Source organism: Lepidochelys olivacea (assembly GCF_965140295.1).
Source record: "Lepidochelys olivacea isolate rLepOli2 genome assembly, chromosome: 8".
NCBI classification, from domain to species: domain Eukaryota; kingdom Metazoa; phylum Chordata; order Testudines; family Cheloniidae; genus Lepidochelys; species Lepidochelys olivacea.
The window spans coordinates 52,889,400-53,110,816 of NC_140418.1; the positions used below are offsets into that span (position 1 = coordinate 52,889,400).

The window sequence follows — 221,417 nt, forward strand, 5'->3', positions numbered from 1 at the left end:
TCGGAGGGGAGGAAGGTGATGGCTGTGAGTCTGTGTGTTCTGCTGCGCTTTGAGCCCAGCTTATAGATCTGCTTTTAGGAAACTGCCTTCCAATTTCCGAGCGGTCTGTCTTGTGCTTATAGTCACCCTCCAGAGACGGCTGTATGATTCCCAGAGACGCAGCTCAGACGGCGCTCAAGAGACTGCAGCTCCATTCCCTAGAGGCGGCCGCACTCTGTGGGTGTCTTAATGCACTTGGGAGGCCGGGGCTCAGTTGAGGAGTGGAGGGCTAGGCTGGAGTTGAAGAGAGAGAGTGGTTTGCTCCCCCTACTCCAGGAGCTGACTTCTAAATCTCCCTGCACTTGAAAGACTGCAGCTTGATTCTGCCTGGCTTAGCTCAGAGATCCCAGGGCCTTTCAGTGACTGCGGCGTAATTCTCAGAGAGATTTACATGTAGAGCCTACTGCCTTGAAGAGACTGTGGTTTGATTCCCATGTGCTGATTGGACGATGTTTCTGCACGTCAGAAAGGAAAGCTCTAGTGAGTAGTTATCATTCTTTGGGAGCTGTCCAATAGAGATTGGCTAATATAAATTTGTATGTATCTATTAGTTGGCAGAATGCAGATGAGTGTAACTGTGACTACTAGAGTCAGTGTATCTGGATCCCTGTTACGTGTCAGGGTATTAGCCTTGACCCAGGTCAGGTCACTGAGTCCAGGAAATAAACTTCATCTTACCAGCTCTCCTGAGTTTCATATCCTTATTATAAGGAGGGCTCAAAGGTGGATGACAAATGCATTGATCACATGGATATCAGCCCCATATCTGCAGGGTGGGAAAGTATATTGTGTGTGTGCAGGGCAATTTAAGAGCAGATTAAACTACTTTTAAAGTAAGCAACACTTGGTTTTAAATAGCACAACTTGCCTTATGATAGCTTTGAAATGCTGTGATGTTTTGCTTCGCTCTGTCCTGCTTTGCATCATCAGATTTGAGTTGGTGGATGCATGTGACACATGCACAAAGATTAATCAACTCTTGGTAGTTGCTTCGGGCTTGAATTTCAGTGGAGCCAAGCACTCACAGCTCTCACTAACTTCAGTTGGCATTTTGGGCGCGCAACACTGCTGAGTAACACTGTATTGTATCCTCAGAGTTATGTACAGCCAGAGGGAGGTCTTCTCATGATGTCATGATTCTGCCTATGCTCCACTGGTTGAGTGTGTTGTCACTCAATATCTTTTAGGGGTGGAGTTCTTTGCAAAGCTCTGGGAGACTCCATCTTGATCCTGTAGTTAAATTAGCCTCTTCTAATAAGCACAATTGTTCTTTTCTTATTCACTAACAGACTCCTACTGGAATGACCTATATATGCAATGCAGCATTCTTATTTGTCTTATTTAATGCACTTTAATTTTTTTTAAATAATTTGCTTTGCCTTGCAATAAGAGGTTTTATTTGAATATTCTTATGTATATGCTCTGCAGAGTTTGACTTTTTTAAAATAATTTTGATGGATAACATTGATGTTTATTTTTATGCATTTTAAAATGTTTTTATTTATTTAAATTTTTGCAATTGTGCAAAATTAAGGGTTTAAGCATTTTTTCAATTTTTATCTATTTAAATTTTCATAGTTGCAGGAAACTATGGGGGATGGGAGCAGACAATTATTGAACGACAGTAGACATTGAGCTTCAAAAAGTGAAAGGTTTAGGACCATTAAAACACAAATTGTCACCATCATAAAAAAGTAAATAGCCTTAAATAAAACTTTAATAAGTTCTCAAGCTGCATTTTTCTTACTTTGCCCGTCTATGAATTTGGATTATTATTGCTGGAAATCATTTTTGTCAGTCTGTGCATGTAAGGTGAAATCAACGTTTATCCGCTTTTACCAACAAAAATCTCTGACTGTTCCTTTAAACTGTACTTCACTTAGCAGAGTGTAAGGGAATATGAGCGGATGCTACTCCATTTGACTGACTTTGTTCCTGTATTTAGATCCTGTAGCATGGAAGGGATTGTATTTCCACTAACGGGGATCTGGGGATAAATTAAGTTAGAGAAGAAGGAGGGTCTTTGTGATTCAAGGCACTGGGCTGGGGTTCAGGAGATCTGGGTTCTGTGGCCTCTGCCACAGACTGTGCAATCTTGGGAGAATCACTTGAACTCTTTGTGCCTCAGTTCCCTGTGTGTAACGTGGGGCACATGGTACTGAACTGCCTCACTGGGGTGTGGTGAGAACATATTCACTGCTGTTCGTAAAGCACTCGGTTATTTGTGGCGATGGGGGCACAGAAGTAGATAGATGCAGAAAGCAGAAGTGTTTGTGTCCATTAATCCTGCATTTACTTTGGGGAAAATAAGGAACGTAAGCCTGGAAAAATCCATATACCTGCGAATACTGGACATTTGTTAAACTTTAAAGTCTCATGCTTGGCTGCCACTTCTACTCCATTTCCTTCTTCCTCCTCCTCCCCTCTCCCTTCCCCAGCTATCACTTGTTTCATGTATATTTTTCCATGATGAGACTGGACAATTCCAGAGCCAATGAGCAAATCTTTTTGCAGGCTAGCACTTTTCTCATTCCATAGAAGGGATTCTTCAGGAGCCTGTATGTCATCTCTCCCATACCTTCTTAGTTATTCCCTCTGACTGTTGCCCCTAGTTTGTTTATGCAATTTTGTCCATCACCCCCTGCACACACATGCTTTTCCTTCTCCTGCATGGCTTTCCTTCCAGCCTTTGTCAATCTGACCTCATCTGGAATAGCCTGACTTTGTACCAGTTTAGTAGGTGCATACTATGGAATTAATATTATGTCTTTGCATGGCTCCGGAAGCCATGTGCCATAGGAATCCTGAAAAACATAACACAGACACAGAGCTTTTGAAATGTTCTCCATCTATGGCCTATGGATGTAACAAGATAGATTTTGATCTAATGCATTGATTTCTGCAATTCACTACAGTAATCTATCCCCAGTAGCAACCTCCCATATAGTGGGTGCTAGCATAATTATTAATATTGATAGAAACCATGTCACATGGCTCCATTGTCTATAATGAAGAATCTCATGAAAGGTTTTTTTTCCCCTACTGTCTTTGGCATTTTGTTCTTCTTGTTATATTGTCTATTCAACATTATGTCTCAGGAAAAGGTCAACATTTGGAGACCTCTCTCATGCAGAAGACTCCGATAGATAGACAGACAGATCTATAGCAATATGGGATATGTTATGCCATATTCCTTACAAGTGTTCTGTGTGTGGAAATTCTCTACATTTTCCCCCTACGCTTTTTAAATTGGGTGGGCCAAATTCACCTTTGGTATTTAACTGCACTAAACGTCAATGATTTTACTTCAGGAATTAACTTCACCCCTTGTCTTAGACTAGGATCTCATGTCTTCCTCCCTCCCTTCCCCTGAATTAAAGGTGAACTGGGGAAATGTCCGTGTGCTTACTCTCGTTGTGGCGAACCAGCATAAGCACCCATAGAAGCTCTCCAGCAGTGAAACATCTCAAAACACTCTTGCACAGCTACTCGAGTGAATTCTCTTGTTTCTTTTTAACATCCATGGCCGTGTATCCTTTTTCCTTCTTCCACTTTGTTTAACTGGTATTGTCACCACAGAATATTTTGTTTAATTGGTGATTGCCACCTGTCCACTGGACTCATGGAAGTATGATGTTGAATCTTGGGAGTCATCGTGGTCACTATAGCCCTGGACAGATAGCCAGGAGACCTAGGGCCAGCTGAGGATCTGCCCCCGGGATTTTATTCTCAGCTCTGCCACTGACTGTGTTGCCTGGGGCAAATCACTTACCCGCTCTGTGCCTCAGTTTCCTCAGCTATAAATTGAAATGATTCTTCTCTCCCTTTGTAAAACATTTCCAGATCCAGAGATGAAAAGTGATACAGAGCTCTCATCTATATTATTATAGTTAGCATTGTCCTGATTAAAGAACACAAGCAATTAAAATTAAATAAATACCTAAGATAAAAAGATTTCTGCATCTGGAAGAGTTATCTCTGAGAGTTAACTCCTCTAGAAGAGTCCCAGAGTTCCACATGAACTCCTGAACCTTCTGGATGGCTGCTGGTGGGTTATGAAACACATTTTCCTACCTATATGGGAATGATTTGGCTCTTTAACTTGGGACTTGTGTCCTGCCCTTGTGAGAGCTTAGTCCCTGCCATTCTCTGCTCCCTGGCCCCAATGCTTGGTCTCATCAAACAAGAGTTGATCTAAAAATGGTGATTTTTTGGGTGCAAATTGTAAGGAAAATATTGACATTTCAATGACATTTTTTGTCAACGTTTGGAAAAATTCAACCAGCTTTAGAGCTGGTCTAAAAATGGGATGAATATTTTTGTGAAAATTTTTGGTAAACAATTAACATTCTTGGGTTTTAATCAAAATTTGACCTATTCATTAATCTGGTTAACTTTTTGACTAACTCTAGATAGTAACTCCCCGTTTTTAAATTTAAATCTATTTGGTGTTTGCTTTTTGGGCAACCAGACATAGAATTTACTAGCCCGGTTCATAATTTCTTCTGCCAAATAATTGTGTTAGGATCTTTCTCCAAGGCTTAGCTCTCTGAACTTGTGCCTTTTACTGACTTGACAAACCCAAATGTTTTTGCCCTGCACACCTAACGTCTAACAATAACAGTAATTAATAATCACAGGGTCTGTTTGACGGATCGGACACAGTCACATTCCAGCCGGGGACATCTTCAGTAAAAGTCCCCTTCGGTAAAAGTTATTTTAATTGGACTGGCAACAGGCTAGAGACAAGAGGCGTGGGGGAGGGGGGGTACAGCCTCAGCTGGTATAAACGGAGCGATGACCATTTATGCCAGCGGAGGATCTGCCGCTGAGATGGGACGGGCAAGGTAGGCACAATGAATCAAATCCATTCCGTTGGGGATGGGGAGGGGGAAATATGCGTGAGCAATGAGGTCATCTCCATACTCCATTCATCCCCAATAATGAATTTAGCCCATTGCCTTTTGCATAATACAGGGGGGATTCACCCCCCTCCCCCTGATCCCAGCCAAGCGTGGCTGTTTCTGTGCAGCGGGCTGGGAGGAAGCAGATGCATTGGTTAGAAAAGTACCTGTGTCCAATCAGCTATTAAACCTCGCAAAAGAGTCTTAAATTCCTCCGTGAGAAACAAATGTTGATATTTTCGTTTGCTGATACCCGACAGATTTAGTTGGGGATGGGTCCTGCTTTGAGCAGGGGGTTGGACTAGATGACCTCCTGAGGTCCCTTCCAGCCCTGAGATTCTATGACTCTATGACAGTAAATCAGCCCCAGGGATGGGAAACTCACTCCCCGTTATTGTTCGGTTTTTTGCTCGTTTCACTTATTGCTTTTTGTTTAAAAAGTCTCGATTAACAGAGTCCTGATCTCGGTCTCTCTCATCTGTTGTAAAGGACATTTCCCAGCACGGTTTAATGTCGCTGGCATTGGAATAGACACGGGTGTGTGCAGGGCTCTTGCCATCCGTGGGGATGGTCCACAATACGAGAAGGGGCATGACATGCATTCAGTCATTAGTTAGTGACTTTTACTCCTAAAATATGCTGTTTTAAAACCCTCTCCCTCCCAGCCCCCGGTAAGGAAAGCAGTCGGCCACTGGGAAGAACGGGAGCAGTAGCAAATGGCAAACATTGCAATCTTTAAGGTGGAGCGCTGTATTTCTTAGGCCATCTTCCTTGTACATTAAGACGGGGTTTTCAGAGTACTATCGAAAGCCATTGGGCTGTCTGTTTTCTGCCTTGGGTTTCATGGGGGAAAAGGGGTGAGCGGGGTTCCTTTTCTGAGGAGGTTCAGTGGGCAGCAAAAAAGCCAAATGCTGGAGCTCTCTCTTTTCCAAGCGCCCAAATGTGGGGTATTCTAGCTTCCTAATCTAGCCAGCCAGCATCCCTTCCTAACGCCTAGAGAAAGAGGATAGGAAACACCGAATAACCGCAGCCTTGCCTGTAGCGAGAACCGGTCTCCGAATCAGACTCAACCAGGGTAGGGGGATGTTTGGCTGAGCAAATATTGAAATTAACTAGATGAAATTAGTCAGACATCCAGCTCATGTTGATAAGATGGACTGGGGCTAGCAAAACTGGCCAGAGGTTTTTATATGTATAAAGTGAAAAAAGCTATTAAAAAACCTGTTTGTTTTCCACTGTGTGACCTTTCTGCCCTGCGTGTCGTTATAATGTAGCAGTGATTCGAATTGTTTTTAAGAGGAAAAGCTTCAAAATGAACAGAGACGGGAAGAATAGCTTCCTCGTGTGAGATCTGAATTTTTCCAGCTAAATAAGTCATGGGATCCGAGCTATTTCAATGTGTGCGCGGCTTGGGGACATGTAATAGGCACTCATTGAAAAAGAATCGCGATGCTCCGTGCGAAATACAGAGCCCAGCGTTATCCAGCAGGTCTGTGCAAGGTGAAGCAAAGCGGTAGCTGACGCTGTATGTCAGCGTGGGAGAGGGGGAAATAAAACACCGGGAACGATTTGGATAAAGGGGAAATCTTAGAAGAGCTGCTGAGGGAAGACAGAACCAGGCAACGAATAAAGCGAGTGAGAAGCTCCAGCAGAGACCAGCGCTGCAAAATGAGGAAGGCCGCGTGGAAATGAGGAGCTTAATTTGCTTCCAGACGAACTGGGAGCAAACCCCAACTGGAAGGAAGGCGGGGCGGGCGGGCTCGTTTAATCCTGCCAGCGGCAGCCGAGGCGTGTGGATTTCTCGTAGCGTTTGTTACAAAGGGGGCAGGCGCTGCTGTGTCCGGTGGCTGGGTGGCGAAGGGGTAGATGGATGGAGCCGCAGGGTGAAGGGAAGACGGAGGTTGAAGGGGGAGGGAAATGGAGCAGCAGCGATGCCCAGGAACGAGGGATAGTAAAGTGGGCTGTGACTGACGCAGGGATTTCTAGCCTGCCCCGGTGTAACAAGCCTGGGGCGCCGCTATTTCACCGCGGTAACCTCCCGGTACAAGGGATGCCAGGACCAACCAGAAGGGCTGCGCTAAGCCAGCAAGCAACGAGGAGCTCTAAGGCACCAGCTGCCGCCGCTGCCTTTATAGCCCTCGAAGGGCAGGGGCGGGGCTGAATGCCAGGTAGCCACGCCCATAAAGGCACAGGCCGCGCCCACTTCGCCTGGTGGCCCCACCCCTAAAATCTTTACCTGGGCTCTGTCCTTTGGGTGTCCCCGCCCCAGTTTCTGACATGATGTAAGGGGATTGGCTGGAGGGGGCGGGGCCTCCCTGCGGAAAGTGACGTCACGCTCACTCCCTGCAGTGTGAATGAATCAAACCTGCCTTCAGGGGACCAGCATTCCAGCGAAAAGAGCTGCGGCAGCATCACTTTAACCCGGGATACACTAACCCAGGATAGCAGGATCAAAAGAGATTTGAAACAGACCAGGGCTAAAACAGGGCCACTCCAGTCCTCCAGCACGTGTAGAAGGATCAGCCCTGATTGTACTTTAAACTTAATGTTTTGTTTTATTTTTATAGAGAGATTAAAATAGAGCCGTTTATTTTTTATTTTCTATTTAAATAAAATGATGCAAAGCTCAGCACTCACTACAGAAGGTTCTGTCAAGGGGCTTCCAGAGATTCTTGGTGTGCCAATGCAACGTAAGGATTTTTTTTTCCCTCATTGATTTAATAATAAAGAAAACTGGCAATGATAGAAGCCTAAATGGTGCAGGGAGGGTGGCTAACTGCACTGTGAGATGTGGAGAGGCAGGGGCGGAAAAAGTATTTGAAAAATGTAAGACGGGTGGGTATTTCCATGTGAGGCAAATTCCTGCGAAGGGGCTGGATGAGGTTGGTTGCCTTCTTTTTAAAATACTAATAATATAGAGAGAAAAATAATAATATGCAACAGGGAAGGAAGTACCCAGAACAGAGTGGATATGCAGGATGATTGTGCTGATTGGGGAAGAGGGGCTGCTAGGCAGCTAATGGGAAGTAAACAATCTTCCTGGATGACAGCAAAATACTGGTCCCGCAGCCACATCAACTTTAAACCGCCTTGCAAGAAGTTGGGAGACCCCCTGAGCGCTGCATTCTAAGGGGGGAAATTTCCGGAAAGTGCACCCATCTTGCCAATTTGCTCCTAGGAGTGGGGAGACCCCAATGCAAGTCACCGCCGGGGAGTTTATTTGCAATCTGCTCTTCCCAAATGGGGGCGGGAGGAAGGGGAGAAGACCCGCTGAGCTGCCTGCCGGGGGAGATCCCAGGCGGTTGTTTTGTCAAATTGGACTTGAGGGTAGCGTAGCTCAGGCTAAGCTGTGAACTCTGATCCAGGAATAGACACAAGTTATATGCATAGGAGAGCTTAGTTGTTCCTGTATCAGGAATATAGCTATACTATAAGCATATGTATGTATCTACACGTGAGAGTGTGTGTGTGTAATATAGCTATGCATGTGTGTATGTATTATAACGTGTGTATGTACATATATATTTGTGCGAATGCATATATATATATATATATATTTGTGCGTGTGTGTATATATATATACACACACACGCTGGTATATATGTTGTTTGTGCATATATATATGGGGATATATATATGCACACTGATATATACGGTATATGTTAATGTAGATACATACACACATAATATAGACACATCCATACTCCATAATATTCGTTGCTTGTGTTATGACCCCGTATTTCTCGCTCTGTTCCCAATGCTGAGCACGCGGATCGGCCCCTCCTGTAGGCGATAGATGCTCTGGCAAAGGGCTGGCTCCCTGCTCCGCTCTGAATGCGGCGTCTCTCCTCCGCGCTCGCAGCCCGTGTGTTCTGGTTACACTGAGAACGGCCCTGGGGCATTTCTGCCTCGCCCCTCGGGTGGCCGGGGCAGCCGAGATGCCGCGTGCGGCTTTTCCCGGCGGGGCTTTGCCTGGTTTCCAGGGCTTTCTCGGGGAAGTCTCGGGTCCGCTGAAATGTGAAATCCGCCGGGCGCTCGGAAAAAGCATGACATGTAAATGACAGGGGAAACAGATCAAGAGTTTTCCGCAATTGCGGCCACAGGTCTCTGGCTAACCGGGGCGCTGGCATGCGGATGTGTCGGTGTGTGCGTTGTTATACATTACACCCTGTTGCTTGGCGTTGTGCGGAGACTGCCCGTCTCGTGCGTTGAATGGTTTCGCTTGGAGATCCTTTTGCTAACTCACTCCAGGCCCGGGTCGCGTTTGCAGCCGGGAAGGTGGTCACAGTCACTGATGAGGGGGTACTTTACAGATCCTCTGCCATCCCGCCCCCCGGCTTAGCGCCTCTCCGGCGAGATCTCTCTGGAAAGTGTTGGAACTGGCTGGCGTGTGGGGGGAAGTTATAGGAGAAGTTAGGGGCCTTTCACACCTAGTTTGACTCGTAAATCTTTGCTACCGTCTGAAACCCAGCAGAAGGGAAGTGCGGTTACTTTCTTGCGATAGCAGGGCACACAGAAGGGTGGTAAAAAATGTCCCAGAATGATCTTGGTCGATGGAATAAGAAGAACGGGTTTCAGCTTCTGGACTGTTCCTTTGTTTGTATTTGATTGTTTGGAGCCTTTCTAGATTTATCTTTCTGACCTGTGGTGCCCTCTCCCCGGCTAGAAAACTGGGGATTGTTTTAAAGGCTGTACGGAGCCCGTGCGACCTCATTTTATTCCGCTTTATGATCCAGAGGGGAAATTTCCTCCTTTTGCTACTGAGTTTTAAAATCCGCCTCCAAACCAACCTCCCGAATTCAGAGAGAGCGAGCGAGAGCGAGCGAGAATTAACTGGACCCGGCCATTTATCCAGAGATAGACCTGTCGGTCAGAAATAGGGTCCAATTTATAGCTCGGGTCAGAGAATCTGTATTTATAATGAAGAGTCAGTTGGTTTAGATCAAATACGGCTAGGTTGTATGTCAAAAATCCTTAAAATCCCATTGTATCAATCTGTCCAAATATTGATCTCTAGATCTAGACCGCTATCGAATGATGTATGGATACAGATCTCTCTCGTATACATATATAAATGTACAAACCATTATTTCTGCATATACGCACAATTATCTGTATATTTATAGAGAGATCTGTATCCAGGCATAATTAAATTCGTGTCTAGCTATATACCATTATGTATAGACGTATACAAATTATCTCTTTCTTCGCATACACAATATCTATGCTATATGTTGATAAATACTATAGATACATAGATACAAATGTACGTGTATCTACATATCTTGATCTAGTTATCTTTTTTTCTACAAAGCTCTGGCTGTAAAGGTATCTGTGTATTTAGAGACAGATCTTTCTTGTTGAATAGCTTACACACGAGTCTAGTATATTCCATTGATCAATTCATTCCTTGTCAGTCACCTTTCGTATTTTGGTTGCTTACATTTCGATGCCTAGCGGGTCACTGGCTGGCAGAGTTGAAATTCCTGACCCCGACAGGCAAAAGATGCTGTTTTCTTACCCTCCGCCTTGCCAGCGGTTGTGCTTGTGCAAGGGACTTGTAGATGGGAAGGACTCTGTGCCCCTCTCTGCTTGGACAGCGACCGGTCTTTAGGCAGCTCCTGGAACCCCCCCTTCTCACGCTCCCGCTGGGCACTGGGGCTCAGGTGAAAGACTGGGGGGCTGCAAAGGCTCCTGGGGCGGGCATAGTCCAGATCCTAGTGGATTCTGGGTTGGGCAGAATCTTGCTGCAGGAATCTCCTCCACTTAGGCTGGAGCGCTCCATCCCTTGGGTTTCCTGAGCAGCAGCTCCCGGATTCTCCTGATTTGCAACAATACTCTTCCCCCTCTCCCCCACCCCTCAGCAAACCAAACCAAAAACTCTTGAGTTGGAAATGTGTCCAGAGCAGCCCTGACATAGCGGCTGAATGGAGAGTCTGAGTCAAACATTTCCAGAGAGAGGGGACAGGAGCGATCCGGGCAGCCGCGTTTCACCTCTGGCTCTTTTATCTCCTTCTCTCATCCTTTCCTCTGATGGGGTTGTGGCAGGTGTGTTTGTATTTTGTTTGATTAAATAAATGCAAAAGCCGCGCAGAAAGCCCCCTGTGCGGGGATGAGAGATTGTTGCTTTCCAGTGACCCCCGGTTCAGAGTCCTCTCCGTACGGAAGAGGAGACATGAGACGCGGGTTGTGAATTTCACTAGCCCCCTTGCTTTGTGTTTGCTGTGGACTGTTCACCTGCTACCTTTGCTGTTCTAGGTACCAGCCCCAGGGATTTGTTTTTAATTGCTCTGAGTTAGCAATATTTTTTCTACCAGTGAGAAACTGAGTCCGACTCTCCTTCTCTTTCTTTCTCTGCAGTGTACACCCCCTGTTTTCTGTTTATCCCAGACAACGAAACGATGACTGTTCTAGGCAATCGTCCCTGTTAACAATTGTTTTAAATTCGACTAAACAAGTAACCGATTACAAATAGGGTGTGATGAGTGTTTGGTTCCGCTCCCCGCGCTTACAATATCGCTCCCAGCAGGCGTGAGAGAAGGTCTTACAATTCCCTTCGATTCGAATTCGAGGAACCACCTGGCTTGAGAAGGAATGTTAGATCGAAAAGTCCTCCCTAAAGGGCGGTAGGAGACACTGCGGATGAGAAGAGCGGAGGCCTCCGTGTGGGGTCCGATTTCCCCTCTATACTGGGAGTCCTTGACCCCCTGCGTCCCAGGCAAGAGGGAAAATCACCCTGTGCTATTGGCCTATGGCCAAATCCCAGGGCTCCCCAGCCCTGGGCGACGTCCCCTTTCCTGGCCGGGAGCCTGTTTTAGCATCTTTGTAATGAAACTCATCTCTAGCTCCCTGGGACTCTTTCCCACTAATCCGGTGGAGGAAGAAGTAGCTCAGGGATGTCTGGAAAACGCCGTTTACAGGACTGGGATGCGGGGCTCCGGAGCTGGTTGATTGATCCCTTGAGGTGTCCCATATGCAGCCCAGCCGGGGCCACTCAGTGCTGGGGTCAAGATCAGAGGAAGGGGCATTTCCCTACCTGCTTCGCAGCAGGAGGAAACTCCGCCGACCCCACCGCCGCCCAGTGCGCTTCCCTGGGGCGTAGTTTTCCTTCCTCCTGTTTGCGCAGAAGGACATTCCGTCCCAGCGGGTGGGTGGTGAGCGAGGAGGAGGAACTGGTTTGGATGAGAAGAAAATTCAGGCACTGATATCTCTGTGAGCTGATTGCGATAGCGACAGGAGACAGACCTCAACAATTCAAAGAGCCTCTCCATCCCCACATACAGATCGATAGATAAAACTATTTCTCTATAGAGAGATCTAATTCGAATTGTCTATGGATAGAACGTATTTATCTCCTCACACACATATAAATGTAATTGTTTTTACACCTGGATCCATGGAGATAGATTGTTTGAATTAGAGCTGCCTGGATAGATTTTGTATCTATGTTCCTGTATTTGTCTGTCGACGCATCGTTTATTAATCGACGGATATAGAATTTGTTGTCTGCGCTGTGGCGGAGGCTTTGTTATGCGTGTCTGTTTCTAGCCTTATATTTGTGGATTAGTGTTGAAAAGACTAAAGCGATTGGGTTGGTTCGTAAAGTCTCATTTACTGTCTGTAAAAATGACCTGCCCTGGTCAGAACTTCATCCCAAACCCAACTGGGCAATGCACAGCCCTTCTCTGGGTTTAGCTCACCTGAGGGTGAGTCGTCTCTTTCCCAGCCGTCCCTTTGCACGTCGGAAGTGTGCCTCTGAATTTGGGGAAGAGGCAATTTCCACCCGCCGCCTACCCCCTGGGTCGCCTCTTGTTAACTTCGCGATTATCCCGCACATTCCCGCCGGTTCAAACCTTTCCCCTCTTCCCAGCCAGTCGTTGGCCCGGTAGGTTATCAGCGTCAAAAGCCCCTTTCCAAGTTGGAAGAAGTAAACGAAACCTGTAGGATTTGGGGAGGGGGAAAAATGATTCCGATCCGAGAATCTCTCGCCTGCTTCGTATTTTTTCTCTCGCCTCATAGCCCACATTCCTAGAGATGTATCTGGTATGAATTAGCTCCCTGGACTAGTGCAGGATTAAGCCGGGAAGGTGATGGGGAAAGACAAACGCCGAAGCGCTTTTCTGGGGTTGTGTGTAGTTTTGCCCTGGTAATTTCCTTTCTCGCCCTCCGATCTCCTACAGTCCTGGCTCTTTCGGGCTGAGAAAAGAAGCCTAGTTTGAAATCATCACAGATTGCAGGAATTACCCCCCCACCGCCCCCATGCGGGGATTTTCCTCCTCAGGTGTGCGCGGCGTCCCTTGCTCAGCACTGCTCCGGATCGCTCCTGAGGTTTATCAAATTGTGTGTTAGTTAAAGACCAGAGAAATGCACGGCGCCAAACCGAGCCCGCCTGCAGCGGAGACAAACGCGCCCAGCCTGTGTTCGGCTGCCCAGCGCCCGCTTTTTCTCTAGTCTAGTCAATGGCTAAGGGCTCGATCCCGTGCGCCCTGCTTTCCCGCTAACTTCACAGGGAGTTTGGGGGGCTCGGTGGATCAGGGTCCCGGCTGGGGAAGGTCTATCCAGGGCTGCTCCCGGGACACAACTGTGTTGTCGCACACTCTGGTGCCGATTCTGTGATGCATCCGCTCATTCTGGTGTTCGCTGGGGGCGACGCGAAGACGCTGCGGCGCGTTAATGGTGCAAGCGTTTTGTAGTAGCAGGGGCTATTCTGCTCCGATGTGACTTCCCCTGGAGCAGGAGCGGCCCGGGACTTGCCACCAGCCCTTGCGTAGCACACCTGCTGCGGCCGCTCGGCTTTGTTTCGCTTCCATTGAAATGTCGCTTCTGCGGCAGGGCGAGCAAACACAACTCGGGAGGCTGATCCTGAGAGAGCAGAAACTCCACAGTGCAGAAGCGAAACCTTGTGTGCACTACCCAAGGGCTGGGATCAGATTCCCCAGCCCCCTCCACCTCACCCAGGAAAACGGCCCCTCGATCTTTCTTGCTGTCTTCCCTGCCTTGTTGGTCAGGGAAGGCTCACAACGCCCATAAAAGGGATGCCAAGTCAAAGGGCTGAGAATTCACTTCCTAACATCAAGCCATGAGGAGAAAGCCCGGGAGTGTCCCAAGGGGGGAAAGACAGCGGTGGAAAGCCCCGGATCTCTGCAGTGTTCCGGGTACCCCATGGCATCAGCGAACCCCAGAATCCCGAGCCCTCTGAATGAAATATTTGTGGAAAGAGTGACTCATTGAACAGAATGTCAGGTCAGGCATTTTACTGATTTCGATTAGCGGGGATTAAATCATGTTATTCCTCCGCCTTCTCTCCTACAAACAAGCTTCAACAAAACATAGGGCTAAGTATTATCTATCATCTATCTATCTATCTATCTATCTAAATGGATATTAGCTCCAACCCAGCGAATAATCATTCCCCTCCCTGTCTGCTCCCCAAACATTGCAGCTCTGAGAATCAGAAACTGAAATTGGACTAGACAGGAAAGGGAAAGTGTCTTCACTGGGTCCCATTGTCCCAACTGAATGCATTTATGCAAACGAGCAGAAATAGTGAAAAGTCAACAGGGTTTTGAGAACTTTTTCAATCGGTTTTTCCAGGAGGAGAAGAGTGGCTTCCATGTGTTTGTTCTGTACAGAAATTGGTTCACAACATAGGCACATTTCAAGTAGCGACGCGTGCCTCTCTGAGGTTGTGATCCAAACCTGAGCAAAGCTGAAGCGTTCCGTGAAGTTTGACAACTTCTCCTTGTCTCACCTGGTTATACCAAGGTATATTGCAAGCGTTGTGTTGTAAATTATCCACTGTGACCTGTCCTGAGAGCTCTTGGCCTCAATGCACAACAGGATGGACTAAAAGGAGTGTCAGCCTTCACTCCGGATTGCTTGGCTGTTGCCAGTCTGTCTCACTTACCTTTTTGTCTTAACAGTAGATTTTTGTTTGTTTGTTTGTTTTGTTTTAACACAAGTGACGAGTCTGATTTTCCCGGCGTGGTGGCTACAAGGGGTTGAGTTACTGGTCAGATCCGGGGACTAGGGATCAGGAAACTTGAATATTCCTGACTTTGCCACTCACTCGATGGCACTGGGAAAGTCACATAAAGCCAGATTATGTCCCCTTCCTTCGGGCTGAATAGCACTTTCCTCTCCATTTCCAGTGTGAGGGAAGCAATTGTTTTCTCGCTGGTAAAACGGAGCTAACACCTGCCCAGCCCGTTGAAATCCGTGTTGCTATTATACATGCAAGCCATTGCTGTGTTTTTCTGCCCGTGCCTCCGCTGCAGTCCAGGCCGTGGGGTGGGTCCAGCTGCGCTGGGACTCAGTGAATCTCTTTGCACCTGGGGAGGGTCCGCGCGGCTCTTGCACGTGGCTTGGAACAGAGCTGTTAGCAGGCGCGGCGCCGGCCTGCTCTCCCCCCCCCCCGGCCTCCCCAGGGGCTGTGGCAAAGGCAAGGCAAAACTAGGCAATAGGAAGAGCGTGCTGGGTGGCTCACGGCACGGGGAATCAACGGGACTCGGCAGGATTTTGTGTATGGTCACCGCAACATGAAACTGACGCATGCTTTAAAAACAGGCTGCAGTGATACTGTGAGTTTGCGGCGCCCAATCCTCCAACCCCTCCTCACTCGCACAAATAATCCTCCCTCCTGTGTGTAGTCCCATTAGCTTCCGTTGGACCTCTTGATGTGGGGAAGAATTTGAAGCCGGAGATAGTAACAATTTTACCGGTGTTAAAATGCAGCTGTTTCCATTCTTGTTCAGTGATCAGGCTGTGAGTGAGTGGCTTGCACAATGCTATTCTTGAAGGGGAATTAGGGTGGCTGGCGACTGTATTCTTTTAAACTGCAAACGAAACCAAGTATGAACCAAGCAAGCCACCATTTTCTTCTACTTCCTGTAAACTAAAATAATAATCCTGCCCAAGCTGATTTAAACCCAATGCTTTTTTAATTGCTTTCAGCCGGTGAACTTCGAGCCCGAGATGACATTTTTAGGGTTGAATTATGAACTTCTCAGTAATGGAAATACTGACACGAGCTTAGCTAGAGTGGCACCAGTGATACTGCGATGATAAATGAATGACACCGCTGGGCTATCGCCTGCCATCATTCCGCACGCAGATCTTCAGGGGCAGCTTTGCAGTCAAAGGGGTGGCAGAACACGGCCCGTTCTAGCTGAGGAGCGCGCTGACGTTGCCTCTGCTTATACCGGATCTGAATGTGTCCCAGTGTCTTTTCCCGCTCACACCAGTTTTTCAGTCTATTTGTGTTTTAGTCTGGGGGAGGGTCTCTTTGGGGCCTGATCCTGGGAAGTGCTGGGTGCCCTCAACTCCCATTGGCTCTCAGGAAAGGGACTCAGAACCTTGGAAGTTGGGGCATTTTTTGGACTGATCCAAACCCCATTGGAGTCAACGGAAAAAGTCCCAGTGACTTCTGTGGGGTCAGATCAAGCCCTTTACATGGAATAATTGAATTAACTGGATATTGTTGCATGGTGTCTTGGAGGGTATGATCAGAGTGCAAAAATATATGAAGAAGGCAAATAATAACGAGTAAAACATAAGTTTAGGTTGGTGCCAAGGGTATAGCCTGGGCTAATAGGAAGACACTAAGAAAGGGAAAATATAGTGTGAATGTCAAGAGAAAAATCCTATGTGTGAGATCTGTAAGGCTGTGGAATAGCCTCCCCTGAAAGGTGCTAGAAGCCCCATCATTTGAAACACAGGCTAAGCCCCTGCAAGCCACAGTCTGGCACTGGTTCCCAGGGAATATATGAGATGGTCTAGTAGGGCTTTTTAAAACCCTGTTGTCTATTATTCTATTTAAAAACTCAGCTTCCCCCAGATAACCAGTGAGTGAAAGTGAACATTGTTTGAGCAGCATGTGATCTCAAATAGTTAAAGACAAAATACAATTCTCGGCTTTATTAGACTAAAACAAAACTTAGAATGAGAGAGAGGCCTTAAAAGCTGGAAGCATGGGATTCCTATTCCAGCACAGGAGTGCTGAGGGACAGCAGAGAGAAGTCAATGGAAAGAAGATTCACTGTTAATTGACAGATGTTGTTGTCTACCCCTGGCACTGAGGATACCTCTCTGGGGGAGGGAATTCCAGTTATTAAGAAGAGACAAGTATTAGTAATGGGTGAGCCGATCATTAGAAACATCGATAGCTGGGTTTGCGATGACCGGGAGAACTGCATGGTGACTTGCCTGCCTGGTGCGAAGGTTGCGGATCTCTCGAGACAACTAGATAGTCTTCCACGTAGTGCTGGGGAGGAGCCGGTGGTCGTGGTACATGTAGGTACCAATGACATAGGGAGGGATAGGAGAGAGTCCTGGAGGCCAAATTTAGGCTGCTAGGTAAGAGATTGAAGTCTAGGACCTTCATGGTAGCATTCTCTGAGATGATCCCACTTCCATGAACAGGCCAGTTAGACAGGCAGAACTGCAGGGTCTCAATGTGTGGATGAGATGATGGTGTAGGGAGGAGGGGCTTAGATTTATTGGGAACTGGGGAAACTTTTGGGAAAGGGGGAACCTATACTGGGAGGGTAGGCTCCTCCTAAACCAATATGGAACCAGATTGCTGGTACTTAACATTAAAAAGGTTGTAAAGCAGTTTTTAAACTAAGGGTTGGGGAAGGCCGACAGGTGTGGAGGAACACATGGTTCGAACAGAGACATTCCTTAGGGTAGGATCTAGTAATGGAGATTGTCTATGTCCTACTAAGAAGGAAAGGATGGAAGATGATAAAATACAGGCAGGATCTGATGAGAAACAGTCAAATGATGAAAAATCTCATTCAATTACATCATGTAATGGGAGACAGCTAAAAAGTGACAAGCATTTAAAAAGTGCTTATATACCAATGCTAGAAGTCTAAATAATAAGATGGGTGAACTAGAGTGCCTTGTATTGAATGAGGATATTGATATAATAGGTATCAGAGAGACTTGGTAGAATGAGGATAATCAATGGGACGCAGTAATATCAGGGTACAAAATATATCGGAAGGACAGAACAGGTTGTGCTGGTGGGGGAGTGGCACTATATGTAAAAGAAAGCTTGGAATCAAATGAAGTAAAAATCTTAAATGGAGCAAATTGTACCATAGAATCCTTATGGATAGTAATTCCATGCTCTAATAATAATATAGTGGTGGGGATATATTACCGACCACCTGCCCAGGATGGCGATGGTGACTGTGAAATGCTCAGGGAGATTAGAGAGGCTATTAAAATAAAAAACTCAATAATAATGGGGGATTTTAACTATCCCCATATTGACTGGGTACATGTTACCTCAGGACGGATGCAAAGATAAAGTTTCTTGACACCTTAAATGACTGCTTCTTGCAGCAGCTAGTCCTGGAACCCACAAGAGGAGAGGCAATTCTTGATTTAGTCCTAAGTGGAGCACAGGATCAGGTCCCAGAGGTGAATATAGCTGGACGGTTTGGTAATAGTGACCATAACATAATTAAATTTAAATCCCTGTGGTGGGGGAAACACCACAACGACCCAACACTGTAGCATTTAATTTCAGAACGGGAAACTACACAAACATGAGGAGGTTAGTGAAACAAATATTAAAAGGTACAGCAGCAAAAGTAAAAACCTTGCACCACCATAATAGAGGCTACACTTAAATATATACCCCAAATTTAAAAACATAGTAAGAGAACCAAAAAAAAGTCACCATGGCTAAACAACAAAGTAACAGAAGTGGTGAGAGGCAAAAAGGCATCCTTTAAAATATGGAGGTTAAATCCTAGTGAGGAAAACAGAAAGGAACATAAACTCTGGCAAATGAAGTGTAAAAATATAATTAGGAAGGCCAAAAAAGAATTTGAAGAACAGCTAGCCAAAGACTTAAAAAGTAATAGCAAATTTTTTTTTAAGTACATCAGAAGCAGGAAGCCTGCTAAACAACCAGTGGGGCCACTGGACAATCAAGATGCTAAAGGACCACTCAAAGACAATAAGGCCACGGCAGAGAAACTAAATGAATTCTTTGCATTGGTCTTCACGGCTGAGGATGTGAGGGAAATTCCCAAACCGGAGCCATTCTTTTTAGCTGACAAATCTGAGGAACTGTCCCAGACTGAGGTACCATTAAAGGAGGTTTTGGAACAAATTGATAAACTAAACAGGAATAAGTGACCAGGACAGATGGTATTCACCCAGGAATTCTGAAGGAACTCAAATGTGAAATTGCAGGACTACTATCTGTCATCGGTAACCTATCATTTAAATCAGCTTCTGTACCAAATGACTGGAGGATAGGAAACAAAGGGTAGGAATAAATGGTCAGTTTTCAGAATGGAGAGAGGTAAATAGTGGTGTCCCCCAGGGGTCTGTGCTGGGCCCAGTCCTGTTCAACATATTCATAAATGATCTGGAAAAGGGGGTAAACAATAAGGTGGCAAAATTTGCAGATGATACAAAACTACTCAAGATAGTTAAGTCCCAGGAAGACTGCGAAGAGCTACAAAAGGATCTCTCAAAACTGGGAGACTGGGCAACAAAATGGCAGATGAAATTCAGTGTTGATAAATGCAAAGTAATGCACATTGGAAAACATAATCCCAAGTATACATATAAAATGATGGGGTCTAAATTAGCTGTTACCACTCAAGAAAGAGATCTTGGAGTCATTGTGGATAGTTCTCTGAAAAGATCCACTCAATTTGCAGCGGCAGTCAAAAAAGTGAACAGAATGTTGGGAATCATTAAGAAAGGGATAGATAATAAGGCAGAAAATATCATATTGTCTCTATACAAACCCATGGTATGCCCACATCTTGAATACTGCATGTAGATGTGGTCATCCCATCGCAAAAAAGATTGGAATTGGAAAAGATTCAGAAAAGGGCAACAAAAATAATTAGGGGTATGAAGCATCTGCCATATGAGGAGAGATTAATAAGACTGGGACTTTTCAGCTTGGAAAAAAGATGACTAAGGGGGGATATAATAGAGGTCTATAAAATCATGATTGATGTAGAGAAAGTACATAAGGACGTGTTATTTACTCCTTCTCATAACACAAGAACTAAGGGTCACCAAATGAAATTAATAGGCAGCAAGTTTAAAACAAACAATAGGAAGTATTTTTTCACACAACGCATAGTCAACCTGTGGAACTCCTTGTCAGAGGATGTTGTGAAGGACAAGACTATAACGGGGTTCAAAAAAGAACTAGATACATTTATGGAGGATAGGTCCATTAGTGGCTATTAGCTGGGATGGGCAGAAATGGTGTCCCTAGTCTGTGTTTGCCAGAAGCTGGGAATGGGCGATAGGGGATGGATCACTTGATGGTTACCTGTTCTGTTCATTCCCTCTGGGGCACCTGGCATTGGCCACTGTCGGAAGGCAGGATACTGGGCTAGATGGACCTTTGGTCTGATCCAGTATGGCCATTCTTATGTTCTCATGAGTGAGCCTCAGACTAGTTCAGGGCTGGAATCTGGAGCCCAAATCAGTGTTTTGGGGGAAATTTTCCTCTCCTTTACACTGGGGCAACCCCACTGGGCATAATTTGGACCTTTCATAGATTCATTCAAGCTGGTAGAGCTTCATCTAGTGCAACTCCCTTCAACATGGCAAGGCCGAAACAGTCTCCTCTCTGGCCAGCCGGAGCAAAGCTCAGCTTCTCCTGGGCACCAGGAGCAATCTTAGCTTCTTCTGAGAGAGATTTCCATTTCCCCTTTGGAGAGCCTGCACAAACCCTGTTGCTTCTGAGAAAGTTCCCTTCTTTACTCCTATCTTTTCAATACTCCCAGTACTTAGGGGAACCAGGAAATGTCCATCCCCAGGGCTTTTTGTAGGTTCAGGAATTCCCATTGGTTTTAAAAATCCTGGATTTTGAGAGACTGTATCCCAGTTATACAAGGGTTTCAGAATGAAATTTCTTGTAACAAGGCAGTTAAACATCTATCTATCTATCTATCTATCTATCTATCTATCTAAACATTTTTGTAGTGGGCAGATATGAATATATTCAACCTACTTTATGATAGGTCATATTATAATGTTTATTTAGAGTTGCTGAGAATAACAAGCCATGAAAATGAACCTTAAGTCCATTTCTACATATCACTAGGACTCCCTGAGAGATAGCAGCCATATACTACGAACAGTGTTATGCTATGTTCAACAAATGTATGATTTTAATTTGCATTTGATGATGTTAGTAGAGTATAAACCAATAGCTGTAACATGCATCACCCCTTTCTTTTACATTATTGTTTTTGGAGGTGTTTTATTGCAAAGGTTAAAACCGATTCCATCCTGAAACACCCTACGTCAGCCCAGGGCAGTGAATGAACTGGAATCTGGTTTTATGGGATTCCTTCTCTTTCTTTTTCTCTTTCTCTTGGTATAGTTTTCTCTTAATAAGATTTTCCTTTCTGTTCTCCAGTCGGAATAATGAATCTGGGGCTATCTGAAAACATGTTGCTGCAATACAGCACCTGAAAGTCCTTTACAAAAATAAAATCAGGCCAGATCCAAATCCAGATCAAGCCAGATCAGGCTTGTCTACACTTTCCGGAGGATTGAAGCTGTGGCGATCGATGCATCGGCGGTTGATTTAGTGGGTCTAGTGAAGTCCCGCTAAATCAACCGCTGATTGCTCTCCCATCAACTCCTGTACTCCACCCGATCGAGAAGAGTAAGGGGAGTCGATGGAAAATAGTCTCCTGTTGACGTCACGTAGTGTGGACCCCACGGTAAGTAGATCTAAGCTACGTCGATTTGAGTTACACAATTCATACTCAAATTGCGTAGCTTAGATCGACTTTTCCCTTTAGTGTAGACAAGGTTAGTGTAAATGGGCATAGCTCCACTGAAGTTGATGGAACTACTGCCGTGGAGACAAGCAGGGGATATGGCCCATTAGCTCTGGTTCTGACCTTGTCTCATGTTATCTCATGTAACAATATAGGGCCTAATCTTGCAGCCCTCACTCAGGCAAAACTCCCATAGGCTTCTTTCAGTACTTCTGGATGTCATTAAGCTCTGCCCATACAAATGACATCACTGTTTCCATAGTAACTAATGCACTTCAAGGAGGAAATAGCAGAGCAGGATTTTTTTTAAAGGACAAAAATTAGTGGCATAAACAAAATATGTGATGGCGGGGATGCTATAAAGTTTTCATTGCTGCTAATCTGGGAAAAGCTACATAATTCACTCGTAGCTCAGGCACCTACAAGTAATGTGGTCATTGCAAACGCCTGGCAATAAGTTCTTTATGCTGCCCCACATTATGGGCCCAATCCTCCACTAATTACATACACAAAGTTCCCATTGACATGAGTGAGTTCTGGGTGTGCAAAGAATGCAGCATCAGATCTATCTGTCTATAGCGATCTAAAATTTAGTGTGTGGGAATTAATCTTTCCAATGAGAGATTAAAACCTGAGCTTCTGTCTGCTGAGCATGGACCTTAAGGATCCTATAACAGGGTCATTGGTCAGCCAATATCTTCTCCTCTATTGCTGTGCAGTGTGTTATGCAACAGTCAGCCAGGGCTCTTCATCTCCAGAGGTGGCTGCATGGCATTGGTACTGCATGTACGTAGTCTTTGAGATGAAATGCCTATATGAGTGTAATATTTTGTATATCAAACCTCTCCTTTAGACCCACCTCTGCTGTGACACATATAAGGAACAGAGCAATTAATGAGGATGAGACTGAGGGGCAGATGGGATTAGTTGTCTTTTACTTTATTTATAATAATTTTAAAGCAGCAAATTTGTATGAGTGTTGAAACATTGTATATATTGATTGCGTCCCTATCTCCAGGGCAGGGACCCTGCCTTCATATGTGTTTGTACGGTTTCTAGCACAACAGGGCCATGATCCTCACCCATGCTTTGCAGTGATACTGCCATACATGTGTTAAATACTCCCCCCACCTCCCACCCCGCACCCGATAGGTTCTGATTGACAGCTCCTTGAAGTCAAGGGAAAGTCTTCAAGGGGCTCTGGATTAGACGCGGAGTGATGTCATTTATTTTTTTCCTTTAAAGCCTGATTTTGCAGTTCCCACTCAAGTAGAACTTCCACCGGAGCCTACAGGGAGTGCACCTGAGCTAAGACCTCAGGACCCCAAGTCCTCCATGTAAACACAGATCGCTTCCTAGAACAGGAAAAGCAATTCTGACATTGGGCTGCAATGAAAAAATGTGGAGTTTTGTCTGCTTCAAATGGAGTTAGTTATCGTGTTATAGCCTCATAGAGGCTTTTTATTTATTTTTAAAGGAGTAGCTCCATTAGCTGCTACTTACATCTGTGATCAGTAAAAGCAGGTTCCTCTGTGCATGTACTATAAAGTGTGAGTGATTGAGATATGGAGCGGGAGCTGGATTTGGAATGCCCCAGATTTCAGGAGCATTCATACCTGAAGGGTTTGGTTCAGCCTATTAAAAAAAATGGGACCATCTGTAAAATTCCGAGTTGGATGACCTAACGTTTGGGGGCTCTGCTGTGTGGTTTGCTTTGGGACCCTGCCCATTCAGGATTCTCTTGGATTATCACTGCATCTGATTTCGGCGGCTCCCCTCAGTGACAAATGGACATGAAGAATTTCATAGAGTATTTCACAATCCATGTTGTTTCAATAATTAGCTATTTTTTTCCCTGACAGGGATAGATAATGCCATAAAGATGAAGCCAGTGTTATAAATCATTCCAAACACTGCCCTGATCTAAAACGTGCTGCTGGTGAATGGCACCCAAACAGACCACACCGTGTCTGTCGTTTGAGCATTGGCCTGCTAAACCCAGGGTTGTGAGTTCAATTCTTGAGGAGGCCATTTAGGGATCTGGGGCAAAAATTGGGGATTGGTCCTACTTTGAGCAGGGGGTTGGACTAGATGACCTCCTGAGGTCCCTTCCAACCCTGATATTCTATGATAAGCAAACAACCTATGAAGCCGAGCAAAGAATGGTACCAGAATCTGAGAACTAGCTACATTTATTTTAATGTTGATAATGGGGTAGTGCCAAGTTCTGCCCTGGCTGGTGCTTATAGGGAGAGCTGGGTGTATGTTCAATACATGGACCTCTACTCCTCCTAAAAGCTGTAGCCTGGGTGGGATCCCGTTGGGCAGGCAGAGCTGGGGGATGCATGGAGACGGGCATGCTTTCCTGTAGATTTTTAACAGTAAGGGTAATTTATTATTGGAACAATTTACCCAGGGTTGTGGTGGATTCTCCATCACTGGAAATGTTAAAATCAAGACAGGATGTTTCTCGAAAAGATCTGCTCCAGGAATTATTTTGGGGGAATTCTCTGGGGTGTGTTATCAAGGAGGTCAGACTAGACGATCACTATGGTGCCGTCTGACCTTGGAATCTATGAAAAGCCCCAGTGTTTACCTCTGGCTCTCTCATGCTGTGCATCACAGCTTACATGATATCCAGCTAGGGGAGCGTTTCTCAAATGTGGCTACCGTGGCTGCATGTGGCCACCAGGGGCTTTTCTTGCGGCCACAGCCTCCTGGGCTGTTATTGGGGCGGGGGCGAAGTAGAGGCCCCTCCCTGTTGCTCTGGGATGCACCACCTTTGTGTTGGTTGTTGGAGCCGCCAGCAGTGGTTGGGCCCTGCTCCCCCTGTGGAAAAAACCTGGGGCACAATGCTGGAGGACCAGGCAGCTGGTGAGATCCCCACCTTCCCAGGGGTGATGGGGTTCAGGCTTTAGGCTTCAGCACTGGGGTGGCGAGGCAGGGGGGTGGCAGGCTCTGGCCGCAGGGCTTTGGGCTCCAGCCCCTCCCACCTACCCTTCCCACCCTCATTGCTCCTGGCCCCCACTGCCTTCCCCAACCCCCCATCCAGGGCTTAATTTGTCCCCAGGCTTGACAGGGCTGAATAAGTCTGCGGTGAAAAGCAATACGTGTATGCTTGTTAATATCACTTTTCACAACAGACTTACTAGCTAGCAATAAATAAATTGCAATGATTTGGATATGTACGTATGCATACTTATTTGGTTTTACTAAAGATAATTAAATATTTTAGGAAAACGTGTGAGAGCGGCCACCAGCAAGAGTCAGTGGCTGCACTCGGAGGCCACCAAAAAGTTTGGTGTGAGTGCTAGGGAAGGATCCTTTTCTGCTGTGTGTTCTGGGGAATGTCTCCCTGTGATCTCTTTCCCCTCCAATGAAGCCACACAGCAGGAGGACAGGTCCTAGCCCAGAGCATTCAGTTTTCCAGTGATTTGGGTGCCTTGATTTGTAGTCTGAGTCAATTTGTCAGAGGGCGGTGGCTCAACCCTTTCTTGCTATCAGGCCCCTAGCTATCTCAGAAATGAGGCACTTTGCTTTAGAAAATCCTGGCCAGAAATCAATCAGTAACTAGTTTCTGGAGTTCACCATTAAACGGTGCTATTTCCTTTTTTTTAACTCTTAACATCGGTTGAAGAACATATTAAAAAATTCAAGACACAGAGGAATTTTCAGATTATTTTCAATAAAAATCTTGGGGTGGGGGAGGGAGTCTTCCTCCCAAAGTAAATGCTCAATTTTTTTTCTTAAAAAGCAAAATCAGCAACCAGCTTCCGCCTGTTGACTATAACGTTATCACGGTATAATGAAGCCTGCTTGGGTTGCTATTGGGCAGCTTTGAACCAAGGACTTCTAGTAATAAAACCATGGGCTTTTTTCACTTGAGCTAAAAGAGGACTTGTCCTAGGTGCCAGAAGTAGTAGTCCCTTATCCTCTTACGTCGTCCAACTGCTAAAGGAAGTCAGAGGCCTGCAGTGTGCTGGGATGGGTTACAAATGCCATTGCAGAGCGCCAGAGGCTGGCAGAATTTGGCCTGACTAGGGTGTAGTGATGCACACAAATCAGGCAGTGCGATTGCATTATATAACTCAACCTTGTCATGTGCTACTGTTTATCATTGTACTGTAAGTCTGATTTTTTTCCCCCATATGGTATTGGAACCATCCTGGGCAGGTTGACTCCACACTGAGGTTTCTTTCCTGTCGGTCTCAGGTTCATGTGACCCTGCCTCAGCCAATAGCTAGAGCCAGTAATGTTTGCCTCTAATAACAATTGATCATCTACTGTGCGAGAGCTACAGTGCTAGGCTATTCTAGGTCACATAATTCTGTCTCCTCTTATTGGACAGTGTTATCTGCAGTCCATGATCATCATAAATATCTGGTTGGGTGGACAGGTAGGTAGATACATAAGGACAAGCAGAATGAATTTGTACAGATAGATATGCAGTCAATTAAGCAGCACCGTTAATCTAATTATGTGTGGTGTGGATAACTGTCTGCCACTAAAAGACAAATGCCGAGGTAAAGTATTTATCAAAAATACTGTAAGCGCAGAGGTGAAGCTGAGACATTTGTTGTTAAAGAGCTAGACAGTAATCTGGTCACAATGTATAATTCCATTAACATTATTCCTATTATACCAAATAATTTCGTTAAAATAAATGAAAGCCATTCTGCAGACATATGATGGCAGTGGAAGAGCTGACCCCAAGGAAGGCAATTCCATTTCAAAAGACAAAGCGGGCACATTGATTCTATCTAATATCTTTTTTTCTTTATTTTTTTAATCTTTGGAAGGGAATTTTCCCCCCTCTGATCTTTGCTGCCTTGTGTCACATGGACCATCCAGAGGGCATGGATGAGGCACCCTTTGGAACCCATTAAGGCCTCTCTGGGTTTAGCCACATGGATCACTCAAGGAGCAAGAACCTGGGATCAAGAATTATAAAATAAGATTTTGTAATTCATATGAGAATGGGGCCTAGAGGCCACTACCAAGATTGTGCTAGGCACTATACATACACATGGTAAGAGACAGTCTCTGCCCTTAATAGCTTTAATTTCAATAGATAAAAGAGTTTTATTAGCCTGCTATCCATGTGGGACCTGAGATTAAGAGACTTGCCCAAGGTTACACCCACAGGCTGTGGCAGAGGTGGAAACTGAAGGCAGATCTTTTGAACCCTACCTCAGTGCCTTATGTCTACACTGCAAAGAGAAACCCACAACGCTGAGTCTCTATTGACTTGGACTCGCAGTGCAGGCATTCAGGCTTGGGGTGGAGCTTGGGCTCTGAAACCCAGCAAGAGGGGACAGTCTCCATGCCGAGGCTCCAGCCTTAGAGGGATTGTCTGCTCTGCTATTTTCAGCCTGCAGCCCGAGCCGTGCAAGCTGTGGTCAATTGGCCCAGGCTCTGAGACTCGGTGCACCGGTGTTTCTTTGCAGTGTAGACGTATCCTAAACCACAAGGCCATCCTTCCTTACAACCAGCCTCAGCTCTCCAAAGCAGCCCTGAAAACAACTGAGAAAGCCTGTGAGTTCCTCCCCATGCTGTATCTGAGAAGATGCATTTTGATTGGTTCACAAGCTGAATAGCTACATACTTCTGCCAATCAATAAAGAACTTTATCAGAAGTAGAATTCACTTTTTTTTTTTAATGTAATCTATTTTTCAGAGTAAACTAGCTTCAGGCTGGCCAATGTGTGTGAGCTTTAAAAAGCATATCAATAAATAAGCCAATGAGCTTATTTGTTTCATTTTGGTACAATCAGGTAACTCTTTCCTGACCCTTCTCTAGATTTGTGGCAGCATAAAAATGCCCAAATATTTACTGCTAGTCAGTCGTCCTGATACCACAGAACTGCCCAATAGACAAGTGAAAGAAAGAGCTGATGCACAAACATCTCCTGTGATATTACGCTCCTGCTATGGGGCATATTTCTTTAAAATCAATCATCTTTTAGGCATGCATGGCAGCATTATGTGCATTGCTTTTACAGGGCAATCTTCTCTTGCAGACTTTTACAGCCCTCTCTGCTTATTCTGAACTATAGGCAGATAGAAATGGAGATAAATATCTAGCTATCCAGATCTATATAAGCGGTCTGTCTCTAGACAGACATCTTATATGAGTCTAGATAGCTAGATATATAGCTTGCTTTTATACTGAGCCTCTCACCCCAAAATATTTCAAAAGCTCTTTACAAAGCATAAATACTGCAGAGTGGGACCATTTCAGTCAACAGTGAAATGCAGCCACCATTGGTGTGGAACGGGGTAGCCATTTAACAGAGCCCAGGAACACCATGCAACAATTTAGGTCAGAAAGTGAAGGAGCTACACCATAGCCCATTGACACTGCAGGGAATGCGAGAATGTACAAACTACATGCAGCATGTGTGCTCTGATTTGATGTCTGCTCTTGGATTGCCATGCAGATCTGTGTAGCACAGGAGAATTTTTGCATGGCTATAGACAGTGCCTCCCTTCGAGCCAAATTAAGGTTGCCAATTTTGGTTGGATGTATCCCTGGATGTTTCATCACACGACATAATCTTTAACGATTAATCTTTGATTCCTGGAGACTCGACAACCCTAAGCTAAATACCTGGGTATACCATCCAATCTTGCTTCTACTGGCAGTAACGAGCCCCATGATCTTGATGTGTAAGCTCTGTACTGATGTCACTCTTCTTTGCTGTCGCTTTTCTCTCTCTCTCTCTGTTTGCATACTCCATTAGATACCCTGCTGATTGGTTTGGAATCATCATCTGTTAGTATACTCCACCCGAGCAAACTGCATGTCTTTGTTACCTTCTAGTAGCTGGTCCATATAAGAGGATAAGAACCTTATATAGCTGCTGACTAGAGGAGTTACTCCTTTAACTAAAGCTGTAGAGGCTCATGCTCTTAGTCATGCTAAACACCAAGACCATGTCTGGGTGGTTATATTAGCACTTATGTGCTCTCTGCTGAATCCTTACAGATTCTTTTGTTTTGAGGTATTACCTGTACCCTGCCTTGTCCCTACTCTTCACAATCCATTGTATCATAGGCAGGGACTGGTAGCACCACCTATTACTAAAGTTGCCTGACACCTCCCATTAAAAAGACTCGGTTTTCAGTTGCTTATCAATTTGCCAGACTTTGACTGGTTTTTAGGTTGAAATGTTCCATGCTGGGTGTCTGCCTCAGGCTGAATTGTTCTGGAAAATTTGAGCCAAAATGGCTCAACGGTTTCAGAGAACAAGGCTAGGGGAAATGAAATATGTTGTTTTGCTCATGTTAAAAAATCCTGGTGACCTTTCTTCTTTGCAAAGCTCTAGTGCTCTCGTGCATTGGATCAGGGACTTGCAGTTTGGAGGGGGAGGGCAGCGGTTTGTCATCTTCGTGAAAACCATCTAAATTTGGCCACCCAAGTTTCCAGCCTCTGAAAAACTGCAGTTTGCACATGCTCAGTAGAGACTTGTGAGGAATTCTCAGCTTAATTCCCCAGAGACTTTGTCCACAGTGGGACTTTGCCAGCAATTGCAGTTCATGGGTGCTTCAGGCCAAGCGGTGGTGGGGCTGGGCACCTGAACTGAAAGCAGGAAGCCTGTCGCTTCATGTGCCCTCACTGCTTCCCCTCCAGGGCTCAGGCGTGGTGCGGGAGGAAGCTGCTTGAACTGAATGTAGAGGGGACAAGAGCCAGACCTGGCAGGGGAAGTACTGTAGATGGGGAGCCAGTGGGGACAGGGAACGTGGGTGTGTGGGTGACCAGAGGCCAGTTCGGGCCAGGAAGAAACGGGGGCGGAGGGTGGGGCGGGGCACGGACTGTGTGTGGGACTTTACGACCTCAGTAATGTTCTCCTCAGGTAGAGTTTGTGTGTGCGCTAAGTACGTGTCACCTGACCTAGGCTTTTATGTTAAACTCAATACAGAGTGATTCACACAGAGCCCGTAACTGCCAGGGAATGTAGGCAGCCGGGTGTTCTTTGCCAGGCTGGAATTACGCCAGGGCATGGGGGTGGCTGCTCCTCTCGCACAACATGCTGGGGAATTGCTAGTGGGAGTGGATGGTCGGGAGCTCAGCTTTGAGCCCCCACAACCACTTTTTAGGAAGACCTTCTTTAGTGTAAAGAATATTTTAGGGTGTCGCTCCTCCCCACACAGCTGACAGTCTACACCTGCCTACTTCTGCGAGTGGAGGGGGCTCATGCCCCACAGATATTGCCAGAGCCTCTCCCACTCACTGCCGTGGGAGAGCTAGGCCAGGATGTCAGTATGTGAGGGGGCGGGTAATGGGGTGCTGGTTGGACTCTCACAATAACTGTGCCTCACAAACAGGAGCTTGTTCCTGAAGACAGGGTTTGTAATGACCCCCTCCACACAGCCAAGTAGCCCCCCACACCCCCAGGAGCAGGAAGGCATTGGGGAGCACCTGGTTCCTGCCATGGCTCTGATGCCAATGGGTGGCAGAGCACAGCAAATTGCTTCTGCCGAGCACTTCTATGCCACCAGCGCTGCCCTGGAGAGCCATGGGATTACAGCCCAGACTCTTCCATTGGGATGGGCCTGGGAGGGGGACCCCCGACGGGACCTCTGGGAGGGGAAACTTGCGACATGCCCATTCCCCACCAGGGATGAGGCATGTAGGGGAGCACCAGAGTAGGCGGCCTTGTTCATCTCATGCCACAGGTGTCCCTGGCACTGGGCAAAAGCAATAGAGCCCCACCCCAAAGACGTTAGAGCCTAGAGGTGCCCGTCCGGTACGAAGCAAGCCTTGTGGTGGCTGTGCTGTCTCTGGGGGCGGCAGGGGGACGTGGTCAGCGAGGCTGGTCTGGGGAGGCTGAAGGCAGGGAGTTTTAAGGGGGCCTTTGAGGAAGGGAAGGGGCAGTTGGTGCACGGGAAGCTGCCCCAAGGACGGGGGGCAGCGTGAGAGAAGGCTGGAAGCCAAGAGTGCGGGGAGGAGGCAAGGGGAGAGACTACGGAGAGGGGGCAGGAAGGCATGAGAGCTGAAGCGAGGCAGGGTGAAGCTGCTCAGGGCCTTGAGGGGGTGGATGAGGCGAACAGCCTGGACAAGGAAGGGGAGCAGAAGCCACTGAAGGGATATCTCCCGCTATATCTGTGCAGAGCTTAGCACAGTGGGGCCCCCATCCCGGCTGGGGTCTCGAGGCACTGCTGAGGTGTAACACTGTTCAGCACAGGCGTGTGTAGAGCTGGAGCGATGGGAGAGCAGGGGGCTGGGTGAGCACACAGTGTTTGCACCCCGAAGGGACTGGGACACCAGGTGGGCCTAGCTCCCTGAACGCAAATCTCTAACTCGGTGACTGGCTCCCTCTCTTCCCACGGAGCAGGGAGATACAGGCCTCCGAGGCTCTCTCGCGCCTTTTCCTTTCTCCAAATGGGGCTGTCCTCACTGACCCTGCTCTTCTCCTCTCTCTCTCCCCTCCCCCCCAACTGCTGCCTCGTCAGAGATTCCCCAGTGCGCCGGCTGCAACCAGCACATCCTGGATAAATTCATCCTGAAAGTCCTCGACAGACATTGGCACAGCTCCTGCCTCAAGTGCGCAGACTGCCAGATGCAGCTGGCGGACAGGTGCTTCTCCAGAGCCGGGAGCGTCTACTGTAAGGAAGACTTCTTCAAGTAAGTGCAGCCGTCTCCTTTGTGTTGGGAGGGCCGAGTGGCAGTGGCCTGGGTGTTTTCTGACAGCTCACACCAGGCTGTGGAGAAAGCTCCCCCTTGCACAGGAGACCTTGCTCCGGAAACTCCCTGCCAGTGCTTGCCAAAGGTTTTAGGATTAAGAGCCCTGCTCTCAGGAGCACACCAGGGTCCTAACAATCCTCCCAAGCTGTTTTTTGTTAGAAATAAATCCCTTTCTAACTTAATGTTTCTCCTAATCGAATCCCAACCTGTCCCTGCAGCTGCTTTGACACAGTTTAGGGTTAGTGAAAACCAGGACATGGCTGCTTTGGCCTCCCCTCCTGGGATCAACTCAGAGGAACTCAATTGCCCAGATCACAGAAGATGTCAGCTTGGGGAGCCCCCGGTTACCACCCTCATGCCTCTCATTCTGGGTTTCATCAGAAGGGGAACCATTTGGCCTCCCAGACAGACTGGCTGCGTGGGGGTACAGCCCATGATGAGGTTGGTGGAAATGGAGAGAGAAAGGAAAACAGAGGTGATCATGGAAAGACAGGCATGACGTTCCATAAGCAGACACCGGTACAGACGGACATGGAAACAACTGGACAAATTTTAGTATAATTTCTCCAAAATCTTCTTATATATATATATATTTTAAGCCCAAGTGTTTAAATAAAGGGAATTTTGCTGCTTTAGAACTGCCACAGGCTGAATGCTATTTGTGGGGATTTAACCTTCTTAGAGACCCAAATCTCTCTAATACTCCTCTCCCCCAACATCCTCCCTCCCTCTCTCCCTATTACATTTTTAAGCCCAAATTGGACTAAGGATTCGGCTTGTTAATCACCCTTCCTGCATCAAGCACATCTGTTCAGATCAGAGCTAGAGGGCAGGAGAAAACCACACATAGACAAAGACTCCAGATCCCTGCTGCTTTTCAAGATCTACTCTCTTTGTGGGTTGTTATTTTGTTTTTGCTGCCTTCATCTTTTGTTGCTTTCCCTGATTATCCATATTTTTTTCCTAGTAGGGTAAAAGTCTTATTTAATTCACACTTGGGCCATTTGCAATCTGTGTACCTGCCTCTAAACCAGTGACTCTCAACCTTTCCAGACAACTGTACCCCTTTCAGCAGTCTGATTTGTCTTGCATACCCCGAGGTTTCACCTCATTTAAAAACTATTTCCTTATGAAAATCAGACATAAAAACACCAAAGTGTCACAGCACACCATACTGAAAAATTGCTGACTTTCTCATTTTTACCACATAATATAAATCAATTGGAATATAAATTTTGTACTTACATTTGAGCGTATAGAGCAGTATAAACAAGTCATTGTATGAAATTTTAGTTTGTACTGATTTTGCTAGTGCTTTTTCTATAGCCTGTTGTAAAACTAGGCAAATATCTAGATGAGTTGATGTACCCCCTGGAAGACCTTTGCATACCCTCCGGGGTACATGTACCCCTGGTTGAGAACCATTGCTCTAAACTATCTGATGTACAAACCTGGACTGTCCATGGCTCCGCTGTGAAAGAGCATTATTCTTGCAATGAAAATTGGACTTTTAGCAGTACATTTTATCCCCTGATTGCAAAATGCAGTCATTTTATAAAGCACAGTTAATATCTGTATCGGGCCAGATCCTCTGCTGATTAAACTGGTGTAACTCTACTGATGTCAATAGTGCGATGCTGATTTACATCAGCTAAAGATCTGGCAAGGTACGTAAGAGCCAGATCCTTGGTTAGTGGAAATTGATGTAGCTCACTGAAGATAAGGAAGTGATGCTGATTTACACCAGGAGGGGATCTGGCCCAAGATGTCTTTTGGTGGCTGAGAGGAAAAGGAATGAACAAGGTGCATTTGGAGTATGTTGGATATGATAGCAGAGCCATCAGACCTAAGACATATGGCATGTTTATGCAAGGAGGCACAAAGACAATGTAATGCAAATGGCTTCCTCTCAGAGAGCTCCATATTCATTGCTGCCCATTACTGTGCTCCGTTCTACCTGGGCTCCAGATCTGAGCGTTCCATGGCATCTGACACCGTGATATCGTTTCCCCACTTGTAAAAGAGTCCCAGGCCACGATGTTCTTTGCCGGCTCATGCCTAAGGTATTTATAAAGATCCCCCTTCTAAAGTAATCTTGCATCAGGTGCACACAGGGTATCGGTGAGATATCTACACGGTACTAAAGGAGTCTCGGGAGAGAACACAGGACGCAAAGGAGTCAGGAATATTTGATTTGAAAAATGTTGCAAAATTCAAGCATGGTCCCGTGCATTCTTTACCCAACTCTTTCAGGTGGGAGAATAATGAAACCAATATTTGTCTAGCAACTCATCCCCCAAATATGGTGACATTTCTCTGATGAATTGTGAAGTGAACAGTATCCCTCCAGCTGTAATCCCAGGTCAGGATTTCCCCTGTCCCCCAACCCCTGGTAAATGGGGTGCAGAGTCTACTGTCTCGCTTTCTTTTTGGATTTCCTTCAAGATGGACTTGAGGCCATTCTCAGACTCACCTGGACATCACTAGACACAGGCATTCAGAGACCCCAGTAACCCCACTTGGTTAGATTGGGTAGTTCCGCTATCTCTGTGCACAGTTTTGCCGATATTGCTAGTTCCATGCCAGGCACCCCACGGCTGCTCTTCGCAGGAGGATGGCACAACAAAGGCACCTAGAAGGTTCAATCCAGGAGGCATTGGTGGTTCTTGGCCTGGGAGGAGTCAGTCCCAAAAGGCTTGGGGGAGCAGGATGAGGCAGGTGGAGAGCGCCCTCTGCTGCACCTCTCGAGGAGGTGCTGCTCATATTCCCTTGTGCCATTTGTCCCAGTGGCTACAGTAGATCTAGCTGAGCTTGGAAGGTGGCCATCTTTAATGGCTGTTGTCATGGCGCTGGCCATTATGAAGGAATACAGGGTGGCACCGTCTCCTCCTGAGGTGGGGACAGGATGTGTGGCCACGGGATGAAAATGGGGGCAAGAGGGGAAATTGATCCAAAAGGCGATCTTGGCCTCCAAACAGACAGACAGACAGACCAGCATGTGCAGGGATTGGGTGAGAGTTGGTTAGGAGCTCCCCACTCTTTACCAGGATGGAGACTCAATGAATGAGGGTGAAATCAGTGATGCAATTTTCTGAGTTTTAGAAGAAGTTCAGCCATCCCCACGGAGATTTAATGCAACTTCTCAGAGGGGAGAGGGCATTAAGCGACTCAGCGTGGCCTCTTTCTTCCCCTCCCTCCTGCAGGAGAAGTTGTGGTGGGGGAGGGCACAGATCTTCCTATAGAGGAGAGGCAGGGAATAGGAGAGGAAGACTGGTTCCCTCCCCCAATGCAGCATAGCAAGGGATGTCATCCTATTTGTATTGTGTGTTGATAGTGTAACAAGCTCAGAGCAGCTCCTGGTGGCCTTGACTATTAACTAGGCTGCTTAGCCTAGATCCCTGATCTCATGGGACTAGCATGCTGGTGTCGATATGTAGGAAAGTGAGAAAGCAGAGCAGAGGCCTGGGCATCAGGTGTCCTGAGTTCTAGTCCCGATTGTGCCTGTGTGGGCAATTCACTTAACTTCTCTGTGTCTCCATTTACCCTACCTGTAGAATGGGGATAAAAAAACCTGCTTGTATCTTAAAGTTGAATTAATAATACTTAGCTCTTGTAGCCTGGTGCTCTTGAATCTGTGAGGTGGTTCACGAGCTGTATGGTATTTGTCACCACACCCCTGTGCGGCAGGGCAGTGCTAGTATCCCCATTGTACTGCTGGGGAGCTGAGACATAAAGAGGTTAAGTGACCTGCCCAAAGTCAACCAGGAAGTCTGCGGCAGAACAGGGAATTTCTCCCCACGTCCTGGGTCAGACCCTAACCACTGAACCATCCTTCTCAAGTGGTTAATATCTACAATGCACTTGGCATTCCTTGGAAGGAAGATGCCATAGAGATGCTAAGTATAAGCAATAGTACCTTTCAGCCAGGCTCCTAAAGCTCCATTGTGCTAGGATAACACAATGCGCCAGACCCTCCCGGTGAGTGGTTCAGTTGTGTTCAGTTTTGCATCTGGGTGGCAAGGCTGTTTCACAGTGGCTGTGTGTCTCATACATGGGTGTGTAAACATAGCCTGTAGGACAGCTGGATTTGCTATCAGTGTTCAGTCACCATCATCACGGTTGTCTGTTTCAGTGGCAGGAACTGGAGTGATTTTGGTTTGTTACAGGTGTTGCCTGCCCCAAAGAGCTCACACTAGAGCACTCCAGGTGGACAAAACAGGTGAGAGAGGGGAAGACATGGAGGACGCAATGGCAGTAAACAAATTCAGTGTGTGTGTTAGTTGTGACTCACCACATGCCCACTGTTGGCAATGTCCTAATCTACCTTCTGCTTGTGCCTGATAACTGTCTCCTAATTTCTGATAACCCTTTGGCCAGGGGTAATAATAGCAGTCCCCTGGCACTTGATATCAGTGTCTTGGTTCTCTTACCCTTCACTCTTTGTACTGTCAGGCCCTGTATTTCATCCCTTGTTATATTTCTGTAGGGCAATTGGGCCAATGTGGATCTTTTTTCCTTTTCAGTCAGTCTTTAAAGCAAGTTTTCACTCCCTGCAAACACCTCTCTGCTAATCTACTGGACTGCTGATAGTGCATACTGGTTTGGGTATGCATTAGTTATGTGTATTACAGTAGTACCTGGAGGCCCCAGCTAAGTTCAGGACTCCGTTGTGCTAGGAGCTGTACAAACACATAGTGAGAGACAGTCCCTGCCCCCAAGAGTTTACATGCTAAACAGACAAGACAGACAGAGGGAGGGAGGGGAAAGACAGATGACTTGCCCTGGATCGCCCAGCAGGTCAGTGGCAGAGGTGGGAACAAAAAGCAGCTTTCCTGAGTTCCAGTTCTGGGCTCTCTCCACCTTTGCCTTGGTAAGCTAATCCTTCGGCACAGAAATGACTTTTATTCCTAGCTTTGCAACAGACTGACTGAATGCTTTGTTCCAATCTCATTACTATTCTATGCCTCGGTTTCCCCAGGTTCATAATACCTTGCAGGCATGTTCTGAGAGTTAGTTCACAAACTTTTTGTAGAGTGTTTGGAGACATAAGGATGGAGCATGATGTAGATATATTATTATGGACAAAATTCACTGGGGATTCTGTGATGGGGTCAAATTGTGATTATGCACATTTCACTTCTGGCATTTTGAACAAGATTTAAAAAACTGACGCACAATTTTCAGTCTCTGTTTTTGACATGCCCAGTTTGCAACATATTAAAAGGTGGCCTCAGTTCAGAAAACACTGAGCCCTCTGAAAAAGCAAGTCCCTCTGAGGTGCCTCAAGCTGGGCCCCCCAAAACAGAGACCCTGAATGTTGTGAGTCACTTCTGAAGATCTTGGCCTTTATCAGATTTCCTTCAGACTTAGCAAACAAATTTCAATCCGGTTTAAGAACAAGTCTGCCAATTTACAGCCCCAAAGGAAGGTTCTTGCTGCAGTTATGAGGGTGGATGGGAGGTTGGGGGACAGCTGTGAATGCAGGGCCTTTGACTGGAGCTGTGGTTGCAACTGTATTTGTGGACTAGCTACCTGGGCTAGCCAGAGCTCTTAGGTATTACTTGTTCAGGGATCAGGGCAGAGTTTTATGGATGTTTGTGTTGATTTGGGAGCTCCAGTCTGAGAGTTTAAAAGACGAGTCACAGTCATGGATCCCTTTTAACCCTTCCTCACCCCACAAATGAGCACTGTTTCCATCAGCTAAACTGCTGACACATGCCTCATGCCCCTCGCTACTCAAGTCTGCGTTGTGTGGTTGGCATCGAGATGACGGAGACAACAGAAAGATTCAAGACGGTCCATTTTCCTGCAGAATTATCTGTGTCCCAGCTCCCTCTGGAAATCGTGATCGGCCATGTGGAGACGCACACAAGAGCACAGGTGCCAGGGTGCAGGCAGACAAGCGCCAGCGTGGGCAGGTTTGATTTTTTGGCATGTTCTGCTAGAGTGCTCTCTCTCAGGACACTGGTGTCAGGGCCTAATCTTGCTGTCATTGAGTCAGTGGCCCGAAGTTAGATCCCACATGTTATTGGGCTGGTGGGTAGCTCTGGTCTAACCTGGAGGAGCCTTGCTTTGGGTTTGCAATGCCAGTCTGTCATTCCCCACCAGCCACATGGCATCCACAGAACAAACATCTGACCAGTGGCAATCGTGGGTAATCGTGGGCCAGGAAAAGGGAGGAAAATGTTGGCTGTGAAGAGTTCACGGAATTTCAGTAACCAGCTGTGAGTTGTGGAAATGGGAAATCAGAAGTAGTATATGGTGTGGGTTTCAGAGGGGTTTCTTGGCTGGGATCGGAGTGAGCTTTGCCAACACAGGTGGTGGATTTATACCTGCTCTGGGTCTCTCATGTGACAGTCCAATGAGATTTTAAGAAAATGGGATTTCTTAAGTTCCTTGCCTCCTGAAATTATCCCTGAGGATCCCAGTTCTTTAGAGCCCTACAATTCTCACTCTTTGGCTAAGACGGTGTTCCCGGTGGTGGCGCTGCTGTATTTATGTGTGTGAACAAGATATGTCTACAGATCTGTGCTGGGTGTATACACAGAGGGCGCTGCTGGATGAGGTAGGGGGTGCAGCATCTGGTGTTGGCCACGGTTGGAGATGGGATACTGGACTAGATGGACTGTGTTCTGATCCAGTTTGGTAACTCAGGTGTTCTTAGATGTAGTGTTGCTAGAGGTGTGTAGGGCTTATTTCTCCATGGCCATATCCCCAGGGACTGCATGTGGTCTTGTGAGATCTCACTGATAAACAACATCTGGTATGGTCAGTGCTGGGCTGGGAAACCAAGTGGGTTGGTCATGAGCAATGCCTTAGCACGGTATTAAGGGGCACTGAGCTGCTGGCAATGCCCTCTTTTGGCTGAAACATGAGACTGCGGTCCAGATCACTCGTGGCCAGTAAAGGTCCAAGACTGTAGCAGTTTTTGTAAGTGTGCTAACCTGGCTGCCCTGGCCAAACTCCATCTTGGGTGACTACTTTCTGGCTCCCAATATCCCCTCGGCATAAAAGTCAGTTAGCACCGTTTAATTAGTTTCTTGTATGGAGTGCTGCTGAACTGAATTTGGTGCCTTTGAAGTGACTGCTGCCTTCTGCCCCAGAGGTGGCTGCATGTTGATGATGGATGAAGTGGTTCCTATATTAATGAACTTGGGCTTTGATTCTGTAAAGCACCTAACGTTTGTGAAAGATGATGTATACATCAGCTGATATGATATGTAGCAAGGCTTGGTGTGTGTGCAGAGAAACTGCTCCGTGAGTGTGAGTGCAGGAGCACTACTTTGAATGTGACCTGCTGACACGGTGGACACTGCTCGATAAATGTGTGGGGCAGCTCTGCTGGATGGAGGGCCGGATGCAGAGAGGGGCGGCTAGCTGGGCGGCTGGACATACAGAGGCTAGGCCAATGCTGAGTGCTGCGAGGGAGTGGCACTGTTGGAGGTGCCTGCGTTTGAAGATGGAGGCATGGCTGCAGGGACTTGGCACAGGGAAGCAGGGCACAGCTACATGGCATAAGGCTGTGTCATTTCTTTATGTACGTGGCAAGTCCCTATACGTTTGCGGCACTGCTGAAGTCACAGGCGTCCAGCGACAACGATACCCCATCATTTTATTTCTTTTAGAAGGGGTAGCATGTCATCGGTTCATCTGCTCCACCGGAAACCTTTGTTAAGCAGAATGATCTTGTGCCTTTCATCATATGGCATCCCAAAGCACTTTACTGATTGCTTGTACAAACGATAGAGAAAATCACTTTGTACAGATCTGACATGCAGCCACCTCTGGGGTGAAATGCAACTGCTGTTTGACAGCATACAGCAACACTGCGCGGCAATTTGGAACAGACAGGCAGAATGCCATATCCAACTGAAAGGCCAGAGGAGTGTAGAGAGGCGGAATGTAATTGCCCAAGTTGGAATTTGGCCGGCACTGGAGCTAAAACCCCCTGCGCTTGTGCCAAATGTCATGGCATAGGATCTTAAATTACCACAAGGGGTCAGGCTCTCAGGGGTATATCCCACCTGCAAGATGGCCTTTCCAATGGCCGTACATTGCTAGAGCCATTGGATACACCCAATACAGGCAGAATACACTGTGCATGGTTAGGTCACCGTTGCAAATAGAGAGCTTCTAGAAGTGACTCTGCTTCCTGGGGAGATTGAAGAGGGACCCCCACTGGATCCCTGAGCTGAAGGAATGCCTCCCTCCTCGTGCACACACTCTCACCCCTGGAGTCCAGGCACGGTAATCCTTTCCAGACGTAGTCCCTCTATCAGCCCTGTGTATTCAGTCAGGATTTCAGGGGCAGTGCCAACAATGCATGGTCTGCCTGCAAAACCATTTGGTTGTAGGGCCTCTGGCTGCAGTGGCCTAGACTCAAGGCGTGTTCCCTCGCCCACTCCAAATGCCTTTGCTCATAGGTGGGGCGTGCTCAGGTAATGTAAATCAGGGCCGCTCCACTGAGGCCAGCATGTCCAGAAGCGGTGTGTGGGGGACTAGATAGAGAATTAGGGCTGAGGATGGCTGGAGGTTTCCTGTTGCACAGGAGAACTGGAGGCACTCACAGTGTTCTTCAGCCATGGCTGGTATTTCGCCCAACATCCAAGGGGCCGCACTTATCATGACCCCCGTGTTTCAACCTCTCCCTGGTGGGACCGAGCCCCTGAACACCAAGAAGCCACCTGCTGCTCCAGGAGTATGGTTGGGACTGGGCCGGCTGGTTCTGCCTGTGGGGTGGGAATGGGGGTGTGGATGCGAAGATTGTCATGAGCTCCAGGGCTGGGTGAAGGGATCTGTTCCACTGTGTGTGCTGCATTTTGTACAGGTGCCCACAGGCCATGCACGGGGAAGGACTGTGTGACAGGCACAGCTTATAAAGCCCCAGGCAGATCAATAAGAATCCCTGTATTTTATTCTTTTCCCTCAAAGTCAGATATATCTGTACCTCTTGCCTGCACTTTGTTGGCATTAATCCACTCTGTTATCCAGGGGCTTAATATCCTCCTACTTCTCCAGCTATGTGTGTCTCTCCCGGGGGAGAGCGGAAATGGCTGTCCAGGATGTCCAGCAGAAATGAGTGCTTGGGTTTTGTTTGCTTACAATCCCTTTAGCGGTGTTACGTCAGGCCATTTTTAGTGTCGCGTTCGGGACAGTGGGGGCTGTTAATGAATGCATTGCTCTAGGGACTCAGCCTTCAGCCTGGAGCCCTATCTCTGAACAGATCTATCTTCCATCCAGCCCACTCTCCCCACCGGGATATCTGACCACCTTACAAATCTCCATGACTGGTGGGCTAGATAGAGCCTTAAAATCTCTCTTGCCTCGCCCTTAACATGCTGTTCCCTCCTGCCCTCATCAGGCTGATATTTAAATTGGGAACTTTGTGGTCGGGCTAGAGACTGGCACCTTTTATCTAGTTCAGCGTTTCTCAAACTATGGGTCGGGACCCCAAAGTGAGTTGTGACCCCGTTTTAATGGGGTCACCAGGGCTGGCGTTAGACTTGCTGTGGCCTGGGGCCAAAGCCTGAGCCCCATCGACCGGAGCCGAGGGCTTCAGCCCTGGGTGGCTAAGCTCAGGTTACAGGCCCCATACCTAGGTCTGAAGCCCTTGGGCTTTGGCTTTGCCCCCACACCTGGGGCGGCGGGGCTCGGGCGGTCTCAGGCTTTGGTTCCCCCCTTCTGGGGGTCATGTAGTAATTGTTGTTGTCAGAAGGGGGTTGCAGTGCAATAAAGTTTGAGAATCCCTGATCTAGTTGTATGAAGACTAATGGTGCATCTGCTTGTGCATAAACTGTATGGGACACTAGAAAAGGCAGTGTAGGGCGGTGCTGCCTCCTACAGGTAAGAAATGCATTCTTGTACCTTATTGCAACTCCCTCCCTCCCCCCAGTTTATGGTGTGTCATACTGAAATGTTCTGGTCTTCAAATACTGCTGGCCACACGCGAGTTGATGTAGGCTATAAAATATTGCAACAATCCAGCAACGTTTGCATTGAAATAGCAACTTCCTGTGCAAGGTTTTGAAAGAGCTTCACAAACATTAAGAGCCTGATCCATGGCCCATTGGCCAGACTCTCATTGATTTCAGTGTGGGGCAGGCCCGAAGTTTGTGAGCCTCCGTCCCAGCATCCCTGCAAGGTTGGTAAAGACTATTAGCCTCAGATGGGGAAACAGAGAATTGAACGGTCCTGCTCACACTCTGACTAATGCCCTGATTTTGTAACTGGTTATGGGTGTCACCAGCTAATTCGAAGTCACCTGGTTTGGTGTGTGTCACCTTCACAACCATGTTGTCACATCCATCTCTGGTTCTGTGCTCAGTGATGGTTCCTAAGAGTACATGTGGGGCATTCTATCCCCTAGCACCCCAGTAACTGCCTCTGACAAGGTCTGGGGGGTTGCTGATGAGTCCTACCTGTCACCTTGGATTATATGCTCTCTTAAATCCCCTCGCAGTGGCTATTTGGTGTCATGAAGACCTTCCTGCCTCTTCATGCTGCAGCACTCTCCAGCTTCTCTGTTATGCCCCGACACAGAGCAGGGCAGACATAGCACCAGCCCACAGAACTCTCTTGGGTGTTACCTGGAAAGGAAACCGAGGCAAAGAGCTCAATAGATTCATCTTAACAAAGAGAAGGTTAAGGGATGACTTGATCACAGCCTAGAAGTATCAACATGGGGAACAAATAATTAAAAATAGGCAGAAAAAGGCCTAATACGATCCAATGGCTGGAAGTTGAAGCTAGACAAATTCGGACTGGAATAAGGTGTACATTTTTAACGGTGAATAATTAACCATTGGAACAATTTCCCCAGGGTCATGGTGGACTCTCCATCACTGACCATTTTTAAATCAAGATTGGATATTGTTCTAAAAGATCTGCTCTAGGGATTGTTTGGGGGGCTTTCTTTGGCTAGTGCTATCCAGGAGGCCAGACTAGATGATCACAATGGTTCCTTCTGGCCTTGGAGTCTATGACTTTCTGGAGTGAAGAGGCTTGTGCCTGTCTTCCTTGCTGTACTAGATGATGCAAAGGGCAGTTTTTGAGCTAGGCTGAGCTCTGCCTCCTGTGGGACAATGCTGTGGCTGTCTTGACTGGCGGCAACAATGGAGGCTGACCCAGCCAGTTGTTTTGACACAGCCTTTCTGTGTGGGGCAGTGCTGACAGTTGTCATGGAACACAAATCCACCCGTACGGGAGGTAATGCTCCCCCCCACCCCCCGTGCACAAGAGGATTGCTACAGTAATCTAGAGCCTGGCCATCAACACAACTGTTGCTCCCTGACAGAGTTCTGCAGCACTGGGAAGACCTGCGGGGCAGAAGCTGAGCTGGATAAGAAGCAAATGCTGACCCACGTGATCAAGGTAGCCTTTGCTCCTGAAACCATGAAGGGCTTTGAATGATCTTGGAGGTTCCCAACTGGTGCTGGGGACGGATGGAACTTGCTTCTCAGCCTCTCTCTTCCCAATCGTCCCCAGGAGTTCTACACCCATAAGCCATGCAGGCTGTGTTAGTCACAGAGGGGGCTTCAAGGACTGGCAAATCCACCAAGGGTCACGATGCAACAACATTGAAGGAATCTTGTTTGCACAGAGAGGCCTCGGCAGGGATACTCTTTCCCCCAGACAGCAGGGACATGACTGGTGGTCACATCAGCTGGGACTCACTTGGACCCTGCCAGCCTTTGCTAGCCTGGCTGATGGAGCCAGGCCCCAGTTATGAGGATGCTGACAAATGGATAGCAGTTGAGGGTGCAGTGCCTCTGGGAGACGGGGGGGCAGGCCAGCGTCCTGCAGAAGTGGAGTGTCACTGAACTGAGATACAAATTTTTGCTGCTGGTTGTGTGCTCCAGAACCTCTGGGAATAGACAGGATAGAACTACAGGGGCTGCTGATGGCCTTGTGGATAAGGTGGCCCTAGGACTCAGGATTCAGTACCCGCTCTGCCCCAGACTTACTGTCATCTTATCAGTCTGTGCTTCAGTTCCCCTTTTGCCCAATGGGGGTGGTTATTAAAGCTGGGCAGATTTTCCTGGCCTGTGAGAGTTTTCAAAACGTTTTCCCATCCTGAAGCGGAACAAAAAGTTGAAATCTTGAAAACTTTCATAATCCAAGAAGCCACAAACCATTTGGACTGTGGCTGATGAAGTGTTTCCTTCTGATCATTTCAAAATGTTTCATTTCAGTTCTGACCGTTGAAATGTTTTAGTCTTTTTTTTTCAACTGTAAATTGAATCCCCAAGCAGCTCTAATACTTAGCCCTCCTCCCTTCCATCTTAGATTGTTAGCTCATTAGGCCGGGGCCTGATTTCCTCCTGGTCTGTCTCTGTGTGCACAGCATATAGCACAAAGGGGCCCCCCGACCTTGGCTGTGGCATCTCAGTGCTCAGTCTCAGCCCGTCTGGAGTCCTGCGCCCTCTGCTGCCATGAGAACAAGGCAGGCAAGCCAGATAGCAGGTGCTCTGTGCTGGTACTTTGCTCACACTGCTGCTTTGGGGAAGACAGGGGAAGTGGAGTGAAAACTCAATGCTGATGTGCTTGTGTCACATACCTTTAATTAATTTGCCTTTTAAAAACTGATTGATCTGATGTCAGGCAATCATTGCTGTATGTAATCACAAATGAAGTATTTACTTAGCAGTGTTTCCTGGCCTTTGATATACTCTGACAAGGGCTATTAAAGAACATGACTTTTTATTAGAATAGAAAAAGTGCAGAACATTTTTCACACTGTCCAAAGGGGGCAAAAAGATACATTGAAGTGCAGTTATGCTTCGTGCTTTCAGGAGGTAGGTGGCAGCTGTTGGAAGGTTTGTGTCCTCGCAGTGCCCACAGGAACCAGTTCTGAGTACTGGCACGGGGCAGCAGTGTGAGAAGAAAGGAACTGGATATTGTTGCCATTGCACATGGGCAGGCGGCAGATGCTAGCTGGGGCTTGAGAGCTTGGGAGGAGGTGTGCTAGAGACTCCATCATCATTTATAGCTGTGTCTCAAACTGCTGAATCCAGTCTCTCTCTTGGGCCTCCGTCTCCTCCTGCCTGCCTTCCTCCTTCCCCTACTCCCACCTGTATTTGGCCTCCTCTTCTGTCCTTCCCTCTGGTCCAGTGTGGCCTCCTACTGGTCCAAAAAGGTGAGCATGCAGTCATCTCCTGGCCCCATCAGGGACCACATGGAGTCAGAGATGAGTTCCTCAGTGTTCTTTGCTGTCTTGTGTCTCAAGGTTGTCGATGCCTCTGAAGTTTTGGTAGATCTTTGCTTTGAGCCAGCCCCTGCAGTGGATGGTCCCTGTGCCCTGCTTGGCATGGTGCCTTCATCAGGTTGCCATGAATGCTGGCTTTCTGTGGGCAACGTCCCACTGGGAGTTATTCACTGTGGGTGGGACTCACACCTATTCAAAGGGGCAGCACAAGCCTAAGGACCACTGAGGTTGCACCGAAGTTCTTCAGGTTCTCTGCACAAGGGCAAATTTCCAGCCAGGCAGCCCTGTCTATGGGCTGTTGTTCCCCTGGTCAGAGCTGTGACCTTGACTCTCCTTATGTATTCATTTTCTATAAAGACACTTCTCTTGACTGCGAACCGTTCACTTGCTTCCCACCAAAGCTGGCTTGTCAGAGCTATCCATGACTTCCAAGCAAGGTTAGTGCCGGGGAGGGGGTGCTTGTTTTAATGTGCTGAAGCCTACGGCCGCCCTGACATTACCAAATGTTCCTCCAGATGCCTGTGGCCTAATCTACCATAAGGCTGCCAGGAAACGAGACCACAGTGCGGTTGGGCTGCTCAGGATTTTTATAACCAATGAGCTAAGCAGAAAGCCTGGGTGTCCTATTCAGGTTCAGCGGGGAAATATTCACTGCCTGTGACCCTGGTAGGTCAGCTTGAAGAGTAGGTGTCTGAAAAGTTCTCTGTGAATCCTGTTAAAGATCAGAGGCTACAAACTAAGGTCACCCTGTACATGGACTAGATCAGTGAGACTCAGGGTATCTGCACTGCAATCAGAGGCGTGACTGTAGCATGTGTAGACAGGCCCAGCTCGCTTTGATCGACCTAAGGCAAATCACAGTAGCAGCAACACCACAGCTGCGGGAGCCGCTTGACACGTGCAGAGGGCGTAAAAAGCGTGCCCTGCTGCAGCTTCATTGCTATCGTTGTTTGAGCTAGCCAGATCCAAACCGGCTTGGGTGTGTCTACAGGTGCTGCAATCACACTGCTGCTTGCCGTGTAGACACACCGGGCTGCAAAGCAGCAATTGGTGCCCCGAGCCAGGTTTTCAGATCAGTTGAATCGCTTGTTGGCTATAACACAGTCCTGGTTTGTTTGTTGTTTAAGTGTGTGGCTTGAATTTCCTGGTAGGGGGAACTGGAGCCAGTCAGCTTTGTAGGGCTCGATTCCCTCCTGGTCACTGACCCCTCTGCAAAGTGCCTGTAAAATGCTATGGAATGGGAATGGTGTAAATGACTAAGCAAGGCAGGGGAGAAGCCAGGCTGCAATATTTAAGGACCGAATGTATGCTTGTATCAGATGCTGCTTTTGCCACCATGAGTGCTGGGGAGGCAATTGGTGTGGAGGCAATTTTCTCATTCTGTGAGCTTTGGTGACAGGAGAAGGGGATTGTCATTGAACCTTAAAATGAACGCTCATTGCTTGGCTATATGGTGCATTGAGTAGAGGTGTGGGGGATGGAAGGGTTTTCTGGGCTGTGCAATTGCAGGGTGAGGATAGTAGAGGATAGACCCTTCCAACCCCAAAAGAGGACAGGTCCACCAATAGTGCGCATGCACCAAGAGCCATGGCTATGTTACTGCTGCCCACACAGCACTGTCCATACCCTCCTGTCCCAGTCCCCCTCCCTACCCGCCCCATACACAGACTAATAAAGAGCTGGTGGCATTATAACTGAGTCAGCAAGAGCCTTATCTTGTTGCCAGACCACTTCCTCCACCACCCCACTGAGTTTGACTTCCTGTTGTCTACAAGGTTAATGGCTCTGGTGTCTTGGAGAGACCAAGTCCAGCTCACCAGACTAGGGACAGCCTGTCTGCTGGTGGCAGGAGACCTCAACCAAGTCCTTCAGCCAACTGTATTGCACCTTTATAGACTTTATATTCACATTGTCTGCTGGATCCTGCTGTCAGCTAGGTGATCAGAGACCTGCTGATGCACCTTCTGATTGTATCTGGCTGGTTCCCAGATAGCCAACAAGATCTTACTCTCCCTCTTGGACCAGGCTTTTCCACAGTGGAGGGGTTGCTCTGCAGCTCATGGTATTGAGATGCTGGAACAATGATGTAAGTGCTACGTCCAGCAAAAACTTGCTGTAAATTTGAAACAGGTTCATGGCATGTGACTGATACATGACCTTTTGGAGTAGTTTATGCTAAGCAGAATAGGACCCCTAAGAGGTAAGAGGTAAGGCAAACAGGGCCCGATCCAGTGCCCATTATGGTCAATAGAAAGACTTACACTGACTCCAGTGAGGTTGGCTCAGGCCCATGGAATGGCACTGGTGTCTTGGAGAAAAGTGCACTCTGGGAGGGCTAACAGAGTCAGGGGAGGAAGGACGCCCGGTCTTACCAGGTGCAGTAACTTGGGCAGGAGTGCTAGCACGCAGCAAAATAACCAAGTGCCTACTGCCACCCTATGCCAGAGTAGGCTGCCAACGGGAGTCACCCCTTCTTACCTGATTGTTGGATAGGGCCTAAATGATGTACCAAGGTGGCAGTCTTAGAGGAGGGAGTAGAACCAGCATTTCAGTGACAAGCATGTCGAGCTCTCTGGAAATCGTGTTAGCACCAATATTTTCTATCCGTTTGGTGGTGCGTTTTCCAGCCATGCACTGGGATTCTCGTTGAACATTTCAGTGCTCAGTGGGCCCAATGCACTCCCCTTTCTCCACCCCAGAGCTGAGTTCAGATCTTTTCTGTGTCACTCACAAGCTGATATGAGCCTGGCATCTCACCCTCCCAGCCATCTGTTGACATCACACAAGTTTGGCACAGTTCAGCCCAGCGGATGGCTTCTGATGAGGGGAGAGCCGGGGCTGGGAAATAGCTGGATGCTGTTGGTCAGGACGAGCTGCATTGGCAGAGCAGAGGAGGGGCCCAGGATTGGGATAGCAACGGCTCCTGCTGGTCAGAAGTTAGATGCACTAGCAGAGATGTGTTGGGAAGTTTGCATCTCCTCCTCTTGTCACTCCCAGCAGCTCCTCCTTTTCCTGGGTGCCATACTCGCCCTTCTTTCAAAAAGCATTTGATATTGCTCGCACTATCCACCCTAAGAACTAGAAATCTTGGGCCAAATACATCCCTGGTAGCTCAAGTGGCTTTGAGGGAGTCACACCAGTGCTATAGTTAGACCATCAACCCAAGTGAAGTGAAAGGCTCAGTTATTTCCCTGACGACACAAGGCAATATCTGTCACTGAGCTGAATTTCTCTGGGCTCTGCCATCAGTTTATTTCAGTGAAGCCACAATTCAGCATGTTGCATATGAAGGGCTGAATCTTGAAACTAAAGTTTTCCTTTATTTATTTCCACATAACCCCCACCTAAGAAAGCAAAAGGCAGGGGCGCAGGTGTCCCATGGAACCTGAAGTTCCCATAACCCCCTATGCGGTGTATTATTGCTATGCACTCTGTTGTTCTGATTTGTAATCTCCAGGGGGTTCCTATTTGCTTGTGATCCAGTCTTTAGTTTCCAATCTATCTCTACCCCATCTGCCTTGGCTTTTTGTAAGGCTTCAGTCACTGTGATCTCTAACTACTGGGTGCTTCTCTGTTACTGTCTGGTAGCTGCTGTTATGGGTTAGCATTTATATTGTAGTGGTGTGTAAAGGCCTCAGCCAGGCTGGCTGCCATTGTGCTGGATGCTCTACAAACACATAAGAAATGACCATCCCTACTAAAGAGCTTGCCTCACTGGGCAGCTGTAGGCCCTCTGTGGGTGTGGAGATGTGGTGGGTGCTGTTCGTACATGCCGGAAGAACCAGTCCCTGCCCTGAAGAGCTTACAGTCTAAACATGTCGGGCAGGAGGGGAAACGGAGGGACAGGGAGGAGAAGTGACTTACTCATGGTCACACAGAACGTTAGTAGCAGAACTGCAAACTCAGGTCTCTCAGCTCCCCTGTGGATTTAGGTGGCTCACATTAGACACCCACGTTTAGCTATTTAGGCCTCGAACATTGACCTCAGCATGGCCATGGTTCACTCGTAGCCTTTGCGTGGGTAGGAGGAACATTTTAAAAAAACTGTAAAAGGCTACATTAGTGATTGAAACCAGTCACGTTCAGTCAGCAGCTGTAACGATTTGTAGGAGAGAGGCACGAAGCCCCCATGGTCCTGCATGACTCGACCCAAGCAGCCAGGGCTGATAGGATAAGTTGTGCGAGGTCTTGTGTGCACAGGGAAGTTAGTGCACAGTGTGTGACCTGAAAGGGCATTAAGCTACTGACCACGCTCTCAGTGCACAGTAAGCGTGTCCACACGGGGAGGTAGTACAGCTAACACCCTGTGTGACCATTCATAGCTACTCTGCACTAACCACGGCAGGCTATTTGCCCATGTTCCCACGCCCTGAGTCAGACTTTAAGTGGCTAATGGAAAAATACAACTAAGAAAAAAATAACTCCACAAATAAAAAAAACTCAAAGAAGGAAATCAAATGCAAAAAAATTCAAGTTACCATAATGGGCGGTGTGTGCACACACCACTTTTTCCAGTGGAAAACTTTCACGTTCAAACAGCCTCGTGAACTGGACCGCGCTGCCCACCTATGCCGTTTCCCAGTCCAGTGGCTCGATGACTGGTGTCAGCTGTATGCCATAAAATCTACAGCGCATGCACAACGTGGCTGAGTTAATGTTGCTGTTGCCGCCTTAGCACTGTATTTCCTGACCTTTTATTTTTCAAAGTGTGCATCCTGAATGGTGCTTTATACGGCAGTTGTACACACCGCAGATATATGTGCTCAGCGCACACCAGCTGGGATGGCGGGGAACGGGGGGAAACCTGCAGGCACCCACATGCACTCTGCACCAGTGGGATCACTGACACACTGCGCCCCTGCCCCCCCCATCCCCCCTAGCCCCATAGGGGAGGGCATCTTGACACTGAGTTTAGCACTCCACAGAATTGCCTTTGGCTGAAGCTGTGTGGGGAATGACTTAGCACATCCACCACATGCCCTGGTGCTCCCCTGCTGGCCATGTTCCCTGTCTGGGCTGTGCTTACTAGTTTGCCTTGAGCCCCTATTACTGGTGTCCTGTGCTACTGTGTCCCCCCCGGAAATCGCGGAGGCTGAATAGAGCTGTGCGGGTGTTGGTGTGTGAGCAAGCAGGGGTTGCAAGGTGTCTAGTGTAGAAACGGAGTTTATAAGGGAATCAGACAAGAGGGGAAGCATTATACTGACAGTGAATTGTGTAACTGCACAGTACAGGAGCTGCAGAGCTGGGGGAGCCCTAGAGAGAGACTTTCCTGGGCAGGCTGGACATGAAAGATGAGCTGAAGCTGCTTTCGCTAGCCAGTGGTGTAAATCCTACAATCAGGGAAATTGCTTCTATTGCTAAAAATTGTGGTGATGCAGTCCATTTATTTTTCATTTTTCTTGTGCTCTCGCGACCCCCCTGGCATGAATCACTGTCTGCATGTCGATTAAAATTACACCAGACATTATCTTTCATGGCTCTAGTGCACGTATGTAAACTGTGCTTTTGGCCACTGCCATTCCGCAGCTCAGTGGTTTGCCCGTTGTTTGCGGCCCGGACTGCGCTTACCCGCAGGAAATCAGTCCTTTGCTAGGAAAATGCTCTGCATCGCATCATTTGTGATGTTCCTGTGAGCCTCACCATGGGAATGAGCTCACGCTCTGGTAACACCTAGTGCTCCAGAGCAGAAAGAAGGGGAGGAATGAGCCACCCCATCAAGAGCCAGTCATTGGATTGAGTCACCTTTTTCACCCCCTTCAGGAAACATTTTTGGTTTCTCCACTGGTTACTTACATTTGATTTTTAAAAATGGTATCATAGCTATGTGCACCTGAGGCAATGCTGTCTCATGGGTAGGGCCCTGGCCGAGGCATCTGGAGACTTGGCTACTAACCTGCTGTGCGACCTTAAGACAAGTCACTGTTCTGTGCCTCAGTTTCCCCTCTTGCCCTTTGTCAGTGTTGTCTATTTAGATTTCAAGGTCTTTGGGGCATGGACTGTCTCTTGCTCTGTGTATGTACAGCACCTGGCACACCAGGCCCTGGTCTCATTTGGGGCAGCTGTAAGTGCTACTGCAGTACTAATATATAATACATGTGACAGTAAACAAGATCAAGTTCAACCCTGCTATTAAACAAGCCATTGGGCTGTCCTCCTGCTCATGGCGGTTGTCTCAGAAGCTATAGTGCTACAACTGCAGAGTTGGCTAGTTTTGTAGTTAGATCTGACCTCAGAGGGCCTGGTTCCCATCGCACTTATTGTTGTATCAACTGGGCGTAACTCCAGGGAAGTCGGTTGTGCTGGTGTCAGACTGGTACGTGAGGTCAGAATCAAGCCCAGGGTATTTAATGACAGATGTTGTGAAGCCTACAACAGATGTGGTGTTTTTAAACATGGGTAACAAGCTGGATTTAAACAATAGTCTGTATCCATATGCCCAGTCCAACCTAGACAGCCTCCCCCCACTCAGGCACCCCAGCACATGTAGTCAAATGCACATGGAGCTGTACACATACAGACCTTTAGAGACCCCCCACCCCACACAGACACATTCAGCTGCACCAGCCCAGGCAGCCACAAACCCACTTTCACACAACGGGACTCGCTCTCAGACCCAGCTGCCCACGGGCAAGCTGTCAGTTGCACACTGAGGCACACACTTGCTCTGGTGCACGCTCACAGTGATACTCTCAGGCACACCCACACTGGCACAGATCCTCTCGCTCAGATGCACACATGTGCAGACACTCCCCGCAGGGCACAGTCACTGGCCCAGACACACTCACGCGGCCTGAGACACACGTTTGTGCAGCAGATGCGCTCTGCCAGGTGTCATTGCAGTGTAACAGCCCTATCATGCTGAATTAATCTGGGATTCATCATACTAGCCGTGCCCGTAATGAATTTATTTGGTATTAATGTGGATGAAATATGTACTGTCCTTGCAGGGGAAATCGCACTGCCTATAAGCATTAGTTAAAAGGACCATTAAAATCAAACCTTCCTCAGATCCATTAGGCCAGCCTTTCATGCTAAAGAAGATAGAGCCTTGCTGTGTGAAATGTCATGCATAATTAGGTTGATTGCAGTTTTCAACTCTGCCCCTTCTTTCCCACCCCCTTCCCAGTCCCCCTCCAGTGAGCACTCCCCTGCTGCTGAGATCTCACCCTAGCTAGTTGGTGCATTATTCCTCACTGTTGCTCCATCCGTGTCAGAGCTGCCACTTGGTCTCCTTTCAGGCGTTTTGGTACGAAATGCACGGCCTGTCAACAAGGAATCCCCCCCACCCAGGTGGTCCGGAAAGCCCAGGACTTTGTCTATCACCTGCACTGCTTTGCCTGTATCATCTGCAACCGCCAGCTGGCCACAGGTGATGAGTTCTACCTCATGGAAGATGGGCGCCTGGTGTGCAAGGAGGACTATGAGACAGCCAAGCAGAATGGTAGGTGCTGAGCTCGCCGCGGAGAAGGGAAGGGGTCACGCCTAACAGGTGACACTGGGTGTTCTACAACTGCAGGGTGGTCTGAGCCAGGATTATGATTCAGCTGATTTTAGAGACTGGGGACATTTGCCAAATTCAGGGTCACATGGGGGTGTGTTTGGATGAAGATTTTGACAGTTGGTTTGTCTACGATGTTTAGGATTTTAAGAGGCCCCACTAGGGTCTGTTATTGAGTTAAGGAACTGTGAAATGTGGATCCAGATTCTGAACTGTATCCAGCTACCAATGCCATGGGGATGTTTGGTTCTGGGGCTGAACTTCAGGCTCTCATCTGGTTTAACTGTGAAATAATTATGCTGATTCCCTGGTTCAGCAATGCACTCAAGCATGGGCCTAACTTTAAGACACGAAGAGTCAACTTTGACATCAGTTGGGCCACTCACATGCGTAAAGCTATACATGTGCCTAAGCGCTGTACAGCTAAATCAGGGCTCTGAGCCGCTTTGTCCTTGTATTCCTCTCCCTTCCATTTTTTTGTTAGTGGGAACATTTGCAGGTAAACATGTTCTGTGTTGCTTTAAGTTCCTGCTGTCTGTTGCCCACCTGAAATCCTAATCCTGCTGTGGCAATGACAGGCAGGTCAAAAGGGTTATAAACTCCGGTGCAGAACGGACAGCTGTTGCAGCTTGATTCTTACAAAATAAAGATCCTGTTTGCATGGGCATACACACAGAGCCAGACTTTTAAAGGTTTTTAGGTGCTTAGAGATGCTGATCAGTATCTATTATGGAAAGCATCATGCCACCTTGAGCTGCAGTCTGGTTGCATCTAAGCAGGGCTAGGCCTGATGAGTATTTTGAGAGGAGGGAAAATCCAAGTCTTGTAGCAAGTGGTGGTGGCAATGGGTGAGGAGTTGGTACAACTTCCTCTGGTTTGTTAAATAGAACCAACCCCCAGCCCAGTGTTAGGAGGCACTGTGCTGCTGGAGGTGCTGTCTGTTGGATAAGATGCATGCGGGGGTCTTCACTATGTCGGGCCATTAAAGATGCAATGAGACTTTTGCAAGAGTAAAGGGTATTAGCGCAGGGGTCCTGCCAAAACTCCAACATGAGGTAATCTCATCTCACCTTAAATTCTCCTTCTTGTTTCGGTTGGCTAGGGAATATGGGTTCGTTTCCTGCCCCCAAGACACTTCTCTCTTGTACATTGCTAAACAGTGCTGCATTTCTTCATTGCTTGGTGAAGTGACTCTTTCTATACAAGGAGGTTGCCTGGGTGTAGCCCTGGGGAGAATTGCCCCTTTGTTTGTAAAGCATGTTGAGGTCCTTTGGAAGGAACGGCACTGTCATCAATGTTAGTAAAATAAGATAATCATTAAATAAGACCCCAAATTTCCCTCCCCCTAGAAGCAAGTGACCTCTCAAGGGCACAGCTGCGGTATGTTGTTAGAACAATGTGGAGAAGCTGAACATTGAGAGGACAGTCCTAGGTTTGAGCTGCAGGGACGGTGTCGACAGCACGGGCCAAATTTAGCTGGGCTGTAGGCAGGCGCAGCTCCACACAAGGCAACAGACTTGCACCTTACACTAGAGCTGAATTTGGCTCAAGGTTCCCGTTTATCCCTGTGAACCAAAAGGGGCTCTAAAGAGCCAGTGGAGGTGAAAAACAAGGCTGCTGGAGGGAGGGTGAGAGAGAGACTATAGATCACAAAACAGTAATGAATCCACAGAGACGTCCCAACGGTGCCTGACTGAAATTAAAACTGAACTGGTCTTTAATGGATTTCATGTTGACAAGCCCTGACTTCTCATTAATTAAGGATTCTATTTTGACCTAATCAATTTGGTTAGGGTGATGCAATGCCTACTTGTGCTGGGCAGGGGGGCATGAATGTAATATTACTCAGAGTCCATTACTGACTCCCCGAGCTAGCGATGGCCTCAGTGTCATGGCGTTTGACAGCCTGATAGCCAGTAGGAAAGAGAGAGAGAGGCACAAAGTTTCCTGTCCGAGACACAGGTGCCACTGTGCTGATTTCAATGGGATTTCACCTGCAAATCTGAGAGGAGGACTTGGCTTGTGTGGGTGGAGCCAGAGCTGTACATGGTTCTGTAAGTAAAGGACACTTTAGGCAAGAGCCTTGTTCTTGCATCCGCACTGGCTGAGACACATACTGCTGACATATAGCTTTATGGTCAAAACCAAACATGGCCCCTCCCAGCTTGCAATATTATTTCTGAAGGCCTCCGTGGCATTCGTCTGGAAAAACAGGTCACTGTAGTCTACCAGCTAGAACCTGTTTGAGGCACTAAGGGGTAACCAGTCAGCTAGGAAAATGTCATTGCGACCATGTTAGACATACATCTGGTGGGCATCACCGGGGCAGACCGAGATGCTGGAAGTGGTGCAGTTTTTCTGTCACATAATATTTAAATGTTATCGGGCATCCAATCCAAACAAATCAGAAAATCACCAAAAGGGCCCTAAGCTCGTAGAAATATAGTTTAATTTTGACCAAAATTGACAGAAAGTCTCTAAATACAACTGATCATGCAACGATGCACTCAAGCAAGAACTGTTAGGGAAAGTTCGGGAAATATTTCGCCCCAGCTGATATATTTTATACTTTTTCCTGTACCTTTTTGCCTTCGGTTAAAGCAAAAGTCTGTAGTCACAGGACAGTATGAGCTTGTTTATACCATGTAATACATCAAAATATTTGTCATTATGTGTAGCATGTACTGATTTGAGAACAGGTTTTTTGTCTGCTATTTTTATGAAGTTATGCAGATAAGAAGACCAGATAAGAAGAATAACTGTAATTATCTTCTTACTATCACAGAATACAGTGACAATACGTGTAAACTACTTTTAGAACAGTAATGACTTAGTAGGACTCTTGAATGTCTTGTATATTATGTGAATCCCAATGTATAACCATGTATTCTTATGTGACCCCCTACGTATAACTATGACATATGGAATGTCCAGTGCAACACCCCTTTGAGTTACCTTTACTCACAAAAATAGTCACAGTGATTTGTGCATAGTTTACCCATTTCTATTCCCTCTCAGAATCCGTGTCTGATGTGTCCAATACTCTGTTGCTGGACTGGTCACTGTCACAGTGGCATGCAACAGAGCACACCAGCTCTTCCCAGTGGCATTGGTATCACCTTGTTGCACAAGTACTTCCACAACTACATGGCACAAAAGTGAGTCTGGCTTCTGGAACAGACAGCAGCAGCATCATTTGAGAAACAAGGTGTCTGTACTACTACCCATCCAGTGTTGGCAGCGGACACTTGAAGATACTGAACTGTTGCATGATTCCCTATGTGTGACTGATAATTTGCACATTTCAGGTGCAGCCTGAAGGAGGCAAGTGTTGATGGCACTTTTGTTCTTCGTAACAAACAGTGTGTAGCACACATTCTCTGGAGATGCTTGCTGGTTGTGCCACAGTACAATAAAGAGACCGGTGAGCCATAGGCTGCTGAATCGGAAAAAGCTGCAGTTATCTGCCTTCAAATCTTGTTAGCGATACTGAGCAAGGCCAACTTGATTCAGCTACTGCTGGGTTCTTCATTAACACTGGGGTTAGGTCGGGTCTGTCCATGCCATGAATTCAAAGTAATGGTCCTAATTTATAATGCCATTTATAGGGCAGAGATGTAGCTGTCTTCTAGACTGTCATATCATTGTGAGTGTTTCTGCTCTTTGCCCTCTACACTGCTCACACTGTAGGTAATGGGTGCAAGCTTATAAAGGACGGACACACCAAACCTGAGATTTCACACCTGTTCTTAAGCTGGAAAGAAACCTCTTTTCTTTTGCACAAAGCTGGGGGCGGGGGGGAACATGAGCAGCAGCCCCACAGAATGTGTCTGAGTTGCCTTCCTCTGATCTGACCAATACAAAACCCAACACTTTCAGCATTATTAGACTCAAAGTGGTGCTGCTGTGAGCCAGACCTAGAATGCCACCAGGCGCAAGACACACACCCCGGCTGCAGTAGCACGTCTATTTAAGGTGCTCTAACAGCCGGTCAGGTTGACTTGGATGTTTGTAGGCTCCTAGAAGGCCTTGGGTACCAATACTGGGGGTTATGGACCAGTAGCCCTGAGGTACAGCTCCCTTCCTTTCCTGGCTAATGACCTGTGTTTAATTTTAAAGTGCTCCAAAATGCAAATGCAGTGCCAGGTTGACTTGAGCACTGATATGCCAGTTGAAGCCCTAGAATAGGGTACAGTTTCGGGGGGTTTCTGGTGAACGGCGCCTGCCTGATCCGTTTCTGTCAACGGGGCAAACTGTGGACCTCCAGCAGTGTTGAAGCTGGTGATGCAGACAGCGCAGATGCAGCAGTGCAGTGCTGAGCGGGGGCGTGAACTGAGACTGTGTCAGAATTCAGGGGCGTTAAGGAGGGGCACACGCAGGCAAGACCCTTGGCACTAGAGCCGCAATGAGCCCCAAGTCCTAGTTTTAGCACCATTGCGATCCACAACACCCCCCCCGCATTCCCCCCCGCCTTCGGCTGCCACCCAACCCTAAGTTTTTGCTCTGAAAGTTCCCTCGGTGCCTGTTTCTGCTGCTTTGCCTGGGTCTTACTGCCTCATGCCTGAGCCCTGGCAAGCAAGTCAAACCAGAGCTGGCAGAGCTGGTCAGAGGCCTCCTAACCACACTCCTGTATAATGTTTAGTTCCATGGTTAGGGTACAGGAGAGCCTGGCCCATGGGCCCTCGAAGGGAAGGGTTTGAACAGGGCGTGTCCCGAGAGGGGGCGCAGCTCTCCCCCATAACTGTTAGCCCAATAGTTAGGGTACTCACAGCGGGGTGGGGGAGCACTGACTCTGGTTTAGTCCCCCTGACCCTCTGCCTGCTGACAAGGGATTTGACTAGGCATCTGCCAGCTCTCAAGCGAGTGCCCCAATCACTGAAGCAGGGGCTGTTCACGCAGGGGCTGCTTTTCAGCTCTTGTTGAAGCTGTTCACTTGACTGAACTAATAACTGGGGCACAGGCAGCCTGAACCTTCTCTAGTGCCATGGTTTGGGGGATCATCCCTCGCTGTGCGAGATTGTGGTTCGAGGCCCTTGATGAACTGGGCTTTGAAGAATGGGCTCTTACCTATGAAGTGAGTGGCCTAACTACTGGCCTATGAGGTACTCGGATGTCTTTTCTGTTGCAGCTGTTCTGCTTTAATTGCATATTAATTGGGCCAAAGCAAGACTAAGAAGCCCTCTCTGGTGGTGAGAGGACTCACCTGGGATGTGGGAAATCTCCACCTCAGCAGAGCAAGTGCCCATGTTACAGGGCTAATCTGAGTAGCTGCTCCACTTTTAATTGAGGGCACAACAAGCATGCAAATCACTCTTTTCTCTGCAGGGGTACCCAGGCTGTGGGCGACCCCAGGGCAAATCCCTCCTCTGCAAAGGTATTTGACCAGGCATCCCCTATGTCTCAGGGCAGTTAGCTGGAGGGAGAAGATACTCAGTCAAACTTCTTCTTAACAAGCAGAGAGGGGATTTGACCCAGGTTCACCCACAGCCCAGCTGAGTAGGCTAGCCACTAGACTATAGAGCGAGTCTCACTCTTTCGTTGGCCTAAATGCACAGGCACCAACCCCCATTCTCCCCTGGACTTTTTCCACTTTGTCCATATCCTTCCTAAATTATGGTACCCAGAACTGGACCCAGTACTCCAGCTGGGCCCTCACCTGTGCCAAGTAGAGCAGGACAACTACCTCCTGTTTCTTACCTATGACACTCCTCTTAATACACCCCAGAATCATATTAGCCTTTTTTGCAGCTGCATCACATCGATGTTTCATGTTCAGTTTGTGATCCACTCTAGCCTGCAGAGCCTTTTCAGCAGTACTAATACCTAGCCAGTTATTCCCCACTTTGTAGTTGTGCATTTGATTTTTCCTTCCTAAGTGATGTACTTTGCGTTTGTCTTTATTGAATTTCATCTGGTTGAATTCAGACCAATTCTCCAATTTGTCAAGGTCATTTTGAATTTTAAACCTGTCCTCCAAAGTGCTAGCAGCCCCTCCCAGCTTGGTGTCATCTGTAAATTTTATAAGCATACTCTCTACTCCATTATCCACGTCATTAATCAAAATATTGAATAGTACTAGACCAAGGACTGACCCCTGTGGACCCCCACTAGATATGCCCTCCCAACTTGACAGCAAACCATTGATAACTACTCTATGAGTATGGTCTTTCAACCAGTTGTGCACCCATCTTATGGTAAATGTATCGACACCGCATTTCTCTAGTTTGCTTATGAGACTGTCATGTGGGACTGTGTCTAAAGCCTTTCTAAAATCAGGTATATCTCATCTACTGCTCCCCCTCTCAGCAACCTTGTCAAAGAAGGACATTAAGTTGTTTTGGCCTGATTTGTTCTTGACAAATCCATGGTGACTATTCCTTATAACTCTATTATCCTCCAGGTTCTTACAAACGGATTGTTTAATAATTTGCTCCAGTATCTTTCCAGGTATTGAAGTTATGCAGACAGATCTATAATTGCCCAGGTCCTCCTTGTTCCCCTTTTTAAAGACAGGCACTATGTTTGCCCCTTTCCAGTCTTCTGGGACCTCTCCCATCCTCCAAGAATTCTCAAAGATAATTGCTAATGATTCCGGGATTGCTTCAGCTAGTTCCTTAAGAACCCTAAGATGAATTTCATCAGGCCCTGCTGACTTGAACACATCTAACTTATCTAAACATTCTTTAACCTGCTCTTTCCCTACTGTTCTTTCCCTGGGTGTTAATATTCATTGTGTTGAGGATCTGGTTATCATTAACATTAATCATCTTTCTCTTGCTCCTAATGTATTTAAAGAACCTCTTCTTCTTGCCTTTTATGTCCCTTGCCAGGTATATGTAATATACCATATTACAGGCAAACAGCACTGTGACCATAAGGGAGCTGAGAATGGGCATGCCACAGGCATGTAGCCCTGAGACTGGATGAGAAGGGTTGTGAGAATGGGCATGGTTGGTTCATACCCCAGACACATCACTAAGACCAAGAGAGCTGAGAATGGGCCTGCTTTGTGAATGCGACAAGCACTGAGATCAGGGTGGGGGATGCAGAATAGACACCATCACTGCAGACCACAGCTGCGCACCCAAGAACGCGGTGGGAAATTGAGAACAAGCAGTCTCAGTGCATGCCATAGACTGGGGGTTGGGGGTGAGAGAGACACATTGTGGAGCATCCCTTCCCCCATGGCTCTGCTGCCTGGGGATGGGGGGCGGGGAGGAGAAGAGCTCTAAACTCCTTCACCACATACTGCTCTGGGTGCTCAGCTGCTGCCTTCAGCCATCTCTTTTTCCCCATGTCACTGACAGCTGAAGTAGAGTCATCACAACCACTGACAGCATGAATGTTTGGCAGCATCTGAGACACATCCACTCCCAGCTCCAGCCTCTCCATTCATGGGAACGAGGCTCATCTTTTGGCCGACCCCAGTTTTGAAAAAGAATTAATCTCTCCCAAGAACAGAGCAATATTTTGGATACATGGATGAAACATCTGAATCCAAGCACCACATCAGCACCCCGTTTACTCCGAGTGTTTGCTTTGCATGAGCAACATGCAAGAATGTGCGTGAATCTGCTTCCTCGAGTTCTCGTATTGCAGAATGGTTACCAGGCCCTGCTTTCACTGCACGTGTGATGTGGTGAAACCCACCAGCAAGGTACACGTTGCGACTAGGTGACAATCTCTGTCCACCCTTCACGAGCCAGGCACTGAGAAGAAAGCGTGCAATGTTAGATTTATTCTTTGAATTTGATATCATCTGCAAGCGTTGCTTTGGTAATGGTATGAACATAGTGGGGGCTCCGAATGTCTTGCATTTGGACATTCCCCCTGCAGGCTCTCTCACCAGATTTGATTGATTCTTCATTTGCATAATTGTCACCCACAATAGCAGTGTATTGACATTGCAGTCTGACGATAGTGTGCAGACAGCTCCCAGTAGTTTTGCACTTGGCAGTATCATTGCACGCCATCAGCAGAAGCATCCTGAGTTCAAGAATAGCTAATGCTAGCTCATTAGATGCTGGTAGCTCAATCAATGACAGATTTTTCTCAAGCCAAGACAGCGTGTTGCTCTTTTGGATCTTTCTTAGAGATCCACCCAGTTGAAGAGGGAAAGTGGGACAGGTGCCAGCTCACATGTCATCAAACCCTGGATATCAACATTTCTGGACTGGGCAATAACTCATTGCTGAATATCTGACAATCAATAGTTATCACTTGTGCTGATTGCTTCTTCTTTTGTTTGATTGTTGTGTTGAGACTACCAAATGATTTGAGATTATGCCTTTCTATGGGCTGAAAGAGGTCTCCCTTGCCCCTTTGCAGCCTTCTGGTTACTAACAGCTTCATTTCTTATGTGCCAGTCTCTCTTATCAAGCACAAACCTTCTGCACTTTCAGATGGAGTCATAGTAGACATTGCAACGTTCACAAGTGACTGTCTGTTGTGTGGCCTTGTTCCAGGTTCAATGCTAAAAGGATTGGTCATTCTTTCAGTCACAAAACATAATACCTTAGAATTTCATCTGCAGCCATGTGCTTTGTGGTAGCTTCTTTGTGGAGATTGAAGGCTGCATTCCACACCTTTGTTTTGTCATAGCTGTTACAGCTGCCTTAAAATGTGCAGTCAGGTAATCCTTGGTCAGAGCCCTATCTTTTGTGCAAAGATGCTGATGATTCCTACAGTCCTTGTTCAGAGATTGCTCAATGGCCATGTCACAGTGTAAGTATCCCACTGAAGCTTCCTATTAGCATAAGCTTCCTATCAGCTTGGGTACAATATATATCTGGTTTCTCCTCCTCCAGAGATCTGGTTTCTGCTACATTTACACAACCCATCTGGCATAATTCATATGACCACACTGTCATAGTGGGATCATCTCTGCAAATGTCTCAAGCTCCATGGACTTGTTATTGCCTCTCTTTGCTGCTGTGTAATCCATCCGTGGTTGGGAGCAATGTAGTTTTCCCGGGATGGAAGTGTATGTGAACAGTTTTTCCCTTGGGTAACGGAAGTATCCATGACCTGCTGCAATGCTTGGGAGCTGTTCAAGTCTGCCAGAGCATTCTGTGCTTCCACTCCGTTTTCTCTGTGAACCTGCTCCACATCTTCAAATGCTTCAATGTGTGTTTGAGCTTCCTCCAAGATGTGTCTCTTCTAATCTTCTGGGATCATCATTGTGCACGGAATTACCAAGTGCCACCCACTTCAAGCGAGTCATTGCCTCATTCATAAGTTTATGGATTCTAATGTCCTGGTTATATGCCTTCCCTCTTAGAGCATGGCTGAAGCACCAAAGATGCTGGCTTCCACAAGGATGTCTTCAAACCCACTCTCTGGCAGCACACTGCCTGTATCACACATGACATTTGCTACTTGATTCATGCCTCCCTTCTCAAGGTGGTCATTGTCAAATCTGTTTTGATTCCTCCATTTAATCAATAGTACTTTGCAGTAGATTGCTTCATCATACATGACACAGGTCCAGTCTTGGCCCAGAGAGTGGAACATATCTTGAAAACATTTCATCCTGGTGTGCACTGCGTCAACATCAGTTGCCAGTGAAGGAGTCATTGGACAGTAGCCAATATTCATAAAATAGCAGACAGAAAAACTTTTCAACAAATAATGACAAATATTTAGATCAGGGGTCGGCAACCTTCCAGAAGTGGTGTGCTGAGTCTCCATTTATTCGCTCTAATTTAAGGTTTCACGTGCCAGTAATATATGTTAACATTTTTAGAAGGTCTCTTTTAATAAGTCTTTAATAGATAACTAAACAATTGTTGTATGTAAAGTAAATAATGTTTGTAAAATGTTTAAGACACTTCATTTAAAATTAAATTAAAATGCAGAGCCCCCCAGTCCTGTGGCCACTGAAAATCGGCTCGCGTGCCGCCTTTGGCACACGTGCCATAGGTTGCCTACCCCTGATTTAGATGTATCACATGTTTCAAAAAAGCTCATAGTGTCGTATGACCACAGACTTTTGTTTTAATCGAAGGCAAAAAAGTATAGGAAAATGCATAAAATATATCACGTGGGACAAAATATTTCCTAACATTTCCAGGAGTACTAGTTTAGTTGCATAGTTGCATAATCAGTTGTATTTAAAAGCTTTCTGCCAATGTTGGTCAAAATTAGATTATGTTTCTTCAAGTTATGGCCCTTTTTGTGATTTTATGGGGTTTTTTGGTTGGTTGCCCAATAACGTTTAAACACTGTGTGATAGAAAAAACTGCACCACTTCCACCATCTATGTCCACACTGGCGATGACCACCAGATATGTGCTTAACGTATGGGAGCAATGAACTTTTTCCAGCTGAAGGGTTTCCCTAACTCATTAATGAGACCCCCTTTTTAAATCTGTCTGGTACACTATGGAACTTTTAAAAAGAGGCAAGGTTGTTATATTGGAAGGAAAGAGATTAAAATGTTCTCAGGTTCATCCTTAAAAGAGGAAGGATGGTCTGGTGGTTAGGATGCAAGACGGGGACTCAGCAGCCCCATGTTCAGCTCCCTGCTCTGCTACAAACTTCCTGTGTGGGCAAGTCACTTAGGCCCAGATCCTCAAAGGTATTTAGGTGCCTCACCCTCAGGGAAATCAATGGGAGTGAGGCACCTAAATACCTATGAGGATCTGTGCCTCAGTTCCCACTCTGTACAATGGGAATGATAGCACTGCCCTGCTTCCCAGGGGTGCTGTGAGGATAAATACATTACAGAGTGCGTGGCACTCAGATACTAGGGTCACAGGGACCAGGACCTTAGATAGGTTTTCCGTGTTGAAAGAGGAGCATTGTCACACTGCGTTCTTGGAGACCTGGAAGGCCACGTTTTACCAAGACAAAGTCACTGAAAAACAAGGGCTGAATTTTGCAAGCTCCCTATCTCCCGCCCCCACCCCTCCCGGCCGCAGCTAAGGCTAATTAAAATCAACTGCATCTTGCTTTAGATTTTGACATTCCTTCTGTGCTGGTCATTGGCCAGCTTCTATTTTGCACTGTCTGTTCCAAACTGGTAAGAAATTGTTCTATTCCAGATGATTCAGAAGCTGGAGCCAAGAGGCCACGAACCACCATCACAGCCAAACAGTTGGAAACGTTAAAAAACGCCTATAAAAACTCCCCCAAACCCGCCAGGCACGTGCGGGAGCAGCTGTCCTCGGAAACGGGGCTGGACATGAGGGTGGTGCAGGTGAGACTGCTACCGTTGAAGTATTTTTCCATTCCCTTCTTGTCCTGACCAAGCTGTGCACATCACATTCCCCTTGCGGCGCACAACCCCCGCACTGAATTCCAAGGTAGCACAGAAGGAAGCCAGGCCAGGAAAGCTGGCTGAGCAGTAAGGCCCCCATCCTGTGACTGACAGCCCGTGACTGGACTGCTGTGCCTGTGCACTGCCCCAGGGGGTGCATCTGTCCACCATCTTGATCACAGCACAGGATCCGAACCAAGGAGCTGAATCTCCCTTGTTATTAGCAGTAAGGAGTGATTTAGATGTGAGTTTTCAATACCAGCAAAAAACGGGCACTGCGTGTTTGGGTGCATATCCCAAGGAGATCTGCCATGGGGCAGAAGGCAACTGACCCAATCTATGGGCCTGAAATGCTGAATACTGGGTCTGAGCCTTGGGGAAGCTTGGATGCAGAACTGGATCTGGGCATTGTGGCTCAGGCCCATTTCTATATGCTGTATCCAACCTGGAACCCCTCAGACTAGGGCGAAGTTCAGCTCTGAATCCACTGGCCTTGGCACCCTAAGCTACAGTGGAACTGGGTTCCTGGGTCTGAACCATCTTGAACTTCAGGGAGGATCAGAACCAGCCCTGAATTTTTCTGTCCAGGCCAAGCTTTTTCTCCCTGCACGTGCTCCTTTCAGTGACTCTGGGACTCTGTTTCTCCCTTTGTTGCTCCAGGTCTGGTTTCAAAACAGGCGGGCCAAAGAAAAACGGCTGAAGAAGGATGCTGGGCGGCACCGCTGGGGCCAGTTCTACAAGAGCGTGAAGAGGACCCGTGGGGGCAGCAAACACGAGAAGGAGAGCTCTGCGGAGGACTGTGGGGTTAGTGACAGTGAGCTGAGCTTCCGAGGTGAGTGGGGCAGGAAGGCCGGGGGGATGAAGGTGGGAAGAGACGGGTTGTAACACAGGGTGGGCCCCAGGGGCTTCCTGCAGAGTGGGATGATTTCCTGTGCTTAGGCACAGCTCGGCATCCCACATTGGGAAGAAGAATGCCTAGATTTCTCTTCCACCAGAAACGGGAACGATCCTTGAAACTGATGTCCCATCTGAAGACCTATGAGATAATCTCATGGCTGGTGGCTCGTTGGGGCTTTTTGCACTCGAGGAAAATGATTAATTATTGGCCTGTGTCATGCATGGCCAGAAACCCCTCTAACAACAGAGCTAGGAACTGACACACACTTACTAAGGGTGTGTCCATTCTGAGCTCCAGCGAAGGGGAACTTCCCAAAAAAAGAACTGCCGTGCTGGCCTAGAGCAATGGTCCCTCTAGCGTGGGGATGCATCAGGGCAAGGTGGAATGACCGTAGGATGCACTTCACTGTGTAATAGGATATTATGAAGGGAAATATTTTCCTCATCTCTACTCATGATTAGTCCCACCCCTGAAGCCTGAGGACTGATAGCCCATGAAAAGTGTATCTGAGCTAACTTCCCTGGCAATGTGATTCGTATCGGCATGAATGGCTAGTCCTTGTTGGAAACTCACCTGCCTCAATACGTTAATAAACTCCCACTCGGACTCACACCAGCAGCCACCTGCAGGCTGCCACAGCTCAGTGGACTTGGACCCTCTTCCATGACAGCTGGATTTGGCCGCTGCATTTCAGCTGTCATCGAGACTCACCGCAGCAGCCTCACAGCTAATGGAGGGGGGGTTCCCCAGAGACAGTACAGGGAGACTTGGAAAAGGATGGTGTGACAGCCTCCACCTTGGCTGGTGCACTGGAAATTGAACCAGGGACCTCTAGAGCTGAAACCATAAGTCTGCAGCTCCAGCGAAGCAGGCAGGCTCTGTGGGCTGGGCACAGAAGGGGACATGACATCAGCAGGTTGCACAGGCACCTCCTGCATTACTGGTCTTTCTTCAGGGAGTTCCCCACCCAGGTCTGAACACTCAAGTAGGAGTTTGCAGTGTAAATACAATGATCACTGTGGACTGTTTTTTAGGCCATTGTTATACTGTGATTGGATGGTCACCTAGAGTGAAAAGAATCACGAATACTGTATAGGATACTGACCAGAAACCTATTCCCTGCTGCCCCGTTTTTCTAATCAGTCAAACCCCAGCGTTTTAATGGAACCCAGTTGGAAAAATAACTTTAAAGCAATCATTTAACAATAGTTTAACTTTAAAATGGTCTCTGTGAATCATCGCAGCAAATATACAAGCCAGGACACTATTTGGCTATTTATGGTCTAATGAGAGCCAGCTATGGCTCCCAGACTGGTCTGTAGTGCCTGTGTATCAAGCCTGGTCCATAATTAGTTTACAATGCCCTTTATGAGGGCGAATGCATCTGGTGAGAATCAAGAGACCTTCCCAAAAAGAGGCTATGTGCCACCAGCTTTCGTATGACTGTGGAATAAAAGATTTACAGTAATCCTGTCTCGTGTTTGGCTGTACAAAAGGCACTACAAGAACCAAGGGAGGTGTGTGGGGTTAGCAAAAGGGTAGAAATAAGTGTGGTACCATTCCGAATTTATTCTTAATTGGTTGCACTATTTACTCTGGCTAAGTACTAAGCAGAGCAGGGAGAGCACATGTGCAGCTGGTGTAAATTGGCGGCTCTATTTCAACGGAGCTTCCCCAGCTCGTGTCAAGTGAGAATCTGGCTCAGGATGTCATACAACTGGCCTTCAGTGAGGGCCAGTTTTCTTTGAGTATGTGCTCTGTTGGCCCAGCTCATTCCTGGTGTAACCCCACTGACTCCAGTGAAGTTACTCAAGAGATGCGTTTGGTCCTGACTGACCATAGAATGTTTTACACTCATAAATCAGTCTTACTTCTTTCCTTCACAGAAGATCAGATCCTCTCTGAGCTTGGCCACTCCAACAGAATTTATGGAAATGTTGGGGATGTTGCTAGTGGACAGTTAATGAACGGAAGCTTCTCCATGGATGGGACAGGACAATCTTACCAGGACTTGAGGGATGGAAGCCCCTATGGAATTCCTCAGTCTCCATCTTCCATATCGTCCCTTCCTGCCCATACTCCATTGCTCAATGGTCTGGATTACACAATGGACACTAATTTAGGAATAATAGCACATGGAGGGCAAGGGGTGAGCCAGACACTCAGAGCAATGGCTGGGGGACCAACCTCCGATATTTCTACAGGAAGCAGTGTTGGCTATCCAGACTTTCCAACAAGTCCTGCCTCTTGGCTTGATGAAATGGATCATCCTCCTTTTTAAGCATCTCCTGCTCCCCACCCTGTCCCCCTCATTCTTTTGGCCTGAAAGTGTGCTCAAACTAGCAAAAGAGACAACAAGCGATCTTCAAGCATCCCAGACATACCACACCAGAAAATTTCCATTATTTTCAATGGGAATCCACCACTGGTTCCTGGAGGGTTGTGAGATGATAGTGTGGTGTTTTTTCCCTTTTTCACTTGGGGAGTGGGTGAGCAGGAGACATCCTTCTGAATACAGCACACTGGCATACAGTATCTGATTCTAGGTTTTCAGGCTCATAGTAAAATACAAACTCATTGAGTCTCTCCAGGTCAAAGACTCTTTGCTGTTGAGTGCTTTTGAAGCACATGTTGGCTGGCTCAGCAGATCTGGGCGATTATGAACTCCAGGTCAGTCGGTGCTCTCTTACTTGGAGTTGAACGAATTATAAATGCCTCCAAGCCCCTTGCTCTTATCATGAATTGCCTGTGCACAGGCAGTTGAACTGACCTTCCCCATAGCTATGGAAATGCAGTGTTTACAAAGCCAGGCCATGCTTACCCAGCACTATACCATGGTCAGGGGTCTGACCCGAAAGGGCGAGTAAATAATGACAACCCTGGGGGAGAAAAGCTATTGAGATTTTTTCCGTATAAAAATGTGATTGTCCTCCCTTCCCCACTGAATATTACCATTGGCTCTTTGCATAAAAAAGTTCATGAATGAGGTTGAATGGATATCAGGGCAAGCTGCAGTCCTACTGCAAGCATTGGGTCAAAGTACTAGACAGGTACCATGGGTGAAAGTTACCCATGTGCAGCGGGACAGCACAAGGGCTATGTGCCACTTAAGCCCTCAGTATTAGGCTAAGTGGTGCAACGACTTTGTACTGACCCCTCTGCATAAGGGTGAGCTTCTACACTGGACAATACCTTGTGTTAGAACGTGTTAACCCCTCAATAACGGCAGTGTTCAGAATCATGTCAGTGGTCATGAGTAACTGCGCTCTGGAAATGACATTTATCAGCTGATTATGATTCTAACCCCAACAGTCCTTGTCCACATTGACTGCTAACATGTTTTACATCATTACTGTTTATATTACAGTAGGGCCCAGAGGTCTCATTGTGCCAGGTACTGTACAGATAATCCCTGTCCCAACGAGGTCTCAGTCTAACTAAGGAAGACAGACCATGTGTGGGAGGGGAAACAGAGGTGAAGGGATGTGCCCCAGGCCACAAGGCTAATGTAATAGCAGAGGCAGGATTAGAACGCAGGTCTCCTGACTCCCAGCCTGGTGCCCAGTCTGGTACCACACCACACTGCCGCACTGTCAGAGCTAACATGTTATAACACAATACGTTTTCCCGGTGCAGACAATCCCTAAGTGATTTCATTCTTAGGCCCTTGAGTAAGGTCGGCTGGAATTCGTCCATGGGAGATAATTCAAGACATCCCCTGATGGTCATTTTCCACCGAGCTGGTGCATAAGATGCTGCTTTTTTGCTTTTGGTAGAAGGTCATGTGCTCCCCCACAGATAAAGCCCCTCAGCCACCCGCTGATCAGACAGCAAGTCAAATAGTGAGAAAGTGTAATGGAAAGACAATCAATAAAGCCAAATGGTGGTGAGGATCAAGATGGCTTTCAAACCAACCAAGCCACCTCGTGCATGATTCCTTTGGATGAGCCTGCTGTGCAAAAGAGACAGCAAAGCCATCTTCTGTTTTCAAGGGTTATTTTTAGCTACTGGGTTTCAAAGTGACTCCACACTGTCAAGATGTCTGCAGTAGAGACATAAATACTGTAGAACTGTTGATTTTAGTGCAAGAGAAGACGGGTGCCTATCCCATGAGATTATTATTCTGCTTCCTGGGAAGTGGGACTGCTCCATTAATTTACAGCCAATAGCTCCACCCCAACTGTTTTGTTCAGAAACCTGGCTCAGCTGAAGGGTGGAACTGATTCTGCTTACAGCACCACAGGGGTTTTATCCCTTGGGTTCATGTCACCAGGAAGTGACCCCCAAGCTGCGTTTGTCTCAGTGCTGCGGGAGAGCACACGGATGTTCTATAAGCAGCCGGCTTTGTGGGCGTTACAGTGCTCTTTGCTAGAGGATGGAGATGCTGAATGTCAAATAGGAGATGCTGCAAGGGAGAAGCTAACCCGAGAGGGGCTGCACACTTAGCTCCAGGCTCATCTGGAAATCTTCACACACTCTGGTGTTTCCTCAGCTCTGCTAGGCTCTTGCAAACACACACGCATCTGCAGAAGCCACAGGGCTCCTCTTCCCCACAGCCTGTGACATTAAAGCAGCTAGAAGGACACGTCCTCTTTCTCGTAGACGAGCTGTGTCTGAGCAGCCCAATCCTGAACACACACGTGCACCACGACAGGGTCAAAGCTGCTTGGTAAAGCTTCCTCTCCTGGGATTGCTCCACAGTCGGAGCTTTTATTGTGGATGAAGATGATTTTGTTCCCATTCCTCCTCAAGCATCTTGTCTGGGGCCAGCTGGGTAGGCTGGAGACAGTGACGTAGGTCAAGAGGAAAGGTCTTTATTGGCACAGCATGGTTTCATATTAGATTGTAAGCTCTTCAGGGCAGGGGCTGTGTCTTTCCCTCCATCTGTACAGCACCTAGCACCTATGAAGGTTACTACTAATGCTTGGAGGCAGCTCCAGCGGTCAGCTGGTTCTTCCCTTCTCCAGCCATCACACAGCCAGCCCTCACCAGCTTTAGTGGCTCTCACAGCTCATCTGCCTCACACTGAGCATGCCATCCAAGTGGCCCCTGTCACCTGAGCTTTGAAGCATGCCCTGCAGTTTCACTCATGCACCTGCTGCGCACCTTGCAAATGTAGCGCCTGGTGGCAGGAGAGCCCTGGCGGGGATTTCCCAGCGTGACTCGGAGCACTCCTCCTGGCTGGTTTGGAGAGTGGACAAACTCTTCCGGTTGCATGGCTCTTGTTCGCTGCTGGGGGTTGCGCCTACAGTATGTCATCTGTGGCGCTCGCAAAGGGAGGCTTGCGTTGCTGTGCTCCCCCGGCATCAGCAGTGCCAATTCACCTGGTTCACCATGGGGTCAGCTTTTGGTCTGCTCGCAGCATAGCCTCAGGTCTTAAATCAATCCTCTTGGGTGGAGCCAAAAGGTGACCTAGCCAAACCACGTCTAACGGCCAAGGGGGAGCCGGGATTGCCTTTGGATCAAATATCCTTAGCCAAACACAGTGTTTGTGTTCCCAAGGGCCTTATAGACAGGAAAATTATCCTAAAAATGGCAGCAGGAGGGGCCCTGTCCAGAGCCAGATTCCTTTGTACTGCCAGATCTGCCTGGCTTTGAATTCCCTGGCATGGAGGGTTTTTAGCTGACGCAGAGCTGTCATTCCTGGCCCTGGGGCCAGGGGGGAGTGGGCAGGGGGGACATTTCAGGTGCCTGACTGGAGCATTCTGCACTCTGCTTATCCCCAGCTGCTGTATGGTCCCTTGTGGGACTGTTGCCTGGTGCGTAGGGTATAGCAGCCCACCAGCTAGGAAGATCTGCGCTAAGACTCAAAGCCCTGTGATCGGCTCCCTGACCCACAATCCCTGCTGTCCTACATCCCCTGCTGTAGCTATGACAACTGGACACTCAGTGCAGCAAAGTGCTAGGAAAGAGGTAGAGGTTAGCTAGAAAAGCAGCTGGCGGAGACTGTATATGTGAATATGTTACAACACCCCATCCCCTTCTTTCACATATCCCATCTAACACCTTTCTCTGGCTCCTCAGCATTTAGGTTCCACCAACTCAGACTCCCTGACATAGAATCCTTTAGACCCGCTTGCTCACAAATGAATGCTAAGCACCCAACCCAGTTTCCATTGAAAGTCAATAGAAAGATGCTTATTGACTTCAGTGGAGGCTGATTTGGGCCACAAAACTGAATGGGAACCTAACGTATGCATCACCCTTGAACTAGACTCTCTCACTTTTTCTGGGGCTTCCACATCAGATTTGTTCAGTTGACATCAAAAGCCAGCGCTGCATATTCAACCTACCTCCCACCAGTGCATGTCACAACAGAGCTGGGCTTTTCCTGCCTCTTCTATAACAATGATCCTGTGGGCTGAGAGGAGTTGGTGATGCCTTAGGAATCCAGCTTGCTCTCCCAGCTCAGCCGTTCTAAACAGGAATCAAGCATTCTTCACCATGAACCAATAAGCAGACAGGACCTAATGCCCAAGCATGTTCAGATCTGTCGAGTGAGCTGGTGCCATTTTCACCATGAATTTTCTGGACGTGTCCACATTCAAAATGGTTTCCTCATCTCTCTTAAGGAATGAGGCAGATACATTGTTTATTCATTGCAATTTCTTTACAATTAGTTTTTTTGGGGAGAAGGGGTACTGAGACATCCCCAGCTTTCTTGCTGAGTAACTCATTGCTTCCATGTTAAAAGGGAACATTGAACTGAAGTTGTTCTGACAATGATCTATTACTGGCCGTACAGGAGTGCTTGGGTTGCATTATTACAGTTTTACCTTTTTAACTTGGCAGGAATGAATTTAAAACACAAAAGACAGGGCTTCCCCAAACTACCAGTCTTCTGTCTTCCCTCTGGAGGCTACACAACTGCAATTGACTAACCAGAGCTGGGCTGGGATAAAAACAAAAACAAAAAAGGAAACAAAAAGCTATGTCACTAGTGAGCAGAAATGGCTCCATGGAAGAGAGGAGAACCATTTATACCAAATAGATTAGCTCAAAATCAGAAAAGGAAAGACATTTTACTTTAATTGTATTACAAGCAATAAAACGTGCAAACAGAGAACTGTATACAAGTAGTGAACAATGCCAGCGTACAACAGGGAGTTGAGAAGCTTCACGCATGTAGCAGCTCCATCTCGGAACATTGAAGTATAAGGAAATAACGTGGCTGAGATGTTCAGCTCTGTCTAGTGAATTTAACCACCCTCTATTAATGGTACATGGTGCCTTCTCCCTCTAAATGGCTTTGAAAAATCTCATCCTGCCTCCATAGCCTTGAATTGCATATGGCTGTAACCATGGCCTGACTTCGGTAGTGATGCAAATGGTGCTGGAAGCTATGTGTAGGGGCGAGTGTGTCAGAAAGGCGAGCATGATATGCCATTTTGGTACTCTTTGTGGGTCAAATTCAGCTGGGGATACAACAGCCCCTGAAGTCAATCACAGCTGTGCGTACTTAGGGAAGGGCTACATTTGAGCCTAGGCACGGTGGGGTTAGTGCGACATTAATGTGTTTGTGTGCGCTACACTGACATCAGAAGGGAGGTAACCAAGGCTAGTTTTCATCCAGTTAGTGTGGGTAACAAGAGCTGTAAAGACCCAGTGGCATGGACCCTGGGATGGGCTGGCAACCCAGGTATGTACCCAAGGTCCCTGGTGGGCTTGCACTGGGACAGCTACCCCAGGCCAGAGCCCGCTTTGCCATGTTCTCACTATCAGTGTTCCCCAAACCAGCTAGATGAAAGGTCCCTTTGTGTCAATTACACTTTTAGTTGTGGTGTACCCGTACCCTCACGCTCTCTGCTTAGTTGATTTTCTGATGCTTCCTCTTTCCTCCAGGGCTTAATAGAAATGATGCTAAGATGCTGTAGACTCTAATCAAGAATGAGACCCTCTTGATAGCTGATATTTTTTAAACCCTCCTGTAGCTTTTAGTGCAGGTGTACAAGTTCTAAAGGATGGTTCAAACCCTACTATGGCCAAAGGGTGTCATGTTCTATTAAATCCTGTAGGACTTTTCCATAAAGATCTATGGGTGGATTTTCAAAAAGCCCAAGGTTCGGTGAAGCACACATCCCTCTGCCTTTCAGTAGACCCTGTGCTCCTAAGGTGCTTTTGGAAATCTGACCCTACCTTTGTTTTAGGCACCAAAGCTCTGATCCAGGCACCCCCTATTAGCAGGTGCGGCCCCTTGTAGAGTGCACCCACAGAGTGCCAGATGAGTGTAGCTTCCACCCTGAGCCACTCAATTGGCTTGTGGCCAGCTGCCCCTGCAATTTACACCATAAGGTCACCAGCAAATGTATCCCAGAGAACTCCCTGTGCACCAGAACTTCTTCCTCCAGGCTCCAGTCACTGGAATTTGGCTGGGGCCTGTAGGAAGGATTAAAGCCTGGTATAAATGACCCCAGCCCTCAACCAGAAACTGCATTAACTAAGCACACAGTAATCTGTCTCCCCTCTCCCCCCTTAGTGGCCCCTGAAGAGCCAGGTCCTCAGAAAGAGCATTCCGGGGTATGCTGGTCTAATGTAGGGCATCCCATCGTCCACAGCTCTTTGCTCTCCACCAGGCAAACGGATGCCTGCTGGTATCCTCTACCTGGAGCAACCTAGAACTCATCGCTCTGGCATCGCTAGTCTGTGGAGGCGGGTGGGGGGGAGGGAGATGCTCATGTTTAAACATTGCACTTTAAAAGCTGGAACTGGAGGGCTGAAAAATTGAGTGAGGCAGAAATGGGCTGTGGTTGACTGCCTGCTGTCGAAGGGCTCTGGGCATGCTGAAAGCTAAATGAAAAGCACCTCGGCTGCGCATGCTCCCTCTCGCTCAGATTTGCTGGTTGGTTACCTCTGCAGGAGTAGCTCCAACTGCACTGACACAGCGACTAGGGAAAAACAGAGCTCAGCAACCTCGTTGCCAGGCTGTCTGGCAGCACCTCCACATTGGCCACCCTCTGTGCTAGTCGCTGGTGAATGAGCTAGCTTCCTGCAGCGAGCCTCGCCTGAGATCATGAGCTCTCAGCGCGCCTCAGGCCTTCCCCCTGAAGGCTCACGCCCACAGACACCTGCTCTGACAGCGGAAGAGAGACCCAGAACAAACATAGCATCGTGGATCCTGTAGCACGGAAGCTGCTTGTATTTTTTTCTTTTTTAAATGCAGTTTCTACCGTAGTATGGCTCCCCAGGCTCTTTTCCACAGCTTGACTCTCCCTCCTCCCCGGTCCACCACAGCCGCCCATTGCAGTGTAAATTTTGTACAGTTCCAAAAGCAAAGTCTTGTTTCCTGGGAAAAAAAATAAATCATTAAAAACTTACTTATTGCCATGTGTCTTTGGAAAGCAAAGCAGAACCTGGCGCATTTCTTTGTATTATGCCTCCTGTGCGTTGGCATGAGATGTGTATGGTCAAAACGAAAAGCTATGTGAAATAAATATGGAAAGTTCTTTAGCAGCTGATGTATCCTGCCTTTTCTTCTGTGCCGCGAGTTTAAATTAACGTTTCTCCTGCCCACAGACTGGAGACAAGCCGTAACTCTGTACCCTTCCTGTAGCACTTTTCATCCAAGGATCGCAAAGAGCTTCACCAGACGAGTGAACTGAGCACCATCTTCTGAAGTACTTTTGGTGCCGACCACTATCAGAGACAGGATAACAGACTAGATGGACAACTTGTTTCCCCAAATCTGGCCATTCCTAAGCCTCACCATACTGCTGTGAAGTAGGTGTCTATTAGCTGCCCCCTGTTACCACTGGGGAACGCAAGGCACAGAGAAATTGAGTCTGAGATTTTCAAAAGAAGGGAAAGGAAGTTGGATGCCCAACTCCCACTGAGTTCCTTGGAACTGGGCACCTAACCCCTGAACCACCGTTTCAAAGCCTCTAGATCTCTCAGCGCAATGAGAACAGATCCCACAAATCCAAGCTCGAATGACTTACCATTTTAAAACCCTTTTTGTCACTGACCAAGAGAGGCCCTGCCTCAACCAGCTTCCTAGCCCCCCGCAAACAGGGCTCCGGCCAACAGGGGTGGGAAAGCAGATGCACCGCTGCTGGGGGGAAGGGGCTGCTGGAAGAGATGCAGCTGAAGGAGGAGAGAGGGGGTGCGTGACGGCTGAGGACCGGGCTGAGGGGAGCTAAGCGCATTGCGGGGGGGGGGTGCACTATACCAGACCCCTTTCTGCACCCCTCGGTGACTAGAGGTCACTAATAAATGGGCACTGTCAAGCCACTGAGTTTGTACAGTGCCTAGCACAAAGGGGGCTGGGTCCAAGTCTGGGGCACCTATACCTCTCCAACATGACCAGTAACAGGCTCTGGCAATAAGGCCTTCCTTCAAACATCCTGTCAGGAAGGGTCTCTTTGGGGGCCTCAATATTCACTTTAAAAACCAACCTGTTCAACACACCCCACAAAGCTCTGCATGGGCATCACCAAAGGGGCTGACGCCGAGAGGGAGAAGCAAACAGCTAGCAGCCATGTTGGCCTCTGCTGGGTTAGAAGGGGAAGGGTGGGAGCAAACAGGTAAGTAGAGACACTTCCTCTTCTGGCATCTAAGCCAGCCTCACTAGCTGGGATCCCACAGAGATGGGGGAGGGGGGATAAAAGTGCAAGCAGAATGGGAGGAAAACAGACACACAAACCGTTTTTCAAATGGTCCAAACAGCATCCTTTTGGCTGGCTACCTTTCCTCCCACCTTGCTGGCCCATGTTTACATGGAACATGACACTTGTTTCTGTAGCCATGGCTAGGTTTTCCCAGCCAGACTGGCCTTACAATGTTTCCAATTTTGTCAATTTGTAACCTCCCTCTTCCCCCCGCCACTATCCATTCCCTCTATACAGCTCAGCTCTTGGGGGAGCTGTTTGAGCCCCTCGCTCACTCTGTGACCTCTCCTGTTCTGGGGAATGAAGTAACAGGATGGACATTACTACAAAGCAGAAGCATCTGAGCAGCGTGTTCCCAGGCACATAACTGGAGTGCTGGTCATGGCGGGAGGTTCCTCTCCGCAGTGCTGCACGTTGCTTCTGCCTCAAGCTATGCTGCTGCAATCCCATTGCCCTCAGTTGCATTTCGCTGGATATCAATGAGGGCAGAGCTGGTCTGGTACTGGATGTGCCGGGAAAGGGATTTCAGAAGCTAGAATTCCATTGGTTTTCCAGGAGGCCCTCAGCACATGGCTGCTTTGGTAAACAGAACAGGAGGGACAAGGGCTTTCCGTGCCTGAAGAAACAGAAATGATGAATACAAATAGGCCCCGTCTCCTACCAGACCTCTCCCAGTTGGCTCTCTTAGCACTTCTGTATAGCCGCTTGCAGCCTTCCACCGCCAGCCACAGAGCAGAGCTGTGCACTAAGCCGCAGTAGCATGAAATAAACGACGCAGGAAAACGAATGCTTTGTCCATTTCAGGGGCCTGCCCACACACTACTCACACTTGCAGGAGTATTCAGAACTATATGGTTCTTGTGGAGCGAGGCCCTTCCTACACGAGGGTGTGGTGGCTTTATATATTTTAATCATTTTAACATTTAATGCTTCTCAATTAAAGTGATTTCCTGGAGTGGATGCCAAGCTTAGTTTGTATGCACATTAACCACTTTGTGTATCGGTAGTTAAAGGCACTGAGGGATTTAAACAGCAATCCACAAGGCTGCTGGGGAAAGGTTTGGCAGAATAAAGCAGATTATAAACAATAATATATGTCTCGCTCTCTTTTTTTTTTGGAAGGGCTCCAAACTCACAAACAGACCTAAAGTGCTATAAACATAACCAGGCCTAAGCTCCCGAAATGTACTGCATGAAAGCTGTGGGCAATGCTGCTGCCACTTTTCATCCATGCGCACGTGTATTTTAAGAGAGCTTTTTATTACACAAACTGTCCATCAAATAGAACCTCCCTGAGGAAGATTAAAATGCAAACAGGGATAACCTTCGATGTGAAAGGAAAAATAAATCCCAGGCAAGGACAAGGTGGCTGCAGCATGTTAAGGCAATACAGGAAGGTGACCTCCCTATTCTTTAACCTCTACCCAGCTCCACTGTGGCACAAGACAGGGTCTTAATTTTGTACAACACTGCATCCGATCCAAAATAAACAGCAATGTAACCACAGTGATCTTGGGTTTATATATCCCCCTCACATACGGATGGATGCAAAAGCAACTGACAAACTTTCAGTATTGTACAAACATATGTGCACAATATACCTATATACACGCACACTTGTGAGAGAGGGTAATATACACACTTCACACATATGGAGTTGAGATCTATATAATTAATTGCAGTCATGTGACAAATTGTGGAACCAGGTGATAAACTTGTCATGTACCTTTGACCACCACACCAACTTATTTTGACATCCATTTATAAGCAATGCATCACCATCCGACGTGGGCACACTTTGCATGGTGTTGTGTTATTGACATTTCACATAGGAGGAGAGAAACTTTTGCCCAGCCCCTTGCAGACACAATCATAAAGACAGAGCGATCTGGTCAGTCAGCTAAGTGTTTTCGAGTTTCCATCGCTCGGTCAGTGGAAGGCCTAGGTTAAGGAAGGCGACTCCTCCTAGCCATGCCCAATTTCACACCACTGAATTCCCAAGAGGAATGTTGGGGATATGCCATTGGATTCTCTAGAGCTTTAATCAAAAATGACTTGGGGGCAGGTGGGAGAGAGAACACTTCAGTCTCTGTTGAAACATCTACCTTAAGTGACTGGAATTAAACACCTTGAGTTGTGGTGCACAGGTAAACTTTAATTTTTAACAGCAACTATGTAAGAATTTACATACACTAATCCAGATAGTTTGTGGATATTTCTCCAGCTTCATCCTTTAAGCCTGATTGCCGCTGGTCCTCTTCTGTTCTGTGGTTACCCTTTAACGTTCCCCTGGAGTTAGTGGAACTTCAGTAGGCAACTGCTAATGCTCAGCAGTGCAGCACATGCTTATCGCCTGGACGTACAGTCCCTCCAACGCTCTGCAGCTGTCATTTGGTTAAACACAGCCAGAGGTTAAGCAACTTCAGAGCAAACAGAAATGGACACATAAGAATCACAACCTTTTCTACCCTAAAGGAACCAATAATTTAAAAAATAATTGTGTATGAGTCCACAGCTCCTGCTGTTCTGCTTCTGTGGGATGAGCACCATTCATGACATTTCCTGGCTTTCACACACAACATAAAAAGTCGAAAGCAATAAGCTCGATTCTTATTCTGCACAGCAACTGCCAATTTATTTTTGGTGCCACACGGCTACATCTAATCCATACCAGATCATGACAGTCCTGATTTGAGAGCATGCATGTGTGTTTCTAAGTTACTACAGCCACCTGGTGCAGTTGCCTTTAACGTATATCATACTTGTACTCACAGCCTGGCGGACCATACAATAGGACACCTTTGCGTAGCACATATGATTTCCTCCTGCTGTTTTATCCAAAGTGCACGAATTCTCCAATAAATATTTGTTTCTATCAAAATGTGCATCTGCTTCACTGTTTTGAATGGACTGATTGTGTATATAAGCAAACGTGCTTATACAGCCCACCACACTTAAAAATGTAGCCCAGAAACCCAATTTCACGTTTAAAGTTTTCTTTGAGTTGTGAACTTCGAGCAGATCCAAAGCCCATTAAGTCAATGACAAGACTCCCATTTGGAGAAGAGGATTAAAATTCAAAATGATCTGAAGTAAATAGGATAAAATTCAATAAGGACAAATGCAAAGTACTCCACTTAGGAAGGAACAATCAGTTGTATGACTGCCTAGGAAGGAGTACTGCAGAAAGGGATCTGGGGGTCAATAGTTGATACAAGCTAAATATGAGTCAGCAGTGTAACACTGTTTCAAAAAAAAGCAAACATAATTTTGGGATGTATTAGCAGGAGTCTTGTAAGCAAGACACAAGAAGTAATTCTTCCGCTCTCCTCTGCGCTGATTAGGCCTCAACTGGAGTATTGTGTCCAATTCTGGGCACCACATTTCAAGTAAAATGTGGACAAATTGGAGGAAGTCCTGAGAAGAGCAACAAAAATGATTTAAGATCTAGAAAACACGACCTATGAGGGAAGATTGAAGAAATTGGGTTTGTTTAGTCTGGAAAAGAGAAGACTGAGCGGGGACATGGTAACAGTTTTCCAGTACAGAAAAGGTTTTTACAAGGGGGAGGGAGGGAAATGTATTCTCCTTAACCTCTGAGGATAGGGCAACAAATAACAGGGACAGGGAGGTTTAGCTTGGACAACAGGAAAAACCTCCTGTCAAGTTAAGCATTGGAATAAATTGCCTACAGAGGTTGTGGAATCTCCATCACTGGAGATTTTTAAGAGCAGGTTAGACAAACACCTGTCAGGGATGGTCTAGATAATACTTAGTCCTGCCATGAGTGCAGGGGACTGGACTAGATGACCTCTCGAGGTCTTTTCCATTCCTATGATTCTATAAGCAGCTGATTTTAAAAAGTGCTAAGAACTCAGCAGCTCTCATTCACTTCTGGCTCAGGAACTACTTGGCTACAGTCAGGAAAAAAAATCACATGGTAAATAAGGGGGAACATCTACCATCTTCACGTACTGCTAATCTGGGTTTTTCTCCTGGAAGCTCTGCAGTGCTACACTATTATGCGTATAAACAACCATGTCTGCAACTGCAGAGTTTGGACCAGTAAATGGCTGCTATGGAGGGAGAGATTTTCTCACACACAACAAAGTACAGCAAATCTTGGTAGGTTTAACAAGGGTCTGGTGCCATATTGCAGCTATAGTCAATGGACCAAGGGACAATTCCCATTTGACTCAATGGGTCTCAGGCTTTGGATGCATTGTGGGAAGGAGATTGTGTCCAAGGAGTTCAGGTTCTACTCATTATAGTACAGATTCTCTAAAGATCCATCCACACTGTGTATCCTACTGGACTGAGGGGCTCTTAATAGTGCCATTAGGAGGCTCTCAGTGCAGTAATTCTCTGACAATAAAAACGTGGTTTGGTCTTGCAGTATAGGTAGGTCTGACCCACATTTTAAATGTCCCTGAACAGTGCTATCAGTGTAGACTTGGACCACAGCACTGTGACATGGTTAACACAAGTAGGGACCCCCCCACTAGCAATTAAACTGCAGTCATATACATATTCTCTGCACTTCCACAACCCCCTCCAAAACAGAAGCCATTCCTAATGGATCCTCAGCACTCTCTCCAAGGCCAGTTAGTTTCGGACAGATCCTTGGTGATTCTTACAGCTCACTAGCATCTGCACCTGCCCTATGGAGAGTTAAAAACGTGGTTCAAACCTATCTACACTACAAACCAAACCATGTGTTTACTGTCAGAGAACTACTTCCACATGACAAGGAGTTGGAGATAAAAGTAACTCACTGGTGACAACATTTTTACTCTGCAATATTTTCCCTTTAATAAGCAGTTGCATGAATGATAAAATTATATTTTGTGACTTCACTCAAGATACGGGCACAGTACTGACGTCTCTCCTCCTCTTACATCATTTATGGTGCACTAATGTACTTCATATCTAGAATACAGAGTGACACACACTAAAAACCCCATCATCTCCCATGGAACTGAGCAGGAGATTGCACTGGCTCAGTCTTTGTTTTTGTCATTTTCTTTTTGAAGAACACTTTCTGGAATACCCCTCTGAGTGGAGTGTGCTGGTACATCTGAAAGGCCCCAGTGCCAATCGCTTCACAGGAATCAGGCCACTACCCCCGTCCAAAGACCAGAAAGGAACAACGTATGACCTTGTGCTCTCTCTTTTATTTATAGTATTTGTCTGGGCCAAGGGAAATACAGCTCAGCTTCCCTCAATGGTACCACACCTGATTTCCCTAGATCTCATTTGGTCACATCTGAATCTTCAGTGCTGATTTGATCACCTCTCACTAGTCATGTATATTTTTCAAAAGAGCAGCCGCGTCTAAATATAGTCAGATGTTGTCTGAGTCCCCCCCACCCACCCAGAGCAGTAATAAATTCCAGAGCATGCAAAAATGGATTCTATTATGCAGTGTATACTCCTTCCAAAGACTTATGCTGGTAGATTTGCCAGGCACCCAGCCCTCCCAAACGTCATGCCCGACTCTCAAAAAAGAATGCATATTAAAGAGGGTTGTGGGGGTTAGAATGGGGATGGGGTGGGGGTTATTGCCGTTTCTGTCCACTCTGGAAGCCCCGTGCTGGTGCAGTCCTTCTGGTTAGGTTTTGCCAGCCGTGTGCTGCTGCAGCAGGGAAGTGATTGCTTTACAGTCTGTCACCTCTTCAGGCAGGCAGCCTTCTTGGTCCAAGAGGGTGGGATCAGCTCCAGACTTCAGCAGCAGCTCCACAATGTCAAAAAACTCACAGGCGGAGGCTGGAGACAAAGGGTAGAGTTAATCTGCTGTTACAATTCTGCAGCGATGGGCATTCAAGAGCTGCAACAGTGAATGCCAGCTGCCTCCAGGCTAGAGCTCAAGCATGGTACAGGGCATCCTATACCCACACCGAACATCTTCTGGTGCTAGGAAATGCCATTTCGGCTTTTGGCAGCATATGGTAAATATTGCTTTGGGAAGCAATTAGCACAAATTATTTGGATTTTGATTTACTATTGCAATGGGAAGGGACACTACAAACTAGACATTTCTGTTTGTCCTGACCCTTGATATATGGTTTGGAACGAGAACTCGAGGGTTCCTCTGGAGTCCTGCCTCCATGAGAGCATGCATTTGCACACAGAACAAGGCAGGGCTTTTAGAGACCCCTGCTTCATTTCATACGCCCCTTAACCCATCATGCAGCAGGAGGCAGGGCTTCTCTGGACCCAGGTCTAGTTCAGAGATCATTACCATTCTCTTGCTTCCCTGCCTCAGCCCATGACCTCCCCATTGAGACACACTTTCGATGTAAAAAGACATGTTATTCCACAACTCCACCTGAGCCCACCCCCCCATACATGCGGCTTGGTGTCCATTCGTTTCCAGCACAGAGAGGCGTTACTGCGAGGTGGAAACTACCAGGCAAGCACGAACAACTCCTTTTTTCAAATTCTCATTACTCGGCCAAAACCAAACCAAATTCCACCCCTCCCGAAGGGCTCCCTCCCTGCCAAACTGCCACTTCCTACCCTCACCCAATTCAACAAGGGCCTTTTTCAATAATAGGAAAAGAGCCGAGCCTGTTGACATTATCTGAAGATCTGGCCCCTGGATTTTACCTTAAAATAACGTTGTGGCACAGACTTCCTGTAAGACTTAAAATGTCTCAGTGCTGATCTGCCTTCTGAGACTGTCAGGAGGGCAGTTTCCTGTCTGTTAATTGTTGGTTTTAATTATATTTCAGGCACTTTAACAAATTTAGCGGTTTACTCTTCTATGCCGCTAGACGTAGTAATTAGTGTCTTTTACATTACACTGCAGTTTCCAACAGATCCAAGGGGACAAGCAGCAAAGTTTAATCAAAGTAAACTCGAGATGTGATCGGAGCTTATGTTAAAACAAGGAGTGACGGGACTGATGACAAAGCAGCAGGTAGGATGCAGGAAGAGAGAGAAGTGCCAAATGGAGCGGCACAGGAGAGAGTAACATCCAGCAAGACCTCAGGGAGCCTTTAAGAAAGGGGCATTTCCAGAGAGCTGAGGGAGCCATGCAAGGGAACCCAATATCATGGTTTCCCATGGAGGCAAGTCTGTGTGATCCTGAGCAGCTGGTCCTGAGACGGAGACATTTCAGAACCTGCATCTCCAGGGAAGTGACAGATCTTTATGAAATTGGCATCTCTACACTTCAAACGCGAAAGCGGTGCTGCTGTAGTGCTTCGGTGTAGACACTACTGATGCCAGCGGGAGGGGTTCTCCTGCCTGCGTAGGTAATCCACCTCCCTGACAGAAGATTCGACACCAGGGGTTAGGTAGGTATAGCTTAATCTCTCAGGGGTGCTGATTTTTTACACCCCTGAGAGATGTTGTTATACCCACGTAAGATCCAAGTGTAGACTAGCCTTCATTCTCTGTTTCAAATATACTGCAAAGAAAAATGGCTAGCTTTTGCACCAGCTGAGGGTCTGATCCTGAAGGGTGCTAAGTACCTCCATCCCCAAACGACTCTCAGCAGGCGTTCAGCACTTCTCGGGACCAGGCCCAACATGAGGCAATGTGTTGGCCCTGTTGCTATACTGGGAAATCCAAGTGGTCATCAGCACATCTCAGAAAAGCATGAACAAGTCCCTGGAGGTTCGTACAGCTGCTGAATTTATGGCACCCTGGGAACCTCTATTTGTCAAGTGCCAGAGAGGTGGCCCTGACGCTGGCACAGGTGAAGATGAATTTTCATTCAGCGCAGTTCGCCTGCTGACTCCATTAATCCTCAGGGTTTTGATGATGAATTTCATTTTTTTTTATTTTCACTCCAACATCCCCTCCCACAGCACAGAATGAGCAGAACAGATGGTGCTTTACAAGGAAGACAGAGCACCCATGGGGATACAGAACCTGCCCACTCTGAAATCACGTGACTGCAAGTGCAAGGAGAAGCCTTGATTTCCTCTGGGAGACACAGAGGCAATGATTTTAGTATTCCCTGTGGGTAGGGGTGGAGGGGGAGCATGGTGAGGAGGAGCAGGAGACTAACAAGGCATTTACAAGGGAGACCATGCTCATACTGATCAACTCTGCAATAAGCACCGCATATAACCACAAGCACCAAATGCCTAGAAGCCACTGAATCCTACCCGGGAGCAAAGGCAGATGGGTGCATTTGGAACTCATAACATGCAGCCCATTTGGAAGGCACATACTGGAGTGTTGCCTCCACTTAACCTCCGATTAAACCCAGGGTCAGAGCCAACTGTAACGAGCCAGGATTTATAACCCATCTAGGACAGAGTTTGACACCTGCTGTAATCAGGAGAGCTGTCACCACAAGGACAGCTGTCAGACCAAAGTAACTCATAAAGGGGGATGGCTAAATCCCCCAAAACAGTCTCTGTCTTACTGTCCTCGCTCCTGGAATGTAACTGCTTCACAGTTTACTGTAAAGCTGCAACAAAAGGAGATACTGCAGTCAAACCCAAAAGGAGACACATTATTCAGGCTATCGTGTGTCTCTGTTGCAATTAATAACCCCATTATGCAGCACCAGCAACAATCATACTTGAGGATTTTCAGAAAATTTTAGTTCTAAGTAATAATCACTTGAGTCAAAACAATTTTTTAAATTAACTGGATCTTTTCAGGCTTCACATAACATATTACTAGTGCTACAGAACGGGGAGACGGAAAAGAGAGAAGAAACGTTTTACAGATTGAATTCAGACACATTCAGACAGGGAGAACAGGGAGGTAGAATGGACCCGAGTGGTACGGATCCAAGCAGGTGTTCTTGTGGATTAGTGATAGTGAAGGGGATGGGGAGTGAGCGTATACCCAAATGGTGGGGAAGGAAGAGGGAGGAATAAACATTGTGTCAGTATAGCAACTGAAGGTAAAATATTTTTCACTCTGAAAAGAATTTTTTATTCAAACTATACAGGTTTAAAAAAAAAAAAGGCTTTTTTGGCATGCACATATCGTGGCTTTTACTCCAAGGGAAACTACCGCCTTGATCATATTGCTGTCCAGAATTTTCACCAAGCGTTGGTACTGTAACTTAAATAAAGAGTAGAGAAAAAACATTTCCCTTTCCCCCCACAGTTACTCCGTGCACTTGACGGCACTTTGTGCAGAGTCATTTTCATGGCTTCCCCTGTACAGTCAGCGAGTTTCCCTTTTGTTTGTGTGGCTCTAAGACAAAGCAACAAGAGACCAAAAGAGACAAGGTGGGTGAAGTAATATCTGTTCTATTACCTCACCCACCTTGTCTTGCTAATATCCTGGGACCAACATGGCTACAACACATTGCATATAAGAGATCAAAATCACATTGTTTAAAAAATGGAAACTGTGATTATAACCCCCCTACCCCCGCAACTCGGCAGGGTGACGCAGGGGCATGTAGTAGTCCACATTACTTTACCTCATTTTTTAAAAATGACGAGGTTTTTAAGTTGACCTCTTTTAATTCTACCACCAGTGAATCTGATCAAAACCTCTGAAAACAAATAATATCATAAATATAATACAACTTGCCTCTTTTGCTTCAGGCAGATACTGCTGGATAGTCTGATCATGTGGCTGAGAAAATTACCAGTTAGCCCCAAAACTCATAACCAGTTTAATCACTGTAGATGGGTGCTAGGAGTCTGCACAAGGGGAAAGGTGAGGAGTCCTCCCCACAGGCTGGAGAGTGGGAGGGGAGATGCTATATGGGAGCTACTCCAGCCCAATGGCTAAAGTAGCCTCTGTCACCCTTGGGCCCCCTCTGCTGCAGGAAGGATTGGAAGACCTGGCCCTCTCCTCTTGTGCAATGAAACTGCATGCATCCCACAGCTACGAAACCATCTGCACCTATGCACCAGGTGGTAGGATCTGCCCCTTAATAAGGAAAGGACAAAGCTCCGATTGAGACAGACAAAGAGAAAGCACAACGTGAGGATAAAAGGTGACTAAGACAGTGTTATTCAGACAGCTGAGCCACCACTGTTTGTTAAAATAAGCAATGATCTATTTCAATTGGGGTGACAGGAATGGCTGTGTTTGAAATAAGAGGAACAATGGACTGTACATGAAGGGGCATGTGGGGAAAAGTCACAAAGTATCAGACTGAATGAACCCTGTGTCCAGACACCCCAGAATTTAGGCAGATTTAGATCCAGATCCAAACTCTGCATCTTGGGCTGATCTCTACAATCATTTTGCTATCCTGTTGCTGTCCTTGTGGTACGGGTCTGAAGGAGGACCAGGCACAAATACTACCCGAGCGACAGGTGTCACTAATTACACAGCGATTATAAAATGACGATAAATTATTTAATTTAGGAAAATATTCTGGTAGATTTATCAGCCTTTTTTTGTTCACTCTCTGCACATCAGCACTGTGTATCATTTTAGTCTCTGTTTGTCTCTTTTGTATCGATCACAATTTTCACTAAAAAGACTATACAAAAACTTTAGACCCTCAAGTCAGGTTTTTACAAGTCAAAGCTAATTACGATTCAACTGCAGGAGTGACACATGCCATAGTTTCAAGAAGTAGGAGAGATGCTCTTTGTTTGTTAAGTGCAGAACCTCTGAGGCTGGTGCTGCCAGCGTAAGCTAGGCTTGTAACTTGTTCGTTTTCAGTTCAAGCCACGGCAATCTTCTCTAAAAGAAAAATTCACTGTACTGTTTCTGCAACATCCTCCTGTCCCACACGGCTTGTCCAGGATAGGAAAGCCAGTGCTCTTTGATATGATTCCTCCAACGCTTTATTGCTAACAGGTCCAACAGCCACATTTCTGGCAACTGAGATTCCTTGGTATGCTACACACTACCCTGCATCCAGAACAGGACTGCAAAAGACTTTATACAGAAAGTGAATCACTAATCAAAGGGAAAAGGAAGGCTTCACAGTGAGATTTAAGGAAGGGAACTGAGTCAGCGAGTGCAATGGAGGAAGAGTGTCCCAAACATGGGCAGATGGAGCAGTCCAAGTGAAGAAAGCCCTGTTAACCATGCGGAGTGGAGGAGACACAGAGGGAGCCAAGAATGGAGAGAAAGAAGGTGAAGGTGGGGTCCAGACAGCTGTTAGGAGACAGTAAAGGTGAGAGAGGATGGGGCCTCCCCCAGTGTAGTCCACAGTGCTACCAGGCCAACACCAGCACATTAATATGATGAGATTCTAAAGATCACTTGCTGAAACATTTGCACACCACTTTCCCACACTTTTCACTAGGATTTGCTGTTGGAGTTAGCCGGCCTGGTTAATCCAGCTCCAGTTTCTGGACAGCTCCCTGCTTCCACTTCTTCTGAAATTTGCTTTACACATATTGTTTATTCAAACAGAAAACTCATGCAGTTAATAGGCAAACATGTAAATCCAAAACCAGCTTACCATAATGCAGTGCGGTCTGGCCTTCATCATCCTGAAAAACAAAGAGACCTGGGTTTAGAGGCACATGCAGGTTCTAGGGGTATAAATAAGTTAACAACTAACCAGTCAGAGCAATTTATTAAATTAACGAGACAACTAGCACACAGCACCATGCTAAACAGCAGTCAGAATTCTACTGAATCTTCTGCCTTTCATGGGCTCAGCACACTGTGAACACACGTCAGCAACTCATAAGAATGCCTAGTGACATCACAACGTCAGCGTAACGCAGTTCAGAGCACGGATACTTCTAGCTCCGAAAAATCAAGGATTCTAGCACGACAGCCAAATGCGGGGTCCCTGGCCAGTCCTGCGACTGCAATGCAACACTGGAAGGAAGGAGGCTGAGTGCATTGCCAGAGGTGCTCTCCAAGCAAGATCTCTGACAGCTGTTCAGGTGAAGGCAAAGCTCCCAGGCAGCTTTTCATAATTATTAGAGGGATAACCTCAATATCAAAGCCAATATTTCTTCTCTCAATAAAGCAGGCTCTATGAGCCAAGACTGCATATGTGCTACTGCTTTAGTGCAAAATGGATGCAGTCTTAGCCTCAGAATTCCTGCTGGCAATTAAGGGTAATATTTTCAAAGTAGACTAGGTGACTGACTATGCTCCTAGGTGACTTAGGAGCCTTTCACTTTTGAAGATTTCCCCCTAAATCATTACTATATGAAGAGCTTTGAGAGATGTTTATGATTAATATTAAAAATGAATTCTTGTGCAGTTTTCAGAAGTCAGTGCAAAACTGTCCCCCACCCAGCTGGTCAAACAAGTACAGAAAAACATAACATCAGTCAAACTGTGTGAGTCCTGCGCTGTGCTGTGCTGGTTCACGAGAGCCAAGGGGAAGAGCTGCAGAGAGCCTCTTCTCCTTGTGCAAAATTCCATCATAGCGTGGGTATCTCAGCATTGTTAGAAGCATGTGCACCTAATGGATCAGCCTGCACAGCACACCCCCAGGGGAACACAGCCGGCAAGTTCAGAGGCACGTACAGGTCTCGAAGCCGAAAAGCACAAATGCAGTCACCAGAAGCCAGTGCTTGCCAGCAGATGGTGGGTATGCATGTTGCACCTGCTAGAAAGAGCAGCAGCGAGCACCCCACAGTGCAGCACCCTGAATAGCAGGATGCTCGTGTCGGAAGATGAACCAGTTGCATCTCTGCTTCCCATTGAGTTATTAGCCACAGCAGGATCTGGCTCTTTGCAATGCTCTCCTTTAACCCCCATTGATTTGCAGAATTTTAATCATAATTTGGTCACTTTTTAATAACCATCTTCTTTGGGGTTATACTGCAAGCTCTGCAGCCTGTCCTGCCCTCTGAAGCAGTGGAAGAGAAAAGAACTGAAAAATAAACTGAAAACACAAAACTGACTGTTTGGAGATTTGTGGTTTCTGAGTATTTGTTGACAGACCAGAGATTGCTGTAACATTTTTCAGCCTAGGAGATTAGGAACAACTGTGTTTCAGGAGATTCTGCATTCACATTGGAACAGACAAGTATTTCTGTCCCAGCCCAGGTCCACACCTAAACTTAGGTCTACCTAGCTAGGTTGCTCAGGGATGTGAAAAATTCACACGCCCCCAAGAGATATAACTAAGTCAATCTAAATCCCGGTATATACACAGCTAAACTGATGGACGAATTCTTCCCTCAACCTACCTTTCGCCTTGTGAGGGGGTGGATTTACTACAATGGAAAAACCTGTTGCTGTAGTAAGCATCAGTACTACAGCGGTGTAGTTGCAGATATGCTGCTGTAGTGCTTGTAGTGTAGACAAACCCTCAGGAACAACAGTACTGCAGCTTAAGCATCAAAAAGGGCCTTGTCCCTTTTCCTCTGAGTTGCTGTAGCGAGTGCAAACTTAAGAACATAAGAGCAGCCACACTAGGTCAGACCAAAGGTCCATCTAGCCCAGTATCCTGTCTTCCGACAGTGGCCAATGCCAGGTGCCTCAGAGGGAACGAACAGAACAGGTAGCCATCAAGTGATCCATCCCTTGTTGCCCATTCCCAGCTTCTGGCAAATAGAGGTTAGGGACACCATCCCTGCCCATCCTGGCTAATACCCAATCATGGAATTATCCTCCATGAATTTATCCAGTTCTTTTTTGAACCCTGTTATAGTCTTGGCCTTCACAACATCCTCTGGCAAGGAGTTCCACAGGTTGACTGTGCGTTGTGTGAAGAAATACTTCCTTTTGTTTGTTTTAAACCTGCTGCCCATTAATTTCATTTGGTGACCCCTAGTTTTTGTGTTATGAAAAGGAGTAAATTACACTTCTTTATTTACTTTCTCCACACTAGTCATGATTTTACAGACCTCTATCATATCCCCCCTTAGTCGTCTCTTTTCCAAGCTGAAAGTCCCAGTCTTACTAATCTCTCCTCATAGAGCAGCCATTCCATACCCCTAGTCATTTTTGTTGCCCTTTTCTGAACCTTTTCCAATTTCAATATATCTCTTTTGAGATGGGGTGACCACATCTGCACACAGTATTCATGATATGGGTGTACTATGGATTTATACAGCGGCAATATGATATTTTCTGTCTTATTATCAATCCCTTTCTTAATGATTCCCAACATTGTTACATTTTTGAGTGCCACTACACATTGAATGGATATTTGGCGAGGATATGTAAATTTATATCTATAGTATACGCTACACAGAAAATAACAGAGGTAATTAAGGACAACATTCACTGACTATTCAACACTAAGGGCTTGGCTACACTTGCGAGTTACAGCACAATAAAGGAGCCCCGGGAGCACTAGCTCACTACCCGTCCACACTGGCAAGGCACGTAGAGCGCTCTGACTCTGTGGCTACAGCGCTGCTGGTCTCCACCTCGGCAAGTGGAATAACTTTTGCTGCGCCCCCGCTGGAGCGCCGCGGCGCCAGTAGGGACGCCCTGGTCCTATAGTGTGCTCTGATCAGCCTCCAGAAGAGTCCCACAATGCCTGTTCTAGCCACTCTGGTCATCACTTTGAACTCTACTGCCCTGCCCTCAGGTGACCAACCGTCAGACCTGCCCTTTAAATCTCCTGGGAATTTTGAAAATCCCCTTCCTGTTTGCTCAGCCAGGTGTGCAGTGCTCTCAGCGAATCTTTCCAGGTGACCATGCCTCCACGCGCCAGGCGATCCCCAGTATGGAGCAATGGTGAGGTGCTGGACCTCATCAGTGTTTGTGGGGAGGACGCTGTCCAGTCCCAGCTGCGCTCCAGCCGTAGGAATTACGATAACTTCGGGCAGATATCAAGGGACATGATGGAAAGGCGCCATGACCGGGAGGCACTGCAGTGCAGGGTTAAAGTTAAGGAGCTGCGGAATGCCTACCGCAAAGCCTGAGAGGCAAACGGCCGTTCCGGTGCTGCCCCTGCGACCTGCCATTTCTACAAAGAGCTGGACGCGATACTTGGAGCCAACCTCGCCTCCTCTCCGAGTACCACCATGGGCCCTTCAAAGCCCAGTTCAACAAGGCGGGAGGAGGAAGAGAAGCAAAGTGGGAGCGAGGGTGCTGAGGTGGAGGAAGACACCCCGGAATCCCTACATGCATGCAGCCAGGAGCTGTTATCAAGCCAGAAGGAAGGTAGCTGGTCGTGGCAGCCGGTGCTTGGGGAAGGACAAACACCAGAGGAGGTGCCCAGTAAGTGGCTTTTATTTTGGGAAGGAAGTTGTTCGGTGCAGGCTCTTGGAGCGAGGAGGGTTAGGGCCGTATGCATGCCTAGATGCAGAACAGGGCGTTGATGTGCTCTCTCACATCGTGGTAATCGGCCTCAGTGATCTCTGCAAAGGTCTCAGCCAGAACTTGGGCAATGCGCTTGCGCAGGTTTCTCGGGAGAGCCACTGTAGTCCTTATCCCAGTAAGGCTAACTTGTCCGCGTCACTGTGCCGTGCGGGGCGGGGGGACCATTGCTGCACACAGGCAAGCTGCATATGGGCCAGGGTGGAATCCGCATTGCAGTAGAAGACCCTCCCTTGCTTCCCAGGTCACCCTCAGCAGCGAGATATCTTCCAGGATGAACTCATCCTGTGGAAAATGCGGGGACAGTGTTCAGTATAGGGGCCCCCTGCAGCTGTTGGCTCTCCCCAAGGCACAGAAACCCAGAGGACAGTACAGCCATGAAACAATCAGTCACGCTTGACCCTGTGCTTACTCACCATTTTGGGGCTCCCGTGGGTTATGTGCGCTCGCTTTGGGACGGGCAAATTATGCTATTGTGTAGACAGTGCTTGCCCATAAGTACGGGGGAATCACAACTCCAGCTGGTGTGAACAATGCTGCCTCTGTTAAGTGTTGCATTTTGCCTTTACAGATGCAAGCTTGAGATCTCAGCCGTCCGTGTTATCACCGGCCAAAAGACTCCAAAGAATCAGAAAGAGGCCACGTAGAAACAAGGAAGACGTTACATGAAGTAATGCCGCATTCAAGTAATGAAAATCGAAAAGTGCAGGAGTGGCGAGACAGGGAAAGGAGGATCCGCCAGCAGAATGAGGAGCGCTGGCAGAAAAGCGCAGTGCTCCAGCAGCAAAGCACGGATCGGCTGATAAGCATCATGGAGCGCCAAGCGGACTCGATCCAGGCACTCGTAGCCATGCAGGCGGAGCACTACCGTGCCCGACCCCCCCTGCAGCCCTTGTCCCCCCATGTCACCTCCAACCCACGCTCCCCAACATCCGGGTTCTTACCACCACCAGCTGCCTCCCCAACACCTGTAGCTTCACCACCCAGCCCTGAAAACTACGACTCTTACCCACTGCACTCAACCCTCATCACCATGCAGTATAGCCATCCTGAAGTGCAGCACTCACTGCATAGCACTCCAGACAGGAAGGCTGAGTATGATAACAGGACATATGCAAATCTGTGATTGTACCGTTCCCCACCCCACCCCCTTGCCCTTTCTGTTTCCCAAGCAGTTGCGTTTCTTTTCAATAAATGAATTTTCTTTTCAATAAATGGATTTTTTTGGCTTTGAAAACATTCTTTATTATTGCATAACGTAAAAGATACCATAGCCCAGGAAAGAAACAGGCACTGCAAGTCAGCGTAGCAAACACAGATTCCTACTAACATTGGAACCACTGCACTTCACTCCCGTGCAGGGCACCAGACATTACTGGTGGCTTTCAGCTTCAAATTGCTCCCTCAAGGCATCCCTAATCCTTGCAGCCCCGCGCTGGGCCTCTCTAATAGCCCTGGTCTCTGGCTGTTCAAATTCAGCCTCCAGGTGTTGAACCTCCGAGTTCCATGCCTGAGTGAATTTTTCACCTTTCCCTTCACAAATGTTATGGAGGGTACAGCACACGGATATAACCGCGGGGATGCTGTCATCAGCCAGGTCCAGCTTCCCATACAGAGATCACCAGCGGCCCTTTAAACGGCCAAAAGCACACTCCACAGTCATTCTGCACCGGCTCAGCCTGTTGTTGAATGGCTCCTTGCTGCTGTCAAGGCTCCCTGTGTAGGGTTTCATGAGCCACGGCATTAAAGGGTAAGCGGGGTCTCCAAGGATCACAGTCAGCATTTCGACTTCTCCTACGGTGATCTTCTGGTCTGGGAAAAAAGTCCCAGCTTGCAGCTTCTTGAACAGGCCAGTATTCCGAAAGATGCGCGCGTCATGCACCTTTCCGGGCCAGCCTGCGTTAATGTCAATGAAACGCCCACGGTGATCCACAAGCGCCTGGAGAACCACAGAGAAATACCCCTTCCGATTAACGTACTCTGAGGCTAGGTGGGCTGGTGCCAGAATTGGAATGTGTGCGCCATCTATCGCCCCTCCGCAGTTAGGAAAACCCATTTAGACAAAGCCAGCCACAATGTCCTGCACATTACCCGGAGTCACAGTTCTTCTGAGCAGGATGCGATTAATGGCCCTGCAAATTTGCATCAACACGATTCCAACTGTCGACTTCCCCACTCCAAACTGGTTAGCAACCGATCGGTAGCTGTTTGGAGTTGCCAGCTTCCAGATTGCAATAGCCACCTGCTTCTCCACCAGCTGGGCAGCTCTCAATCTCGTGTCCTTGCACCACAGGGTGGGGCAAACTCCTCACACAGTCCCATGAAAGTGACTTTTCTCATCTGAAAGTTCTGCAGCCACTGCTAGTCATCCCAGACTTGCAGGATGATGTGATCCAACCACTCAGTGGTTGTTTCCTGAGCCCAAAAGCGGCGTTCCACTGTGGTGAGCATGTCCGTGAATGTCACAAGCAAACTCGTGTCATATGTGTTACTCGAGTTGACATAATTGTTGGAGCCCTCACTGTCACTTTGGATCATAAGGAATAACTCGACTGCCAAATGTGACATGCTGGCGAGACTCGTCAGCATACTCCTCAGCAGTTCAGGCTCCATTCCCGCAGACCAAAAGGGAAGACAGAGTGCGCAGTACAAAAAACATTGAAAGATGGTGCCAAATGCGGGTGGAAGCACAGGGATTGCTGGGATGAGAACTGTTGCATCACGGGGCATTGGGACAGGACCCAGAATGCCCTCCCCACCCCCTGCCCTTCCCACAAGCCACAGCGCCAGAACGGGAAGAGGTGCTCTGAGGGATAACTGCCCATAATGCACCGCTCCCAATGCCACTGCAAGTGCCACAAATGTGGCCACGCTGGTGCGTTTGTTCCTGTCAGTGTGGACAGACTGCAGTGCTTTCCCTACTGCGCTCTCCAAAGGCGGGTTTAACTCAAAGCGCTCTACATCTGCAAGTGTAGCCATGCCCTAAGGCCTGGTCTACACTTCAGAGTTAGGTCGACACAAGGCAGTGTACGTCGACCTACTTCTGTAAGTGTCTACACTGCCACGTTCCTCCTGCTGATATAAGTCACCCACTACTCCGACTTAATAACTCCACCTCCACGAGAGGCATAGTGCTTAAGTCAATGTAGTTAGGTCCATGCACTGTCAGTGTAGACACTACGTTGCTTATATTGACTATTGCTGCCTTTCACAAGCCATCCCACAATGCCCTACACTGGCAGTTAAATCGGTGCAAGCGCTCCTGGTGAGGATGTGCACAGCCGACACAAGAAGTGTACTGTGGACATGTAAAATCAATTTAATTACTGTGGTGGCTGTAAGTTGATGTAACATAGGTCAACTTAATTTTGTAGTGCAGACAAGCCCTAACAAGACAACAGATCAGATTCAGAGCCACAGAGAGGTTCTCAAGCACACGCTTGCTTTGGAAGCTACAAAGACTGCACTGACTTCAGCAAGGTATTGGAAATGACTGGAGATGAAGAGGCGGGGACAGTACAAATGAATTATTGGAAAGGCAGAGTTTAATACATGCAATGTGTGTGTGTGTGTGTGTGTGTTTGTTTGTTTTGGGGGAGGGGATGTGGGTTACACTAACCAAATGAAAGGAGGTGAGTTGAAGACATAGGCATCCTGGAAGAATTCCCTTCAGATATAGTACAAATAAGCTCAACAACCTCAAAACTACTTACTGCAGTGATCACCAACCCATCGATTGTGATCGACTGGTCGATCCTGGAGCCTCTGCCAGTTGATCGTGATCTCTGGGTCGCTAAAGGTGGGTGGCGCAGCGGGGCTCAGGCAGGTTGCCTGCCTGCCGTGGTCCCACTTCGCTCCTGGAAGCAGCTGGCTGCTGGCATGTGTCTGCAGCCCCGCGCGCTGCCCCCGCCCCCAGCACTGTCCCCTTTGCTACCAATGGCGGGAATGCGGGCAGGGGCTGTGCTTGCGGGTGAGGGCAGCACATGGAGAGCCGCTACCCCCCTCCTCCCCAGGGGCCGCAGAGATGTTCCAGCAGCCAACTGCTTCCAGGAGCAGTGTGGGGCCAGGGCAGGCAGGCAGCCTGCCTGAGCCCTGCTGTGCCACTGGCTGGGAGTCGCCTATGGTAAGCACCTCCCAGCCGGAGTCTGCATTTCGCACCTTCTCCTGCACCCCAACCCCCTGCCCCAGCTCAGAGCCCCCTCCTGCACCCAAACTCCCTCCAGACCCCTCACCCTGTTCTGCACTCCGAACCCCTTGGCCCCAGCCCAGATCCTGCACCCCCTCCTACACCCCGACTCCCTGCCCCAGCCTGGTGAAAGTGAGTGAGGGTGGAGAAGAGCAAGCGATGGAGGAAGGGGGGAATGGAGTGAGTGGGGCGAGGCCTCGGGGAAGGGATGGGGCCTCAGGGAAGGGGCGGGGTAGATCCTGGGTTGATCTTAAATTCAAAAAGTGATCTTGTGCACAAAAAGATTGGCGACCACTGACTTACAGTATATGTCCCATGCTAACAGAAATTCTATATACTTTTGTTCTTTATTCTAGAGGTCTGCGTAAAATGTTGTTCCATGAGACTCTCACCAAAGCTGGGTTCTAAAGACATTTGATTTGGAACTTATTATTCCCAGAATTGAGTTTAAGTCTCAGCCTCAGAGAAGCTTTTCTTTAATTAAAATGTTATTTTTAAAAGAACTTTTAATTCACTGTTCTAGAAACAGAACCTATTATTTACACTGTGATTTTTCCCAAATCTGAATGCTAGTCAAATGCTATTCCAGGTTAGAGTTTTTAGATGTTCGGCTTATGATTTTTATTTTCCCCATGACAATTTTTAATCCAGTGAAATTGAAAAAGCCTAAGCTACGGTCACTCATTAGGGCCTTGAAACGCCCTGACTGCTCCCAATCTCTTTTTGATTTGTCTTCTTGTGGCACCATGACAAATGAAACTTGTGTGTCCAAGCTGCTATGTGCTGGAGAGACATAGTGCTTGACTTAAGATACAGCAATTCTGATCCTTCAACTTAAGGTGCTCCCACCTGAAAACTAATTACAGATAGTGCCATGGACATACGTATCACAGGTCTAGTTGGGGAAATAACATGATATGATTATCATCTAATATTATTAGCCTTCCTGAAACACTCATTGTTTTACAATGAATCAAGAAGTACAGAGGCATTCTTGAAATCAACCCCAGCCAGTCTTTTTAATGCAGGGATCTATACATTTTCCAGGAGCGTGGGCCACATCTCAACCTGCTGAAATATGTGTAAGCACAAAAAAGCCACTAAGTAATTACAATGCAATACAAATGTAACTTTTACTGCACAACGGGCCAGACTGTCCCTTGCCATAGTGCCCAAATGGGCAGCGGAGCTGGCAATGATGACCTGCCAAAGAGATGAGAGCAGGTTGCACCAGAGAGTGCAGCAGGTTCTACCTACTATGCTCCCTGGGACTCTGGGGGGAAAGGTGACCACTGAGCCACGTCTCTCCTGGCGTGGTGGGCTCCACTCTGCCCCCTATTTCTGGCTGAGGTTAAATGCCACAAACTAGCCCGGAGAGCTTTAAATTCGCCGGCAATTTGATAATCCTCTTTGTGATCCCCACTAATAAGTTATAAACACATCTACAGTTATAATTCACTTGGATATTATTTGTCAAAAGTTTTCAGGTGAAAGGACTATAAAAGCTCCACAGCGGCGGCCAGTATAATTAGCTGTACAGGACCACAGCTGCTTCTGTGTGATCCTGACAGGAGGCCGATGAGTCAGCACCATGGGAGATTTGCAATCCTAGTTTGAAATCTGTAACAAGGAATACATATAACCAAATGGAAATGAATACCATGGAGGAGTAAGTGAAAGATTTTACTTATCTACTTTGCAACTAGACTCAGTTCATTTTTCTCCATTTAAATTGATTATGATTTTTATTTGTTTGTTTCATTTCAAGTGACCAAGCCAGAGGAGGGATGTTTGTCATCGTTATTTATATCCCTCTCCCTCTGCTTTATCTTAAAGGATTGCCTAAATGTAATTTATATGGAACTGTAACTATCCACAAGACCTAGAGTCTATTGATAAATGCTGAAACTGGTAATTAGATAGAAATTTATGTCGATATCACATGTTCCCAAACTATGGTCCCTAGAAATTTGGTTGGTCACGTACCACTAGTTCCCCCCATTTTCTGTCTGCTAATTCACATTAAATCCACATATATTAATTTCCTAATATTTGCTTTCCATGTAAGCGGTTGTGATCTTCTACCTGTATATCATTGTGTAAGATTTTTAATGGAGTCACATGAAAGTCAAAGGTTGAAAAAAAAGAAAAGAAAAAAGAGAAGTCAACGCAACCAAATAAGTGACATCATACAAAAGGGAGAAAAGTCCAACTCAAAGCACTAATATTTAGCTTTCTACACAACTTGCGCTATACTTTCAAAGTGCCATCCTAATGAATCTCTCCCACAGCCTCTAGTGAATGATACCCCCACTTTACAGATGAAGGAAATGAGAAACAGAGAGGTTTAGCGACTGGACCCAAGTGAATCAGTGGCAGAGCCAGTACAGGAAGACGGAAAAAAAAAAACCTCAGGAAAAATACAGAAAACACAAATAAATGAAAGATAAATATGCAGCAAAATGTCTGAGAAAGCCAGTGAATCCAAAACTGACCCCCACTTCCTCACACACAAATTATGGAAAACATTATGTTCCATTCCAAGCTTTCACCTGCACAAAAGAATGTCATTTCTCGAGCTCTGAATTTGTGCAGCCCATTTTACATCCTTTTGTTACACTTGGCCATGGTAGGTAGACAGCTACGGTTGTATGGATTTGAAAGGAGATGAAAACTTTTCCTCCTAGTAAAACGATGTATTATAACAATAAATCATGTTATTTATGTGGTGGTACCTATTAGCCACAGCATTCTAAGTGTTTCACAAAACTACAATGCAGTTAAGACTAGATTTAAAACATGAAAATTTGCCAAATGCTTTAGCAAATAAGGTCTGGAAGAGCCGATTTCTATGACTTTTCTCAAAGCAGAAGAAAGGCCATTCCAGAGGTCTGGGGCTGCTGCTGCGAAAACACAGGCAGCATCTGTTGTACCCACACATGCCCCGGGGCCAAATGCCTTTTCCCTCCAACCTAGGAGAGCAAGGACTTGATTTTGCAAGGTGTTAAACATCCCATATGAAGTCTATGGGAAATGAAGGCAGATGCTCAGTGTCACAAAGGAAGCACTTGACTCCTTACAGGATTCAGGCCACAGAACAGTACCCAGGGTATCAGTAGGCTGGTAAACATGTGGCACCCCTAGTGTTTAGATAGAACATGTTTCCTGAACACAAACATCTGTACTGAAAATCTTACGCTGTCTCCAACCTCTAAATCAAACATCACTGATTCTGTTTCTACGCAGTCACAAAATTAATAATAGTATATTGACCTTTAAACAATCAGAGGACAGTTTAGTACATCTCCAGTATGAAGTTACAGAATAAGCAGCTACTGTCATTTTATAGAAAGTTAAACCCTAGGAGTCTTGACTCTAGCTGTGGACAAGAAGGGTGGGGGAGAGCCTGAAGCCAGTCACCTGCACAGAAATACTCTAGATTATCTAAGTGACATAAAAAAGCACCCATCCTGCAAACTAGCATATGATGCAAATTCAACAGAACAGCACAGAGGAATTAGATTTGAAAGGTGTGTGCTCATTTTCCAGCACCACAAGGAATCCCTAAACTAAATGAGAAGATTGACCAGAGGAAGGAAGTTGCCTTGGTGTATTATGACTACTGGTTAAAAAATATACATATACTGTAATACAGATGCCTGTAAGTGCTTACTTTTTGGGAACCACTGTGTTACACTGGAATTGGCCGTTCCACAGTGATCTAACCTGCCTCTAAAACAAAATCTCAAAGGTTCACAAAAATCATCAAAACACACACACACAGAGAGGCTCCAGTAGTTTCATAGTGTTCAGTGTCTGCAACAGTTGTCACCATAGGAAAATCCAACTACCAGTGAGCAACTTTTTGGATAACAGGATTTTGTTGTGCTCATGAGTAATGTAAGCCCCCCTTCTCCCCCCCAAAAATTCAAGACAAGATGATGTTTAAAGTGCAGATGGGCCAACTGTCTTATCAAGTAAGTGTCACCTACAACTACTGCACATCAATTTAACATAACAGGAGATAGAATTGGATGAGTGTTTGCACCCCATGCTTATCTTGGGGAATTTTTGTAACAATATTTACTGTAAAAAGTACAGCTGTCAAACGATTAAAAAATAATTGCAATTAATCACAAGATTAAAAAAATAGTCACGACAGATCAGTTTTAATTGCACTGTTAAACTATAACAGAATACTAATTTAAATTTATTATAAATATTTTGATGTTTTTCTACATTTTCAAATATACTGATTTCAATTACAACACAGAATACAAGTGCACAGTACTCACTTTATATAATTATTTTTTATTACAAATATTTGCACTGTAAAAATAAGAAATTGTATTTTTCAATTCACCTCATACAAGTACTGTATTGCATTCTCTTTATCATGGAAGTGCAATTTACAAATGTAGAATTATTTTTTTTTTACATAACTGCACTCAAAAACAAAGTAAAACTTTAGGGCCTACAAGTTGAAGCATACAAGTTACTAAAGGTGCACGTGGGCTGATTCGGGGCACCATAGTAGCTTTTGGCTCAGCCCCTGCAAACCTTTGAAGGTGCATAGGGACTTAGGGGGACTGCTGTACATTTTATAAAACACAGTGGCTGAACTTGCTGCTCTCACAAAGCGAGAAGGATGTGGAACCGTCACATAAGCATTTACTGACTTTTCAATCCTCAACCCTAACAGTGTCATCGTACAGTTTTTTGTATAGAGTTATGTAAACACAATCTTTCTTCAGAGATGTGCAGTAGTCTTATTTTCAGCTATACTGTGGCAAGCTCTAAAACACAGCAGGTGCATTCAATGTGAAGGAGAAAGCACAGTCACTGAGGCAAACACTGTCTAAAACCAGTCTCTCTATAGATTCAATTTGTTTAATCTGATCAGAATTAGTAAATAGTTCTCCTAGAAGTACGGGAATGAAAGGTTCTGTACAGATTCTCCCTTTGAATTTCAACAACTATGTTCATACTGCAGTTAGAGATGAGTATGAGCTGCAAAACTTGGAGCTATATCTCCATGAACCCAGACTTTGAAGGAAGAGGAAAGAGGGCATGAGTTCAAATGTGGGGTTTTGACTTGGGCACATCTTTAATTGTTGCATTATTCATATGCATGGATATATAGTATCTGTATATAGGCTCACAAACGCTCAAACAGAATGCAGATGTTCCACTCTTCTTGCTCCCTTTCTAACCAATGGGCACCGTCCACTTCTGAGCGTTACACACACAGCATGAGACATACTTGCCAGCTCTTCCCAGTGAAGCGGGACAAGCTCTTTTTAAATTTTATGTTACAGTATCATTTTCTCCGACTCTGTCCCCACAGACAGAGCTTCCCTTTTTCCATTCATTTCTATGGACTCAAAAGTGCATCCATTTATCGATTTCAAATGTTGGCAGGGATTGCACGAGATAAGAGCGTTTCAAGAGCACTGGGGATTGGCTGGTGAAAAGATAAATATTTACACTAAATCTTTAGAAGGTTAGTATATAAAATGGGAGAGAATAAGAAGGGATCTAAATGAGAAATGGCACTTGTGAGCCACAAGTATAGATCTTTGCAAACACCTGGCACAGAACTGCTCAAGCCAGGAAAGTGAAAAATAGAAAGGAAAATATTTTTCCCTACCTTTAAAAAATGTTTTACTTTTTATTTATTTCCACATTAGGCTTTAGCGTCCCAACAATTTACTTTCATCTCATATTTTATTTTCTCCCCATGAAATTCCTATCTACTAAATGGATGAGGCCACGAAACGTATCAGAATTTACATGCAAACATACACCAACAAGCAAAATAAAAAGACATAGACTAATGCAATTAATGTGAACTCCATGAGCTACATTTTCAGCTGGCCTTAACACAACCTTTATTTTTGTGCTCCTTTTTGCACATTGTGCTTCCAAAAGTGGACATGCATCCTGTTAGTACAAGCAAAACCCACATTTGTCCAGTCAAATCTGGTAGCTGAGTGACTATGGATGCAAATGGGGGCATGTAAAAATGGAGGCTGAGGTTGAATGTTTGGTACCATGATTTTTATATTCCTCTTAAATGGAATACATGCGTACGTTACACACTACACTAAGCAGAAGACTTTCCCCCTTTATTTTGAAACGTATGCTTACAATAAAAATTCTTAACAAGTGGACACATGCCCATACCACAAAACCACCATGTTACTCAATGGAAAGGCTAAGGGCCTTGGAGACCAATGGAACGATCTCTCACACCTGGAGATGGTCCCCTGATAGGGGTAGAGCAGGAGAAGTTGCCTGGACTATCTCTGTTTTGTGGATGACTGGGGAATTTCTCAGTCTCAAGACTAGTCAATCCAGCACCTTTTACACCACACTGCTTTGGTACAAGGCTCTTGACTTTATGCAGCATGGTATTCCTCATTTAACAGTGCCTGTAATCCCAAATATTGCTGACTCTAGGACAATGAAGCAGAACTTCAGCTGTGTTTCATCTATTTTTGATTTAACTGAAGCAAAATACACTTGTGACTGCTCAGTTTTACCTGCTGCTTTAGACTGAGTGCTCTGTATTACACTGATTAAGTCAATATTTGTGATGCACTGTATAAATGTTAATGATTATTACTAGATTGCACTGAAGTATGTTGTTGGGAGACTGCATGACTGCTGTCCTCTGGGATTTGCATGATGGTAGCCGGGATATTTTATGAGGCTCTCACACTGAGAGGAAGTGTAATAGCAGAGGCACCAGTGGGGGTAAGGAAGGCCTGGACACAAAGCTGACAGAGCTTGAGTCAAAACTCTGAACTCCCAATCAGTTTGTAACTCACCTCCCAACCAGTTATTTTGGGCGTAGGTTAAAGATAAACCAGATTAACTAGGGCAGGATCACATATGCCAGGGTGACCAAACTTACTATGAGCATACGCATACGAGCATCTTAAGAAGTTTAAGAGTTAGGGCGTACCTGCCGGGGCTCAGGGCTTCAGCCCTGTGGTGAAGGGGGTGTTGGTGCCTCGGCCCCAGCAGGTGCACCCCAGAGGGATGAAGCCCTGAGACACCCCTCCCCACTTGACAGAGAGGCAACATGAGGGGGGGCATGTGGGGTCACCCCCCCCGATTTTTGCCAGGATTTGCTGGCCCCACTTGGTCACATGGTACCACAGGGCCCCCTCCTTGCATGGCAGCTGCCAGTGCTGGCAAGCTGGGAGCTGCAGTGGTGGGGAGAGGCAGCAGAAACAGCTGGGAGGTACAGGGAGAGCTGCTGCTTTTGCTGCTGCCCCCTGCAGAGCTAACACAGTAGCACCTTTCTGCAGCTTCCAGCTGTCTGCCACTGCATCTCCACCCAGAGCTAACCCCTAGGAGCTGCAGGGAGGGCCTGGGATGTGTCTGACTCAAGCTGTTGATGGGGCCTGAACCTTTAAATTGTGCCTCCCACTCTCAGCAGGCACCAATTGTTTCTGCAGAAGCCACTAGCCCCACCACCTTATGCAGGGCAAAAGCCTTGAGCTCCCCTGCCCCTGGTCAGGGCGGGGGAAGGGGGGGAGGGAGAGAGAGAGTGTGGGGGGGGGCGGGGGGCCACAGGCCGCACTTTAATTGTAAAAGAGGCGAGCCGCAGTTTGGCTACCCCTGACATATGCCATAAGATTGGTTAGCAATCAAATCTTTCAGCTACCTGGTCTCTGGACAGACCAAGAGGGAGCTGCACAACTAACTTAGCCCTATATAGAGAAGCAGCTAAGTATATTTTTAATGGTGTGGACCCTTACAGCAGAGCTCAGTACTGAAAAGAAAACTGGATTACCTTTCGTTTGTTTTAAAACTGTAATGTGAGAGAAAGAAACATTGAAACCCTTTAACCGCCAGCCTGAGAGCTGGAGTTCCTTCATTCTGGGGACCACTGTTCTTATATTGTTCTCTTAGCCACATATTGCCGCCAATCTAGGTGGGTTTTTTTTGCATCTAGTTTTCAGAGCAGCTTTGACAGTTCTGAGAGAATACAATGCCCAGTATCCTCCTCTTGAAACCCCATAGCGTTGATGCATCCAAGCTTCACGGGCCTGAGAAGCTGAAGCCTCCAGGTTATTTATCCCAACCCAATCCCCAGATTTTCAGTCTAGCTGATAAAGTACTTATCATGATACCTGAATTCCCATGTGCCATTTCAGCTGGATATTATTCATCATTACTACTCAAGACAAGCTGTTGTGAGGTGTTTCTCCGCATGCCTGAACAGTGACCATGTTCCACCTCAGAGGTGGCTGCATTTATTTGGTGGATGAAGTGATTTTCTGAATTTATACAGTAGTTTGTGAAACATCTCTGAGGCCTTCTGGGCATGGTTTAACATATCTTCCACTTATAATGCTTGTATTTTCAAACTCATTTGCACTGATTATCCAGAATGCATTTAGGAAAGGGGCAGAATGCGATGACCCTGTAAAGCTGCTTTTTGGTTTAACTGGGAAATTGCTTTCATGAGCATTTTCTGCTTTGTGTTACCTATGGAACCATGAATCATCACAGCTCATGCCATTTCAATGGTCTGCAGGCAAAGCATGTTGGTATGATATAAAAGCCTTGTGTTTCCTTAACCATTCAGAGAAAAAGAATTCTAGACATATTTGGAAAGGCACCAGTGTCAAATAGCTCACCAACAGTCTCACAAGGCTGCAGAAGATGCCAAGCCTGTGCAGAACTGCATAAGGACAATTACTGAGGAATAATATCCAAATTACACTGAGGAAACTAAACAAGCATCTCTCTTGCCTTTGAAGAAATACATTAATGAACAGAAAGACTCAAATATAACTGCTCAGGGAAATTCCCTCCCCTTACCCATGGTAAAGTTAGTGGCTCCCTATTGCATTCGCCTATTGCTTATCACTTTAGTATGGATGAGGCAAATACCTGGTTATTTAAGGAGCAGGATAAATGGGCTGAGACAGCTTTCCCCATCCCCAATTCACCAGGGAATGCTGGAGAATTCCACCTGACACTGGGACAGCGTTGTGCTCTTAAACAATCTACCGTCTGATCCGATTGTTCCCCAGTGGGGGAGGCAGGCTGCAGCTCACTCGAGAGTCATTGATTGGATTAACAGCCTAATTCCCAACAGATGAATAGAATACTGATGTCTTGTCAGCCCAAATCATAGAAGGAAAACACAATCTGCTTCTACAGCTTGGAAATTTAACCCTTTGTTTCCCCAGCAGTGTGGGTCTGAATTCAGAGCTCGGCAGTTTCAATTCAAGATCACAGCCATTTGAGTGGAAACATATATTAATATATGGGCATAGTTTGACTAATCATCCACTTGCTACTAGATGGTTCCTTTCTATCTTCCTTAAAACTGGTAGCCTGGAAAGATACTTGTATTGAGATCTTGATTTTTCTATTTTACTGTACCCTGGGAAAGAAAATACTAAATACAGCCAAGAAGTTGGTGAAAACTCATTATCTTTATAGTTATTATTCTAAGGTATACAGATATCACTATGTGTCTTTTAATAACACAGTTTTATCTGAATGATAGAATCTGGCCAGTAAGAAACATCAGACTGTATATTCTGAGACAGACGCTGATGAAACTGTATTCTCCTTCTTCTTTTTCTCTGCTTGCTCCTGGCCAAGATCAGGATAGGGGAGGAAGGCAGGTCCTGTGGAATATGACTGGGACCCAGGAGACCTGGATTCAATGCCTAGCTCACACTTTCTGTGTGGCCTTGGACAAATCACTCACACTCAGAGTCTCAGTGCACGATCTCTGCAATGGAGGTATTAATGCCCTTTTACCTCACAGGGAAGTTGCAAATAGAAATTAGTATTTGCGAAGTGCTCAAATACTACAGCAATGGGGGCCAAGTACCTACACAGAATCTCCAAGAGCAGAATTTACTCATGGAATCCTAAATGAGATTTTTATTTATTTTTTTGCTCGAGGGTCAGCTCGGGACAAGAACAAACGCCCAATCTCAGGTTTTAAGAAATGCATCCAAAGAGACTTTATTTTTCCAACATTTCTAGAGTAGGAAGAACCACTAAATACTAACGGAAAAGACCCAGATTTTACAAGTGTCCTCTATTTTTCTGTTTAAAAATCAGGTAGACAGACATTTAGGTACTATTAACTGATGTTGAAAAAAGGGGATGCAAAACTGGTGGCCAGGTTGGAATCTATTTAAAAATGTGATCTGTAGAGTTTGTTTGATCCACTACCCCATGTGAATGGCTTATACAGAGATTCTTCCTACCCCTTTTGGCTCTTCTCACCAGAGACTAGCTAGACCACATTTAACTCTGCGAACTGAAAGTTATTATTGTCAATTTGTTTGGGATTATATAGCTCATATTTATAGTGGAATAGGCCACTCCAGTTCACCAATAAAAAACCCCAAACCCCTTACCCTCTTAAAAATAAACTGTCCCAGGTCTAGCTAAGAAACCACACAGGGTAGGCCAGGAAGCTCGATTCCCATCTAATACCCTTCTCTTTCCCTTTGAACAGCACCTGGAGGCAACAGAAGAGCTCTAGATTTCAGTGTTTTACAACATTTACATGTTTTATATGCACACTATCTGTACAGAAGGTCTGCAATGAGATGGCAGCAAAAACCTCAGACCTGCCTAAACCATGCCAATATATCAAAAATAAAGGGAGCCACATATTGAGAGAGAGTCCTTCAGAGAGAAATAAGGAGCTCAATGCTTAGAATAAAGGGGATGGGGGGGGACAACAGTCTTGATTAATGAAAGAGCCGCCTTGCCCAACACTAGAAAGCACTTAATGAATAACAGGACACCAATCAAATGATTCAATTAATGCAGTGTTAATATTAGTGTTTCAAAATCAGTCAGATTATTAGCACTTTTTTATCATTTGAAGCCATGTTGTTTCATTTTTATCCCCAGATGTGAACTATTACAGAATGGCAATACATAAACAAAACAAAACCAACCCAGACCCTGTCTTGTAATGCAGTTGCATTATACATTTGTGAAACCAGGTTAAGGATGGGTACTCAGACAGTTGTGCCCTGGAACTAGCAGGCTGCAGGTTTTATAAATACATACAGAAATAATTAAAATCTAAGGGGTTTAGAAGGGTTAATCTCCTTTAAATAATCTCTGCCACAAAGCCTGTAAAGTCACCACTGGCACAGTGCCCACATCGGACCGGCTGTCGGATATCAGGGCAGCATGTGGGGAATGGAGTGGAGAGATTAACTGAAACCACGGCCACGCTGCCCTATCAAACATACACTATTCTCCTCAATATGCCCCCCTCTGCTCACTACCAAGAGGCTGAAAATGGAGTGAAAGCCCAGCCGGACAATATCCAATACCAACTAGCAAGTCAACATACCACTTACTGTAGCTGATTAAAACAGAAGGAGAGGTATATGCTGAAGGGCTGGTATATGTAGCAGCTTAAAGCAGGCTGTAGGGGAGACTGAGCAGGGCACAAGGGAGTACTGCTGTCCCCATTCAGTCCACCTGAGCACTCCCCAACTTTGAAACAAACTCAAGGTCATTTTAGACTTTAAAGGAATTTATCGTTTTGTACAGGCTCTCTCTCCTTCAGGAGAATCAACCACCCAGTCCTGTGCAAATACAAAGGAAATGTTACATTTTTAATAATTAAATTATACTATAATTTAGCATTTTTCACCATCTTACATCTTCAAAGCACTTCCTCTTACTTTAAATTTGTCTTTTTAAGACGATTTTGGCAGCCATAAAAAATAAAATGCTGGTTACTGCTGGGTGGGCAGAGAATGATTTTGAACTGGCTGAATGCTAATGAAATGTTGCTGTGTTTGAATCAATGAGTTGGCTTTGGACTCAGGTTCCAACCATATATTGCCTCAGATGGCTGGGCTGAAGAGATAATACAGTTGCAAAATTTCAACTAATCAAGAGCTAAGTAAGAGCCCTGAAGAAATTCAACTTCCTTACATGCTCTTCAAATTAACCATAAGACAGCTTTAGGAGACCATGTTTTGGTGTCACAAATCTTCATCAGTTTGGATAAACTGGAACCCATATAAAACCCACCCTGGTTTTGATTTTGTAAAACCAATCTACCCAAATTGGGAAGGCTTGGATAAAACACTTTGGTTTTGTTCTGCAAAACCTCATTAAGCCAGGTTTGGGTTTTGCAAAACCAAGATCAGGGTAAATTGGGGTCCAGGTTCCATTTTATCTGAAATGAAAGTTTGTGGGAGTCTGAATCAAGGTTCTAATTTGGTATCAATCTAAAATTAAAAGATTCCTTTTTAGGAGGACACAGATAATTGAAGGGACCATGTGTAATCTCAAAGTATGAGATGATGGGAGTTGTACTGCACAGATTCCACGTGTACTTTCACTTCAGTATATACTTAGAAACTAGTGAGGTAATCCCTCTTCATAGTTAATCTTTGTTAGGAAAGAACATTCTGATATACTTACATTCTTTTGAGAAAGATGTGCAGGCATAAAGACCCAGGTCTCCCATTTCTGAAGTGACAATGTGCATGTATTTTAGGGCAGAGTTAGGTTGCAGTATGCACAGGTTAAGGATGAAGTTTCAGTTTCCACTCTGAATCCCATATAGTTTTGTTGTTTATATGACATCTAAAGGCATTTTAGCAGAAACGGGTTCTCCTGTCGGTGTAGTAATCCATCTTCCCGAGAGGTGGTAGTTAAATCGATGGAAGAATTCTTCCGACAACCTAGCGCTGTCTATACTAGGATTTAGGTAATCTTAACTACACTATTCAGGGGTGTGGATTTTTCACACCTCTGAGTGACGAGGTTAAACCGACCTAATTTTCTAGTGTAGCCCAAGCTTAACACTGGGAGTAGGGTCCACCTGTAGGGATGAGTAGAAAGTTGGGTCATGTGTGCTTCAATCTCCTACCGAGACAACCAACAAGGGAGCCTGTTGTTATATAGACATCTGTCCACTAAGTACAGAACTGAGACCAACTCATTTCACATATGGTAGAGCACTGAACAGAAGCAGATGGTAAGTACTTTCAGTCACCATTGACTAGGGCCACAGTCGAACCAGTGACCTAGAGGTGAAAGGCTCTGTTCTCCCATTACCAATCCCCAGAGCCATGCAGTCCCTCTAAAATAAGTGTTGATACATTAATCTTTTTGACTGATAGAAACACATACCAACAGCAAATAAAGTGTTCAGTGGGGGGAAGGGGAAACATTTACCAAAATGCTATTTAAAAATGTACAATTAAGAGCACCCTCTAGGTACATTCTAACATAACAGAGATTTCTATCAGATGCAACTTTCTTTTTTTGACACTAGACGTACAAATGTTAAGAAGCACTGCTTTATTGTGTTAGTGCAATTGTTCTGATGATAGGTACAGCAGAAATGTAAGTAATCCTGGGGTAAATAATAAACTGTCTGCTGTGCTTCCTTCATAGTCACCTTTCTGAATCAGGTTTTTACTACCAGGGAGATGGTACAGCTCAGATATCTATCTGCTAAGATAGTTCAATAATAAACTAACATGTTTATTTGGGCCTGGTGGAAGTCTTCCTCCAAGAAAATATGCTGCCATAACTAAGCGTGCTGTGTTGGGTAAATACCTACACATCAGGACACTTTTCAAAGCCATCAGGCAGAGGGGTCAGCCTTTTTTTTTTCTTCCCTAAACTACACAAGCTAATGCTTTAAGAGTGTCTTGATGGAATCAGGGAAATTGGATTGTCCCCCCATTTGCTGGTCTAAAACAAGCCTTTTTTATTTATCCCATTAGAGGAACACAAGAGAAACCTTTTAAATGTCACTAAAATTTTCCCTGCATTGCAAAACCCAGTCAAAAGGGTTTTAATTCTCCCCGATAACTCTTAAGTAATGCAGTATGTCAAGGTTTAATAAATTGTGTAGGGGATGGTTTTTATTCTGTGCTGTTTATATTACTTCACTAGAGGTGGTTTTGCACGCTTAGTCCTCTGTGCATGGAGTTAGGTCCCTGAAGCAGTTAGCGCTGAACCCCACAGATTCAGCTGTAATGCCTTTCTGCAGAGCTGAAGCACACATGCAAAGTATGGGACGGTTACCCCACATTCCAAATATTTCATGCATGAGTTATTCTGCATCTCATTTTAAAAAAATGTGGAAACTCAGCGACATTGACCTCTCTCCCCTGATTTTGGTATGTGTTTTTGGATTTCTTTCATAAAGAGGCATAGCGTAGTTGAAAGAGGTCTCCCTCCTCACAAACCAGAGTGCTGAGGCAGCAATGGAAAAGGTTTTCTGGCATCCTCTTGGCAGGATGCTATTGCATACAGTGGTACGAGGCTCCAACTTTCACAGGAGTATTTGAAAGATGACAAAAGCTAGCTTAATATTTAGATAGGATAGTCTGGGGATTTAAAATGTTAGGATGTGTACGAATGTTGTGCACAAGCACATGAAATACTGATAGCATGATTCAAGACAGATGTAGTGCATGAGTTTATATGAAGATTTTCCCCTTCTCAGAGAACTAGCCTAGACCTCTCTCGAGCAGACGCTGACAGCACTGCTGAAACACCCAACTGTTTGTGTCCATGCATAAGTGGTCACTAGTAACTAAGATGAGACCATCCACATTGTTTTCATTTGTGACAATCAAAATTTTGAACCCAGGCTGGTTCACAAAAGGTGAGTAGTTAGTGCATTTGTCAATTGCACCACTTAGCCCTCTTATCTCTTATGGACCAACTGCTCTCCCAGGAACATACATTAAAGATAGAAACAGAGTGATCTGTTCATTGGAGGCTGGGCCTGGCTAAATTTAACGCTGCTTTCTGTGGATGCTGTGAGCTTTAAAGCCAAAGCTATTTCTTCTATCTATTTCAAAATGATGCTGCACTGTTAGCCTACTGCAAGCAGTGCACCTGAAGATTACTTCTCTTCCCAAAGCAATTCCAACTATTTATTTTAACTACTATTAACTTAGGCCATTATTCAGGCCCTGTTAGTATGACCAACCACTCTCTCTAGAAACCAACATCAGCAATAGACCTTCAAAGTCGAGCAATGAAGTCTAGAGTCCTCAATCAGTGTTAGTCCTGTTTTGTTTGTTTTTTTTGTGGTGTGTGTGTTGTGAGCTTTTGCTTGTTTTGAAAGAAGGAACATGGTAAGTTACGTAAGGAAAGGGAAAAACAATAAAAGTAGGGTGGTTAAGAAAATGATATTATGGTGAAAAAAGACTGGCATTGGCAGACCTGCTGCTCCCGGCATGACACATCACTACATTTCCCAGTAGCACTTGGAAGTCTAGTAATCCTCTGTCTCCCACATACACCCACCAGGGCAGCTTGGAGGGGTAAGTATAGCTCTTGACACCATTTACTACGCAGATCACTTCTGTGGCAAGGAGGGACCCATAGTACACAAAGCACCGTTTCACTACAGACAGGAGTGAAACCACAAACAGTAGCTGCCACTTTGAACTGTTCACTTCAGTAAGGCTCAACCCATCTGCCCTCGGGCCCCCAACCAGAGGTCAGAGCCTGACTTGTGCTCCAGTCCCCCACCCATCGACAGCTGGCAATGAGTACGCAGGAGAGAGGAGTAGATTTTCAACTAGTCAGAGAAAAACGCATTCACGAGACAAAGATATTGCCTCCTAATCCTCCCTTTAGGGTTTCTTAATCTATTTTACAAAATGTCAAAATTCACCATGAAAACAGGAAAAAAAGGTGTGTGTGTGGGGGGGAGAGGGAATCAGAACGAATGGTTATTGGACCAAGGGCTGTGTTAAAAGGATCAGGAGGTGGTAGTATGGGGGGGGGGGAGGAGTGAAGGGGATAAAGTAGTGGTTCTAATCAAATCAGTTTAAAAAGCTGCAGCCTCTCAGCGCCTCTCAGCGTTAACCTTGCCAATCAGAGAGCGAGCAGGAGCATGCCTGTGCACATTAAATTGGGAGTGTGTCCTTGAACCCACAGCACACTTCATCCTCCCACAAGCAACCCATGAAGGCTGCGTAATGAGCACCCTCAGAAAAAGCCTTGAATTCCATTAGGAGTTCTCCTTAGGAACAAGCCATCCTCCAGTGGCTCGCACGGCAAAGGCAGCTCATACCCTTTACTGTTATTAGAGGGGAGCTCATGGGATTAAGATGGCAATAGCTTGAAAAATTAAAAAATACAAAAAAAACCCACTGACAAATGACAACTCCAGCAGCTGTGAGTTGCATTACCAACTTGTGTTAACGGTCAACAGCATGGCAGTCACTTTACAATAAATATTCACTAGGAATTACATGGATAATCTAAAGGGATTATCTTGATGTTTTAGCAGTTCAACAAATTGAGCATAACATGGCTGACACAGGTGTTTGCATTATTTTGACCAAAATCAGCCCCTTTCCAATGACCACAATCAGATTCAATTGCGGAAATGCGTGTCCAGTTCTAATCAAGCCTTCTAAATTTCTCCAGATTCTCAGCTATGGTGGGGGAAAAGCGCATTAGTGCTCTTCGAAACCATTACAATTCCACTTTCAGTGACAGGGCAAAAACGTTTTTTTTACTGAAAAGCACATTTAGAAGAGCCAACCACTAGGCAACCAATACAACGTGCAGCACAACACAAGTCCTTGTGATGAAAATGCTTGTAACAGACTGTCTAATGCACTATTGGGGAAGGATGATCTTGTAGTTAAAGGTACAGCACGGGGAGAAAGTGATCTGGGTTTCATTCTTAGCGTTGCCACAAACAGTGTGAGCACTTGAATAAGTCAGTCCCTCAGTTTCCCCATCTGTAAATCACGGATAACACCACCCACCTTCCTCACAGGAGTCTTGCAAGTTTAACTCACTAGATTTCCAAAGCCAATGGTTGACACCCTTGGATGGAACGTTGTCAAGCTGCAAAGTATTATCATTACAATCTAAAACACACAATGATCTAGCCTGCAGTATGGCAGCAGTGCTCTGAACTGCTATGTCGGAGATTGAACTTTAGAAACAATGCAAGGGACTATGGGTTCCTGAGCAGTAGAGCCTAGCTATCTGGGGAAGGTGCCTTACTCTGTTTACCAATTGGCCTATATAGCTTGCTTCTGTGGCACTTGCTAGTGACCCATCTGCAAAACTACAATGGGGAGAGCAAGATTTAGAGGAAACGGTGCGTTCCATCCCTCTTATTAAAGTTCAGCAGCTATCAATATGGCAAGTCAGGAGTGCAGATGGGTAGTGAAGAAAATTGCGCAGAAGAGTCGGAATGAAGAGATCAGAACAGTTAATTTTCAAACATTAAGAATCCACAGCTCTTAATATATAATGTATGTCCTAACAACATGAAAATCTCTTAGATGCCCCAAAAGTATTGTTGTGAAAGACTTGAAACTATATCTATTTCCAACTATCATAACATCAGACATAGTGAGCAGCTTTGGTAAAACATGCTGAATCTATTCCTTAAAACACAGCAGCACTAAGAGAAGAGAAGAATGATAAATGCTTTAAAAAAGCCATCTGTTTCTATTTCCTTGCAAACACCAATAATAAATCAGGACCCAATTATCCCAGGAGAAAAACTGACATGGACTGGCGAAGCTGCAAGAAGAGGGGCATGATTATGCTGCCTGTAAATGCAGGGATATGCCACAGCAGTGGTTCTTTTAATCAAATCAGGCCTTTGGAGCTCTTTGTGGTGGTTCACAATGTGAAAAGTTTTGCGAACCAAACTATAGGGAGACTAGGAAGCTGGGAGGGAAGGCATGATCCATGAAAGGATCGATATTTTAAAAGGTCACTCTGAACAAGGGAGGGAAGGAGATTGGGTTTGTGACTTTTTTGCCTTCTTCATGATGTTCAAATAAAACATGAAAGTTTTCTCCTTTTTTAAGACTGAAATATCAGTAATGTCAAGTCAGTTTAGCCCTATTGCACTGAAAGTCTCCTTTGTAAGACTTAGCGATACCAAAAGGAGGGCACTGTCTGCCATCAACTGAAGGGATTAGGGGGCTGAATTTTTAACAGGATAGGTTTTCTTCCAACTGTTTGTCTGGCATTTGAGTTAAATAAGTGTTAACAAAACCAAAAAATAAACCCAAAGTTTTATATAACCTAAATAAAAACCATTTCTCGAAACCAGCACTTTCTTGACGTGTGGTTTCATAAACTACTTCACATCTGCCAGAAAAAAAAAAGACCAGATAATACCTGAATATCTACTTTAAAAGATGAAGCAAAACACCTGCTCCCCCTTTCTTTTTCTAAATGTTCATGCTCTCTTCAGAAATAAACAACACAAAAAATCACAAGTCCAATATTTTCCTCACTGACTTCAATGGAACTCCATCAGCAGAGAATTTGGCCTATAGTCTGCAGAATAAAACAGCTGGAGGAACACTGAAAACATCACTTTGGCCTTCACTGAGTTCAGCTCTAAGAAGAAAGATCATGGCAACAAAAGTGACATGACAGTTATTTTTACTTCCTGTCCTACACTGTTGGGTAGTGCTTCTGAGAGCTGCTGAACAGCTATCACAGAACTTCAGTAGTGTATAATTTCTGTCCGTATAGCCTAATCGAGCAAATCCCTTCTCATGCATCTTTTTCTTTTAGCCTTGGTCCCATCTATATGAGGCTGGCCAAATCCCTTCTCATTCACGAGTTGCAATAAGACTACCCACATGACTGACGGTTGCAGCATGAGTTGGGCAATCCCGCATAACCCAAGCCCAACCCCAGATGTACAGTACCTTCCCTCTTAACTTGTGCAAATTTGATTTTAAACATTAACTTTAATAAAAATTTTAAATCTAAAGGGCTGTGCTGAGGAAAGGCTCTATAGCAAAGCAAGATAACATTGGACTCGATAATGCAAGGTGCTGATGTCCCATGACTTCAGATGCACCTTGCAGGATTGATCCCATTAAATGCAAAGATTTACTCACAGGGAACAGTTGTGGTATAGGTTAACAGGTAGCATCATTTCCTTTGCCTTTCAGGTTACCAAAGGAGCTCAGTTCGAATGGGGAAATATGTCGAAGAACTGACAAAATGTTGTCTCCACCTTCCACTGACAGCATATAGTCCCCATTTATCAGAGTGGTATGAAGCCTAAGAGTCCAGGAATTCCACACTAAGCTTGGATGACCAGGTAGCATCAGTTTCCACCTCCAGCTTGCTAGGAAACTTTATCCCTTCCCTCCTGGACAAGGCACTGACCACAGCAATCAATGCATTTGTCACTTCCAGGCTGGATTACTGTAATTCACTGCATCTGAAGCTGAATGTGACGATGATGCACCGGCGCCAGCTGGCACAGAATGTGGCTGCCTGCCTTTTTCATGGCTCAGGCCACTGTGAGTACATCAGACAAGTGCTCAAGTCCCTCCACTGGCTCTCAATCAGTTTCTGATATCAATTTTCGGTCTCAGTTCTAATTTTCAAAGCAATTAATGAAAAAGCCTTTCCACCATAAAGGACACAATTTGAACACCCTTTTTATTCTCCAACCCCCATCTCCTCCATCCTGCTGCCCAAAAAAACACCCTACCCCAAGCAGAGTTCTGACCCCATACAGGGAGAAGTGCCAGAGGCACCATGGAGTCCACTAGGGACTTCACTACTGCTACCCATTTTAAAGGGAAGGTGCCAGATTCCATGGTGATGGGCAGCAGGATAAAACTCTGAAACAGATAGTTTCATTTGGTGTTTTTCACACACTGAGTGCTCAAGAGAAAATACCCTTCTCTGTTAAGAGGAACAGTGCTACAGAGCTACGACACATATTCATTTCTAAAAGTGGGTTTTAATCATGCAACGTCCTCTGTGGTAGCACAGAATTTAATCTTATTGCTGACTGTAGGCAATGGGGAGCATGTTAAGTGGAAAAGTTGTATTAAAGAGCTTTTTACTGGAGTGTGGTATAGGCAGTTCTTTGATAAACCCCTCCAAAAACAATCTTTCCTTTTCTGTCCACCTCTGGCCCACAAGTCTCAGAAAAGAACCTATCAATTTGTGTAGCAGATATGCAGATGTACCTTCAATGTCCTGTGCAAGGCTCAAGGACATTTATTAATGTTATTTAGCACTTATATATAGCAGTGCTTTACAACTATTGATTTAGTAATCCTTGGATATATGTATGTATTATTCCCATGTTAGATACAGAAACTGAGGCAGAAAGGTTAAGTGATTTACCCGAGGTTATACAGAGAGCAAATCACACAGCTGCGATTAGAACTCAGGAGACTGAATTCCCAATCCTATGCCCAGACCCTATAGGAGAACATGCGGGTTTTTTTCTATGCAAGTCAGTGGGGTTTTCAAACTTTTCCATACTGGGACCCCTCACCAATCTAGCAACGATCTCCTCTTCTCATTTAGCAATACGGGAAGGGCAAAGTGGTCAAGACCCCTAGATTCAGTACCCATGTTGTAAAATTACTCTCCAAGGCGTAAGTCATATTCACAAGAACTATGTCCAATATGTTCTATCATATCTTTCGAATATTCTCCTTCATTTGCCCTTTTCCTTTTTATTTCTTGTCCACTGTTAGACACTAACTGTAATAATATTGAGAATCCCCATGAGATTGTCCTACAAGATATGTTTAACTGAATGTATAGGCATTTAGAGCTCAGAAGAAATGCTTTATTCTAACTTGTGGTACAGTACTGCCTTCTGCAGTTTCCACAGTATGCATCCGATGAAGTGAGCTGTAGCTCACGAAAGCTTATGCTCAAATAAATTGGTTAGTCTCTAAGGTGCCACAAGTACTCCTTTTCTTTTTGCGAATACAGACTAACACGGCTGTTACTCTGAAACCAGTTTTTTTTTAGAAGCTACAACATAACACAAAAAGTTATCTCACTATTAACTCTCTCTAAGTGGAGTCATGTCCAGGATATGCCTATGCAAGCAAACAAAAAACATTACATGGTGCCAAAAATACAACCATAGCATATCACCTTCAACACAGGGAGGTAAGTAGCCCAAAACCAGACTATCCAGCCTAAATTATTCCAAACACTGTAAAGCACTAATGAATCAAGAGACCTCTCCCAAGCACAAGTTCATTAATACATTGAGTCCCTAATATATTCTAGCTTCCTGCATTAACCAAACATTCAAAAAAAGTGGACTCCTGTGAGAGCTTGATCCATTTTCAGAGTCCAATAAAGTCGAACTGCCTGAATTTTCTCTTTTTTTAAAAATGTGTTAAAATGTAAAGCTACCAATTGCAATATTGCAGGATCAGTTGGATGAGTCCTTGTGCAGACATAATCAGCTTAATGGCACCAAAGATCACAACACAGTTAGTGCAGCTGTGACACTCAAAAACATTTTGCTGAACGCCAAAGCGTGCACAGAGCTGAATCTGCCCCTTTTCTTGTTAGCCATTTCTAAAACAGTGCAGCAAGTCAGCAGTCCCACAGTCTACATTACTGTGAAAGAATGAAGACAGGGAAGTGTTAGGATGGAGCAATTTACTTTACTGGGTCACAGTTCTTTGACTGTGTCATATAATTCAGTTAGATGTACCAATGAAGTGACACCGGCTGTTTCCTGAACTTAGTGTAATTTTAACTTAATTCCCACTCTACTGTGGGCTAAAGGGCTGCCTGTTGTTCACTGTTGATTAATACACATCTAAAGTAGTGTCAATTTAATATAAATATTATGGGAAGAAAGTTCAGTAAAAACCCTTCAGCATTCTTAGTAGTTTATTATTCTCATAAAAAAGAGTAATTAATTCAGTCAGAATAAGAGGCCCTGGATTCCCCTGTGTACAAATGTATTTGCACTGAGAAATTTGTTGCAACAGGGTTAATACTATGCCATATATCACTGTTGCATTACAAATAAACAGAGCTGAATATAATAGAATGAAATCTGCCCCTTAAAAAATTAGGGAGATCTAGATTCTAAGGTTATCGAATTAAGACCTCCATCTTTAAAAAAATTAACATATGTAGAAGTCATTACCCTCATCTTAATCATCCTTCTCAGCAATTACTGTGCTTCTTGGTTTTTTGGTAGAGTTACCTCAACCAAAAATCCCTTGAAATAAAGCAGAGAGTAATAAGGATAAAAATGGCTGATGGGTAATACAGAAGTAATTATTTACAGCCCTGAGAATAAATCTATTCTATTCGCTGGAGGAAGCAGAAGAATGATCTAGGCAACAGGCTGGAACACGTGGGGGAGGTCTAGGTTAGATATTATTGACTGAATACCTGGCACTTAGCTCTCAAACCTACTCGGGAACTTTGCGGGGCAGAATCACACATCAAGGCCATCACCTAAGGATCCTTTCAAAGTTTTACCTTTGGTAGAACTGAAAAACATCTCTGAAGTTATTAAACCAACTAGCTGGAGAGTGAATGGGGGATGGGTGGGTGGAGAATGGAGCAGCAAAACATTGCTATGAGGATATTCAGAGACATCTGGCTCAGAGATATTAAGAAAGGAAAGAAAAATTAATCATGCTGCCAGAAAAAAATAAGCATCAGCATAGCCACCTTGAATACTGTGTACAGATGTGGTCGCCCCATCTCAAAAAAGATATATTGGAATTGGAAAAGGTTCAGAAAATGGCAACAAAAATGATTAGGGTTATAGAACGGCTTCCGTATGAGGAGAGATTAATAAGATTGGGACTTTTCGGCTTGGAAAAAAGGCAACTAAGGAGGGATATGATAGAGGTCTATAAAATCATGAGTGGTATAGAGAAAGTAAATAAGGAAGTATTATTTACTCCTTCTCATAATACAAGAACAAGTTTGAAATGAAATGAAATGAATAAGTAGCAGGTTGAAAACAAACACAAGAAAGTATTTTTTCAGGCAAAGCACTGTCAACCTCTGGAACCCCTTGCCAGAGGGTGTTGTGAAGGCCAATACTATAACAGGGTTCAAAAGGGAGGTAGATAGATTCATGGAAGATATGTCCAACAATGGCTATTAGCCAGGATGGGCAGGAATCATGCCCCTAGCCTCTGTTTGCCAGAAGCTGGGATTGGGTGACAGGGCATAGATCACTTGATGATAACCTGTACGTTCATTCCCTTTAGGGCTCCTGCCATTGGCACTGTCAGAGGACAGGATACTGGGCTTGATGGACCTTTGGTCTGACCCAGTATGGCCGTTCTTATGTTCACCTTGTCATAACTCATATATTAATAACGTGAACCCCCAGGGAACTCTAGATGTCTAAAGAAGCCACTTGTTGGCCATCACAAAGGAGACACATTTAACAGATGTCTCTTTAAAGCATTTTGAATCTTGATCTTATCCATTGCTGAGAAATTTTCTACAGCACACAGAGCACCCCAATGTCAAACATTTATTGCTTTACCCTCTTCGCTTTTCTAGCAGTTACCAGTGGAGTCAATATGATGGAGAGCAAGCTACCTTACTGCTTAAAAGAAGAGATATTTCTGTACTATTAGCCACATGGACTTGGGAAGCAGAAAAAGAGGTACTCATTAAGATGGTGGAGCAAAAGCTAAAAGTCAGACAATGAAACTTCAGAAAATATACGATTAGCATTGCAAGCAAGGAAAAACAAAGTGGGGAAGAACTAACCAAGGTGGTTATGAAGGACAGCTAGAAAAAACTGAAGTTACAGTTGGTTGGCATATTTCAGGAAGAGGAGATGGAAAATGGATTTCAACAAAATGTAGACTAATTGACAGCACAAAAGGAAAGCCCAGCAACCACAAAGATGATGATATACACAGATACCCTACATAGGATTGTGTGGTTATGTTTAGACCAGGACAGACATTTGATGACACAACAATGAAGTTTTCATATTGCTAGGACAGAAGGAGGTGTGATAATAAATATAACCCATTCTTCTGAAAGTATTTCTCTGGTCAATGGGGTATAACTACTCACATTTCCCTTTGTTCCAGTTTTTGCTCCTTCTCAGAAAACTACAGCAATCCTTCCTGCCTAAGACATTGGAAAGCAACCATTCTAACTGAACTGCAGAGCTGCCACTCTGCCTATGTTTGGGAGAACATTGCTAAAAAACAACACACACACACAAAATGGTTTTATATGTACTCTATTATCAGTCGGAACCATCAATGGAGGTGTAGCAACTCCAAATTTACCTGCAGGAACTGGAGAGTTTACGATGCACTGCTAACTCAATGAAATGTTGCACCAGCCACAAATTAAAAGTCAAAAACTATCTAGAACGATATGCAATGGAAGACACAAGCAAAGCAGAAAGTGTACAGCAATGTGTGTACATATTATTTTGATCATATGGGAGGTATTACTTTGGAAACGAATGTGTGTATGGGCCACACAAGATGGATGAACTTTGGCAAGCCTAGACTGACAATTCCCCAACCGTAGCAACTGGGAGAACATGACTGAGGTACACTTAGAAAAGTCATCCACATCATCCTTGAGACAAGGTCAGTTCAAAGATTTGAAACGTCTACGTTCAGGCAAGAGATGACATTCCATAGTGCCACATCCAAGATCAGGCATTCTGGGGTGTTTCTTCTATTATAAAACTTTCTCCTTCTCTTTCCCTCCTATATCTGGTCCAGCCATAGGAGCAGGAGCAGGGAACAAGACTGAAAACTTCCAGAAATGCTGTGCCACTATTAGAATTTTCAAATTAAAAATAATTATGAAGCCCAATGTCTGTGTTATGTGGCCACCCCATCCCAACAGGAATTTTTTTAGTCTTGGTACAGCTGTGATACTTTCCTATGCAAATGAACCAACTCTCTTTTCCTCTATGAAAAATCTCCCATTTTTTCTCCATCACTGAATTAATATCTCAATGAGCTTGATTAATATCAACACTGGTAGTTTTCTTTTTACTGATTACAAAGAGGGATACATTTGGTCCTCAGATACCCACATAAAACTTCCACTAATGTAATGGAAGATTCACGTGTATATCCCCATCAAAATTCATGATGCCTATCCTCTTAAATCCCTCATTAAGCCTACTCTCTGCAAGATCCTTACAAATTATTGTGGTCTGGTTAGAGGTTAGGCAAGCCTAGAATTCCACTTTTCTGTTAATCTCTGTTTTGTTATTTCTTACTCTCACCCGCTCCACCTCTCTGTTTGGTCTACCTATTACAATCCAGGGGGATGCCTACACTCTGGTTACTTTCTCCAGACCTGAGGAAGAGCTGTGTGACGCTCAAAAGCTTGTCCCTTCCACCAGCAGAAGCTGGTCTAATAAAAGATATTACTTTGCCTCCCTTGCAGTCGATAGGAACAGCATACATGTACCTAAGGAGAGAGAAGCATCGCATACTTCTCAGTGTATGTTTAATTTTTAGTAAATCTCTCAGAAGCCTGTAAATATTTGTCCCCCCACTGAATCTGATCTTTTCCATCTTGTTCTCATTGTTTTTTTTGCAGCAGCCAAACCAAAATATTGCATTGGTCAGCATTAACCACAACGATTTATCTGTGACAGTGTGGTGGATATTTTGGGCCAAATTCAGAGATGATGTGTAAGATGGCATAACTTACACATGCATAAGTCAAGGTGACAGAACCCAAGTGGGTGTAATTTACATGTCAAGGGACTAGAATAGAGAGGTGGAGGGGGGAAAAAAGGCAACCAGAGGGCTTAAGAAGGTATAAGTTCAAGCATTCCCACTCTCACTAGGTTACACATTCTTCCAGTCTCTCTCCATGTAAATTATACTATTTTAGACTCTTACTAATATGTAGCTTGCACCACCTTAAACATCCCTTTTGAATCTGGCAAGATATCACAATAGCAGCTTCTACAATTTTAGGAGAAAAAAAATGTACTGCTTGAAAGTGGCCCTTGGAGATGGTCTACCAGCATGATGTCAGGAATGGGAAGTCACAAAGAAATCAAGTGGAGTAATGGAAAAGCAGCTGCGTCTAACTGAAAGTAAACCACAATGTTCTCAAGCTTGTCTTCTTTAAATTAAGAATTCACTTTTGCAAAAGACTAACACCAAACAAGTCCATTCCTATATAGCTTTTGGATTCCAGAGCATCTCCTGATCCTACACATAGCTTGATGTGAAAGCATAGCTTTTTACTACCTCATCACAGATGTTTAAATCATTTGCCTTTCAGCTCATTCAGGTCGGGATCCTCTTTCCAATTAAGTTTTTCTTTTTTTAAAGATGCAGCTGTGGGGACCAATGGCCAAGATTTATTACATCTGTGTCATACGCAAGCCTATCACTACACCTATCCAGCTGGGCCAAACTACTCCAGGTTTGCAAATAAATATAGTGACTGGCTGTGACAAATGTCAAGAAACATGTATTGTGACTAAATAATTTGTGACAGGTGAGGCCTTGCCTATATTACTTCATTAAAGCAGTTTTTTGTTCTTAACTAGAGCCAGGGCTGACTCACTACAACTTGGGTAAGAACTAAGAAAACTCTTGCGAATGTTAGGGCTGTTAAGAGATACCAGTCACATCTAAGATGTGAATTCTATGGGTATGTCTACATTGCAGTTAAACATCCGTGGCTGGCCCGTGTCAACTGATTCAGGCTCACAGGGCTTGGGCGAAGCAGCTGTAAAACTGCAGTGTAGACGTTTGGGCTCAGGCTGGAGCCTGAACTCTGGACCGCCATGAGGGGAGGGTCCCAAAGTCTGGGCCTCAGCCCAAGTCCAAACATCTGCAATTCTACAGTCCCGCAAGCCTGAGCGCTGTGAGCCCGAGTCAGCTGACATGGGTTAGCCACCGGTGTTTAACTGCACTATAGATGAACCGTATATGTGCATGAGAGAAGGGAAGGAATAAAGAATACTTCATACCTAAACTCTTCCCTCTTCACTACAATTTTAACCTCTAACAGATTCTTCCACTGTTTTGGTGATCAAATGAGTAATGACTCCCCTTCAGCACACTCCCCCCAGCATGATGTTTAGCACACTATTGCAAAACAGAAAATAGGAGACTTCTGACACATTAACTATTTTTAGTAGCAAAAGAAGGCAGGAGAAATATATCAGAAAGCATATCTCTAGCAACAGACTGACAGATGGAAAGAGAAAATGAGGAATGCTACAGCTCTGTCACAGTTCTGTTATAATCAACCAAAAGGAACAAAAGTCACCAAGTGATTTGTCAAGAGTAACAGGACACGTCCAAATGAGCATTATAGTCTCATGCGGGCAAAAACAATCTGAACCCTTTCTTTGGTTGCAACCAAAGTACTTTCTAGAGCACATCCTGACTACCTGGGCTGTGCTAGGGTACAAGAATTTGCCCCATAATGCATAACCTTAATTTAAGAGCTGTACATCTAATTTCTCTTGTATTACACTTTAGTAACACATTCCTCAGGAAGGGAAATCTAATACATTTGCTACAGCATCACATTTAGGGTTGCCACTTTTAAAACATTATTTGCAGAGAAAAAAACATAACACTGTCACAGCAATATCGCAGAGCACCAGAGTAAGTCACAACACATTTTAGATATATTCTCAAACATGAAATTCAGGATTTTCTGTATCCTACAAACTGACTTTCGGGGTATGTGACAGATGCACCAAAGTCAGATGGTTCAGGCTAACAAAGATAATAGACCTTCTTAACTACTTTGTACTCTTACGTACTTTGAGAAGATTGGAAAGAAATATTTCTTTCCCTAACAATAGTTCTTTAATATTTCCCTAACAAGAAATATTTCTTTGCCTACTCCTGCTCCTAGTGATTTTACACGGAGCTGGATTGGATCCTTTAGTCTCTTCCCTCTTTTGGTGCATTCTGAGTTGTGTGGAAATTTGCATGACTTGGAGTACGATCCTGCAAGTCCTCTGTGCACGTAATACAGTTATTATTTGTTTAATTTCACTTACAGGGTTTTTTATGGTGCTTATCACTACAGCATCTCAGCACCTTACAAGAAATCCTGAGAGGCAGGGAAGGATTATCTCTGTCCATTTTACAGATGAGGAATTGAGACAAAGAAATTAAGTGACTTGTCTGACGTCATGCAAAGGGCCTGCAGCAAAGCTGGGAACAGAAGCCAGATCTCCTGGCTCTCAATTCAGTCACAAGAGTACTATCTTGTCTTAAATCAATGGGAGCTCTGTATGTAGAGGGTTTTGTATGATCAGGCCCTTGTTTGATTATTTTTTACTTTTACTGTGCACCAGTACAACAGGTGTTTATAGCACAACTCTAGAAACGGTAAGAAAGAGTCTGTTCTTAGTGACATCAGTGGAAATCTGCAGTAACCCCATTGATCCCAGTGAACAGTTCTGGGGCCTCAGCAGGAGGTGGTAGAATTTTGAAATTTAGCAAGGACATACACCCTGGGTCACAGATGTGCCTTTCCATGGTCCACTCAGTATCTTTTTAGATGTGGTCCAGATAAACTTTTTTCAAAATGTACGTCAGCCAAGCACTAGTTTTACAATATTTTTTCATTCCCCCACTTCCCACAACCTTTTGTTGACTCTGCACAAATGTCATTGTGTAAGGAAAGAGGAATTTCTTATTTCTGAATATGATTTCACTATGTTCTATTGGTTCAAGGCACGTGTGGGTAAGACAAGGAGTTCTAATGCTATGTAGCAACTGGTTGCACATGGTGGAAGTTTTGTTTGATCATCTCTCTTTAAATAGGAAATGCTATTAATAAAAACTGTTACTGCTGGAATATGAAGCACTCAAAAATCAGGAAAAGCCAAAGTTAAGGTTTAATTCTGCTCCCTTTAACATGCATTTCAACAACGTCTTTAATTACCACAGGCCTCATGTCAGTCAGTGAGTAGGCTGGAGAGTGAGTCAGGGAGGGATGCACAATGAGTAAGGCAGTAGTCCAGAGGCTGGACTCACTGACCTCAGAACGAGGTGGCCAGATATTGTGCAGTGAATGAAGCAGGAAGCCACACACTGCACAGGGAGGATAAAAATGAATACTGAACAGCTGCCTCATTCACTGCACACTGTCCAACTTGTGCACTGGATGAACCTGTGGCATAAAATAGTGTGTTCACTAGAGTCAGGGTCAAGGTAATTTGGGGGAGTAACAGCCATTTAAATATCTGGTATTTGTACTGGTTCTTCAAGTCAGATTCGTACTAAATCTGAATCCGACACAACAGACAAGAAGTCTGACCGACTCTGTAATCCCTACAAGGGCACCTTCTAAATAGTGTTGAGACACATTGGCTGGACAGTGTCAAGGGAAATGCAGATTACTGACCAAATGCAATACCTGTCCGGTACATAGAGGACATCAGTCCTCAAGGCTGTCAAATCTGGCCATATCTATTACCACTAAATCCACTTAAAAACTAAAAATAAACAAAAAGTGTGAATATTACCGATGTATCTCTCTCAGTATAACTTTCGGGGACAAACCTGTATCTGTACTTCAATCCTTCAGATTTCAATTTAGCATGGCTTTACACGCTGCTTTCCTTGGTTTAAATGTCAATGTCACAGTCTGCCTTAAAGTAACTGTCCAAAACACAGATCTACAGTTTTGACAAGTGGCCATTACTGTAGAATACTACAGTAATTTTTTAACATAAGGGTGTATCAACAATGCAGAAGTTTCAGAGTCACACTGGAATCTGTGATTGCTATTCTGAAGGGTTTGGGAATCACTGTCTCCCTTTCTCAGGACTGAATAATACTGTTTATAAATGTACCTTAATGGTTATTTACACTCTACTCCTCCAACTTTCCTCTTTCTTCCCTATATAAATACTGTATACAATAAATACAGACGTGGCATAAAGGCCATCAATCTATGTGCTCAATTCCCCATGATCCTAAAGGTCCTTCTTTGGACAAGCTAATGATTTAGCTCCAAGTTCCTGTAAGCTGTAGCAAATTCTTCTGACCTCAGTCAGTATTAATGGGACACAAGCCCTTGCCCTACTTAAACGGAGACCCATATCTCAAGAAACTGAATCCAGCTCTGTGCCATTTCAGTCGGAATTGCTTGGAGTTTTTATAAACTGCACTCTACCATGGCTCTCAAGAGCCCTTCAGATATTTCACTGGTCTCCCTTCTGAGCTCTTTACGGCTTGGAAGGAACAGCAGCTAGAGTCTTGGTATACTGTACATGCCTCAGGACTTTGCCCTTAACAAGACCAAGACCTCTGGCCAGTGTCAGATAATCTGTCACTCTAAGCTACTTGTATCCAAGCCAGATATTTATTGCTATTGATCTGCTTGGTCCTAGCGAAAGACTTTTGTTCTCTCAGCCCAGGACTTTGACCTCAATTAAGTTATGAATTTCAATCCGATAGACTGCTCCACTTACCCTGCTGCTCTCCCTGACTGGATTAATTAGAATTAGCTAGGCCGGGACTCACCCTGAGCGCCTCATGGATCATGTTATTTTAATAATAAATAGACGGCAGCAACATACAAGGAAGGATTTTGAAAGATTGCTCATCTCAGAGCATCATTCAGAACCTGCCAATACCAATTTCTCTGAGCTTGATTACCTCATTTACTTCTTTTTACTTCTCTTCATTAATTGAGTTTTATCCCCTATTACTTCAGCTCCCAAAATGTGCCCTTCCTATAAAGGAATCAGAGAGACACTTACTTTCTAGCACCCCTTTTCTATTGCTGTTCCAAAGTTTTACTATTGTAGCTCATCAAAATGATAGTTAGCAATAATGAAATAGTATTTAATAAGTATTTAATAACCCAAGAGTACTGAGAAAGTATATACTATAGACAGGGAGGGAGATGGAAAGGGGATAGGGCAGCCTTGTCTGTAGCCATGAATTATTATTATAAAGCATCCAATATAGACTTTTCATACAGTTAGTTAATTGGCTGGTGGACAAAATTGAATGTCTCCAAGAAGGTAACATCTAACCCTGAAGAGAAAGCATATATCAATCAGTACATTTTCTGACATCTGCAATAATGCCTGTGGAACGCTCATAAAATGGGCTGAAGACCAGAGGAATTTGATTGGCTAGTGGAAGTTTTGAAGCACATGGGTCAAGACCTGTTAGCTACATTATCCTTATTACATCTCTTTCCATATAAAAGCAATTACATACTTCAAGAAGTCAGGTTACACAGGATTATCCTGAAATGGAATTGTCTCAACCAGTCAGATCACAGACATGCTATAGAGTTACTGACCCATAAATACACACTTATTTATCAATTATGCAGTTCCTTGCACTCTGATAGGCTGGGAGGAGGAAAGCTAGCTGATTTGCATAATAGCAGTTCATTTATTTTTCAATAACAGCACAATTATGAACATTTCCATGCTCTGACTGGCCTTCAGATCTTCAAATCGATAGCCCCAAAATAAACATGGCTGCCTCAGCTTCTGACAATCTCCCTGTCATAATCTCAACACAATTTAGTTTTTAAAAAGCCATTCAGTACAGAACTATTTATAGCAACCAATCAAAGCCCTGTGATGAGAGGACGATCGTCACATTTCTGTAGGAAACTATCATGGGATAATAAACTCCTCAGCTGTTAGCTTCAAGATTTATCTATCTCAGGATAAGATTCTAATCTTCTACAGGGAGCACCCTGAAGTGCTCACTTCTTGGGTAGTTGAGGGCCTGATGTTTCACAATGCAGGGCCCCTGGTAAAGCCATACACCGATTCCATGTATTATTACGGTACTTCTGTCATACTCACTTCAACCTTAGCTTCACTTATGAGCCAATAGCCAAGAAGTAATCATGACTAGCAGTGACCTTTAAAAAAAAAAAAAAATAAGAAAACCAACAAGCACAGAAAAGGAATTTCCCCTCCATTTAAAAGTGGTAGAAAAAAACTGCCTGAATGAAAAAAGAAAAGGGATCAAAGTCCTACGTAAAATGAATCGAAGAGATGCGTACAGCATTTTCTCAGTTCACATTCTTGAATTATGACATGCTTCTTTGATTCAAATAATTAAGAGATGAGAGTCAATAAGACATGAATGAGAGGCTACGTTTGGGTAGTAAAACCATCCTGTCCACAGTGGAAACCTATAAAAGAGGTGCCTTTCTGGAGACAGAGTGAAACATTTTAACTTCACTGAAATTCTTCTGACAAGGAGAGCTTTTTGGAGGAGCTGGGTGCAAAAATGATCAGTGTTTTAGGGACTGCCCCTCCTAAGTAGACACATAGTTGGGATGTACAGCAACGGCAATTCCTCTAGCCCTGCAAGGCACAGCCTGGGATTAAGGAAACAATCGGAGGCTGCAGGCTGTGTCTATGACTGAGCGCTCACCTGGAAAAAAGGCTCAGCTGCCAGCAGCAATCTGTGTTTTCACACCTGACTTTCCCGAAACTGGGAACATCTGAACGAGGTTTAAAACATTTTGGACAATGACTTCACAAATGAGACAAGTGATTTAACACATTAGTCACATGGTATTTCAGATGACCCCAAGGACTGAGGGAGAGTGGGGGATGGGAGCAAAGGGTGATGAAATCTTTCACCACACTGAGATAAAGCGCATTAAAATATTTCAGAGCACAAACAAATACAAAGCATGCAACGCCCAGAGATTCTGGCTTCATTTTTTAAAATGCATTTATTAAGAAAAATAAATACCTAGATAGTGGATAGTGTTTTAAGACCTTAATCCTGAAATTCCTTGTGGGGTGGGGCGGGGAGGCTGGAACTAAGAGTGCTGGGGATGTGGCAGCACCCCCCAGGCTTGAAGTGGTTTCTATCATATACAGGGTTTACAATTGGGTTCAATGGCTCTCAGCCCTCCTACTAGGCAGCAGTAACATGGCAGCTGTGCAGCAGCTCTCATTAACACAGGATTGGGTTCCATTTGCCCTGTCCAGGTCAATGCTTTATCTTGGATTTATATGCCCTTCACTTTGCAAACTCAAACCCTCAGGGTTACGTCGTTTTCTTTCTCTCCATGGGCGTGTAAAGGGGAAGAAGGCACAAGGAGTCTCCTCCTCTGCCTCTGCACTGCACCACACTCGAGCTAGGTGCAACGGTGGTATTACACCTTGTACAGGGCTAAAACCAGTCTTGGCTTCAGTGGATGGAGAGAGGCAGGGAAGTGGCTAAGTCAAGGACTTGCAACCATTCAACATGAGGACAACCGTGCCGCCCAGGCACAGGAACGTATATAGCATGTTGCGCGTCTTGATTTTACAAGATTCACTGGCCTTCCTGAGACATTGTGACACATGGAGTTCCCACTGGAGGCTCTTCCTACACCACACCCAGCTCGGGGGCATGCCTCAAAAGGAACGACTGAATCTTTATCATGAAGCATTGTACAGTCATTAATCAATCCTCACACCAATCATAGGAAGTGGGTGGTGTTATCTGAGGGGGAAATCAGAAGAGAAACATGAAATAACCTGTTCGAGGTCACACAGCAAGTCAGGGCAACAGAAGTGAGGAACTCATGGCTCCTCTCCCTGCCCTGCATTCATTCCTCTGGACACAACTGCTTCTCACTTTCACTAGCATTCCTAACAGCACCAGCAATTAACTGGCTTTCCTAGTTTGTTGATTTTAAAATCCTTATTTCAGTTTCTGTAAGCACTGCTCTGGCAGTGGAATGCACAGAGGCAGCAGCGAGGGCCCCAAAATGTTTTTTTCTTAGTTCTTAGATAAGTAAGAACTATTGGGGTGGGAGCAGGGGTGGGCTTGCAAGAGAGATTTCTGTGTGGCAGGATGGCTTGAGAGAAAATAAAAATAAAAATCTAGAGAATAAAGCTATTTTGACACAAGTCAAACTTTAGGCCTAGATTATTTGAAAGTAGAGAGACAGGCCTGCAATCATGCCTCAAACTGCCAGGGAAGGGTGGAAGGTCATTTGACTTTCTTGCCTCCCTTCCACTCCAAAAGGCAGCTATGGGCATGGGGAGTCTACAAGAGAGGCTACTTGGGGACACTGGATCTTGGGTAGGGTGCGGCTTCATAAATTTGTATAAACATCCAAACTAATTGAAATTTATCTGAACTTCAAACCTGTTGAGTTCCTAATCATTAAGTTACTCAACTTTAAAATGGCCTAAAATTCCCCAGAAGACGCATACAACGTTCTGGCAGCAGGGGGCCTAGAGACCCCCAGACTATTGCGGTCTTCAAGAATTATTCCTGGATTTACTGGCAATTCTATGCTGTTTGTGATGGGAGAGAAGAATGTGGATACATAAAATCTCACTAAAACAATTTAAAAAACACAGCTTCTTTCTTGAGTGTAACGGCTTTTGCTTTGCAGTGATGCTGCCCACCCCACACATGCTGCCTGAATCTCAACGCTGCCAACAGTTTTGCTGCATCCAGCAGTGAGACAGTAATTCGGGTGACAAAAAAGGAGCAGGCGAAAGACGAATTGTACACAAAGCTGTGAGATGTAGAGGAATGATGCATCAAAATCCAGCACTTTTGGAAGGAAGAGCCCTCTACTCAAACAATCGGCAGATGCTGCTCAAGGCATATTCAGAAGCTGAAGAATGAACTAAGGTAAATCACTGAGTCGAATCTGAAGTTCTAGCAAAAACTTGTGAACATTTTATAAATGGTTCTGCTGCAAGGGATTTTTCTCCCAGTAGTTAAAAACAGCATCTGCTGAGTGGTGACCACTTAGCATTCAACCTGCTGCCAACCTACATTCCACAGAGATCTGCAGGAGAGGCATGGAGCTGTGCCACTTCTAATAACTGTATGACTGGCACCAAGTCAATGCTTTAATGTTGAAAGCTACCCTCTGTCACTAAGCAGATCTTTCCTTTCTTTTGGCTAATGGATTTCACACCCATTGGCAACAATGTCAAGAGTGCAGGAATATAAGCCTGCAGAGCCTTCTGAGAGCTGCTTATCAGAGCTTACTTGGGCGGTACAGAGAGAGGAGGGGAGAAGAAGGAAGCTGTCTCGGATAATAATTTTACAGGTAAAGGTTGCTCTCATTATTGGTACTGGAATGCCTACTCTTAGCTTTCCCTTTCCCCCATGCTTAGTTTCTTCAATCATTTGCATCATCCTGCTATGATACTGGTAAACTCTGTAGTATTAAAAACCTCTTTCTCCTGCTGAAGTCTGCAGGCATGGTTGCAGACCCAATCATAGCAAACTGAACTTTCTGTCTTGTCTACACTATGCTTTTTGGGAAATCTACACCAGACAGCAACTGCACAAGCAGTATAAATGAGACTCAGACATTTTTACCACTGTGTCACTTAGACTTGTAGGGGCGGGGGCAGGGGGAGATAAACATGGGAAATAGTTTTACTTTGTGTAATGACCCATCCATTCCCAGTCTTTATTCAAGCCTAAGCTAATTGTATCCAGTTTGCAAACTAATTCCAATTCAGCAGTCTCTCGCTGGAGTCTGTTTTTGAAGTTTTTTTGTTGAAGAATTGCCACTTTTGGGTCTGTAATCGAGTGACCAAAGAGACTGAAGTGTTCTCCGACTGGTTTATGAATGTTATACTTCTTGACGTCTGATTTGTATCCATTTATTCTTTTACGTAGAGACTGTCCAGCTTGATCAATGTACATGGCAGAGGGGCATTGCTGGCACATGATGGCATATATTACATTGGCAGATGTGCAGGTGAATGAGCCTCTGATAATGTGGCTGATGTGATTAGGCCCTATGATGGTGTCCCCGAATAGATATGTGGACACAGTTGGCAACAGGCTTTGTTGCAAGCATAGGTTCCTAGGTTCCTGGGTTAGTGGTTCTGTTCTGTTAGTGGTTCTGTTGTTCTATAATAGCATTCCCACTGATGGCACTACACTGGTGTGGTCAATGGCTGGATATTCTCACAAAATTCTAGTGTAGACACAGCCATAGTGCCTCTGACCCTTAGCCTGAAGGTTTGAGGTGTACAAACCAATCTCCTCAAAACCTCCTTGATGTCCTCAAGTGCATGGGAAGATAAGGCACACTACAGTCAGTGCAGGAGTTAGGGGAAGAAATGCATCGGCATCAATGCCAGCTACATTTTAAAATCTACATTGGTGCCACCTATAAGTATATGGGCCACTACAGGGTTTGAACTGCAAGCAGTTTATGCACCTCACTATTGTACAATCTAAAAATGGGGGTGGGGTGAAAAAAAGAGTCACAAAAACATTTTTAGAGCCATACAATACAAGGGGAAAACATAAGAGAAAATATACCAACCGATTTTTGACATATCCATAATTTCTACTTCATTTCTGGCTAATAGTGGAAATTAGTCTTCAGATAGTTGATAAAATCAACCTGTCTGTGCTGGGTTAGTACCATGATCTGCGGCCAGGCAACTACTTCTACTAAAATTGATTTTCCTTTTTGGCAACCAATAGGCCAGTCAATAATAATGTTATTTGAGAAGGATTGAGTCATGAGGGAGATGAACCTTCCCTGCCATTTATTATGTTTGTATTGTCTCCATTTGAAAAGAGTTTTTTCAATAAGGACGTGCAAGAAGGTATTACAAGGGAATAGCTACATTGTGTCCTGGTATCTGGAAGCCTTCTGACTCAAAAGCACTTTAGCATCCAAATTGATAGAAAAGAGGAAGTGCCTGTCTGTTAAAGTAAGGTGGCAAGGGCTATGACAGGGTAGCTAGAAAGCTTTTCTTTTTGCTAATCAGGCAAGCCCCATGGTCTGTCTGAAGTGTACTGCCCCAACATGGGATTGGGAGGGAGAGGCAGGAGGGATGCTTGCCACATTGCTCTTGCTGGCTAATCTAAGAAGTCTTTTAAAGCAAAAACTTCCATGCTTGAGTCCTACCGCAAGACAGACAAAACTCAAAGGGAATGGCTATTTTTTTACCTGCTGCAAATAACATTAAGAAGTGTGATTTTAGGCAATCATGCTGTCTCGTGGCAGCGCTCTGAAATGCCATGGAGGAGATCTAGGTTCTATCTCAGTACTGATCTCCTGATGATAAACTGGGAAGAACCTGAAACACTTCTGAAGCAGCATACTCAGGCCCTAGTCGAATAGGGAGGAGAAATAATATTTGTCATCATCCTTTATCCATGCCTCTATCCAATTAAAGGGGTGGCAGTGACAGGAGGAGTCTCATAGTTCTGGTAGAGATGTGGAGAAGCACGTGAAAGAAGAACAAAAGCTGTGATCTCTTACAAGAGATCTGACTACTGAACCTTCAGTGATATTGCCATCAAGGCAAAAATGAAAAACTAGGGATACAAATGATTTTCTCAGAACTGAACATTTTACTTACATCTTTATTATCTATCTGTGAACAGCATCATTAGCAAGACAAGCTACACATCGACACTGCAGGGAGAAAAGACTTAGGGCACCTTTCACTGATATTCTGAGCAATATTAGAAACAGAATGAAACTATCCCATGTAGAAAAATTCTCTTTTATACACAGGAGCACAAGGCAATGATAGAGGATTCCCCAGGTATATTCAACCTAGAAGTATGGCATATTTACAATTCAAGTTATTATACGCAAATGGTTAGGTTAACGCAACATTAGGATTAAACAGTTAAGTACTCAAATATCCGGAAATGAAAAAAGAGTTGAGCACAACTTTTCCTCTGCTCTATTGGGCACAGACAGATACAATACAGTCTTGAATCGTAATCACATCCTGTTTCTCAAGTAATATAATCTTATCTACAGCCAGTGATTTAAGTGTGTATCTTAGGGCATAACTACACAGGGAATCTGACCGCAATAGCAGTTTCAGAATAGCTTCCTATGTGGACACTGTTCTGGAATAAAAGTCACTTTATTCCGGAATAATTAGTGCACTCAACAAAGTGTCCACTGGTGGAGCTATTCTGCTCCATGTCCTCATGTAGACAAGCCCTAAAATAAACTAGAATCAATATAACTAAGGAATGTGTCATAATGCAAAGAGCAGAGTTATGGCTATGCACTCAACCTTAACTTTCACATTTCCTGATTTCTAAGTACTGAATTATGCTACCTTCATATGTCACATGGTTAGGTTATTACATTTATTTTCCTGCTGTTTTAAAGAAAAAGTCACCAGTTCTATAACCAATAGGCACTTTTGTGAGCAAAGACCAACCAATTCCTAGTCTAGTCTGTATGTTTCTGGACTAAACAAAAAACTATCAAGCCAAGGTCAGCTAGTGTCAGTTAGTAATGATGGTTAAGTACATATTTCCATACTTATGACCTAGTATATATCTGTAATGGAATTTGTTTATTAACTTTAAAATCAAAATAACTGGTTTTCTTTATAGATGGCTTAATTTTAGGACTCAGTTGAATCTACCAAAAAGCCAGTTGTGAAGAAAATCTGTTCAGTAGTTTTAAAGGTGCAATATTTCAAGTCTGCAAAACATTTTGAAAAGTGCGGTGTGCATTTGTGGACAGTGCGTCTTTAAGTGGGCACCAATATCTTTTACTCAGAACACTGCAATTTTCAAATGGTAATAATAATAATAATAATACAAAAATTAAAAAAAAAAGAAAAGAAAAGCTAAGAGAAAGTATATGCAAATACTGCAAAGTTTACCAGAATTATGGCATAATAGGGAAACAGGCATAAAAGTTTCAAATTCCAAACCAGTCAGCTTTGCTGTACTCCTTCCTAAAAGTGTGGCCAGATTTTATTTATTTATTAAACAGGAAAGATGTGACTTTATTTTACACTTGGCCAGACTCAAAAACAACCAAAGAATTTTACTCAAACTTTTCTACATAAAATTAAATTAACCTTTGGGCATAGGACAAAGATGGAAGATTTCAGCAGATGAATGTATGTTCTGGATAGTTCTGAGCATATGTAACATGGGATAGAACTGGAAGACAATTTCTGTCTTAACTATCCTGGGTTTGAGAAAGAGCAATCCCCTCCACTAGTGAGGAGGAGGAAGCTCAAGGGGACTGGACACCAAAGGATAGACCCAGAAGGTTATTCTGAGTACATTAAACCTTTCCCTGAAGACCTACATGCAGCCTCAAATTCCATGGTATAAATGTCTAGATAAAAAACAAAAATCAACTGCATGGTGCATTCTACAGAGCTGATTCCCTCCTTTCTCCTTCCTATTACATTACAGAGAAACCAATGTATTTCTTCCCTCATGAGAACACTTCTCTAGTGTTCCAAGAATGGATGCGGGCATGCTGCTGACTTTCAGCCTCTCACATTATCACACGGTGGCAAAACACAGTATTGCTGTTTTACACTGAATTAAATGGAGAACCTGAAAAACATGAGTTAATGATGGATTTGTATGGTAACCTGTTTTGGTGTGTCCTGGCTTTTCATGGGTGGATGGTGTTGCTGCCCCCTAACTTCCTGCCGACTAGAGAAAGCTAAGAGAACAGATTGGTTAATAGCTCCAACACACAAACACCTCTATGGAGAAAATGATGGGATGATGAAGTCAATGAGAAGGACATAAAGCTGGCAGATAAAGGCGCATAAAGCCTCCTAGTCAGTAGCTCAGATTAGGACCCAGTTTAGAACTGAACACTATAAGGAGCAGAGCTTCTCAAAAGCTGAGATTCTGGTATGGGATAATTTTACACAACCTGACGTTACCTGAGCTCATGTAATGAGATTCAACCCATCCTCTAATGGAGTTTTAGATAAAAGTACAGAATTTTTGCTGTGTTAACAGATTCATGCCTGATCTTCATCTTGCTTCCTCCCACTAACCTAAGTGAGTCTACAACCTCTGATTTCTATGTGACAGCATACACACATACTATTTCTCAGAACTCAATATAGCCAGTGTTTGCCCAGTACAGAAATATATCAGCTGAACAGCAAAACCCCAATGCTGTTATTGCATTTATGTTACCATCATGAAAAAGCTGTTTGTCATGCTCTCTATCATTTGGTCCATTATTAGATCAGAGTTCACCTAACCTTTCTTGAAACTGAACAGGAGTAAAACCTATATGCTTTAAAACAACATCATCCCATGTAAAAGAGGGCAAGTCAGGTCTGACCTCCAGCAGAGATGCTTCATATGTACAAAATCTCCATTTTCCAAATATCTCCATTTTCCTTATTTTTACAAGACAAGGCAAGATATCCTCTAAAGCAGTGGTTCTCAACTTTTCCACTCCAAGGGACTCTATTTTCCATACTGGGACCTCCCCAAGACACCTCTCCCATTAGGGATATGGGAACAGCAAGGTGGTTATGATCTCTTGAAACCTGTTTGCAACCCCATGTTGAGAGCTCTGTTCTAGAAAGAACACGTTCTACAAGCAACAATACCCTACAAAAAGGAAGCCATGACTGTTTCAATAGAAATAGAATGTTTCACTTTACTCACAGATGGATGAAAAACACCAACATTTATTCATTCATCAACAGATTCATTCATTCATACATTTTAAGGCAAGAAGGGGACATTATGATGATAGGCTGACATCCTGCATAACACAGGCCAACTACAATGTTGAGAACAGGCTCCCCTTTACTTCACTGTTCAATAAATACAGATTTTTCTAAACGGAATGTCTCAGCACTGGGAAGCTGCCTTTGGAAAGATCTCTGGGTTCTGGGTGTTTCCAGCACAGTTCCAAAACACCACCCAACCACCCACTTAGAAATGGCCTTTGGCTCTGAGGATTTAGGTAATTTGATTACATAAACGTCTCTTTTCAACATAAAGCAGGGAAGTCTGTTGAGTTTCTGCACCCCCCTCCCCTATGTCAATCACTTACCACCTCTTTTCAAACATACTATTAAAGCTAATTATGGACAATCAAAGAACTCAATGGATGCAGGCTTTCAGTGGACAGCAATGAACTGCCTCTTTAAACCCACAGCATCATTGTTTAAAAAGGACAGTCAATCTACTACTGCACTCCAGGAGCTTTGTGCATACTGCAGGACCAAACAGCACCATGGACTCTCTTCCCACTTACCTGCTTCAAATACATCAGTGTATGTAATAAAATAATAAAACAATTACAGTATTTACACTTATACAGCACCCAGAAATCTCAAAGTGTTTACAAAGATAGCTATTGTTCACATTTAGAAAACAAAAACAAAGGAAAAATGGAGACCTGGCTCCAGGTCACCCAGCTAATTAATGTTAGAACCAGTAAAACTAAGGAGTCCCAGCGACCAGTCCCCCCATGCTCTAACCCCTATACTATAACCTTGGTGCTACATAAGAAACACAGGAGGGGAAAAAAACATACAGTGCCTGCCTAATGAAAAAGCACAGAAGCAGCTAAGGAGGGGGGTATTATTTTCTAATATCCTAGAAAGATATTAAAAACACTGCAGACAAAAAATAAAAAGGAAAAAAAAAATCTATCATATAAACTTCCCCCTCTACTCCCTGTTGCTGTCACTCTCATGCTCCCAAATCTATGTCTTATGCTGCCTGCATTTAACACTGCTGCACGTCTGAATGAAACAGGAAGATATCTCAAGGCATGTAGGGTACTGTACAAGGTTGCTACAAAGCCTGTCCCCCAGGCTGGAACCTGGCAGACTGACAGCTATGTGTAGTCTGGAATGTGAACTTCCAGGGTTAGCACATCTTCTTAAAATAATAGCTCCACTAATGCAAGTCACTAGAGATTCCCTTATACTTAACCCCCAATTCTTTACAACCCACACATTAACTGACAGTGCATTTGGTAATATATAGGAGCACGTGCTTCAATGTTTATGACATATTTGGAAGCATAACTTTTTTTCTATCTCTTTGGTTGCTCCACCAAAGAATTCCCCATAATCCTGGGTTTTAGACAGTACTTCCTTTAGGGAAAAGGTCCATGTAAAAAGTAAACACTGGGTCATGAAATCCTGAAAATGTTATCACAGTTTATAGAAGGCTGAGGAGAGAGAGAAAATAAAATAAAAACATAAGAATTGTCTGCCTTCTCTGAGAATACATCTATGTGCAAAATAAGACCTTTAAAAAAAGGTCTCCTTTATTACGTTGGTGGGGGGAAAAAAATCGAAGATTGATTTTCGTTCTATAGCTATTATTAAACTTTTGTTACTGGACAAAAATAATTTGGTTAGAAAAAGTGTGTAATACATTAAAAAAAAGGAGAAAAAAGTAATAGAAAATGATAGTACAGAGAAAATACAGATTATTCTCCTCCAGCTAAGGAAGTCCTCCCCAAGTCATACTTTTACAGCTAAAGACTCTCTTGGTGCACGAAGAGATGTGAGATACAACCATCAGAAAGAGATGAATTTTCAGGGACCGTTATTCCAGAACTCCAAGCACCAGATATCTCCTGGGGTCACAGGGTAAAATACAAAGGCAAACATGTAATCCCAGTTCTCCCACTCTCAAAATCATGCTATTTTCAAACATTCACAGACTAACATATCTCACATGATTAGAATAGCAGGTGTGGTGTCCAGTCTTATCTTGGACCAAGGAAAATCATGGACATAACTCCAGCATCATTCAGTATAATTACTGACCCCTCCTCCGCAAATCTACCTTTTTTTTCCAAAGGTGTACAAAGGATCTTTGAAAAAAATCCTCAAATTGTCTGCATAACAGAAACCTAGGAATCATATGCTCAAAGAATCACAGGTCCCTGCCTAAACCTTCCCACTGATTTCAACGGAACCAAGCAAGTTCTCTTAATATGTACCCTTTTCACGGCTCTGTCCATAGTAGGGCTTGTACCAATATTTTAAACAATTTTTAAACATATTTAAAGCTTAACCTAGTTACTTCCACCATCACAATGTTACTGCTGAGTCAAAAAACCTACAGGATAGCCTATTGCACTACTGCGACATATGTGAAGTATTTCCAAAGCACTTATTGGGATACTGAAAGATCATCAGTTTGGGCTAGCACAGTTCTCAAAATACACACACGCACACACACAGACTAGACAGGGAAATGATGCAAGCAACCACCATATTGGAAAACAACTGTCAATCATGGTTCTGGGAGAACCATGATTGACAATTATTTCTGAACATGATGACAGCTAGCAAGGTTCAACCCTTAATTACAACAGGATTATAAATCCAATCTACATTATAAAGTTATATCCAACTTGTAACAATGTCAAATTTAAAACATAATCTGAAGCACCATTTAAAATGCTTTGTTTAAGAAATGTACCTTCTAATAAATGAATGTTCTATTGTGTTCTACCGTTTGGCAAACAGGTTTCTTCCTGCAGTTGAATTTTCTTTAGTTCACTCTCCAGTCTTCAGACGCTCTGCTGAAACTACAGGATATTAAGGAACTGGACAGAGACTACCAAGTTTCAGAGTAGCAGCCGTGTTAGACTGTATTCGCAAAAAGAAAAGGAGTACTAGTGGCACCTTAGAGACTAACCAATTTATTTGAGCATAAGTTTTCGTGAGCTACAGCATCCTATGAAGTGAGCTGTAGCTCACGAAAGCTTATGCTCAAATAAATTGGTTAGTCTCTAAGGTGCCACTAGTACTCCTTTTCTTTTTTAGAGACTACCAAGTCATTCTATCCAAGCCACCAAATGTCTAGTAATAGGAAATATCTCTGGTCTCGCCTACCCAAGTCAGATTTGAACTGATCACCAGCAAGTGAAAGACACTATTGCAGGAAGAAATTTCATCTTGCAACTGAAAAGGTTCACTGTGTTTTTGTATTTGGTTGTATGGAAAACTGTTTTTAATGGATATATTCGTCTCACATATATCGCTTTAGGTGGCCTCCTCCATATTCAATACTCTGAAAGAATTTGCTTTGGAATCCTGATGGGACAAAGTATGAAGTGTCTGGTAAAGATACAACACCATGCACCATCAAAAAGCAAGTTTTCCATCCCTTCCTTACCTGGCTGTTAACATCGGCTGCATGCTGTAGCAGTACCGAGACCAGCTCCTTGTGTCCTCGGTCACATGCCCAGTGGAGCAAAGCCCTGCCCTAGAAATATCCAAAAGAAAAAGAATGAAGTCAGCTGAAGCTATTGTAAAGAGACTCAAAGTCCTACTACTGGAACCCTGGATATCACAAACAACTAAAAATTGAACATTAAAAAAAACACAATCAGAATGGCCTATAATGTGCCATTCATTCTCACTTGTACATTTACACAGCAAGGTCAGGAGCATCAGCCATCTGTTAGAAGGGCAACACAGGGCCTGACTCTGCACTCCTCTGCACCCAAAACTCCAGCTCAAGTCAATAAAAACGTAAGGGAGAATGAAGAAAGCAAGAGACCAGAATGTGGTCTGCCTTCTAGACAGCTTTAGGGTTTAACTCTGCACCAGTGACTTTAACAGGAATAGGGACGCTCTTAAGGCTAAGATTTTTAAAGCTGCCTAAGGCATTTGAACCCTCAGTTCCCATTAAAAGTAATGGGAACTAGGTATCCAAATCCCCTGGTGGCTTTGCAACTCTCAGCCTAAGTCACTATGATCTGGGCAACAAGGTGTCATCAGATGAGAAAAATTTATTTGAATATTTTCTTTTGTCTACTCTACAATCCTCCAAGCTCTTCCTTCCTCACACGTTTCTGCATCTGAAGTCACGGGGCACACCCCCAGAAAGAATTTGTAATGACTTCTCCTCCACTAAGGTGGGTGGCAATCACTAGTGGATGTTCAAATCCAACTGTCTGTTAAGGACATGGGAAATAAGTAGCTCAGCACTCTTCTGAGGGCTGATTGACATGCAGCTTAACACGCTGCTATGGGCAGGGCAGGCTGTCATGTTCAGAGAATGGAATGTTTTTTCCACATTAAACTCAAATCTCAGCTTTATGCCAGTTTTAACAGGGATGAAGCAAATGTCTGGGGCAAAAGATGGAATTAAGTCAAAGGAGCACTTCACGAAAGCCTTTTTCTCCCCTTCTATCTCATTCAAACTCTTCCTGAGATATACATCTTAATTCACCCAATTAAAGGACGGACTAGTTCAGAGATGGGCAAACTACAGCCTGCAGGCCACTTCCGACCCGCAGGACCATCCTGCCCGGCCCCTGAGCTCCTGGCCCAGGAGGCTAGACCCTGGCGTGGGCAGCACTCTGGGCGGCGGGGCTGTCTGCTCATGCAGGGCAGCGTGTCTGGCTCTAGCCGCGCAGCGCAGCAGCCAGACATGCTGCTCTGAGCAGCATGGTAAGGGGGCTGGGATTGGATAAGGGGCAGGGGGTCCAGAGTGGCAGTCAGAGCACTAGATGTTGAAAGGGAGGTGGATGGAAAATTGGGCTGTGCAGATGTCTAAGCATTCTGCCCTAGCAAGGGCACTGCTGCATGCATCAGTTAGGAGCAATTTCATCACCCTTTGTTCATCTCAACCTACCCAACCGAAGATGAGCCTGTGCCATGAAGTCCTGATCTGGATCTGAACCTCACCAAAGTTTGGGGGTGTCCACATACAGAGTTTTAGTTTGCCCTGTAGAGGGATAGGGAATAGCTGCAAAATCTGGAGTATTCTATTTTGGGGTCTCGGTTTAGGCTCATCTCTGAGAACCATCTCAACACAGGACTGCCCAGCCTGTGAGCGCTCTTTTTTTTCTTCTTCTTTTTTAATGCTCACATTTGGATACCAAAACACAGTTCTTCTGCTATGGTTTCATCTGTTATTAACTGCAATAGCCACACTTCCCACTAAGCTTGGGAACAGTTATCTTGTTACCTACACGAACAGAATCCAAATCCATCCAAAGCAATAACAGAGCCTTTTAATGAATAGCACTAAAACATTTCCTATCAACTACAGAAGATGTTATAAATTGGCATCTTTTATATCTTCATTTAAACAAAAGAAAAAGTAGATGATATTTTTAGATGGCAGTTGTTCTACCCTGACTATCACTTGTACTTCCAGCTTAATGTGTACACTTTATAGCTGTTAATTTAAACTACCTGTTAACATAAATTTCTCCAGATTTAATATGGCGTGTGACACGCCTGCAGAAGGATCTTTGAAACTCATGCTGAGGTAAAGCAAGAAATCATAATGCTGCCTTGTGACATTTTCACAACATCTTGCTTTTTCTCATGTACCACCCAACACACTTGTGGTGCTTCAAAACCAAAATACGGTTAACCCAGGCTATTCCTTGACATATATCTTCTAACACTGCAGGGGGGAACAAAGTGAGCAGCTCACTTATCTATTAATAGGAGCCATGCGCCAGATTTCATGGACACCGTGTCAAAAATTTACTAGTAGAAGGGGGATAGGAAGACACCAGTGACTAAATCTCTCTCACTTTTCATGTTGGATATTTTTCAGTAGGGTGGCAGATTTAGAACATTATTTTGAGTCGGGAAATGTGATCTCAGACATTAGGCATTCAGCTTTTTACCACACTTTTTGACCCAGCAAGTAATTAACTTTTGTAACACATTATTTTAATGGTACACTAATTAACCTTGAATTAGAATGAATTCTCTCACAATTACTTTCTATGGAACCACAGATTACATTGATACCCACATTAGTATCATTTAATGATTAATGTTCCTGCACTCAACATTACAGTGAAAGACTGAAAGGAGGAGAGTAGAATTTAACAGATTAGTAAATACTGATAGACAAAGCATCTTAAATTAATCTCTGATCCACTACACTTTAGATGTGGGATTTGTACTGGACGGGTAATCCAAATTTCTCTGTGCTATAAACATTTATTCTAGGAGATAGAAACACTTTATTTACAAGATGCAAAGTTCCCATGAATACTTCTTATTAGGGCTGTCAAGAGACTAAAAAAATTAATCGCAATTAATCACTCAATTAATCGCACTGTAAAAACAATAATAGAATACCATTTATTTAAATATTTGTGGTTGTTTTCTACATTTTCAAATATATTGACTTCAATTACAACACAGAATACAAAGTATACAGTGCTCACTTTATATTTATTTTTATTACAAATATTTGCACTGTAAAAAAACAAAAGAAATAGTATTTCAATTTACCTAATACAAGTACTGTAATGCAATCTCTTTAGCATGAAAGTTGAACTTACAAAGGTAGAATTATGTACAAAAAATACCTGCATTCAAAAACAAAACACTGTAAAACTTTAGAGCCTGCAAGTCCACTCAGTTCTACTTCTTGTTCAGCCTATCGCTCAGACAAACAGGTTTGTTTACATTTACATGCCAGATGTGCTAAAGATTCATACGTCCGTTCATGCTTCAACCATCATTCCAGAGGACATGCATCCATGCTGATGACGGGTTCTGCTTAATAATGATCCAAAAGCAGTGCGGACTGACGCATGTTCATTTTCATGATCTGAGTCAGATGACACCAGCAGAAGGTTGATTTTCTTTTTTGGTGGTTTGGGTTCTGTAGTTTCCAGAGTGTTGCTCTTTTAAGACTTTTGAAAGCATGCTCCACACCTCATCCCTCTCAGATTTTGGAAGGCACTTCAGATTCTTAAATCTTGGTTCGAGTGCTGTAGCTATCTTTAGAAATCTCACATTGGTATCTTCTTTGCATTTTGTCAAATCTGCAGTGAAAGTGTTCTTAAAATGAACAACATGTGCTGGGTCATCATCCAAGACTGCTATAACATGAAATATATAGCAGAAAGTGGGTAAAATAGAGCCGGAGACACACAATTCTCCCCCAAGGAGTTCAGTCACAAATGTAATTAACGCATTTTTTTTTAACGAGTGTCATCAGCATAGAAGCATGTCCTCTGGAATGGTGGCCGAAGCATGAAGGGGCATATGAATGTTTAGCAGATCTGGCATGTAAATACCTTGCAATGCTGGCTACAAATGTCCCATGCAAATGCCTGTTCTCACTTTCAGGTGACATTGTAAATAAGAAGAGGGCAGTATTATCTTCTGTAAATGTAAACAAACTTGCTTGTCTTAGCGATTGGCTGAACAAGAAGTAGGATTGAGTGGACTTGTAGGCTCTAAAGTTTTACATTGTTTTGTTTTTGAGTTCAGTTATGTAACAAAAAGCCCTACATTTTTAGTTACACTTTCACGATAAAGAGATCGCACTACAGTATTTGTATGAGGTAAACTGAAAAATACTATTTCTTTTGTTTATCATTTTACAGTGCAAATATTTGTAATAAAAATAATAATATTAAGTGAGCACTGTACACTTTGTATTCTATGTTGTAATTGAAATCAATGTATTTAAAAATGTAGAAAAACGTACAAAAATATTTAATAAATTTCAATTGATATTCTACTATTTAACAGTGTGATTAAAACTGCAATTAATTTTTTTCATCAGAATTAATTTTTTTGAGTTAATCATGCGACTTAACTGCGATTAATCGACAACCCTACTTCTTACGTATAACATAACTGTGATTATCTAATTGTAGTGGGATAATACCATGCAATTACAGGACAAAAATATGATTATTTCTATCCTTTAAACCAATATTTATGTTCTAGATCTGCACCTATATCATAAAAAGAAAAGGAGTACTTGTGGCACCTTAGAGACTAACCAATTTATTTGAGCACGAGCTTTCATGAGCTACAGCTCACTTCATCGGATGCACCTATATCATGTTGTTCTGTGATTCTGTCTTATCTTCAAAACAAGAAGAGCGTGACTTTGCCAGAATTGGGTTTGGATGAGACCATAAAAAAAACACTCAACACATTGCAACAGTAGTCCTGGCAATCCAGTAAATTCAGCAGTTCTGAATGACTACAAAACCAACGCCCAAGAAGCTGCTGCTGGAGATCCTTTCTTGTGGATGAGATGAGAAACTGAAGTCAACTGATCATCTGGAATCATTAAAAATCTTGTGCTTTTTGCAAGAGTATGGATTTAAAGCCTTGGGCCAGTTTCACTTTGGGTAATTGTGACAGAATGTACCTCTGTGTCCACACCCTACACACTATTTTGATAATCTTTACACAAAGTATGCCCTGTGAAATATCATCTGAAAACTCATAATTTGCTGGTCAACATTATCCTGATAAAATGTGTGGCAACATTGTATGTGGAGTTATAAGATTTCCCTGTACAATGTTATTAATGCATGTTCCAAACCATAGCAGAAGTTGGCAAACAGTACTATCTTAAACAAAGGAATATGTGCTCTGCTTAATGTGGATTTAAGTAGTAAAGAAAATCATCAAGCAGGAAATGTAGACAAAGAAACCTCAAACAGGTGAGGAAAAGCATTAGGGAATATCCTTTCCCATATCAGTTGTAAACAGTGGTAATACTGGGCAATGTGTGGATCTTGGATATCGGCTATGCAATCTGTAAAATCTTCTAGTCTGTACAGTAGTTAATTTATAAGAGTCATTACACAAGTTCACCCTGCACGCTAAGAGGATTTTCCAGACAATACACATTCGCATTTCTTGGAGAGTCTCCTCCCCTCCATCACAACTTCATTATGGTAGCAATGTTTATTGGGCAATGCTTAATCACAGATGTGTCTAAATTGGCATGAGTAATTCAGAATGTGAAAATATATGCTGTAGTGATGTCCTTCTTTAATTAAATGCAAACAAAATCTAAGTTGCCTATTTTTTTGTTGTAGCAGCACAACAGAGGATACACAGTTGTTGCAGAAGTTATTTGAGAGGATGCAGTTTTCTCTGCCCCTCAAGTCTTGAATAATAAGCATAAATTTAGCACCAGTGTATTGACCCTGCCTCTTAAATCTTCCATGTCTCGCTTGGATTACCATTGCCAGCTTGGCCAGCTTCTGTAGCAGTTTCACAAGCCAACAGCATATAAATTTTGTTCCACCATGAATCACAGGTTGTTCAAACACAAAGTGGGGGAGAATGGGTTATCTCTCAAATATTTTTTTTCAAGTCCAGTAGAAGCATGTAGGGGAATAGTCTTCATTGCAATTAACCCAGAGAGAGAAAGAGGACTATAGCCAAACTGAATGGATGTCTCAGCATAAAACTGATTTGGACTCTAACTGCTTTCATAAACCTGAAAACGGAGTGTGTGTGTGTTTGGGGGTGGGGTGGGGAGTCAAGAAAGATGCAATAGTTCTTAAACGACATTCTTTTCCCATCATTCCTAAAAATACCATGGAGCTATTTATGTTGGGAGCTGGAACATGATCCTTTTACATTTAAGGCTCCAACCCTGCATGGACAATTTCAGAGAAGCATGGCTACACTGACACTGCTCTCAATACAGGAGAGGGGATTACGGTGGCATGAGGCAGATGCTCTTTGTTAAAGGCTTTGCACCTGCTTAAACACAGTGCAGAGGAAACATGTATTTGTTTACTTGGATTTCTACAATAATATAAAAAAGGATGCTTCTACCCAAAGCTCTAGGTGCCCTTGACACAAGTTCCCAAAACAAAAATAAAATAAAAGCTGAGGACACATTCTAGGAAGATTGCAATGCCTTTGAAAATAAAACAAAAACAAAATAAATCTGGAAATGTGTTCTTATTAAAAAGGCACCAAAATCTCTTTCCTATCAGGATATGCCATGAACTCCAAAGTGACAAAGTAGCTAAAATGTGACCCTATCCTTTACTTTATTATTTCCCTTTGCATACAACCCTGTATACAAGGAACCAGTTGCTTTCATCTGTGCCTATATCTTTTAAACCAACACAGCCTACGCTGCTGAATTTCAGGCAATTTAGAAATAGTGAATGGGAGCCTATACATAATAATTGTCATCAGACACTTTATATAATCCTCTAGGACTTTGCTTAATTCAAACTAAAGTTTATTGTATCTGAACTATTAGCCAGTATTCTTGTTGGAGAACTGAGAAAAAACAACCTATTCTTTTCTTTACATGAGAAGACTGTGTATGTAATTAGATTTAAAATTGACAAATTCTATATGGTATATTCTAGTAGATGTGGTTAGCATAGATTTTTAAAACATATTCATTTCTAGCACCCTATTCTGAAATCGTTTTGCTTGTAATAAGTATGACTTCTCACGTTATGTACATGTCACTAGATTTTTATCTTGTATTTCCAAATTGGTAGGAATTATTTGCACAAAATGGAGAGGATATAATTATAAACATTAATAAAGTATGTGGAAAAAAACTGAACTGTTTAAAAACTCATACAAGAAAAGGATGTGCACAGATTCATTACAAAATTATGCACTGTATAAGCAAATTCTGTTCCATAACAAGTAAATTCCTTAGGAGCTGGGCTTATTTGCATATATCTACACTTCCATTTTAAATTTAGGAGAGATACAAGGTAGGTAATAACTTTTATTGGACCAAGTTCTGTTAACCAGGAAACTAGGTTATCTTCCCCAGACCTGAAGAAGGGCTCTGTGAAGCTCAAAAGCATGTCCCTTCCACCAACAAAAGTTGGTCCAATATAAGATATTACCCCACCTACCTTGTCTCTCTCAAATCCTGGGACTGACATGACTACAACAGTACTGCAAACATTTCAAATGTATATCCATTTAAAGCAACAGTGTCAGCTTGGTTCAGCTGCACAAGAGATGTATCTTTTGGACTTGGCTGCACACATTTGCACCATAACACTAAAATGATTAATAAAATTATAAGAGTATGTCTGCATATGCTTTTGGCCTACCAAAGGTTCAACAGATACTATGTTCTAAAAGATTTCAGCTGAGCTGCAGGATAGAGAAAACAAATTAGTCTCCAGCTTGTGGAGAAGGAATGTGGTTTTAAAAAAACAGCAGTTTTTTCAGCTCATTAAAAATATAGTGACATTTTGGTATTCATGAAAATGGGGGACTAATAGTACCATTTAGAACCAATCACGGGGTAGATGGATGCTAACCAAACTTCATAATGCTCTGCCAAAGCACTTGTATGTATAACCAACAAGAAGGTCAAAATGCCTGAAGCTGCCAGTCTTGTCTATCCTGGGGTTTGGACCAGTACAATTTTTCTGTGAAATTCTCTAATGTAGACAAGGCTTCAGAGAAGGATTTCATAATACGGTGTTGAAAAGTCCTCTTGATGATGAATAGTAGATAATGCTTACTAACTGCCATATGCAAAGAGCTGCGTAATTTCTACACATTTCTTCTCTCACTGAAAGATGCATCTCCTTTGAAGAAAACGACTCTGGGTTGCATCCTCAACTGCAACTGAGATATACTCACTTCATCTGAAGATGGGGCAAAGGTGGCTTTCAGCCAAAGCTGGGGCCCTCCAGCAGGGCCTGATTAACCTTTTGTGGGCCCTGGTGCCAAGCATATTTGTGGGCCCCCATGTAGTCATTGTGGGCTCTGAGTGTGGGCCTGGTGGGCAGGGCCATTGGTGTCATAGTATACCCGGTACTGAATCTCAGAGACATCTTTCATTTTGATCACACACCTCTGCATGACTATATGCATTGCCATATTACACAGTTCCCTCAGCCCCCAGTTTTTCTCATTGAGCTGTACACTCATGTGGGTTTACCAGTGTCCACAGTGAGCAGACCTTTCAAAGTGATCAGGGGAAACGCCTGACAGATTTATCTCTTTCCTCATTCAGATCTTCTATAGCCATGTCTCTAGTACCACCCTATATCACCAATCACTGTATGTGGTTCTGGTCTCAGCTCAATAAAGTTTCACAGCCAGCAGATATCTGATTAATTCTGACAAATGCCTCCCTCAGCACCCATCCTGCCATTTGAGCAAGCCACTTGCAAACACCATTTCCCCAAAGTGAGGACTTAGCTCCTGGGAACCTGAAGTCACCAGCCTTTCTCCCTCTGCTCCCATCTACATGCTAGTCTAGTACCTGGTCACCACCACCTCTTCCCATGCCTGTTTCCCTTCTACATGGGATGCTATTCTCCCCTGCAAACCTGACCTGCTTCCTTTTTCCCTGCTTCCCTTGACATTCCTTTCCTATGGATGATCTCTGTTCCTTGAGGTTAACTCCAGTTTCTTTATCAGCTCCTAGCTTAATGGCCCCCAGTAGTCACAGAGCCACCTGCAGCTTCTCTGGCTACAGCCATAGGGCCAATTGCCAGAGGCCAGCCTTAGATAGCTGTAGCCACTCGTCTAAGGAGGGGTGGCAATTCCAAGGCTGAGCATGCTTGAATCTTGGAACAGCGGCACTATGAACTCTAAATCGTCAGCGCTGACCCTAGGCAGCTGCAGACTCTGCAGTTAGGTACTTCCTCCTCTAGGCCATAGCTTTAAGTACCTGAGATGCCCATCTCCTGCAGCAGAGGCCACCAATTCCCACGCACCCCTCAGCTAGCACACAGTCGAGCAGAAAGTGTAGCCTCAATGATTTTGGAGGCTGGAGTTCCAGGGGACTCCCATCCCTGAGCAGCAGCTCTGCAACAAGCTCACATGGCCCCCCTCCGTTGTGGGACCAGGACCCTATGAAGACAGTGGAGTTACCCTGTGTATAATCAGTTCTGTCCAAAGCCCGCTGAAGTGAGTGGGAGTCTTTTCATTGTCTTTAATGGGCTGTATGTAGAAGCAAAGGACCCCATTCTAGACTCTAGGAGCAAAGTGCATTCTATGCTGCACTGGTTTACTATTGTAACCGGAAGGTCTCACATTACCGAGTGAATAAGCAACACCTACAGCACCTAACTTTTTCTGAGAGGCTTCCCACCCAATTACTAAATGTAAACCTGCTTCGCTTACCAGGGCTGAAAATATCAGGTAGTATGGTCACAAAAGCAAGGCACTTCTGAATTCTGTAGGAATTTTGGATGTGCACAGAACACAGACAAGACTGGTTCCCGCATGGTTACAAAACTGCAGTAAAGGGGAACAATTTTCAGCTTGTGTGATTGGAGGATATCCATAATAATATCCATATTATAAGACTGTTCTACATAAATGAGGAAAAGTTGAGGTGTCTTTGTTATTCTTTTGTTCCACTCTTCGTTTCTGTGGGGAATTTACCAAAGCAATATTACGGTCTTCTTTTTAAACAAACAAAACTAAAAAAAATGGTAATGGCTGTTGAAAACAGCAATTCCAGCCCTAGTTAGCACTGGGAAGATATCAGCATTTGTTACTCAATTTTATCCTACTTTTTCTACAGCAAACAACAGTGGATCAGGATATTTGATTGGGAAGAAATGAAGTAACAGCAGCTTAAATTGAGCTTGAACACTCCTGAATTTTGAGGATGTTCAAATCTGGAAGGCAAGCGCTAGATTTCCTTTCTAAATATTAGAGAAATCTGGAAAGAAAAAGCCGATTTCTGCTTCCATGGCTCAGAAGTGGAAATCCTCCTGTACTGTACCTAAAGTTTCCCAGGTCCTCTAGTAGAGCCTCCCTTTTCTTACTTATCATTTTAACTTCTAGTGGGATCCAAATACCTCCCTTACTAGGCTTCAGATAGAGAAGTGTACTGTCCATTTAGTCCACCCAGTTCCCTCTTTGGGGGCTGCCAGGCAAGGTCACACCAGCATCCCTAAGCCAGTCTGGGGAAGTCTTCTGAGGGAGATATCTGGGTCAAAACCTTCTACTCCTTGGGCATACTTGTTCCCTACTCACAGTGCCACCCCCTTCTAGCAGCCAGCTCTCCATTCACAGCAAGCTACGGTACATGGGGTCTCACAGCTTCCCCACTCCCTCCCCCACCCTTTCCTGTTGATAACTACCAAGGGAATGCTGGGAAATGTAGTTCCTTCCCTGCTCCAGGGCTGGCTCTGTAGGCAGGAAGCTGGCCAAGGAACTACAGGTCCCAGGGTGCTGTGGGTTCTCAGCTCCCATGCTGGATCCCTGCTGCTCTGAGGCTCAGGTTGCAAAGAGGGGAGGAAGTGAGTGTTATGGGCCCCCTTCAGAGCTTGGGCCCAGCACTATGGAGCCACTGGCGCCATGGTAAATCCAGTACTGATCTCCAGCAGGTAGGGGCGTCCCAGAGCCCCTCACCACAACTTACAGCAGCCTTGTGGCTGACAGTCAGGCCATAAGTTTTTACACTGTGCTAACTCGGAAATGGCCCCAGAAAATTATACCAAACTTTTAAAGGAATTGTGATCTTTTCAAATAACAAACTTCTGGCTGAGAACAAAGGATGGGAAATTTTAGCACAAAGGGGAACTTTCAGGGAGCTATAAGCTTCTGGAGCATGAGGAATATAAAAGAGTGCCCCTTCAGTCAGAATAAAGCAATACACTGACTGCTCATACTACAAGATCTCAAAAGCGATTTTTTTATTACTAAACTACACTGCAGTTAGTGAGAGCAGCTCTGTTATTTCTGGGCTTGCAACGTACACTGGCTGTTTAACTTTGTAACTTGTAGTCACTAGCAGGATTGATGGAGCTCCGTGGTGCTGTTGTTATAGTGCTTCTGCGTGGCAAACAGTCTCAGTTCATTTAATCTATGATGTGAAATTCCAACCCTGATTTTACCCTCCCTTCCTTTCCCCCTAAAAATTAATTCACATCAATTCCTGATTAATAATAAAAGGCCCTACCATCAGCATTCAGAGCCCCAGCCGGGGCTGTCATGGCTCAGAGGGCAGAAATCTGCTTAGAGCTACAGGAGAACCCAACTGAATTTGTGGCGTCTCAGTCTATGAATGTGTAAGCACTTCATCTGTTCGCCAAAACACAACGCACTGGGAAGCAGCGGGTAAAGGTAGCTGTATGTATTATGGAGCAGGGCTAGGTGGCAGCGTATAAGGGTTCAAACCAATGTGATAAAGATGGGAGATCATTAGTTACAGACTGATTGAACAACAGAAGTGTATGTGTCCATTCAAGTGTTTTCTTTTACAATAAATATCTGTATGGAAAAATAAGACCAATTCATAATATAGATACTCATTTCCTTCTTGATGCTGTTGTCAAATTACTAGTCAAGGTCATGTTAGTTCTTTCCCAGCTGTGGGACCTAGTGACATTGCTTTGACTCTGATTCTTTCTTCAAGGGCTTACAAACAGGAAAAGCACTGGATGGTGGTCACACTTTTAGTCAAGCTGACAAATCTAGAATTATACTTTCGCCTTCTGTCTGGCTAATCGAGGAGAGACAATGACAAGTTCCAATATTAAGTACTCTTTAGCCTTTCTGGTCTAAGGCTGTGTAGCTCTGGATGGAATCACACATGCCCAGACTAGTTTATCTTGAATGGACTGGCAGACAACACTCACTGGCCAATTCCAAACAAAAAAGCCATTGTTTCCTACTTTTGTTCAACCAAGCTCATTGTACTGAAGGGGAAAGGGCTACTGGGCACCAATATGGCTCTGTTAAGCTCTTACTTTGAGTCCCAGCTGGCATTTTCAAGATACAGGAAGAAGGAAGCATCCTGGCACTGATATGGCATTATTGTTAGTAAATCGATACTACTAAAATCCCAGCTGAAACTGGAATGGAATTACTATTTGTTTTCAAATGGAATACACTGCTGTCTCAACCAGTAGATGTTTGGCCAACTATTTAGCACTTGTTTTATAACAATTCTAAATTGGGAATTTAGAAAAAGGTCTGGGGTGGTGAAATAAAGCACAAAACCAGCACAGGATCATTGGGCTACTTTTTCACCATACCTCTTCATCTTTCATATTCACGTCCACTTTTTTTGATTGTATGACTTTGGTTACATGGTCAATGTTGTTTTCTCTGCAGTAATCAAATATGTTCTTGTCTTCCTCCCTAATTAGGAAACAAAAGCAAAAAAAGGGGTCTTATTGGATAAAACAAAGGCTACACACATTAGATGCTAGCTGTGCTGCAGACACACTCATTTTAACAGCATCACTGCAGGGGAACAGGTTTCCAATGTTTTGCACGACGACTAATGTGTTTTGTCAATATAAGATAGCTCAGCCTGCTTCTCTAGAAAACACAAGTTAGTTTGAACAACATGCTGAAAGAAAAAGACATGTATACTTAATCCAATAAACTCCCACAAAGAATCTGGAATGTAAGACCATGCGAGTCTTGGCATAAGTCATTTCAAATCCTACTGATTACATCAAGGCGAAATATGGTCCTTTTCTTTTCTCAGCGATGTAGGCAAACCCCCATATAAATGTCACATGCCTTTTCTAATCTTCTCCTCCTATCATCGCTGGTGGCAGAGAGAGAAAACTTTCTTCTTAGAATCAGCCTCCTGCCTGCCAGATTCCTTCACTGAGGTGTCTGGGACACTATAATTCACTAAAATGGAAGTGACAAATCTGGCAAGAGGAGAGACTGGATAACTCTGAAGAGAAAACATTCCATATGCACATATCTCTTAGCCAACAGTAACTGGAAAGGGGGGGTCACGGAAAATGACATTTTAAAATTGTTTTAGGGGTTCTCCATCATCTCCCAAATCTTGACAGGCTTCACATTACAACAACATACACCACTAAGTAGAAGATGGCCTGGATCCCCCTGACTCCAAGCAACATCTGTGTATGTGTCAAATAGAAGACGATGTTCAAAAAAGAAACCAAGACCCCTCACTCTTCCAAGAAATCAGATACACTGTCTCTGCCATGCAGAATAGGCAGAGCCCTGAAAGTCTCCGGATATCCACTATAGATCTGCAGATATTTGCATCCATGGACCATTTTTGCAGATCGGATGCAGATACAAATTTTATACCCATGCAGTGCTCTAGAAATAGGGACTGACTTTGTGACCCAAAATGAGACCATTCCTTGGACAGCTTTGCTGAAACATTATTTAAAGTTGTGGTCAAACATTCTTTGGGGTAACGTTTCAAAGTGATATGCAAAGATTTCATATTTCACCCTGAAAATCCCACTGACGTACAATGGGAGTTGCCCAGGTAATCCCAAGCCATGACTATGAAGATTTATCACCTTAAGTCTAATGCATGGTGAAGGCCCATTTGTCATCCCCCATCATGCACACCTCTCTGCAGGACATGATAAAGCTCTTCCATGCTGCCATAAGGGGCTGTAAAATGTCGTTAACTCTGTTAACCATACTGTTTCATATTGGCTGGTAAGAACAGAAGGCTTAATGTGTTGTATCACTCCTATCATTTAAAGATCTATTTATACCTCAGATACCTGCAGCACCTTAACTTGTAGATTCCCCTGCACGTGAACAGGCCTGAGTGAATGTGCATCTGCTTTCTGTCACAGAAGCTGGGCATCAGCTAGTTTCAACTTGGGCCACTGATCTGAGAACAGTCGAGCTTTGTGTCAATCTTGCCAATACAGAGCAGTGTAAATCATAGCAATCATTCATAGACTCACAAAAGAAATACCGGTAGTCAGAGCCCTGGTGACACTCCAAGGATCTCACAAAGGCCTTGTCTACACACAAAAGTTGTACCACTTTATCTATACCAGCACAAGCCCCTAGTGTGGATGCAGTTATGCCAGTATGGAAAGGAGAGTAAGCTTATACTGGAATAAGCATTTTTATAGCAATAGACTGTGTCCACACTAGGGGCATGGCTACACTTGCAGATGTAGAGCGCTTTGAGTTAAACCAGCCTTTGTAGAGTGCAGTAGGGAAAGCGCTGCAATCTGTCCACACTGACCGCTTCAAGCGCACTGACGTGGCCACATTAGCAGCTCTTGCAACGGCCACAGAGAGCAGTGCACTGTGGTAGCTATCCCAGCATGCAAGTAGCTGCAACATGCTTTTCAAATGGGGGTGGGAGGGTGGGGTGGAGTGTGACAGGGAGTGTGTTGTGTGTATGTGGGAGGAGAGAGAGTGGGTTTTGGGGGGGCTGAGAGCATGTCAGCATGCTGTCTTGTAAGTTCAGACAGCAGCAGACCCTCTCTCCCCCTCGTCTCTCTCTCTCTCTCTCTCACACACACACACAGCATTCCACAGTAATGGTTGCTTTGTCTTGGAGCAGATAAGCATGCCGCTGTCAGAAACGGAGCTTTCAAAGGACATATCCGCATTCCTGCAGTGATTCCAAAGCAACAAGAAGAGTGGTCACTTGACTTAAGGGGATGTGATGTTTCCGGAGGCTGATCAGAGCACAGTAATGCAACACCTCTCGCCGAGGCAAAGTACCAGGAGCGCTCACTTCTCGCCGAGGTGGAGTACCAGGAGCGCTCACTTCTCGCCGAGGTGGAATCAGAGGGCAATTTTTACTTTACTCTTTTGTCTTTTTGTACTTTGTTGTGAATTATGCTTTGTTCCTCACCTCACAATTACTTTTTGCTCCCTCCGTGTCAATGAACCAGTTAAAAAAAGAAAGTGGTGATCCTGAGCTCCTGCTGTAGAAAAAGTGCCAGGACTCACTTCCTCTGACCTCCAGCTCACTTTGAACATTGCCTCTTTGGTATCTCACTCCTCTGCTTTGCATGCAAAGAATCCTTTCCTCTATCTTGGATGCACAGCACACAATTGTTGACTAGAAAGGTTCAAGGTCTGATAGTTCAGCTATAGGACTGGTATTTGGGAATGCTAAAAGATACTCCTCTGACTTCTGATCAGGTCTCAAATGAACAGTCTTCAGAGTTCTAGTCTGTATGCTAAACACAAACTCCCAAGCAACAACCATGGCTTCAATAGATCCAATCATTAAGAGCTCAGGTTCTAAAACATTCCTATTGATAGCTGAATAGCAGCTATACACTTTTTATATTTTCACTTGATTAAGAGAAAGACACCATTAATGTTTAACATTTTGGCTCTATCAGTAGATTTTCTCTTTGGTTCACAGAAAAGAAATCCAAGTAAATTATTTTTTATACAAGAGGTCAGATCTACACTAGAAAAGTTATACGGATATAGCTGTGTCATTGAGGATTGTCACTAGTATAAGCTCTAGCGTGGATACAGTCATACCAGTACAGCTTATGCTGATTCCCAAAAGGCATAAGCTTTACCAATATAAGTACTGTTATACCCATATAAACCTCTTAGCATGGATGCAACTTTGGGTACATCTACAGTACGAAATTATATCGAATTTATATAAGTCGATTTTTCGGAAAAGATTTTATACAGTCGGTCATGTGTGTCCCCACTAAGCGTGTAAAGTCAGCAGAGTGCATCCACAGTACCGAGGCCAGTATCGACTCTCAGAGCAGTGCACTGTGGGAAGCTATCCCAGAGTTCCCACAGTCTCCATCACCTATTGGAATTCTGGGTTAAGCTCCCAGTGCATGATAGGGCAAAAACAGTCTCGTGGGTATTTCTGGGTGCATGTCGTCAGTCGCCCCTCCCTCCATGCAAGCTCTGGCAGACAATCGTTTCGCGCGTTTTTTCTGCCATCGTCAACCGTACACCACTGCTTTCGCTGCCAATCTGTTCTCCTGCTTTCCTGCAGCAGACAGTGCAGTAGGTCTGCAAAACTCTGCTGTCCTGCAACTCATACAGAAGGCCTGAAAGCCATCGTAAACCGTACACCGCTGCTTCCGCTGCAACTCTGCTCTCCTGCTCTCCTTTGTTTCGCGCCTTTTTTCCTGGATTACCGTGCAGGCACCATAGCACGGCAAGCATGGAGCCCGTTCTGCTCACTGCTGCAGTTGTGACCATTGTAAATACCTCGCGCATTATCCAGCAGTATGTGCAGAACCTGCAAAACCAGGCAAGGAAGTGACGACAACGCAATTACGATAGCGATGAGGACATGGACACAGACGTTCCTAGAAGCATGGCATGTGGCGATTGGGACATCATGGTGGCGTTGGGCCAGGTTCATGCCTTGGAATGGCGATTCTGGGCCTGGGAAACAAGCACAGACTGGTGGGACCACATAGTTTTGCAGGTATGGGATGATTCCCAGTGGCTGCGAAACTTTCGCATGCGTAAGGCCACTTTCATGGAACTTTGTGACTCACTGTCCCCTACCCTGAAGCGCAAAGATACCAAAATGAGAGCAGCCCTCACAGTTGAGAAGTGAGTGGCGATAGCCCTCTGGAAGCTTGCAACACCTGACAGATACCTGTCAGTCGCGCATCAGTTTGGGGTGGGCAAATCTACTGTGGGGGCTGCTGTGATCCAAGTAGCCAACGCAATCATTGACCAGCTGCTATCAAGGGTAGTGACTCTGGGAAGTGTGCAGGCCATTGTGGATGGCTTTGCTGCGATGAGGTTCCCTAACTGTGGTGGTGCGATAGATGGAACGCATATCCCTATCTTGGCACCGGACCACCAGGGCAGCCAGTATGTAAACCGCAAGGGGTACTTCTCAATGGTGCTGCAAGCACTGGTGGATCACAAGGGACATTTCACCGACATCAAGGTGGGATGGTCAGGAAAGGTGCATGACGCTTATGTCTTCAGGAACTCTGGTCTGTTTGAACAGCTGCAGGAAGGGACTTACTTCCCAGACCAGAAAATTACTGTTGGGGATGTTGAAATGCCTATAGCTATCCTCGCGGACCCAGCCTACCCCTTAATGCCATGGCTCATGAAGTCGTACACAGGCAGCCTGGACAGTCATAAAGAGCAGTTCAACTATAGGCTGAGCAAGTGTAGAATGGTGGTAGAGTGTGCATTTGGCTGTTTAAAAGCACGCTGGCGCAGTTTACTGACTAGGTTAGATCTCGGCAAAACCAATATTCCAATTGTAATTGCTGCTTGCTGTGTGCTCCACAATATCTGTGAGAGTAAGGGGGAGATGTTTATGGCGGGGTGGGAGGTCGAGGCAAATCGCCTGGCGGCCAATTTCGCACTGCCAGACACCAGTGCGATTAGAAGAGCACAGCTGGGCACGCTGCGCATCAGAGAAGCTTTGAAAACCAGTTTCAGGACTGGCCAGGCTACGGTGTGATAGTTGCGTTTGTTTCTCCTTGATGTTACCCGCCCCCTTTCTTGACTCTAACTGCCTGTAAGCAAACCGCCCTCCCCCCTTCCATCACAGCTTGCAGAGGAAATAAAGTCACTATTATTTCAAAACCATGCATTCTTTATTAGTTGATTAAAAACACAGGGAGATAAAACACAAGGTAGCCCGGGTGGGGTGGGACAGGGGGGAGGAGGGAAGGACAAGGCCACACTACAAATCAAAATTTAGGCTATGCCAGCCTTCTGCTGCTTGGGCAATCTTCTGGGGTGGAGTGGGTGGGTCCCCGGAGCCTCCCCCCTCGTGTTCTTGGGCGTCTGGGTGAGGAGGCTATTGAACTTGGGGAAGAGGGAGGCCGGTTATACAGGGGCTGCAGCGGCTGTCTGTGCTCTTGCTGCCTTTCCCTCATAAGATCCACCAGACAGCAGAGCATGTCAGTTTGCTCCCCCATCAGCTTGAGCATGGCATCCTGCCTGTTCTCATGGCGGTCACTGAACGCTTTCCAGGACTCTGCCATTGTTTCCCTCCATGCATTCAGCTGTGCCCTATCAGTGTGGGAGGACTGCATAAGCTCTGCAAACATGTCTTCTCAAGTGCATTGTTTCCACCATCTAATCTGGGCCAGCCTCTGGGACAGAGTTGATAGGTGGCGCGTTGAAACATTTGCACCTGTGGGAGGAGAAAAAGGGAGGGTAGAAGTTTAAGACACATTTTAGAGAACAAAGGGGAGACTGTTTCTCAGTGAAACAAGCAATTCATAGTACCTAACACATGTTATTTCTGTACAAGGTCGCATTTTGCCTTTTATACTGATTGACTGCATCACACGCGGCTGGGCAACAGCATTCAGCTTGCAGGCAGCCATGGTAAGCCCTAGGGGCACGTGGAGTTCTGCTTCTTCTGCATTCATTACAATGCTTTCGAACTGTGGCGACCTCCTATCCCAAACCAAGCAATGCCTGGTGGGTTGGCCATTTAAAAGGAGGGCCTGTGGTCTCTCTGGGATGTCTCACACACACACTACCCCGCGCCCTTTAGGCCAAACGCCAACAGGCCAGTGTGGATGGGTTTCCCACCACGGGCTCTGACCCTTTAAGCCAAACGTGAACAGATTTTTCCTGTAGTTATACTGGACGCAAATGCATCCCAAGTCTTCAGGGCAAACGAATCAGTAAACACACTTTCTTTTAACCCCTGCATCATATTTACAAAAGGTACACTCACCAGAAGTGCCTTCTCCGGCGTCATGGTCTCAGAGGGTATTGGCTCCAGGGTGATGAACAGTTCCTGGCTTCCGGGGAGAACGGATTCACCGCTTGCTGCCTGTGCACTGTCCTCCTCCTCCTCCTCTTTCTCCTCCAAAAAATCATCCTCCCCACTCTGCGAGAGTCCCCCCTTGCAGGTGCCACAGACAGTGGTGGGGTAGTGGTTGCGTCCCCCTTCCAGAATTGCATGCAGCTAATCGTAGAAGCGGCATGTATGGGGCTGTGACCCGGAGCGCCCGTTTGCCTCTCTAGTCTTTTGGTAGGCTTACCTGAGCTCCTTGATTTTCACACGGCATTGCTGTGTCCCCCTGGAGTAGCCTCTGTCCGTCATGCCCGGGGAGATTTTCGCATATATATTTGGGTTCCTTTTTTTGAAACGGAGTTCTGACTGAACAGATTCTTCTCCCCAAACAGCGATGAGATCCAGTACCTCCTGCTCGGTCCATGCTGGAGCTCGTTTGGCATTTGGGACTGCATGGTCTCCTGTGCTGGTGGACTCTGCATGGTCTCCTCTGCTAATCAGGTCGCCACACTGACCAAACAGGAAATGAAATTCAAAAGTTCCCAGGGCTTTTCCTGACTACCTGGCTAGTGCATCTGAGTTGAAAGCGTTGTGCAGAGAGGTCACAGTGGAGAATTCTGGGATAGCTCCCGGAGGCCAATACCATCGAATTGCATCCACAGTACCTCAAATCCAGAACAGCGATGTCAATTTTAGCGCTACTCCCCTTGCCCAGGTGGAGTAAAGAAACTGGTTTTAAGAGACCTTAAAGTCGACAAAACTGGGTTGGTTGTGTGGACGGATTTAGTTTTAATTCGATATAACGCGGCTAAATTCGATATAATCGCGTACTGTAGACCAGGCCTCTGTCTGTTTAACAACACCAGTATAAACTGGCAAAGCTTTCTAGCGCAGACCAGCCCAGAGCAACTTCCCAGTAAGATCGACAATTCTCTCCCAAGGATGCCTGGGCCTGGTCTACCTACACAGGGGCAACTGACTGGCATAGCTATTCCAGAATAACTATTCCATGATAGTTAGTCCCATATGATTTAGCTATTCCAGAATAACTCCCCTGTGTGGATGACACTTATTCCAAAATAAAGTCACTTATTTTGGAAGTGTGTCCACATTGGGGAATTATTCTGGAATTGCTATAGCGAAATAGTTATTCTGGAATAACTATGCTAGTCAATTTCCCATGTAGTCATGCCCTTGGGAAATTTAGCATTTCCACTTGAATTTGCCAAAAATAATTTGAGCTCTCCACCCACCCAAAAATATTCTACAAATGAATGCTCAAAATTGCTAAAAGCCCCAGATTCAAATAGATGGATGGAAAGAAGGTGTGTATTAGTCCCAATGAAGACATCCTAAGTCTTTATGTAATTATTTTGTTTCCTATGCATCTCAGACATGAGAAAAGTAGATCTAATCCCTCATGTGCTTATACGTTTTCACATATATAGGAAGCCACCAAATGAGAAAAAGGAGAGAACCCAAAGGAGGTTTTGGGTTTAGAGAAATTGGGTTGCTGAAGGATCAATAATGAGATTCAGAGTCTCTCACCTTTATGGCTTGAACCAAATACAAATGAGGACTGGTATTATTAATTTGTTACATGCTGAAATGGTGCTCAAGGTTGTAGAAGACACAGATAAGGATACACAATGGGAGCTCCAGGTGGGGAGACTTGGAATGGTGAGGGTTTGGCTTTTTCCTGATTATTTATTTTTACTGAAAAATAGTAGTGTTTGAGAGAATATATTAAATGAGTAGCTATGTTCAGTCCAATCCCATGTCGATATTTGTACAGTCCACAAATGACACTGACACCCTTGGTGGCAGATTCAGCAGATAGGCCAAGAACAGAGTAGGCATGGAGCTTATAGGTCAGTTGAGAAGCAAAGCATATGAACAGAGTAAGGTGGAAAACATTGCACTGTTGCTGCCTGAGTGGTAATGAGGATAAATGGAAGATTTAAAATACTACGTCTGTCCATCTGACACCTTTCACCCACATTAAGTTACAAAAGCGACAGATAACCTTAAGATACCTACAAACAGTAAAGATCACAATACTCAAGTTCATAGAAATGCGCATGGCTTATTACTGAAAAGGTGCAGAGGAAATAGGAAAGCTGCGTAATGGGAGCTGTAGTTTTGCCTCCCTCTGTAGATTATTTCTATAATGTTAGAGTCACCTTCTAATATTACTGATCCAATAAAGGTCAGCTGGAACCAGTGTTTGTTTAAAGTTGACTGCAAAGTTGTGCCCTTTTTTGTTTCCTTATGATGGACAAAGGAAGCTCCAAAAATTTCTCCCCTCTCCTTCCTCCCCCCACACTATCAAAAAAAGAAAAAAAGGTGTTTTTCCGCACTCCACCCATACTACCACCCACCTTAGAAGTACCAGGAATGTCAAGTCTAATCTTCATTGGAGGCAGTAGATGTGGAGTGGGAACTTTCTCAACCTTAAAAGAAAAGATGTGGCAGGTCAACTGAATCTTAGGCCTTGTCTACACTGTCACTTTACAGTGCTGCAACTTTCTCACTCAGGGGTGTGAAAAAACACCCTCGAGTGCTGCAAGTTTCAGCGCTGTAAAGTGACAGCGTAGACAGTGCACCAGCGCTGGGAGCCACACTCCCAGCACTGGGAGCTACTCCCCTTGTGAGGGTGGTTTTTTTTTTACAGCACTGGGAGAACTCTCTCCCAGTGCTGGTGCCGTGACTACACAGCACTTTAATGTTGCTAGTGAAGACATACCCTTAAACAGATCTTTTCTTCCAACTCTTTGCAAGATATTTGAGTTAAACAGCTGTTAAACCAAAGATTTTTGACAGAGCTTGAATATAAATAATTTGCTGTCAATTAACCATGCTTTACTTCCTCATACTGGCTCTCTAGTCATCCATAGAGACTTCCAGAAAAAAAAATACTTAAATTTCTTACGTTTAAAAAAAAAAAAAAAAGAGTATGGAATGTCTCTTCTTCCAGGGCTTTCAGACCTTTCTACATCAGAAAGAGCAACACCCAGTACACCGCCTTTGCAGGCCATCTTTAAAACAAAGCAGCAAACAGATACCCATGCTCCATCACTATCAGTCTCCTTCCCCCTTTCTGTGAATTGATCAAAAATGGCTTTGTGCAGAAAGATTTGGTGGAAGCACACCACCTTGCCCAGGAAGAGCCTGTGTGCTGCAAACAGGTGGCTTTGCCCGTCTGCTTGGCACAGTGCCGCTGAGCATACTGAAGCTCAATGAAGCACAGAGGCAGGCAACCATCGGAGCCAGGAGACACTTGCAACAGTTACTGTTTAAGTCAAGGCCCTCTTGCCCCAAGGGACCCATTTTCACGTAATCTATAATTATCTCTTCGCTTTAATCGCCTCATCACTTTGGAGGCTCTCCTGGGCACAGGAAGAGGAAAAGCTCATTAACTGAACCTTTTCTCCTCTCTCCAGCCACCCATAGCTTTTAATTGCTTGGTGTTGTTATTATCTATCAGTGCAACTGGGATCATTTTCATAAGAAAAGGTGGTGGGAGGAAGGGAGGTAGGCATGTGTCCCTGAGGTATGCACCACAGACAAACCTTTGCTTTCTCAATTATTTATGCCAGCTGAGGTTTTACAGTCTGAATAAATCCATAACTGAAGTTTATTCTGAAGAGTCAGGTTTTCTCTGGGGAGGTGTTGCCCACTTGCCCGCACACTAGTGTGCTGTCCTCAGAGAGCATTCCGGATGTAATAAGACATGTGTCATCCAATTCCCCCACCCCTCACAAAAATGCACGTGCAATTTTGTAGATTAGCAGCATTGTAGGATGAGGAGCAGCAGTTTAAAACCCAAACAGTGGCTGCCATTTAACACTATCATTTCTCTCTGTGACAGGGGACCATCCTTTGCTAGCTTAGTATTTGAAAATCAACTCAAGCCGGGGGGGGGGGGAGGGGGAGGGTTGAGGCCACAAGTGGGTGCAGTAAAACCTAGAGCAAACCAACAAAAATGTCAGTTCAATAGCCTTAAAACCATAATCTCATTACAAGTAACATTTGTCATATGAAAAGGGCTGTATCTAAAACAACACTAAGTTTAAAAAAAACCCCAAAGCCTGCCTAAATTTGTGGGTGTTTTGTTTCTGGCTCTTATTTGCAATAGGGCTGTGCATGCTGCAGCTTGCTTGGTTTTCTCCAATCAGAGGAGTTCTTTCAGAGGAAATTTATAGCCCAACATTTGTGTGAGTGACAGACGACTGAGCTGCATCCATTCTGCATGCGCACACATCATACCAGTAAGAGCCCTTAATTCCCAGCGAACCAAGAACAGTCTAATTGTGATCCTTATTTCTACAGTTTTATGATCAGTTAAGATGAACGCATTCCCAAAGAAGAAAACACACACTCTTAAATCACTGGGATGTTTTCAAAATCCATTATTGTGAATAAATAGCAACTTTACAAGTCTATAGTGGAAGCAACTCTTTAAAATTCTGCAGGCCTTTGTGTCTGACCACATGCAGTGACCTCTGGTATTTTCTGCCAAAACAGTTCATTTGTCTCTCAGAACAACTAATCAATTCCAGAGCCCATCAATCATTCCAGTTTTGCCCTAGTGTGGTCTAGCTCTGTGGGGGCCAGATGGCTGCCTGTCTTTGGGGGATTAATAAAATTTTGATGGTTTATGTGGCATCAGATGGACTACGAAGCATGATGGGGACTATCAAATCTTTGCACAGGAGAAGGCAGGGATAAGAAAGTGTAGCCCATCATTTGCTGACATCTTAGTTCTTGCTCTATGTCCAGTTCCTAACCTTATACCTTACACCATTAAATCAGGGCCTCCTAGGAAGTACATAGAGCTCAGAAGTCCCCTTTCCCTCAGAACATGCCAGGTGGGGATTTTTGTTAGAAAAGGGCGTCCTTCTTAAATATCCCTCGCTATAATCCAAATTTTACTTGGTTCACAAATTATTTAGTGTTATCCAACTTGTATTTCTAATTTAATTTATTCAGAAATGATTAATCAGGAAACTGAAACCTGAGAAAACCAATGCTCAAGAAACACATCTGAGACAAAGTTAAGTTGCCTGCCTGCACAACTATGAGGAACTATTTATTTTAAATGAAAAAAAGTAGCCACACAACAGCATTAAATTATTTTCAGATTCCTGGCCAGTCTCTGCAATGAAAACGCTTCCACTTACCTGATGCTGGGAATATAAGATGTAAATTTTTTTTGATGATATAGAATAATATCAAACACAGCAAAAATTTATAGTGATTATTTGCAGTTCTACAGTATTTTTGATGTGGTCCCTCATTTTGTATCTTACATAAAAGATTTTTTGCTGGTGACAGGTAAACTTACTTCAGTGTTTATTAACCAAGCTTCTGAAGCTTCAATTGCAACTGTTTGTGGACAAATGAGTTCAATTTTGTACTAGTAATGAGAGTTTAGAAAACAGAAGATGGGAATAATGCTTGTGTTATATGAAACAGAAAACATCACAATCACGATATTATTTCACAGGATTTGGAATCTCAGAAAATTTAAAATCCCTCATTCAAGAGGAAACTTCAAGTTCTACCACGATTCAACAATGGATGTTATTTTTCTATAATGCCCAAAGTGTGCTGGGCAATTTACAAACAAAGAAAAGGAGACACAGTTCCTACCCCGGGGGTTTGTGATCTCAACAATGTAGTGTGGCAGCAACTGTTCTACACCGGGGGAGGAGGGGGCACTCCTGCTCATTATTGACGTGATTATTAATGCCCCCTCCAGGAGGACAATATCACCCCCAAAAAGATAAAAGCTAAGCCTTAGTGCAAGAAACCTACTTTTGTTATTAAGTGCTGATTCACATACATATAAATACATTATTTAATTGAATCAGTTTCTAAACTGATCTAAATAAACGAATGCAATTTCCTTGTGTGGACATTCTTAAATCGGTTTAGAAACTGGATGAGTTAAATCAGTTGATATTTGTATATGTAGTCTTGGCCTAATATTTTTCTGTTTTTCCATTCTGCCTCAAATCCTCCCGTTGAGGAAAATCACTGAGAAAGCTGTAAGAGACCAACACCTCAACTCTTCTAGCTTCCTACATCCCTGTCTGACTTTAGTCCTGGACAGGACAAGGCAATTGCATATTGGCCAACATTTTCAAACTTGAGTGCCTAAAACTAGACACCTGATTCCACACTAGGCACTTAAATGTGGATTTAGATGCACTCCTTTAAATACTCAATTTTGAAAACACTGGCTTTATTTCTTTTGCTGATGACCTTCTGTTGATGTACAATAGTCCATGATGATTCTGTTAGATCTTTCAACAGCTTCTGACACAGCTGATCACAAAGTGCTGTTGATTTGTCTTCAACTCCTTTTAGCAGCAGATGGGTGTGACAGGTTCGGTCACAGAGACCTCCTTGGGACTGTCACCTGATGTGTTGAGACTACCTCCGAGCCCATGTTCTCTGCCAGTTTGGGCCTCCAGAACCCTGCCTTGTTGAGCCAGGCATGCCAGTTTGCTCCAACACAGACCCAGGGTCTGAACCACGCGCCCCAAAGCTGCAGACTTAACTGAAAACAACTTAAGAAGTGCTCCTGTCTCCAGCACCAGACACTCAGCTCCCAATGGGATCCAAACCTCAAATTAATCCATTTTACTCTGTATAAAGGTTATACAGGGTAAACTCAAATTGTCCACCCTCTATAACACTGACAGAGAGATATGCACAGCTGTTTGCTCCCCCAGGTATTACTTACTTACTCTGGGTTAATTAATAAGCAAAAGTGATTTTATTAAGTATAAAAAGTAGGATTTAAGTGGTTCCAAGTAATAACAGACAGAACAAAGTAAATTACCAAGCAAAATAAAACAACACACACAAGTCTAAGCCTAATACATTAAGAAACTGATTACAGATAGGTTTCAGAGTAACAGCCGTGTTAGTCTGTATTCACAAAAAGAAAAGGAGTACTTGTGGTACCTTAGAGACTAACCAATTTATTTGAGCATAAGCTTTCGTGAGCTACAGCTCACTTCGTTGGATGCATACTGTGGAAAGATAAAATCTCACCCTGAGAGATGTTCCAATAAGCTTATTTCACAGACTGGACTCCTTCCTAGTCTGGGCCCTATCCTTTTCCCTGGTACATTTCTTGTTAGCTCCAGCTCAGATGGTAACTAGGGGATTTCTCATGACTGGAACCTCCTTTGTTCTGTTCCACCCCCTTATATAGCTTTGGCACAAGGCAGGAATCTTTTGTCTCTCTGGATCCACATCCCTCCTTCTAAATGGAAAAGCACCAGGTTTATGATGGATTCCAGTACCAGATGACATGGTCACACGTCCTGTGAGACCCCGCCAAGCCTTCATTCTTCCGGGCCTGACTCACAAGAAGGCTTGCAAGTAAGCAGAGCCATTTACAACCAGTTGTCGTAGTTGATGGGAGCCATCAAGATTCCAAACCACCATTAATGGCCCACACCTTGCATAATTACAATAGGACCTCAGAGTTATATTTTATATTTCTAGTTTCAGATACAAGAATGATACATTTATACAAATAGGATGACCACACTCAGTAGATTATAAGTTTTGTAATGATACCTTACAAGACATCTTTTTCATGAAGCATATTCCAGTTACATTATATTCACACTCATTAGCATATTTTCATAAAATCACATGGAGTGCAATGTCACAATGGGATTGATTTATTGTTGCTCTATTCATTTCTTCATGAGAAGACCCAAATGGTTGTGACGGGCAACTGCTCGTTTTCCCGTATGGCTATCGCATGCAGGCGTCTATAGGTTTCAGGGGTACTGGCTTGAAGCAGGAATAACCATCCAATACATGGTTTCCGCTTTCAGTGCTGCAACTATAAAAACTGTTCCAGCACTCCTGAAAGGTTCCATTTATTACTCAGTTTCTGGTCAATGAGTATATGGATGCTGCTTGGCAAGATGGTGAGGTTTGGGGCTTCAGAGCCATTTGCTTATTATATTCAGCTCCACGTCTGTCTTCTCATTAAATCTGGATTCCTTTCTTTTCCAAGCATGCTAGTGAAGTTAGGGTCCTGGATGAAGGCTAGATGGCTTGTCTGGATAGATCTGAAGATAGAGGGGATACTGGTGGCAGAGTAGGTTGATTTAAATCACTTTAAATCCCAAATTTTAATCATGATTTAAATCAGCAAGCAGGATACCTTGATTTAAAATAACCAATTAAAATCTTGTTTTGCATTTATACTTTTTAGCTATTTTCCTAAAGAAAAGTTGATTCTCATTACCTTTGGTAACCATTAAAACATGTTTTTGATAGCCTGAACCAGTCTTGTACCATCTGCATTTGACCCTGGAGACTGCAACTTTTCATCTCTATTCTGGTTTCCTGGCACCATTCAAAAGCTTCTCAAAGGGCAGAATGCAGTACCTGCCTCTTAAGTAAACAACTGCATTCTCCACTGGTACCCAGTCTGTTTCCAGGTACAAGTCTAGATACTGGTTATGTAAGAAGCACTGACTTTGGTATTTGGCTAGCTCAGAGCTTGCCTTTCCCCTATATCTTTTGCAGCAGTTGAATTCTAGGGAGCAAATGGTAGGACATTCTGAAATTTTTTGCTTTTTGTGGCTAGCCAGAAACTAAGTTTGGTGAGAGTTATATTGTGGTGATGATGATGGATTCAAAAAAAGCATATTCTACATGAGGTGATTTTTTTCATATGTTAGGACTCTGCAAATACTTACATATGTGCTTATCTTTGAGCATCTGACTAGCCCTACCAAAGTTAATGGGACTAATTTATGTGCTTAAATTAAATTTGTGCTTAAGTATTTGCTAGATCAGGGCATTAAATTGTTCTTTTCCCCCATACAACTCCACAACCAGTTACAGCTCTTCCACAATAGGTTTGTGTGTCTTGCACTGAGAACCACCACATTATCTGCACATAGTTGCCTATGCAACTGAACACTGCAAAGAAATTACTGTCTTTGGTGTGCAATAGGAAAATACAAGTTTCACCATACTGTATAATGGCATTCACATTTTAAAAACAGGGCTGGTGACTGAACATTTGACTCTATGGCAAGACATCAGAATCTATATCTAGGAGCATTCATGGAACAGAATCTAGAAAATTAACAGAATGTATTTTGATTCTTCCCCTTCCCATACAAGGTGTCCTAAAAAAAACAACAACCCCAAAACCCCCAACCACTCAACTTCTCGGGCAAGGTAATTCTACCCAGTATCCAGCATCAACCCCACTTTACTGTGTCACCTTGATACAAATCAGTGGTCAAGCTTCCATGTCTTCACTTGCCTAGTATGCCACTGCCATCTTTCTTAGGCCTGGTCTATGCAGAGTTTTTGTATCAGTATAACTATGTCACTTAGGAGAATGCAATATAATTGCATTATTGCAATCCTATAATTGCACCAGGTACAATCCCTAGTGTGATGTTGCTAAACTGGTATGCATGTGGTTGTACCAAGATAATTTATGCCCATATGCAAAGGGAAATAAGATGCATAGGTAGGAGCACACATGTACCAGTATAACTATGTCCACACTTGGAGCTGTACCACTTTATACCAGTATAATTAAAATGGTACAACTTGTGTGTGCAAGAAATAAAAATATTCTGTAGAAGGTCAGCAAGAACACTCAGAAAGCACAATCATTAGCACACTGCTTAGTATTATTAGATGTACTGCAGAAAATGTTTGCAGGGTAAATTTTATATTTGAAAAATATTTATTGTTGCATTTATTTGTAAATTCTATGTGAATGACGTACTCTGGGGGGGGGGGGGGGGATGACACAAAAAACCCACTGCTCCATGTGTACCAAAAAGAGACTTAGACTACAGTAACTCCTCACTTAAAGTCGTCCTGGGAAACGTTTCGTTGCTGATCAATTAGGGAACATGCTCATTTATAGTTGCGCAATGCTCCCTTATAACGTCGTCATTTGGCAGCCGCTTGCTTTGTCCACTGCTTGCAGGAAGAGCAGCCCGTTGGAGCTAGCTGGTGGGGGCTTGGAACCAGGGTGGACCCGCAGCCCCCCTGTCAGCTCTCCGCTGCCCTAAGTTCCCTGTGTGGCAGCCGCCCAGGAGACTATCAATTGCCAGGCAGTTCAGCTGTCCCTCCCCCCACTGCCATGTGCTGCTCCTGCCCTCTGCCTTAGAGCTGCTCCCAGGAGCCTGCTGCTTGCTGTGCAGGGGCGGGGAAGAGGGGGATTAATGTCAGGGTGCCCCCCCCCTCAGGGCATCCCCCTTACCCCATCTCCATAGAGTGTGTGTTGGGGGGGAAGACAACAGGACTCAGGACGGAGGGAGCTTGCTGGCAACAGCTGCTCTCTCAACTTTCTGATCTACTTAAAAAGGCAGTGTACATAGAGTGGGGTCAGGATACTTAAAGGGGCAATGCACATCTCTCTCTCTCACACAGGGTGTCTCTCTCTGTCTGCCATGCTGTCTCCCCTCCCTCCATTCATGTTGCCTTGTAGAGTGTGAGGCTACATGAACAACGTATTAACCCCTGAGGGCTCAGCTAAGTGCTAGTTCATCATTTAGCAGTAAGGCATTCCCTGGGAAATACCCCACCATCTTCCACCCTCTGATTTCACCACCTCAACCAAGCTTCACAATCATCATCGCTGTGTACAGTATTAAACTGTTTATTTAAAACTTATACTGTGTGTGTGTGTGTGTGTGTGTGTGTGTGAGATACAGTATTTTGTCTGGTGAAAAAAATTTCCCTGGAACCTAACTCTCCCCCCCGCCCCTACATTAATTCTTATGGGGAAATTGGATTCACTTAACATCGTTTCACGTACAGTTGCATTTTTCAGGAACATAACTACAATGTTAAGCGAGGAGTTACTGTACTTAAACCAACTAGAATTATACTATACTTGGTGAACTATACTTGTTCACTATACTACTATACTTGGTGAACAACAAGAATAAGAGGGGAGAATAAGAAAAGCACTAATCCATGCAGCCTACTATGCTGACAGGATTATGGAGTTAAACCTACTTGAAGCTCAACACCCAGCATTGACTAGGTGGTTTCAGATTCTAATGTGCCACTGTGGCTCAATGAGTAGCATTTTTATCTCTAGGTCAGGTGGTCATGAGTTCAAGGACCTGGGTTCAGACCTAATGTTGCCAGAACAAGACAGTTTGCTGGCATCTAGAAGTGCTATTCTTCAGATGATATGCAAACCAAGATCACATCTGTCCATCTTTGGTGAATGTCCAAATGGAAGTTAAAGATCTGTTGGCCCTTTCTGAAAAGAATACAGAGATAACCCTGAAGTCCAGCTTTTCCATTTCTCAGTAAAATAGGATGCAATGCCCAAGGAAGTGTTTGAACTACTGCCGGTGTTTGCTTGTTCAAACACAGTACTATCAATATCCAGCTCAGTGTCTTGTACAGCACTTTGGAATCATCCATTTATGATTTATTTTCCATTGCAAGTCACACAAATGCCATGTTACACTTAAACACTTTAGGATACTTCCCACTGAGTCTGGGATATTTTAGAAAGTCAAAGTTCACTTATATTTTGATTTCCTGAGATCAAAATGATGGAATATGCACAACAAAACAGAAAGAGAAAACACATATAACCACATGCTTGCAATATGAGAGAGCAAACACCACTGTAGGAACATTTAATTTTGCATTTGCTGACTTTTTTCTGGTTTACCCTGAATTTTAATGTTTCAGTCTCATCTATTTTGCATTTAATTTTCTTTTATATTTTAGTTCAGAAGTATCTTAGTTGTCAAACAGCAACCATTCTTGCTTGACTGCATTTTTGCTATGCAAGCTGGAGAGGGAAAAAATTAAATTTAATACAAGACAGGGCTTCCCAATGAAGCTGTATAGTGTCTGCTTATAGAACCTTAATTGCTATACACAAACTCAGTATTATTCAAAGAAATAATTGTATTTTAAAAAACACTTTTTTGGATAACTACTGATACACAATTCAAGAGGGCAATTGGTGTTTAACAGCAAGAAAGAAGACATTGTCCCCTTCCTATATCTCCCTGAGAGTACCTGGGAGCAATGCAGACAGTTATTAATGACTATGGACCTGAAAAGTTCTTTTCTGTTTTTTATTATCCTGCTGGAGTTGCCACCACACTTGTTTGATGTTAAAGAAAAATTCTTAGAAAAATTAAAGTAAGTTAAACTGAAAACATATCAGTGCTAAAAGACCAGACGAGATAGTCACCTGATGGTTTCTTCCTGATACAGCGAGCTGACAACTGGGCCTCCAAACCCAGTTTTTCCTTCCTTTCCTCTCTTCTCTGGTGTCTGAAAGAAAAAATTGGTAGAGTGACATGGCTTTCAGACTCAGTCTGCTTCATGCTGTCACTTTGTTTTTTAAGGGCATGGAGGGGAATGATTCTTTAGGATCCTTCCTCTCACTTCCCTACAATCATGCTCAAATGCTTCACATATCTGTTACATCTCAGGGCTCCAAAAATCAATCAATGCTATTCTGAGCACAGTCCAGAGGGAGTCTCCAGAGAGGCACAACAAGGCACCTTCTCTCTCCCTCCCTCCTCACAAGAACGAGTCCACTGCCTGCACAGCGCGCTCAGTCTCGGCCACTTAGGACCAAAGTGCTAATCCTTTGGGAGGCAGCATAATGTCATGTTACTAGACTGAAAAGCTCACCTTTATTAATCTATTTAATATAGATTTACATTAAATTTTATAATGGGTTGCATTTCCAAGTGATTTACTCCAAAGAACTCTAGGATTCTCAATGATTTCTACCATGACAGAAAAGAACAATTAGAATACTGACGAGTCCGGTGGGGAAGTGAGGAAACAGACTGACAGAGCGAGATGGGTACCCAGAAGTCACTTACTACAGGAGAGGCCCAACAAGGAAAATAACAGCACACCACTGGCCAGCACGTACAACCTCCAGCTTTAACATTTCCAGCACATCATTAATGATCTACAACCTATCCTGGAAAATGATCCCTCACTCTCAGAGACCTTGGGAGGCAGGCCAAGTCCTCGCTTACAGACAGCCCCCCAAGCTGAAGCAAATACTCGCCAGCAAATACTCACTACACATCACACCACAGAAACACTAACCCAGGAACCAATCCCTGTAACAAACCCCGTTGCCTACTCTGTCCCCAGATTTACTCTAGCAACACCATCAGAGGACCCAACCACAACAGCCACACCATCAGGAGCTCATTCACCTGCATATCTATCAATATGCCATCATGTGCCAGCCATGCCCCTCTGCCATGCACATTGGCTAAACCGGACAGTCTCTACATAAAAAAATAAATGGACACAAATCAGACATCAGGAATGGTAACATACAAAAACCAGTAGGAGAACACTTCAATCACTCTGGACATTCAACAACAGATTTAAAAGTAGCCATCCTTCAACAACAAAACAAAAAAGCTTATGCCCAAATAAATCTGTTAGTCTTTAAGTCTCTAAATCTGTTAGTGCCACCGGACTCCTTGTTGTTTTTGTGGATACAGACTAACACAGCTCCCCTTTGATAATTAGAATACTGATAGCTCAATATATAGTCTATGGCCTACACTTCAAAAATGACTAGTGATTTTGGGTACCCAATTTTAGACACTTTGAAGTAGCCTGATTTTCAAAAGGTTCTCTGAAAATCAGGTCCTTTTAGAGGCCATAGAACCGCATCCACCCACTCCTGTAATGGACCCTTAACCTCTGGCTGAGTTACTGTAGTCCTCAAATCATTAAAGATTTCAAGTTACAGAGAATCTACCATTTACACTAGTTTAAACCTGCAATTGACCTGTACTCCATGCTGCAGAAGGCGGTGAAAACCCCCCATGGTCTCTGGCAATCTGACCCATGGGAAAATTCCTTCTGACCCCAAATATGGCGATCGGTTAGACCCCGAGTATGTGGGCAAGACCCACCAGGAAAATACCTGGGAAAGAATTCTCTGTAGTAACTCAAAGCCCTCCCCAGCTAGTGTCCCATCACTGGCCATTGGATATATTTGCTGTTAGTAGTCAATCGGCTACATGCCACTGTAGGAGTCTCATCATACCATCCCCTCCATAAACTTATCAAGCTCAGTCTTGAAGCCAGTTAGGTTTTTTTGCCCCCACTGAAGTTCCAGAACTTCACTCCTCTGATGGTTAGAAACCTTCACCTACTTTCGAGCCTAAACTTGTTGATGGCCAGTTTATAACCATTTGTTTTTGTGTCCTCATTGGCACTTAATTTAATAACTCTGCTTTCTCTCTGGTATTTATCCCTCTGATGTATTTATAAAGAGCAATCATATCTCCCCTCAGCCTTCTTTTGGTTAGGCTAACCAAGCCACACTCTTTGAGCCTCCTCTCCTAAGGTAGGTTTTCCATTCCTCAGATCATCCTAGTAGTCCTCCTCTGTACCTGTTCCAAATTCAATTCATCTTTCTGAAACACGAGAGACCAGGACTGCACACAGTATTCCAGATGGGTTCTCACCACTGCCCTGTGTAATGCTATTAATACTTCCCTGTCTCTACTGGAAATACCTTGCCTGATGCATCCTAGAACTTCATTAGCCTTTTTCATGGCCGCATCATATTGGTAGGTCACAGTCATCTTGTGATCAACAAATACTCTTAAGTCTTTCTCTTCCTCTGTCATTTCCAATTGATACATCCCCAGCTTACAGCAAAAATTCTTGTTGTTAGTCCCTAAATGCATGACCTTTCACTTTGTACTATTAAATTTTATCCCGTTTACAAGGTCATCCAGATCTTCTTGTATGATATTTTGGTCTTCCTCTGTATTGGCAAAACCACCTAACTTTGTGTCATCCGCAAATTTTATTAGCGCACATTCACTTTTTGTGCCACGGTCAGTAATAAAAATGTTAAATAAAATTGGTCCCAAGACCGGTCCCTGAGGAACTCCACTAATAACCTGCCTCCAGCCTGACAGTTCATCTTTCAGTATGACCTCTTGTAGTCTCTCCTTTAAGCAGTTCCTTATACACCTTTCAATTTTCATATTAATCCCCATTTTCTCCAATTTAACTAATAATTTCCCATGTGGAACTGTATCAAATGTCTTACTGAGATCCGGGTAGATTAGATCTACTGCATTTCCTTTGTCTAAAAAATCAGTTATCTTCTCAAAGAAGGAGATCAAGTTGGTCTGGCACAATCTACCTTTTGCAAAACCATGTTGTATTTTACCCCAATTACCATTAAGCTCTATGTCCTTAACTACTTCCTCTTTCAAAATTTGTTCCAAGACCTTGCATACAATTGAGGTCAAACTAACAGGCCCTGTAGTTTCTCAGATCATGTTTTTTCCATTTCTTAAAAAACAGGAACTATATTAGCAATTCTCCAGTCATCGGGTGCAACGCCTGAGTTTACAGATTCATTTACAGACACAGGCCTAGAATACCCCTGGTCAGGGTTCTATTTGCTACCCAAGATCCATAAACCTGGAAATTCTGGACGCCCCACCATCTCAGGCTTTGGCACCCTGACAGCAGGATTATCTGGCTATGTGGACTCTCTCCTCAGGCCCTACGCTACCAGCACTCCCAGCTACACCACTGACTTCCTGAGGAAACTACAATCCATCGGTGATCTTCCAGAAAACACCATCCTGGCCACTATGGATGTAGAAGCCCTCTACACCAACATTCCACACAAAGATGGACTACAGGCTATCAGGAACAGTATCCCCAATAATGTCATGGCAAACCTGGTGGCTGACCTTTGTGACTTTGTCCTCAACCACAACTATTTCACATTTGGGGACAATATATACCTTCAAGTCAGCGGCACTGCTATGGGTACCCGCATGGCCTCATAGTATGCCAACATTTTTATGGCCGACTTAGAACAACGCTTCCTTAGCTCTCGTCCCCTAACGCCCCTACTCTACTTGCACTACATTGATGACATCTTCATCGTCTGGACCCATGGAAAAGAAGCCCTTGAGGAATTCCACCATGATTTCAACAATTTCCATCCCAACATCAACCTCAGCCTAGACCAATACACACAAGCAATCCATTTCCTGGACACTACTGTGCTAATAAGCGATGGTCACATAACCACCACCCTATACCGAAAACCTACTGACTGCTGTACTTACCTACATGCCTCCAGCTTCCATCTAGGACACACCACAGGATCCATCGTCTATAGCCAAGCTCTAAGATACAACCGCATTTGCTCTAATCCTTCAGACAGAGACAAACACCTACAAAATCTCTATCAAGCATTCTTAAAACTACAATACCCACCTGCTGAAGTGAAAAAACTGACGGACAGAGCCAGAAGCATACCCAGAAGTCACCTACTACAGGACAGGCCCAACAAAGAAAATAACAGAATGCCACTAGCTGTCACCTTCAGCCCACAACTAAAACTTCCCCAGCACATCATCAAAGATTTACAACCTATCCTGAAAAATGATCCCTCACTCTCACAGATCTTGGGAGACAGACCAGTCCTCGCATACAGACAGCCCCAGAACCTGAAGCAAATACTCTCCAGCAACCACACACCAAAAACACTAACCCAGGAACCTATCGTTGCAACAAAGCCCGATGCCAACTCTGTCCACATATTTATTCAAGTGACACCATCATAGGACCTAATCACATTAGCCATGCCATCAGGGGCTCATTCACCTGCACATCTACCAATATGCCATCACGTGCCAGCAAAGCCCCTCTGCCATGTACTTTGGCCAAACCGGACAGTCTCTACGCAAAAGAATAAATGGACACAAATCTGACATCAGGAATCAGAACATTCAAAAACCGGTAGGAAAACACTTCAACCTCTCTGGCCACTCAGTAACAGATTTAAAGGTGGCAATTTTGCAACAGAAAAGCTTCAAAAACAGATTCTAACGAGAAACTGCTGAGCTTGAATTAATATGCAAACTAGATACCATTAACTTGGGTTTGAATAGAGACTGGGAGTGGCTGGGTCATTACGCATATTGAGTCTATTTCCCCATGTTAAGTATCCTCACGCCTTCTTGTCAACTGTCTAAATGGGCCATCTTGATGATCACTACAAAAGTTTTTTTTCCTGCTGATAATAGCTCATCTTAATTAATTAGCCTCTTACTCCACCTTTTCATGTTCTCTGTATGTATGTTAGATATATCGATATATATATATCTTCTTACTACATGTGCCATTCTATGCATCCAATAAAGTGGGCTGTAGCCCACGAAAGCTTATGCTCAAATAAATGTGTTAGTCTCCAAGGTGCCACAAGTATTCCTGGTCTTTTTATCAAAAAATAAAAATTCTGAAACACAAAGGTTTCCTTACCTCTACCGCTACCAGCACCTGACATTATTTGAAATGAAATTTTAAAAAATCTAATTGACTTTTAATTATATGTTTACTCTCTGCATTTCTCTCAACACAGACTAGTCAGTAACTCCCCGCTTAATGTTGTAGTTATGTTCCTGAAAAATCCTACTTTAAGCGAAATGATGTTAAGCGAATCCAATTTCCCCATAAGAATTAATGTAAATGGTGGGGTTAGGTTCCAGGGAAAAAAATTTTGCCAGACAAAATACATATTATATATATACATACATACATATACACACACACACAGTATGTGTTTAAAACAAACACAGCAATGATGCTTGTGAAACTTGGTTGAGGTGGTGGAGTCAGACGGTAGGATATTTCCCAGGGAATGCCTTACTGATAAATAATGAACTAGCACTTGGCTGAGCCCTCAAGGGTTAACACATTGTTGTTAATATACCCTCACACTCTAGAAGGCAGCACCAATGGAGGGAGCGTGGCAGAGAGAGACAGACACACACACCCTGTGTGAGAGAGAGAGACAGGCATTGCCCCTTTGCGTATGCTGATCCCACTCTAAGTTCTCTGCCTTTTTAAGTAGTTCAGCAAGTTGAGGCAGCAGCTGCTGCCAGCACGCTCCCTCCATCCTAAGCCCTGTCGTGTGTCCCCCCCGCTCTATGGAGAAGGGGTAAAGGAGCAGGGAGAGGGGAACACCATGACATTAGCACCCCTCTTCCACCCCCCCCCCCTTAGACAGCAAGCAGGAGGCTCACTCCAAGGCAGAGGGCAGGAGCAGCACATGGCAGTGGGGGGAGGGACAGCTGAACTGCCCGGCAATTGATAGCATGCTGGGTGGATGCCGCACAGGGGACTTAGGGGAGCGGGGAACTGATAGGGGGGCTGTGGGTCCACCCTGGTTCCAAGCCCCCACCAGCTAGCTCCAATGGGCTGTTCTTTCTGAAAACAGTGGACAAAGCCGGTGGCTGCCAAACAACGTTATAAGGGAGCATTGCGCAACTTTAAACGAGCATGTTCCCTAATTCGTCAGCAACTTAACAACAAGAAGTGAGGAGTTAGTGTAAATGGCAAGGAAGCATTTCCATTGGCTTTTGGTTTGTAAAAGGCTATTTTCACTAAACTTACATTTTGGGTCAAATTTCACTCAACATTAAGCTAACTCCCACTTATATGAATAGTCCCATTAATGGTAAGAGGAAGTTGCACCATTATTCCTCGAATTTCTAATATGGAGAAAACACTGCAGAGTGAACACATACAATTAACAAACGGAAGCTTCTCTGATTTTCACTACAGATGTTCAAGAGACATTTTCTCCTAAATTCTTTCCTGTCATTTGTTATCCAGCTACAGCTGTCATCATGTTTGCACATTGTTAAAAACTGCCTAGCCAATGTATTGTACACACATATAGTAAGTGACAGTCTCTGCCTGAAAGGTGTTTTAACACTGTGTGTAAGCCCAAGTCCTGGTATGAGGCTAGACCCTCCGACATTCTAGACCAGACATGAGAATGCTACTAACAAGGGACACTAATCTGTACAGCATTTACTATCCATTGTTTTAAAAAGGACAAAAATTTAAATTTTTTAAAGTGTTTTTAATTTTTAAAGTGTTCCAAATTCAGAATAAACCACAAAACTCTTAGCTCCCAGTACTCCAATGTCAACATGGTATCTAGAAACCTGCACCCTGGAAGAGTTATAAGAAACCAGCTACACAATCAGTATGTTTAAGATTATTTATATTTCTCTGTTGGTGGCATTTGTTCCTGCTTAGTAAGTAGTGATCATTATAATGTATTTTGCCAATCCTTTTTATGGCCTCAGTTCAGCAGGGCACTTAAGCATGTACCCAACTTTCACACATATAGATAGTTCCATTGATTTTAATGGGAATACTTGTTTTAAAGCAAAAAGAACAAGGAGTACTTGTAGCATCTCAGAGACTAACAATGACAGCCCACGAAAGCTTACGCTCAAATAAATTTGTTAGTCTCTAACGTGCCACAAGTACTCCTTGTTCTTTTTGCTGATACAGACTAACACGGCTACCACTCTGAAACTTGTGTTTAAGGTTACTCTCATGCTTAAGAACCTTGCTGAACCATGGTATTATTTTCTTAAGGCTGGCTCTGAAGTACGGAATTCTGCTACCTTCCTTTAATATGTTTCACAAAGATATATTCCCTCTGGACTTGTAAAGTTTTAAAGGATTGGTACATAAAACACGGTGGTGTTAATGATTATCCTTGTTCCAAGATAGCTAGAGGGCTGTTCACCCTCCATGGACTGGTTTAACGTGCAAACACAGTTGAATGACTAGTCCTTTTTTAAACACATTTTTCTTATCCAATTGTGCAAATAACTAATAAAATTTAAGAATGCATTTTAGACCACGGTTTGCAATGTTCCATATGGGAGGTGATCTTATTTTGTAATAATTAATTATCTTCAGTACCACAGTCCTAGCAGATCCTCTCTTCTTCTATGCTCCCCTAACTGCTGCTTGAAGAGTATTTACTTTTGCTGTTACCATTTATCACTTCATCCCTTTTCTATTCTAATTACCATACCAGTATGGGGTTCCCCCCTTAATAGTTGTAAGAGTCCCTGAGTCCAGTTTTGCAAACCATTTTCCATCTTTCTCTGAAGTGTTGTTTGATGCTTTGTATGAAGGAAGAAGCTACACAAACGTATATTGCTTTTTGGGGGGGAGGCGGGGGGGGGGGGGAAATCTGTGAATACCTAGTAACTACAAAATAACATGAAATGTGCATTAATATGTTCTCTCTCGTCTGTCCCAAATTGTAAACCCCATTATTTATTCTGGATTCTCAAGTGTCAACAACATTACAATAAGAAAAACACATATGAAGATGAAAACTTTCATTCACATTTAAAAACATTCACCCAAGATATGTGTGTGTGTGTGTGTGTGAGATGAAAATTGGTCAGGAGGATCTTGTCATAATCGTAAATTAAAGTATACAGTGCTGTTTCTGCAAGGATCTCCATCACCAGCACACCTTAAATCTGGTCTTTGACCAAAGAATATAGCTGGCTTTGGTGATTCAGTGGAAGGTAGCTTCAAAATCATGGAATCTGAGTAGGGGCTCTGAAAACTATTGTATGTCAAGCAGTGCTCCCCAGAATTAGAATAGCAAGGTGACACAAAACATCATTTCCCCAAATGGAAAGATCTTAGCCTCTTTACAGCAAAACGCCCCTCTTAAAAAGTCTTCCACACAAAACCTTGTATCCATATACCATCCAATTACTTCCACACTAATAAGGATGAAAATTAATTTCAACTCATCTGCTAAATTAGTGCAAGAGCCATTTCTACAACGAGATGCATAAAAGACAGCAATCATTTGTCCATGTTTTTCGGAAGGAATCAAGAAAAAAAAAAAAAAAGTGACTCCTATAGCAGGTTTGCTTCTTTCCACAAAGCTTTTCTGCTTACTGCAGTCACACTCACAAAACGCTTTAGAAAACACATGATCTTTTTACAAATTATGCCTTAGAAAATTCCTTGGGCCAAATGAATTACATTTGCAACCCCAGAGAAGCCAATGGAGTTATACCACAGATTAATTTGGCACAAAGGGTAGCAATTCATCAGGAAACTAAATTGTAAAGGCTTTCTTATACATGTGAGAGTTAGAGCCTCAATTTGTTTAAGTTTATTCCTAGAATAGTTTGGGAAGTAGGGACAAACCAATATGTAGCCCAAAAATATTCAGTGCATAACTCATGAACTTTATTTGTCCCTTCATATCACATGAAGGAAAAAGTATATGAACCATATATGAAGGTAAAAAACTAAGGAAGAGTCCTACCCAGAGTACTTAAACATAGTTCTATTCTGCACAGAGATAAAAACAGCACTTTGGGGTTCCATATTTATTGTCTCTAGATTTCTAAAAAATATATGCTGAGTTTGCAAAAAAAAAAAAAAAAGTTTTTTTCCTGACTGACAGCTCTATTACCAAGATGGGTTCTTTTTATTCTACACATCACAGCCTTCCTGACAACGCTGTACCCCCGGCCATTATCTCTCACTATCTCCCATGGAAGCCAATGAGATTTACACAATTCAAACTTTGTGCATTGGTAATTTTTTCATGTATGAAGCACTACAGGTATATATGGAACTATACAGTTATTTAAAAGATAACATGGTCCCAGACCTAGAAAGCCTGCAATCTAAATTCCATCCAGACAAAAAATCCCCACAACAGTTGGAAACAGGTCATGACCACAAAAGCCATAATGAGTGGAACAGCAATACAATAAAGGGATGGAAAGGTGGGGAGATTGTTACACTTGAGTTAGTAGTTAAAAAGATATGGGAAATATGAGAGTTTGAAACAGCAAAGGAGAAAGCTTAGCAGACAGCACTTGTGTCACAAGCATGGAGGGGGGCACAGAGAGGAGACAAAAGAGATGCTTTTGGGGTGCACTGAAATTTACACTTTCATTCTGAACTCTTGTACATTGCTCCCTAGCTGCCTTAAGTATCTGCCTTAGCTTTGAATTCAGTTTCGCCTTCACGTCTTGGCAAGTCAAAGGACAGCTCAAGCTGGATTCTTTCTGCCGTTTGCACCTGCCTGCATCTCTCCAAACCAGCAAGGCGCTTTGTGCTACAACAGGGATTGATTCCCAAGGTAGGGAAAGCAGTGTTCTCATGGCCACCTTCCCTCCAGGTTCCTTTACTGATGGGCAGCACTGAGTTCCTACAGGGACTCCACTGGAGCCCTTTTGGCAGAAGCTATAGCACAGCTTCTCCGAATCAGCACATCCACCACTCACCCTTTCAATGCAACACTCTCCTCCTGGAAAGTGTTTAATTTATGCACGTGTTAAAAGAGGTTATACATCCCCTGCCCCACATGGCATGTACACACACGGCCATCCTTAACTCCACTAAGCAGATAAACTATCACCGTAGAACACGTGCTAAGTATCAAGAAATCCAGAAGCAAAGCAAGTGCTTTCTTGGACCATAAAGACAGCAACCTGTCCTCATTCTTCCCTCAGTACACTGTATTGGTCAATAAAAGACCAGCTTGATTCAAGGGGCAATCAGACCTTGACTGGCTGTCACTGATGATGCTTTTCCAGAGGACTGCAGGCCTGACAGTCTCATTCTGAATGGAATGGAAATATAAGGACTAATATTTGCTAACATCATCAATTCATTTTTCTCTACTCCCCCTTACTCCTTTATATGTGATGTCAAGATGTATACCTTTACATTGTTGTCAGCCATAAAAGAGGTGTCATGTGTCCCAGTTCAGAGGTTAACATACGACAGACACATTAAAAACCCCGTCAAACACCTCACTGACAATTTCAGCTCCATCTTCTCTTCAAAGAGACAGCAGCTCAAACCCAGTTAAAAGCTTCAACAACATGAAAGTCTAATCATGATTGAAAGATGAGAGCTAAAGAGTATGGCTTTATCTAGGGCTGTCAATTAATCGCAGTTAACTCGTGATTAACTCAAAAAATTAATCATGATTAATCGCAGTTTTAATCGCACTGTTAAACAATGGAATACCAACTGAAATTTAGTAAATATTGTGGACTTTTTTCTACATTTTCAAATCTATTGATTTCAATTACAACACAGAATACAAAGTGTACACTGTTCACTTCATATTATTTTTATTACAAATATTTGCACTGTAAAAATGATAAACAAAAGAAATAGCGTACACCTCATACAAGTACTGTAATGCAATCTCTATCGTGAAAGTGCAACTTACAAATGTAGATTTTTTTTGTTACATAACTGCACTCAAAACCAAAACAAACTTACAGCCTGTAAGTGCACTCAGTCCTACTTCTTATTCAGCCAATTGCTAAGACAAACAAGTTTGTTTACATTTACGGGAGATAATGCTGCCCACTTCTGATTTACATCACCTGAAAGTGAGAACAGGAGTTTGCATGGCACTTTTGTAGCCAGTCTTGCAAGGTATTTAAGTACCAGATATGCTAAACATTCATATGCCCCTTCATGCTTCCGCCACCATTCCAGAGGACATGCTTCCATGCTGATGATGCTTGTTAGAAAAATGCATTAATTAAATTTTGACTGAACTCCTTGGGGGAGAATAATATGTCTCCTGCTCTTTTACACCTGCATTCTGCCATGAATTTCATATTATAGCAGTCTCAGATGATGACCCAGCACACGTTGTTTGTTTTAAGAACACTTTCATGCAGATTTGACAAAAGGCAAAGAAGATACCAATGTAAGATTTCAAAAGACAGCTACAGCCCTCGACCCAAAGTTTAAGAATCTGAAGTGCCTTCCAAAACCTGAGAGGCATGAGGTGTGGAGCATGCTTTCAGAAGTCTTAAAAAAGCAACACTTTGATGCAGAAACTTCAGAACCTGAAGCACCAAAAAAGAAAATCAACCTTTTGCCGGTAGCATCCGACTCAGATGATGAAAGTGAACATGCATCAATCTGCACTGCTTTGGACAGTTATCAAGCAGAACCCATCATCAGCAAAGACACGTGTCCTTTGGAATGGTGGTTGAAGATGAAGGGACATATGAATCTTTAGCACTTCTGGCACGTAATTATCTTGCGGCACCGGCTACAACAGTGCCATGCGAACTCCTGTTCTCACTTTCAGGTGACATTACAAACAAGAAGTGGGGAGCATTATCTCCTGCAAATGTAAACAAACTTGTTTGTCTGAGTGACTGGCTGAACAAGAAGTAGGACTGAGTGGACTTGTAGGCTCTAAAGTTTTACATTGTTTTATTTTTTAATGCAGGTTTTTTGGTACGTAATTCTACATTTGTAAATTCATCTTACATGATAAAGAGATTGCATTACAGTACTTGTATGAGGTGAATTGAAAAATACTCTTTCTTTTGTTTTTTACAACACAAATATTTGTAATAAAAAATAAATAAAAAGTGATCACTGTACTCTTTGTATTCTGTGTTGTAACTGAAATCAATATTTGAAAATATAGAAAATATTCACAAATATTTAAATAAATGGTATTCTATTATTGTTTAACAATGTGATTAATCATGATTAATTTTTTTAATCGCTTGACAGCCCTAGTTTTATCATGCTAAGCATTCTGTAAAAGGAAGAACAAATTACATATTACACAGACATACATAGAGTCTGTCTGAGGGGCCCTGGATTTCAGAGCTTACTTTCTCCCTGAAAAAACATCCATTTGCTGACTTTAAGAGCACGCAATAAAGCTCACTTATCTTTCTGAGCTTTTGGAGAGTGGGATAAGAGTTAGTGTCTTCCAGCAGAATATGGGGTAGTGTTAAGTGGTAATTCTTTGTTGGTCAACCCTAGTTACAGGGCGAGGATAAACTGCTGGGATTTGTTATTTTTGTGTGGATTAAACAAAAAAAATCATCAATAGAGCTGAGAGTTTGGGATAAGCACTTTTTATTTGGATGTACATTTTTAAAAGAACAAAAAACAGACATACACACATAACAAGGTGGTAGTTTCTAGGGCTCTATACAGGAATTCAGGTGCCTTCTGCTGACTCAGGGTAAACTCAAATGTAAACTCTCCATAAAGATGCAAAATAATTGCTGCTCAACCACTCTGAGGTTAGATTGAACCTCACTGGGCACAACTCATCTAGGAGTAAAAGAGGGGTCAGAGCCTTTCTCTGAGACTGGAATAGGGACAGAGAAATCCTAGCAATAGCCTAGGTTAGGGAGAAAGCTTTGGCTCAAGTTTATTTACTTTTATTGTAATCTGAGCTACTTGTAAAGCCACATCCCAGGAAGGAGTTAATGCTATGGTCTAACCTTTGTTCAGGACACAAGGGGAACTCTGCCTGCTCACAACACATATGTATAATATGTATGTACATATACATACCTCAGCGTAAGGGGAACAGACTAGATGACCCCTCCAGGTCCCTTTCAGCCCTACATTTATATGACTGTGGTGGTGATAAATTGCATTTAGCATGTGCCTTTGATTGCCTCACCTGCACTCTACCCAGTAATATGTCTCCACCACAACTACGTCTAACATCACAAATCCCTGAATGGCTTCTAACGTACACTTTAAAAAAAGAAAAAAAAAGAAAAAAAGAACCTGCTAGATGTTTCCTGTTTCTTCTCCCAAAATGGTAAAACCCCTCCTCTCTCCAAAATTAACCCGGCTTAATGCTCTAAACAGTCAATATTCAATCCTGCACCAGTGGTATGTTTAAAGGGCCAAAATCATGTGGGTTTACAGGGCTAAAAATGGGAGCTTTACATAACTGAAAAGGGGGGATTCCCAGCTTTCAGGTAGGACACAACAATTGCCTTTACCCCTGGAAGGTCCCAGGATATCAATCTTGCAAACTCAAGACGTTTCCTAGTGCAAAAGAAGCTATTTTAGGTGACATTTAGAGAGCTATTTAATGTATTTGCTTTCCATTGTTCTCTCTCTGAGCCCTATACTACTGGACTCTCAATAACCAAAGGTACCTGGGCTCTACAAGGAGAATAAGCCCCAAATTTAAAAAACTGGAACTAAAACCTTGCTTTCTAAAATAGTTTCTGTAGCATACAGAATATGTGATGCTGTGGCATTAAGATTTTATCAGCACTTATTTTGGATGAACTGCATAATTCACCTGTGGCCTCATCACTTGCCAGCTGTGGCCATCCCACACTCTTGCTGATAAAACCTTTATACCACAGATTATACATATATTCATAATACTATGTAATATCTCCATCCACCAATCCAGGCTCATTTTAGGACTCAGTATTGCAGCTGTAAGACAACTGTTCTTTAATTCACACCTCAACTAAGTATACTACAAAAACTGCATTGAAATGATAAAATCTCCTGATTGAAATTTAAACCTGTTCCTAGTGGGGTATTAGTGATGTCCAAACAAGAACAAAGTTTAATGGCTATTGAAGACTACTTTGTACTAGACACAATAAAAAGACTGCAAAGCCCCCGAAACAAGTAACTGGGCTCTTGCTAGCATAGGTGCCGGAACTAGGAATGCTGGGGATGCAGCAAAACCCCCCGGCTTGAAGTGGTTTCCATCAAAAACAGAGTTTACAGTTTTGTTCAATGACTCTCAGCATCCCACTACACAAATTGTTCCAGCACCTCTGCTTGCTGATGTGTACTGGAAGGCTTGAAGGAGTACAAAGCCTTTAGAAGTCATGTTGGTTGGTGTAACCAGCCTGGAAGATGAAGCATAGATCAGGGAAATGACAGGCAAGATCCACTGTTGCATTATACCACAGACTTTGAAATCTAATTATATTTTTTACATGGGAGAAATTATGCAATCCCTACGTTCATAAGAGTGACGGACAAAGAGAGCTGGGGCATCTGCTAAAGGGAGACTGAGAAGGAAGCCTGTATTGAAAAAATGAACACACTGTCAAGAATTTTGTGCAGTGATTATCAGTACTAAAAATTATAACATGATGGATATTAAAACAACAAGGTTACAGGACAGGAAGCTAAGCCAAGTGACAGCTCCCATGCTGCTGAGTAAGTTTCTGTACCCTATAGTATTTTTTCCTCTAAATCAGTGGTTCTCAAAGCCGGTCCGCCACTTGTTCAGGGTAAGCCCCTGGCAGGCCGGACCCGTTTGTTTACCTGCTGCGCCCACAGGTTCGGCCAATCGTGGCTCCCACTGGCCGCGCGCAGTTCACCGCTCCAGGCCAATGAGGGCTGCGGGAAGGGCGGCCAGCACGTCCCTTGGCCCGCGCCGCTTCCCTAAATGACAAACTTTATTTGAATATACAAACATAGATGCAGTCTCTTTGACAGACTGCACCACACTTCAATATATGGAGTGACATCCTGACTCCATTTAATTCAATGGGACCAGCATTTTACCTTGTGAGTCTTACCCAGTGTTTACCAGGGAGCCACAAGTGTTTCTGTGGGCTGCATTCTCTGTAAAACTTAGGAATGTAGAGACCATACCTTATGTCTTGAAGGCATCAAATGTGAATGCTCTTTAATTTCTCCTAGATCTTCTTTCAGTTTCTGTTTGTGCCTCTGGTTCTTAAAATCTCTCACCCTCTCAGGTAATCCTGTGGCATCAGTATCCAGATACACGCCAATATCAGAGGCTTTCAGGAGTCTATTTTCCTATCCACTCAGAGTGGATTTACATGTATAACCCACATTAGCAATAATGGTAGTCCATGACATTACCCTACACCAATTTTTCAATGCACTGATTGAGGAATTCCACAATGTTGATATCTGGAGCTTTGCTCTAAAGGATGATTCTTTGGCATGCACCATTTGGTGGGAAGGGTAGGGGAGAGATTATTAGAGTCACAAAGCCACAGAGGAAAAGGCTCTGCATCCTTTCATCCTCCTTAAAATATATGTGGGGATGATCAGTAGTTTTAGTCCCACCAGTCTCAATTGCTATGATAGGAGATAAGATGACAGGCTAACTTCTTAGGTCTGGCATTATAACATTAAAAGTAAAACCTTGAAGTGAGCTGACTGAATCATAGGAAGCTGGTATAGTTTCAAGATGCAGGAGAGTTTATGGAACATATTTCACAGATTTAAATCCAGTAAGGGGACCTTTAAACCTGCTTCACTTCCTTCTATCATTACACAATGCTCTGACATACCTGGACACAACTTGAGAAAGAAAGGATTGTTAGAGAGGCAGCATAAACATGTAAACCCACCTAAAGTTTTAGACACTCCCTCCCTCCCTCCGTGTCATGGCCTGGCTGTCCCCCTGGGAAGGGAACTTGGGCAGACACTAATTGTATTTGACAGCAGCAATTACACGCAAGGCTGGAGATTAGAAGCCCGTTAATTGTGTGTGCTGTAATTGCTGCCGTCTTTTCCTTTACTAGTTAAGGCCAGTGCCAGGAGAGTCAATGGGAGGAGGGTAATGCAGGTGGTCCAGGGACCAAAGCCCCCAGAAAGGGGTGTATCTCTCTCTCTGTATACAAGAAGGCTATCAACACAGCAACAATGCAGGATGTTCCTTTGACAGGATGTCTAATGAAGCATGAAAAAGGAACAAATAATGTGCAATTCCAAAGGTATTTTCCACCTGTATTTTCTAGTTTACAGTGCAGGGCACTAGTGAACTTCACATTACAATGCAACATGGGTGAGGGTAAAATATTAACCTTAGAGCTCATCATACTCAAAACCCAAAGAATTTTTACTCTTTATAAAATCCAGGCACTGTGTTAAATACTTAAACAGCATTCATAAAATCCTTCCGCTCCATTAAGGAGTCTGAACAGCTCAGAAAGGCACAAAAGGCAACTGTACCCTCTCTATCAGCTATCATGGCTATCAAACATTTGATTTTAATATTCCTCTCTCAACAAAGCTTCTTAGCTCTAAAGAGCAGCCTCAGCAAGCGTATGCATGCATGACTCAGCAGCTGGAACATTTTCAAAAGACCACTGAAGAGCTGTTCAATTTGAGCAAACTGCTCTTTAAACTCTATGTTCTCCCAGTACAATACATACACACACTCTTTTTATATTGTAGTGACAGTATAGTTAAGTTCTGTCAGTGATTCCATTAAACCCCCACACACCATTTTACTGGTGCATATAAAACTAGCCTGCAAAAACTCTCCTTGTAAACACAAGATCTAGGCCTGGAAGGACTATTCTTAAGCCTACATTTACAGGACAATACAAGTGAAATATAAAGAGACAGAAGCTGACTAATTTCATTTTAATTTAGAGACCTTATGGTTCAAAAATAGCTTTGATTTTAAGAATGACAGCCATTTAGTCCATCATTAATAACTGTGCTGTGATCACATTTGGGGATTAGTAATTAGGTATTCTATGGAGAAGAGGTAAAATGTCTATGATAAGAGAGTGACCTCTGCATTTAACAGTAGCTACACTCAATGATTTCTGATACTTACTGGATACATTTTTGCATGGTCAAAAGCCTAGTGTATATACATTGTGAAAAGCATCCAGAATGGGAACGCAGATTAATTTTGCAGCAGTCAAAAGATCTTGCAAGGGGAGCACAAGGCATTACTACTGGCCAACGCTGAATCTAGTCAGTAATATTTCCCATATTCTCCATGTAAACTCCCAAAATGCCGTGGTACAATGGTTGCATGCAGCGTAAATGTAGCCTTGTCAGTCCCAGGATATTAAAGAGACAAGGTGGGTGAGGTAATATCTTTTACTGGACCAACTGCTATTTATTTATGTAGATTTATGTAAACATTTATAGGGACAACAGGAATACTCTGAGTTGTAACAGTAAAAAGGATAAACAAGAAGCTTTGGATAAGATCTAAAATCTCAAGCTTCAGAGCATAAACTAGCCTTCCACTACTGTGGGTCAGGGCTCTCTGCAGCAGCTGCTACTGGCCACTCTCAGAGATAGAATACTAGACTACATGTATAATGGTGTGATCAGTGGGGCAATTACTACATTCACAAAAGTGACAACCCCAGACTAGTCAAGCAGTGCTACTGAAATTTGGTTTCTGTAACAGTAGAGGAACATCACTGTCCAAGATCTGTGTTGATCAAGATGTCAATTATCTAATTAATACCTTACAAATAAATGAGTGTTACTTGTTATAGTTAAAACTATAGAAGTATGTGAATGTTCCCCATTTTTCCACATGTACCATTACCTGGCTATACTGATTTTAACCCTCAGATCCAGGTCCCTGAATGCACAACCCAGATATGTGGCTTGTGCACACAGGAATTTTGTGGAAGATTGTAAGGGAAAGAAAAGATCTTCACTAGTCTCTGCGCCCACAACCCAGGGCAGGGCAAGGAGCAGGGCTATGCCATCCCATGAGAGACAGTAGTTTTACAAAGTCACAGATCCAATTATTATACCCTTCTCACTTCTCCAGCAGGCCTGCAGGGGAGCGTGCTGTGAAGTTAAGCACAGCAACATGTTCTGGGTGCAGCTGTCTTCTGCATAGCCTCCTCTGTGCCTACAATTTACACTTAATTTAAGACTTTCAAGGTACTTATTTGAGCTGGTGGATTTAGCCCTAAATATTTAAAGTGCCATGAAGCCAAAGACTGCTATAAGAGTTATAATATTTTTAACAGCACAACCTTTTATTATGGATAATTTGAATATCTGGGCCTGGATAATACAGACTCTATTTAGTCCAATGGGGATTTCCTATGTTGAACACAGATTTCAGAATGCTGAAAACCTTATTTTCTTTGCAGTCTAACTCGGATCCTAGCTGGTGAACCTGTAGGGCAATATGTGGGTTCATTCTATTATTGTTCCCTCTCTTTCAAATTAAGTGCCAAAATCATTCTCATGTGAACATAGTTTCACTGTCTAGGGGCTTGGCAAGACTGGAAAGTGTGGGAAGCTTTAAAAATGTGTTAGGGTATGTCTACAATGCTAAGAAAATTCCCCAGCACTGAGTCTCAGAACCTGGGTCAACTGAGTTGGACTCACAGGGCTCATACTGCAGGGCTAAAAAATAGCGGTGAAGAGGTTGCCACTTGGACTGGAGCCTGGGCTCCAAGACCCTCCCCCCTCACTGAGTTTCAGACCCCAAGCTCCAGCCGGAGCCCGAACCTCTACGCACCTATTTTTAGCCTAGCAGCCCAAGCCCTTCCAGTCTGAGACAATTGGTCCAGGCTCTGAGACTGCGCGCCATGGATTTTTCTTTGCAATGTAGGTGTAGCCTTAGTTAACACATGTTAACAGGTTTTTGGGCTTTTTTAAATACCACTTGGCACCTAAACAGGCAGTCATATAAAAAACTATGTTAGCTGGTCCTGGTTTGCCAAGAGTTAAGTGTCTGTCTACACTAGGTGCTAAATGGCATCTGAGCTTCCTAATGAACATGTTAGATAACATGTTGTCAGTCTAGACAAGCTCCCCATTCTGCACCTGACCTCCCCACCAACCAGGCTTGTAACCTCCATGCAGCCTTTTGCTCCCTTCTCTCCACCCACACTCTGACATAATTCAAGCCTCTCTGTTCTCCATCCCCACCTCTCCCCCACACTTTACTGAACCCTGCTGCCTGCCTCAGTCTTCTCTCCCCCTTGACTCCTGCTGTTACCTCCCCTCTGGCCTTGCCGCCTCTCCCTGGCCCCCCTGTTACTCAGTCCCCATGTCCCCAAACTCTGGCAAAGCACCTCAGTCCTGTCCTGAAGTTTCATCTGCTGGCTCATTTCAGCCAATGGAATTGATGTATGCAAAAAAAATGGAGGGAGTGAATGATAACTGGCTGAAATTACTTCTTATGAACAATGCGACTGCTCATCTCTGCCTGTAAACCCAACACCAAGTGGGCACTGTGTAGAAATCAGGCATTTCCAGCAAGGTGGATTGATTTAAATCACCATGTGGAAAGCCTTGATTTAAATGATCAATTTTAATCAACTTTTCCAATTGTAATTCACTTATTTTCTACAGAACGGAGCATGCTAACTGGTTGAGATAGCCATTAAAACATGTTGAATTACAACTAAATAGAGCCTTTACACTAGATTTAGTACATCTTTTTTGCTACTTAATGATGAGATACATGATGGGGTCTCCTGAAATCAAAAGTTGGGTCCCAATGCCTGAGATGACTTTGCCAGTCTCTTGCACACAATAGCACAACCCTTGGGTCCCCTACAGGATCAAGTCCTTGATACACTATATGATGACCTATTTGCCATATTTATAAAGTTTAGCCTCTAAATGTAGTTTTCCCCAGCCAATTCTTTCATTATATAGACAAGCAGCCTTTAACTCAGAATTTTTGATAGAGGCTCATTTATTCAGCATATTTATTTTTTATTTAAATGTTTTAAGATGACAATCAGTTTAAGCCCTAAGATATTTTGTATTAAATTAAGAATTCATTTCAGACAGGTTTATTTTTGAAAATAAAAAATATATAATAATTTAAATTTTAAAAAATCAATTTAAAAAAATCATCATTGATTTTTATCTACCCTAATTTCCTATGTTCCAGTTTTCCAACTGTCACCAAAAATTAATGGAGATTTTGACAGCTGGGTAGCGGACAGTTGGGGTTTCTGAATAAATATTAACTGAGTGTTTCTGCTAAGTTATCAGCAGTGAAATAGCTACATGATGAAATTTAAAATATCTGTAGATTTCACAGTCAATATATAGAGATGAATGGAGCAGGTCACACCTACTGTTTCTGAAAACTCAAGACAACACACTGTATCAGTTACACTAAGGCAAGGGTAGGCAAACTTTTTGGCCCAAGGGCCACATCGGGGTTGCAAAACTATATGGAGGGCCGGGTAAGGAAGGCTGTCTCCTCCAAAACAGCCTGGCCCCCACCCCCATCCGCCCCCTGACTGCCTCCTTCAGAACCCTCGACCCATCCAACCCCCCCGCTCCTTGTCCCCTGACCGCCCTGTCTCGGGACCCCGCCCCTAACCACCCCCCCAGGACCCTGCCCCCTATCCAACCCCCCCCCACTCCTTGACCCCTAACCACCCCCTCCTGGGACCCTCAGCCCCTATCCAACCGGCCCTTCTCCCTGTCCGCTGACTTCCCCAACCCCTATCCACACCCCTGCCCACTAACCGCCCCCCTGGGACCTTACCCAGTATCCAACCGCCCCCCTGGGACCTCACCCCCTATCCAACCGCCCCTTCTTCTGGTCTCCTGACTGCCCCAACCCCTATCCACACCCCGTCCCACTAACCGCCCCCTGGGATCTCACCCCCTATCCAACCTCCCCTGCTCCCCGTTCCCTGACTGCCCTGCCCCAGAACCTCTGCACCATCCAACTACTCCCTGTCCCCTGACTGCTCTCCTGGACCCCCCGCTCCCTTACCATTGCCGGAGCTACGGAGGAGGGGCCAGGGACTAGCCTCTCTGGCCGGGAGCTCCGGGGCTGGGCAGGACGGTCCCACGGGCCAGATGTTGCCCACAGGCTGTAGTTCACCCACCTCTACACTAAGGGCTTGTCTTCACATACAACACTGAAGCTGCACTGCTGCAGTGCTTTAGGGCTAGCCTACACTAGAAATGCTACAGCAATGCAGCCGTATCACATCTGGTGATGACGCTCTATGCTGATAAGAGAGATCTCTCGTGTCGGTATAGTAAATCCACCTCCCCAAGAGGCGGTAGCTATGTAGAAAAGAGAAGCTCTAACCTAATCTGTCTACATCAGAGGTAGGTCAGTATAACTACCTTGCTCAGGGGTATGGATTTTTCAAACCCCTAAGTGATGAAGTTATACCAATATACGTTTGTCGTGTAGACCTGGCCTCAGTCTATGTTTTTACAATTACGCGCACAACTATGAAAGCTTAGATTCTGGAGCAGAACTGTGCAACAAGAAATGGATTCTGTAGGAAATTCCATGACCACGGAATGACAGAATACATGGAGGCTCTGCTAATAGTGCACTGCACTAATTTAACCAGACATGATACTTGTGAACATCTACAAAAAAGGTCAATCTTTTAACAGTTTCTAGCTCTACTGCAGAAAAAAAGTTACCAAAAAACAACAATTTATGTAAATCCATCAAGTTTATGTCATTAGATGCCAGCATCTTTAATTTCTGCACTCACATACATGTGTATGATAGGCAAAAGCAGACATGATCTCTGCACACAGTTTAGAAAATTAGACTGCCACTATTTTAAAAAACAACAAAACTCCATCAGTCAGTGGCCAAACACTTCGACAATCATAGCCTTATATTTAATCAATAACATTTTCTCAAATAAAAAAAAAATATCAAGGCTTGAACTGTTGTAGATGTAAGAGAGAGCTTCTAGATGTCTCAACTTAAAAAGTGGATTTGCCAAATAGGTAATGTTACATACTTCCACAGAACTTGGCACGCAGAATGTTCAACAGAAATTTCACTATTTAAGACTTTTGCTGTCCACCCCCCCCCTTTTTTTTTCTTCCAGTTAGTCCTCAGGTTCACATACATTAAAAACTTTACTACAAATACATGGAGAAACCAAAAGGAAAGATTAGACTTCAGAGAAATTGTCCACTTATCAGTAGCTATATGGGGGGGAGAAGCTACACCTGGATGCAACAGGGTGGCAGATTAAGACCCTCTATAGGAACGTAGGGCTCTTCTGTTGAGTCAACCTAGACCCAGATACTAAAATGCTGCATTGTAGTTCATGGCAATTACTGCTGAGTCACTAAAAAGTTGGCCCACTAACCTAAAACAAGATATAAAGGAGACTCTTTGGGCCAAATAGATGGAGAGCTAGGGATGAAAGAGTCATGCAGGGAAACCCAAGCTCAGTAAGCTTAGCGTTTGGTTTGTTAGGTTATTCTTTACAAGTCACCAATAAAGCCAAAACGTGGACAGGAGGACGAATGTGGACAGGAACACAATGTTTGCGTGCTCTGTTGAAAACAGGGAAAAGACTCTACCTTACCACACTAGAGAATATGTTTACAGCAGTGACACTCTCTAATAGTGCCATTCTCTAGAGCCATTTTTATGTTCAATTTCTGCATCCACCTGTGTGTTCCACATTACCCTCACTGAAAGCACCCAGAGGGGATCTGAAAGAGCAGAAATTTCATACTCACCTGGAGCTCAGCTCATCACTGACACATCCAAGAATGAGGATGCCAGGCAGTTGTAATACCTAGGCATGCTGTGACTGTGCAATCAGCATTAAGAGGTCACATGAATGCCACCATTTTTTAAACTGTTATTTTTTGTAAAAAAATATATTTTAGGCAGTACATTATACCTTTATTAATTAATGAGATCAAGCAACACAAGTGAATTCAGCTGAATTCATCTGAACATTCAACTAGCTAAAAATGAACATTTCTACTCTTAGTTTATTAAAGTCATCATCGCTATTTTAAACAGGCATCCCCAGAAAGCTTTGAAATGGTGTAGAGCATACAGTTGTTAAAGTGCCACTGAGACAACTCGTTGGCTGCTAGACAATATGTTTCCAAGCAGGATCTGATAGGATTTAATCAGTTATTTTTTTCTCTCTAAACTATTTCATGTTCAGTTACTGTTACCATTTCTATCTCTCCAGAAAGCCAACTAAGGGTATGTCTACACTACGAAATTAGGTCGATTTTATACAAGTCAATCTTTAGAAAGCAATTTTATACAGCCAATTGTGTATGTCCCGCCTCAACGCATTAAGTCGGCAGAATGCATCCTCAATACTGTGGCTAGCATTAACTCACAGAGCGGTGCAATGTGGGTAGCTATCCCACAGTTCCCACAGTCTCTGCTACCCATTGGAATTCTGGGTTAAGCTCCCAATGCCTGATGGGGCAAAAACATTATTGCGGGTGGTTTTGGGTACATGTCGTTAGTCACCCCTCTCTCCTTCCCTCCCTCCCTCCGTAAAAGCAACGGCAGACAATCGTTTCGCGCCTTTTTTCCTGGGTTACCCATGCAGATCCATAGCATGGAGCCCGCTCAGTCACCGCTGCTGTTGTGAGCATTGTAAACACTTGCGCATTAACCTGCAGCATGTGCAGAACCTGGCTAGGAGACGCCAGCAAGAGGACGATTGTGAGGAGGACATGGACACAGACATTCCTAAAAGCATGGAATGTGGCAATTGGGACATCATGGCAGCAGTGGGGCAGGTTGATACAGTGGAATGCCGATTCTGGGCCTGGCAAACAAGCACAGACTGGTTGGACCACATAGTGTTGTGGGTATGGGATGATTCCCAGTGGCTGTGAAATTTTCGCATGCGTAAGGCCACTTTCCTGGAACTTTGTGAGTTGCTTTCCCCCACCCTGAAGCGCAGGAATACCAAGATGAGAGCTGCCCTGACAGTTGAGAAGCGAGTGGCAATAGCCCTCCGGAAGCTTGCAACGCTTGACTGCTACCAGTCAGTCAGGAATCAATTTGTAGTGGGCAAATCTACTGTGGGGACTGCTGTGATCCAAGTAGCCAATGCAATCACTGACCTTCTGCTAGCAAGGGTAGTGACTCTGGGAAATGTGCACGTCATTGTGGATGGCTTTGCTGCAATGATGTTCCCTAATTGTGGTGGGACGATAGAGGGCACACATATCCCTATCTTGGCACTGGACCACATTGCCAACCAATATGTAAACCACAAGGGGGACTTCTCAATGGTGCTGCAAGCACTGGTGGATCACAAGGGAAGTTTCACCGACATCAACGTGGGATGGCTGGGAAAGGTGCATGACGCTCGCACCTTTACGAACTCCAGGCTGTTCGAACAGCTGCAAGAAGGGACTTACTTCCCAGACCAGAAAATTACCGTTGGGGATGTTGAAATGCCAATAGTTATTCTTGGGGACCCAGCCTACCCCTTGCTCCCATGGCTCATGAAGCTGTACACAGGCAGCCTGGACAGTAGTCAGGAGCTGTTCAACTATAGGCTGAGCAAGTGCAGAATGGTGGTAGAATGCGCCTTTGGACGTTTAAAAGCTTGCTGGCGCTCTTTGCTGACTAGGTTAGACCCTAGCACAACCAATATTCCCATTCTTATTGCTGCTTGCTATGTACTCCATAATATCTGTGAGAGTAAGGGGGAGACGTTTTTGGTGGGGTGGGAGGTTGAGGCAGATGATTTTGAGCAGCCAGACACCAGGGCGACGAGAAGAGCACAGCTAGTCATGCTGCGCATCAGAGAGGCTTTGAAAGCCAGTTTCATGACTGGCCAGGCTACGGTGTGACAGTTGTGTGCGTTTCTCCTTGCTGCAAACCCGCCCCCTTTGTTGATTTTAATTCCCTTTAAGCCAAACATCCTCCCCCCCTTCGATCACAGCTGGCAAAGGAAATAAAGTCACTATTGTTTTGAAACCATACATTCTTTCTTTATTAATCAAAGAGTGAGATACCTGACAAGGTCGGGGAGGAGGGAAGGACAAGGCTACATTGCTTATTGTAGCCACACTACAAATCAAAACAGTTTGAATGAAAGCCTTCTGTTGCTTGGCCATCCTTTGGAGTGAAGTGGCTGGGTGCCCGGAGCCTCCCCCACACCCAACGTTCTTGGGTGTTTGGGTGAGGAGGACATGGAACTTGGGGAGGAGAGCAGGCGGTTATACAGTGGATGCAGTGGTGGTCTGTGCTCATTACCTTTTCTGCAGCTCCAGATGCCTCAGCATGTCCACTTGCTCCCCCATTAGCCTCAGCATCTCCTCCTGCCTCTTCTCATCGCGCTCACCTAATGCTTTCCTGGCCTCTGACACTGAACGCCTTCATGCATTCAGCTGTGCCCTATCAGTGCAGGAGGACTGCATGAGCTCAGAAAACGTCATTGCGAGTGCGTTTTTTTCAACTTCTAATCTGTGATCACCTCACGGACGGAGGTGATAGGGGGACCATAGAAACATTTGCACCTGCAGGGGAATAAAAAGGGAGAGTAAAATTAAGATGATACATTTCTGAGAACAGAAGAGACACACTTTCACAGTGAATCAAGCAATTCACAGCAGACAGCACATGTGCTTCAGGTACAGGTCGCATTTTGCCTTTTATATTGAGCACCTGCCGGTATGGTGACACATCACACATGGCTGGGCAACAGAATTTTGTTTCCAGGCAGCCATGGTAAGCCTTTTGGTATGCGGGGTTGGCTTCTTCCGCCTTCATAACATGTGGGAATGGTTTCAAACTGCAACGCCATCCTTTCCCACAGCAAGCAATGCCGGTTGGGTTTGCCATTTAGAAGGAGGGGCTGCAGTTTTTGGGTGGATGTGCACTACACACCTCTCCTCACCCCACCACGTGGCTATTCTCTGGGATGATCCCTTCACCCCTCCCCGCTCCGCGTGGCTATTCTCAAGGATGATCCCTTTCAGCCAAGCACAAACAGCCCAGCATGAACGGGGTACTTTTACTGTTCTCTTACAAAAATTTCCCTATTTCAACCAGGTGACCATGAATGATATCACTCTCCTGAGGCTAACACAGAAAGATATAGACCGCATGTTGCTTGAATGCAACCAAAACCTAGGACCATTCGCTGTCATGCTTTGTGCTGCAATGATTCCAGACTACTTGCTACTGGCTTGGCATGGTAACATGTCCTATTGTGGAGGACGAAATAAGGCAGCCCTCCCCAGAAACCTTCTCAAAGGCTTTCAGAGTACCTCCAGGAGAGCTTCATGGAGATGTCTCTGGAGGATCCCCAGACACATTAATAGACTTTTCCAGTAGCTGTACTGGCCGTGAATGCACCCCAATTCTTCAGGGCAAATCAAACATTAAACACAATTGCTTTTAAACCCTGTACTGTAGTTACAAATGTGCACTCACCAGAGGTGCCTTCTCCAGCTTCAGGGTACAGGATCCCACCTTGAGCAGGTTTTGGCTCCAGGGTGATGAAAAGGTCCTGGCTGCCGGGGAGAACAGATTCACTGCTTGCCGGCTGCACATTCTCCTCCTCCTCTTCCTCATCCACAAAATCCTTTTCCCTGTTGCATGAGACTCCCCCCTTGCAGGTGTCCACGGACAGTGGTGGGGTAATGGTAGGGTCGTCCCCCCAGAATGCCAGGCAGCTGATCATAGAAGCGGCATGTATGGGGCTCTGACCTGGAGCGACCGTTTGCCTCCTTTGTCTTTTGGTAGGCCTGCCTGAGCTCCTGAACTTTCACACAGAACTGCTGTGTGTCCCTGTTGTAGCCTCTGTCCACGATGCCCTGTGCAATTTTGGTATATTAGCATTTCTTCTTTTTGATCAGAATTTGGCCTGCAGAGATTCTTCTCCCCAGACAACAATCAGATGCAGTGTCTCCCATTCGGCCCATGCTGGAGCTCGTTTGCAATTCTGGGGGCACTGCATGGTCACCTGTGCTGCTGAGCGTGCCACGGTGACCAAACAGGAAATGAAATTCAAAATTTCCCGGGGCTTTTCCTGTTTACCTGCCTAGTGTATCAGAGTTGAAAGTGCTGTCCAGAGTGGTCACATTGGAGCACTCTGGGATAGTTCCCGGAGGCCAATACCGTCGAATTGTGTCTGCACTACCCCAAATTCGACCCAGCAAGGTCAATTTTAGCGCTACTCTGCTTGCCAGGGAGGAGTATAGAAGTTGATTTTAAGAGCCCTTTAGGTCGACGGAACGGGGTTGGTTGTGTGGAAGCATTGCTTATAAAATCGTCTGAACGCAGCTAAATTCGACCTAACCTTGCATTGTAGACCAGGGCTTAGACTCTTATTTCCCAAGAAAATGGACTCCTATCATTGGTTTCAGAACATGGAAACTAAAAGAACCAATATACAGAAGCAGAATTTTACCAAAGGAAGTTTCCAGCAGTCTTGATCTGGACACCTGTTTGTAGTGCTGGTTGGCTTCCGAATTCACACCTTTATAAAATGCATGCTACAAACTGGCAGTGTTGTATTTCAATCAACAGCCTGAAAGAGGACTGCAATATCATAAATAAAAGGCAGACCACAAATTTCTATGGAGACATAAAATAAAAGACAACACAAAACAGCCTACAAATTCATGCAATATACTCTAACCAATTCCGGTTTTGTTTATATTTACTGTATAAGACACTACCTCATCATTTAAGTCCTCTTGTGTATATGGAGTTTGGGATTAGAACCAGACTTCAGAGAAGCAGGAACTCCTATCCAAGTCTGGCATTTTTTTTCTATGCTTCATTGTAAATTGTGGTTCCAGTGACAAGAATTGTCAGCCGTTTGTCAGTATGTCTGCCTGCTGCAGGAAAAGAAAGCCACCTAGAACAGCACTGCTGACAGCCCCACAAATACAGCATTCACGGCAGGGTGGATAACAATCAATGATTTTAAAAAAAAATTTTTTTTTCTATTTAAATTGGACTTTTGCGGGAAAAAACCCTATCTAAAGATAGTTTTAATTAAGGTACATTATAGCTCAAAGATATCTCATCATGAAATAGGGATTATAAATTCTAATTATGAGACAATATATTCACGTAATGTTTAAGAAAAGTTTTGTAAATGAGTTCCAATAGTTCATGGATTAGTGACCCAATCTTATGGGGTTCCACAGGCTTCTGTATAGATTATTTAGGTTAATCTTTCTATCTACCCAATAGGGCTCAGTCTAGAAGATACTATCAAAGATGCTTCGGTTTGCAGTTCTCAAACTGTGGATTTGTGTCTCCAGAGGTAACAAGCTTTTTAACAGCAAAAACGTTTTAAAATAAATAAATAGTACATAGAGGTGAGAAATAACAGACCTCAACTCTATTGTCCCTCTTCAAATTTGTGTACACAGAGTCAATCCCTTATCTCTCTCTAAAAGTGCAAAGTTTCAAAAAGTTCAATGAATAGAAGATTGTTGGGGGTGGAATAGATCTGGACAAGGAGAAGAAGTCTGGAGATAAATGTGAGAAGCGAGAGACATATGCTTGTTTTGTTAAAATATTATATGTTTGCTGTTGAAGAAAAAAATCCAGAATACTTAACATTGTTGTTTTAGTTAAATAAAACAATTTAAATGTCTGTCTGGTGATGTTCTCCTCCTACTACAGCATGGCAAGAAAATCCTCCAAATGTTAGTGATTAATCTGTTGAATTGGAGATAGTTCACCTCCCAATTACTTCATAAATATCTGCTTTAATTACCTTTGGTAAATGAAATAACCAAATCATCATTCATTTTCTGATATAGCTGTAAAACTAATCTGAAAAGTTTTCAAAATAAATCACTGTTTAAAAATGTATAGTGTGTAGCTTCTAAAAATGAAACCCACATCTATCTCTGAGTTGTGAAGAATATGTATTAAGATTATAACAACCAACAAGAATGCACTTATGTAGAAAACCATGATTAAATCAAGACTTCCTGACTAGTGATTTAAATCAAATCCACCCTGATTCATGGCATATAACAATATTTCTACATGCTAGAACAATGCATATTCAGCCCTAGTACTGCACCTTAGATACCTCCATCTTAGACTACAGATTCATGAAGGATAATTGCCTGTTTGTTTCCCATTGACATTGTTACAGAGACAAAGACAAATCATTCTACTATTTTTTTTTTAAACTCTTCCATTTATTGGTACATCCCTACATTCACAGTAGTGGATGAAGACTTCTGTTGTCCATTATTAAGTGGCCACTAATCTGTGTTAGTTTATTTTAAAACTAGCATGCATATGACAGAAGACAATTTGTTTTAAAAAGGGATGTTCTCAAGACCTGTAAGTTAAAAAAGTATAGACTGTACCATTAAACTTTAAATTAAATTAAATTCATGTGGGTAACATTATACTTCCCACTTATGAAAGGAGTGGAGGTTTAAACTAACCCTTTTATCATGATGAAAATTATGAACAAAATGCAGTTACATATATGAAGAAAGGTCCAGTCAGACAACTGATGGTATCTGTGAGCGGCTTTGTTTATGAGTACGACTTAGAAAAAGTTAAGGGGTTTTTTAGTTATTCAGACCTTGAAGTAATTTCAGACATTCCCTGTTACAAGGTTCATCTTTACAGGAGCTGTTACATTTCTGGCCAATTGCTGAAATCAGACATTTAGCGTTTTAGTCGCCAGTCGGTTATACAGGGACCCTGCAGCAGTACCAGGGCCTCAGTCTTTAGCAATATGAACCCTTCATTAGTGTAACAGCCTAATACCTTGGGGATAACATGGGCTCCTTTTGTGTGGCATCTCCCTTAGTTTCCCAATCACTAAGGTGGGCATGATAACTTACCTCCCTTCCTTGCACAGGTGTTGTGAGTAGCTAGTACTTGTGAAGTGGTATTATGTTGCCTTATGAAACAGTATGAATGGACTGTTCTCTTATTAATGATGTAGGATTTGATTTTTTTAAAAATACATTTTCAGTCACTTTGTAAAAGGTCCATAAATTCTTAACCTTTACATCTAATGAACTGCATTGTTCTCAGTTGGGTAAAACAAAATGGGTCACATTCAACATCACAGTTCTTTTGGTCGCCCACAAATCACTCCAGAAACACTGCTTTAACACCAAGAAAAGTATTTTCAGGACTGTCTGGAGTAACGTATACTACTATGCTTACAACCAAAAGGAACTAACTTCACAGCTAGAATTCTAAAATAACCATGGACATCTTTCTCACTGGGCAGAGCCAGCTCACATAAGGTTACCGAACCTGTAGCTGCAGGGGGTCATGAGATCTCCATCCCACCAGCTGAAATGTTAGTCTAAAGTCTACTAATGTTCTAAAGCAGTGCACTGACAAAGAGCTGCTGCACATTAACTGGGAGGTCTGTGGTGAGGATCTCCCCCTTTACTTCATCCCTTTCTTGTTCACTTTGTAGATTCCTGTAAGATGAAGCCTCGATTTACTCCTCTAATTACACACAAACACACTCTTCCAGAAACATTCTTCCTTAACTATCAGAGGTATGAACGCTCCTCTTCCAGCTGGCATAAAAATAGTGAGGGTGGAGAATCACACTGCATATTAAAGTCTTGGGCCTTGCAGCAGATAATCCAACCAAATGGATTCATGGTGCTGAACCACAAAAATACCAGTCTGAAAATCTGCTTGAACACTGGAGAACAGGAGCAAAACCCTAAACATCAATCAGCTTGTCAAACTGCCAGCACTGTGAAGTCTGGTGTGGGCTGGCACTGCAGTACCAGTTTTAATACCACATTTGCAAGTTAGCTGCTATATTCCATTATAAACACTGCTTTTGAAGGATTCATAACTCAGCCATTTTAATTTACATTGGGATGAAATTTGCCACATATCAGTTCAGATGTAAATTTAAAACACACATTACAAGATGGCTAAAAATGAGATCATACAGGGTGGTGATGGTGAATATAGTAAGTTTTTTGGTAGTTTATGGTGCTTCCCCTCACCTTCACCCCCAGTTACCAATTAAAGCAAACTTTTAAAAATTACAGTCAGTTTTTAAGAGGGGTTTTAGCATTAATATAAGTTATTTAACTTTAAAAAGCATCTATTATGTATTTTCCTATTAACAGTGTATGTGTTTTTGCAACACCACAGTAACAGATTTTGATATTTTATGAAGTATTGATTTAATTTTCAGATAAAAATACAAAAGCAGGCATTACCATAAAAAAGTGAATTAAACACAAAGAGCTAACACACTAAAAAACAAAATCCAAGCAGTTCAGAACTGCATCGGAAACTCCATCCTTAATTAAAGGATTTGCAGGGATCTGAGTGACAGGGGAACCCCACATATATATGTGCCACAACAGCAAGGCATAAACAGGTGAGCTAACCAAAGGATGTCAGACCAAATTCTGACATTTCAATCGGATCATTAATTTAAAAAGCCCCACAGGCTTGCTATTTTTCCAAGGCTTTACATGCATGGAATGCTAGAAGTAACTTAGTTTACTGAAGGAAGCTAGTTTTTCCCTGTTGGATGGTAAACCATAAACAAGAGATATTCACATCCCAGAAAAACAAACATATAGGATGAACGTAATCAATGGCATTTTCACATTAGGCACAGACCTAAGAAATCTTTCCCCTACTCTCCCCACCCCCATTGTAATCCTTCCCAAACCACTCTGCTTCTCACTGCTGACTGCAAACTGTGGCTGCTTGGCCAGATTAAGAGGGTGACATCTGTTTGAGTGATTTTTTTTTTTCCAGGAGTGTGGTCAAAGGGTCAAATGAAGGGAACCAGACGGGAACACCAAGCAGAGAACCCCGGACAGCACCCACTGCTCCTCAAAGGCGTCAAGGGAGTCAGTGGACGCGGCCCAGAGGAACTCTGCCCAGATACGTGAATGGACCAAGGATCGGAAATAGGCCCCACAGTCATAGGAGACTCCATCGGCCAACCTCCTCACCCTGGTTTTATAGATGGCCACTTTAGCCAGGGCCAGGAGGAGGCTGACCAGGAGGTCCCGTGACTTTGTGGGGCCACAGATAGGGCGTGCATAGATAAGGAGGTGAGGGGAAAAGCGCAACCAAAAACGTAACAAAATATTTGTGAGGAGCCGGAACAGGGGCTGCAGCCTGGCACACTCCAAGTATGTGTGCGCCAGGGTTTCCTTCATGCCGCAAAAGGGGCAGTGTCTGGGATAGGGGTGAACCCCGCCAAGTACACGCCTGTGCTCATGGCCCCATGAAGGAGCCGCCAACTGATATCCCCGGTGGGCTCAGAACCAGGGTGGAGTATAGGCTGGCCCACCAGGGCTCCTCACCCTCCAGAGGTGGCAGGATGTCCAGCCATTTTGTATTGGGGCGGGACGTGATGGTAAGGACATGAAGGGTTTGAGTGATAGACAAACTGGAAAGGCATGATGGGTGCTCTGATACAATTTATGGGCCACAGCTTTTTCAATAAAATTTACTTAAGTTATTTACTTAAATTCTTCCAATACAAAAGTGCTCTCTATCTAGGATACCAAGTTACAAATTTGCAGATTCAGAAGGATAACATTAGCCTGATTTACATTTGTTAATAAACTGTTAGACAGGGGCCCAATATAAAACCTTAAATCTGAAACTCAGTCAGAATTTGTTGCTCAAAACTCTAACAGGCCACATTTGAGCACCAAAACCAAGCTTTATAAAATTCAGATCTAGATTTCAAACCCCAAGTGTTGGAATATTTGGGATACAGAGTTTTGGTTTGGGTCATTATAGAGGTTCTAAGTTTGGGGCTGGAGTTTTTGTTCGGACCAACATCTAATAAATATGAAACACTAACCAATTTAAAACAAGGTGTATCATTTGTTACTAGAATATTTCCTGAGATTACATCAATAATATCCAGATCCTCCTGCAGAATCTAAATTCACAGTGTAGCCCATTTTTCAATGGTTAAGAAAGAGATTCTCCAGACTTTCACAATATCCTTGAATTGTGAATTCTCTCTTACACACGTTTAGGTACAAGCAAGCGAAGAATAACATTTTAAATGTGGTGAAGAAAGGCTATTTGAATAGTAACAGAACACATTGAAACCCATGAACACTCTAGTAGTTGGCGGCCGTGTTATGAAATACTGCCCTCTGCAGCCCATTCTACAGAAACAGAGTTCAACCAAATTAATATTCATTCCATACAAGTTCTCTGTTTTACAGGTCTACTCTGTGCTTGTAGCAACAATATGTTATTCCTGCAACTTCATTTGCTTTCAAGCTTGTTCTGTTTTTACCAGAAGGGTTGTTTATTCTCTTCAGTGATCCTCTGGTTGCTGCTTTCAATTCTGTGCTCTGCACTTGCTCACTAACAACACAGCACTAGTCGTGCTTCATTGCCGTCAGTTAGTCATCACAGAATGCATCGAAAAGAGTTTAAAAACAGCATAGACCAGCAGTTTGAATATACATGCACATTTATTCCCTGAAAATCTCAGCACTGGAATTTCAAGACCCAGAAGGGCTCAGGAAGGGGGATACTATTCTAGTCTCACCAAGATTTGGGAATCCTGGGCCCCTCTGGAACCAAGAGCTATCTTCTTGCTTTGCCTGATCAGTGTGCAGACATTTCCCTGGACTTTGATGACTTTATTCCTTATTACACAGGAGGAATTCTAAGATTCGCATTATGGGTAACATTTTATTCACAAGCTAAACCACAAGTGATGTAAAAAACTGGCAATATGTGTGGTCAAGTGGAAGGTCTCCACTACAAGGGCAAATGTGTTTTATGTTTCAATTGTGGTTTACATTTCCCCTTCAAATGTTTCATTTCCATGTTGCAAAACCCAAGCCAGATAAATACTACTCTCAGTTCAGACACAGATCCTGCAGAGGGAGAGGTGATCATGCTTCCTGTTGCTGGAGACTTGAGGTCACACACAAAGGAACTTAAAATAGTTGAGGCAAGAAGAACGGCAGGCTTGCAGGAGGATTTAGCAAAGATGAAACTGAGTCTATGTCAGGGGTGGGCAAACTTTCTGGCCCGAGGGCCACATTGGGGTTGCGCAACTGTATGGAGGGCCAGATAGGGAAGGCTGTGCCTCCCCAAACAGCCTGGCCCCTGCCCCCTATCCACCCCCTCCCACTTCCTGCCCCCCTCAGAAGTCCCGACCAATCCAACCCCACCCTGCTCCTTGACTCCTGACTGCCCCCTCCCAGGACCCCCTGCCCCTCGACCCCCTATCCAACTCCCCCTGCTCCCCATCCCCTGACTGCCTCCCCCGAACCTCCACCCCATCCAACGGCCCCCTGCTCCCTGACTGCCCCCCAGAACTCCCTGCTCCCCACCCCCTTACCATACCGGAACCAGCCACGCCGCCATGCTGCCTGGCAGGAGCAGCGGGCCAGAGCGCTGGCAGCTCAGTGCGCTGAGGCTGCGGGGGAGAGGGAACAGCAGGAGAGGGGCTGGGAGCTAGCCTCCCCGGTTGGGAGCTCAGAGGCCAGGCAGGATGGGCCGTAGTTTGCCTACATCTGCTCTATGCTGTATGTGGGAAGAGCTGCAGTGATGGCAACAGACAGATTTGCAACATAAGAATGGGAAGAAGGAGAATTTAGAGTCATAAAGTGCCAAAGTTTCAGCCAATGGAGGCAAATGGAAGATCTGAACTGAAGAAAGAGCTAAAAGAAATGGAGTTGTTTATATTATTTATTTTTATTGCATGAACTGTGTGCCAAGCACTTAGCGTGCTGCTATTCATCTTGGTATGAGAAGCAATTAACCCAGCAGGCACCCTAACTTTGCTTGTGGACAGTGGCACACAGGTTGTGGTCTGTATCTCTATGCATTGCAGATTTGCAGGGAATAAATAATCCCTTATAAAGCCTAGTCAACTGAAGAGATGTACACAATATAATTGACTGCATTGGCACAAAAGGGACCCCTCTGTCACTCCTCCATGCTCCACCCGATACCATTGTGTAACTGGGGACTGTACAATCTCTGAATTCCTCTACTGTATTTTTTTATTTATTTATTTTAAAACAAGCTTTTAGTTTTAAATCTGAAAGGAATTTTGGTGATGGCATCATAAAACCCTTGAGAACTAAGGTTAGCACATTTTTTAAAATGTTTTTATGAAAATTTAAAGGGAAAATATATGTGAACATCAAAAAAGCTTTCTGATAATGAAACATATTAAGCTGTGGAATGGACTCTGAAGGGAAGTTTAAAACCTGATAGCTCTCTATTTTTTTTTAAAAATGCTGGCAAATTTAATTAATGTTGACAGCTAAACTTTTCATATTCCTGATAAGAGACCCTATATTTTCTCTTAAAGCCCATCAGACACACACAATTATTGTTTCTTATTCACAATCTACTTATAATGGAAAAAAACCTAAGAGACGCGGCCTAGCAGCTGATCACATAAGGAGGAAAGAGACAGTGACTAAGCACCTACTATTGTACACACAAATCTTTTTTTAAAATTCAATTTAAAATTTGAAGACTATTATTTTATCACCTTTCTATGACAAATATACCTTAGTTATTATAATGAACAGAGCTCCCTCTTGTGGCTGCAGGAAGGTGGACCTGGTGCAACAAAAACAGAGTATAGATGGTATGAGATCAGCACCAGAGAGATGAGAGAAGGGGAGGACTGGTTCTCCTGTGTACCATTACTAACTTGGTTAAACAATAGACAATTAATGGAAAATACCATGGGAACAAGAGGTTGCTGTTTAACATACTAATTAATAATTCTCTCCCTCTTAACACCCTCTCCCTGCACAAATGCTGCAGAACACAGCAACTTTCTCCTCTTCCTCATTCTATTTTTGACCACCTTCCTCCAAAGCAGAACCTTCCCACCTTGTTCAACTGATTTCTGGCTCACTCACAGACAGTTTGCAAGGCAAGGGATACAATCAGGATATGAAATTCAAGGGTCTAAGTTACGGGGAATGCACATCAAGCCAGAAGACTTCCATTATTATCCCTACATCATTTTCATTATACCTGGAGTTCTGAAAGCAAACAGAAAATGCTTATTATCTTTAAAGTTTTGAGAAAGAATTCACAGGTACACATATGAGTCTAAAACACTTAGATCTGCTGAAATGTTAGAGCAAAACACCTATTGAAAAGGAAACCGATATAGCCTCAAACCACTCCCTTTTGTGGTTTCAAAGCTGTAAGGATACTAAAATCTGCTGGAGACAGGCATTCACTCCTGGATGAAACTGGCAAGGTAAGACACTTTGGGCCCTACCTGCCTTAAGAGTGGCTCCCTTTCAGAGTCTATCATTGCTCCCCAAACCCTTCAAATAAACATTTCTATGACTGAAAACATAAAATAAAAAAGAAAAGCAGGTAGAAGAAGAATGCATGGATGAGTGTGAAACTCTCAGTAAACAAGCCTGTGCACTAATGCTTTGAACCAATATACAGACCAAGCCAGTTTCTCTCCTGACAGGACTCTCAAAGTCACACAGTATTTACAAATACAATTTTAAAAAAAATGTCTCACCAATATATTATTGGGCTTTGATCTCAGTTCAGTTCCCAGTGGACGAGGATCCACAATGCAAAAATCACTACCACTATTAGCAGTCCCAGAGGCACCAAGATTAAATGAGGTAGATGACTGAATTCCTCTTTCTGGTCAATGGGCTGGATGGGGGACAATGCCTGCTCTCTGTGTGAATAGAGGAGTTCAGACTCCAGAGATATCCATTCAACACCCTTTCCCAGTACTGAATTCATATGCTTTTTTTAAAAATTACTTTTGAAAGAACACAAAAGAAAATGTCATGATTGACTCCTCAAGGAAAGAGCTCTGAATTGGCATAATCAAGACAGGTCCATTTTTAAGTCTAGCACTTTTGACGGTGCCCTTTAAATTCTTCACCTCATAGATATTGCAACCAATGAAAGTACCTCCAACAGCTGTATTAGCATGACCAGAACATATGCTGGTTTCTGCTTATCCACCTTCCACTGAGAAGTGACAGGGATAGATATGTGCAGTGCAGGATACTGGGGGCAGCAATCATGCTCAGGCACACTCATTCTTTGTCAGGAAAAATAGTGCCAGAATTCCAGCTCCTTCATTTACTGCGTGGTTCAATTTTTAGACATTTTGAAAAACAAAGTCAATTCTTGAACTCATGTCCTAGATTCTTGCTGCAGAGAACTACCATAAAAATCAGAACTGGCCATCAGCAGAGGACAAGCATGCCACACTCCATGACATTTCAATGGAAAGATTTCTATTTATCAACAGAAGCTGCATTACAGCAATTGCATCCATAAGGATATAGAAAGAGTTCCCCCTCCTACTTTATGAATACTACTTGAGCTGCAGGGTGTTTTTGTTCATTCAGGCTTTTAACTGATCGATATTTATTGGATTTTTTTCCTTATTTTGCATGGATGTTTTAGGTTAGACAAAATTTTATGTAAGACAGAGCATGGCAAATCACTGACTTTTGTATGTTAATGGGATTGTACAGTTCAGAGTTATTTTTCTAAAGATGCTCTATAATGCTTTTCATCCTCCAGACACTTTGCAAATATTACCTAATTCTCACAGCATGCTTCTGAGACAGAGGAGCATTAGTATCCCCATTTTACAGATGGGGAAGCTGAGCCACAGAAGTTCCACATCTAACCTAAAGCCACAGGAGGATTCAAAACCAGAATTAAAACTCAAGTTTTTAGTTCCAAGTCTTGTGCTCAGACAAGAACTCTCTTTCCTAAGGTGGAGGAGCAACAGAACCACAAATTTTCTACTGTCATAAAATCAACATGCCTGAAGTATGTATTTTTAAAAGGTGTATAAAAAGGATGTAGACGTTCTACAGTTCCCTGTAATTCTAAGTCAAACACCCTGTAGAGACTACCGTATTTTGATGTTATAATGGTGCCCAGTTAAAAGAAATACCTGTTAAAAGAATTGTCCTCTTAAAAAGAGACAATGCCTATACACCAGACTATGAAACCCTTAAATATCCAAAAAGTAATAAACCTGGTGGCTGAAATACTTTTTAAAACTCATCTGTCTAATAAGTTATGTTTCCTGTACAGTGAATTAAATTTTCCTGGCGCTCTTTTAGATGAAGACCTGATGCAAATATTCACATGTGCAATAAAAATGTGTTTAATTGATTTCTACATGTTATTTATTTCCATTTATCCTACCTGAGGATTCCAACTGGGATCCAGTTTCTTCACTGTGGCAATGTATTCTTGCATAGCCTGGTGGGAACTTGAATCTCCCAGAGCTTTCCATGCTTCCCTGAGGTACAAAGAAAAACACAAATGGCCCACTCAGTAGAACGGATACATCCGTCTTTTACTCATTGTCACCAATAAAACAGTGATCAGGCCTAATGCAAGCCTACCTTCATACTTCTGGGCAAAGGAAAGACATCTTTTACGCAATTTTGATGCCATCAATCCTCTAGTCAGGCTTAAAAAGAAAAACTCCTTCACCTACTCATATTTATTTGTTGCTGATTAAACCAATACAACAGTAAATTAGCAGAACAGCAACACCATTTTAAGAATTCCGTAAAGCAGGGGTTCTCAAACGGGGGTTGGGACCCCTCAGGGGGTCGGGAGGTTATTACATGGGAGGGGTTGCGAGCTGTCAACCTCCACCCCAAATCCTGCTTTGCCTCCAGCATTTATAGTGGTGTTAAATATATAAAAAAGTGTTTTTAATTTATAAAAGGGGAGTCGCACTCAGAGGCTTGCTATGTGAAAGGGGTCACCAGTAAAAAAGTTTGAGAGCCACTGCCCTAAAGGATTATTTTAATCATTAACCGAGAGAATAAGAGAGAGATACATGCCAAGTAATGTTCTAGTTCAATCAATCTAAAAAGATGTGACCAAAAATAAAATAAAATAAAATCAGAAATTGTTAAGAATTGCAAGGATTTCCTCTTACCATTTCTGCTTTCCTTCAAAATCAAAGAAACTGGGCTTGGGAGTGTTACAGTTTCCAAATTTGACCTAAAAAAGAAAAATGTCCTTTGTTACAATGAATGGTAGAAAGGGATAAAGTTTAATTTATCATTATAATTTGTTAGCCAATTCATAACAGCAAATATCCAGATTTATTACACCTCTTGATTTCAGAGCAAATTTATACTCCTGTCTGATTAACAGTTATTAGGCTCATCTCTTTCTGGCAAACATCTCAACTCCAATTTTTTTTATTTTAACAGTCTCACACAGCTATTGGTGTATTGGCCTCCTGTTATTTTCTGTACAGGATACAGAGATGGAATTCTGATATGCAGATCATTTCTTCTGCATGTATTACCCAGTAGGTGATGCTGCAGAGTGATTGTCACTCAAAGACTTGTCAGAGAAAGAAGATCCACTTTTGAGGAAAATTGCCTTCCTTATCCTGGTGGCAGAAAAAAGCCAGAAAAGAAAGAAAAGACAATGGTCACACAGCAATCGCAACCCAACCGTCTTCCAACACCACCTGCAATGTCTGCCAATGAGCCTGTGGCTCAAGAATTGGACTCCTCAGTTACCAAAGGACCCATGAAAAATAAAACCCATGAAAGAGATCATCTTCAACCTCAAAGGATCACCGACTATGTATATTACCCATCTGTATAGCTCATCGTCAACAAGACTAAAGAAAAATCTCATTTATGTTAGCTAAACCACATATTATGATTGTTCATTAAGGATGAAATTCGCCTCCTTCTGCACAATGACTAAATAAGTGGGCTATGTTTAATAATCTTTGATGGCCAAGCTGAATACAAAGAGAACAAACTTAAGTGGAAGAAGTCCATATGATCTCTGGATTTCCTCCAGAGGCATCTAGGACCATGGCAGCCAGAGCAGATACACCAGAAATGGGAAGTGAGTCAAGATTGGAGGTGGTTGGGATGATCCAGTTGGTCAGAAAGAGGAAAAGTAGTACACTGTGGAGTAGAGGATGGAGCTGTAGGTAGAAACAAATGATTCATTACGGGAGAGTGAGGCAAGAGAAAAAAAGGAGGCTAGAAAAAAAAGAGGTGTTGATGGACTGCAATTCATAGAAGGAATATAAGTTTGGGGTGGTAAGTGAATAAACAATACTGAAAGAGAGGAGATAGTGATAACATATTCTAGAGGGCATGTAGTGGACTCCACATGTAGACACAGAAGGCCGTTACATAAAGACCCTTTTAAACTGATCTGGTAGCACAAAGGGGGCTTTGTAGTGGCCATCAATTACATTTAATGACCCTTTAACAATACCAGAGTGGTGTAAAGAGGCCTTAGTGTAAACGAGAATCAGATTCAGGATATTGTTAAACACATGAAGATGTATTCATAGTAAGGCTGTCAATCACAATTAACTCGAAAAAATGAATCGTGATTAATCACAGTTTTAATCGCACTGTTAAACAGAATACCAATTGAAATTTATTAAATATTTTGAATGTTTTTCACATTTTCAAATATATTGATTTCAATTACAACACAGAATACAAAGTGTACACTGCTCACTTTATATTATTTTTATTACAAATATTTGCACTGTAAAATGATAAATGGTATTCTTCAATTCACCTCTTACGAGTACTGTATTGCAATCTCTTCATCGTGAAAGTGCAACTTACAAATGTAGATTTTTTTTTGTTACATAACCACTCAAAAACAACCAATGCAAAACTTTAGAGCCTACAAGTTCACTCAGTCCTACTTCTTGTTCAGCCATTTGCTAAGACAAACAAGTTTGCTTACATTTATGGGAGATAATGCTGCCCACTTCTTATTTACAATGTCACCAGAAAGCGAGAACAGACGTTCACATGGGACTTTTGTAGCCGGTATTGCAAGTTATTTATGTGCCAGATGTGCTAAACATTCGTATGCCCCTTCATTCTTCGGCCACCATTCCAGAGGACATGCTTCCATGTCGATGATGCTCACTAAAAAAAAAATAACGTATTAATTAAATTTGTGACTGAACTCCTTGGGGAAGAATTGTAGGTCTTCTGCTCTGGTTTACCCACATTCTGCCATATACTTCATGTTATATGACTCAGCACATGTTCATTTTAAGAACACTTGTTGCTGCAGATTGGACAAAATGCAAAGAAGGTACCAATGTGAGATTTCTAAAGATACCTAGAGCACTCGACCCAAGGTTTAAGAATCTGAAGTGACTTCCGAAATCTGAGAGGGATGAGGTGCGGAGCATGCGTTCAGAGATCTTAAAAGAGCAACACTCCAATGAGGAAACTATAGAACCCAAACCACCAAAAGAGAAAAATCAACCTTCTGCTGGTGGCATGACGACACAGATGATGATCGGGGGAAGTCCCGAACGACTCGAAAAAGGCTAATGTAGTGCCCATCTTTAAAAAAGGGAAGGAGGAGGATCCTGGGAACTACAGGCCGGTCAGCCTCACCTCAGTCCCTGGAAAAATCATGAAGCAGGTCCTCAAGGAATCAATTCTGAAGCACTTAGAGGAGAGGAAAGTGATCAGGAACAGTCAGCATGGATTCACCAAGGGCAAGTCATGCCTGCCTAATCTAATTGCCTTCTATGACGAGATAACTGGCTCTGTGGATGAAGGGAAAGTGGTGGATGTGTTGTTCCTTGACTTTAGCAAAGCTTTTGACACTGTCTCCCACAGTATTCTTGCCAGCAAGTTAAAGAAGTATGGGCTGGATGAATGGACTATAAGGTGGATAGAAAGCTGGCTTGATTGTCGGGCTCAACGGGTAGTGATCAATGGCTCCATGTCTAGTTGGCAGCTGGTATCAAGTGGAGTGCCCCAAGGGTCGGTCCTGGGGCCGGTTTTGTTCAATATCTTCATTAATGATCTGGAGGATGGTGTGGATTGCACCCTCAGCAAGTTTGCGGATGACACTAAACTGGGAGGAGTGGTAGATAAGCTGGAGGGTAGGGATAGGATACAGAGGGACCTAGATAAATTGGAGGATTGGGCCAAAAGAAATCTGATGAGGTTCAACAAGGATAAGTGCAGAGTCCTGCACTTAGGACGGAAGAATCCAATGCACCACTACATACTAGGGACCGAATGGCTCGGCAGCAGTTCTGCAGAAAAGGACCTAGGGGTTACAGTGGACGAGGAGCTGGATATGAGTCAACAGTGTGCCCTTGTTGCCAAGAAGGCCAATGGCATTTTGGGATGTATAAGTAGGGGCATTGCCAGCAGATCGAGGGACGTGATCGTTCCCCTCTATTCGACACTGGTGAGGCCTTATCTGGAGTACTGTGTCCAGTTTTGGGCCCCACACTACAAGAAGGATGTGGAAAAACTGGAAAGTGTCCAGCAGAGGGCAACAAAAATGATTAGGGGACTGAAACACATGACTTATAAGAGGCTGAGGGAACTGGGATTGTTTAGTCTGCAGAAGAGAAGAATGAGGGGGGATTTGATAGCTGCTTTCAACTACCTGAAAGGGGGTTCCAAAGAGGATGGCTCTAGACTGTTCTCAGCGGTAGCAGATGACAGAACAAGGAGTAATGGTGTCAAGTTGCAGTGGGGGAGGTTTAGGTGGGATATTAGGAAAAACTTTGTCACTAGGAGGGTGGTGAAACACTGGAATGCGTTACCAAGGGAGGTGGTGGAATCTCCTTCCTTAGAGGTTTTTAAGTCAGGCTTGACAGAGCCCTGGCTGGGATGATTTAATTGGGGATCGGTCCTGCTTCGAGCAGGGGGTTGGACTAGATGACCTCCTGAGGTCCCTTCCAACCCTGATATTCCATGATTCTGTGAAAATGAACATGTGTCAGTGTGCACTGCTTTGGATTCTTATTAAGCAGAACCCGTCATCAGCATGGACGCTTGTCCTCTGGAATGGTGGTTGAAGCATGAAGGGACATACGAATTTTTAGCACATCTGGCATGTAAATATCTTGCGATGCTGGCTACAACAGTGCTATGAGAACACCCGTTCTCACTTTCAGGTGAAAGCAAGAAGTGGGCAGTATTATCTCCTGCAAATGTAAACCAACTTGTTTGTCTGACCGATTGGCTGAACAAGATGTGGGACTGAGAGGACTTGTAGGCTCTAAAGTTTTACATGGTTTTATTTTTGAATGCCATTTTTTCTGTACATAATTCTACATTCGTACGTTCAACTCTCATTATAAAGAGATTACACTACAGTACTTGTATTAGGTGAACTGAAAAATACTATTTCTTTGGGGTTTTTTTGCAGTGCAGAATACTTGTAATCAAAAGTAAATATAAAGTAAGCACTATACATTTTGTATAGTGTTATAAATAGAATCAATACATTTGAAAATGTAGAAAACATCCAAAAATATTAAAATTAATGGTATTCTATTATAGTTTAACAATGCGATTAATCACGATTAATTTTTTAATCGCTTAACAGCCCTAATTCATAGCTACAAGGAATGCTGAGGAAGACTTGCAGTTCTTTTCCTTTATTTGACTAAAGTCCAACAGCTGCCTTTCCGTAATAGGGTTGCCCACAAAGGGAATAGTGTGCATTTCCCAAAACTTATTCCAGCCTGGGACACTGGCTGATCCACGTCCACGTCCAGAAGGTAACAGGAGATCCATGCATGGAGCAACTACAGGATCACAGTCTGGGTGAGGAAGAGAGACTGACTGGCACAAATTCTTTGAACCCTAGTCCAGGAGGAACTAAAAGCAGAATTTTTCCTGAGAGGAACCAGGGAGCATAGAATAAGGAATGGCAGGTAGTAAACAAAAGACATGTTGGTCTATGCCTCCATAATTAATTTACATGTACCCATTAATATTATATTTGGATTTACAGACCCTATCATTAGAGAATAAAGACACCAAAGGCCAGGAAAATGTTGATGCCCACGTCACTTATTATTGGTATCTGCATACAAACAAGGAATTTTCACAAAGGTTAAACATCATTTTGATGAACAATAGAATGAAACATGGACTTAAAAAAAAAAAAAAGGGAAGCAAGGAAAGAAAGTGATTAAATGTTCCTGCATTGGTAACTAAACATTTCAGGACTCCAATTAAAAAGCCACTCTTTAATCACTCATAAATGACTATATCACAAACTCAGATTCCCAGCTAAGGCATACTCCTACACCAGAGGCCAAGTCAGAGTAGCCATGCTGATGCAAATAGGAATAATCCCCCTTGAAAGCAATTGTTATAGTAAGTCTCCCTAATGCAGGGCAAACTCTATCATAAATGAAATATGAGGGGATTGGGATGTTTAAATGAATCTGATGGAGTAAACATGGGCACTCAGTTTTCAGAGATCATGACAACCTGTTAGTCAGACATTGCTAGTCAAGCAAAATCAAGCTGCATCCATCAAACTATTATAAAACACTTGCAGCTCAGCCAATTAAACTGCTTGATCAGCTAATGATCCCTCAACTTAAGAGGTTATTTTATCCTGCATCTGCGATCATCAATCATGCCTCTTTTTAAAAAACTTAGATGTCGAAGTTGCAGTAATTTTATTTAGATTTTTTACAGAACGGGAATGGGGTTTAAAAAAAATTTTAAAAGTTTTCTAAAATATTTGTTTTGCTGTTTCATGGTAAATGTCACCAGTTTGAATCACAGGGTTTCTCAGCTGGCCTTCAGAGCAAGGTACTTTGTTAAAACAGGTTTTTGCCTCATGGGGAGTTGTATATAATTTCATTTAATTGTTGTCAGCCCTATTTTATGCAGACTGTGATTTAGATTTTGTTTTAAACATTTCCTCTTGTACGCTAAGACACTGAGTACATTTTTACAAATTGAAAAATATAAATGAAATATGATCTACCGTCAAAACAGAACATCCCAACCTGGCCATTCTCTAGCCCAATATCGCAATTGCACACAAAACAGCCAACAACTCTGAAAGAAAGATACGTACTTTTCCTAATACTTTAGTAATTGTTTTCCAAGACCCTCTTCAAAACCTGACAATAGTTTCCCCTCTTTAAATTTGGCATTTATTGCTTTCCTCCCTGCTGTGCAATAGCATCAGCACTACTGATGCCAACACAGATATAGGAACGGTACTTTAAAATGACCTGCAAAAGAAAAAAAATTTGCTTTTGCCCTTTCTGCTTTTTTTATGATATATTAAGTTGGCTTACGAGAGTTTTGTCCAGAAATAAAGAATGGGGTGGGGGGGTGAGGAGGAAGAGGGCACTGCTTGATTTTTTACATTAAAAATATCAGCTCTTTACTTCTCACATTTTGCTGTACAACTTCCTGAAAAATTGAAGAACTAGTGGGATTCTGACATTACATGAGACTGAAACCAGAGCAGTCGAGAATGGAAGGATTTTTAGTTAGAATGTTTAACTCGAATTCCTGACAAATAATAGGGAGAAAAGCATTTGTGAAAGATTCAGCCCTCTTGTCCCTACAGTTGAAAGCTAAGAAAGCTTCTTCTACAAAGCTAGCAGAAAGACATGAGCTCCAAATATTATTTCAAGTCAGAGGTTCCTATACGGTTGTCCATTGAGGGCTGACTGGTCACTTGGTGCCGGGCCCTCCTTGTTTCAAGCTGATAAACTGCATTAAAAGACAGCCAGAATACATTAAATACTTCCCTAATATCACTTTTCAATGCAAGCAATTTTTGTACTTGCCATAGTGATGTTATGTGATCGTAAATTATGGGGAGATGATCCATGCAATTTTGAATGGGACGGGAGGGATCCATGAGAGTCTCTATTAAGCTATGGTCCATGTCATGAAAAAGCTTGAGAAGCTCCAGTTCATGTCAAACAATCATGGTCTGTAGTTTGTTTTCTTTACATTACTCAACAACTGAAGTAGATTGTAAAGCAATTGATATCCAGACTGCAGGTTATTTCTCACCAAATCATAAATTCTTTTAGGCAAGTCAAACTTGGACCCTAGCTCCAGAATTTGATTGTACAGCTTTGAATGTAGACTTGGACGAAACTGGGACCATCTGTATGCAATCAGCTGACCAAGTGAACACAATTTCTTACGCAGAAATGGAATTCCTTCATGTGGTTTGTCCTGCACTGAAAGGGCAGCTGAAGAAAAAACTCACTAATCTGCACTAACTTGTGGGGTAGGCCTAAATTCAGATCAGTGAGGGTTGCAAATTAGCAAGTACTGGGATGGTCAGGAGAAGCATCAGCTTCAGGGGCCAATTAGTAAGCCCTGAATGCCAGGGAGGGATCAGGAGGTGACATGGTGTTCCCCATTAGATCAGAGAGAATAATGTCACTCATATTGACCCAGACCCAGCACAACAGTAGTGTTACAGTAAACTATAAGCCAAAAAAATAAAAAAAATAAAAATCTATTTTCAGTACAAACTTGTGGTTTAATCATGTTCTACTAGTCCTGAAAAATCATCACACGGAAAAGTCACATAAAAAACAAAGAATTATGCATTTCCTGCACCAATCAATGTGAGCTCTGTTTTTCTACGAGTGCAGGATTTTAACACTTAAACTTTGTCTGACCACCCCATCATTTAGATAGCTATTAGGAGAGCCTTCTTCAAATACTGCAGCTCTTTCATGGAGTCTGATTACTCATGAATAAGGCTGTGAGTTTGTCATGGAAGTCATGGATTCCGTCACTTTCCGTGACCTCCATGACTTCTGCAGCAGCCAGTGCACCTGGCTCAGGGGCAGCTAAAGAAGCCCCCAGGCCAGGCGCACCAGCCACTCCTGGGGCAGTCTCTGGCCACCGCCTCCCCCAGCAGCAGAATTTGGGTGTGAGGGGGCAGGAGGTTGGGGCACCGAACAGGGTGAGGCAGGCTCTGGGCAGCGCTTACCTCGGGGGCTCCTCAGAAGCCACGACATCCCCCTCACTCAGCTGCTTGGCAGAGACATGGACAGGCAGCTCTGCACACTGCCTCCGCCCAGAGCGCTGGCTTCACAGCTCCCATTGACTGGGAACCATGGCCAATGGGAGCTGCGGGGATGGGGTTTGCAGGAGGAACCACCATGCATTGCTGCCTGGCCAAGCCTCCACCTAGGAGCTGAGTGAGGGGGGATGTTGCCACTTCCAGGGAGCCTCCCAGGTAAGCACCACCCAGAGCCTGTCTCACCCCATCCTGTGCCCCAACCCCCCCATATCCCACACCCAAACTCTGCTGCTGTTGCAGGGTGGGCACGGAGCCAGGCAGGGAGCCTGCTGGCCCCGCCAACCTCACCCCAGAACCAGTGAGGATCCTGGGCCGCATGCTGCCACCCGCGTCCCCCCAGAACCAGTGGGGGTCTTCCCTCCACCCCAAGAAGCCTGGACACCCTCCTCCCGCACCCTTGGGGGCCCAGGCAGTCCACTACCCAAGTTTTATTCAGTGGTATTATTAGTAAAAGTCACGGATAGGTCATGGCCATGAATTTTTGTTTACTGTCCGTGACTTTTACTAATAATATCCATGACCAAAACGTAGCCTTACTCATGAGGCACTGGACTCTTGTCAACTAGTTATTCTATTTCTACTATGGATACTTATATGGCCCCCATTACTGTAGTGCCTGAGCACCTCACAATCTTTAATGCATTTATCCTCACAATACCAATTTTACTGCTGGGGAACTGAGGCACAGAGAGACTAAATGACTTGCCCAGGGTCACACCAGAAGTCTGTGGCAGAGCAGAGATCTGACACCAGTCTCCAGAGTCCTAGGCTAGCACCCTTACCCACTGGACAATTCTTCCTCTCTTACTGAAGTTCAGCCCTAGCAGGCCCTGGCACCATTGTCTAACTAGAGCCAACAACTGAACAGCTCCCTTATTCTCAAGCTTCTGACACACAAACAAAATTAATAAATATCTGAAACTGACTCCAATAAAAGGCAGTAAAACTCCAGGAGAAGGTTTATATATCTAAATAGTTTTAGATAAATAATGTACAGTATTTTAACAAATTTCAGAGTGGTAGCCGTGTTAGTCTGTATCAGCAAAAAGAACGAGGAGTACTTATGGCACCTTAGAGACTAACAAATTTATTTGGGCATAACCTTCGTGGGCTAAAACCTACTTCATCGGATGCATGCAATGGAAAATACAGTAGGAAGATATATATACACAGAGAACATGAAAAAATGGGTGTTGTCATACCAGTTCTAACAAGACTAATCAATTAAGGTGGGCTACTATCAGCAGGAGAAAAAACACTTTTGTAGTGATAATCAGGATGGCCCATTTCAAACAGTTGACAAGAAGGTGTGAGTAACAGTAGAGGAAAAAATTAGCACGGGGAAATAGTTTTTACTTTGTGTAATGACACATCCACTCCCAGTCTTTATTCAAGCCTAATTTAATGGTGTCCAGTTGGCAAATTAATTCCAGTTCTGTAGTTTCTCGTTGGAGTCTGTTTTTGAAGTTTTTTTCTTGAAGAATTGCGACTTTTAGGTCTGTAATTGAGTGACCAGGGAGGTTGAATGGTATTTTAACAGAGAACTCAGCTGTTATTGTCATCTCTTTTATGGTGTTGTTGCCTCTTAAATCAAAGCCTTTGGTGACAAGAAATACTATCTTGAGGACAGACAAGGATGTCAAATCAGGAACAGCAGACAGATCTAGAGTCAGCACCTTTTGCACACAAGTAATACTACTGTCCACTGGATAATACATTAGCAGCCTATTGTTCATATTGATACGACTTCTGTGACTAGAAAGAAGTTGTGTTAAGTACTATAGTTTCATCTTAAATCATAAAATGCCAGATCAAAAACATCAGAGTTAACAGGGCCTGATCCTGCAGCAGCTTGTGCTTGCAAGACTCCCTCTGACTTTAACTGGAGTGATGCCCACATCTGAAAAATGTAGGCTCTTTCCTTAACCAGCCCCATTGTGTCTAGACAATGCGAAACACAGAGAGTCTTCTATAAGGTTGAGTATGTGCATTAGTACTGAACACAGGAGGATGAGATAAGAACAGAGTGGAAGCCTTGCCTACAAACATCCTGGACTCCAGAGGTAAGACCCTTATGAGATTTTTTTTAAAAATATATTTGTTCCGTAATTTGTTGTGTACACGATACTGTTAATGCATACGGTCAACAAGACACACCAGATTATGTTGTTACTCTATAGGAGCAGTCAAATGCATTGCACACACCTCTCTGCCAGCAGTCTAAAACCTCAGCTATTGAAACATGTGGTGACTCAATGCAGTTAGCAGCTCCTTTTTGCTTGGAACAAATCAAGGGTTTGTGAAAACAATTTCTGAAGAATTTCCTCATAGTAATTTCAAGCTAAACAACATTAAGCTCCTCATTTCTCGTCTCACAACTGGCAATGAGAAATCCCCTGGAGCCCAATATCAGATGTCAATGCAACCATAAAGCTGACATACTGTACTGTATTCTCTTTTCCACCCAATGGAGCTACGAAACACTTGAGATAGTATGAGAAGGCCACATTGTGAGCAACAGAAACCTCCTGGACCTGGACCTCCTGGAGCAAGGTCTGTTAAACGTTTATACAGGCAGGACTACATCCCACTAGAGAGATTCTAGTGCATTGCCTCCTATCTCATGAACAACATCCCAGATCTCATCCACAGTTGGATAGCATCAACAGCAGCAATTTACATGGAAATGTAATAGTAGGTATTTTTAGCTATTTCTAATGTAGTAACCATTTGACCTAACCCCCCCCCCCCCCAAAAAAAAACAACAAACCATTGTCTACTCATATTCTTCATTTCATCTTGCATTCCAATCAGTTCTGTTTTATCTTCTCATGCTCCCTTCATGATTCTCTGCCATCTGATCATCAACTCCTTGACCCCTCCACAAGATTCCCAGTGCTTGTCTCCTGCTCTCTTGGACTGGCTACCCAATCTCCTTTTTGAGCACACTATCTGATCCCTTCACTGCTGGACACTCATCTCCTGCTGGTGACTGGCAGTTTCAGTCACACTGGAGGCTCCAGAGCGCAGCTCCTTTCATCCTCTAACATAGCAGTAATCCCAAATGGAGGCAGCTAGATTAGCAGTCCTTTCTCATTTCCAGCTCCTTTTACAGTCCAAAGGTTGGACACCTGTAGAAGCAACACAAAACACAGAAAACACCAAGCAACAAGTGACCAGCTAGCTCTTCAATGGACTACTTATGTGCTTAAAGCTAAGCCTGTGCTTAAGTGCTTGTAGGATCAGTGCCTAAATCAATGCCTTAAATCTGATGCAGGTGACGGAAAGTGTACTATCTGCTAGGTGGTCTGCAATGAGAAGGGTTTTAATTTAGATCATAATAGAGAAACACCTGTTATAAAACTACTGTCTCAGTTGACACTCTCCTTCCATGTTGTCGGTTTCAATACATGGGCTGGGTGAACACTGAAATACCTGTAAGGATAGGAGGGAAATTCCCAAAACCACTTGAGAAACATTGTTGCTGTGGAAAAGTTAGCACTGCCACTGCTCTTTCGTTCATAGGCCCCAGTCCTGCAGTAGGATCCACATGGGTGGACCCTTGGCTCTCACATGGAGCTCCACTAACTTCAGATTTCAGAGTGGCAGCCGTGTTAGTCTGTATCCGCAAAAAGAAAAGGAGTACTTGTGGCACCTTAGAAACTAACACATTTATTTGAGCATAAGCTTTCGTGAGCTACAGCTCACTTCATCGGATGCATGAAAGCTTATGCTCAAATAAATGTGTTAGTTTCTAAGGTGCCACAAGTACTCCTTTTCTTTTTACTAACTTCAGAGGGGTTGTTCACATACATAAGGGTCCTAAAGTAACAAAAGCTAACTTGTGTTCCGCCATCAATTGACTGTGGCTGATCTCCACCTCACACTACATCCAGCCCAAAGTGACAGCTAACACATGGTCCCCACCAGGCTGGACAAAGGTTGAAATACCACCCAGAGCCATGCACAGGCAGCAGTGTCAATCCCAAGCACTGAACAGTCATGAGTCAGGCCTCCCCCACAAACAAAACAACAACAAAACCCCACCAAATTTCTTTATAACGAGAAGATTTTAAAATAAATAAATGCACAAGAATCCTTGTCCTTTACTTTCCAACTCCAGGGCCTTCAGGGTGCTTTCGGACCCCTTTTCCCAGCTTCTCTCTGCCAGCACGAGGCCTGAGACCTTTCTAGGGAAGGGTGAGATTCCCTCAGAGCCACGGGGCTGCTAGGCTTTAGGCAGGACCCACAATCTTGGGACACTCGCGGTGCAATGGCCAAGACCGCTGGCGCTGCACCTGCGCGGGAGCGCTTAGCAAGCCCAGCCTCAGCGTGCCCGGCGCTGGATAGAGGCGCTAGAAGCGGGGAGTCACCGGCATAGCCCGGCCCTTACCTGCTTGTACCTGGCGTACAGGTAGAGGAGCTGCTCCCTGCTGGCCGCCTGCATCAGCCCCGGCAGTCGCTCGGCCGCCCGCTCGAACTGCTCCGCCAGCGCCCGGGCCTCCTCCTCCGGCCCGCCCGACTCCTCCCCGGAGCTCGGCTCGCCGCCGCTGTTGCCGGCCGAGGCCGGGAACGGGGAAGCCATGGCCAACCCGGCCGGCCGGCCCGCCCGCTCACTGCATCGGCAGCTCCCTCCCCGCCTCTGCCGGTAACTGCCGCTGGGGTCCCGCGCCGAGCCTCTCCGGAGACGCGGTGCAGCGCTGCGAGCGGCGCGGGCGGAAACGCGGGCACCAAGAGGGAGGTTCCGTCGCGCGCGGAGTCCCCGCCCCTGCGTGCGGGGCGGCGGGGGCTGGAGAGGCGCTGAGGGCCCCAGGGAGGGGGCTGCTGCTCGCCCTCTGGGATACGGTTCAGTGCCCGCTGGTCAGAGCAGAGAGCCCAGGGCAGCAGCCTGCTTGGGACCAGGCAGGGCGCGTAAGGGCTGAGGTCAGGACAGGGATGCAGTAGGTTTCCCACGGTCAGGGTGCGTAGGGGCCAGTGGTCACAGCAGGTCACAGTCAGAGCATGGATCAGAAATACAATTGGGAAACAAAGGGGTGGCTTCCTAGTGCACATGTACCTACATAACCACAACCACCCATTAGCACAGCTGGTACTCTTGAGACTTCAATATCCTCTTGGCTCTTGAGGTGACACCTCCAGTACATGACTATTCACATAGGTTTTTCTAGAACGTTCCATGCTAATTTTTCTGTCACAAATACCCGAAAAGGGACGAATCTGCCAAAACATTGTAGTCACCTATGTCATGTGATACTGCAATCTAGAAATGCTATGTGATGCATGTGGTTTCCTGTTAGTGGAATTTGAGTAGACATTTTTTTTCTTTTCCTCTCATTGCCAGTCCTGAGTTTTAGTCATATTTCAGGCTCTTCAAACCCACACATCCCTCTCCAGGAGAGGCCAGGGCTCTTTTC

The 221,417-nt window shown here is 44.2% G+C and overlaps 2 protein-coding genes across 3 annotated transcripts; one reads left to right on the forward strand and one right to left on the reverse strand.

Moving 5' to 3' along the window:
* Positions 1-7,557: 7,557 nt before the first annotated feature.
* On the forward strand, positions 7,558-66,562 carry LHX4 (LIM homeobox 4; the record flags this gene model as incomplete). Its single annotated transcript, XM_084635824.1, has 6 exons — positions 7,558-7,633; positions 31,190-31,361; positions 51,864-52,066; positions 63,169-63,323; positions 64,044-64,215; positions 66,168-66,562. The coding sequence occupies 6 exons, from the start codon at positions 7,558-7,560 to the stop codon at positions 66,560-66,562; spliced, it is 1,173 nt and encodes a 390-aa protein (XP_084491950.1).
* A 13,477-nt stretch (positions 66,563-80,039) lies between these two features.
* Positions 80,040-220,755, reverse strand: ACBD6 (acyl-CoA binding domain containing 6). 2 transcript variants are annotated; one of them, XM_084637765.1, is made up of 9 exons: positions 220,397-220,755; positions 208,073-208,137; positions 207,322-207,418; positions 169,195-169,277; positions 150,481-150,586; positions 139,362-139,454; positions 137,895-137,984; positions 86,245-86,275; positions 80,040-80,651 (listed from the first exon to the last, which is right to left on the reverse strand). In XM_084637765.1, exons 1-9 carry the CDS (start codon positions 220,586-220,588, stop codon positions 80,497-80,499), a joined length of 912 nt encoding a protein of 303 aa, XP_084493891.1. In that variant the 5' UTR covers positions 220,589-220,755; the 3' UTR covers positions 80,040-80,496. The 2 variants fall into 2 exon arrangements, with proteins under 2 accessions (XP_084493891.1, XP_084493892.1); XM_084637766.1 differs by lacking the exon at positions 139,362-139,454 and having other exon boundaries at positions 220,397-220,750.
* Positions 220,756-221,417: the final 662 nt, after the last annotated feature.

Excerpts from the sequence above, each read along its gene's own strand:
- ACBD6 (XM_084637765.1), bottom strand. The coding sequence starts at position 220,588 with ATGGCTTCCCCGTTCCCGGCCTCGGCCGGCAACAGCGGCGGCGAGCCG. Across the intron at positions 137,985-139,361 it reads ACAGGCTCATCTTCGGTTGG|GGCAGGGCTTTGCTCCACTG; the intron begins GTAGGTTGAGAT and ends GGATATTTCTAG. Across the intron at positions 80,652-86,244 it reads CCAGACCGCACTGCATTATG|CCTCCGCCTGTGAGTTTTTT; the intron begins GTAAGCTGGTTT and ends CTTTGTCTCCAG.